This window comes from Taudactylus pleione, unplaced genomic scaffold, assembly GCF_031769625.1.
Source record: "Taudactylus pleione unplaced genomic scaffold, aTauple2 ptg000752l, whole genome shotgun sequence".
NCBI lineage: Eukaryota > Metazoa > Chordata > Amphibia > Anura > Myobatrachidae > Taudactylus > Taudactylus pleione.
This window is the reverse complement of record NW_028285154.1, coordinates 359,962-648,319: the sequence shown is the minus strand read 5'-3', so window position 1 is coordinate 648,319 and position 288,358 is coordinate 359,962. Positions and strand designations below refer to the sequence as shown.

The following is a 288,358-nucleotide window of genomic DNA, read 5'->3' as shown; positions in this document are numbered from 1 at the left end:
GGGTGCTGGGGGTATGGTAGGTGGAGGGTCCCATGTATCTGACAGCACCCCATATGGACCTGTACTACCTGTGGGGATGGGAGGTGGCGCTGCCAGTGATATGGATGGAGCAGTGTGTCGGGCAGAGATGGACACAATTGAAGCTTGATGAAATCTTACAAAAAAATAAGTGCACTGAGGGGAACCCCCAAATGGATCTACGGAGGCAGGCAGAATGCTGGCAGCCGGGGTGGCTCTTGGGATAGGCTCCGGGGCGCAAGTAACTAGAGCATAGGGAGTCTTAGCTAGGAGGACTAGGAATTCTAATTCCTCTTGATGTAGGCAACCCACTCGAAGTGACACAGGTAGTGTAACAGTATATATAATGTCTCTAGGGATAACATTGCCATTCACTCCAGAAAGAGCCAACTTTTTGGAAATAAGAAGAACTGGGATTTCTAGTTTATGTTTAAGAGATTCAGAAATAACATTTCCAGCAGATCCAGAGTCTACCAAGGCTTTATATTTTTTGTTTGAGACTTGAAACAAATAGACACCGGTAGAAGACTATCCATCTCATGGGAAGACTTGGTTAACACCCCCAACAGGATGCTCCCGATCCAGTTAGGGTTTCCCTAGAGGAGAGGACAGAGGCCCTGATTCAGAGCCGGACGCTCTGACATCTGAATTTTTTTTAGAACGGCCTCCTGGCCGCTCGCATAGCTATGGGTGACCACCCACAGCTATAGCGAGTGGCCAGGAAGATGGTCGTGATGGTCAAGACCATCGCGACCATCGGGCTTGCGACGAGACCCTTGTGCTAGGATCTCGTTGCCGCAAGCCCCAGAAAGATTTTGGCTCTAACAGAGCCGAAATCTCTCCCATTGACATCACTCATGATGTCAGTGGGGCCGCCCCCAAACGGAGGCGTTCACATGGGAACGCCTCCATTTGGGCAGCCACTCCCCCGGCCCGCCCACCAAAGGGGGTGAGCTGTCACTCAACATCGACAGCTCGCCACCTTTTTTTGCGAGACAAGGAACGACGGAGTGCCCATCGCTTTCCGGTTCTCGTGCATGCGCACGACAGAGCCGGCTCCGTCGTGCGCATGCACACTGGCCCACCATCGACCCCGTTGTGAGTGGACAGCGCTTGCGACCGAGTCTGAATCAGGCCCAGAGTTTGAGAATATGATCAGGGGCTGCACAATAGAGGCAAAGCTTGTTCTGGAATCGGCATGTCCGCTCAGCCGGAGTTAACCGAGTCCTGTTGATCTGCATGGGTTCTTCTTTAGATGGAGCAGGAGAGGAGGAACGTGCAGCTGGCAGATATCGATCCTTGAAATGATCTTCATGCCCTTTACTGGCCTGCCGTTCTATGTGGTGCAAGCCTATCTTAATACATAAGGATATGACTTCTGATAAAGATTCAGGAACATCTCGAGAGGCCAATTCAGTCTTCATCCTTTCGGACAATCCATGAAGAAATGCTGCCCTAAGTGCCTCATCATTCCACTTGAATTCGGAAGCGATTGTTTGGAATTTAACCACATACTGCCCCATTGTACATGTCCCTTGTCAAACTCTAAGGATATCAGAGGAAGCCGAGGCTGTCCAGTCTGGCATATCAAAAATTCTCTTGAAAGAGCGAATAACATTTTCATAATTAAAAATGAGAGGATCAGCTTGTTCCCATAGTGGGAAGACCCAGTCCAGGGCAGTCCCAGATAGTAGAGAAATGTATGCCACCTTTGACCTTGGAATGGGGAAGTTCTGGGGTAGGCACTTAAACTGTATCTCGCATTGATTGATGAAACGGCATCGTCTGGGGTTTCCATCAAAAGGAATGGGTATGATATACCGCCGGCCGCATGGCCGGCAGTTGGATTCCCATCAGCGGCAGCCCGACAGGAGCAGAGTTAGAAGCAGCGGAAGGCCGACAGCGCTGGAAATCCCGATCGTGGATAGGTAAGTATAGACTAACCTAACCCCCCTAACCCTAACCCTCCTTAGGGGTGCCTAACCCTAACTTCCCCCCCAAGTGCATAACCCTAATCCCCCCTCTAAGTGCCTAACCCTAACCACCCCCTTCCCCGCTGCCTAAACCTAAGTCCCCCGGGGGGTGCCTAACCCTAAGTCCCCCCCGGGGGTGCCTAACCCTAACCCTCCCTCCCCCTAGCCTAACCCTAACCCTCCCGGGGGGTGCCTAACCCTAAGTCCCCCCCGGGAGCCCTAAACCTAACCCTCCCCCCCACGGCTGCCCGCTCGCGGCGCCCGGCATCACTACGATCGTGATGCCGGGTGCCGGTCTCCCGGCGTCGGGGAAATGCAGGCGTCTACATCAAGACGCCCGGTATTTCACCCATGCCGGGATAAGACAGTCGGGAAGCCGGCTGCCGGTATTTAGGCAGTCGGCTTCCCGATTGCTTCTCCCATCAAAACGCTCAGGAAAGGCCAACTGTAGACAAGTTGTTTGCGTTATTGATACTGGAGGATTTGCAGGAGCAGATCCAGAAGGAGTAGGAAGTATATTCGCCAGAGTCAACTGAATGGTGAATAGTTGGCCGGAGTGTTGCCGGAGGTATTGAGCCACCTGATGTTGTGCTGCCTCCTGATTCTCAATGCGAGAGGCGAGATCTTTCAGCGCCTCTGCAGCCTGCAATCCAGCAGCATCCATAGGGCCTGTACAAACTGTCATGATCTGGCCAGGGTGTTTCTCTGCCATGGAGTTGGAAGACGTGGATCCAGCTTGAGGAGGGAACAGGAGGCGAGGGGGTCTGGATCAGTGTCTTCCTCATCCACTAGTACCGGATGTTGACAAGACCTGACCAAAGGCATGGAGTCTAACTTACTTGGAAGTGTTCACCAGTGACCCTTCCAAGCGGGATTTGGACTTAAGCTGGTTGCGGCCCTTTGGTCAGGAATCCTGCACAAGTGGGAACAATCCATGAAATGAAAGAACACTTTGACAGGGAAACATAGGGGATGGATATTGAAAGTTTTGAATAAAGTGATGTACAGAATACACACTAAATGGTTCTCAGACACAGAGCTGGCACTGGAGGATGATGAGATGATGTACTTAAATACGTCCTTTGCGGCGTCAGACACAGAACTGGCACAGGAGATTGGTATCAGAAGATAGTAATGGATGAGTGCACTAAGGGCCTGATTCAGAGCCGGATGCTCTGAAGGAGCGCTCGCTCTGAATCAGGGCATTTTTTTTGGTGTGGCCTCCGGGCCAGGTGATGGTCATGGCTTGTGACGAGACCCTTGCGGCAGGGTCTCGTTCCCGCAATCCCCAGTGAGCTTCTGGCTCTAAATAGAGCCGGAAGCTCACCACTGACATCACACACATGCAGGTATATATTACGGTCACTGTATATATATGTGTATACATATTTATATAGTGATATAGTGATAGAAGCACTGGTGGAGAAGTGTGGAATGGCTTCTATATTTGTCCCAGATTCCTGTCTTATGTCTTTTAAAACCCCCAGGAGAAGTCTGTTAGAAAAGCAGTCTAGTAGTGTCGGCTTATGTGAAAAGCCGGAATGGGTCCTGGGGGTGTGGATGTGAGGAGAGGGAGGGCTCCATCCACAGGTGACTCCAGGTTTTGGGCCTTTTAGCCTGGTAGCAGGCTCATTAGGGCTTCCACCTGGAACTGGCTGATTTAAGCTGGGTTTGTTTGTGGCTGAGTGTCTCATACCTGGGGGAGCTGGCTGTCTAGCCTGTTCAGAGACACTTGGTTAAAACCCTGTAAGTACTATGCACATGTTTTTTGTCAACACCCACAAACGGCTTTCATGTCAATCAACTCTCGGAAGCCACTTCCTGCTCCTAAGCCATACGATCTACAGCATTTTGGATTGCAAAGCCTCAACTAATTCCATCATGAATGATTTCCCCGATCCCAAAAAGGAATTAGCCAAATGTCAAAGATTTTTGAGAAATGTGGGTAGTTCCCACGAGCCAACTAACAAAGATTGGCAAGTAGTGTTAAGGGCTTGTCTTCCATGCAATATCGACGTGACAAAATTTATCACAGATTGTGTATTGGATGGAGATGTTCCCTTAACAGACCGAATTAATCAAGATAACATTTCCCGCATTGTAACTCAATTGGGTATATATTTTCCAGTAGTAGTTAACTAGAACAAAATCTTCTCCATAAAGCAGAAAGAGAGTGAATCTGCAGAAGATTATTGTGACCGGGCTCTGCAGGCTATCACCCAGTACACTGGGTTAGAAGATATTAAAGATAGCACTCACCACAGGGGAATGATTGTCACTGTACTCATGGATGGTCTTAAAGAGAACCTAAAGACCCGGGTTCAGGCCTCACAGTCTGGCTGGAGGGGAGTCACAATAGATACCCTCATAGAATCCGCCATAGAACATGACAAAAATAAATGGCTATCAGTATTCAAGCTCTAGAAGGAATGACGGTAACATCAGAGCTAACCGACACACCTGCACCCACAACCACACCTGCACCTGCACCTCAACAGTTACACATCCTCACTAATCCCACACCACAGCAAACACAGCCCTACCCCACTTATAATACACAACCACAGGTCACATACTATCCACAAACCCCATATCCCCCATAATATCCTTTCCCTCAATATTCTTACCCATACCCACCACCTTTCTCTCCTGCTCAACCCACACAACAATCCTTTCATCCACGAAAGTGTTTTAATTGCAACCAGCCAGGACATGTAAGTAAGAACTGTACGGCAAAAAGGGTAGGACCCCCAAACCAGGGAGTACCTGGATATCCCCATAAAGGATATACACAGGCACCAGCTCCAATTGTGGCTGTTAATGCTTTATTGGAGAGTGGGAGCCAACGCTAGGGGTCAGGTCATACCTGTAGTCTACAGATAGTCAGGTTAACGGGAAGTACTAGGGAAGAGCCAGTCACGATGGTTGATGTAGTTGGTACTAAATATCCTTTTCTTGTAGACACAGGGTTGACCAGGTCAGTGATAAAATCTCCCGTTAATTGACAGGTAACCAACGAGACAGTACCAGCAATGGGCGTAACAGGTAAAGTGCAACATTATCCTTTAACAAAATCCACAGAGGTTACTATTGGACCGTTGCATACCAGGCATTCTTTCCTCCTGGCAGCAGCAGCTCCTACTAACCTACTGGGAAGGGATTTGTTATGTAAGATGGGATGTGTCATTAATTGTAGCCTTAATGGTATATTTTTTGATATCCCAGAGAGTTGCGCACGAGGTGAGGGATATGTTGGACACTCCCCAAAGGATAATGTATCACTCTACCAGTTTAAATGAAAATCCATCCCAGGTAGATCAAATGTTATCCCAAATTCCAGATTCACTTTGGACCAAGGATGGACAGGACACTGGATTAATGGCAAACGTAAGCCCCGTAATGGTAAATTTAAAGGTCGGTAGGCAAGCTCCAAAAATTCCCCAGTACCCACTAAAACAGGAGGTAGAATTAGGGGTTTATCCAAAAATTGAGCGATTATTACAACAGGGAATTTTAGTTCGTACAGCTAGTGTAGCCAACAGTCCCATCTTTCTGGTAAAGAAGAGTGGTGCGAGGGGTTATAGGCTGGTACAAGACCTTAGAGGTGTTAATAAGGTAGTAGAGAGCCAATTTCCCATAGTGCCAAATCCAGCTGTCATTCTTATGCAGATCCCACCAAATGGAGCCCATTTCACTGTCATTGACCTCTGTTCTGCTTTCTTCTCTGTGCCTCTCCATCCTGACTGTCAGTACCTATTCGCTTTCACATACAGGGGTATACAATACACAAGGACACGATTTCCCCAAGGTTTCATCGACAGCCCCAGTATCTTCTGCCAGGCCTTGCACGACTGTTTACAATCCTTTCAACCCGTCAATGGGTCTGTTCTAATTCAATATGTGGATGATTTATTGCTATGTTCTGATTAGTTTATGTCATGTTTAAATGATACTAAACTTTTGTTGCTTCACCTCTCGCACCCAGGACACAAGGTTGCTAAGGACAAACTACAGCCTTGCCAACCCAGAGTAAAATATTTGGGACACTGCCTAACTCAGGGGTTACGACATCTCACAAATGATAGAATCCAAGCCATACAAAACATGACACTGCCGCAGAACCAACAGCAAATCCATACCTTCTTGGGAATGTGTGGATACTGTAGAATGTGGATCCCAGGTTTTTCTATTTTGGCCTTGCCATTACAGGACAGTCTCTTCCGCAAAGCCCGATCATGTCATACACACAGAGGAATCAGTGCAGGCTTTCCTTAATCTTAAGGATAGTCTGACAAAAGTACCTGCATTGGGAATACCTGATTATGAGAAACCTTTTGATTTGTATTGTACGGAAGCCGATGGTTGTGCTGCAGGTGTCCTCACACAAAAACATGGTGATGTCAGTAGGCCCGTAGCATACTACAGTGCCCAATTGGACAGTGTGGAAAGATCACTCCCAGCGTGTTTAAGAAGTGTGGAAGCAACGGCTGTATTGGTGAGTAAAAGTGAGGAAGTAGTATTGGGCCATAATATGATTGTCTATACTCCCCACGTATCTGCTCTGCTGAACTCTGCCCAAACCAGACACGTCTCTTCAGCTAGGTTTACCAAATGGGAACTAGCTCTAATTGCACCTGCAAACATCATTGTTAAACGATGCAATACGCTGAATCCAGCAACGTATTTACCATATGTACAACATGATGTACAAAGGGTGGAAGGGGACGAGTTGCTGGCGGGAAGTGAGTTCAGCGGACATAATGATACACACGATTGTATGGAATATCTGAATCAGACCTTTACTGCTAGACCTGACATATGAGACACACCTTTAGAGAATGTGAATGTGACATTTTACATGGACGGGAGTTATCATAGACAAACAGACACAGGTGAATTATGTACAGGTTATGCTGTTGTAAATGACACAGACATCATAGAAGCTGAACCCCTTGGTCCTCCTCACTCAGCCCAGGTGGCAGAGTTAGTAGCACTAAAAAGAGCGTGTGAACTGGCAGCAGGCAAATCTGCTAACATTTACAATGACTCTAGGTATGTGTTTGGACTGGTACATGATTTCGGAGCTCTATGGCACACCAGTTGCACATTCCAGACATATAAAACAATTCTTAAAAGCAATCCAACTGCCCAAAACGGTGGCAGTAATTAAGTGTAAAACCCATACATCTGAGGATGATCCAGTGTCACTGGGCAACAACAGAGCAGATGAAGCTGCAAAATGGGCAGCAGGATTAAAAATGAACATGCCAACAGAACAAATTATGTCTTTTCAAACAATTGATATGCTGAAATTAATTGAGATGCAAAATTTGTGTTCAATCCAGGAAAAGCCAGTCTGGAAGTCCAAGGGATGTGGGCAAGATTCCACCAGGCTCTGGAGGGACAGACAAGGTAAGCCAGTAGCCCCCAAAGCATATTACTCCAGCCTGGCTGAGGCAGCACACAGTCTGACTCATCTGGGAAAGCAAGGTATGAGCAAATTGGTGAGAGCATACTGGTGTGCACCAGGTTTTTCTTCACAAGCAGAAAAGAGAGCAATGTCCTATCTGACCTGCTAGAGGAAGAACATAGGGAAAGCGATCCCTACCGAACCATCCCACATTCCACCGACTGATGGACCTTTCCAGGTAATACAAAATTGATTTCATCCAATTACCACCCTGCAGGAATCTCAAGTATGTATTAGTGTGCACTGATGTTTTTTCCAAATGAGTTGAGGCCTACCCAGCGGCCACTAATACTGCTACGTATACTGCCAAGAAAATTGTACAGGAGTTTGTATGCAGATACGGTATCCCTAAAATTATCGAGAGTGACAGGGGTACTCATTTCACAGGTGATGTGTTTCAAAATATGTGTAAACTGATGGGTATTAATAGTCGACTTCACACTCCTTACCGACCATAGGCCAGCGCCAAGGTAGAGAGGATGAACGGGACTATTAAAAATAAGCTAAGTAAAATCATGGCAGAGACGGGACTTGGATGGCCAGAAGCATTACCGTTGGTCCAACATAGTATAAGGACCACTCCTAGACATCCACTAAATCTGTCCTCCTTTGAAACACTGTTTGGTAGACAACCTCAGTTGATTATAAGTCCACAGGAAGACTTGAAGGGTAACAACGAGGTAACTGTAAGGTATCTTATATCAATGAGTAAACAGTTGAAACAGCAACAGCAGAAACTGAAATTGTTATCCCATGATATGCCTGAAACTAACTGTCATGATGTTGAACCTGGAGAATATGTTATGATCAGAAATTTCAGGTTATTTGACTGATCGGTGGGAAGGCCCGTACCAGGTGTTGCTGACAAGTACCACATCCTTGAAGGTGGCTGAGAGAGATACCTGGCTCCATTCCACTCACTGCAAAAAGGTCAACCAACCGGTGGAGAAACAAGGTGGAGACAAGGCTGAAAACGTGGACCTGTCAATCGCGAGCTTGTTCCGGGAGGATTAAAAGGTTGTAGTGAGATACCTGAACTAAAAGAAATTTGCAGGTCTTTGCTGTGGCAATGGACTGGCCTGCTGTGTTCATTTTCATATTCTCTTACAGAGTTTTCACCATTCTCGTTGGTTCGGGAATGTCCAGTTCCTATGACGGGGGACCGATAGAGGAGATGGTAGCTGATGGAGTGGAGTCAGAAGGAGGAGTGCTATGCCAATCAGGGGAGTGTCTGACCAATCTTAGTATTGTAATTGTTAAGAGAGGTGCTATTCCGGATACTCAGGGACGGTGTGGAGGTTTATTATCTGAAGATTCCTGTTTGTGAGCTTTGTGGGTCCCTAGTTGATGAGAACTGTATCCAACGGTGCCAGCCTAAATATAACCCTTACTGGGGTGAGTATCCTTTAGAGGATTATCATAGCATGGTAGGCAAAGTATTAAACCAGACTGATTGTTGGGTGTGCTCACATGTGCCACATGGTCAGCATAATGTAGGGTTGGTGCCATTTCTGCTGAATATTACGAAAATTTTAGAATTGCAAAAAAGGAAAATGCTGGACGGAAAATTCCTCTCATCCAAACCACCTCATTTCAAACTGTACCAATTCCAAGTAGATAGATCGCTTTTGTGTTTAAACATAACCAACCCCAATAAACGGGGTATAATCAGACGATGACCTTCTCACTGAGAGCTGATAATGAGTCTATGAATCATGATCTGTTACGCTAAATTAGATCTAATGGGAGACACTTTAGGTATCGGTATACATTAAGTTCCACCAAACAAATTATTGGTAAGGTACCAGATGGATATTGTGCTAAGATAATACAACCAGAAACTTGCATGTACCAGATGGAAGAACCTGAAATAGGATTATTTGCAAGGGAAATGTGTTTAATGATAATGATGCATACTATTCCATATGTTCTCCCCGATAATGTATATTTTATATGTGGAAGAAAAGCATATAAGTGGCTCTCCCCAAGTTCCGAAGGTTTGTGTTACCTGGGAAGAGTAGTCCCAGAGGTTATGACCCTCACACATGTTGAAATGCTTGGTATTCATAAAAACACACCATCTCCATATCTTCACACACAGTGTGAACACAGAGGCAAAAGAAATATGGTACCTGGTGACGTGCATAAAGCCACTCAGTTAATTAGTGAGTCAACTGGCTTTCAAGTTTTAGTAGCACTGGATCCCACCAGGATCACTGAGGGTACATAAAATTTTAGATATATTCAGGACCTTGCTAAATTGATAGATAATATCACCGAGATATATGATGACACCTTCAGGTATACAGGTAGGGAATTGCAAGCGTACAAGAAAGAACTATTGCAACACAGGCTAGTGTTAAATTATTTAACCACTGTCACTGGAGGGTAACTTTGGCCACCCAATTTGGAGTGGTGTTGCACCTATGTCATCAATGATACCAGCGACCCCAAGGAGGTGATAGACCAGAAGATGGATGAAATTCTGCCGCTAAAATGGGAATTTCGGAAGAACCATAATGCTTCAGTGGCTGAAGTAGAGGAGAAGGTAGAGGAATGGGTTTCATGGTTGAACCCAGCGAAGTGGTTCTCAGGTCTAGGGGAGTGGGTCCAGGAAATGATCGCAAGCATAGGTAAACTCCTGATCCTTATACTGGTTGTCATCATAGTTATTGGCATATGTGTCCAGTGTGTTCCTACTGTGGTGAAGTGTGGAAAATGTAAAGATAAGGTAAAATGAAAGAACGAAATTATGATGGTGGTCAGTAATGACAATATGAATACTGAGGTAAATATAGAACTGCATTACAACCTTGAACTAGGTAATACCATCATATAATGAATTATATTTAAACATGCACAAAATGTACTATTAAAAATTTTATTTTAAAAAACACCTCAAATAATGCAAGTCTCTATTCCCCCTCAAGACTGCCTTTATAGGATTGATGCATCCCCACATCACTTCCATGATCTTCCAAGATCTGCGATGTGCATATAATGGTAGTTTTATGTCCCCTCCCAGAGACACATTATTGATGGATTAAGAACCACCTTGTGCCATCCCATAATAACATTAAATAATATATATAAATGTAAGCCTAAATTAATTTTAAAACCAGAGTGTGATAGCATGTTGTTCGCTATCAAAGGGTGGACTGTCGAATCTAGATAATTAGCTGAGACAAGATCAGCTTAAAATTAAATCAAAACGATGCCAACTTGCGAATGACCGTAAGATACCATCTTGAAAATGAGCTCTGCGAGACGCCATTTTGCTAATGGCCGCTCAGCGCCATTTTAGCTAAACTCACACTTAAGTACATATGGCGATGCTATTATTAGCATCATGCTATCGCATATTATACCATACCCCATACACACATTAATATACACAGTTGCGCTGTTAACATGTCGCACATTAGCGAATGCATAATACCCCGCTTGCGAACGCTGTTTATTTGCTTCGTGTGCACGCATCTGCCCCAAGTTAACTAGCGTCTTTTCCCAAACCCCTAATACTTACACACTGCACATTCACGTAAAAGGTTCCATAGCTTCAAAGTATAAGATTCCAGTTTTATCCATTGATTACTAACACTGTGAAATAAAGGCTATTTGGTATCTAAGGTTAATACATGATAAGTAAACCGTGTTTGGTGTTGTACTGTTCTGCACTTTCTCAACAGCTTTCCGGTATCATTGGTGTGAAGATCCAACATGCATTCTGAACTTATGGACTGTAGAGAGTTAAAACACCAAAATGTACTTTGTAAAACTAACAGCTTAGGTTTGCATGAGGTGGGAAAATGGAGACAAATGGCTGTCGGAGGCTGGTCTGTGTCCATTTGAATGGACCTATTAAATGTCCTGTAACAGAAGCACTGTGATGGAGAACCAATGGGATCGCAACAAACCTCTCTATTGTATAGTCTATATCTGTAAGGGTATATATATGTGTGTTCTGACCACAGTCTTCAGTCTTCCTGCCGATGCTGTTGATAGAGGTTTCTTGTTGATGCCGGAATCTGGTCCCAGAGCGCGTGCATATGTATAACTTTACTTTGGGTCTGTATAATTTCTTTGCGCTAAATTGTATTTAGATCACAGCGTGTAACTATCTGTACTTTGCTTGAATAATATACCTTGTGCATTGGAAACACATTTTCTCAAAGTCTGAGGGTATTTATTTACTGTGTGACTGCGTACGCAAATAGCGTCAATTCTAGAAAGTATAGGCAGGTTTTAGAAGGTATAGGCAGGAGCGTATAGAGGTTTAAATTTAGAATCCTTATTACCAAAGAATCTCTGCCAGTACTGGTCCATATTGGAGCATTGCATTCTGAGTCTCTGAAATTCCTAGTGATCCCTGAAGCCTCTCAAGACATAATTTTAGGGCTACCCTGGTTATGCCAGCACAATCCCAGGGTAGATTGGTGCTCAATGCAAATCTATTCATGGGAGGCTGACTGTCACAATCCTGTCTTCACAAGTTACGACCCACAAGGAGAACAGTCTCATTAACACCACCAGTAATTCCCAAAGAATATCAAATGTTTACTGATGTTTTTTCCGAACAGCAGGCAAATATCTTACCTCCACACAGAGAATGGGATTGTCCAATCAATTTATTGCCAGACAAGATGCCTCCTCGTGGTCATACCTATCCTCTATCCTTGCCAGAGACCAAAACTATGTCCTAGTACATCTATGAGAATTTGGAGAAGGGGTTTATCCGTCCTTCCACCTCTCCTGCTGGAGCTGGGTTCTTTTTTGTTGCTAAGAAGGATGGAGGCCTAAGACCATGTATAGATTATCGCGCTCTTAATGATATAATGGTCAAGAATCGGTACCCACTTCCTTTAATCACAGAGTTATTCGACAGAGTCAAAGGATCCATCATATTCTCAAAACTAGATTTGCAAGGGGCCTATAATCTTATCTGTATCCACGCAGGCTATGAATGGAAAACCACTTTTAATACCAGGGATGGTCATTTTGAATACCTTGTGATGCACTTTGGATTATGTAATGCCCCTGCTGTCTTTCAAGGATTTGTAAATTAAATTTTTCAGGACTTTCTATATATCTCAGTAGTTGTCTATTTGGACGATATTTTGATTTTCTCGGCTTCTCCAGAAGAACATCATAAACATGTGAAGGAGGAGTTATCTCGATTAAGGAAGAATCATCTTTACTGCAAACTGGAGAAATGTGTCTTTAGCATACCCAGTGTGCCATTCCTTGGCTATGTCATCTCTGGTTCTAGTCTAGTAATGGATCCCAAGAAGGTTCAGGCAATCCTGGATTGGTCCTGACCTCAAACTCTGAAAGCCAGAGACTGCTTGGATTTGCAAATTATTACAGACTTTTTATCAAGAGATTTTCTTCTTTGTTGACTCCCATCACGGCCCTGACTCGTAAAGGCGCTAGTCCTGCTCTATGGTCACCTGAGGCAGAGACAGCCTTCCAGCTGTTGAAGCAAGCATTTATTACAGCCCCAGTTCTAAGACAACCAGACCTGGATAGACCCTTCTTGTTGGAGGTCATAGCTTCATCAGAGGCAGTGGGAGCCGTCCTATCCCAGCACTACGAAGACAACCGGGTTCACCCTTCTTTATAGGGGTGAGCGGGTTTGGATTTCTGAAATCCGAACCCCCCCGAGCCCCCCCGATCCGAGTCCGATCCGAATCAGGCTCGACTTTTCCCGCCTGACTCGGATCTGAAATCGAGGCAAAACATCATCATCCCGCCTTCCGAGTCTCGCGGGTTTTGGATCCTATATAAGGTACCCGCGTCGGCGCCATTTTCTCACTCGGCTGTGGACAGTGAAGAGGGAGGGTGGGAGTTAGGGCTGTGTAGTGTAGTGTAGTGTAGTGCTGCTGTTGTCCACTACTTCAAAGTCCATAGGGGCTGGCTGTGTTGTGCTGTGCTGCTGTTGTTAATAGGGGCTGTGTCCACTACTTCAAAGTCCATAGGGGCTGGCTGGACTGTGTTGTGCAGTCAGTTCTCCATAGGGGCTGTGTCCACTCCAAAGTCCTGTGCAGTGTCCCAGTCCTAAAGGGGTGCTGTAGTGTTGTCCAGGGGGTGCTCTGTCCATCAGGGGTGCTCCCCCCAAGTGCTAAAAAAATAATATATTTTCTGTGTTTGTGAATTGTGTGCGCAGTAGCCGCACGTGCATCAACAAAGTGGTGCCAAGCGTGCGCCTGTGTCATAAGTAAAGGGCCGGCTGGCTTGACCGTTAAGGGTGCTGTAACCCCCGAAAGTACACTCCAGTCCAAACCAAAAAAAAAATTATTTTCTGTGTTTGTGAATTGTGTGCGCAGTAGCCGCATGTGCATCAACAAAGTAGTGCCAAGCGTGCGCCTGTGTCATAAGTAAAAGGCCGGCTGGCTTGACTGTTAAAGGGTGCTGTAACCCCAGAAAGTACACTCCAGTCCAAACCAAAAAAAAAATTATTTTCTGTGTTTGTGAATTGTGTGCGCAGTAGCAGCACGTGCATCAACAAAGTAGTGCCAAGCGTGCGCCTGTGTCATAAGTAAAGGGCCGGCTGGCTTGACCGTTAAAGGGTGCTGTAACCCCCAAAGTACACTCCAGTCCAAACCAAAAAAAAAATTATTTTCTGTGTTTGTGAATTGTGTGCGCAGTAGCCGCACGTGCATCAACAAAGTAGTGCCAAGCGTTAAAAGGTTCTGTAACCCCCAAAGTACACTCCAAACCAAAAAAATATATATTTTCTGTGTTTGTGACTTGTGTGCACTGTGGCTGCACGTGCATCAACAAAGGAGCAGCGCCAAGCGTGCGCCTGTGTCCCATAAGTAAAGAGCCGGCTGGCTCATTTCTTAAAGGGTGGTGTAACCCACAAAGTGCACTACTCTCCAGCAAAAATAAAAAAATATTTTCTGTGTTTGTGTGCGCTTTAGCCGCACGTATATATATCAATATAACATAAATGGAGGACCAAACTTTCTCCGATAAAAATAAAATAGGGAAAGATCAAGAACCACTTCCTCCTAGTGCTGTTGCTGCTGCTGGGAGTTGTTCATCATCCCAGAGAGGAAGTAGGAACATCACTACTTTTACTAAACAATTGACCCTCCAACAGTCCCTAGCGATGAGGATGAAGTACGACAGCAGTCATCCTGAAGCAAAACGTATAACTGAGGCCTTAACTGCTATGTTGGTGTTAGACGTGCGTCCGGTATCCGACATTAGTGCAGTGGGATTTAGACAATTGATGGAGGTAGTGTGTCCTCATTTCCAAATCCCGTCTAGATTCCACCTGCATCCTCAAAGCAGCAGCGACAAGCGTGTGTCTGTCTGTTAAAGGGTGGTGACACCCTCACAGTGTGCTACACAAACAATTAAAATATTGTTCTTTTTTTTTCGGTCTTTGTGAATTGTGTGGGCTGTAGCCGCACCTGCATCCTTAAAGCAGCAGCGACAAGCGTGCATCTGTCTGTTAAAGGGTGGTGACACCCTCACAGTGTGCTACACAAACAATTAAAATATTGTTCTTTTTTTTCGGTCTTTGTGAAATGTGTGGGCTGTAGCCGCACCTGCATCCTTAAAGCAGCAGCAACAAGCGTGCGTCTGTCTGTTAAAGGGTGGTGTAACTCTCAAAGTGCTCCAAAAAATAAAAAACTATTTTTTTAATGTGTTTGTGACTTGTGTGCGATGTAGCCGCACTTGCATCCTCAAAGCAGCAGCGACAAGCGTGCGTCTGTCTGTTAAAGGGTGGTGACACCCTCAAAGTGTGCTACACAAACAATAAAAATATTCTTCTTCTTTTTTCTGTCTTTGTGAATTGTGTGGGCTGTAGCCGCACCTGCATCCTTAAAGCAGCAGCGACAAGCGTGCGTCTGTCTGTTAAAGGGTGGTGACACCCTCACAGTGTGCTACACAAACAATTAAAATATTGTTCTTTTTTTTTCGGTCTTTGTGAAATGTGTGGGCTGTAGCCGCACCTGCATCCTTAAAGCAGCAGCGACAAGCGTGCGTCTGTCTGTTAAAAGGTGGTGTAACTCTCAAAGTGTTCCAAAAAATAAAAAACTATTTTTTAATGTGTTTGTGACTTGTGTGCGATGTAGCCGCACTTGCATCCTCAAAGCAGCAGCGACAAGCGTGCGTCTGTCTGTTAAAGGGTGGTGACACCCTCAAAGTGTGCTACACAAACAATAAAAATATTCTTCTTCTTTTTTCTGTCTTTGTGAATTGTGTGGGCTGTAGCCGCACCTGCATCCTTAAAGCAGCAGCGACAAGCGTGCGTCTGTCTGTGAAAGGGTGGTGACACCCTCAAAGTGTGCTACACAAACAATTAAAATATTGTTCTTTTTTTTTCGGTCTTTGTGAAATGTGTGGGCTGTAGCCGCACCTGCATCCTTAAAGCAGCATTGACAAGCGTGCGTCTGTCTGTTAAAGGGTGGTGACACCCTCACAGTGTGCTACACAAACAATTAAAATATTGTTCTTTTTTTTTCGGTCTTTGTGAAATGTGTGGGCTGTAGCCGCACCTGCATCCTTAAAGCAGCAGCGACAAGCGTGCGTCTGTCTGTTAAAGGGTGGTGACACCCTCAAAGTGTGCTACACAAACAATAAAAATATTCTTCTTCTTTTTTCTGTCTTTGTGAATTGTGTGGGCTGTAGCCGCACCTGCATCCTCAAAGCAGCAGCCACAAGCGTGCGTCTGTCTGTTAAAGGGTGGTGACACCCTCAAAGTGTGCTACACAAACAATAAAAATATTCTTCTTTTTTCTGTCTTTGTGAATTGTGTGGGCTGTAGCCGCACCTGCATCCTTAAAGCAGCAGCGACAAGCGTGCGTCTGTCTGTTAAAGGGTGGTGACACCCTCAAAGTGTGCTACACAAACAATTAAAATATTGTTCTTTTTTTTTCGGTCTTTGTGAAATGTGTGGGCTGTAGCCGCACCTGCATCCTTAAAGCAGCAGCGACAAGCGTGCGTCTGTCTGTTAAAGGGTGGTGACACCCTCAAAGTGTGCTACACAAACAATAAAAATATTCTTCTTCTTTTTTCTGTCTTTGTGAATTGTGTGGGCTGTTGCGCACTTGCATCCTCAAAGCAGCAGCGACAAGCGTGCGTCTGTCTGTTAAAGGGTGGTGTAACCCTCAAAGTGTGCTCCACAAACAATAAAAATATTCTTCTTCTTTTTTCTGTCTTTGTGAATTGTGTGGGCTGTAGCCACACTTGAATCCTCAAAGCAGCAGCGACAAGTGTGCGTCTGTCTGTTAAAGGATTACATCGGTGACAGCATCCAAGTAGGCATGTCAGACAGTCCGTACCTGTACTGGCAGGAAAAAGAAGCAATTTGGAGGTCCCTGTACAAACTGGCTCTATTTTACCTGAGTTGCCCCCCCTCCAGTGTGTACTCCGAAAGAGTGTTTAGTGCAGCCGGGAACCTTGTCAGCGAAAGGCGTAGGAGGTTGCTTCCACAAAATGTGGAGAAGATGATGTTCATAAAATGAATTATCAACTCTTCCAGGGAGACCAGCCTCCAGAACGTACAGAGGGACCTGTGGTTCCAGCAGGGACGAATTAATACTCTGTGAGGATGAGGATGTACACACTGAAGAGGGTGAGGAATCGGTGGATGAGGAGGATGAGGATGACATCTTGCCTCCGTAGAGCCAGTTTGTGCAGGGACAGATTAATTGCCAGCTTGTTTTGTGGGGGCCCAAACGAACCAATCATTTCAGCCACAGTTGTGTGGCAGACCCTGGCGCTGAAATGATTGGTTTGTTAAAGTGTGCATGTCCTGTTTATACAACATAAGGGTGGGTGGGAGGGCCCAAGGACAATTCCATCTTGCACCTCTTTTTTTTCTTTGCATTATGTACAGTTTGGGGCCTAGTTTTTCAATGCCATCCTGTCTGCCACTGCAGTTTCACGCCTAGATGGGTCACGTGTTTGTGCCGCCCACTCGTGTCGCTTAGCATAGTCATCCAGCTACCTCGGTGCAACCTTTTGGACATAAAAACACTATTGTGAGGTGTGAGGTATTCAGAATAGACTGGAAATGAGTGGAAATTAAGGTTATTGAGGTTAATAATAGCATAGGAGCAGAAAAACCTACAAATTCTGTGATTTTAGCTGTTTTTATGCTTTTTTTTAAAAAAATACAGATCCAAAACACAAAACCCAGAACCCAAAACACGGAAGGGTGGTTTTGGCAAAACCAATCCAGATCCAAAACACGAAGAAAGATCCAGATCCAAAACCAAAACACAAAACACGAAAAGTGGCCGGTGCACACCCCTACTTCTTTATCAAGGTCTCTTTCCTGCAACAACAATTCTGAAATTCTGCGCAGTACTCCCATGCTGGAGTCAAGGGTGTTTGCCACCATGCAAATGCTACCACTTACTGAGAAAACGTTTGTGGCCGCGGAGTTAAGGAAGCAGCTTCTCACCTGGGCTCACTCCTCACACTTTGCAGCCCATTCTGGTACTCAAAAGACTCTGGAGCTCTTGAAGAGAGCCTATTGGTGGCCATCGATGAAAGCTGATGTCTTGGAATTCATCTAGTCATGTACCTCATGTGCCCAGCACAAATCCTCACATCAAGCCCCAGCTGGTGAGTTGTTGCCCCTGCCTATCCTGTTGCATCCATGGACACATCTCTCCATGGACTTTGTGACTGATTTGCCTAGTTCCCAGGGTTATACTACCATCTGGGTCGTGGTAGACCGATTTTCGAAGATGGTCCATTATGTCCCCCTAAAGAAACTTCCTACTTCTTCGGATTTGGCTCATCTGTTTGTCCAACATATATTTCATCTACACGGACTCCCTACAGAAATAGTCTCTGATCGTGGAGCTCAATTTGTGGCAAAGTTTTGGAGAGCTCTGTGTTCCATTCTGCAAGTAAAATTAAACTTCTCTACAGCTTGTCGAATCGAATAATTGGGTAGGACAGAATCTGTTTGCCAATCAGAAAAACCTGCACGATGCCATCTTGTGAATGGAAGCAAGACTCCATTTTAGAAAGGAAAGCTTACACAAGCGCCATTTTGTCAAAAATACATAGTACACAATCCACAGTGCAAAATTGATAAAAGTAGCAATTTTGCTACTCACAACGCAAAGTTGTTAAAAAGTAGCATGACCAGCTTTTTAACAATCTTCCCCTAACACCGACCGACGGTGTTTAGCAGACATAAAATAACTTTCCAACACATTATAATCACCACAAACTTATATTTGAGCAGTAGCAAATTAGTGGTGTTTTCCCCTGCATTCACATTAACACAACGCAAAGTTGCTAAAAAGTAGCACAAACAGCTTTTTAACAATCTTCCCCTAACACCAACCGACGGTGTTTAGCAGACATAAAATAACTTTCCAACATATTAAAATCACCACAGACTTATATTTGAGCAGTAGCAAATTAGTGGTGTTTTCCATGCATTCACATTAACACATACGCAATGTAGCAAAAAGTAGCAAATTAGTGGTGTTTTCCCTGCTCTTCATGTTAAACATAGGACAACACAAAATAGCGATTTAGACGCACAGCCAGCTTTTTAGTGATCTTTCCCAAACCCATACTGGCATGCTCACACACATACACAGAAGCCTTTCCAACTTAGTGCTGGTCGCTAAGTGCCCCACAGACCCTCAAACACACAACACAATTTAGTGTCATTTCTCCCCGCATACACATTTAAAAGCAATGGTCCCGCAGCGCGAAAGGAATGATTATTACTTGGTTTAATCGCAATGTCAGCATATAAAGAAATGAATGTTTTCTGTAACTATGGCTTAGTAAATGACAATTGGACCGTGTTTGGTGCTTTACTGATCTACTCTGTTCCCACAGCGTTCCGGTGGCATCGGTGAGAAGATCAGAACATGCAGCTATGAAATATGAATGTTAGAGAGAATAACTTCTTGAAATGTTGTATGCCATAGTTAGATTAGATTTATTATGCAGCGGGAAGGTGAACACAATCAGGCTGTTAGAGGCTGGGTTGAGTCTTTGCACTGACCTATGAATTGTACTGTAATGGAAGAAGCAAGAAGAGGAACCAATGAGAACCTGCCAATGTATTCTATTGTATTGCTTATCCCAGTACGGGTATATATATGAGTGCTCTGAAATGAGATGCCAGTCTGCGGTGTTCCTGTTATGCTGTTCGACGAAGGTCTCATTATTGATGCCGGTATCTGGTCCCAGAGCGCACGCATATGTATTGACTGTACCTTATGACCTAATGTTTGTACAATTTAGTTTGCGCTCATTGTTAGATCATAGCGTGGTAATCTGTACTTTTACCTGAATAATAATCTTTAGTGCGTTGGACCGCTATTCAACTGTCTTAGAGTTTTATTAATGGTATAATTAAACACAGCGCTAATTAGCGACACCTTATGGTTTTAGAAGGTATAGGCAGGTTTTGTCTTAGAGGTTCTAGGCAGTTTAGACGAGACTTTCCCTGGTGGGTGGGTGTTGTGGGCGTGGTCCAACGCGTTTATCCTGGAAGCTTGAGACTGGTTCACATCTGTTTGCTCTCACAGAAGAGAATACCCATGAACTCTGACTGGGCTTAAAAACTATAATAAAAGCACTGGACCACGGACAAATAGGAATGAAAGCACAAAGAGACTTACAGAGGAATAAACCAATCGGAGCCACCGTAACATCATTTAAGGAGTAGGATTGGAAACAACCAATGAAAACGCCCCTGATGAAGTCCAACCCGATTGGCTGGATGAAACACTTTGCACTACGCCCACAACACGCACCCACCTGGGAAAGTCTCGTCCGTTGGCCGGAGCTCAGCCAGCGGGTGAGCTAGAGATCTTGACACAGGGCTTTTAACACCACCAGATGGCACAGAGACCACCAGGGCTCCCAGCATTTTACACTTCCAGAGCGCTTTACAGAGCGGATGGCCAAAACGGAACACACCCCTCCAAAAAGGCAAAATCCTGCAAGTGGACCTATGGAATTCCCCGACACATCCAAACAAAGTAAGACGGCTGCCAGAAGATAAGGTAAAGAGCAAAAGACACTAGTTCATTGCCCCTTGCTAATTAACAACTTATTGCACATGCTATAGTACGAGCAAAGGAAACAACACTCCATTTAAACCTGCATCTGATGAATTAAGCCACGTGCTGACTACACTGGCTCGAACTCTTATGTACTTCTGCTGCTTTATTATTCTATGTTTCTGCCTATTTTATGCTGTTTATACATATCTTATATTGATTATTTTAGATATTTATAATTTATTTATAATGTATTTGGACTGTTTTATACGTTAATTTCTGTTTAACATTTGTGATTTTGGGGTCTATTTACTAAGCAGTGTTAAGAGACAGAGTGAAAAGTGATAAGAAAGTGATAAGGTGTCAGCCAATCAGCTCCCAACTGTCATTTTTCAAACACAGCCTGTGAGATGACAGTTGGGAGCTGATTGGCTGGTACCTTATCACTTTTCACTCTGTCTCCTAACACTGCTTAGTAAATAGACCCCTTTATATGAATCAATAACACACAAATTCTTAAACCACTGATATTGTATAATAAATATATAATTTTTTGTCATATGCAATCTCTTTTAATGCGCCCGCAAACCACCTACTTTTTACATCTTTACTACATGTGACAACTGAAAAGGGCCACAATTTTTATTTTTGCAGGCAGCAGGGAGATTTATTGTAATTTTAAAGAAACACAGACAGGGAGCTTAGGGCCTGATTCAGAGCCGGACGCTCTTTGAGAGCGCTTGCTCAGAATCAGGGCGTCACTGTTTATTTTCAAAGACAGCCTCCTGGCCGCTCGCTAAGCTGTGGGTGACCACCCACAGCTTGAGCGAGTGGTCAGACCATCACGACCATCGGGGCTTGCGACGAGACCCTTGTGGTAGGGTCTTGTTCCTGCTCTAATGGGGCCGGAAGCTCACCTACTGACATCACTCATGATGTCAGTGGGGCCGCCCCCAAACGGCAGGCGTTCCTTCAGGAACGCCTCCGTTTGGCCAGCCACCCCCCCCTGCCTTCCTCCAACACGGGGCAAGCTGTCAATCACAAGTGACAGCTGCCCCGCTTTGGTATGAGACCTGTAGCGATGGAGCGCCCGTCGCTGGCCTGGTCTCGTGCATCACAAGTGATGTCAGTGGGAGTGCTTTCGGCTCTGTTAGAGCCGAAAGCACTCTGGGGCTTGCAGCAACGAGACCCTACCACAAGGGTCTCGTCGGAAGCCCGATGGTCGCGATGGTCTTGACCATCGCGACCATCTTCCTGGCCACTCGCTATAGCTGTGGGTGCGAGCGGCCAGGAGGCCGTTCTGAAAAACAAGAGGGACGGCCCTGATTCAGAGCGAGCGCTCTGTCAGAGCGTCTGGCTCTGAATCAGGGCCTGTATCCCTTTCACAGTCAAGTGTGAGTGATAGCAGAGCCTGTCAGGAGTGTGATCGGACAGTAAGGCAAGGCTTTGCTGTGTTTACAGACCTTTCTCAATTTGGGAGGGTTGCCTTGCAATCAGATCTCCACCCGTTCCAATGAACGCTGCCTCAGGGCTCCGGTACACCTTCCTCTTATAAAAATTTCCTCCGGGTCCTCTGCACGCGCTGGCTCTCTTCCGACCAGGCGCTCGTGCTGCTCTAATCCTGGGAGGCAGATACCTGGCACCCAAAAAGGATACAATGCTCCCCTTTAACATTCATTGGGTGAGTCCTTGCCCCGTGCCTGGGGTCATTTTAACATTACAAGCTGCCTGGGGGAACCATTATCCCCTTAGAAAGGGGGGAAAAAGTCACACACAACCAGGGCATTAATAAATGAACAATTATAATACATATATAATAAAGCATAGGCTTGTGATGACAAGCATAATACCTCCTTCATACATGAGTTCCAAAACATATCTATATAAGAGTACTCTAATATAAGTGGTACTCCCAGTTACCAGGGTACCACATATTGTGCAGTTGCAATCAAAAACATCTCCCTTTGGGCCTGATTCACTACCTTTTCGCAACTGCGATTACGTACGCAATTGGCCGATAGTTGCGTTCTGTGCATGCACAAACCAGCCACTGTGATATTAGTGACCACGCAGACCCATCGCAGAGAGATTGACAGGAAGTGCCATTTGTGGGTGGTCGGCGAAATGCAGGCGTGGCAGTGAATTTGAACGCCGTTGCAGGGGCATGCATAAATTATCCACTGCAATGCCTTACATAGCTTGTGTACTCATATCGTGCAATGAAGTTAGCAATTTCTGAGTAAGGTCAGACCTTGTGCAAGTGTCCGTGAAGCTGCGATGGTACTCAATTGTACCAATGGTTTTGCAGTCTTCCTAAACCACCAGTGGCGTAACTAGGGTATTTGGAGCCCAGGGCAAATTTGAAAAAGGAGCCCTCCTCCACTATGGTCACAAGGGATGTGGCCACTGAAAAATGGGGTGTGTCGACATGATACACCCCTTTCTTGTCACTGGGAACATTTCTTTCCATTTGCACCATATGCAGTGCCCCTAGTAGTGGTCCCCCTTATGGAGGCCCCCAGTAGTACCCCTTATATAGTACCCCCAGTATACAATGCCCCCAGTAGTGCCTCTTATGCAGGCCCCCAGTAGTGCCCCTTATACAGTACCCCCAGTAGTGGTCCCCCTTATGCAGCCCCCGAATAGCTCCCCTTACACAGTGCCCCCAGTAGTGATCCCCCATATGCAGTGTCCTTTATACAGTGCCCCCAGGAGTGATCCCCCCTTATGCAGGCGCCCAGTAGTGCCCCTTATGCAGGCCCCCAGTAGTTATCCCCCCTATGCAGTGCCCCCTGTAGTGGTTCTCTCTTTTCAGTGCCCCCTGTAGTTGTTCTCCCTTTTCAGTGCCCCCTGTAGTGGTTCTCCCTTTTCAGTGCCCCCTGTAGTGGTCCCCCCTGTGCAGTGCTCCCAGCAGTAAGCCCCTTATATAGTGCCCTAGTAGGAGTCCCCCCTGTGCAGTGCCCCCAGTAGTACGCCCCTTATATAGTGCCCCAGTAGGAGTCCCCCCTGTGCAGTGCCTCCAGTACTAAGCCCCTTATATAGTGCCCCAGTAGGAGTCCTACTTGATGCAGTGCCCCCTGTAGTAGTCCCCAGTAGTGGTCCCCCCAATGCAGTGCCCCCAGTAGTATCCCCCCCACTAGTAGTCCCCAGTAGTGGTCCCCCCCAATGCAGTGCCCCCAGTAGTATCCCCCCACTAGTAGTCCCCAGTAGTGGTCCCCCCCAATGCAGTGCCCCAGTAGAATCCCCCCGTATTAGTCCCCAGTAGTGGTCCCCCCAATTCCCCCACCAATTTAGTGCCCCCTGTAGTATCCCACCAGAGTAGTCCCCAGTAGTGTTCCCCCCAGTAGTATACCCACCAGTAGTAGTCCCCAGTAGTGGTCTCCCCCCAATGCAGTGCCCCCAGTAGTATCCCCCCCCAAAAGTTGTCCACAGTAGTGGTCTCCCCCCCAATGCAGTGCCCCCAGTAGTATCCCCCCCAGTAGTAGTCCCCCCCTGATAAATATACACAGAAATTAAATAAATAAATAAAATAAAATAAAAAATTCTTACCTGAATCCACGCTCCCGCCACTGTCTGCACGTCAGTCCTCCCGGGCTGGCGCACTCTGCATTATGGGAGAGACATCATGAGGTCATGACGTCTCTCCCATTACCCACTGCTCTTGCAGTGGGTGCTGCGGCTGCAGCAGTCAATGAGAGTTTATCTGGTTCTCATTGGCTGCTGATTCACACACACATCGCTGGCGCTCGGCGGTGATGTGTGTGCAGTAGCAGCAGCAGCCAATGAGAGTTGTCTGACTCTCATTGGCTGCTGGTTAACACACACATCGCCGCCAGCGCTGGCGGCATTGTGTGTGTTAGCACAGCCTGACCCCGCCCGCCTGCCACCCTCCTCCTGGTGCTTTTGGGCAAGCGCTCAGGGGGAGGGAAGGGGCTCAACTGTGCAGCACAGGACCGGCACTGGAAGCCTAGCGGCGGCCCTGTGTAAATGTGTAGCACTGACCGCACTCACTGCGGTCGGCGCTACACTGGCTAACTAGGGCAGGCCAGTACCATAGCCGGCATCTCCCCACCACCGATGTTCACCCCCCTCCCCCATGCCGCCAGTCCCACGGCGCCCAGGGCACGTGCCCCGCTCGCCCTGCCCTAGTTACGCCACTGTAAACCACACTTGCCAACTCTCCCTGATTGTCAGGGAGACTCCCTGAAACAGTAGCAATCTCCCTGACTCCCTCAAGAGTCCAGCAATCTCCCCGATTGCACCTTACCCCCATTACGACGCTGCTATATATATATATAAAAAAACCATATACATTCAAATGGGATCATTAGAATAAATTCCCTGCATTGGGTATAAGGCACAATGATCCCTATGTCTACATGTATTTTATGGAAAGTATGAAGGTGTTTTCATCAAATAGATCTTACTAACTGCTTTGGGGCTTGTTTACATGTGGATGTAAATCAATTTTTTGACACACCTCTCATATGTAGCAGTACACGTCCACTTTACCCCCATGCACATAGTTGTTGCTTTCACACCCTGCCCCACCAATGCATTTTAACCCCTGCCCCACATATGTGTATTAACCCCTACACCTCCAATGTGTATTAACCCCTGCCCCACCAATGCGTATTAACCCCTGCCGCACCAATGTACCCAATGCCACTAACGTACTGGCCCATCAATGGTTAATATCCCCAGCACTCCCAATGTTCCCACTGCCCCAGACAATGTTAAGACTAGGGATGTGCGCTGACCCCCGTGTTTTGGTTCTGGATCTGGATTTGGTTTTGCCACAACCGCCCTTGTGTGTTTTGGTTTTGGATCTGGATTTTTTCGAAAAAAAAATCATAAGAACAGCTAAAATCACATAATTTGGGCCTGTTTTTGTTCCTACAGTATTATTAATCTCAATAACATTTATTACTACTCGTTTAGAGTCAATTTTGACCACCTCACAGCTCGCAATATTGATTTAATCTAAGTTAGGCCAAAAGGTTGCATCCAGCTAGCTGGCTGAATAAGCTAATGGGCGGCACTAACATGTGACAATTTAGCTTCCAACATGGCACAGAGGGGCACTGCAGTGCTAGACAGGATGACAGTTTAATAAACTATACGACACCTAGGAAGTTTAAAACCAAGAATGTTTTCCTTAACTAGGTCAGAGGCCCGACGGAGTTGAAATATGTTTATGGACTGAAGAAAGGGAAAGGACAGAAGGATTGATTATTTATTTATTTATTTGAATGTTTTGATTCTTAAAAACATTTATGAGGGAAGATCAATCTATGATCAAATTCTTTGATCTGGAAGAGATTTTTAAATTTTTATACCTCCAGTAGAAATGAGGTGGCCTTGCTTGTGGAGGTGCTGCTAGAACTTACCATAAGCAGATGTTTACTTTGTACTCAGGGAGGTTGTTAGGGATAATGGGACCAAGATTTGCTGTTTACATCAGAGGAAAGCAGCCCGTAGTTCTCCGGCTGAACTAGAACTCCCAGCATCTGTGATGTTTGCTGGGCCTACTGGAAGTTATTTGTCAACAACAGGTGGCATGCCTCAGGTTACCTCAACCTGCTTTACGCACTGTATGTACCATGTAAATATGTAGGTATGTGACCAATATACACAACTCATTTAATCCAAAAATGTATTTGCACTTTATTGCACACATCCTGGCAGGAATATGCTCTGTGCTGCTGCTGCTCATATTTGCCCACCCCATCAACTTGGTGTTTCAGAATTTTTTTTTTTTAAATGAAAGGGCAAACAGGCGATGCTGCCTGTGGCCATTGCAATTTCTGGATATTCATAAACTATAAATTTATTAATGTCAGACAGCAATGCCCCAAACAGCACATAATGCAAAGAAAAGAGGTGCAAGATGGAATAGTCCTTGGGCCCTTCCACCCACCCTTATGTTGTATATATGAAACAGGACATTTACAGTTTAACAAACCAATCACTTCAGCGACAGGGATTGCCACTTGTGGCTGAAATGATTGGTTTGTTTGGGCTCCCACAAAACAAGCTGCCAATGCGCAGTGGACATTGGTGGCAATGATCCCATACACAAACTGGCTTTACAACACAGGTAAGATCAGATGTCGTCATCGTCATCATCATCCCCATCAGTGTGTACATCCTCTTCTTCACACAATATTAATTTGTCCCCGCTGGAATCCACCATTACAGGTTCCTTTGTATTTTTTTTACTTAATTTCCAGTAAAGGTCTTCCTCGTGGAATTTGTAATCAATTTTAATGAACATCATCTTTTCCACATTTTTAGGAAGTAACCTCCTACGCCGATCACTGACAAGGTTCCCGGCTGCGCTGAAAACTCTTTCAGAGTACACAGTGGGCAACTTAAGTAAAGCAAAGCCAGTTTGTGTAAGAGACTCCAAATTGCCTCTTTTTCCTGTGAAATGCACTGTCTGACATGCCTATTTGGATGCTATCCCTAAAATAATCATCCACCATTCTCTGAATGGTGACCGTATCAGACAAAGTCACAGTAGACAGGTCACTAATTGTAGGCAGTTCTTTCCGACTCAATCAGATGTCATTAGGTTTTGCTGACTGATCTGCATCACCGCCAGCAGTGAGTCTCTTAGGAAAATTTGTTTTTCCTGGCAGCCGCAGAAACTGAGATACTGCCATGTCACGTGCCGCTTGAGCTGACAATTTTTTCACCAACAGCTCTTGCATCTCTTCAGATTTTTGTCCATCAGAAAGAAAGACACAAGGTCTGACTTAAACCTAGGATCAAGTATGGTCGCCAAAATATAGTGATCTGATTTCAAGAGATTGACGACCCTTGGATAGTGGCAAAGCGAATGAAGGGCTTGATCTACAAGTCCGCCATACTTAGCGGAATCATTCAGTTTCAGCTCCTCCTTCAGTTTCTCCAGCTGATTTAGCAAAAGTCTGATTAGGGGAATGACCTGACTCAAGCTGGCAGTGTCTGAACTAACTTCACATGTGGGTTTGAGAACCTTACACAACACAGAAATTATTCTCCACTGCACTTGACTAAGGTGCATTCCCGCTCCTTTCCCTATGTCATAGGCCGTAGTGTAGCCTTGGATGGCCTTTTGCTGCTTTTCCATCTGCTGAAACATATAGAGGGTAGAATTCTACCTAGTTACTACCTCTTGCTTCAGCTGATGGCAGGGCAATGTCAACAGTACTTTCTGGTGCTGCAATCTTCGACACGCAGTTGCTGAGTGTAGAAAATGTCCTGAAATCTTTTGGGCCACCGAAAGCATCTCCTGCATGCCCCTGTCATTTTTTTTAAAATGTTGCACCACCAAATTAACTGTGTGAGCAAAACATGGGACATGTTCGAATTCGCCCAGATGTAATGCTCTCACAATATTGGTGGCATTGTCAGAAATCACAAATCCCGAGGAGAGACCAAGCGTAGTAAGCCATTTTGCAATGAGTTTTTCTAAGAGGTTCTCAGCGGTATGCCTCTTAGTGAAACCGGTGATACACAGAGTAGCCTGCCTCTGAATGAGCTGTAATTTGTTAGATGCTGCTGCTGCTGTTTGCACTGTTGGAGGCAATACACCTACTCGTGGTCTGTCAAAGTCATGTAATCTTTAGTTTGCTCTGTACCGCTTGTCCACATATCCGTGGTTAAGTGGACAGTGGGTACAACAGCATTTCTAAGATGAGAGTTTTTAGAAGTGGAGATGTTGCCCATAGCAACCAATCAGATTCTACTTAACATTTAAATAGCACCTTCTAGAAGATAATAGCTAGAATCTGATTGGTTTAGTAAATTTACCCTAAATAAGGTTTTTAAATGTCCTTGTACAGACTGGGATTTGCTAATCTAGTGAAGTGGAATCTAGAAGGGACATGGTAGTGGAGACACAGGACCTCAATTAATTGTCTCAAACCCACTGCATTAATAGCAGATACTGGACGCACATCTAATACCAGCATAGCTGTTATGGCGTCAGTAATCCGCTGTGCAACTGTGTGACTGCTGTCATACTTGTTCCCCCTTGCAAAGGATTGTTTGACAGTCAATTGTTTTGTTAAACTACTAAAAGTAGTCTTCTTCCTGGTCCACTTCTGGGATGAAGATCCACTCACAGGAGCAGCAGCAACAGGCTTAGCACTCAAGGATCCTTCTGAGGAATCATGAATAGGAGAGGAGTCAGTCATGCTTATGATATTGGATGCAGCAGGACAACTTCCAATCATGATTGAGGATGTTGATGATGAAGGTGTTGGTGGTGGAGATTGCAGGCGCTCAGATCTAACAGAGAGAAGCGAGCAGCTAGTTGACACTGGACTGAGTGTTACATTTTTAGCCAAAGTTTCTGAATTTTGCAAACACTTTGGCATTTGATGAATGCGCTGCAAGTGTCATAACAGGGAGGAGGTTCCTAGATGGTTAAGGCCCTTACCTCTACTCACTCTTGCTTGGCAAACGTTACAGATGGCTTGACAACTGTTGTCCTGATTGAGTAGAAATAATTCCACACATGAGAAGTGGATTTTTTTGTCTTTTGCCCTGGCATGACAATGGGCTTTTTCATACCATGGGCAACAACTGTTGCCTGATTTACACAAACAATAGCCTCATCATCAACATCCCCATCATCCTTGTTAGTGCCAACTACAGAAATATCCTCCTCATCCTCCTGTTGCAGTTCCACAGAAGAATTCTTGGTTTCTACGTCAGCATGTTGACTTGTGCTGCTCATCCCCACATTTGCAGAGAGCACACAAATGGTGGAAGGAGGATCCTCTTCAAGTACAGTATTAAAAAGGTCAGGCTCACACATGGCAACCACAGATACACTTGGGCTCTCCTCAGGAATCTGTGACTTTTCTGGGCACAAAGTTGGTTCATGTGCCTTAGCGATTATAATTTTTTTTGACACTTCTACAGGCAGAAGGGCTTACATCATCATAAGATGCAGAACCACCAGTCATAAATAAAGATCACTTCCTTGCCACTTTGTGTAGTAAATGGCATATTGCAATTTTTTTGTTTCTCTGCAGCTAACTTAGCTTTTCATTTTTTTTTTCTTTAAGACTGTAAAACATTGCTTGTATGATTTTAAATGCCCTGACTTAAGCCCTTGGGCTTGTAGATGATGTTGACAGCCTTGCATCGCCATCGTGACTGCTGGCAGCAACTGCAAGACTGGTATGTGGTTCCTGCTCTCCTCTCATTTGATTGTCCTCCATATCAACAAACTTACACTGTGGTCTGACCGGCAGTGTCAATGAACAATATTTTTTTTAACACCCCCTGAACGAGGCAGCAACACAGACAGCACCCTTTTTATGGACAACAAAGCACCCCTGTCGAGTGCAGACAGACCACCTGCAGAGTCACAAATATGTGGACGATAAACTGGGGTCTGGCCGGCAGTGTCACCAAACAATAATAGTGCAGCTAAGTTGCACACAAAAAAAATATAAAAAAAAAAAAAAATTTGTGGATTGATAATATTCATTTTATTTCACTTTTTTATTTTTTTTTACACTGGGGAAGAGCACCCCTGACCGAGGCAGCAGCCCCTTGATGAACAACACAGACAGCATACCTTCTTTATGGACAACAAAGCACCCCTGCCGAGTGTGGACAGACCACCTGCAGAGTCACAAATACATGGACGATAAACTGTGGTCTGGCCAGCAGTGTCACCAAACAATATTTTGAGCCATTTAAAAACATATAAACTTTTTTTTTTTAAAAAACAACATGAGAAACATTCAAACTATGGCCCTCATTCAGAGCCGTTCGCTATTTGTGGTCGCTCGTTTAAAAACAAGGGGTGGCTATTCAAATGATCCGTACGCACATTGCAGTCTGTTCACACCTCTAAGTCTGAACGAGCGAGCAAAACATACGCTCGTTTATTTGTTAAAAACGCCCCCTGGCCGCTCGCATCCTACGTCATGTCCGCTATTTATTAGATTAATCGAGTACATCGACCAGCGTATGAACTGCTCGCTATTCTTGTGGTTGGTGTTTGCTACCACAAATTTGCGAGCAGTTCTGGCTATAAAATAACCCAGTGACGTGGTCACTGACGCTGCTGTTTTAAATATGCACACCCATAAAACGCCCGTTTTGACCTTTAAGCACGCCTGCGTTCGGATCTCCACTCCCCATTTTCAAGCACCTTCCCCTGTTACCACCCACATACGCCTCATTCTGTCACTCAAAATAGCAGGCACTCGCTATATTGCGTACCAACGATTTTCGGCCGCACTGACTGGTTCGCGCATGCGTACTAAAAACCGTACGCATGCGCAGATGTGCAAACATCGCTCGGAACGAGCGTACTGCCGCTAACGAGCGGCTCTGAATGAGGGCCTATATGTCTTAATGCAGTTTTTGTTCTGTTTTCCAACAGAAATGACCCGTGCTAGAGGGTGCCAAATCGTCACCGGCTTTATTGAACGCTATCGCGCCCACGAATGTCTATGGCGCATTAAGTGTAAAGACTAGAACAATAAAGCCAAGAGAGCTACTGTCGTTACATTCAGCTTGCCATACCATGATGAGGCTTGCTCAAAGTGGATAAAGGCAAAGATTCAAAACCTACGTATGGTGTACGTGAAGGAGAACAAAAAACAGCAGGAGTCGCGGGCATCTGGAGCGGGGGCAGATGAGGTTTATACCAGTACCTTGTGGCACTTCTACCTCCTCAGGTTCCTATGTGAGCAGAACCCGCAGCGAGCTTCCCAAACGCTTCTGGTGGAGAGTGTCCCTGAGGAGCAGGAAGAGGACAACCCACAAATAGAACAACCGTTCTCTTTGGATGTGTTAAGAACAGAAATAGGGCCTGATTCAGACCATCTCGCAAGCAGCCGCTTGCTCATACGCGGCCGATGTTTTTCAATCTGCGCATGCGTACGCTTCGTATTGCGCGTGCACGAACTGGTACGAGCGATTTGGAAACTCTCGCTTGCCAAGCATAGACAGCCCAGCTGAATGAGTGACAGGTCAAGCTGTTTGTGGCTGGTAACAGGGGCAGGCCACTGGAAATGGGGGAGAGGCGTTGCGAACGCAGTCGTGCCTGACTAAATTCAACGCCGTTTCAGAGGTGTACATAATTAACAGCCAGCATTGTAGGACACATCACTTGCTTGAAAACAACACTGAAGTTCTCGCAGTGCTTGCAGCAGGGTCTTACGATGGACGAGACCCTACCACAAGGGTCACCACAAGCCCGATGGTCACGATAATCGCGACCATTGCCAGGCCGCCCACTAAAGCTGTGGGTGGTCACCCACAGCTTAGCGAGCGGCCTGGAGGCCAGGGTTTAAAAAAAAAATGGCCCACCCTGATTCAGAACGAGCACTCGCAAATAGCGAGCTCCTCTGAATCAGGGCCTTAGTACAACCAGCACTGGGCTCTAGGAACCAGTCCTGGTTCTGGACTTACAGGGAAAAAATTGTGTAGGGTCACCCTGTAATTCCCAGAACAAGCACTGGACCCTTTCTAGCGGGGGGCTGATGCCACAGCCAGGGGAGCCATTTTAGCTGGCCCCCCCAGCCACAGCATCAGCCCTGAACCGCTAGTCAGCCCAGGCCAGGGATCCCTGGGGAGTTGGGGAACCCCCCCAATAAAAGTGTCTCCCTCTCCAGGGCACCCCTAGCCTAGGTTGATAGCCCGGGGCTATCCCTGCCACCCCAGGGCAGTGAGTGGCATGTTGATAGTGTAAATGTAGTGCATTTGATATAGTTTTATATATTGTCTTTGCTGTGGAACTGCAGGTCCCAGCAAGCCTCCTCAGCTTGCTGGTACTTGGAGAACCACAAGTACCAGCATGTGGGGCATTACAGACCTGCTGGTACCTGTAGTTCCACTGCAAAAGCAATATTAAAAAAACACAGGACACACACCATACACAGTATAATTTTATTAAACATACATGCACTCACACATGTACACACACATGTACTCATACTCACCTATGTGTCCCTGTAGCATCAGTCCTCTTGTCCAGTAGAAATTCTATACGGTACCTGTGGAAGAAAAAAAAAAAACATACTCACCTTCTCCTATGCGTGGTTCAGTCCTCTTAGGTCCAAAAACACAAACCACGCACTTAAGGAACAACCAGGATGGTTGTCACTTCCCGACTGAATCGTTCAGACGCGGCTTCTTCCTTTGAAGGTCTGTGTCTGAGCGTTGATTGGCTGAGAGAGGTCAGCCTCCGCCTCTCAGCCAAAGGACGGCTCCCTCCATTGAAGTCAATAGAGAGCCGCAGAGTAACTAAAGTTTATTCTGCGGTTCCCACCACTGACTTCAAAGTCTAAAGCCTACAAAAAGGCTAGAGCCGCGTCTGAGCTCTTCATTCGGGCTGTTATCTAGCGCATGGGCCAGTTTTATTTGTTTTTTTATTTTAAGAAGACCATGGATGCCCCCAGGGACAAGGGGACCACCCCAGGTAATGTAGGTGAGTATGTGTGAGTGTGTATGTATGTATTAAAACTGTGTGTGTCTTGTGTTTATTTAAACATTTCTTTACAGGTGAACTACAGGTACCAGCGGGCCCTTAATGCCCCACATGCTGGTACCTGTGGTTCCCCAAGTACCAGCATGCAGAGGAGGCTGCAGTTCTACTGTAAAGACAATGGCCCTCATTCAGAGCCGGACGCTCTGAGCAGAGCGCTCGCTCTGAATGAGGGCCGTCCTCCATAAAAATGGAGCGTCCTCCTGGATGCTCGTATAGCTGTGGGTCACCACCCAGAGCATATACGAGCGAGCAGGATGATGGTCGCGATGGTCTTGACCATCGCGACCATCGCCAGTGCGACCAGAAGCCTGTGGTCAGGGTTTTCGACCACAAGCCCTGGAGTGATTTTGGCTCTATCAGAGCCAAAATCACTCCCACTGACATCACTAGTGATGTCAGTGGGGCCGGCTTTTGACGGTAGGCGTTCCCTTGGGAACGCCTCCGTCTGGGAGGCACGCCCCCGGCACGACCACCAAAGGGGGCGTGCTGTCAATCAACATCGACAGCACGCCCCCTTTGATCAGACACAACGAGCGAAGTCCTTCGCTCGTCGCGTCTGGCGCATGCGCATGACGGAGCTCCCTCCGTCGTGCGCATGCGCAGTGCACACCATCGACCCACTTGCGAGCGGACAGCCGCTTGCGAGTGGGTCTGAATGAGGCCCAATGTTTTTAATCTTTTTTTACACTACACCTACACTATCAACCTGCCACCCACCGCCCAGGAGTGGCGGGAATAACTTTGGGTTATCAACCTAGGCTACGGGTGCCCGGGAGAGGGGGACCCCTTTATTGGGGGGTCCCCAACTCCCCAGGGATTCCTGGCCTGTGCTGACTAACAGTCAGGGCTGATGCTGCATCAGCCCCCGCTAGAAAGTGTCCAGTGCTGGTTGTAGAGCTTACAGGGGAACCCTACACAATTTTTTCCCCTGTAATTCCAGAACCAGGACTGGCTGGTTGTACTACGTACAGTGTTTTTTTTTCCCTTACTTAGACAACCAGGACTGGCTATAAAAAGTCTGGGGCTGGTTCTGTTTTAGGGGGGTGACCCCAAGTAATTTTTTTTCTAAATTTAACTCTCTTACCTTTTAACAGTAAGATACATCCATGCATCTCACTGATGTCTGCATGTATGTGTGTCAATCCGACCTGCTCATGCTCAAATCGAAAGCATGAAGCAGGTCTATTCATTTGGGGATTTGAAGTTCGATTTTGTGTTCGATTTCAAATCGAATGATAGTTAATAATGGATTTGTGTGTTGGTCTATGTAAAAGTACCAATGTTTTTTTCCGATGTTCGATTTGAGTAAAATTTGGTTTTACATTCGATTTGGCATTTTAGTAAATACCCATTTGCAAAATCAAATGCAAATCGAATGCAAAATCACTCAAAATGCAAAATCAAATGTTATTAAATTTACCCCTTAGGGGTCTATTTACTAAGCAGTGTTAAGAGACAGAGCTCCCAACTGTCATCTCACAGGCTGTGTTTGAAAAATGACAGTTGGGAGCTGATTGGCTGGTACCTTATCACTTTTCACTCTTTCTCCTAACACTGCTTAGTAAATAGACCCCTTAATGTCTAAATTAATTGCCTGAAAACCATAACCGCAGTACCTGGGGCTAGCCAGTAGATGTCCCTGTTGAGGCTGCCCTGACAGATTTCCAAAGGTATTTTCTGCTGAATAAGTAACTTGTACCATTCTCTGTAAAATGCCAAAACACGGCCAATGGGAGCATCTCATTAATGCAACCACAGTATCTTTCTGGAAAACAATAACAGTATAAGAAAATGTAACAATCGCACTTCATTATTCGCTCCAGACAGTAACAATTCCAGTCAGGCATCAGATTTTATTTCGAGAGAACAGCCCCCTATCACTTGCATCAGATTACACACGTGGAACTCAGAGCATTTACACCGCCATGGAGTCACAATCTGACAGTTCTACCTCTAATGTTGTTTGTAAATGAACCTGTAAGAAATCATTAACAGCCAAAACCTGATCCAACATTTCAATCATTTGAAAAAAAAAGTAAAATAGAAAAATGCAGGAAGAGAAAAAGTAACAATAATATATTATTAGTTAATGTATATTTAGTGTTTATATGAGGCATTTACTATTTTGATTATTTTAAGGCAGCTGACGTGGAGTCGCCAGTCTCCTGTCTGTGACTTGTCGGCCTTGATTCCTCCCTGTTGGTAACGGGCATGAAGTGTGGCATGACAATATAATGTCACATATAGAGGTCTATTTACTAAGCTGTGTTAGGAGATAAAGTGAACGGTGATAAGGTACCAGCCAATCAGCTCCTAACTGCCATTTTTCAAACACAGCCTGTGACATGGCAGTTAGGAGCTGATTGGCTGGTACCTTATCACCGTTCACATCTTCTAACACAGCTTAGTAAATAGACCCCCCAATGTCACAGCCCAGCACCACATCCCCAAGCAGAGGGGTCTAAGTACTAAGCCTTGGAGTGAGATAAAGTACCAACCAATGAGCTCCTGTCACTTCACAGGCTGTGTTGGAAAAATGACAGTTAGGAGCTGATTAGTTGGTGCTTTATCTCTCTCAAAGGCTTAGTACATCTACCCCAAGGTAAGCAGAAGGAAGGGGGTGCACATGCTGGCTCTGGATAAGCAGACTGGGGTAATTACCACAGCATCCCCGGCATGGCAGCTACTCTAGAATAGGGCTCTACCCATGCTCTGTCCCAAAAGCGTTGCTATGGCACAGACTGGCATTGAGCTGTCATTTCATACGTGCTCCGCAAGAAACAATAGTTGGTCCACTTTGTGAAAGTTTTTTTTCCCAGATCCCGGGATGCCTACATGGAACAAAGACAACTCTGGGCATGATTCATTAAGGAACACAACAGTGAATGCAATAGCGATTACAGGCACACAGTTCAACTGCGATAGTATGCTAATCCATTGCGATCGCAATGCCGCTGCAGCACAACATGAGGACGCCCGCTTTACCTTACACACAAGGTAGCAAGACTGAGAAAACATCGGTACCATCGCAGCCTCACGCACACTGGCACAAGCTCTGACCTTACTCAGAAATTGCTAACATCATCGCACGCTATGAGTCCTCAGGCTGCGTATGTCATCACGGTGGATAATTTATGCATGCCCCTGCAATGGCGTTCAAACACACTGGCACGCCTGCGTGCGGCCGATCCACCACCCCGTTACCACCCACAAACGCCACTTCCTGTAAATCACTGCGATGGGTCTGCATAGTCACTGCGATCGCAATCCCGATCGCAGTGGAGTGTTTACGCACACGCACACTGCGATGCATACGCAGTATGCAGCAGTCATATGATTGCGTGCGTATTAGCAGCTGCGTTCCTTGCTGAATCAGGCCCTTTATCCATTAATGAGTAATAAAGTGGAGAATGAGGGTTTGGGTTTGTGTGGGGACCATATTAATTCTATTTTGAACTGTATTATTTATTAACACCCACATCATGTAGCCTAAGGGTATTGCTAACAGTGGCGTAACTACTGCCCCCGCAGCCCCCGCGGTGGCTTGGAGGCGCTGGGTAGCTTGGGGGCGACGGGGGCAGTATTTACGCCACTCAGTGGCGGAACTCCCGTAACTATGGAGGGTCCAGGCGCCCACTGAGTGTGTTACCAGCGGGCGCCTGGCTCCTATTCAAACCCCCGGCGGCAGCTGGAGGATGGAGCTCCCTCCGTCTTCTGGCTCCCACAGGGCACTATGGGAGTGACATCATGATGTCACTCCCATAGTGCCAAGGAGCGGACGCCGGGGACGGAGCTCAGGAGTGAGCTCCCTCTTCCGGGTCCCACAGGGCACTATGGGAGTGACATCATGATGTCACTCCCATAGTGCCGAGGAGAGGACGCCGGGGACGGAGCTCAGGAGTGAGCTCCGTCTTCCGGGTCCCACAGGGCACTATGGGAGTGACATCATGATGTCACTCCCATAGTGCCGAGGAGAGAACGCCGGGGACAGAGCTCAGGAGTGAGTTCCGTCTTCCGGGTCCCGCAGAGCACGATGGGAGTGACGTCATGATGTCACTCCCATAGTGCCGAGGAGCGGACGCCGGGGTATGGACGGCAGCAGCACTGGAGCGGGGATAAAAGTAAGTGGTTTTTTTTTTGTGTGTGTGTGTGTTTGTGTGCGCGCGGGGGTGGGAGCAATTACAGGGGGCTAACTACTGGGGGCAACTACAGGGGGCTCACTACTGGGGGCAACTACTGGGGGCAACTACAAGGGGCAACTACAAGGGGCTCACTACAAGGGGCAACTACAGGGCACAACTACGGGGGGCACTACTAAAATGGGCACAACTACAGGGGGCACTACTAAAATGGGCTCAACTACAGGGGGCACTACATGAAGGGGTACAACTACAAGGGGCACTGCATATGGGCACAACTACAGGGGGCACTACTCTAATGGGCACAATTACAGGGGGCCCTGCATAATGGGCACTACTAAAGGGGACATTGCAAAAGGGGCACTATTACAGGGGGCATTGCATAAGGGGCACTAGTATAGGGGGCATTGCATTTTGGGGCACAGCTACAGGGGGCACTGTATAAGGGGCACTAACTTGATACACACAGTTTACAGGTTATAAACTATGTTCCCAATAATCTGGTTCTACACGGACATAAAAACTGTGCAACCTGTCTTGAGCTGAGGTGACAGACTGGCAGGAGCTGAGAGGAGGGTTGGTGAAGTAGATCTGTCAGGTTGGGATGTAATGGGTATTACGGTTTGGCATAATGTGTTTTTGGCATTACTGTGTGCACAATGTGCTATTAGGGGCATTACTGTGTGGCATATTGTGTAAGGGGCATTACTGTGTGGCATTATGTGTTGTATGTGGCATTACTGTGTGACATAATGTGTTGTATGTGGCATTACAGTGTACAGCATGGCATAAATTTGTTATAAGGGCATTACTGTATGTCATTATGTGTTATACGTGGCATTATTGTGTGGCATGTGTAAGGGGCATTGCTGTGTGGATAATGTGTTGTAAGGGGCATTCTGGTGTGGCATAATGTGTTGTAAGGGGCATTCCTTAGTGCGTCATAATGTGTAAGGCACGTTGCTGTATCATGTAACCACACACCTTAAACGTTGTCTTTGGGTGTGTTTGATCTTTGGGCGGGGGGGGCGCCTGAAACTTTTTTCGCATTGGGGGAGCAAAATTTATAGTTATGCCACTGATTGCTAATAGCCCTAGTTCTATAAGACATGCTTCCCTTAGGATTCCCAGTGGCGAGAGGGGGGGGGGGAGCGGGTACAGATTACCCGGGCCGGGGCTTCCTGAGGGGCCCGGCAGGGGCCCGGGTCCGGCGCTGCTCCCCCTCCCTTCTCTCTCTCTCTCTCAGCAGCCCAGCATACAGCGTAGAAAACTGCTCATGGCTGCTGAGCATTAGCCACAACAGTCTACTTTGCCTGTGGGGGGGGGGGGTGATCACACTGATCGCGCCCCCCTGGCTTTGTGCCGGGCTAAGGGGCTTACAGCGCCCCCCTCCCCTGCGCTGCAAATATGTTTTTTTTTTTTGCTCGAGGGGACGTGGCCATGCCTCCCACGATTAGGCCACGCCCCCTCTGTACCTGGGCCCGCCGCGGCTCTCTACGGCCCTGAGGATTCCAGCGCTATGCTGACTGGCCAAGGCCTAGTTGGCATCATCGTGCACACCTGCGTGGGGGGGTGGGGTCACGTTACATGTCCCCACTGTTATAGCACCAGCAAAGCCTTGTGCAGGTCAATGGAAATGTCGGGACGCGATGCTCTCTGTCCCTCTGATTTTTCCACCAGCAGCCTGGGCTTAAGAGCCTAGTGCTGGTTAGTAATTTGGGGTGGCCCCTGTTTTAAATAAAATGGAGGAGCCTGAACACGCCGGACAGAGACAGATCATTTTGTTGGGCACATTTTCAGCGGGATTGTCCCGCTTAGTAGATAGATGGGGGGTTGAGATGAATTGTCGCAGAGTTTTCTGTTCTATAGTCTGGTTTCTCTATGTTTTTGCGGCAGTTTTGGGCTTAGTCAGTCGGCAGGATGTAAACCTGCTGGGAAATCGCAGCAACCAGTAAATTCTCCCCTTACAACCCACTTTTACTGCTGTGTGCACGATCAGGCTGGATCTGTCTGCCGGCAGATGTAACACTAAAGGTGCGTACACACAGGACGATTTTTTGAACGATAACAATATCGTCCAAAAAATCATTCAGTTACTGGCCAAAAACGATGAACAATAGCTACCAAGGCGCGCTCCCGTTTGTAGTTGGTAGTTATCGTTCATCGCCCGAACCTCCCGTCCAACCTGACGATGTTGTCAGGTTGAACAAGTTCGGGGATGAGGGAGGGAGCCCGGCACTGAACAATTTAATTCATTCGTTAACGATTTCATTCGTTAACGACACTGAGCACAGTTCTGAAGGGGACACACGGGACGATGTCATTCGTGGAACAAATCGTCCCGGGTGTACGAAGCTTAACGTGATCTAGTTTCCTGTACTACATCTTTTTTTTTTTTTTTTTTAATTAAACTTTATTAACAATTTTGATGCTACAAAACACGCACATTATTGTCAGAGGATCAATAATGCCAATATGACTGCACACAAAAGCCGCTCTGCGGTCATCTATCGATTGCGTTTACCATCATTACGGTTAATAATGACCTCACTGATTTCCAGAGGGTCATCATGCAGCATTAGTGCCACTTTCAACCTGTCCACAACTGCACATTGCCTGGTATCAGCTGGCATCAGTGGATTGATCAGGGGTGATGTTATTTACAACCCATTTTAATTGAAGCTTGCTAGAACAATCTAGTACTTTTTATTACATTTATGTATACTTAGTTTGCAATAAATATATTTATTTTTACCAATTGTGTTATATCAGCTTCTTCTTTTCCTCAAAAGCGCTGTTATTGTATACTTATTTCTGTCTTTTGGGGACTTACTATCTCCATTCCCCACAGCTGCTTGAGAAATGCAGCCCTGTGCAGCGCCTGTATTAGGAATTTCATTATTCCTATTTTTTTTATCAGCAGATACAGTTGGCCCTGCACATATGAGCTTATTCATACTGGCCGTCAAAACTGGTCAGCGGGGTCCAGGAAGTCTGCATCAGACAACCAAGACCCTTGACAACACGGGGCTGACATGTCCCCATTTTGTAGAACGGTACCAGTCTCCGAGTCTCCGAGATCGCTGCCCAGGCATGACCCCCCAGTCTGCCCCCCAAATATCACAGCACGTCAATCATGCTGCCTTTTGGGGGATCTGAGAGCGATATCCATTCTGCAATGCATGGAATAGGTCCAGCGTATGCGCAGTTTTACGATAATCGGAAAACCGATAAACTAGGGATCAGTGGGTCTCATTCAGACCCACTCGCAAGCGTTATGCGCTCGCAAGCGGGTCGATGGTTGTTGATGGACAGCTCGCCCCGTTTTGTAAGCGGGGTGGGGGGTTGGCTGGACAAACGGAGGCGTTCCTGAAGGAACGCCTGCCGTTTGTGGGCGGCCCTACTGACATCACGAGTGATGTGATCACCAGAGATGTCAGTAGTGAGCTTCCGGCTCTATTAGAGCCGAAAGCTCACTGGGGTTTGCGGCAGACGAGACCCTACCACAAGGGTCTCATTGCAAGCCCGATGGCTGCGATCATCACCTGGCTGCTCGCAAAAGCTGTGGGTGGTCAGCCACAGCTTAGCGAGCGGCCAGGAGGCCGTTTTTAAAAAGAAAAAGCGGCCGCCCTCATTCAGAACGAGTGCTCGCTTTTTGCGAGCGGCTCTGAATGAGGTCCAGTGTTTGAACATGAATTAGCTCCAATGTGTAGGAATCATTCCTGTAATAAATCTTATATATCATTCAAAATAACAATAGCACATGAGAAATGTTTAAAATTGATTTACAATGGCTTTAAGTGAAATGGGATTTAAATGTTTCCCCCCTTGTTACAAGTCTGTGATCATTCCCTCGTTAACCATTTGTGACCAGATAGAGCAGAAGCCTGGGAGGGGGCAGGAATCCTACATTGGGACATGGACCGTGGCTTGTTGAGGAGGACAGAATAAATTGCAGAGCTCCCTGGTTCCCAGCAGTGAGTTCACAGATACTTCCTAGATACATAATTGACAGGAAACCAAAATCACAGCCTCTGAGCAGAAAGTGGGCTGATGTGTTTTCATAAAGAGCACAGCTCATCGCTCGCAGGAGTTCAAACGCTTCTCCCATTCTCTGGGTGAGGGAAAACTGCTGATCAATACGACTTGGGTTCATTTTAACACTTCAAGAAGTTTCTTAGTGATGTCCAGCAAATACGTCCTAATAAGCAAAGCGGAGGCGGTGAGACGGGAATTCCTAGAGATTGTATCCTGTTGGGTTCTTTATTCTTTCACTCTCAGAAATGTAAATGTGATGTTGTAGACTACAGGCTACAATGGCTAATGCCACCTAAAGATGGTCCCGAAATGCCAAGCTGTTCGGAGCTTGATAAATTGAGCAATACGCAGTCCCCATGGTGCTGACCTTGGCGGCCGGTGTCCGTGTATCTGTGTCTTATGGTGCTGACCCTGACACCCCACGACTGGGGGCTACACCCCCCCATATACAACCCAGAAACGCCTATCAAATTTGCATGGATCCGCGACTCTGTGCGTTAACCATCGTGGCGCCTGCGCAGTGTGGCCGGACGCATCGGACACTAGCGCCCAATGCGTCCATCTCTGAATCACCACAAAGTGATGTATTTAGTCAGTGTTGGTGGAGGCGCCGATTACTAATCAATAAATCCATCCTCTTTAAGAGAGATGCAGCAAATAAATTGGGGTGCAGTACCCAGAATACTGCAGTGAGGACCTCAACACAGATCCTCCTACAGTACATAACGATTGACTGTACAGTAGTTTGATTAAACAGTTTTATTTTATGAATGAATGATATTTTTTATGGCTACGTGTGTTAGATACTTACTGAAGTGCCACGAAAAAGACGCAAATCAAAGTACAGCCCTCATGTCACCTCCTAAGGGTACCAGTGGCTTTCCAGACGGTGTGGAACTAAAAGTCCCAGCAGATCCTGACCTCCTACAACAGTGGAAGAGCCTACAGCTCTTATAACGCATCAGCAGGTCAGAGTCAGGGGGCGATGAAACCCTTTTCTGTAAGCCTGTTGCTGGGTTTGTCATCTAGGTGCAGCATATAATTAATCAAGGTGATAAGTCAGGAACGCGGACACACGTCACCCTACTGATCCCAATAGATGCGGCGGGTGCCAGAGGTATTCACCAATTCCAGGTGTTGTGTAACTATACATCCCAGCATGCCCTGCCACAGATTCAGCATGCCCAAACAGCAAACCTGTGGCAGGGGCATGCCGGCATGTGTAGTTCCACGTGCTGAATACCCTTGCTGTGCACCCTGAGGAATGTGAACTGTAAGACGGAAGCGACATTAGAGAAGCCGCTGTTTGTCTTTTTACATTGGAACGCTATCTTCATTAGCACTGGTAGCAAAAAGCATCAAGGATAATGACGGGTTATCAGCTGGTCATCTGGAGGCCCGACTGGGTTCATGCGGGACTTCCTCAAAGCACTTCCTCAGAGATCATTACCCTGAGGAAGTGCCACGGCAGACACGAAACTGACCTGCTAACCCATTCCCGTTGAAAATGTTTATTCTTTTTAAGCTGACATTGCGCATAAGGAAATGGATTCATCATTAGGAGACAAAGCGTGAGTGCGGTCTCTTTCTTTTTAAATGTTTGACATTCCTTGTTGGTGGAGGGGGATCCGCAGCAGAGACCTAGCACCAGTGACCAGGCGGAGATGGGGATTAGATACCCATTACAGAGGCACACATAGAGATGTATATCGTCTACAGAGGACTGATGCTTCCCTGCATTCTACAGTGCTGCACCCACATATCATCCGCTGAAATAACCCCGATCGTCAGGCCCAGAGAGGGATGTGGCCTTTCAGACAGTAGGGGGTATATTTACTAATATGCGGGTTTTTAGAAGTGGAGCTGTTGCCCATAACAACCAATCAGATTCTAGCTATTATCTTCTAGAAGGTGCTAGATAAATGTTACGAAGAATCTGATTGGTTGCTATGGGCAACAACTCCATTTCTTAAAACCTGCACTGTAGTACCCTTAGATGTGGCTTATAGTGAATGTGGGCATAGCTGGATGGATCTGGGGAAGTGATTCATTAGATCACAGGTTCTCAAACTCAGTCCTCAGTACCACAAACAGTGCATGTTTTCCAGTTCTCCTTACAGAATTACAAGTGATATAAATTAGTTGAACGTGAGGATCTTTCAAAATGTGTCAGTGAGTAATGAATACACCTGTGCACCTGCTGGGTGACCTGCAAACCATGAGCTGTGTGGGCTCCTGAGGGCTGAGTTTGAGAACCACTGCATTAGATGATAGATTTGGCTTATTTTTGCCCGGTTTTGCTTGTTACACCTGTGTACAAACACTAACCATGTGTCTAATTATATTATATACAGTATAAAAGTATAAACCAATCTGTACATTATAGTACAGCTACCGCCTGCACAGAATGGAGGCATTACATATCTGAGCTGGGCCACTAATGGGGCCTATTTATTAAAACGCATGATGGAGCTGCGCATCCACAGCTGTAAGCATGTCTCAGACTCCCCCATATTTACGTACATACTGATAATTGACAAAACTCGTCTGCAGGAAAATCCGGCTAAAATTACATTCAGTATTAGAAGTTAGATGATTTACAGAGTGAGGGTCCTATTCATCATCGAAGCCGTATGGCCTCCGATGATAAAGTTTTGAACTCGTTGCGAGGGTTACTGTAGTATCCAACTCGCAGCCCGGGAAGCCTGACACCGGAGCAATTCATCATTGTTCCGGTGAGGGGACAACTGCTCCGAAAAGCAGTTGTCCCCATGGAAAGTATCGCGGCTACTCCTTACCTGCTCCCGTCGTCCCGGCAACACATGCGTGACCTCGGGTCATGCATGCTCAAGGCCGCCAGGAGGGAGTGAGGAGGTGGCGGAGGGATCCGCTCGGATCCCTCTTCGCATCCCCGGAACTCCTTCCCATAGGAAGGAGCGGGGCTATAAGAGCAAGCACCGTATGAAGATGGCGCTTGTTCTCGGCAGCAAACTCCGAAAACTTTCAGTTTTCAGAGTTTGCTGAATTCCCGGGGGGGGTCCTATCGGACCCCTGATGATGAATTGCCCGGTAACTTAAATATGTGGAAACTAACATTTCCACATGGTTACCGGGCCATTTATCGGTTGATGAATAGGTCCCTAAGTATCTAAATGCAGCAACTTACATAGGTGGTGATAATAATCTTTACTGAGCATAATCAGGGTTTATAAGTAATCAGCTTCTTTTTTGCTTTTTCTTTCTGGGCCTCCGGAGACATTATTATTAGAGTCACTCAGCCTCTGACGCCTCCGGTGAGCTGCAAAATGCCATGAGCTGATGCTTGGAGACTATGGGCCTGATTCAGACCCGTACGTTAAGCCGTGAATACTCGCCATGGCCGATAGTCGCCCGTCTGCGCATGCGTCAATATGCGCATGCCTGAGACACTCACTGCACTTAGGATTTGTGCGCTCGTAGTACACAGACTGGACGCTACTTTGAGTGACAGATAGTGTCATTTGTGGGTGGTAACAGGGGAAGGTGCTTGTGAACTGGGGAGTGGTACTGCGAACGCAGGCGTGTCTGGGCGTCTAAACGGGTGTGCATAATTAGCATGGAAGCGTCATTGTACACGTCACTTGGTTGTATTTCAACCTGCAGTGATCGCAGTGCTTGTGGTGGGGTAGGGCCTACTGCAAGGGCTGCGAGCATTTACAGCCGTATAGGCGCGAGGGAGGTCCTTCTGCCATTCTGTCTTCACTGTCTCATCTCTTCCCTACTCTGCAGCCTTCCATGGACCCCTGTCCTCAATTCTGTGTCCACATTCAGCCCCAGATCCTAATACAGTAACTACCTACCACCCTTATCTGTCCTTAGGACATGGTACTACAACCGGGTACCTTATAACTATGGCCCTCATTCAGAGCCGGACGCTCTGAGCAGAGCGCTCGCTCTGAATGAGGGCCGTCCTCCATAAAAATGGAGCGTCCTCCTGGACGCTTGTATAGCTGTGGGTCACCACCCACAGCATATACGAGCGTGCAGGATGATGGTCGCGATGGTCTTGACCATCGCGACCATCGCCAGTGCGACCAGAAGCCTGTGGTCGGGGTTTTCGACCACAAGCCCTGGAGTGATTTTGGCTCTATCAGAGCCAAAATCACTCCCACTGACATCACTAGTGATGTCAGTGGGGCCGGCTTCTGACGGTAGGCGTTCCCTTGGGAACGCCTCCGTCTGGCAGGCACGCCCCCGGCACGCCCACCAAAGGGGGCGTGCTGTCAATCAACATCGACAGCACGCCCCCTTTGATCAGACACAACGAGCGAAGGAAAGTTCTTCGCTCGTCGCGTCTGGCGCATGCGCACCATCGACCCACTTGCGAGCGGACAGCCGCTTGTGAGTGGGTCTGAATGAGGCCCTATGTTTCCACTATTCTTTTATCTCTTCACATCCCGTCCTCTAACCCTTTGTCTCATTTCATCCATATTTACCCACCTGTTATCTTTTTTCTACACTATAGAATCTCCTCAATGGTCTATAACATACAGTAGCATCATCTCTTCTACCTCATGACTGCAAGCCGACCAATCAGAGCTCAGAGCAGGGATTATATAACAGAGCAGTACATATTGGTGCAATGCAGAGCTAATCGCAAATTGGCCGTAATTACACCCAGAGAAAGGTGGCTGTTCACCCATACACCTAGCTGTATGCATCTATGAGACCGCACTGCCCCTAAGTATGGCTATCCTTAAAACCTGGACTGTTAAGTGTGCCTTGAGGACCGTGGTTGGGAACCCCTGTTCTAACCCCTTTGGTAAGTTTACCATCCACTGATTAGGGTGCATATTCACTGGCGTAACTATAGAGGGTGCTATAGGGCCCAGCAGCTTAGGGGGCCCGCCGGCGCAGCAAGCAACCCCCTGCACACTCTATAATCAAGTACAGCCCCATGTCTTTTTTAATCAGGAGCCGCTTGCGAGCCAGGAGGAACTCGTGAACCAGCAGTCAATCAGCAGCGGCTGCTGGTCCACGAGTTCCGATTGGCTCACGACTGCTGCTTGATTAAACATGACATCGGCTCGCTTAGAAGCTGGGAGAAGGTGTGGCTATGATGACATCCCCGGACCATGGTCACGCCTCCTCCCAGCTTCAGTGAGGAGAGATAGAGCGTCGTGCCGGGCTCAGGAGGAGATAAGTATTACGGGGCTGGGGGGGGGTGTAACTATTACGGGACTGGGGAGGAGCCTGAGGAAATGGGGCCCCCACACCTCTGGTTACGCCCCTGGGCATATTTATTAGTTACTAGGTTTTAGTCGAGATAATTATAATTTTTTATCAGTAAGAAATTAAGGATCGGATTCATTTATTAAAAAAATCACATTCAGGGAGGGGGGCTCTGATAGAAAGTGAAGCAATTGCTAATGAGATCACTTCATCTTTGGACCCCACCGCTCCTGCGCGTGCACAGTGTGCTGACCACACATGGGCGAGCGGCCTACGGATCCCCGTCCCGGTAACTATTGTGGGCTGTAGCCTATAGGCTACAATGCCTAATGCCATCTGAAGATGGTGGTAGCTTTGCATTCTGTAGCGCCCCTTTCTTTACTCAGCAAATACATTCCCACCCTTGCCGGCACACGTCCGTCTCACTGGATATAAGGGGACGCAAGTAAATAATACGTAAAAAACTGTGGGCCTGATTCCGAGATTTATGCTAAATGCATTCGCAACTGCGATCTCTTACGGAGTTGCTACAATATACTAATGTCTTCCTAAGCTTAGCCCAGCATAGTGACACCCACTGCTGCCATCTCCTATCTGGCCGACAAAGTACAACAGCGTAATCATTGGTAACACAGACGCACATCGGGCAGTCACGCAGCATGTAGGTCTATTCGCAAACACTGCAGCTGTCCTGACACGCAGAGAGCTCTCATACTGCGAAGGTGATCTCAATGGCTAATTTCTGCACGCGCATGAAACAGTGGGCCTGATTCAGACCCACACACGAGCGCTCGCAAGCGGGTCATTGTTGGGCCAGTGCGCATGCGCACGAGGGAGCCGGCTCCGTCGCGCACATGCGCGAGACCCGCATAGCAACGGGCAAGCCGTCGCTATGGGTCTCACTACAAAGGGGGCATGCTGTCGATGGTGAGTGACAGCACGCCCCCTTTGGTGGGCGTGCCGGAGGCGTGGCTGCCCAGATGGAGGCGTTCCCATCGGAACGCCTACCGTCTGGGTCCGGCCCTACTGACATCACTAGTGATGTCAGTGGGAGTGCTTTCGGCTCTGATAGAGCCAAAAGCACTCCAGGGCTTGCAGCAACGAGACCCTACCGCAAGGGTCTCATCGCAAGCCTGGTGGTCGCGATGGTCTTGACCATCTTTTTGGCCGCTCGCTATAGCTGTGGCTGGTCAGGAGGCCTCTCTAAAAACGAGAAGGAGGGCCCTGATTCAGAGCGAGCGCTCTGAAAGAGCGTCCAGCTCTGAATCAGGCCCAGTGTTTAAATAGTCCGACACCCGTTTTTGTAACCACCCCCCGTTACCTCCCCCTAACGCTGACTACCTGTCACTCAACTTGGGTGTGAATCCTCTGGGCGAGAGTAGTCGCAATGCAATCGCTACACGTGCGCAGTTTGACTTTTGCACATGGGCAATGGCTAACAATCGCTCGATCTGCGTAAATATCTGCATTCAGTACATCTCAGAATCAGACATCCTATAAGCGTGCAATATTTTGCTGTGGAGAACTGTATCTTTTGCAAAAAGAAAAAAAGACGTTAACGCCACTTGTCAATGAGCCCCGTAAAGAAGCATTGTGGGTCTCCTCAGTGCGTACGAAAACCCTCAATGATTCCCATTAAGCCTACAGACACGCCGCTGCTTCTCATGTTATCCGCTGAGTTAAACCTTGTGTGCACCTCTCCGCCACACAGAGGAACTGCCTCCACTCTATCTGACATTAAACACACATGGCTGTGACAATGTATATTGTAACTTCACATGATACCAGGAGGTCAATAGCCCCGGATACACGTGGGGAGAGAGAGCCCTCTTCACCAGTTTATATTCCTTAATCTCTCTGCTTTATACATGGGAAGTTCTGCTGACACAGGGAGCTGGCGAACGCTGCAGGCCGCTCTATCAGAACCGGGGCTGGGTGATGAAAACAAGATGTGTGGGGTTAACTCCTTCTCTGCCACGGGTGAAGTGTCTGCAGATTAGTGCAAGACTCCCTTTTCTCGCACAAGAAAACTAGGATCATTTTATATAAACTAGAGATGTGCGCTGACGCCTGTGTTTTGGGTTTGGATTCATCTCCGCGTTTTGGTTTTGGATCTGGATTTTTGTGTTTTTTTTAAAGAGTTACAAAAAAGTTTTTAAAGACACACTGGGATGTACTAAGCTCTGGAAAGTGATAACCTAGAGAGTGATAAACTACCAGCCAATCAGCTCCTGTCATTTTTCAAACACAGCCTGTAACATGACAGTTAGGAGCTGAGTGGCTGGTAGTTTATCACTCTCCAATGTATCACTTTCCAGAGCTTAGTACATCTCCCCCATAAAATCATGTTATTTCTGCAATCCAAAACTCAAAATTCGGATTTAAAATCCGAATTGCGAACCGTTAGAATATCAGAACCGCGACTCGGATTTATACGGAGCTCCTCAGGAGATTAGAACAGCGACTCTGATCTATCCAGATTCACGAATTTCGGGTGGATTCGGTTTTCTGGAGAATCGAGCCGCACATCTCTAATTTAAATTAAGAGCTGGAATATACTTTAATAACGATTTAATGATGAGAAGATCACATTTTTATGTTACAGAACTAAGGGGCCAATTCAGACCCGGACGCTAAACCACATTCGCTCGCTATGGGCGATTGTCGCGCTTCTGCACATGCGGCAAAATATGCATGCGTGAACTAGTCTGTGCGATGGGGAGGTACTCGCTGGAAGCCCGCAGATGGGCCGCTCCTTTCAGTGATAGATAGTGTCGTTTGTGGGTGGTAACAGAGGAAGGTCCGGGGAAAGAGTGGATGGGCGAACGCAGGCGTGGCTGAGCGTCAAAGCGGAGTTCTTTGGGCGTGCACAATCAGCGTCATTGTACACGTTACCTGCAGTGATCGCAGTGCTTGCGGCAGGGTATGGTCTACCTTAAGGGCTGCGAGCAGCTCCGATGGCTATCGATGTTACTGATTAATCATACACTACCTGGAGATGACATGTGCCAAGGCAGAAAAGTCGGCGTCATCACACTGGCGAACGTTCACTCTGCAGTCGCTCTCTAAGACATAGAGGGGCATCCTTGAGCCTGTCTGTGCGATCGCGGAATTTGCATATCCACCCACTGACGGCTGCTAGAGAACGCAGCTTAGCGTCCGGGACTGAATTGCCCCCTAAGGCATTGAGGTACACGGAGCAATTTTTCCATTGTGTACTGCAGGAAACCTCTAAAAAAATTAATTTATAGAAAAATAAAAAGTTAAAAACTGTCGCAGCCTTTTCTGACCTTGATGGACCTATAGGAAATAGTGTTTGACCTGCATTTTGCAGCTTGCGCAGTGAGAAGCTGGAATTGCGCAGTCTTTAAGTATTTTCCGTAGATGTCGGTAAATGGGCTCATTGTCAGGTAAGCAAACCGGAGAAGGATAATTCTCATGCGCAGAATGGGAATTCTGGGGCTCATACCGAGTTGGATGGAATTTGCGTCTAAATCACAAGCGCACAGCGCACACTGACAATTGAAGCAAATTCTTCTTGGCGTGCAGATCTGGCCGTATTGTACCGGGGCAGACAATGGATCTGCAAAGGGGGTTTCCGTATATGTGTATGAGAATAAGGCGCAGCCAAAACGACACAATTAAAAGAATTGCGTCATATTGGCCACCGTCCTAGAGTGATGGGACATCATCATCAATGTAACACTCTTTAGTCCTAAACATTGATCCGGAAACACAGATGGTTCCAATGTTTCTAGTTGTTGGAAGTCAACAATGGGCCAAGCAAGGGATTTGAACACAAAATCTTGTACACCATATACATACACTTACGTTTCAAGCGTTCAGTAATAGTGTGTTTGTTGTGCACCATGTCAATAATAACTTTTAATTAAATCTCCCATGCATTTAAAACAGATAATGCTCAGCATGCTATACAGGGGACTTGAACACCCAACCTCACATACTACAGTCATACTCTTAACACATATTTGCTCCTGCATAGGAAGCCTGGTAACTATATTCTAACTATATGGAGCAAATTATAGTTATTGGTTTAATCCATTACAGCTAAGCAAACTATGTAGTGTGCAGCCACACATCCAATGCCTTGACACAAACACAGATCTGCTTAATTGCAATGGTTTAAACCAGGGGTGGGGAACCTTTTTTCTGCCGAGGGCCATTTTGATATATATATAACATTATTTGTGGGCCCGGTGCAGGCCACGCCCCCTCTGTGTGAGGTCACATGGGGGTGGGACCACAATAGCCGGTGATTACAGACTGTCTGAAGGGAAGCGGTGTGACCATCTGAAGTGTGCCAAGGACGCTCCAGGTGGCACTGCTGCATAGATGCTGGCTGCAGGGTGCCATCCTAGGCACCATGCTAGCCAGATGAGGCTAGAAGAAATAAGCTCAAACGGCCAGACCAAACGATTCTGAGGGCCTTATACGGCCCCCGGGCCTGAGTTCCCCCATCTTCAGTTTAAATGAACAACTATAGCTAGCTTCATATACTGTAGTTAGCGTATAGCTACCAGGCATCCTATGCAGGAGCATAGCTCCATGTGTTAGGTGGCTGACTGCGGTGTATGCAGGATTAGCCATCATAGAGATGGAGACAAAAGGGTATATTTACCAAAGTGCTAGTTTTTAGAAGTGGAGATGTTGTCCATAGCAACCAATCAGATTCTACTTAACATTTATCTAGCACCTTCTAGAAGATAATAGCTAGAATCTGATTAGTTGATATGGGCAACATCTCCACTTCTAAAATCCAACACTTTAGTAAATATATCCCAAGGGTGGGATTTATGGGTATTCAGAACCCCCCCCTGCTTGTGCCAATGTTGTAAGACGCATCCAGCTTTATTATGGACAGCCTATGTGAGAGAACAGTAGTCTATGTACTTGGTTTACGCTGGAAGATGTGGCTGCATAGCATTAGTACTAAATGTCTTGGAGAGTTCAGATGTTTTCCAGCGTTTAGAACCCCACTGAAACAAAATATCCATTGGAATGAATGGGAGAAGCTCTGCTAGTAAATGAATACATCGTATATAATTGTATTACATGCCTGTCCCTGAAATGCGCAGTCAGAGCTGGACCATCCCTGCCCATAGCTCCCACTGCTATTAATGACCGATGATGCCACCATCCTGGGCCAGCTTACCCACCCAACTCACCCGCCTTGCGTTTCCTAAACACCTCTTAAGGATTTAATGTTGTCCCAAACTGCTATTTGTACTTTCTCCCCAGCCAGTGGAGTATATTGTGACAAGAATCACATAGACCGAGTGAAATCCATCAGTAGCTTTTATTGCTCACCACAGGAAGGTACACAGGATATGGCAATTTCACAGGCAAGATGTCATACAAAGTCTTCCAATACAGCAATTTTTCTTCATTGGACTCGCAAGTCACCCCCCACCCCTATAAGCTGGGTGACTATGTCACCATCAGGCTCAGTTTTCCCAGTGTCTCTGCAGTTCTTAAACTAACTTCTCACAGGTGTCTGTAATTAGCTGCCTTTCCAGGCACTGATTGAGGCAACACCTGAACTGGACATTTACACAATCCTAATGCCTTTGCTCTGCCAAACCTGGGAGATATGGATATTCCACATTTACTACATGTGGAATTATGCTGACCCTGTCACACTCTTCCCCCCTGAGCTTCAACCGCCCTGGTGAAGCTAAAACACTTTCAGGCGAGCTATCTGCCACATGTATTTGTGCCATCCATCCGGGTACACAGCTCTCTGCCATTTTCAGCAGTTCACCATCCTCACCCTCTTCCTCCTCCTCCTCTAGCTTCACCATAGGGTTGCTTGGATGGGTCGGGCCCAACAAACTTTCTGGAAAGGGCATCAGCATTGAGGTGCTGTTTCCCCTGACGATGTTGCACCTCAAACTTAAATGGCTGCAAAGAAAAAAACCAGCGGGTTACATGAGCGTTCACTTCTTTGTTCGTGTGCATCCACTGTAAAGGGGCAGGATCTGTAACCAACAAAAACTCCTGCCCCAACAAATAATATTTTAACAAGTCTACTGCCCACATGATTACCAGGCACTCTTGCTCCACAGTGGAGTACTTGTGCTCCCTGGTCAACAATTTCCGGCTAAGGTAGAGGATGGGTTTCTCTTCCCCTTCTACCACTTGGGAAATGACTGTTCCTAATCCCATACCTGAGGCATCTGTCTGCAATAAACTACTTCTTAAAGGTAGGAGCCTGCAAAACAGGTTCTGCACACAAGGCGAGCCTTAAATCCTGCCATGCAGCTTCTGCTGCTCTCGACCACAGTATTTTGTCTGGGGACTGTTTTTTAAGACATTCAGTTAATGGTGCTGCCCTAGTGGCAAAATCATGAATGAATCTAAGGTAATAACCCACTAGGCCAAGGAATGTTCTGAGCTGGGGTTTACATTTGGGTTTAGGCCATGTGAGGACCGCCTCCTCCTTACAGGACTGAGGTTTTACCTGCTCTCTGCCTACAACATATCCCAAATATTTTGCCTCCACCATTTCGATGGCACACTTCTCAGTATTAGCAGTAAACCCATGTACTCAAAGATTGCAACACTGCTTCTACTCTTGGTAGGTGTGACTCTCAGTCGGGGCTAAAGATGACTATGGGGTCTATTCATCAACACTAAAATAACGTTTTTAAGTACATTTTCCTTAAATAACGTTATTTTGGTTTATCACGGATATCTCCTTGCTAAGTTCCCCTGCGGTAATTTCCACACTCCCCATACATTAGTACAGGTATATTAGTACATTAGTATGGGGATGTGGAAATTGTGGTATTCATCAAATTCCGAAATTTATGAATTTTCGGAATTTGATGCAGTTACTATTCGCCACTGTGAGGTGGCGAATAGCAGAATCGACTTACCTGTATCCACATGTGCAGGTCCCCCGACGAGTCCCTCCGGCGCTCTGCTCCGTTCTCAGGCTCCGGAGGCTGGTCGGACATGTGTGCTCCCCAGCAGAGCACAAGAAAGTTTAGAAAAAAAAAAAAAGTTTTTTATTTTTTTCTAATCTGTCATGTGGTCTGCTGGGAAACCACATGACAGACCAGCAGGACGGAGCCAGAGGCTGCTGCGCGGACAGGTAAGTCGGGGGGGGGAGGTGAGTGGAGGGGGGAGGGGGGTCGGGGGGGGTTGAGAGGGGTATACAAACTTAACGCATCTGTAGGCAGTGCTGCGCATGCGCTGGTTTTACAGATGTAACAGCGCATGCGCAGCACTGTTTCCAGATGCAATAAGGTAGTGTAGGCAGGAAAAGTATCTATTTCCCGAAAAGCTGTCATCGCAAAAATGACAGCTTTTCAGAATAGATACTTATGGAGAGGTGGAATGATGAATTCCACCTATAATTAGCTAGAACTCCATGAGAGTTCTAAAGCTAATTATCTCCAGAGAATTTTTAGGTTTAATGAATAGGCCCCTATGTCATCTAGCTATGCGGCTGCATATTTCTTGTGAGGTCGCAGCAACATGTTCATAGCCCTCTGGAAGATGGCCGGAGCCCCATGCAAACCAAACGGCAGCATTTTAAACCTTTTGGGGTAGAGAAAGCTGTTTTGGCCTTAGCAGCATCAGTTAAAGGAGTCTGCCAATCCCTTAGGGTGGTGAGATACTGACTGTTTGCTAAATTCTCCACCAGCTCGTCCACCCAGGGCATCAACCTGTGACACTTTAATTTGTGAAAATCACTGCAGAATCTAAAAGCACTTGAAGGCTTAGGCACTAAAACTATGGGATTATTCCATTAACTATTTGATTCCTCTATGACCCCTAGGTGCAGCATTTCCTCTACTTCCTGTTTAGCCTCTGCCCGCTTTGCCTCGGGTATACGGTATGGCCTCTGTTTTATTACCACCCCGGGAGGAGTAACTATATCATGCTGGATAATTAGGGTTTTTCCCGGAATGGCAGAGAACACATCTCGGTGCTGTGCTACTAAACTCACCTCCTCCTGTTTCTGGCGGGATTAAGAGTAACTTCAATGGGTACCTGACATTCTGGGGATTTCTTGGCAACCAAAGAGGGTTGACCAGCGCTCTCTTTCCAGGGTTTCCACAGGTTTACATAGTAGATTTGCACTTCTTTTCTTATACCCTCCTGTCGAACCTTATAATTAACAGGTCCCACTGCCTCTATAACTTCATAAGGGCCTCGCCACTGGGCATACATTTTGCTTTCAGTGGTTGGTACCAGAACCAGTACCTTGTCTCCCGGTTTAAAAGACCGATTAACTGTGGTCACGTCATATCGATGTTTTTGCCGCTGTTGTGCCCTATCCATGTGCTTGTTCACGAGTGGCGCAATTTGCCTTAAACGGCCATACAATTGGGTCACAAACTGAACGATGTTGGACTCTTGGCAGGACTGTTGTTCTCACCCTTCTTTCAACAGATCTAAAATCCCTCTAGGTTGCTTCCCATAGAGGAGTTCAAAGGGACTAAGGAGCTTCTTCAGACCCGGTCGTTAGATCTACGAGCTCGCAACCGGGTCGATGTAGCTCCAGTGCGCATGATGGAGCCGGCCCCGTTGTGCACATGCACGAGACCCGGCTAACGACAGGTGATCCCTCGTTAGGGGTCTCGTAGCAGACGGGGCGAGCAGTCGATATTGAGTGACAGCTCGCTCCGTTTGCTGGGCGGGCCAGGGGCGGGCCCGGCCAAACGGAGGCGTTCCTGTCGGAACGCTTGCCATTTGGGGGCGGCTGCACTGACATCATCAGTGATGTCAGTGGGGAGCTTCCTGCTCAAACAGAGGAGGAAGCTCCCTGAGGCTTAAGGTTGACGAGACCCTACCTTAGGGTCTCGTCGTAAGCCCCGATGGTCTTGACCATCGCGACCATCACCCTTTGCGGTCATTAGAGCTGTGGGTATTAACCCACAGCCTAACGACCGACATGGAGGCGGCCGCTCAGGATGCAAGCGGCCACCCTGTTTCAGAACGACCACTTGCATCCTACTACTGTCTCTGAATGAGGTCCTAAATCCCATAGAGGTTTGGGGCACCTCTCGCATTGCAAACATTAAATAGGGTAGGAGTAAGCCCAATCTCGCTTTTCCTCAGACACCGCCCTTTTTATCATTTGTTTAAGGGTCTGGATAAAGTGTTCAACAAACCCATCTGTTTGCGGGTGGTAAACTGAGGTAGTAATCCTATCCACCTTTAACAGTCGGCACTTATCTTTAGTTTAGAGACAAAAGGGGTACCTTATTCCATTAAGACCTACTTTGGTATTCCCAAGCGGGTATATAGCATCGACAATTCCAGGGCAATAGTGCTAGATTTCATGTTACGAAGTGGGATGGCCTCCGGGTACCTTGTGGCATAATCTACCTTGTGGCATAATCTACCACCACTGATATATATTGATGCCCATGAGCAGATTTTTCCACCGGCCCTATCAGATCCATAGCACGTCTCTCAAAAGGTACAGACATGACAGGGAGGGAAACCAAGGGTGCACTAAGCCCTGGCCGGGGTGCTGTCTTCTGACACTGACATTCCTGAGAATACTTTCTTACTGCTGTATGAATGCCGGGCCACCAGAATCTTAACTGAATACACTGGAGACTTTCCTCCTCCCTCAAAAGGCCACCCCACAGGTGTGTATGAGCTGCCCTTAACACCAATTGCTCGTGATTCCGGGGAACCAACATTTGGTCTACTCTCTAACCCTGCAAATAGGTTACACGATATAACAAATAATTTTTCAATGCAAAGTATGTTACACCGTCTGCTGGTAAAGCCATGATTACTCTACCATTTATCTCTACAACATTTTCAAATGCATTTATCAAGTTCCAATCATTCTGTTGATCCTGGCCAAAGTCCTAGAAGGACACTTCCTTGCCAATGGAAACTCACTGTGTCTCCATCCCACTCCCCTCCGGTTGCTCACTGGCCAAGGAGGGCGATACAGCCACCAAACTTTGGGAAACAGCAGAGCTTGGCTCCTGGGACACCTCTGATGTGGACCACCTGCTGTCATCATGCCATGTAACCACCTCTTTTAACAATGGAAAGTCCCGACCTAGGATCAATGGGTAGGGTGGCCTGGCAGCTACTGCGGCTATCACCTTCATTGATTGCCCTTTGATCACTATTGGGAAGTGCACTCGGGGGCATTCTTCTACATCCCCATGTACACATAAAACCTTTACTGGGGGTAACACCTGATCAGCCCCAGGTGGAACCAGGTTGGCAGAGATGATGGTTAATTCACTTCCAGTATCCACTAAGGCCCAGACCTCTCAGCCTTCCACTCGTTCCATCAAACAAAACAAGATGGTTTGCACTAGTGAAGTGCTTCCAGCAGCCATGCTTATCACTGGTCGAGTTGCTTTTCCAGCACTACAGACCATCAGCTCCCCCTACTTTGGGCAGTGCCGGCGCAAATGACTGCTCGCCGCAGTCAAAACACATAACTAGAGGTGGGCTGTTGGTTTTAACAACTGGGACCTGGGTTCTAGGCTTGGGAACTGGCTGGAATCCCTGTTTGGCTCTGTTTAACTTCCCAAGAGTCAGGCACCATTCAATCACCACCACTAACTCCTCAAATGTTTAAGGATCAGCCTGTAGAGCCCACTGTTGCACCACACAGTCTAGTACCTGCACAGCATGGTCCAAAGCCACCACCTCTACTATATGCTGAGCACGGCTCATATCCAGCTTCAACCACACCTTACTCAGCCTGGCTAATTTGGCCAGCTGGACCCTTGGAGCTTCAGACATATTTAGCTGCCATTCCTGAAACTCCTGAGCTTTGCTAGGTCCAGTCACTCCAACGCTTCTTAATATGGCCTTTTTCAAGAGCGGATAGGAGTTTGCCTCAGTCACGTGTAAATCAGCATATGCTCTCTGAGGTTCCCCTGTGAGACAGGGAGCAAGTCTGGCAGCCCAACCCACCTCAGGCCATTTTAAACGTGCAGCAGTATGCTCAAAGGTGCACAGAAAAGCTCCAATTTCATCAGATGGGGGTAAGCTTCTGTAACACCTCTCACTCATGCCCACCTTTCCTTATTTCAGTTAGCTCTGCATGTAATAACTGAATATAAGTTTATTGTCCTTGTATCTGTGTTTGAAGCCCTGCTGCCAGAGCTTGTTGCCCTGCAGCTATTTCATCAAAACTTTTCAAAAGCTCCTCCATATTATACTGCTTTATCCCTTTATGGACAAACTTAGGAGGCTTTATAAATTCTCTTTTGGAAGCCAGATTCCCAACAAACTATATCAGCTGGCTTCTCTTAAAACTGCACCACATTCCCTAGCCATTCACCCATATACAGGAATTAAGAAGTTTTTATATTGTGCACAATTTTCATATACACAGACATATTATCACTGTGAACAAGTGCCATTTTATGGCTGGCCTGCCACACTCACCCACCCAGCTGCTAGTAAAGCGACTTACTCACCAAGCTGCAGCGCAGTGGGTAACGTCCTACAAAGCGTCTCGCTGCTGTGGGTGGATCTGGTCACTGTATCTGGGCTCTTGCTGTGCAGCAGTATCCAGCAAGATTCCCTGTTCGGGAGCCAAATGTGACAGGAATCACATAGACCGGGTAAAATCCATCAGTAGCTTTTATTGCTCACCACAGGCAGGTACACGGGATATGGCAGTGTCACAGTCAAGATGTAATACAAAGTCTTACAATACTGCAATATTTCTTCAGTGGACTTGCAGGTCCAGGAACCCTAACACTAGTCCCCCACCCCCAGGCCTATAAGCTGGGTGACTATTTCACCATCAGGCTCAGTTTTCCCAGTGTCTCTGCAGTTCTTAAACCAGCTTCTCACAAGTGTCTATAATCAGCTGCCTTTCCAGTCACTGATTGAGGCAACACCTGAACTGGACATTTACACAATTCTAATGCCTTTGCTCTGCCAAACCTGGGAGATCTGGATATTCCAAATTTACTTCATGTGGATTTATGCTGACCCTGTCACAATATATATCTGTATATGGCGCACGCACGTCTGGCGTGACATGCAGTGAGTGCAGCCGAAGGTGGTTGGACAAGCTGAGCATTTAAATGAAAAAAATAATAATAAACAGTTTGAGCAGAATGAAGACAGAATCGTGACAGAATAAAATGAGGACTAATAATTTGCCATTTTGCTTTACACGCTTACAGTGTGCACGTATAATATGGTAGTGCACCAAGATGAACCATTTTTTAAAGTTGAAGACCTACTGCATTAAATGAGGGGAACACTTTCTTTATTTGACAAAAAATAAGGAAAAATTCTTATTTTTTTTTTGCATTCTTCCAGTTATTGGGGATCAGCAGACATTACTGGCTAAATGGGCATATTGGATGAAAGAGGGGACTCCCTCCCACATGGCAGAGATAGGTCACACATGGTGCCCTTCGCCATCTATGGAAGACTTATGTTTTCCGTACTGCAGCATCTTATTCTCAGGTGATCACAGGCAATGAGTACTAAGGTGATCCATCATTTTAAAGACAAGGTGGCTGTCCCCAGAGCCGTAACTAAGGGGACGGGGCTGCCAGCACCTGAAGCTGCAGCAGTCTTCAATATGCTTTGGGCGGCTGTAATTATGGCAGGGTGCCTGCCTGTAGTGTCCAATGTGTCGAAGCTGAATAATTGGCTAAGACAAGTTCAGGGTAAAATTTAATCGCGGCGACGCCATCTTTCGACTGGCGCAAGACGCCATCTTGAAAATGAGATTGCAAGATGCCATTTTGCGAATGGCCGCCTAAGCGCCATTTTGGATAAACTCACATTTTAGTACATGTGGTGATAATACTAATAGCACCATGGGTTTGCATCTTTCACCATTTCTCATACACACATTAATACACACAATTGTGCTGTTAACTAGTCGCATATTAGCGAATGCATAGGACTTTGTATGAAACCGCTGTTTTATTAGCTTTATGCGCACACATCTGCCCCAAGTTAACTAGCGTCCTTATTTCAAACCCTGAATACCCACACATTACGTATTCACACATAAGGTTCAATAAGCTCTAAAGTATATGATTTAAGTTGGTTCAGTTAGTTTAATTGCTGAGAAATAAAGATATTTGATAACTAAGGTATTAGACATGCTAAACAAGTCATGTTTGGAGTTGTACTGATGCGTATCCTTTTTATAGTATTCCGGTGTTATCGGTGGGGAGATTGCATCATGCATTCCCGAGTTATGGATCGCAGAGCCTACAAGCAACAAAATGTATATTTTAGAAACAACTGTTAGGATGCTGCAGGAGGAGTGAAGAGGAAGACCCCCAGCTGTTAGAGTCAGGGAGAGTCTGTTTGAACCAGCCTGTTAAATGTGCTGTAACAGATGCTTCACCCTTGAGAACCAATGATATCAGCAACAGACTTTCCTATTGTCCTGTTTATTCTGGGGGGGTATAAATATGAGTGCACAAACGCTGGTTCTGAGTCTTCATGCTGAATGCTGAATGATGAGGGGTCTCTTGCTGATGCCTATCTCTGGGTCCGGAAGCGCCTGCGTATGTATACTGTACTTGCGGTCTGTATAATTTCCTTTTGCGCCTAAATTGTGTCTTGATCAATTGCGTGTAACTGTCTGAACTTTTACCTGAATATCACTTGTGCTTTGGAACCACAGATTCCGCATCTAAGTATTTATTTATGGTGTGACTGCGTACGCAAACTAGTGTCATCCTTAGAAGGTATAGGCAGGACATTAGAAGGTATAGGAAGGTGTGTATAGAGGTTCTGATCCAGTATCGTTAAATGGATGCTACAGGCAGCACTGCTGCAACGATGCTAGCTACAGGGTGTTATTCCAGGCACCCTGCAGCCAGAAGCGGGGGCCGTGGGGTGGTAACGGTGCAGCTCACTGAGCTCTGTGTGGCTGCACACCCATAGTTATGGCCCTGGGTGTCCACTCATTTTTGAAAGCCATGTTAGAGGATATCTAAATCCAGCTAAACAACATAGCAATGGTCATGATGAAATTCAGTTTAAATTCATGATTATATTTAATTAGTTTATGACTGGCCGGAAAAGGGAAGACTTTAGAGCGAGAGATATATTTAACATGTATTGCAACATATGGCACTGACATTAGCGCTAATGTAAGTGCAGAGGATCCATATGTTTATTTATACAATGAGGTCACACACCTCCTGCGGCCCAGATTATGAGGTCACACGCCTCCTGCGACCCAGATTATTAGGTCACACACCTCCTGCAACCCATATTATGAAGTCACACCCCTCCTGCGACCCATATTATGAAGTCACACCCCTCCCGTGACCCAGATTATTAAGTCACACCCCTCCTGTGACCCAGATTATGAGGTCACACCCCTCCTGTTACCCAGATTATGAAGTCACACCCCTCCTGTGGCCCAGGTAAATAAATCACAACCTTCCTGCGGCCCAGATTTCAGTCCTTTTCTTTCAGTGCATACTTGCAGTAGAGGATAACATTTTGCTGTTTGCCCCGTTGTTGTTCCCCTTTTTATTCTCTATCTCCCCCTCTCTCCTCAGCACCCCTTCTTCTTCACCTCCCTTTGCTCCACCTCTTGCTCCACCTCTCTCTTTCTCCTCATCTCTATGAGGGGTATTCAATATGAAAGGTTAACTTCCCTGGCGAAGTTAACATTTCATATCGGAGTTTTTACCTGCATTAAAGTATCGGGCGCGCTCCAGCTTATCCCCGTATTCAAAATAAAATTTACGAAAACGGGAAACTCCGAAGTAGGATTTGCGTTAAGTTACAAATTTTTCCTTAAAATAATTGTAAGACCCCCCTAAAGTTTTAAAAACATGGGGGAACAGTATGGGTACCCCCGTTTTAGCCTTTCATTAAAAGTAGGGGATTTAAATAGCCGCAGCAGGTGTTTTTTTTCCGACAGTGAAGAAGTGATGCAGAAGAGCACTTAGGTTATTTTTTTCTTTTTTTTAAGTGGTCCCATCAAATTTGGGGTACATGAAAATGGGTACTAGCATATTTTTAAGTCCCTAAAGTCAGTTTTTAAAAATTCTGCATTTGTGCACCTGCCACTATAAATCTATTCTAGAAAACACCCAATTTTTAAATAAAGTTTTTGGGGTGTCCCTATTATTTTTTTAAACTTTTTTTGACACAGTTCTTTTTTAAATGTCAATCAGGGGTGCAGGCTATTTTTTTTAAGCCTGCACCCCTAAACCCCAATTCTGCACTTTTTTTCGACACCTATTCAATAGTGAAAAGTTATCACCGTTTTTTATCAAAGACTTTTCAAAACTGCGATAAGTCTTTGAAATTGAATACAGTGTAAAACTAAAACCAGTGATATTAACGCAAAAAAGTTAAAAAGTGCGATATTAACGCAAAAAACGATGTTATTGCACCCATATTGAATAACCCTATATATCTCTTATCAGTGCTTGATTTCATTATATACATCCTCAGCATTACCGCTTTCTCTTTTCATTGTAACTGTTGCACTTTTTGGGACATCCTCACCTTTCTCCTGTGTATGTGGCCTGTGCATCCCTGTGATCCATTTCCTTCCTTATATACTGTTAACTATACATGTTTGCTTGTGTTTAATGTTGTGATGTTGTTATTGCATGACTACCATGAGTGTCTGTGATGTCATCATGAGGTGCTATGTAATGAGAAAGTATAGAGAATAACAGGAGTGTTTGGAGACTGTAGATGTGTGCTATGCCGGAGCTCAATGGAAGTGACATCACTGATACAGATTAATACTAGTGAGATGTGTCAGATATAGATAGATAGATAGATAGATAGATAGATAGATAGATAGATAGATAGATAGATATTCCAAATCGAACCACATTGAATTTGATTTAGAAAAGACTTACAAAATCAAATTTTTGTAAATGTGATAATTGGACACTGATTTCTACATTCGATTTGATTAGATTTCAGGTGAGCTAAATCGAACATAAAATCGAATGCAAAATTGAAGATTGATAAATGTGCCCCTATGTCTCTTTCATTCACTCTACCGCTCTCTGGGACTGATTCAGCAGTGGCCGGAAATTGGAAAGCTGCACGCAAGCTATAGATATGATGTATGCACACAAGCTATAGATATATAATGTATGCACGCAGGAAATAGATATGATGTATGCACATAGGCAATAGATACGATGTATGCACGCAGGCTATATATATGATGTATGCACGCAGGCTATAGATATGATGTATGCACGCAGGAAATAGATATATGATGTATACACGCAGGCTATAGATATGATGTATGCACACAGACTATAGATATGATGTATGCACGCAAGCTATAGATATGATGTATGCACGCAAGCTATAGATATGATGTATGCACACAAGCTATAGATATATAATGTATGCACGCAAGCTATAGATATGATGTATGCACGCAGGCTATAGATATGATGTATGCACGCAGGCTATAGATATATAATGTATGCGCACAAGCTATAGATATGATGTATGCACGCAAGCTATAGATATATAATGTATGCGCACAAGCTATAGATATGATGTATGCACGAAAGCTATAGATATGATGTATGCACACAAGTTATAGATATGATGTATGCACGCAAGCAATAGATATGATGTATGCACACAGGCTATAGATATGATGTATGCACGCAGGCTATAGATATGATGTATGCATGCAGGCTATAGATATGATGAATGCACGCAGGCTATAGATATACTGTAGGCACACAGGCTATAGATACGATGCATGCACTCAGGCTATAGATATATGATGCATACACGCAGGCTATAGATATGATGTATGCACGCAGGCTATAGATATATGATGTATGCACACAGACTATAGATATATGATGTATGCATTCAGACTATAGATATGATGTATGCACGCAGGAAATAGAAATGATGTATGCATGCAAGCTATAAATATGACGTATACACGCAGGTTATAGAGATATCATGTATGCACGCAAGCTATAGATATGATGTATGCACACAAGCTATAGATATGATGTATGCACACAAGTTATAGATATGATGTATGCACGCAAGCAATAGATATGATGTATGCACGCAGGCTATATATATGATGTATGCACGCAGGCTATAGATATGATGTATGCACGCAGGAAATATTTATGATGTATGCACGCAGGCTATAGATATGATGTATGCACGCAGGCTATAAATATGATGTATGCATGCAGGCTATAGATATGATGAATGCACGCAGGCTATAGATATGCTGTAGGCACACAGGCTATAGATACGATGTATGCACTCAGGCTATAGATATATGATGCATACACGCAGGCTATAGATATATGATGTATGCACGCAGGCTATAGATATGATGTATGCACGCAGGAAATAGATATGATGTATGCACGCAGGCTATAGATATGATGTATGCACACAGGCTATAGATATGATGTATGCATGCAGGAAATAGATATGATGTATGCACGCAGGCTATAGATATGATGAATGCACGCAGGCTATAGATATGCTGTAGGCACGCAGGCTATAGATACGATGTATGCACTCAGGCTATAGATATATGATGCATACACGCAGGCTATAGATATATGATGTATGCACGCAGGCTATAGATATGATGTATGCATGCAGGAAATAGATATGATGTATGCACACAGGCTATAGATATGATGAATGCACGCAGGCTATAGATATGCTGTAGGCACACAGGCTATAGATACGATGTATGCACTCAGGCTATAGATATATGATGCATACACGCAGGCTATAGATATATGATGTATGCATGCAGGAAATAGATATGATGTATGCATGCAGGCTATAGATATGATGAATGCACACAAGTTATAGATATGATGTATGCACGCAAGCAATAGATATGATGTATGCAAGCAGGCTATATATATGATGTATGCACGCAGGCTATAGATATGATGTATGCACGCAGGAAATATTTATGATGTATGCACGCAGGCTATAGATATGATGTATGCACGCCGGCTATAAATATGATGTATGCATGCAGGCTATAGATATGATGAATGCACGCAGGCTATAGATATGCTGTAGGCACACAGGCTATAGATACGATGTATGCACTCAGGCTATAGATATATGATGCATACACGCAGGCTATAGATATATGATGTATGCACGCAGGCTATAGATATGATGTATGCACGCAGGAAATAGATATGATGTATGCACGCAGGCTATAGATATGATGTATGCACGCAGGCTATAGATATGATGTATGCATGCAGGAAATAGATATGATGTATGCACGCAGGCTATAGATATGATGAATGCACGCAGGCTATAGATATGCTGTAGGCACACAGGCTATAGATACGATGTATGCACTCAGGCTATAGATATATGATGCATAGACGCAGGCTATAGATATATGATGTATGCACGCAGGCTATAGATATGATGTATGCATGCAGGAAATAGATATGATGTATGCACGCAGGCTATAGATATGATGAATGCACGCAGGCTATAGATATGCTGTAGGCACACAGGCTATAGATACGATGTATGCACTCAGGCTATAGATATATGATGCATACACGCAGGCTATAGATATATGATGTATGCATGCAGGGAATAGATATGATGTATGCATGCAGGCTATAGATATGATGAATGCACGCAGACTATAGATATGCTGTAGGCACACAGGCTATAGATACGATGTATGCACTCAGGCTATAGATATATGATGCATACACGCAGGCTATAGATATATGATGTATGCACGCAGGCTATAGATATGATGTATACACGCAGGCTATAGATATGATGTATGCATGCAGGAAATAGATATGATGTATGCACGCAGGCTATAGATATGATGTATGCATGCAGGCTATAGATATGATGTATGCATGCAGGAAATAGATATGATGTATGCACGCAGGCTATAGATATGATGTATGCACTCAGGCTATAGATATATGATGTATGCACGCTGGCTATAGATATGATGTATGCACGCAGGCTATAGATATGATGTATGGACGCAGGCTATAGATATGATGTATACACGCAGGGTATAGATATGATGTATGCACGCAGGCTATAGATATGATGTATGCATGCAGGAAATACAGTAGATATGATGTATGCATGCAGGCTATATATATGATGTATGCATGCAGGAAATAGATATGATGTATGCACGCAGGCTATAGATATGATGTATGCACTCAGGCTATAGATATATGATGTATGCACGCAGGCTATAGATATGATGTATGCACGCAGGCTATAGATATGATGTATGGACGCAGGCTATAGATATGATGTATACACGCAGGGTATAGATATGATGTATGCACGCAGGCTATAGATATGATGTATGCATGCAGGAAATACAGTAGATATGATGTATGCATGCAGGCTATATATATGATGTATGCATGCAGGAAATAGATATGATGTATGCACGCAGGCTATAGATATGATGTATGCACTCAGGCTATAGATATGATGTATGCACTCAAGCAGCTTTACAATTCCATCCATGCATTTATTGTACTGCAGCAGGAGGCCTCACTCATTAGAAGGATGCGGCACTTGATGATCTGCGATACCATCCGCTGGCTAAGTTACCCATGGGGTCACGCAGGCTGGCGGCCACAGTTACAACAAAGAGGACAGGAAATCTCCATCAGCTGACAGACAGTAAGTACAGTTCCCCTGTCCTAATTACCCCCTGACCCTCCTTTTTTGGACCCTAACACTAACCCTTCCGGTAAGTGCCTAACCCTAACCTCCCCCCTTAGTACCTAACGCTAACCTCCCCCCTTAGTGCCTAACCCTAACCCTCCCCCCTTAGTGCCTCACCCTAACCCTGCCGCCTTAGTGCCTCACCCTAACCTCCCCCCTTAGTGCCTAACCCTAACCTCCCCCTTATTGCCTAACCCTAATCCTCCCCCCTTAGTGCCTAACCCTCCTCCGTTAGTGCCTAACCCTAACCTCCCTCCTTAGTGCCTAACCCTAACCTCCCCCCTTAGTGCCTAACCTCCCCCTAGTGCCTAACCCTAACCTCCCCCTTAGTGCCTAACGCTAACCTCCCCCTTATTGCCTAACCCTAACCCTCCCCCCTTAGTGCCTAACCCTAACCTCCCCACTTAGTGCCTAACCCTAACCTCCCCCTTATTGCCTAACCCTAACCTCCACCTTATTGCCTAACCCTAACCCTCCCCCTTAGTGCCTAAGCCTAACCTCCCCCTTAGTGCCTAACCCTAACCTCCCCCCTTAGTGCCTAACCCTAACCTCCCCCTTATTGCCTGACCCTAACCCTCCCTCCTTCGTGCCTAACCCTAACCTCCCCCCTTAATGCCTAACCCTAACCTCCCCCCTTAGTGCCTAACCCTTACCTCCTTTCTTAGTGCCTAACCCTAACCCTCCCCCCTTAGTGCCTAACCCTAACCCTCCCCCCTTAGTGCCTAACCCTAACTCTCCCCCCTTAGTGCCTAACCCTAACCTCCCCCCTTAGTGCCTAACCCTAACCCTCCTCCCTTAGTGCCTAACCCTCCCCCCTTAGTGCCTAACCCTAACCTCCTCCCTTAGTGCCTAACCCTAACCTCCTCCCTTAGTGCCTAACCCTAACCTCCCTCCTTAGTGCCTAACCCTAACCCCCCCACTTAGTGCCTAACCCTAACCTTCTCCCTTAGTGCCTAACTCTAACCTCCCCCCTTAGTGCCTAACCCTAACCTCCCCCCTAGTGCTTAACTCTAACCTCCCCCCTTAGTGCTTAACCCTAACCTCCCCCCTTAGTGCCTAACCCTAACCCTCCTCCCTTAGTGCCTAACTCTAACTTCCCCCTTAGTGCCTAACTCTAACCTCCCCCCTTAGTGCCTAACCCTAACCCCCCCACTTAGTGCCTAACCCTAACCTCCCCCCTTAGTGCCTAACCCTAACCTCTCCCCTTAGTGCCTAACCCTAACCTCTCCCCTTAGTGCCTAACCCTAACCTCCCCCTTAGTGCCTAACCCTAACCCTCCTCCCTTAGTGCCTAACTGTAACCTCCCCCTTAGTGCCTAACCCTAACCTTCCCCCTTAGTGCCTAACCCTAACCTCCCCACTTAGTGCCTAACCCTCCTCCCTTAGTGCCTAACCTTAACCCTCCTCCCTTAGTGCCTAACCCTAACCTCCCCCCTTAGTGCCTAACCCTAACCTCCCCCCTTAGTGCCTAACCCTAACCCTCCCCCCTTAGTGCCTAACCCTAACCCTCCCCCCTTAGTGCCTAACCCTAACCTCCCCCTTATTGCCTAACCCTAACCTCCACCTTATTGCCTAACCCTAACCCTCCCCCCTTAGTGCCTAAGCCTAACCTCCCCCTTAGTACCTAACCCTAACCTCCCCCCTTAGTGCCTAACCCTAACCTCCCCCTTATTGCCTGACCCTAACCCTCCCTCCTTCGTGCCTAACCCTAACCTCCCCCCTTAATGCCTAACCCTAACCTCCCCCCTTAGTGCCTAACCCTTACCTCCTTTCTTAGTGCCTAACCCTAACCCTCCCCCCTTAGTGCCTAACCCTAACCCTCCCCCCTTAGTGCCTAACCCTAACTCTCCCCTCTTAGTGCCTAACCCTAACCTCCCCCCTTAGTGCCTAACCCTAACCCTCCTCCCTTAGTGCCTAACCCTCCCCCCTTAGTGCCTAACCCTAACCTCCTCCCTTAGTGCCTAACCCTAACCTCCTCCTTAGTGCCTAACCCTAACCCCCCCACTTAGTGCCTAACCCTAACCTTCTCCCTTAGTGCCTAACTCTAACCTCCCCCCTTAGTGCCTAACCCTAACCTCCCCCCTAGTGCTTAACTCTAACCTCCCCCCTTAGTGCTTAACCCTAACCTCCCCCCTTAGTGCCTAACCCTAACCCTCCTCCCTTAGTGCCTAACTCTAACTTCCCCCTTAGTGCCTAACTCTAACCTCCCCCCTTAGTGCCTAACCCTAACCCCCCCACTTAGTGCCTAACCCTAACCTCCCCCCTTAGTGCCTAACCCTAACCTCTCCCCTTAGTGCCTAACCCTAACCTCTCCCCTTAGTGCCTAACCCTAACCTCCCCCTTAGTGCCTAACCCTAACCCTCCTCCCTTAGTGCCTAACTGTAACCTCCCCCTTAGTGCCTAACCCTAACCTTCCCCCTTAGTGCCTAACCCTAACCTCCCCACTTAGTGCCTAACCCTCCTCCCTTAGTGCCTAACCCTAACCCTCCTCCCTTAGTGCCTAACCCTAACCCTCCTCCCTTAGTGCCTAACCCTAACCTCCCCCCTTAGTGCCTAACCCTAACCCTCCCCCCTTAGTGCCTAACCCTAACCCTCCTCCCTTAGTGCCTAACCCTAACCCTCCCCCCTTAGTGCCTAACCAAAACCTCCCCCCTAAGTGCCTAACCCTAACCCTCACCCCGAGGTGCCTAACCCTAACCCTCCTCCCTTAGTGCCTTACCCTAACTCTCCCCCCTCCCGCAGCCTAACCCCACAGCAGACAGCAAATACTCCAGCACTGTGGCAGGCACAGGTATGGGTGGGTGGGGGGAGAGGGGCTGCACACGAGCATCCTCATCTGTTAAATCGCCTCTGGCCCTCAGATCCCACCACGGAACTGACTTGCGTTCAACTCTGTAGTTTCATTTTAGCAGTAGATTATTGCGCCTGTTTGCTCAATAATTGCCCAGCGCTTCCCTTGTCCTGTATGTTACATGTGATTCTCAGTATCTGTTATACGACTTGTCACAACTAGTACACAGTACCACACCTCGTGCTCTGTATGCTGAATTCTCGGTATCTGCTCCTATTACAACCAGTAAGTATATTCTGTGAGGCTGATGTAGAGTTTATTGTAAATAAATTCTCCTCTTTGTACTGTGCATGCACGCTATAATGTGTATCCATCTGTACGAAGATCCGGTCACATGTTGCGCTTACATACACTTAGAGGGGGTTTGGTGGATGGGCAAATGTTGGTAGATTGAGGGCGCATTCACGTAAATGTGGTTCATGTAGACCACAACAAATACGCAGTGTGCACTTCAGGAGTCGAATATCTTTGCAGATGTTTGACACCTTGTACAAAATGCGCATTAATGATGATTAGGCAAACGCTACTGGATTGTGGCTGCTGTCATTTATTTGTATTAGTTGTTAGATCTCTGTAATCGGCCCGTGGCAGGAAAGCAGGATACAGTATGATCTTTTTTAAAGGAAGATAATGGGTGTTTGTTTGCATATAATTGAACTTGAATTAATACATTTACTATTTGCAGACACTTGTCTGATTCAACTTGCAGTTATGCAATATTCCTGATGGGTGGCGATGCGGCTCTCCTACAGCACCCCTAGTGGTAGATCTAGTAATAACATGCTAACAAACTATTAGGGGCCTAGTTATCATTAAATATTTGCAATATATTTCCCAAAAACACTTTTGAGGGATACCAGCAAATATTACGTATACCCTGAATGTTCCATGGAGACATCTGCTGTGGTCCCTACATTTTTGACAGCAGCCACAACCCCCATAGGTAAAGCTGTCAGACAGAGTCGTAACTAAACTTTTTGGTGCCCTGTGCCAGAAAGAGCATTGGCGCCCCCCTCATTTTTTAAAGGGACATAATGCACCCAAGAAAGGGGAATGGCCTAATGGAGAAGGGCCAGGGAAGAGATAGGGGAGGCCAGGAGATGCTGGGGATAAATAGGGACATAATATAGTGCACCTGAGAGAGGGCCATGGCCTCATGGGGAATGGCCAGGGAAGAGATAGGGGAGGCCAGGAGATGCTGGGGATAAATAGGGACATAATATAGTGCACCTGAGAGAGGGCCATGGCCTCATGGGGAAGGGCCAGGGAAGAGATAGGGGAGGCCAGGAGATGCTGGGGATAAATAGGGACATAATATAGTGCACCTGAGAGAGGGCCATGGCCTCATGGGGAAGGGCCAGGGAAGAGATAGGGGAGGCCAGGAGATGCTGGGGATAAATAGGGACATAATATAGTGCACCTGAGAGAGGGCCATGGCCTCATGGGGAAGGGCCAGGGAAGAGATAGGGGAGGCCAGGAGATGCTGGGGATAAATAGGGACATAATATAGTGCACCTGAGAGAGGGCCATGGCCTCATGGGGAAGGGCCAGGGAAGAGATAGGGGAGGCCAGGAGATGCTGGGGATAAATAGGGACATAATATAGTGCACCTGAGAGAGGGCCATGGCCTCATGGGGAAGGGCCAGGGAAGAGATAGGTGAGGCCAGGGGATGCTGGGGATGAAATAAGAGGAAGCTACATGTGAGAATGATAATAAACAGAAATTTGACAGGCCCAAACAGCGCCCCCTGCCCTGTGGTGCCCTGTGCGATGGCACCGGCCGCACTACCCTAGCTACGGCCCTGCTGTCAGATTTACCCTCCCCATCAATGGCCGCCGCACTTGTGTGGGCTGTAGACGGGGCGTTTTTCAAGAGTCCCGATAGACGAGTGATGAGGCCGCGGATGCAGTAACTTCACTCCGAGCCCATCGCAGGGACAGGATCCTCTCTGAGCCCCCATTGATAAATGGGCCCCTTAGTATTATATTTTATGTACAGCGTAAGGCACCAAGAGGGTTTGGTAGTGCCGATGGGGATATTCGTGGCATGGGTTGCTGTACAGGTCGGTACATTTGCGCCTGTATGCAGGGACATTGTTACACAGATGTGTCCTCCGGTATATTTGTGCGGCAAATCGCTCCATGTATGGCGCGAGTTGCGTGCCCACGACCGGGTTTGCGCACTGCGTTCGCACCCACGATCCATAGGATTGTATGGTGTGAATGCAGTGGCACACACATGCGCGGCAAGTCACATGGCGCAATGCATGTGCGCACGTTTGCCGCACAAGTGGACACATCTGTATCACTAGCATTTGTACCAGGTGTCAGGAGTAACAAGTGGTTGCAATTTCACCCCGCTATAACCATAGAAATTGTGTAAGGATAGGGGGGGTGGCATGCATGGGCCTAAGTATAATGGGTGCAGGGTAGTGGGACGCACATGGGCCCCAGGGTCCAGGGGTTCCCACGCCACTCACACTGCACCCACACATTATAATTACCTCTCCGCAGAGTCCACTGCTGTCGATTTCTTCAGGAACTATGCACCGGTGCCGATCCCCCAAAGGTCTGCACATGCTCAGATAAGAAATCACGCGAAAATGGGGTGGCCGCCATATTGCCGGAGATCTGCACCTGCAGAGAATGCTGGCGCCTGTGCGGAGGCTGCACACGGGCCCCTTGTGTCTTGAACAGCACCTGGTGGCATGACAAGGATACTAGTGAGTGCTAAAGTCACAACACCCTATTTGTACACAATACACAAATGTCATGGAAAATCATAGGCATAAGAGAGAATAGTGGCCCTGATTCAGCGATGGACGGAATCGCAGAGCCGCACACAAGTCGCTGCGCAATTCCGTCCATCTATAATGACCATACAGAAGGAGATGCCTGAGGGAAACAGACACCTTCTTGCTGCATCTGCGATCCCAGCACTGCGGCCGAGGTCTCAGCCTGGGATCCCCGTCACTGCTGTAGCTCCCCGCAGCCTGGCCGGGTCCAGGTCACTGGCAAGCAGGGCCGGCAACAGAAATCTTGGGGCCAAGTACAATAAAAGCTCTACCCCCCAACTCCCAACAGACCTCCTGATCCTTGGGGCCCAGGACGGTTGTACCCTTTGTACCCCCCTGTCGCTAGGCCTGCTTGCAAGTCCAGGGAATCTGCGTCCACCAATGCAGACCCTTGCCTCGTCCCTCCCAGAAAATGGGGGCGACATGCCCCTCGTTTCCAGGAGTGATAGCCAGCCACGTTCCAGCTCCACCCCCAAATGCTGCAGCATGTCATTCATGCTGCTGCTCGGGGGGGGGGGGGGTTCTGCGAGCGAGATTGCAGAACCCACTCTGCACATGCGCAGACCCCAAAACATCTCAGATATATGCTAAGCATCGGGTTAGTGTACATCTTGACAGTGCCATTTTTAATCTACAATGTAATCTCTCAATTATATCATTAAATACAAATCAAATTCAATTAAATAAAAAAAATAAAATATTAAATAGGATTTATCTTTAATGCCATTGTCCAAATGGAATAATCAATATGTAATGCGAATATACGGCAGTGACTATATAAACCTACGTCCGTACCGTACATTACAAGCCCTACAGCGTCAAAACATGCTTTTGGGAAAATAGAAAATAAAAAATATATATATTTTTTTTCCCTATAGAATATAAAAAAATAAATAAAAATAAAAAATTAAATAATAAACACACATATTATTACAATATGTAAAACACATACATTTTAAAATAAGGACATGTGTTAGCAGTAGGAGCTATGGGCCTGGTTCAGAGCCGGACGCTATTTGCGCTCGCTCGTTCAGAAAATAGGGGTGGCTATTCAAATGAACCGTTTGCTCTTTGCGGTCTGTTCACGCCTCTAGGTCTGAACGAGCAAACAAAACTTGCGGTCGTTTTTTGGAAAACTACGCCCCCTGGCTGCTCGCATCCTACGTCATGTCCACTATTTATTAATCGAGTACATCGACCAGCGTATGAACTGCTCGCTATTCTTGTGGTTGGTTTTTCCTACCACAATCTTGCGAGCAGTTCTGACTATAAAATAACCCAGTGACGTGGTCAATGACGCTGCTGTATTAATTATGCACACCCATAAAACGTCCGTTTTGACCTTTAAGCACGCCTGCGTTCTGATTTCCACTCCCCGTTTTGAAGCACCTTCCCCTGTTACCACCCACATACGCCTCATCCTGTCACTCAAATTATCAGGCATTCGCTATTTAGCGAACAAACGATTTTCAGCCGCACTGACTGGTTCGCGCATGCGTATTACGATCCGTACACATGCACAGTTGTGCAAACATCGCTCGGAACGAACGAGCGGCCGCTTACGACCGGCTCTGAATCAGGCCCTATGTGTGTGGGCTACAACAATGTAAAACGTGGTATAATCTGCTGATAGCTGCACAATAAAATGTTGAGTGTCTTTTTGGTGGGTTCAGTTATTGTGTAAAAGTTGCATTAATCATCGAATCCTCAAATTTCCCCATATAATACCCATAGGTGACATTGATATTTGCTTCACTATGATACAAAGAAAAACTTGGAAAAACAATTTTAAAAAAATTACTGGGGTGGAAAAAAATAAATAAATAAATAATTCCTGGTGATACTGAAATTGGCGCAGCCTACTGAGTGAGGGTATTAGCTCAAACCTCTGGCACTTTTCTTTACTTTGAAACAATGCTTGTGATATAAGGGTGTAAGATCATCAACCGGGAGCCGTTCCAAACCACTGGATTAAAATTTCACTTTCAAATTTGGAAAATCCCCAAGTGGACTATGAAAACCAATAATTTCAGTTTCAGCGAAGGGGGCGTAAATGTAAATTTATGGAAAATGATGACGTGGCAGGAGGCCATGAGGTGGCGCCCACCAAATACAGGGCAGGTTTTTACAGCAGGGCGGAAAATTTTATTTCTACCAATTAGCTCATTTGGTTTTTCTTTTAGAACCTTATTTACTAAGTCGAAACAAATATATATATATATATATATATATATATATATATATAAAGCTTCTGAATTAACATATAAGTGCATATAAGGTAAACAAAACATGAAATATTCCATGTTAAATAACTATATTAAGTTTATTTAAATACCAGCAGTTTAAGCAAGCGAGCAGGCATGAAAAGGGTTCACGTGGGAATTCATTTTTTTGTTGTTGTTGCAGAAGCAGGGCTAGCTCAGGAAATGGAAATGTCCAGAAATATCTGTGTTTCTCACTGTACGCTGCCATATTTCTGAAAAATATTTCTGTTACTCACTGTGCGCTGCCATATTTCTGAAAAACATTTCTGTTACTCACTGTACGCTGCCATATTTCTATATCATCTTTCTGTTACTTACTAAACGTTGTCATATTTCTGCAATATTTGACTGTTTGCCACTGTACGCTGCCATATGTCTGTACAAAATATGTTACTCACCTCACACTGCCATATTTCAGTCTTTGTTCAAATAAAATTCAGTGGGTCAGTGGCAATGTATGGCAGAACTGGGACCAAATAGAAACTGTTTGGGTTAAGACTTTGGGGAGAAATTTGTAAAGCTCTGAAATGATCAGTCTACATTTTGCAATTGTCCTAAATCACGTACCTACTGTCCATAGTCTGTTTTGTGAAAGTGAAAATATGCATAGAAAAATAAAAACAGCACTAAAAGGTCGCAGTGAAAGTAATTGATTATGGATGGTCCAAAGTGGTAGAATTACCAGTGGAATTTGTGGCAAGATTAATGTTTCATACCAAAATATTGTAAATGGAATCATATATATATATATATATTTTTTTTTTATCGACTTCCATGTGTTTTCCCAGTAAAAGACGTTATTTTAAATAAGCAGAACAGTTTACTTCAGATTGTAAGCTCTCACGAGCAGGGCCCTCCTCCCTTGTGTGCTTTTCCTGCCCTCACTTGTTCCATCATATCCTCCCCACTGCCAATAATGGCACCTGTCCCTGGGCTCTGGCTGTCCCGCTACTGATTTGAGTGCTGTTTACAATCCTTGTCTATGCCCTGAAAAATTCTGTAAATTACCTCTTTCTTGTTTTGTTCATATTGTCTCTGTCCTTGTACTCTGTAAGGCAATGCAGACCCCTTTATGCTGCCATATAAATAAAGGATAATAATAATAAACAAAGTTATTTGACTAGAACAATGATTACAAACTGCTTCAGATATATATGTAAAACATTTCAATGTGTTTTTTAAATGTGAAAGTTTTTACAACTTTTTTTTTTTTCAATTCCATCCCTTCCCCATTATATTACCGCCGTGATCATCACTTTCCTTGACGATATTTTACACTATTCACCTGATTTCGATGCATCGGAATGGCAAATCATGTAAAATATGTCAAATACATTAAAAACAACAACATGTGGCAACATTAAAAATCCCCCCCGCCAAAAAAAAGAAACTGTAATAAATCACTAAAAATTGGTTTGAGAAATGTCCATTTCGTTTTTTGTTTTTTTTCCCATAGAAATGTCTTTGGATAAGGATCACGATTTTATGACTGGCTTCCTGGAGCTTTTGCCAGCCAAAGAACGTCTCTGGAGGGTCACCTGTCGTGACTGTGCCATCAAGTGCAAAAAACTATTGGCATTGGAGGAGATGGTCCAATATAGCAGGCGACACTACAGCGACGTAACAGTTTAATGGGTGAGGAGTAAGATCCAGAATCTCAGGACAGTTTTTATTAAAGAGAGATAGAAGGTGAAAGAGTCCAAAAAAATCTGGAGCCTCCGCTGATGATGTGCACCACCCCACCTTGTGGTATTACAATTTGATCTCCTTTCTCCTGGAGCAAGAACCTCAGCGAGGGTCGGTTGTCCTGATGGCTGAGATGTTGCGAGTGTGGCATCCGAGGAAGGTTTGGTAAGTAGAGACACAGGGCCTGATGGCGAGCGCTCGCTCTGAATCGGGGCGGGTTTTTTTTCTCCCCGCCTCCAGGCTGCTCACAAAGCTGTGGGTGACCACCCACAGCTTGTTCAAGCGGCCTGACGATGGTCGCGATTATCACGACCATCGGGCTTGCGACGAGACCCTGTGGTAGGGTCTCGGCTACCCCAAGCCCGAGTGGACTTCCTGCTTCTAATAGAGCAGGAAGTCCGCTACTGACATCACGAGTGATGTCAGTAGGGCCGCCCACAAACGGCAGGCGTTCCTAAGGGAACCCTGTGTTTGTTTAGCCAACCCCGCTCCCCGCCTACAAAGCGAGACGAGCTGTCAATCAACATCGACAGCCACCCCGTCTTGTAGTGAGCTAAGTCGCTCGCTGGGGCTAGCGCATGCGCACACCGGAAGCGGCACATGCGCAGGGGCCAAACATCGACCTGCTTGCAAGTGCTATGCGCTCGCGAGCGGGTCTGAATCAGGCCCACAGTGCATACACACCATGTTTGTTGTTGGGTTTTTTTTCCATTACTTTCATTCCTTTCCCCAAATGTCTGCTCCATTTTTTATTTTTTGAGACAGTCCTCCTGCCATGGCACTGCCCCCGGTCCAATAAAATAGGCCATGAACTGTATTTCTCCCTCACTTGTTTTGCCATCCAGGTGTTTCCAAAGACAACAACTGGCCAATCTCCTCAGGGTGGTCAGGTTGGCCTGGCATAGCTGTGCCGGATGCCCTTTGTTGGGTTGTTTTGCGTTGTAGAAAGTTATGCAGGACACAGCAATTTTGTCCACACGCAGGTTTATCGAGGTGTGGAAAATGAAGAAAGGGGTTCCTGAGAATTCCAAAGGCATGTTCCACAATACGGCGTGCCCTGGAAAGCCTGTAATTGTAGATCTGCTTCTCTCTGGTCAGGCCCCTTTGTACATACGGCTTCATGATATTCTCGTGTAATGCGAAAGCCTCATCAGCCACAAAGGCAAAGTTTAGGCCGTGCTTTGTTTCCTCCACTGTCGGCAACTTGAGGGTCTTGGAGGTGAGCCTGTGGTAGAATGCCATCTGTCTGAAGGACCCACCATCCGAAGCACGGCCATTCTTGCCAACATCCACAAATTTGTAATTGGCATTCACCACCGCCATGAGAACGATGCTGAAATACCCCTTATAATTATAATAGTAGGATCCGCTGTTGGCAGGTGGGGTGATGCGGATGTGTTTCCCATCGATGGCTCCCCCGCAGTTAGGGAAATTCCAACGCTGTTCAAATTCTTCAGCGATGGTTTCCCACTCATTAACGGTTGTAGGAAACTAGAAAAAAAGGAAATATTGGTTAAAACATGACCATTCATTTTTGGTTTAATTTTTTCCAATAGACCCCCACCCCAGACGTGGAGTTGGCAGGGAGCCTCATCGGGAAAGTGAGGGGAGGTATCACTGCCTCCATGCCCACCACCTACATCCTGCAGACGACATCTTGAGGCAGGCTGAAGAGGTCTTAAGAAGGCCCCCCGACCACTTTGATCACCCAACGTCCCACATAAATAGCCCCATGAGGCAGGTGAGGCCTGACATACAGCTGGAATTTCAGCGTCTGCTGTATGATTTGGTGATCAGGGGGCTCAGAAATTATTTGTCTCCAGCCACCTACATCGCTGACCCTCATCCCTTCCCACCTGCCCCTCCCTCCTCTGTGATGCCTCCAACCCAGTCGCAGTCTGTTCCCCCACCCACTAAGCCGTCTACCTCATGCCAGGCTATTTATAGTGTCCTTTTGGAGTCTGCGGAGGAGATTCCTGGGTTTTACAACCTTTAACAGTTTAATTTTGTTTTTATACAATTAGCAACAAGTTTTATCTTTCCCAGTAGCTACTCTATAGTATATAGTGATGACGACGTTGATTGGACATGGTCACTATTTTTGGAAGCCGGGGCCACAATCTGTACTTGCACCATTTGTTTCTTGGCCTATTCAATCCGGCATCTGACCCACCCACCATATATAATGGAATCAGTATGATTTACCGCCAGCCCCCCCAAGTGCTTAACCCTAACCCCCCTCTAAGTGCCTAAACCTAACCCTCCCTTCCCCGCAGCCTAACCCTAAGTCTCCCGGGGGGGTGCCTAACCCTAACCTCTCCCTGGGGGTGCCTAACACTATCCCCCCCTTCCTGTAGCCTAGCCTGCCGAGGGGGTGCCTAACCCTAAGCCGGGTGTTGGGCTCCTGGAGTAAGTCTAATGACAGGCGTCAGGATTTCAACGTCTGTCATTTGTACCTTGCCGGGATTAGACAGTCGGGAAGCCAGCAGTCGGGATTTCGTACGTCGGCTTCCCAACTGCTTCCCTATATAATAGAGCAGCGTAGCTATTGAGACTGATAAAACTTGTTGATAATTGCCTTTTACATTAGAATTGCATATACAGTAAAAAAAAAATGCATTTTCACAGTTTCAGTTTTCCATGTTTGGAATGTCAATTTTATAGTGTTGTCATGAAGTGGCTGTCATTATTACACGCAGTTATTATTACACGCAGCTATTATTACACGCAGCTATTATTACACGCAGCCGTGTAGCTCAGGGTAGCCACCAGCTTCTCCTCAGCGGGGATTGCCCTCTGCAGCTCTGTATCCTGCCTCTGGATACATGGGGTCACCAGACAAAGCAACTCCTGGGAGGTGGCATCATCCATGCGCGGGAAGTTGCGGTAGTCATCCGTATTGTTCTCCCGAATCTCCATCAGCAGTGACATGTGGGAGTCAGTATCCCAGTGCAGCAGCCACTCCTTGGTCCAGCATGATCTCCTCCTATGCTGGGCCCTCTCCTTCAGCACCTTAGCCCCAGCATAGGCGAGCAGAACTCTACAGCAACCTATAGGGATCCATCGCCACAGAATGCAGCAATAGGGATCCATCACCACAGAATGCAGCAAAAAACACACTTTGTTAAGCCAGGCGGAGCACAATAGCAATGTACAGCGTTCAGCAGGTATACACCAAGCGTCACTAGTCACAGAGCAGAAGTGCGCAGAGCTAAAATGGCGCCTTCCTTATATACCCCTTGGTTAAGTCCACCCATTACTTACATTTTGCCGATATCTTGAAGATCATCGTCAGGTGTTTGTCAAGCTAACGATATATATCGTGCACGATCTAACGATTTGGAGAACGTTAACGATGCATGAAAGATCATTAGATCGATGGTCAGATTAGACACTTTTTTAGCACCATATCGTGTCCTGGAGGGTCTGGGAGAGTTCAAGGGAAATCGCTCACAATATCACATCGTGAGCACATCGTCTAATCTGCGCATGAATACCCCCAAGAGTAAAGGGCTGGTCTGCATGATACTAACGAACAGGCAGCCAGTGTCTCTCAATCTGTTGTGGCACTACAAGTCCCAGCACTTTCTGCCAGTCCACTGTACTTTATAGGTCCACAGCAGTCACTGGTATACATTAAATACATTAAATACTATATATTAAATACTATAACAATTCAAATATAAAGCCAAGGGGATAGAGGTGTTAACAGAGCATGGGACCAAGAGACAGTAATGGTAGTGACTCCATCACACTTCCCCTGACTGACTGGGACCTAGGTTGCAGCAATATGCATGTGGCAGGCCCAGCTAGTGGCTGCTCAGGAGTTACAGGATGTCAGTCCTAGGGCTAATCCAGATCCCAGTCCTGCAGACATATGTATGCAACAAGGAGAGAGAGGGAAGCTGGTGCTATTGCTGAGTGTGGAGTGGGCTGCTGCTGTGGGGCAGAAGCCTGTATGTGTCAGTCCCAGATCTGCAGACACATGTGTGCAGGAGAGGGAGGGGGGTGCTGTGCTGTTGCTAATTGGGGTGTGGGCAAGGGAGAGGGGGGCAGATGGGTTTTTCTCTGATTGGGGGGCTGTTGTATTTAGTGCAGTGTGTGTGCAAGCAGGGGAGAGCTGGTGTATTTATTGGGTGGGGAATGGTAGTGGGAGTGGGCTGCTGGCTGTGGGGCAGTGTGTAGGCAGAGGAGACCTGGTGCTGTTGCTGAGTGTGGAATAGTAGAGGGAATGGACTGCTGGCTGTGGTGCAGTGTGAGGTTGTAGGCAGGGGAGAGTTATTGCTGTTGTTGTGAGCTTTGGAGAAGGCTGCTGGCTGTGGTGTAGTGTGTGAGGGTGTAGGCATAGGATAGCTGGTGCTGTTACTGAGTGGGGAGGGATAGAGATAATGGGCTGCTGTCTGTGGTGCACTGTGAGGTTGTAGGCAGGGGAGAGTTGGTGCTGTTGTTGAGTGAGTAGAGGAGTAGGCTGCTGGCTGTGGTACAGTGTGTGATTGTGCAGGTAGTGGAGAGCTGATGATGTAGCTGAGTAGGTTGCTGGCTCTGGTACAGTGTGCAGGTAGGGGAGATCTGGTGCTGTTGAGTGGGGAGGGGGAGTGGGCTGCTGGCTGTGGTGCAATGTGTGACTGTGCAGGTAGTGGAGAGCTAATGTTGCTGAGTGAGTAGTGAGAATGGGCTGCTGGCTCTGGTGCAGTATGTGACTGTGCAGGCAGGGGAGAGCTGGTGCTGTTGCTGAGTAGTGAGAATGGGCTGCTGGCTCCGGTGCAGTATGTGACTGTGCAGGCAGGGGAGAGCTGGTGCTGTTGCTGAGGGAGTGAGAATGGGCTGCTGGCTCTGGTGCAGTATGTGAGTGTGCAGGTAGGGGAAAGCTGGTGCTGTTGCTGAGTAGTGAGAATGGGCTGCTGGCTCTGGTGCAGTATGTGAGTGTGCAGGCAGGAGAGAGCTGGTGCTGTTGCTGAGTTGTGAGAATGGGCTGCTGGCTCTGGTGCAGTATGTGAGTGTGCAGGCAGGGGAGAGCTGGTGCTGTTGCTGAGTTGTGAGAATGGGCTGCTGGCTCTGGTGCAGTATGTGAGTGTGCAGGCAGGGGAGAGCTGGTGCTGTTGCTGAGTAGTGAGAATGGGCTGCTGGCTGTGGTGCAGTATGTGAGTGTGCAGGCAGGGGAGAGCTGTTGCTGTTGCTGAGTAGTGAGAATGGGCTGCTGGCTGAAGTGCAGTATGTGAATGTGCTGGCAGGGGAGAGCTGGTGCTGTTGCTGAGGAGTAGTGAGAATGGGCTACTGGCAGTGGTGCAGTACGTGAATGTGTAGACAGGGGAGAGCTGGTGCTGTTACTGAGGTGTAGTGAGAATGGGCTGCTGGCTGTGGTGCAGTACGTGAATGTGTAGGCAGGGGAGAGCTGGTGCTGTTAGTGAGGTGTAGTGAGAATGGGCAGCTGGCTGTGGTGCAGTATGTGAATGTGCTGGCAGGGGAGAAATGGTGCTGTTACTGAGTGGGGAGAAGTATTGAGAATGGGCTGCCTACTGTGGTACAGTATGTGAATGTGCAGGCAGGGGAGAGCTGGTGGTGTTGCTGAGTGGGGAGAAGTGAGAATGGGCTGCTGGCTGTGGTGAGTATGTGAATGTAGGCAGGGGAGAGCTGGTGCTGTTACTGAGTGGGGAGTAGTGAGAATGGGCTGCTGGCTGTGGTGCAGTATGTGAATGTGTAGGCAGGGGAGAGCTGGTGCTGTTACTGAGTGGGGAGTAGTGAGAATGGGCTGCTGGCTGTGGTGCAGTATGTAAATGTGCAGACACGGAGAGCTGGTGCTGTTGCTGAGTAGTGAGAATGGGCTGCTGGCTCTGGTGCAGCATGTAAATGTACAGGCAGGGGAGAGCTGGTGCTGTTGCTGAGGGAGTGAGAATGGGCTGCTGGCTCTGGTGCAGCATGTAAATGTACAGGCAGGGAGAGCTGGTGCTGTTGCTGAGGGAGTGAGAATGGGCTGCTGGCTGTGGTGCAGTATGTGAATGTACAGGCAGGGAGAGCTGGTGCTGTTGCTGAGTAGTGAGAATGGGCTGCTGGCTGTGGTGCAGTATGTGAAAGTGCAGGCAGGGAGAGCTGGTGCTGTTGCTGAGTAGTGAGAATGGGCTGCTGGCTGTGGTGCAGCATGTAAATGTGCAGGCATTGGAGAGCTGGTGCTGTTGCTGAGTGGGGAGGGGTAATGGGAGTGGGCTGCTGGCTGTAGTGCAGTCTGTGTGTCAGCTCCGCCTCAGCCCAGTGCACGGCTCTATAAAGCAGCAGATCTGCAGGCACGGAGTATCAGATAGCTACATCAACGAAATGCTCAGCCCCAGAGCCGCAGCAAAATGCTGGATGGACACCTCTTGCTGGGATGGCTGTCACTGGCACTTATAGTCCTCTCCATCGGCCCAGCGGACGCTTACTTTGGGTAGGTGTCACTCAGTCTCTTGCACCAGAATGAACTTTGCAAATAAAGATTCTGAGGTTTTTTTGTTACCAGTTCATTGCTGTGTGTCTGTCTCTGGAACGGGACTGTTACATGGAACATGGTGATGAGTGATACATGGTGATGAGTGATACATGGTGATTAGTGATACATTGTACATGTTATTGTCTCACTGCAGTTGGAAATGTTACATGGTGCATAGTGATACATTGTATCTTTTCTGTCACTGGAGCAAAGAAAGTTACATTGTGCCTAATGATCTCTTGTGACTAGTGTATTTGTGCTTCTTTTACTAGAACGTTACATCGTGATACCTGGTGACTAGTGATACATTGTGCATAGTGATAGTTGTATCAGTTCTGTCACTGTAGCGAGGAATGTTATATTGTGCCTAATGATTGCATTATGCATAGTGACACATTGTAACTAGTGATACATTGTGCATGGTGATTAGTGACACAGGTGACTAGTGATACATTGTGCATGGTGATTAGTGACACAGGTGACTAGTGATACATTGTGCATAGTGATTAGTGACACAGGTGACTAGTGATACATTGTGCATAGTTATTAGTGATACATTGTGCATAGTGATTAGTAATACATTGTGCATAGTGATTAGTGACACAGGTGACTAGTGAAACATTGTACATAGTGATTAGTGACACAGGTGACTAGTGATACATTGTGCATAGTGATTAGTGACACAGGTGACTAGTGATACATTGTGCATAGTGATTAGTGACACAGGTGACTAGTGATACATTGTGCATAGTGATTAGTGACACAGGTGACTAGTGATACATTGTGCATAGTGATTAGTGACACAGGTGACTAGTGATACATTGTGCATAGTGATTAGTGACACAGGTGACTAGTGATACTTTGTACCTGTTCTCCTGTCACCTCTGCAAAAGTTGCTACAAGTGCTTGGAGAGTCTGTGACCCTGCCTCTGCCACTAATAATGGACTGGTGTAGTCAGTCTCTGCAGTGTCCTGGGCACAGGGACTGTGCGTTACTGTAAAGTCATTTGTGTCTCAGCAGCTGCCTGTCCCTCAGTCCCCCCTCTGCTGCCTGTGAAGTCCCTTGTAACAGGTTGTAACTGATCCCCATAGAGCATGTTGTTGCCTAGATCCACTATTTGTTTATGCAGTGTGTATGTGTGTGTGTTTTATTCAGACTGTGTATAACTTTGCTAGTTCTCCCTGCTCTGTCCCAGCACTAGGGAAAATAAGATGAGTTTATGCTTCATGCCTATGGAGTATTAAATAAGATTATTGTGCACTGTGGGTTGTGTTATCTCTGCACAATGCTCTTTATTGCCACTTTAATGCTCCTGTGTGTGGCTGGCTTATACATTTCTAGGCTGGCCCTGAGCTCCTTCTCAGCGAGAACCCATTATTCAGATGTCTTATTACTCAATAGGAGTTTTCACTTGTTGCTTTCAGAAATGTACTTTGCTATAACTACTGCTCACAATGCAGCCATGTGCTCTATTTTCAGTAATTGCACCTCTCAATTATAAACACAGTATTACCTCCTCACACTACTGTACATGCCATTGTGCCAGCCGAGGAAGAGATTAGAGAACAATTGTGTTGGTGAAAACAGTTCTTGTGTACGTGCAACATGAGTCCTTTGGTTAGAACCTGTCTGGGGCGTTTGAATTTGATTATTCCGCTACTTGTGCCCATCACACACAGACATGCCGAGGAAACGTTTCTGCTTTGCTTGTTATTTTTTGTCAAGTATCGTACAGTGCAGTATATTAACTTCTAGGAGCAAACAGACCTCCTGACATCCTCCTTCCAGATGTGCGTACAGTCCTCCAGCGTTAAATAAGGAGCTTTTCTGTTTCTTTATTGTATGAGTGCGTTACCTCAATGCTAAGTATCTGATTTTAGGGAGATAGTGAGGAGGCTCCACAAAAGATTTATTTAGGGCTCGTACACATGGGTGTAACAGGCCCAGCGATCGAAACGCGTTTTAACGCGTGACCATAAAGTCCTCTGATTGGACTCACATCATCAGGGCTGTGTAAGACCATGTGTACACATAGGAGCCAGCTCTGTGGGCGCTGGGGCACTCCCAATATTTGTGCTGCCACTATCCGTGCCTATACAACGCCATATTTCAGTCTCATGGAGGAGGCACCACCAATCAGTATGAAAAGTTGTACAGAAAACATGTAGACAGATGGATCTTGCACATACTTTCTGAGCAGTGTGCGTCTGACTTTAGGTTGCGTCAGTTTCCACGCTGACTGCAGCATTCACAGTCGTTAGCGCTCAGTAAAGTATAACGAAGTTCTGGGCGAACGCATCTCGAAGCCTCCCCAGAACGCGGTTATATATCTGCCCTCCGGTGAGTGTTGTTCTTTAGCACCTGTGTGTGAGCTTAGCCCTATGGAGGAACTAATATATGATGTGGATTAAACAAACAAATAAAGGGCCTCATTTATCAAACAGATGACCGTTGGGAGCTGATTGGCTGGAGCACCATTATCATACGCAGCAAGTTTTATCGCTCATTGTCAATGATAAAACTCTTTGGTAAATGAGGCCCATATAATTTTTTGTAATATGCAGCGTTACTTGGTTGGCACAAGTGTGGCTCGGTTGGCGTGGTGTCTCGGCTTATCTCGGCATGGAAACGCTGACACCATGGATGTAAGATTATTGCTTTATATTGATTGGGCTTCTACATACCTGTTCCCGCTTTTTTTCCCCCCTCCGGATAATATGGTTATGGAAGGGTTAATCTGTTGCAAATCCACTCTCTGAACGGTGGCCCCTTCTGTGGTTCTGCTTAGAGTAGAACCCGGGGAAGATGGCTCCTCCTGCGGTTTCTATTCTGAGTAGAAGCCAGGAGAAGGTTTGATGATGGACGGATGGAAAGAAACTGATAAGTTGACTGAACAATGGAGGTCAAGAAGAGGTTAATGTTGAGGAGCGATTTTGGGATTGCGCTATCCTTTGCTTTGCTTCCTCCTGTTGGGTTTGCAATGGCAGCGTCATTTTACAGCAACGTTCCATTTAGACCGTCTTAAAATAACTGGTCGCCCGCCATTGGCGTTACGTTTCCCTTTACTGCTCAGGGCCAGTATGACTCCGCTTCCAGGGCAATGTTTCATCGATAAACTGTCGTACGTATGGCTGCATTTGTATAAATACAAGCCTTAGGGGTCTATTTACTAAGCAGTGTTAGGAGACAGAGTGAAAAGTGATAAGGTACCTGACAATCAGCTCCTAACTGTCATCTCACAGGCTGTGTTTAAAAAATGACAGTTGGGAGCTGATTGGCTGGTACCTTATCACTTATCACTCTGTCTCCTAACACTGCTTAGTAACTAGACCCCTTAGGGCGAGATGTACTGTTCTGTATAAATTGTTCTTTTTCCCTTTGTAGGGGGAGCGCCTCTTGCTAATATGAGGATTTAAGTGATTCTCAATCTAATCACCTGTTACCTACTGTAATAAAAGCAGAATTCCTTAGAAAAATGAAGGCAGTGGCACGGAGTGGCCAGCAGGGGGTCCCATTAACCCATTAATGAGTTCTGTCCTTGCGTTTACGGATAAGAATATGAAGGGCTCGCAGGTGTATCCTGTTCACAAAGAAAATGTAGTATTTTCATGGGAAAGTCTCTTTTGTGTTATTCTTTTACTATTCCTTCTTCAGCATATAACGTTAAGTCCTCCTGGGGGGAACGCCGCCTTTAGACATGTGACAGATATGACACCAAAGTGCTTAGAATGCGCTTTTAAAACAACCGTTCTGAATTCTTATTCTCAGATTTGCAGATTTTCTCGTCTTTAATTGCTACGACCGCCAACCAATCTCCATAAACTCCCTGCTGTTTCTTTTTGTCTAAGTAATTCCAGCTATGTAGCTTGGACTTGTCACACAGACCTGCTCAGAACGCAGGTGACCGATCACACTTGCAGTAGAGGTTTGGAGATGTCAGCGCAGTTTAGGGCGGTGCACATAAACCAGCATTGTGATGTCGCGCACTGTTCTGCTGGACGCCAAGTTCTAGGCGTGATGTAGTAGAATCTGCGCCAAAAGTTTGACCGAGTTTGAAATATGATTTTCCGTCGACAGTGTGACTATCCAGATGTGAGGGTAGATTTATATAGCCACGTGCATTCAGGTACTCATTCACCGATGTGCAGCATCCAGACTCTCAGATCCGATGTTTTTGATAATTTGCAGGTTTCTTATTTTTCTGGAGATCTGCAGAACATTGCTCTGTTCCATCTACCCCCTAACATATATGTAGTGATATATTCCGCACATTATTAGTTACTGAGAGCTCTCGAGATCTGCAGAACATTGGCCCTCATTCAGAGCCACTCGCTAGCGGCAGTACGCTCGTTTCGAGCGATGTTCGCACATCTGCGCATGCGTACGGTTTTTAGTACGCATGCCCGAACCAGTCAGTGCGGCCGAAAATCGTTTGTACGCAATATAGCGAGTGCCTGCTATTTTGAGTGACAGAATGAGGCATATGTGGGTGGTAACAGGGGAAGGTGCTTGAAAACGGGGGAGTGGAGATCAGAACGCAGGCGTGCTTAAAGGTCAAAACGGTCGTCTTATGGGAGTGCATAATTAATACAGCAGCGTCATTGACCACGTCACTGGGTTTTTTTAACTCAGAACTGCTCGCAAAATAGCGGTTGAAAAAACCAACCACAAGAATAGCGAGCAGTTCATACGCTGTACGATGTACTCGATTAATCTAATAAATAGCGGACATGACGTATGGTGCGAGCGGCCAGGGGGCGTTTTTAAGAAATAAAAGAGCGTATGTTTTGCTTGCTCGTTCAGACTTAGAGGTGTGAACAGACCGCAATGTGCGAACGGATCATTTGAATAGCCACCCCTTGTTTTTGAACGAACGCAAATAGCGAACGGCTCTGAATGAGGGCCTTTGCTCTGTTCCATCTACCCCCTAACATGTATGTAGTGATATATTCCGCACATTATGAGTCACTGAGAGCTCTTCGTACTGCAGAACATTGCTCTGTACCATCTCTCCCCTGACAGGTGTCTATTCAGATATTCTGTCGTTTGATACATTACTTAGCTATAGAGTGTAAACTTGCGAGCAGGGCTCTCGTACCTCTCTGTCTGTCTCTTATTACCCAGTCTCGTCCTATTACTGTTTTGTTCCCAGTTATAAAGCTCAACGGTATATGCTGGCACTATATAAGTAACTGTTATTAATTACTGATCTTTATAGAGATCTGCAGAACATTGCTCCGTTCCATATTCTCTGTGACAGATGTTTATTGGTATATTCTGCTGATTATTCATTAGTGACCTCTCTATAGATCTGCAGAACATTCGCTATAACCGCTGCGAAATACATAGTGATATGTTATGCTGATTATTGGTTACTGACCTCTGCAGAGATCTGCAGAGTATCTCACTGTACCCGCTGAGAGATATATAGTGGTATTGTCTGCAAACTGTTACTGATATCTCCTGAGATGTTAAGGACATTGTTCTGTTTTGTCCACCATCTAAGAAGTACTTACTGATATAACATACTGATATCATCTGCAGATTATTGACCTCTGCGGAAACCTGCAGAATATTGCTCTCCCCCAGGTATAACCTGAGAAAAACATATTGATACATTTTATTATTAATTTTTAGAGGATAATTATTGTGGATCCGGAATGGTTTAACATAAAAAAGATGCAGCACATACAGAACTACATTAGTGTATATATATATATAATTTACAACATAACATATACTATCATTGGCAGCGATGACTAATTACCCTAATAGAACCTTAATTGTTTTTACTATGGAGGAACAATGCGTCATGTCTATACTTTTGCACAGCATAAGATATTTATTTTAGCATCAGTTATGTACTGTATATAACGCACACCTATTACACAGCGCATTACAGAGAATATTGAGCCATTCACACAGCCCCTGCCTTAGGGGAGCTTACAATCTATTTCTGATCACATGGACACACACATACACTAGAGTTCATTATGTGGTAAAAGCCAATTAACCCTCCAGGATGTTTTTGGATTGTGAGAGAAACTCAGAATACCTGGACAAAACAAGTGCAAACACATGGGAAACATGTAAACTCCACACATACAGGGCCATGGTTGAACTCAGGACCCCTGTGCTGTGAGGCAACATAGCTAACCATTGTGCCACTGTGCTGCTCAATTTTATTTGTTTGTGCATTTTGGCATACTGCATGTGTGGTATTGCTTGTTTGTATACATTACTTTTAGCATTTTATCTTATTATAATTCATTTGATGTCTGTGTCAACTTTGTCTAGAGATAAGGGGCTCATCTACCAAAGGGTGAAAGCCCTATTTCTGTCAAAAATGGGTGTAGTACATCCTTACGCTAATCACAACAGTATTATAAGAATATAATACCAATTCAGAGATAAAATAAAAGAATTGCAAGTATATAAGCCGGACCCACGCGTTTCGCCACATGAATGGTTATTATTTTTATTTAGTCTGCATAAAACATTACATTTCCAAAAGATATATTTAATCCTAAATATTCTTCCATCCTGAATCTTGGCCATTTGCACAATGTATTTCAAATGTTTATTTTATTTAAATGTCTTACATTTAATTAATTTTACTTTAATCTCCTATTAAATAGTGCAACTTGTTTCCAAAACATTGACATAATGCGTTCTCATGAGTAATGGTTGCTTATGTTGAGCTCTAAATACCGTATTGATCATTGTGCAATGTATGTGTACAGTACATGTACACAATAAAACTAATACTTGTACCACAAACTTTACAAGCAAACAACTGACTTTAGCAAATCTTGAAAGACATTCTGCAAAATGTCCAGACTTCTACAGCATTTACAAAAATGTTTGTTGCTCTCGACAATATTAAATATTCCAGTCTAAGAAAGCAGAGCAGACCAGACTGTTGGAATGACGTTGGACTACACTTCCCAGCATGCCTTGCAGATGGTGCCCTGATTCTGCTGCTGCTCCTGACGTCTAGAGAGTGTATCTGATGTAATTCGGGTCTCTGCTCCAAACGCATCATTTAAATTCTTTCTCCCTAGTACTTAGCGTAAGAGTCTGGTATTCGTTTTTTCCAAAACCCAGAGCAGCCTTTAATTGTGGTGTACAGTAATGACAGGAAAACATGCCAGGCTTCCATACGCTTTGTAGAAACAAATGTGTTTTATTACCCAGATCCTTTTTAAAGTCTAATTCAAGTACATTAAGCTTTTAAGTCAAATGTTTAGGCTATACAAAGTGCTTTATAGAGGTTGCAGTGTGAATATGACAATATATTTAGTTCTAGTCCCCAAGGTGCTTTATGTACAGAGGGCCTGATTCAGAGCCGGACGATCTGACCCGAGCGCTCGCTCTGAATCGGGGCCCTCCTACCTAACAATGGAGCGGCCTCTTGGACGCTCGCATAGCTGTGGGTGACCACCCACAGCTATAGCGAGCGTCCATGATGATGGTCGCGATGGTCAAGACCATCGCGACCATCGGGCTTGCGACGGAGACCCTGCAGTAAGGTCTCGCTGCCGCAAGCCCTCAAGTGATTTTGGCTCTATCAGACTAGTGATGTCAGTGGGGCCGGACCCAGACTGTAGGCGTTCCCATGGGAACGCCTCCGTCTGGCAGCAACGCCCCCGGCGCGCCCACCAAAGGGGGCGTGCTGTCAATCAACATCGACAGCATGCCCCTTTGGTGCGAGACCCGGAGCGACGGAGAGCCCATCACTGTCCGGGTCTCGCGCATGCGCATGACGGAGCTCCCTCCATCGTGCGCATGAGCATTGGGTTAACATCGACCCGCTTGCAAGCGTCCTGCGCTCGCGAGTGGGTCTGAATGACCCCCAGATTTCATGAGATCAGCGTGTAACGTATTAATCATTTAAAGATTGTGTAATAATTGTGGTACGTACCAGTAGATGTGATAAAAGTATATCATACTGTTGCCTTAAATTCTGTACATTCATTTTATGTATTATCTTTGCACACGTTAGTTCCATGGTTTGGGGGAATCGCCCTCCTGTGTCTGTATTAGTGAATGGAAGGTTGAGTGCTGCAATGCAGTGACATCAGTTAAAACCGCGCAGAGATTACCGGCCTCGTGGAGCGTGGTGACAGTTGCCAGCTACGTCTGAGAGGTCACCGAGGATCATCACTGTCACCTTTATTTAGTCAAAGCTGCCAAGATATTCTCAGGAATAAAAAAAAAATATTTAGATCTATCGTATGGTTTCTACAGCAGTATGTCAGTAACAACTACACCAATTGGGGTGATTGTTCTGCAATACCGCAGGGGAGGTCTTTTTCTGCAAATCTGGAACAGTTTGTAGGTATGAATCACCATGCGATGCAATACAATGCTGCAGTAACGATCATGTCTGGTGGTCAGGACATGTTGGGGGTGTAGTGTCCTATGTCTGTATAGAGTGTAATAGATGTGTATTATGATCATGTGCAGTGGTCAGGACATGTTGGGGGTGTAGTGTCCTATGTCTGTATAGAGTGTAATAGATGTGTATTATGATCATGTGCAGTGGTCAGGTCATGTTGGGGGTGTAGTGTCCTATGTCTGTATACAGTGTAATAGATGTGTATTATGATCATGTTCAGTGGTCAGGACATGTTGGAGGTGTAGTGTCCTATGTCTGTATACAGTGTAATAGATGTGTATTATGGTCATGTACAGTGGTCAGGCCATGTTGGGGGTGTAGTGTCCTATGTCTGTATACAGTGTAATAGATGTGTATTATGGTCATGGTCAGGTCATGTTGGGGGTGTAGTGTCCTATGTCTGTATAGAGTGTAATAGATGTGTATTATGATCATGTGCAGTGGTCAGGACATGTTGGGGGTGTAGTGTCCTATGTCTGTATAGAGTGTAATAGATGTGTATTATGATCATGTGCAGTGGTCAGGTCATGTTGGGGGTGTAGTGTCCTATGTCTGTATACAGTGTAATAGATGTGTATTATGATCATGTTCAGTGGTCAGGACATGTTGGAGGTGTAGTGTCCTATGTCTGTATACAGTGTAATAGATGTGTATTATGGTCATGTACAGTGGTCAGGCCATGTTGGGGGTGTAGTGTCCTATGTCTGTATACGGTGTAATAGATGTGTATTATGATCATGTACAGCGGTCAGGTCATGTTGGGGGTGTAGTGTCCTATGTCTGTATAGAGTGTAATAGATGTGTATTATGATCATGTACAGTGGTCAGGTCATGTTGGGGGTGTAGTGTCCTATGTCTGTATACAGTATAATAGATGTGTACTATGATCATGTACAGTGGTCAGGCCATGTTGGGGGTGTAGTGTCCTATGTCTGTATACAGTGTAATAGATGTGTATTATGGTCATGGTCAGGTCATGTTGGGGGTGTAGTGTCCTATGTCTGTATACAGTGTAATAGATGTGTATTATGATCATGTACAGTGGTCAGGACATGTTGGGGGTGTAGTGTCCTATGTCTGTATACAGTATAATAGATGTGTACATGATCATAATACACATCTATTACACTGTGTCCTATGTCTGTATACAGTGTAATAGATGTGTACTATGATCATGTACAGTGGTCAGGACATGTTGGGGGTGAGGTGTCCTATGTTTGTATATAATGTAATAGAATTGTATTCTGATCACGTTCAGTGGTCAAGACCATCGCGACCATCGGGCTTGCGATGAGACCCTTGTGGTAGGGTCTCGTGGCCGCAAGCCCCAGAGAGCTTCTGGCTCTAATAGAGCCGGAAGCTCTCTCACTGACATCACTGACAAACGCCTCCATTTGGCCAGCCACCCCTTCTTCCCGCTTACCAAACGGGGCGAGCTGTTAATCACCATCAACAGCTTGCCCCCTTTGGTGCGAGACCCAGAGCGACGGAGCACCCGTCGCTAGCCGGGTCTGGCGCATGCGCACAACGGAGCCGGCTCCGTCGTGTGCATGCCGAGTTGGCAAACATCGACCCGGTTGCGAGCGCTCAGCGCTTGCGACCGGATGTGAATGAGGCCCATTGTCTGGACACAGGTGTCCTGATTCAGACCCACTCGCTGCCGCTGGCCGCACGCTGGGATTGTGGGCGTTTTTTTGTTTTTTTTTGGTCTCCGGCCGCTCGCAAAGCTGTGGGAGACAACCCACAGCTTGTGCGAGCGGCCAGGAGACCATCGAGATAATCACAACCATCGACCTTGCGACGAGACCCTACGGTAGGGTCTAGGCTTCCGCAAGGGAAAGTGGACTTCCTGCTCTAACAGAGCAGGAAGTCCACTACTGACATCACTAGTGATGTCAGTAAGACCTCCATACAAACGCTAGGCGTTCCTAAGGGAACGCTTGCGTTTGTCCAGCCACCCCCCCTACCCGCCCATAAAACGGGGTGAGCTGTCACTCACCGTCGACAGCCGCCCAGTCTTGTTGCGAGCCCCGTAGCGACTGAACTTCACTAGCTCAGTGGTGCTCGCGCACGTCGGATGCGGTGCGTGCGCAGTGCATAAACATCGGCCCGCTTCAGTTTCGGAGTTTGCTGAATACCGGGGGGTCCTATTGGACCCCTGATTATGAATGGCCCGGTAACTTAAATATGCGTATATATAATATAATGTTTCCACACGGTTACCGGTCCATTTATCGTTAGATAGATAGAGGTCCTATTCATCTATCTACCTATCTATCTATATCTATACTAGTGAATGTATATATATATATTTATGAAACACAATCAATTATCTTATTTGTCACTTACCAAAGAAGAGGAATAGAAATCTGCCAAATGAGCGATAAATAAATATTTCACCAGATAACATGTAGATAATTTCACTTCAGAGAACTCTCCAATCCCCCCCCCCCGTTTAATGAGATTTACAGCAGTGCGGAATGTGACTTATACGTCAGCCGATGACCATGCTGAGTGGAGGGAACCAGACTGAGCATTACTGTACTGTTCCATGGCCGGCTGGGGTAAAGGAGACAGGAGACAGCTGTGGGTAATCTCTAATGAGAGAGAGAGACTGTATGTGCCACGCTATGTGTGGCCGGCACTGAGTGACTGCATTAGGGCACAAATCCTGCATGGCACAGGGTAACAAGCTTGTGTCACCAGGCAATCATTTGTCAGCCTCGGTGCTGGTTATTGGAGCTCCCAGTGAAGCCGTTACACTCTAACTTGATGTCTCCGCTCCCGATCCATCTGTGCACATGGGAAGATGGATTTCTAATGTTTTCTACAGTTAATATGGCGACAAGACGTACGACATCTGCCGCTAACTAACTTTAAAGAGCCAAATACTAATTCTCCATGGAATAAACCCATTTGCAGAAAAATAAAAAGGTTAAATAAACGACACAAGGTAATTACCATTCATTGCACTAATTAATGACTACACTGTGGGTCTCATTCACACCCGCTCGCAAGCACTATGCGCTCGCAAGCGGGTCGATGGTTGTGCATAGCGCACGTGTGCGCAAGCCCCATAGCAAGTGAGAAATTCACTCGCTCCGGGGCTCACTACAAACGGGACGGCTGTCGATGTTGATCAACAGCTCGCCCCGTTTTGTAGGCGGGGAGGGGTGGTGGCTGGACAAACGGAGGCGTTCCTGAAGGAACGCCTGCCGTTTGTGGGCGGCCATACTGACATCACCAGTCATGTCAGTAGTGAGCTTACGGCTCTGTTAGAGCAGGAAGCTCACTGGGGCTTGCGGTAGACGAGACCCTACCACAAGGGTCTCGTTGCAAGCCCGATGGTCGCGACCATCACGACGATCACCTGGCCTCTCGCAAAAGCTGTGGGTGGTCACCCACGGCTTAGCGAGCGGCCAGGAGGCCGGCTTTTAAAAAAAAAAGCGGCCCCCTCATTCAGAGCGAGCGCTCGCTTTTTGCGAGCGGCTCTGAATGACGTCCTGTATTCTTTACTCGACATAGATAAGGGCAGTGCAGCTACATAGATGCCGCCAAGTCTGAACCCAGGTGAAGATCCACATTTATACCCAAGCACGTGCGTGCAGCTCTGAACCATGCCGTGTGAGGAGCATTGCTACCTATTGTAATAAGGAAATCATCATATACAGTATACTGACATAGGGCTCTATTTACTAAGCTCTGTTAGGAGATAAAGGGGCCTATTCATCAACACTAAAATAATGTTTTTAAGGACATTTTCCTTAATTACCGTTATTTTAGTATTCATGAAGAGACTTAACACAGGTGATATCACTGATATCTCCTGGTTAAGTCCGCCTGCGTTAATTTCCACACTCCCCATACATTAGTACAATTATGTATTTTCGGAATTTGATGGAGGTACTATCCGCCACAATGAGGTGGCGAATAGCAGGTAACACTTACCTGTGTCAGCGTGGACAGGCCCCCGGCATCTTCCTCCGTCGCTCTGGTCCCTCCTCTGGTCTCCATCTGTAGGCAGTGCTGTGCATGCGCTGGTTTTACAGATGTAGCAGCGCATGCGCAGCGCTGTTTCCAGAAGCGATAAGGTAGTGTAGGCGGGAAAGTATCTATTTCCCGAAAAAGCTGTCATCGCAAAAATGACAGCTTTTCGGAATAGATACTTATGGAGAGGTGGAATGATGAATTCCACCTATAATTAGCTAGAACTCCATGAGAGTCCTAAAGCTAATTATCTCCAGAGAATTTTTAGGTTTAATGAATAGGCCCCTGAGTCACTGTGAGGAGCACTGCTACCTACGTTAATAATGAAGAGGTGAATGTCATACATACTGATGCTATCACTGTGCACCATCTGCTATAAATTAATATTAGGAGCACTGTGGTATATAAAGTAAAGGGCATGGGAATGTCCTAAACATACATAATCACTGTGGGGCACACTTACCTACTCTCCGGAAGTGTCGGGAGGCTCCCGAAATGTGCTGTGGGGCTGAACTTTGGCAAACCATATTGCACTGCAGGGGAGGCTGATTTAGAGTTGAGAGGGGCATGTTTGGGCTGAACTCTAAATTGCAATGTAACGCGGCCCATACACGCTGCGATTTTTTTTTGCACGATATGACCGATTTAGATCATATTGTGTGCGGTATTTGTATGATTACAATGACGATGCGCGTCTCCAGCGTCGTAAATCTGCATTCTAGCTCTTATAGAAAATATGCAAATTTCACGGCCGCTGGGATTGTATTGAGACGGCCATCATTGGCTTTCAAATTCCAACGACTGCATACACAGATCGATCGACTATCGGACTGCTGTGCAATTCTATAGCAATTTAAAAGCGTACGGCCCGAGAGGGGGTCGATGCAGGCCGCGGTTGTAGGCCACAGACAGGTAGCTGTAGCAGGAAGGAACTTTCCTGTCTATGGCAGCACAGCAGTTGTCTGTGGGCGTCTGTGGGCCGCTGATTGTGCAGAGACTGAGACAAGGCTGTCTCCATCTCTGAAAAAAAACAAACTTTGGTTGGCCAGGGGGGGTTTCTGGGTACTCATAAACCCCCCCTGATTGCGCTTGGCCGATGTTGGAAGTACTGCGCATGCATTCTTGCCGCACAGTCTTGATGGTTACCGCCGGAAGACGTAGAGTAAATTTGGATGCAAATGGTGGATTTCAATGGGCATTCCCGAGAGGTAACTGGGGGTTGGTTAGACAGAAGCAGACGTGTTGCCGACAGGCACAGGATGCACGTTCAGATGGAGAAATTGCCCACAGCCATGGGGTTGGTGCAAGCTTCGATGGTGCGACCTCGGATGCACTACAATGAATTAGCGCTGCAGCCATTAGGAAGATCATCAGTTACGGCATTATCCTAAAGGCGCAGAGGCGGGCGCAGCAGAAGATAGACGCAGCTTCATCCGCCTGCACCCCTGTATCAGGCCCTAAGTAGCGACTCTACAGGAGAGTTGCAGGATATGCAGTCAGAATGTCGCCAATCACAATGCTGGCGGCAGAAGGTCGACATTGATGATGTTGACATGGTTAAAATATCAGCATCGTTATTGTTGACTCATGCTAGATGTCGACATTGACAGAGTGGCAACATCGGAATTGTCAGCTTTGTCATAATGACATTTACATTAGGGTGAGAGTTCGGGTTAGAATTATGCAACAAAAGGCACTGTCTACATTACAATCATGTCGGCATTACAATCATGTCTAGATAACAATCATGTCGGCATTACAATAATGTCTAGATTGCAATCATGTCGGCATTACAATCATGTCTAGATTGCAATCATGTTGGTATTACAATCATGCCTACATTACAATCATGTCGGCATTACAATCATGTCGACATTCTTATTTCAACTTAATGAATGTCCGCATTGTGAATGTCAACATAATATTCTATACCCAGTTGAAGGGTTTAAGAGCCTGTTTCAGACCCGCTAGCTAAGCCGCAGACGCACGCTTTGGGCGATAGTATGCACATGCATGCGTCACTGCAATCGGGAGTCATGCGCTCGTAGTACACAGACTGGACGCTACTTTGAGTGACAGATAGCGCTGTTTGTGGGTGGTAACAGGGGAAGGTGCTTGTGAACGGGGGAGTGATGATGCAAACGCAGGCGTGTCTGGGCATTTAAACAGCGTTTTAGGGGTGTGCATAATTAGCAAAGAAGCGTCATTGTACACATTACTTGGTTGTATTTCAGCCTGCCATGATCGCAGTGCTTGCGGTAGTGTATAGTCAACTACAAGCGCTGTGTTCGCATCCGATGGTACCCGATGTACCGATGGTTACATACACTTCCTGGAGATGACGTGCGCAAGTGGGCGTCTGCATACACAAAGTGATCGCACCCCAAGACATAGTGGGCATGCCAATGCTTGCCTTGCGATCGCCTGCCTTGCTGGGCGTGCACAGGATTTGCATACACTGAGAGCGAGCGTCCGCAACTTAGCGACCGGGTCTGATTGAGCTCCTAAGTTTTAAGCTGTTGTGGGCAGTGACATGTTTATCTCGTCTTATAGAAATTTTGATATAATATATAATTATATAATGTATAATGATCTATATTATAATATACACCCGCTGGGGTGAAGCAGGTCATGTAACCGCTGGCGGTGCTACACACAGTAATAAAGGGGCACATTTATTACAATTCCGCAGATCACAGATGCCGATGTGATTTGATAAAGTCGCCAGATTCGCAATTCGATATATATATCAGATGAATGTATCAAATATCGTATGCAGGGACAGAGCATTCCAGAATGCTTTGTCCCTCTAAATCCCCCCTCCCCCACCCTCTCAAAGCAAAAAAACCTGAAACTGTGCTTGCGCAGTCGTGCTATTTCGCCTCCCGCTCTGCTATGCTAAGACACTTACCGGCATTCAGGGACCAGTGGGCCTGGTTCAGAGCCGCTCGTAAGCGGCCGCTCGTTCGCTCTGAGCGATGTTCGCACATCTGCGCATGCTTATGGGTCGTAATGCGCATGCTCCAACCAGTCATTGCGGTCGGAAATCGAGCGCTCGCAAAATAGCGAGTGCCTGCTAATTTGAGTGACAGGATGAGGCGTTTGTGGGTGGTAACAGGGGAAGGTGCTTGAAAACGGGGAATGGAGATCCGAACGCAGGCGTGCCAAACGGTCAAAACGGGCGTTTTAAGGGTGTGCATAATTAACAAAGCAGCGTCATCGACCACGTCACTGGGTTGTTTCTTAGCCTGAACTGTTCGCATGATTGCGGTAGGAAGATCCAACCACAAGCACTGCAAGCAGTTCAGACGCCTTTCGATGTACTCGATTAATCAAATAAATAGCGGAGATGACGTATGATGCGAGCGGCCAGGGGGCGTCTTTACAAAATAGCGAGCGCATGTTTCGCTCGCTCAGACATAGAGGCGTCAACAGACCGCAAAGAGCGAGCGCTCAATTTAAATAGCCGGCCCCTTTTTCTGAACGAGCGAGCGCAAATAGCGTCCGGCTCTGAATCAGGCCCAGTGTTCGATGGGCTCCTCGGTGATCCGGTCATCTGATGGCTCTGCTCCTGTTCTGTGACCCCCGTCTTCGTATCGGTACTGTAAACTGAGATGCCGCTTTGGAATCACAGCTTATCCGTTCACTTTGAGATCAGATGACTGGTGCTACAGAACACAGCGATCAGATGACTGGATCTCCGAGGCGCTCGCTGATCCCTAGGTACAGGTGTTATTTTTTTTTTATTTATTTTTTTTACTGTGATCAGCCTGTGGTCTATTAGACACACGTGGCTAACGGGGAGATAGCCTGCATAACGCCATCTCCAGATAAAGTTAATATTGCAGGGCTCCCTCCTGCTATTTTTTATTTTTTTTTCTACAAAAACTACCACAATTGCTCTTTAATACATTCCATAATGTGAATAGGGCGTGAAAACAACCGTTTTCCCATTATTTTAGGAAAAATAAGTCCCTCGCACAATGAAAATCTGTAGAACGGCACCAGAGTATGTAGCAGCGCAGGACCCTAGAATATAGCACGTGGCATGCAAACCACGACTGCGTGCAACAACAGCAGGGAGGAGGATCCTAATCACCCGAATTTACAGTCTAAGAGGAATAGAATATATTTGAAGAGATGATTCAGAGTAGGAAGCGACACTTTTTGGGAGTCGCCTGAAAAACGTCTCAGCTGAAAATGTCCATTTTTTTTTTTCAGTCACCTTGAATAAACGTATAACTATATGTTTCAGAACTGACGTGTGCTTCCGTGTCTGTGACATGTGATAACTGTAAGTGGGATTATGTTCTGTTCCCAGAACTGTGCCATGTGGTGACCTGGCGTTAGTTGGCAGGTATGGATCCTGTGGGTTAGAAAAGGAAAACCGCATTTTTACAAGGACAGTGGCCGATGCAACAGCAGATGGAATGTCTGCATGTTCCAAATGGCGTTCCGCTGGCATCTGCAAACGAGTGTCTGAAATTTCCCTGAGTGGCTGGGGAATTGGGGTGTCCAGATGTCAGACCTGACGCTCATAGCTAAAAAATTCTGCTGCTGCGGAAAGCAGCTGGAAAAGAGAAAGTGTCTGTTTCATTGAATCCCTTGTTTTTATCCAGCTGAGCTGAGCCCTGTGGTAGAGACACAGTAAACGCTATCATTAGTGGTGGAGCGTTAATTAATTTGAATGCGTACAAGGTTACTTCCCTTCCCCTGAAAGCGGAAACATTTACCCCAGTGTAAAACATTCCATCACATTTCCTATTATCACATTTTGTGACGGGGAACTGACCCACGCTGGGCGAGCGCCGTTTGTGTCTTGCATATAGATTTCAATTATATATATATATATATATATATATATATATATATATATATATATATTAGGGATGTGCGCCGGACCATTTTTGCCGGATTTGGATTTGGTTCTAATTCGTCGTTCGGCTTTGGATTTGGATTTGCCAAACTGCGGTGACTGGCTTTGGATTTGGATTTGGATTTGGATTTGGATTTTTTTACAAAAATTGACAAAAAAAGCTAAAATCACATAAATTGGTCTTTTTTTTCTTCCTAGAGTATTATTAACCTCAATAACATTAATTTCCAGTCAATTTAGACCATATCACAGCTTATAATATTGTTTTCAACATTATTGGCCAAAGGTTGCAGTGAGCTGACTGGTTACTAAGCGACAAAGCAGCGGCACAACGACACAGACACCACAGTATAAAGCACATCTATGACACATTGCCACACAGCAATGGCAGAAATGAAAAGTAGTGCACCCACCCAGTGGGTACGGCCAGCAGAGTCACAGTACTTGTTTACAAAGTGGGCTACGGCCCTAGGAGTCACAGTGCACAATCTTATTAGCATTACACCGCACATAGGGCCTGATTCACATTACACCATAAAGTAGTGTCTCTTATTTATGTTACGACACACAGTAGTGCCCCTTTTACACAATGCCCACAGTAGTGACCCTTTTACACAATGCCCACAGTAGCGGTGTCCCTTACACAATGTCCCCCAGCAGTGGTGCCCCCTATGCAGTCCCCTTAGTAGTAGGGTCCACTATGCAGTGCCCCCAGTAGAATGCCCCCCAGTAGTATGCCCCCCATTAGCAGGCCCCCCCAGTAGTATGCCCCCCATTAGCATGCCACCCAGTAGTATGCCCCCCATTAGCAGGCCCCCCCAGTAGTATGCCCCCCAGTAGTATGCCCCCCAGTAGTATGGCCCCCCTAGTAGTATGGCCCCCCAGTAGTAGGCTGCCCCAGTAGCAGGCCTCCCCCAGTAGTAGGCTGCCCCAGTAGTAGCCCCCCCTGTAGTATGGGCCCCCCCTGTAGTATGGCCCCCCCTGTAGTAGGCTGCCCCAGTAGCAGCCCCCACCCCCAGTAGTAGTAAGCCCCCCCAGTAGTATGCCCCCCCCAGTAGCAGGCCCCTCAGTAGTATGGCCCCCCCAGTAGCAGACCCCCCCCAGTAGTATAGCCCTCCCCAGTAGCAGGCCCCTCTGTAGTATGGCCCCCCCAGTAGTATAGCCCCCCCCAGTAGCAGACCCCCCCAGTAGTACAGACCCCCCCCAGTAGTATAGCCCCCCCAGTAGCAGGCCCCTCTGTAGTATGGCCCCCCCAGTAGTATAGCCCCCCCCAGTAGCAGACCCCCCCCAGTAGTGCAGACCCCCCCCAGTAGTATAGCCCCCCCCCCAGTAGCAGGCCCCTCTGTAGTATGGCCCCCCCAGTAGTATAGCCCCCCCCAGTAGTGCCCCCGGCCCTTGCACAAATAAAAAAATAAAAAATAAAAACTTACCTGTATCCCCGTTCCCGCGCCGTCCGCTCTGTCACACGCTGAGGAGGGAGCCGGAAGACGGAGCTCATGTGTGAGCTCCAGCCGGCTCCCTCCGTGCAGCAGCCAATGAGAGTCTGTGTGACTCTCATTGGCTGCTGTAACAAACACACAGCTGCCGCTGGCGGCTGTGTGTCTGTGTCTGTGTAGGGCAGAGCGCTATTACTGCGCTCTGCCCTACACGCGAGGAGACCTGATGTCGGATTCTCTAGTGAGAATCCGACATCAGGCGGCCGCCGTTCGGCCCCGAACGGGGATCCGAGTCAGGCGGTGAACACCCGAACAGGGTTCGGGTGGACTCGGATCCCCAATGTTCGGAGCGGTTCGGATTCCACAGAATCCGAACCGCTCATCTCTAATATATATATAATGTGTTATGGTCGCGAATGTGTCAATGTATATTATCCATGTCCTGTAATGTATTGTATTGTACTGTACTGTAAGTCACTGTAAATCTATTTGTTTATGTACTTTGTAAGGCGCTGCGGAACACTTGTGGCGCCATATAAATAAACGATAATAATAATATTTACATGTATATATATAAATACTAGTGACCAGTTAAAAAATGCATTATTTAAATCTAACAGAAATATACTGTGTCTTCTGTTATCACCATGGTGAGATTGATAACAGGACGGTGGGACCTATTCATCAACACTAAAGTTACCAGGCCATTCATCATCATGGGTCCGATGATATTCAGCAAACTCCGAAAACTAAAAGTTTTTCGGACTTTGCTGCCGAGAACAAGCGACCTCTTCAGACGGCGCTTCTTCCCAGATCCCCGCTCCTTCCTATGGGAAGGAGTGCTGGGAATGCGAGGAGGGCGGCTATGCGTGACCTCGGGACGATGCATAGCCGGGACGACGGGGAGGAGGTAAGTAAAGCAGCACATGTAGCTGCGATACTAACCGAGATGACAGCTGTCCCCGCATCGGAGCAATGATGATTTGCACCGGTGTCACGTTTCCCCCGCTGCGAGTTCAATACTTCATCATCGGAGGCCATACGGCTTCCGATGATGAATAGGCCCCTATGTCAGTACATACAGGACAATAATACTTGTTGAGTTCCCATTGCCTGTGAATTGTCATCGTCATGCACTATTGCTAGCTTAATCCCTTTAATGTATAAAAAAATCCCAAAATCCCGATCACCGGAAGTAGTGATCATTTTTACTGGCAGTAGAGTTTTCTGCCCTTTGATAACGATGCCTAATAGAGATGAGCCTCACATAAGTGTTCTGTTCCCTTAGGGAACCCTGCTCTTCTCACTATTGGTGCCTATTAGAGCCGTCTTACCAGCTTTGTAGGTCCTGGGCAAAGCAATGCACCGAGGCCCCAACCCACCCATTCATGGCAGTGGCATACATGCCTACCCTCCGGTTTTCGCGGGAGGCTCCTGATTTTTCGGGTAACCCCCCGGAAGGGTAGGCATTTCTCCCGCATTCTGCCCACTTCCTAGTGAAGTGGGCAGAATGAGGAGAATTCTGGCGGCGATCGCGGGTCTCCGTGTAGGGGGCGGGGCTTAAGACGTGATTCTACATGAATCACGTTGTTTGACCCCGCCCCCTATGTAAATTTTAACCAATCGCAGCAATTTTACCATGAGGGGGCGGGGCTTAATGACACGATTTGTCAGGCCCGTCCCCGTCACCCCCCCTGCTGCTTCTCTTACCCGGGCTTCTACCGGGAAGAGCAACTGAAAGGTAGGCAACTATGGGCAGTGGCAAAGGCAGGATTTTGAAAGGGGGGGTTTCCAAATAATTGGTTACAGTCCAAGGGGTCTATTTACTAAGCACTGTTAGGAGACACAGTGAAAAGTGATAAGGTGCCAGACAATCAGCTCCCAACTGTCATTTTTCAAACACAGCTTCTGAGATGACAGTTGGGAGCTGATTGGCTGGCACCTTATCACTTTCTTATCACTTTTCACTCTGTCTCATAACACTGCTTAGTAAATAGACCCCAAATGACAAAAAAGTCTAACCTAATAAGCCTGCAACATACACTTTATTGTGCAGTGTTTTAATATAAATAACAATAAATAAGTAACAAGGCAACTGGGCATAAAACTTGCTGATGCACAATGTGTAACAGTATGTACAAACAAAATATAAACTACCAGTGCAATTTACGCCACACAGTAGTCCCTTATTCATGTTATGACACACAGTAGTGCCCCTTATACAATGCCCACAGTAGTAGCGTCCCTTATACAATGCCCACAGTAGTAGCGTCCCTTATACAATGCCCACAGTAGTAGTGCCCCTTATACAATGCCCCCGGGAGTGATGACACTTATGCAGTGCCCCCTATGTAATGCCCCCAGTAGTAATGCACCCATTAATAGTGCCCCCTGTATTGATGCACCCACTAGTAGTGCCCCCAGTAGTAATGCACCCATTAGTAATGACCCCTGTAGTAGTGCCCCTTCAGTAATGCCCCCATTAGTAGTGCCCTGAGTGGTAATGCACCCATTAGTAATGCCCCCTGTAGTAGTGCCCCCTCAGTAATGCCCCCATTAGTAGTGCCCTGAGTGGTAATGCCCCCATTAGTAGTGCTGATAAAAGGTAGTTTCTGCTTATAAAAGTGATGGCATGCCTATATTCAGGGGCGCCGCGAGGGGGGGGGGAGCGGGTACTAATTACCCGGGCCCTGGCTTGCTGGAGGGGCCCAGTGGGGGCCCGGGTCCGGCACCGGTCCCCCCCCCCTCTTACATCACAGCAACCCAGCACACACTGCTGTGTGCTGGACTGCACTGTGAGACTGTCTCGCGGCTACTATGAAGCAGCCACAGCAGTCTCCTATGTCTGTGCGGGGAGCAATCAAGCTGTTCGCGCCTCCCCACTGGTTATGCGGTGGGCTGAGGGGGCTCAGAACGCCCCCCTCCCCAGCGTGCTGCAAAATGTTACTTTTATTTTTTTACCGAAGGGGCGTGGCCACGCCGTTGCAATTAGGCCATGCCCCCTCTTTACTCGGGCCTGCCTATATTCTATGCAAACTCCACAAAGTTAGGACCGTGTTGGGAATCAAACCCAAGACCTCACTGCTCTGAGGCAGTAATGCTGACCATTACCCCATCCGTGTTGTCCTTGTGCTGCTCTGTTATATAAGCATATCCCCATTCCAGTAGTGGGCGACATAACCGGACCAAAATTACCCTCCCATCATGCGCTTGGCTCCTCTATGGCTTCAGGATAATTGTGGGCATTTAAGGAAATGGACAGCCATAGTTTCTGATTTGTTACTATGGAGAAAGGATGCTGAGAGGGGTCTGGGCCAGCCAGGGAGGTGGTCTTGCCCCTAATTTGTAGCCTCATGTGGGCGGTGTGCCAGGACTCTATACATTCTATACATCCATGACGGGTCATAGCCATGCCCATCCTGCCCCTTCACCTACACACCGGGGACAAAGATATTTCTTGCCGTACCTGGTTATGGGTAACAGTACCTATTTCCTTAACCAGTTTCAATACATGTCCCCAGACTATTGTGTTTTAATCCAGTGAAGAATAGGCTTATACAGCGTCACCTATATAGGTTTCTGCGGCGATGTGTAAATAAGGAGCTGAAACCTGTCATCCTGGGGGTCGATGGGCGGTTAATAATTTACCACCTCGTGAGAGCCGTAACCACATAAATGAGCAGGACGGGCATTCCCTTCTCTCCCGCCAGCCAGGGGTTGGTTTAATCATTAAACTACGCATGCTTTATCTCAGACTTATCAAGAGCTGCCTGTACGCTCATTTATCGATAGACAATTACTGAGGATCATAAGGTGACTCTAATACCAGGTACTAGACTGCCAGACAGATGAACTTCACATTTCATAGGAACTAAAGGGAAGGGGAACGAATCGGGTGAAACCACCACCGCACTGGTATATAACTACTACATCCATGTCAGAGAGCGAGATTAGAAAGGCGACAGTATCTCCACACGGTGGGCCTGATTCAGAGCCGCTCGTAAGCGGCCGCTCGTTCGCACTGAGCGATGTTTTCCCAACTGCGCATGCGTACGGATCGTAATTAGGGATGTGCGCCGGACCATTTTTGCCGGATTTGGATTTGGTTCTAATTCGTCGTCCGGCTTTGGATTTGGATTTGGATTTGCCAAACTGCGGTGACTGGCTTTGGATTTGGATTTGGATTTGGATTTTTTTACAAAAATTGACAAAAAAAGCTAAAATCACATAAATTGGTCTTTTTTTTCTTCCTAGAGTATTATTAACCTCAATAACATTAATTTCCAGTCAATTTAGACCATATCACAGCTTATAATATTGTTTTCAACATTATTGGCCAAAGGTTGCAGTGAGCTGACTGGTTACTAAGCGACAAAGCAGCGGCACAATGACACAGACACCACAGTATAAAGCACATCTATGACACATTGCCACACAGCAGTGGCAGAAATGAAAAGTAGTGCACCCACCCAGTGGGGTACGGCCAGCAGAGTCACAGTACTTGTTTACAAAGTGGGCTACGGCCCTAGGAGTCACAGTGCACAATCTTATTAGCATTACACCGCACATAGGGCCTGATTCACATTACACCATAAAGTAGTGTCTCTTATTTATGTTACGACACACAGTAGTGCCCCTTTTACACAATGCCCACAGTAGAGACCCTTTTACACAATGCCCACAGTAGCGGTGTCCCTTACACAATGTCCCCCAGCAGTGGTGCCCCCTATGCAGTCCCCTTAGTAGTACGGTCCACTATGCAGTGCCCCCAGTTGAATGCTCCCCAGTAGTATGCCCCCCATTAGCAGGCCCCCCCCAGTAGTATGTCCCCCATTAGCAGGCCCCCCCAGTAGTATGCCCCCCATTAGCATGCCACCCAGTAGTATGCCCCCCCAGTAGTATGGCTCCCCCAGTAGTAGGCTGCCCCAGTAGCAGGCCCCCCCAGTAGTAGGCTGCTCCAGTAGTAGCCCCCCCTGTAGTATGGGCCCCCCCCTGTAGTATGGCCCCCCTGTAGTAGGCCCCCCCAGTAGTATGGCCCCCCCAGTAGCAGACCCCCCCCAGTAGTATAGCCCCCCCCAGTAGCAGGCCCCTCTGTAGTATGGCCCCCCAGTAGTATAGCCCTGCCCAGTAGCAGACCCCCCCCAGTAGTGCAGACCCCCCCAGTAGTATAGCCCCCCCCAGTAGCAGGCCCCTCTGTAGTATGGCCCCCCAATAGTGCAGATCCCCCCCAGTAGTATGGCCCCCCCAGTAGCAGACCCCCCCCCAGTAGTATAGCCCCCCCCCAGTAGCAGGCCCCTCTGTAGTATGGCCCCCCCAGTAGTATTGCCTCCCCCAGTAGCAGACCCCCCCCAGTAGTGCAGACCCCCCCAGTAGTATAGCCCCCCCAGTAGCAGGCCCCTCTGTAGTATGGCCCCCCCAGTAGTATAGCCCCCCCCAGTAGCAGACCCCCCCAGTAGTGCAGACCCCCCCCCCAGTAGCGCCCCCGGACCTTTGACAAGTAAAAAAATAAAAAAAATAAAACTTACCTGATTCCCCGCTCCCGCGCCGTCCGCTCTGTCACACGCTGAGGAGGGAACCGGAAGACGGAGCTCATGTGTGAGCTCCAGCCGGCTCCCTCCGTGCAGCAGCCAATGAGAGTCTGTGTGACTCTCATTGGCTGCTGTAACAAACACACAGCTGCCGCTGGCGGCTGTGTGTCTGTGTCTGTGTAGGGCAGAGCGCTATCACTGCGCTCTGCCCTACACGCGAGGAGACCTGATGTCGGATTGTCTAGTGAGAATCCGACATCAGGCGGCCGCCGTTCGGCCCCGAACGGGGATCCGAGTCAGGCGGTGAACACCCGAACAGGGTTCGGGTGGACTCGGATCCCCAATGTTCGGAGCGGTTCGGATTCCACAGAATCCGAACCGCTCATCTCTAATCGTAATACGCATCCGCGAACCAGTCAGTGCGGCCGAAAATCGTTTGCTCGCTAAATAGCGAATGTCTGCTATTTTGAGTGACAGGAGGAGGCGTATGTGGGTGGTAACAGGGGAAGGTGCTTGAAAACGGGGAGTGGAGATCTGAACGCAGGCGTGCTTAAAGGTCAAAACGGGCGTTTTATGGGTGTGCATTATTAATACAGCAGCGTCATTGACCACGTCACTGGGTTATTTTATAGTCAGAACTGCTCGCAAAATTGTGGTAGCAAAAACCAACCACAAGAATAGCGAGCAGTTCATACGCTGGTCGATGTACTCGATTAATCTAATAAATAGCGGACATGACGTAGGATGCGAGCGGCCAGGGGGCGTATTTTTCCAAAAAACGACCGCAAGTTTTGTTCGCTCGTTCAGACCTAGAGGCGTGAACAGACCGCAAAGAGCAAACGGTTCATTTGAATAGCCACCCCTATTTTCTGAACGAGCGAGCGCAAATAGCGTCCGGCTCTGAATCAGGCCCTGTTTCCATAATCATAATATATTCATCGAGGAATTTGTGGCGGCGCTGCTGATAGTGACCAATAGTAGGATCAAGGAAAAAAGGATCAAGAGACCCACAAGATTCTATTGGGGGTGGGGCTTAATGACGTGATTCTTCATGAATTGAGTCATTTTGTCCCGCCCCCCTATTTAAATTCGAGCCAATCGCTGCAATTTTCCGTGAGGGGGCGGGGCTTCGTGACACGAATTGACAGGCCCCTCCCCCTGTCGCCACCCTCCTGCTTCTCTTACCCGGGCTTCTCCCGATAAAAGAAAAAAAAAGTAGGCAAGTATGACTTAAGTATCCCTCGCAAAGAGATCAATACTTAATCATCAGGGGCCATACGGCCTCCGATGATGAATAGGCCCCTGAGTCACATAAGACATAACCTTTATTACTTCAAATAAATATTAAAATCGACTTACAAAACAAACACCAGAAACAATAGGATAAGGTGTATAACGCATACTAAAGGAGGTGTAAGGGGTCGTCCTTCCTATATGACAAAAAATAATAAACTCTACATACATACAAATAACTATATATACATATAACACAAGGACAATTTTTATAGTAAATCATTGTACATGATAATTAAGCCGCCTCACTGACAAACGTAAACTGACTTTGCACAGCAATGAGACTAATTATCTGGGCTGCGGGCTGGAATTTAACAGAAATATGGCAGCGAACTGTAAACAACCTGTATGTCTTAACCTCTGATATTTACTAAACATATCCATTTACAGCCAGGGTATGTAATATAGATTAATCCAGTGGTTGTAGTGGCCCAATAAACGGCAGATTTCCATACCGCCACTTCTGCTGCTGCTTCAGTTGTGACACTGTCACACTCCACACACTTGTGTGCTCCAGTCTCACCGCAGTATACAGGAGCAGAGAACCAGGACAGGCTCACCGCAGTATAGAGGAGCAGAGAACCAGGACAGGCTCACCACAGTATACAGGAAGAGAGAACCAAGACAGGCTCACCACAGTATACAGGAGGAGAGAACCAGGACAGTCTCACCACAGTATACAGGAGCAGAGAACCAGGACAGGCTCACCGCAGTATAGAGGAGCAGAGAACCAGGACAGGCTCACCGCAGTATACAGGAGGAGAGAACCAAGACAGGCTCACCACAGTATACAGGAGGATAGAACCAGGATAGTCTCACCACAGTATACAGGAGCAGAGAACCATGACAGGCTCACCGCAGTATACAGGAGCAGAGAACCAGGACAGGCTCACCGCAGTATACAGGAGCAGAGAACCAGGACAGGCTCACCACAGTATCCAGGAGGAGAGAACCAGGACAGGCTCACCGCAGTATACAGGAGCAGGGAACCAGGACAGGCTCACCGCAGTATACAGGAGCAGAGAACCAGGACAGACTCACCACAGTATACAGGAGCAGAGAACCAGGACAGGCTCACCGCAGTATAGAGGAGCAACCAGGACTGGCTCACCGCAGTATAGAGGAGCAGAGAACAGGACAGGCTCACCACAGTATAGAGGAGCAGAGAACCAGGATAGGCTCACCGCAGTATACAGGAGCAGAGAACCAGGATAAGCTAAGTGCAGTATAGAGGAGCAGAGAATCTGGACAAGCTAAGTGCAGTATAGAGGAGCAGAGAACCAGGACAGGCTCACCGCAGTATACAGGAGCAGAGAACCAGGACAGGCTAAGTGCAGTATAGAGGAGCAGAGAATCTGGACAAGCTAAGTGCAGTATAGAGGAGCAGAGAACCAGGATAGGCTCACTGCAGTATACAGGAGCAGAGAACCAGGATAAGCTAAGTGCAGTATAGAGGAGCAGAGAACCAGGACAAGCTAAGTGCAGTATAGAGGAGCAGAGAACCATGACAAGCTAAGTGCAGTATAGAGGAGCAGAGAACCAGGACAAGCTAAGTGCAGTATAGGGGAGCAGAGAACCAGGACAGGCTCACCGCAGTATACAGGAGCAGAGAACCAGGACAAGCTAAGTGCAGTATAGAGGAGCAGAGAACCAGGACAAGCTAAGTGCAGTATAGAGGAGCAGAGAACCAGGACAGGCTCACCGCAGTATACAGGAGCAGAGAACCAGGACAAGCTAAGTGCTGTATAGAGGAGCAGAGAATCAGGACAAGCTAAGTGCAGTATAGAGGAGCAGAGAACCAGGACAGGCTCACCGCAGTATACAGGAGCAAAAACCAGGTGAGGCTAAGTGCAGTATAGAGGAGAAGGCAAGTTTCAGAAGCCAAAGACATAGAGCCGTATTCAGTTTGAGCTGAGCCGCGATACTTTTTCGCCTACTTCGCCTGTTTGCAGGCGGAAAAGTATCTCACGCGTGCCCGCGTATCGCCGTATTCAATTTGAAAGTAGGCGAAAATGGGACCTGGCGAAACTTAAACAAGCAGAAAGTACTGTCAGTTTTGGGGAAATCATCCTGACACCCCCCAAAAGATGCTCTGACATGGGGGTTCCCTATGGTACCCCCCGATTTGGCTTCCTGAAGGTATTTTAGTGTTTTTAAACGGGCTCAATAGCTGCTAAATAGCGTTTTTGTATACATGATGCAGAATAGTATTCAGGAGGTTGTTTTGCAGAAAATAACTTATCCCAGCAAATTTGGGGTACTTGAAAATGGGGGTCAGCATATTTAAAAGTTGCTAAAGTTGAAAAAATCGTGAAAAATCCACCTTCTGTAAGCACCTGCAATGAAAAAAACACATGGGGCATATTTGGGGGCCCCTCCAGAGTCAAGTTCGCTAGTTTTTAACTTTGTACCCCAACATTTTTTTTTTACACCCCCAAATTCAAATTGATTTTTTGGTGGTCTTCTTAAGTGTTTTTTTTTTTTTTTCATTTTTCACACAGATTACCTTTGGGGGACTGTCTGAAGGCTGCAGGGGGGTTCTCGCAACGTTGCACCCCAAAACTGCAATTCTGCACTTTTTTTCGCCTGCTATTCATAGGCGAAACTTTTCCGCCTATTACATTGCATTGATTTTCCACCTAGGCGAAAAGTCTTCCAAATTGAACACGGAGTAAAATCAAAACAGACGAAAATGATATCATCGGCGAAAAGTTTCCGCCAAAAACACGCAAAAACGGCTTTTCACTCCAAATTTAATACGGCCCTTAATCTGCAATTTTTCTCAGATGAACTTACAAATATTTGTCAAACCCGTGCAATCAACTTAGGCCCGTATTCAATTAGTGTCACGTATGCGATAAAAGTTTCGCATGCCAGACTTTTCGCCTACATCGCGTATTTTAACCGCGGAAACTTATCGCGCACAGACCCGCTATTCTCCCTATTCAATTCCAAAAGATGCGAAAACAGGGACACGCAAAGGCGAAAAGTGCTGTCAGAATCGGGGAAATCAGCCTGAACCCCCCAAAAAGATGCAGAAACATTGGGGTAGTGCCCGATTAGTCCTAATAAAACAGTTTGAAGTGGTGAAGAATTGCATAAAGCAGTATATTTTGGAGAATATAAGTAGTCCTGGCAAATTTGGGGTACCTGAAAATGGGTGCTATCATATTTTAATGTCTCCAAAGTGTAATATAATAAAAGAGGAATTCCGTTATAAAAGCACCTGCAATCCCCAAAAACACTTGACCCCTGCTTAGAGCACCCCCAGAACCTTATTTAGCTAGTTTGCGAACTTGTCCCCCCACTTTGTGCTTTTTCGCCCCCAAATTCAAAGTACTTTTTTGGGGTGTTCTTACGTTTTTTTCAGGAATTTTTTGACGCAGTTGTCCTTTGGGGGGGGGGGGGGCTGTCCCAAGGGTCCTGAGTAGTTTCCCCACCTTTTACCCCAAAATAAAAATGTGCACTTCTTCTCTTCTGCTATTCAGAGGCGAATCTTTTTCCCTTATTACATTGCATTGAGTTTCCGCGTACACGAAAAGCGGATGGAATTGAGGGCCTGATTCAGAGCCGGACGCTATTTGCGCTCGCTATTTCAGAAAAAGGGGCCGGTTATTTAAATTGAGCGCTCGCTCTTTGCGGTCTGTTGACGCCTCTATGCCTGAGCGAGCGAACGAAACATGCGCTGGCTATTTTGTAAAAACGCCCCCAGGCCGCTCGCATCCTACATCATCTCCGCTATTTATTAGATTAATCGAGTACATCGATAGGCGTCTGAACTGCTCGCAGTGCTTGTGGTAGGATTTTCCTACCGCAATCATGCGAGCAGTTCAGGCTAAGAGACAACCAAGTGACGTGGCCGATCACGCTGCTTTGTTAATTATGCACACCCTTAAAGCGCCCGTTTTGACCGTTTGGCACGCCTGCGTTCGGATCTCCACTCCACGTTTTCAAGCACCTTCCCCTGTTACCACCCACAAACGCCTCATTCTGTCACTCAAATTAGCAGGCTCTCGCTATTTTGCGAGCGCTCGATTTCTGACTGCAATGACGGGTTGGCGCATGCGCATTACGACCCATACGCATGCGCAGTTGTGCGAACATCGCTCGGAGCGAACGACCGGCCGCTTACGAGCGGCTCTGAATCAGGCCCTGAATACGGAGATGAGTTTCCAACAGGCGAAAAGTCGCAATCTTTTTTGCGGATCTCGGCTTTTCGCTTCTAATTGAATACGACCCTTAGATGTAAATATTAATATATAATACATATTTTTGTAGGTATATGAACGTGAAATTGGTTAAAAACATAAATACTGTTCTAGAGTGGGATAGACTGCACCACTTACCTTTCTCTGGACATAAGAAGAGTGCCATATATTTATTTAGAAGTTGCTCGCTGCATGCTACCATTTCTTCCCCCCACATTTCCAGTCATTCATATCAGTCAATAAATACACTGAACTCGATTACATTTGCAGTTCAAAGCCGTGTTGTAGATATGTTGATATAGTTAGTGTTTATTAGCTTAGCGATCAATAATCTGCAAATTCTTTGTGTGTTTGCATCGGAATGGTCATTAAACTCCTGTGTGAACCAACTCTCAGGAAGACTAAATATTGAATTAACATAATCTCCTTTTGCAACGTTTGGGCAGTGCTATGGATGGGGAGTAACGTGGCATTCCTATCAGATCTCTCTTAATTATAATCTAAATATTTGACTAAGCCCAATAATGTGTTGGCGGTTTTGCTATTCCTCTTGCAAAGCACAGCATGCCGTGTTGGTACTTCTCACAATGGCTGGAGAGCCGCAGGTTGCATATGGCCCTGTACGTAGATTTCTGCGCCAGTGGGTACGTTTCTCTGACTGCCCCCTGATGTTTTGGGTAACTTGAATTACACGTGGTTTCTCCTATGCAGCTTCCTCAGACTAATTTAATGTAAGAGCTTCTGTGGGAGGAAGTTGTCTCATTTTTGGCGGTATATTTACTAAAGTGCAGGTTTATAGAAGTGGAGATGTTGCCCATAGAAACCAATCACATTCTAGCTATTATCTTCTAGAAGGTGCTAGATAAATGATAAGTAGAATCTGATTGGCTGGACTATTCTCTATAGCCGGCAGTTTAACACTACCAGAAAAAGGTAGCAGGGATCCAGCGCGGCAGGGATCGGGATATTTTGGCCAATCAATGGATCAGCCAAAATATCTGCTGCCCATTCGGCCAGTGTGTACCAGCGATATGTTCGTGAACAACATCATTCACAGACATTTCGCCTCGGCTCTGCTGCACAGCTGATGGCAGATATATTTGCCGACCGCCCGTGCACATGCCGCATAGGCTGCGGGGAGGGGGGCGCGACACACCCCCGGCCAGCGGGACCCGCGGCCAGGTGACAGATGATGGTTGTTCAGGGTGTAAGACCAACCATCATCTGCAGGTAGATCTGTTAGGTGTGTACCCAGCTTAAGACACAATGCTGCTGAGGCAAGATCATGCTAGGGGAGAGAGCAGCCAGGTCGGCATAGCAGGGGGGGCGTGGTGCGGTATAGGGGGATGCGGCTGGGTATATTATCCCGCATTGGGGGTGGAACGGGGGGCGTGGCCAAGCAATTGCGCTTTTTTAGTCCCCCTCCACTACACAATGCCGGGATTGTGAAGCAGGCCGGGGTCATGATGACGGGATTTTAGCGCAAATCACGTCATCTGCCCCTTTCCCCCCCCACTGCAGGGGTTTGTCTGGGAATTACGGTAGTCCTGGGAGGGTCAAACGCCGAAAAGCTTTGTTTTTCAAAGTTTGGAACAAACTGTAGGGGTCAGACCGTAGTCGCCATTGATGATAATATGGATTGCGGTCTGTAACGCACGTCACCTTTGTGTGCTTGAAGCTTTGTATTCCATGACATTGGTCAGAGTGCGCCTAGAGGAGATTCTCCACTGAGCTGTATGTGGCAATGTCAATGTGCGCCTGATTACATGCATCCCATGCCAGGCCAGAACCGGTACATAAACAAGTCTTTTGTGAGGTAGAAAAGGCCGATTGCCCCTAATTATGCCCCATCCCCCACATACACTGCAAGGAATGCCCCTAATTATGCCCCATCCCCCACATACACTGCAAGGAATGCCCCTAATTATGCCCCATCCCCCACATACACTGCTAGGAATGTCCCTAATTATGCCCCAGCCCCCACATACACTGCAAGGAATGCCCCTAATTATGCCCCATCCCCCACATACACTGCTAGGAATGTCCCTAATTATGCCCCATCCCCCACATACACTGCAAGGAATGCCCCTAATTATGCCCCATCCCCCACATACACTGCAAGGAATGCCCCTAATTATGCCCCATCCCCCACATACACTGCTAGGAATGCCCCTAATAATACCCCATCCCCCACTTACACTGTAAGGAATGCCCCTAATTATGCCCCATCCCCCACATACACTGCAAGGAATGCCCCTAATTATGCCCCATCCCCCACATACACTGCAAGGAATGCCCCTAATTATGCCCCATCCCCCACATACACTGCAATTAATGCCCCTAATTATGCCCCATCCCCCACATACACTGCAAGGAATGCCCCTAATTATGCCCCATCCCCCACATACACTGCAAGGAATGCCCCTAATTATTCCCCTTCCCCCACATACATTGCAAGGAATGCACCTTCCCCATGCATTTACCGTATATAATGTTTATATTCCGCGTTACAGCATACCCCATACTTAGCAGGAAGCTGACCTGGCCAACTCCTCCAGTCAGCTGCTGCATTGTTCTGCTTTTCTGCATATGTTAGGGATGGCCATTGGTGGGGTGTCTATCGATGGTTACCATCGATGGGCCCATTTCTGATTACCATAGATAGCACAAAAACCATCTATGGGGAACCATCGATGGTTTGCACCCCCTCGATTGCCACCGCTGCTGGGGCACGCCAAGCCACGGGCCAATCACATACTTGCCTACACTCCCGGGAGTCGCAGGAGGCTCACAATTTTTAAAGTAGCCCCCTGCACTCCTAGTAAGTGTAGGCAGATCTCCCGCATCCCGCCCACTTCCTAGTGAAGCAGGCAGGATGGAGAGATTTAATGTGTCATTCGTGGGTCCGCGAGGAGGGGCGGGGCTGATCGGCACGATTTACGTCACCAGTCTGGCCCCACCCCGAACCGGCCTGCAGCAGCTTCTCTCCGGGTTACTGCCAGGAAGGATGAAAACAAAATCGGTAAGTATGGACAATCAAAAAAAGGATCAGGGCTAAGAAAAAAAAACATCGGCTTCCACTAATCCATCGATGGTTAGAAACATTGGTTCTCTGCCATGGATAGCAAAACTAGCTAACATCGGCCAGCCACCATCGATGTGTTGAAAACCTTCATTGTCAATGGCCATCCCTCGCATATGTAGCCATCTTTTTTCGCAAAAGCCTGAGCTTTGGGCAAATCCAATGGCAGCTGTGCTCCACCACAGACTATAGTGTGAGACTCCTTGGCAGTTCTGCGCTCCGTAAATGCCAGGCGTGATGTGACGCTGCTCCCATTAGGAGGTGTGGCTGTGTCACAACTTATATTTGCATCAGAGCCGCATGCAAAGGCGCTTATAGTGTATTGGGATTTGTATATGTGGCGCTGTGCATGGCGTTTGTTTTGAACCTGTCTTTTGCCTTTTAATAAAAAGTTAGTACCTGAGTCGCACGCAGCAACAGCACGCAATGCCAGCGCCTGTATCCAGGGTACCTGTTCATTGTATTCTTAACCTGTACGACTTATATTTTGTGGAAAAGACTGTGGGGCCTATTCATCATCGCAGGCTGTATGGCCCCCGATGGTTGTTCTCATCTCATACTTAAGTATCCAACTCGCAGTGGGGGAAACTTTACACCTGAGCAATTCATCTTTGCTCCAGTGTGGGGACAGCTGCTCCTAAAGCAGCTGTCCCCTTGGTTAGTATCGCAACTACAGAAAAAGCTGTGTTACTTACCTCTTCCCAGTTGGTCCCAGAGGTCACTCATGCACACAGCCGCCGGGAAGGTAGTGAGGAGGCAGCGGAGGGATCTGAAGATGGCGCTTGTTCTCGCAAGCAAACTCCGAAAACTTTCAGTTTTCGGAGTTTGCTGAATATTAGGTGGTCCATTTGGGACCCCTCAGTGTTGTGAGAGGCATGGCGCGGTTTAGAAGCAACGTTTGTGACACGTCACACAGGGCTAATTGCCATGATTTGAGGATAGGTGTCTGGGGACACATCTGTAAGTCACAGCGCCCCAGTCACTCTCCAGCAGACAAGTGGTTGTTTTTAAACAGAAAGTGTCGCAGAGCCTTAATGCACAGAGGCAGCGCCCGAGCTGGCCGTGTATTGTGAATATGGAAATTCATATGGCAGACAAGATATTTACTTTGGAGCGCGCTGGAGATTATTCAAGCTTTGCAGTTTAACAGACGTATTTCTAAAGAATTCCTTTATAAACGTCGCCGTATGTTTATCCTAGAAGTACCGTGGCATGAGACTGGCATCAATGCTTGTGCCATCGCAGTTATCGCAACTGTGAGATGGCGAAGCTGTTCCTCGTCCCTACCAGCTTCCCCAAAAACAGGCAGAGGTTCTCACGTTCCCAGGGGTGATGCTGAACTTTGGGGAAGGGTAGAACAGACTAGAAGGGGTCCCCTATTTGGTTACTGTGGCGCTGAAATTGTTTTTCTTTTGTTTTATTTCAATTAATGAAAAATCTCGCCGAGATTAAGATCTAACATCCAACACCTCCCGCCATGCAGCGGGAACAGATAACGTAGCTTGTGAATGTTACAAGATGCCTTTTCATGTTGAACCAACTTGAATTTAATTTTATTTGCCCCCCCTGCCTGAAATTGCCTCCCACTGGCCAGTGTCTTGGTTAGTATGATGTTAATAATCTGGAGTCTGCTTACTCCCTACTACTTCACGGCGCGCCGGACCTGGGAGTGCGCTGGAAGTGTAAAGGAGAAGGCGTGGAGAGGGGGGGGGGGCTGTCAGCAATCGCCCCACATGCTTACGACGCCCCAACTCGCAGGCTGAACTCTCTGAATTCCTATACTAAACTGCTAAAGTCTCAGGGAAAAACAGGGAACTCTGAGGGGGGCTGGGATTATTTTCTCAGTAATGGTTCCTATGGGGATTAACCTTGGAAGGATAATGTTTATATAACCTCTCCAAACAGTCACAAGACACTAGCTCGCTCTTGAGCACTGAAGGGTTCTGGTGGAAGGGAAGTCTGATGATGTCACAGCCCTCGCCTGCCAGCGCAGATGGTTACTGACAGTCCGATGTAGCAGCCGAGGGACAGGAGAGTGAATCACAACTTTACTGAGTATTGTAAAGGACCCGCCGTGTCACCCTGAGCAGGAAACAGTGCAGCGAGCCATAAATTTCAGACCCTGCCATTCCCCCCCCCCCACCTTTTTTTTTTTTAATTCCAAGTTTTAATTTATAGACGTGTTGCTGAGCAATGCATGAGAAACACACACACAGCTACACAAAGAGCCGCCCAGCGTAATATGTGTGTATTAAATAAATGTGTGTTTATTATACACCTATTTATTAGGTCACAGGTGCTTCGCTGTCTCTGCTTGTGTCACACTTTTTAACATAGGCAGAGTAAAGTAAATGTGTGTTTGCGTAATCGCGTAGAGAGATGCAAGCCCGCAGGTAGACTCGTGCATGTCTGTGAGTAGCTATAACACTTTCAGGTGCCCAAGGGATGGCCATCGACCATCGATGGTCAACTATCATCAATGGTTAACTACCAATGGCCGATGGTTTTACCATCGATGACAGAGATGCAGTGGTTCTCTGCCATCAATGGTAGAGTAGGACCCGATGGTTTTTTCCCCTCGTCAGCATGGACCTTAGCCCTGCCCCTCTGCAGCTTGCTAAGCCCAATTTTGATTGGCCCACATGGCCCCCCCTTTGCAGCGGTGTCCATCGATGGTTGCAAACCGTCCATGGTTCACCATAAATGGTTTAGTGCGATCGATGGTAATCACCAATGGAACAATCAATGGTGACCATCGATGGACAGCCGACAGATGGCCATCCCTAGCTGGCGCAAGCGCACACCGATAACAAGGGCAACAGTTGACAGTACTAGCTACCCACCCCTGATTGGTTGATGTGGGATTCCCCTCTGTAGCTATTATCAGGGCCGGATTAAGTTCTGTGGGGACCCCTGGGCAACAAACTTGTGGGGGCCCCTATATACCACTGTCCCCTGTAGTAATGCCCCTTATGCAGTGCCACCAGTAGTGCCCCTTATATAGTGCCCCCAGAGCCAGTAGTGGTCCCCCCTATGCAGTGCCCCTTATATAATGTCCCAGTAGTGGTCCCCCTATACAGTGCCCCCATTAGTGCCCCTTATATAGTGCCCCCAGACCCAGTAGTGTCCCCCCCATGCAGTGCCCCTTATATAATGCCCCAGTAGTGGTCCCCCTATACAGTGCCCCCAGACCCAATAGTGGTCCCTCCCTATGCAGTGCCCCTTATATAACTCCCCAGTCGTGGTCCCCCTATACAGTGCCCTCAGTAGTGCCCCTTATATAGTGCCCCCAGACCCAGTACTGGTCCCCCCATGCAGTGCCCCTTATATAGTGCCCCCAGTAGTCCCCCCTTATGCATTGCCCCCAGAAGTAGTCCCCCCTATACACTGCCCCCAGTAGTAGCCCACCCCTATTCAGTGCTGCCAGTAGTTGTCCTATGCTTTGCCCCCAGCACCCCCATGAAGCGGCCCCCCCTACTCAGTGCCCCTTACACACACAAAAAAATCCACAACTTACCTGAATCCCCGCTCCTGATGTGACCGCTGCTGTCCGCTCCGGCTCCTCTTCTCCTGCAGTATGGGAGAGACGTCAGCGTCATGACATCACTCCCATCATCACCCGGGGGAGGGAGCCGGAAGACAGAGCTCACAATTGAGCTCCAGCCGGCTCCCTCCGTTGAAGCAGCAGCCAATGAGAGTCTGTGTAAAAAACACACAGCTGCCGTCGGCGGCTATGTGTAAGTCCCTGTGTAGTGTGGCCGCGTTCACTGCGCGGTCTACACTACACTAGCGGCAGGGACACTAGCGGCGGGTGAAGCCACCGACTGCACCACTGCTAGTGGGGGCCCCTCTGTGTGTGGGGGCCCAGGGACGACCGCCCCTGTTGCCCCCCCCTTAATCCGGCCCTGGCTATTATGTTTTCCTCAATGTATTATATAATTTGTAGTAGGGGTGTGCACCGGCCACTTTTCGTGTTTTGTGTTTTGGTTTTGGATCTGGATCTTTCTTCGTGTTTTGGATCTGGATTGGTTTTGCCAAAACCACCCTTCCGTGTTTTGGGTTCTGGGTTTTGTGTTTTGGATCTGTATTTTTTTTAAAAAAAGCATAAAAACAGCTAAAATCACAGAATTTGTAGGTTTTTCTGCTCCTATGCTATTATTAATCTCAATAACCTTAATTTCCACTCATTTCCAGTCTATTCTGAACACCTCACACCTCACAATAGTGTTTTTATGTCCAAAAGGTTGCACCGAGGTAGCTGGATGACTATGCTAAGCAACACGAGTGGGCGGCACAAACACGTGACCCATCTAGGAGTGACACTGCAGTGGCAGACAGGATGGCAGTTAGAAAAACTAGGCCCCAAACTGTACATAATGCAAAGAAAAAAAAGAAGTGCAAGATGGAATTGTCCTTGGGCCCTCCCACCCACCCTTATGTTGTATAAACAGGACATGCACACTTTAACAAATCAATCATTTCAGCGCCAGGGTCTGCCACACAACTGTGGCTGAAATGATTGGTTCGTTTGGGCCCCCACAAAACAAGCTGGCAATTAATGTGTCCCTGCACAAACTGGCTCTACGGAGGCAAGATGTCATCCTCATCCTCCTCATCCACCGATTCCTCACCCTCTTCAGTGTGTACATCCTCATCCTCACAAAGTATTAACTCGTCCCCACTTGAATCCACCACCACAGGTCCCTCTGTACCTTCTGGAGGCTGGTCTCCCTGGAAGAGCTGATAATTCATTTTGATGAACATCATCTTCTCCACATTCTGTGGAAGCAACCTCCTACGCCTTTCGCTGACAAGGTTCCCGGCTGCACTAAACACTCTTTCGGAGTACACACTGGAGGGGGGGCAACTCAGGTAAAATAGAGCCAGCTTGTACAGGGGCCTCCAAATTGCCTCTTTTTCCTGCCAGTACAGGTATGGACTGTCTGACATGCCTACTTGGATGCTGTCACCGATGTAATCCTCCACCATTCTGTCAATGGTGACAGTATCATATGCAGTGACAGTAGACATGTCAGAAATTGTTGCCAGGTCCTTCAGTCCGGACCAGATGTCCAAACTTGGTCCTGCCTGCCCTGCATCACCGCCAGCGGGTTGCTTAGGATACCTAAGTTTTTTCCTGGCAGCCCCAGTTGCGGGAGAAAATGAAGAAGGAGCCGTTGACGTGTCACGTTCCGCTTCAGCTGACAGTGTGTTCACCAGCAGGTCTTTGCACCTCTGCAGGCTTGTGTCGGCCGGAAAGAGAGACACCACATAGGCTTTAAACCTAGGATCAAGCACGGTGGCCAAAATGTAGTGGTCTGATTTCAACAGATTGACCACCCTGGAATCCTGGCAAAGCGAATGAAAGGCTTCATCCACAAGTCCCACATGCCGAGCGGAATCGCTCCGTCTTAGCTCGTCCTTCACTTTCTCCAGCTGCTTCTGCAAAAGCCTGATGAGGGGAATGACCTGACTCAAGCTGGCTGTGTCTGAACTGACTTCACGTGTGGCAAGTTCGAAGGGCTGGAGAACCTTGCACAACAGGGAAATCATTCTCCACTGCGCTTGAGTCAGGTGCATACCCCCTCCTTTGCCTATGTCATAGGTGGATGTATAGGCTTGTATGGCCTTTTGCTGCTCCTCCATCCTCTGAAGCATATAGAGGGTTGAGTTCCACCGCGTCACAACCTCTTGCTTCAGGTGATGGCGGGGCAGGTTCAAGAGTGTTTGCTGGCGCTCCAGTCTTCGGCACGCAGTCGCTGAATGGCGAAAGTGGCCAGAAATTTTTCGGGCCACCCAAAGCGTCTCCTGCACGCCCCTGTCGCTTTTCAGAAAATTCTGCACCACCAAGTTTATTGTGTGAGCAAAACATGGGACGTGCTGGAATTTGCCCAGATGTAATGCCCGCACAATATTGGTGGCGTTGTCAGATATCACAAATCCCCAGGAGAGTCTAAGTGGGGTAAGCCACTGGGCGATGATTTCCCTCAGTTTCTCTAAGAGGTTGTCGGCGGTGTGCCTCTTACTGAAACCGGTGATACACAGCGTAGCCTGCCTTGTAACGAGCTGGCGTTTCTGAGATGCTGCTACTGGTGACGCTGCTGCTGTTGCTGCGTAAGGTGATACATCTACCCAGTGGGCTGTCACAGTCATATAGTCCTTAGTCTGCCCTGTTCCACTTGTCCACATGTCCGTGGTTAAGTGGACATTGTGTACAACGGCATTTTTCAGGACACTGAGGACACTTTTTCTGACGTTTCTGTACAGTCTCGGTATCGCCTGCCTAGTGAAGTGGAATCTAGATGGGATTTGGAACCGGGGACACACTACCTCCATCAATTGTCTAAATCCCACTGCACTAATGGCGGATACCGGACGCACGTCTAACACCAACATAGCAGTCAAGGCCTCAGTTATACGTTTTGCTTCAGGATGACTGCTGTCGTACTTCATCCTCCTCGCTAAGGACTGTTGGAGGGTCAATTGTTTAGTAAAAGTAGTGGTGTTCCTACTTCCTCTCTGGGATGATGAACGACTCCCAGCAGCAGCAACAGCAGCAGCGGCAGCAGGAGGCGTAGCAATGCAGGATCCTCCAGAGGAATCCCGGATAGGAGAGTCAGTCATGCCAGTGACATGGCCTGCAGGACTACTTCCGATCCTGACTAAGGAGGAAATTGACGAGGAGGGAGTTGACGGTGTGGTTTGCAGGCGCTTGGATACAACAGGACAACGGGATTTAGGTGTCCCTGGACTGCTTACGGTCTTAGCCAAAGTTTCTGAACTTGACAGTAACTTTTTATGAACGCGCTGCAGGTGCCGTATAAGGGAGGATGTTCCTAGGTGGTTGACGTCCCTACCCCTACTTATTTCACCTTTACATATGGTACATATGGCAAGACAGTTGTTGTCCGGATTTGGATAGAAATATTGCCAGACCAAAGAGGTGGAATGTTTGGTCTTCTGCCCAGGCATGACCGTGATGGGCTTTTTCATCCCACGGACAACAACTGTCTCCCCCGGAGCCTGATTTAAACAAACCACATCACCATCAGAATCCTCCTCGCCAACTTCCTCCTCAGCGCCAGCTACACCAGTATCCTCATCCTGTTGTACTTCAACAGTGACATCTTCAATTTGCATATCAGCAAGTGGACTGTGGGTGCTCCTTTCAGCACTTGCAGGGGGCGTGCAAATGGTGGAAAGAGCCACCTCTTCCCGTCCAGTGCTGGGAAGGTCAGGCATCGCAACCACCACCACACTTGGACTCTCCTTGGGGATTTGTGATATCTTCTTAGAAAGCACAGTTCTTCGCTGTGCTTTTGCCAGCTTAACTCTTTTGATTTTTTTAGTGGGAGGAGGGCTTCCATCGTCATGTGAACCACTAGTCATGAACATACTAGGGATCGACCTTAGCCGTTCCTTGCCACTCCGTGTCGTAAATGGCATATTGGCAAGTTTACGTTTCTCTTCAGCTGATTTAAATGTCTTTTTCAAGGTCATTTTCCTGAACTTTGCCATTTGGGATTGTATGTGCCCTCTACTATGACATTGGGCATCGGCCTTGGCAGACGACGTTGATGGCATGTTATCGTCTATGTCATGACTAGTGGCAGCAGCTTCAGCACTAGGAGGAAGTGGTTCTTGATCTTTCTCTATTTTATTTTTATCGGAGAAAGTTTGGTCCTCCATTTATGTTATATCGATTTGATATATACGTGCGGCTAAACACAGAAAATAATTTTTTTTTTGGTTTGGACTGGAGTGTACTTTCGGGGGTTACAGCACCCTTTAACGGTCAAGCCAGCCGGCCCTCTACTTATGACACAGGCGCACGCTTGGCACTACTTTGTTGATGCACGTGCGGCTACTGCGCACACAATTCACAAACACAGAAAATAATTTTTTTTTTGGTTTGGACTGGAGTGTACTTTCGGGGGTTACAGCACCCTTAACGGTCAAGCCAGCAGGCCCTTTACTTATGACACAGGCGCACGCTTGGCACTACTTTGTTTATGCACGTGCGGCTACTGCGCACACAATTCACAAACACAGAAAATAATTTTTTTTTTGGTTTGGACTGGAGTGTACTTTCGGGGGTTACAGCACCCTTAACGGTCAAGCCAGCTGGCCCTTTACTTATGACACAGGCGCACGCTTGGCACTACTTTGTTGATGCACGTGCGGCTACTGCGCACACAATTCACAAACACAGAAAATAATTTTTTTTTTGGTTTGGACTGGAGTGTACTTTCGGGGGTTACAGCACCCTTAACGGTCAAGCCAGCCGGCCCTTTACTTATGACACAGGCGCTCGCTTGGCACTACTTTGTTGATGCACGTGCGGCTACTGCGCACACAATTCACAAACACAGAAAATAATTTTCTTTTTGGTTTGGACTGGAGTGTACTTTCGGGGGTTACAGCACCCTTAACGGTCAAGCCAGCCGGCCCTTTACTTATGACACAGGCGCACGCTTGGCACTACTTTGTTGATGCACGTGCGGCTACTGCGCACACAATTCACAAACACAGAAAATAATTTTTTTTTGGTTTGGACTGGAGTGTACTTTCGGGGGTTACAGCACCCTTTAACGGTCAAGCCAGCCGGCCCTTTACTTATGACACAGGCGCACGCTTGGCACTACTTTGCTGATGCACGTGCGGCTACTGCGCACACAATTCACAAACACAGAAAATAATTTTTTTTTTGGTTTGGACTGGAATGTACTTTGGGGGTTACAGCACCCTTTAACGGTCAAGCCAGCCGGCCCTTTACTTATGACACAGGCGCACGCTTGGCACTACTTTGTTGATGCACGTGCGGCTACTGCGCACACAATTCACAAACACAGAAAATTATTTTTTTTTTGGTTTGGACTGGAGTGTACTTTCGGGGGTTACAGCACCCTTAACAGTCAAGCCAGCCGGCCCTTTACTTATGACACAGGCGCACGCTTGGCACTACTTTGTTGATGCACGTGCGGCTACTGCGCACACAATTCACAAACACAGAAAATATATTATTTTTTTAGCACTTGGGGGGAGCACCCCTGATGGACAGAGCACCCCCTGGACAACACTACAGCACCCCTTTAGGACTGGGACACTGCACAGGACACAGCCCCTATGGAGAACTGACTGCACAACACAGTCCAGCCAGCCCCTATGGACTTTGAAGTAGTGGACACAGCCCCTATTAACAACAGCAGCACAGCACAACACAGCCAGCCCCTATGGACTTTGAAGTAGTGGACAACAGCAGCACTACACTACACTACACTACACAGCCCTAACTCCCACCCTCCCTCTTCACTGTCCACAGCCGAGTGAGAAAATGGCGCCGACGCGGGTACCTTATATAGGATCCAAAACCCGCGAGACTCGGAAGGCGGGATGATGACGTTTTGCCTCGATTTCAGATCCGAGTCAGGCGGGAAAAGTCGAGCCTGACTCGGATCGGACTCGGATCGGGGGGGCTCGGGGGGGTTCGGATTTCAGAAATCCGAACCCGCTCACCCCTAATTTGTAGAAGATTTCTCTATTGTTTCATTCTTTGGAGGAAGAGTTCTAACTGCTGGTATTAGAGAGGGTTTTGTGTAGTATATTATATAGTGAATATGTACTTCATGATCATAACATATGTTTAATAAATTGAATGTAAATGTACCTCATGTAAGCCTGAGCTAAAACCGCTGCATACGCTATAGCTGAAGGGTCGCGCATATATACTGTGATTCCTCCAACTCTGCGCACGCAGACAATTGTGCGGTTCTGTGGGAACTAATTTTCTGTCTGCATTTTTAGACACTAAACATGAAATGCGGCATCAGTACCATTCTCATATTCACATTTATATTTGTACTAATGCAAGAAAGATATCTTCATCTTCATATAATATCGATGTGGTTAAGTCAACACACAGTTACTGGTGACTGGTAACTAGGATTCTTATTACTGGTGACTGGCAACTGTAATTACCACTACTGATGACTGGAAACTAGGATTACTATTACTGGTGACTGATAACTAGGATTACTATTACTGGTGACTGATAACTAGGATTACTATTACTGGTGACTGGTAACTGTGATTATTGCTACTGGTGACTGGTAACTAGGATTACTATTACTGGTGACTGATAACTAGGATTACTATTACTGGTGACTGGTAACTGTGATTATTGCTACTGTAGACTAGTAACTAGGATTACTATTACAGGTGACTGGTAACTAGGATTACTATTACTGGTGACTGGAAACTGTGATTATTGCTAATGGTGACTAGTTACTAGGATTACTATTACTGGTGACTAGTATCTAGGATTACTATTACAGGTGACTGGTAACTAGGATTACTATTACTGGTGAATGGTATCTAGGATTACTATTACTGGTGACTGGTAACTGTGATTATTGCTACTGGTGACTAGTAACTAGGATTACTATTACAGGTGACTGGTAACTAGGATTACTTTTACTGGTGACTGGAAACTGTGATTATTGCTACTGGTGACTAGTTACTAGGATTACTATTACTAGTGACTAGTAACTAGGATTACTATTACAGGTGACTGGTAACTAGGATTACTATTACTGGTGACTGATAACTAGGATTACTATTACTGGTGACTGGTAACTAGGATTAATATTACTGGTGACTGGTAACTGTAAATACCACTACTGGTGACTGGTAACTAGGATTACTATTAATGGTGACTGATAACTAAGATTACTATTACTGGTGACTGATAACTTGGATTACTATTACTGGTGACTGATAACTAGGATTACTATTACTGGTGACTGGTAACTAGGGTTACTATTACTGGTGACTGGTAACTAGGATTAATATTACTGGTGACTGGTAACTAGGATTACTATTACTGGTGATTGGCAACTGTAATTACCACTACTGGTGACTGGTACCTAGGATTACTATTAATGGTGACTGATAACTAAGATTACTATTACTGGTGACTGATAACTTGGATTACTATTACTGGTGACTGATAACTAGGATTACTATTACTGGTGACTGGTAACTAGGATTAATATTACTGGTGACTGGTAACTAGGATTACTATTACTGGTGACTGGTAACTGTAAATACCACTACTGGTGACTGGTAACTAGGATTACTATTAATGGTGTCTGATAACTAGGATAACTATTACTGGTGACAGGTAACTGTGATTATTGCTACTAGTGACTAGTAACTAGGATTACTATTACTGGTGACTGGTAACTAGGATTACTATTACTGGTGATTGGCAACTGTAATTACCACTACTGGTGACTGGTAACTAGGATTACTATTAATGGTGACTGATAACTAGGATTACTATTACTGGTGACCGGTAACTAGGATTACTATTAATGGTGACTGATAACTAGGATTACTATTACTGGTGACTGGTAACTAGGATTACTATTACTGGTGACTGGCAACTGTAATTACCACTGTCTGATAACTAGGATAACTATTACTGGTGACTGGTAACTGTGATTATTGCTACTAGTGACTAGTAACTAGGATTACTATTACTGGTGACTGGTAACTAGGATTACTATTACTGGTGATTGGCAACTGTAATTACCACTACTGGTGACTGGTACCTAGGATTACTATTAATGGTGACTGATAACTAAGATTACTATTACTGGTGACTGATAACTTGGATTACTATTACTGGTGACTGGTAACTAGGATTACTATTAATGGTGACTGATAACTATGATTACTATTACTGGTGACTGGTAACTAGGATTACTATTACTGGTGACTGGCAACTGTAATTACCACTACTGGTGACTGGTAACTAGGATTACTGTTAATGGTGACTGATAACTAGGATTACTATTACTGGTGACTGGTAACTAGGATTACTATTACTGGTGATTGGCAACTGTAATTACCACTACTGGTGACTGGTAACTAGGATTACTATTAATGGTGACTGATAACTAGGATAACTATTACTGGTGACTGGTAACTGTGATTATTGCTACTGGTGACTAGTAACTTGGATTACTATTACTAGTGACTGGTAACTAGGATTACTATTACTGGTGACTGGTAACTGTGATTATTGCTACTGGTGACTAGTAACTAGGATTACTATTACTGGTGACAGGTAACTAAGATTACTGGTGACTGGCAACAGTAATTACCATTACTGGTGACTGGTAACTAGGATTACTATTAATGGTGACTGATAACTAGGATTACTATTACTGGTGACTGGTAACTAGGATTACTATTACTGGTGACTGGCAACTGTAATTACCACTACTGGTGACTTTTAACTAGGATTACTATTAATGGTGAATGATAACTAGGATTACTATTACTGGTGACTGGTAACTAGTATTAGTATTATTGGTGACTAGTAACTTGGATTACTACTACTGTTAACCAGGATAACTGGTGACTTGTAACTAGGATTACTATTACTGGTGACTGGTAACTAGGATTACTTTTACTGGTGACTGGCAACTGTAATTACCACTACTGGTGACTGGTAACTAGGATTACTATTAATGGTGACTGATAACTAGGATTACTATTACTGGTGACTGGTAACTAGGATTACTATTACTGGTGATTGGCAACTGTAATTACCACTACTGGTGACTGGTAACTAGGATTACTATTAATGGTGACTGATAACTAGGATAACTATTACTGGTGACTGGTAACTGTGATTATTGCTACTGGTGACTAGTAACTTGGATTACTATTACTAGTGACTGGTAACTAGGATTACTATTACTGGTGACTGGTAACTGTGATTATTGCTACTGGTGACTAGTAACTAGGATTACTATTACTGGTGACAGGTAACTAAGATTACTGGTGAGTGGCAACTGTAATTACCACTACTGGTGACTGGTAACTAGGATTACTATTAATGGTGACTGATAACTAGGATTACTATTACTGGTGACTGGTAACTAGGATTACTATTACTGGTGACTGGCAACTGTAATTACCACTACTGGTGACTGGTAACTAGGATTACTATTAATGGTGTCTGATAACTAGGATAACTATTACTGGTGACTGGTAACTGTGATTATTGCTACTGGTGACTGGTAACTAGGATTACTATTACTGGTGACTGGTAACTGTGATTATTGCTACTGGTGACTAGTAACTAGGATTACTATTACTGGTGACTGGTAACTAGGATTACTTTTACTGGTGACTGGCAACTGTAATCACCACTACTGGTGACTTGTAACTAGGATTACTATTAATGGTGAATGATAACTAGGATTACTATTACTGGTGACTGGTAACTAGTATTAGTATTATTGGTGACTAGTAACTTGGATTACTACTACTGTTAACCAGGATAACTGGTGACTAGTAACTAGGATTACTATTACTGGTGACTGGCAACTGTAATTACCACTACTGGTGACTGGTAACTAGGATTGCTATTAATGGTGAATGATAACTAGGATTACTATTACTGGTGACTGGTAACTAGTATTAGTATTATTGGTGACTAGTAACTTGGATTACTACTACTGTTAACCAGGATAACCGTCACTGGTTTCTACTACAGTATCTAGGAATACTATTACTGTGACTGGTAACTATTAGTATTACTGGTGACTAATAACTAGGATTACTTTTACAGGATTGCTATTACTGCTGATTGGTAACTAGGATTACTATCACTGGTGACTGGTAACTGTGATTACTATTACTGATGATTGATAACAATGATTGCTATTATTGGTAATTAGGATTACTGTTACTCGTGAGTTGCTACAACGGGTGACTAGTAACTAAGATTACTATCACTGTGATTTGTAACTGACTGGTAACTGTAATTAATGTTACTGATGACTAGTAACTAAGATTACTATTACAGTGACTAGTAACTAGGATAACTGTTTCTGGTGACTAGTAACTAGGATTACTATTACTGTGACTGTTAAGTATTATTACTGGTGACTAATAACTAGGATTACTATTACTGGTAACTAGGATTACTATTACTGGTGACTGGTAACTAGGATTACTACTACTGTGATTGGTAACTAAGATTACTATTACTGGTAACTAGAATTACTATTACTGTGACTGTTAAATAATATTACTGGTGACTAATAACTAGGATTACTATTACTGGTGATTGATGACTAGGATTTCTGTTACTGGTAACTAGGATTACTATTACTGGTTATTGGTAACAATGATTACTGATGCCTGGTAACTAGGATTACTATTACTGGTGATTGGTAACAATGATTACTGATACCTGGTAACTAGGATTACTATTACTGGTGACTGATAACTAGGATTACTATTATTGGTGACTGGTAATGGTGACTAGTAATTAGCATTACTATTTATGTGACTGGTAACTAGGATTACTATTATTGGTGACTGATATCTAGGATTACTATTACTGGTAACTAGGATTACTATTACTGGTGACTGGTAACTAGGATTACTATTACTGTGATTGGTAACTAGGATTGCTATTTTGGTGACTGGTAACTAAGATTATTATTACTGTGATTGTTAACTAGGATTACTGTTACTAGTGATTTAACTAGAATTACCTTTACTGGTGACTGGTACCTAGGGTTACCATTACTGGAGACTAGTTTTACTGTTACTAGTAACTAGGATTACTGTTATTGGTAACTAGGATTACTGTTATTGGTAACTAGGATTACTGTTACTGGTAACTAGGATTACTGTTATTGGTGACTGGTAACTAGGATTACTATTACTGGTAACTAGGATTACTATTACTGGTGACTGGTAACTAGGATTACTATTACTGTGATTGGTAACTAGGATTACTATTACTGGTGACTGGTAACTAGGATTACTATTACTGTGATTGGTAACTAGGATTGCTATTTTGGTGACTGGTAACTAGGATTATTATTACTGTGATTGTTAACTAGGATTACTGTTACTAGTGATTTAACTAGATTTACCTTTACTGGTGACTGGTACCTAGGGTTACCATTACTGGAGACTAGTTTTACTGTTACTGGTAACTGATTACTATGATTGGTAAATAGGATTAATACAATTCTGAATGCTAACTAGGATTTCTGTTACTCATAACTATGACTACTATTACTGGTGGCTGGTAACTAGTTTTACTATTACTGCAGACTGGAAACTAGTATTACTATTACTGAAAACTGCTAACTGTGATTACCATTAAAGTTTAGTAAAATTAGTATTACTGGTGACTGGTAACTAGGATTACTGTTACTGGTGACTATTATTACTATTACTGGGGAATGATAACTAGGATTAATATTACTGTATTTGGTAACTGAGATTACTGTTACTGGTGACTGGTAACTAGGATTACTATTACTGCTATTACTGATTCAGTGTTATTGGCTATAACTGTTACAGCATAATATTGGGCACTGCAAGTATTGATGACATTATGGAGTGTTACTGTGCTGCTGTACATAATAAATGGGCACTGCTGGCCCATTTAGCACTGCTGGCGCTGGTTAGCAGGCAGGTACCTCAAGGTAACAGTATTAGTATCCCATGGCAGGCTAAAGACTAATATATGTATATATATATATATATATATATATATATATATATACTGTATTCTTCTTCTTCATACTTATTTATCTCTTCCATTGGGCTTGTTGGGCAGTTGCCCAAGGGCCCAAAGCTTGTAGGGGCCCACCAATTCACCCCCCTGCAGCAGCGGGCAGTTGGTAAATTTGTGATATTATCATAACCCAGAAGCCGGTGCACTGTATTCCGATCTAACCTCCCCAACCCCATCGCCCCCTGGTGACGAGTACTCACCTCAGTCCCAGTTTCACTTCATCCGCCAGCTTCAGACCAGTCTCTGCACGTATGGGAGATCTGATGGGCATGCAGGAGGGTTTCATTTTATTGACCATTTACATTTTTTTCCCGTGAATGGGTGGGTAGGGCCCCCAGTTCATTGCTTTGCAAAGGGCCCACACTGCTGTTAAGACAACCCTGGTCTGGTGTTCCAGTGCCTTGCATATATAATAAAATATTTGCACCTAATTCTAGATGATAGGTTCTCAAACTTGGTCCTCAGGGCACCAAACAGTGCATGTTTTCCAGGTCTCCTCTCATAATAATAACAAGTGAAATAATTAGCTCCACAATGTGAATAATGAATACACCTGTGCACCTTTTCGGTGACCTGGAACTGTTTGGGGTTCTGAGGGCCGAGTTTGAGAACCACTGTTCTTGATGAATGTATCAGTGTATAACAAGTGACTTTACATAATTAAAGTACCCGTATAAAATTAAGCGACTTGCAGTAAGTAAAACAGGACCGGCTATGTAATGTTTGGTCGTTCTTTTTTTTAGGACTGATCATTTATTTTTGCAGATAATATTCCATTACAGCCTCTCTCTGTTACGATAGGTACACAGCTACAAAGATTGCGTTCACAAAATCGACATTGTATTCGAGATGAAACAAACTTGATAACGTCTGAAAAACGCAGGCGTCTCTGACCGGTTTAAACACCTTCAATGTTTTTGATGTTACCAGCTCTGTGCGTGAGTGCCGGACGCATGATGCTTCTGGGGGGGGGGGGTGTCTCTAAAGACTGAAAGCGGGTGAGTCATTAACACATATTCGCAATAGATCATATCGCAACTGCGATGACATTTGCGCAGAGATCTGAATCAGGCCCAGTGTGTACCTAAAGCAGCTGTAGATTTGGGGAGGGGGGAAAATGTTACAAATCCAGTAATAAATTATTTGTGACCAACATTTTGCTGCGACTCTGCCAATACTATGTGACTGAGGACACAACACACTGGTCTGATACATTCATCCAGGATTGAGTCTCTGCTGCCTCTTGTACCTATGGAAAAGCCGGAGATGACCAAACCCTCACCCTGTCCTGCCCGGGCGCCCTCCAGCAGGAACAGCCAGTACAAATACTTCCATTACAGGGAGGGTATTAATGTACCTGTCGGCAAAACACAGCGACCACAGGAAACATTAACTGGAACACACACAGCGATGCTCTCTCTCACTGTTTATTAATGGAGTTGGCAATCTCAGAGCAAGCTCCAGAAGAGCGGTTTCACACGCGTTTTATGGTGTCTAAGCCACGGCCCACGTTTCTGTGGTTCTCCCCCCTCCCCCCTGTTTTTTTTTTCTTTTGGAACACAAAATAAGTCAGGTTAAACACTCACAGGGATCCTAAGACACCAGTGTTTATATTGTTATATGCAGGACGTCAGGGACAGACAGTGGGAAGCAAATAAATCGGATTGTGTCACATACATATGTTAGGTAGCAGTTTAGGTAGAAAGCAGGAGTACTGTGATGACCCGTATGTCAGTGAAATCCTCCTTTCTGGAGTCCCCACCACCACCCTGAGCAAATTGCACGTCAGTCCTGACCACACCTAAAACCAGTCTCTGGAGCTGGGCCTTCCAAGTTTAGACTGGTTTGCGATGAGAATACTGAACCAATACAAGACCAGGATGGGGACAAGGGGATCTAGGACAAGAGGAACGCTACAGTCTAGACATGTAAATTGTAGGTGTGGGCTTTGCATATTTTTGTCTTTCTCAGACGCTGTATTAAGGGCCACAGAAGTTAAGGTGGAATTAAATGTTTTGATAATTGTTTCTAGAGAAGGGTGATCTGCACTTTGGGCCTGATTCAGACCCGCTCACAAGCGATATGCGCTCGCAAGCGGGTCGATGGTGGGGCATTTGCGCATGCGCGGCCTGCGCAAAGCACATGCGCAAGCCCTGGAGCGAGTGAGAAATTCTGATCGACAGCTCGCCCCCTTTTGTAGGCGGGGAGGGGAGGTGGCTGGCCAAACAGAGGCGTTTCCGAAGGAACACCTGCCGTTTGAGGGCGGCCCTACTGACATCACTCGTGATGTCAGTAGTTGAGTTTCTATTAGAGCAGGAAGCTCATTGGGGCTTGCGGGAATGAGACCCTACCACAAGGGTCTCATCGCAAGCCCAATTGTCGGGGCCATCACCTGGCCGCTCGCAAAAGCTGTGGGTGGACAAAAGAAAGAACAGTCCGCCCAGATTCAGAGCGAGCGCTCACAAAGAGCGTCCAGCTCTGAATCAGGGACTATATCTATATACTATTAGAATATCAGGACAGTACCGTGGGGGCTAATTTACAGACGTACACATCTGCGCTATGCAGAAGCCGCACTTGGCATGCGCAGATTTTGTACTACGACATGGCTTGTAGCGCCCTGATTGACAGGCTGCAGGTGTTCCGGGGGGTGGAGCCCCGAGATGCAGATGGCCGATGGTCCCGAGGCAGATCCGATGCCGCGTCGGATCTGAGATTACCATATTGTAGCACAGCCGCTGTGTACAAAGATGTATCGACTGCGCTCTGCGTCCTCTGAATCAACCCCTGTATGCACAAGATATTTTTATTAGTTGCTCGTTGATCCCTGCCATATCCCTGTGAAAGTCCATCTCATGCACAATTTCACTGACTTGTATACAACTTACCACCTACAGACTGTAACTGATAGACTATCATAGAGCTGTACTGAGCATTCCATTAATCCTCAATCAGCGAGGATAGCGCTGGTACAAATGTGCGCAGATACTCATGATATCTAGTTCTGCAAGTAGATGGATGAGGGTGGTGCGTCCGTATATATACGAACGCAATTCTGCCTACTGGCGAAGACGCACATTTACTAGGTAACTTGTACGCAGCTCTGGGCTGGCGCCCAGTCAGACGCTGTGCAGAGTTCCATGCAAATGTTCCAAGTTTTTCAACTATGCTCTGTGCGTGCGTCCTGTCATGTTTGCGTGGAGTTGCCGTTGCCGACTGAGAAGCCGACCTGGATATGTATTGTGTGCTCGTCTGCGGTGACTGGAAGGTGGCTATATACAGTGGCACGAAGATGGTCCGTCTTAAGGGCGTGACGCTGAAGTGGTTGCAAACTCAGACGCTTAATTGCTCACGTTACTCCCCCTGTCGGCGTCCACTTTACTCCCACAGTCGCCCACTTATATAATACAAGTGGGCAGTCTCGGGGGGGGGAATCGATGACGCAATTTGCACTGTATCGGGTTGGCCTGGCCCAGCCTCCAACTGCGCTATGCCGGTAATCTTGTGCAACGGGTGCAGCCCTCCCCGCTGTGCCAGCCTGGCTGCCTCCACCCGGAGGGGCAGCTAGATTGTCGCCAACTATGTCATATAGTCACAAGGGCAAAAGACGCACACATGGACGCTTGGTTGCGTCTAACTCCAAGACACGCCCTGTGGGCGTTTTTATATTTGCATTGTGTGTATTTTTTATGTGTCTGCGCAATTCCTAATAGACTCAGATTATTATGACTACAACGCTGCTGGAGCTGACAGCTGCTTACATCCATAAATCCCAGCCATCTCTGCCGTGTATCTGTGTGTCCTGTGTCATGGTTCCCCAATTCTCCAGTCCTGTGACTTAATACCTGTCTGAACAGCTGACAGCCGCCCCCTTCGCTATCTTATGCTATGAAAACACGTCTTTCCCGCTGCCTTACTCTGGCCGAACGTATCTTATCAGAAATCTTGGAAAAACCCCATCGCTTCTCGTATCTCATATCGGAATCCTGCGGGGATATTTATTGCACTGAGTAACGTAATCCGAAGTCAGGGGCAGCTTATCTAGCGTTTACATCAGATCACATTTCCCGTACAGACCCAATGCCAGTCCTTAATAACAAACTCTACGAAGGTTTTTTTTTATATTTTTGTATTCAATGTCCAATCAGTCTTTTAGTTGTAGCTTTTCCCTTGTAGTTTAATAATTGATGATACGTCTAGCTCTGCCAACAAATTAATTTAATGCAAGTGGAGAAATTAAATCCTGTAATTTAAGGGAATAAAGTGACATAATTTAGTACTTGGAGTCTGGGTATAGACTGTCAGAGATAAGTACTGTGCGCATATCTGAGATGATCATATTTTAGGGACATGGAACATGACAGCGCCATCTGTTACTACACATGGAAAGTGTCCATGATGGATCTTTATAAATAAAGGATATTAATCATGTTTCATAAAGTGCCAACATTGGACCTGATTCAGAGTTAGCCGTAAATAGGACTCTTGCGGCTCCCGGTGCAGGCCGCCCCCTCCGTATGACATCATGCAGATAGGGCGGGGCTACAAATGCTGAGAAGTACAGCAATACCCAGAGCACCATCAGGACGCTCCAGGCGGATGTGGTATAAAAGATAGACAAGTTAATAGGTCGACAACGTCTAGATAGATACCAGATGTTAGACAGGCAACAGGTCGACAGGGACAAAAGGTCGATGGGGACAAAAGTAAGGCACACTGAAGGCCAACAGATACAAATGGTCGACAGGGTCAAGTGGTCGACATAGAATGGTCGACATTTTTTTTTTCTAATCTTTACCCTTACCCTTCCTCCTGGTGCCTAACCCTAACTGTCAGGCTGGGTGCCTGACCCTAACCGTCCCTTCTAGTGCCTATCCCTAACCCTCCGGTAAGTGCCTAACCGTCCCTTCCAGTGCCTAACCCTCCCTCCTGGTACCTAACCTTAACCATCAGGGTAAGTGCCTAACCATTTGGTAAATCTATGTTTGTGTCGACATTTTGTCCCTGTCGACCTATTGCCTGCCTAACATCTGGTGTCTATCTAGACACTGTTGACCTTTAAACTGTCAATCTATAGTCCGAAATCGGCTCCGGGGAGCTGTAAGGGCAGCGGTTGAACGTCTGAAGCGTCCGAAGGATGCTCCAGGCGGCACTGCTGCAGAGGTTCCGGCTGCAGGGTGCTGTTCCGGGCACCCTGCTAGCCAGATGCAGGAGCCATGGGTGAGCTGAGGTGCCGCCTACAGGGCTCTGAGCTCTGTGCGGCCGCACTGTTGGCACACCCCTAGTTAAGGCGCTGTTCAGAGCTGTATGCTATTGCCCCCGATCCCGTATGCAGCTGCTGTGCGAAAATATGCAACTGTCACAGTCAATGGGAGATGTTCTGAGATGCCCACCTGCAACTCTGCAAATCCGAGCATCTGCCTACAACGACGCAGCATCGGTGGCAAATTATTCAATGTTACCAGTCCTGAGCAACTCTATAGTCGCGATTCACACTGTACTGCAGTCATCATGGCCCCTGCTCCCTGATTCACAATGCCAGTAATCTCAGCATTGCATAGCAGGGTGGGGCCATGATGACACGACCCCATGGGGTCATGCCACTCTCCGCCTCTAATGCTGAGTAATGTCCCCGTTCACGCCTCCCCCTTTGCCACGCCATGCCCCTGTACTGGCCTAGGATGTGGGAGATGTACTAAGCTCTGAAAAGTGATAAACCGGAGAGTGATAAACCACCAGCAGCCACTCAGCTCCCAACTGTCATGTTACAGGCTGTTTGAAAAATGACAGTTGGGAGCTGAGTGGCTGCTGGTTTATCACTCTCCGGTTTATCACTTTTCAGAGCTTAGTACATCTGGAGAGAGAGGCCAACACTGAGAGAGTCAGGAGCATTGCACGGGCGAGCCAGGAGACTACACTGTGTAGCCGAGATTACACTGGGAGAGAGTACAGCGTTTTTTTTCTCCCATTGTAGCTCTCAGGTGTGTTGTACGATAGGATTTAATGTACTTTGTTGTATTTTTATGCACAGTGCTTGGGTTTATGTGGGGTTATGTACCTGGTGTGATTTGAATGGCGCTTTAATCTCTGGCTGGGTGAGATAACCTACACACTGAACGACCATCATCTTGCAGGCAGCCGTGGGTCCTGCTGGCCGGGTCCCCGCGGTTGCCCCGGTGTGTGTAGGGGCGGTCTGCAGACATATCTGTCCATCGGCTGTGCTGCGCAGCCAGTGCGATATGTCTGTGAACGTCGTCGTTCACAGCATACTTACCTACCCTCCCGATTTGGTCGGGAGCCTCCCGAAAATCGGGTGCCGCTCCCAACCTCCCGGGATGGCAGGCGAGTCTCCCGGCTGCCGCGGATCCCTCCTGTCCCACCGCAATAACTTCTAAAACCCCGGCAGCGAAGGGGGGCGGTGACGCGATTTGCGTCATTTTGGCACCGCCCCCTGCTTCACACTGCCTGTAATATCGGCAGTGTGTAGCGGGGGCGGGGCCAAAATGACGTGCTCGCGTGGCTCCGCCCCTGCCCGCAAAAACTTGTCACCTGGCCACTCCCCCCAGGAATGCCGATCTGGCTGCTCCCTCCCGGAAGGGGCAGCCAGATAGTTGGCATGTATGGTTCACAGACATATTGTCTGTACACACTGGCCGATGGCCAGCAGATATATTGGTTGATCAATTGATCGGTCAGTGTGTACCCAACATTAGCAAACTGTTTTTACTTCCTAGCTGAAATCTATAACTTGTGTGTGTGTGTGTATGTATGTGTATGTGTGTATATATATATATATATATATATATATATATATATATACATATGCAGAGCATACTGACCTGCTCTCTCAGGTAGTTCTCCTAGACTCCCTGGAGAATAGGTCGCCCTCCTCACCCAGTGAAATGGGTGTAGTAGGGGGACACAATTTGCATAATCATGGGGAATTTCCCAATTTCCCATTGGGAAATACCATGAATCAGGCCATTGCACAGCGGGCAGGAGAGTGGCCACTAGGACATGAATAGTATCACCATGCCCCCTCACTTCCCACTTGGGTTCTAAAAAGTAGGCAGAAGACTTTGGACCTCATTCAGACAACTGTTTTCTTTAGGTGGGGACAACTTTCAGTACCATTTAAAACATTCATTGGGTTCTCTCTGCAATGAGTCTGTAAAGTACACAAGTACCGTTTATCACTCTCCAATGTATCACTTTCTAGAGCTTAGTACATCTGTCCCTATTACTAGCGCAAGTGGGTCCTGCGAAACAGCATTCTGATTGGAAAATGACAGAGGTGCGTCACAATTATATATTATACTCATTGTATTCACCAAAGGTTCTACAAATCTGCCCCAATATCCAAATAAATTAATTTAAAGGTTAAATTTTTATGCACCAATGAGAAACGTCACCCTTCAGTTATTGTTAAACATATTTTAAAAATGTCTTTTATTTTAGATAATTTGTTCTATAAGTTTATCAATGTGTTACTTTCTCTTTTCCACATGCTGAGAAACTGAAAGATTTGATAGTGTCCGAAATAATCAAACACATTATAATTTATATGTATTCAAAAACAGCCACAATTGAGAACATTTAGGTCTTAATTGCTTCTGTGCAAATTAGCGCTGGTATTTGGTTGAGTGTTGGCCAGAATTGTCGGCCAATGCAAAAATATGAATTGGTTGAATCTCTAATATGCTCGGCAATTTAATTGCCGCTGCATCCTAAAACGGCAAGCCTCGCATGTAGAAGCCGCAATTTTATTTATTGCCCTCTGCCAGTGAGCTAGCTTTACTCTCACACCTCATATGGTCACAAGCAATGGGAAATCCCCCCGGCCATATTTGAAACCCCCATTTTTTTTATTTATTTTTTTTACGTGCCCCCAGAAATCCAGCCCCCATGCCCCTACGTGCCCACTCAAGACTGACATCCGAGGGGCAGGACACTGAGCAGAGTCTGCGCTCACCCCGGTCTATTGAAGGATCGCCGCGCCATAGACGGTACAGCCGAACGTGAGTAACTGTCACACTATTCTGGAGCCCTTGTGCAACAGGTCTTTACAAAGCATTCTAGTAAAAAGCTTTTCTGTCATTGAAGTTCTCATTTAAAGAGAAATAAAATACTATTCACCATAAACATATTATAGCCTATGTGTTACTAAAAGTATGCCTGCAGTATCTGAAATGTTATTATAATAATAATAATAATAATAATAATAATAATAATAATAATTAGTCCAGCAAGGTGGGCAGAGGCTCTGCTGGTATCTAAGAATACCCAGGTCTGGGCCCAAAATTAAGACTACCACATTCATTGTTTAAAATTGGAAAAATGACCTGAAGCTCTATCTTTTAAACTTGGGTTGCTTCATACAAACATCCGAGGAGGCGTCTGTGTGTGTGTGTGATGGGGGTGCTTCTCTGTCTTGCATCACTCTGGAATTAGGAAGGAGAGCAGGGGCAGCTAAATTAACATTCCCACTCACATAATGACTTTGGTCTGAGGCAAAGCAACAGGTTAGAACTTTCAGAGAGCCTATGGACTTCTTATCGGGACACCTTCCCTGAGAGGGATCCAATCGTATCCCTCCTATCTCCCCCTGCAGCCCGCGACATTCTGCACTAGGGCATCGCAAAGGACAGCTCTTATCGGGAGAGTTGTGCTTTGTGATTTTCATTGCATTTCTAGGTACATACAGTACCATATTACAGAGGCGCTGCTTAGCACATCCTGCCCAATGACTGAAATTGGGGACATTCTGTTTGATTTGTCCAAAGTGGACTTACCCAGTAGTTTGTTGATTAGAACAAAACACCCCAATATCACAGGGTCCCCATATTAAAAAAAAATCTGATAAAAGTGGAGGGAATAAATCTGATATTTTACTTCCGATGGTACCCGATGTACCGATGGTTGCATAGACTTCCTGGAGATGACGTGCGCGAGTGGGCGCCTTAAGACAGGCTGGTGGGCGTCTATATACACAAAGTGATCGCACGCCAGGACATAGTGGTCGTGCTTATGCCTTGCTGTGCGATCGCCTGCCATGCCGTCACTTAGCCGAATTTGCATACTCTGTGTGCGAGCGCATGCATCTGGCGAGCGGGTCTGAATGAGCTCCTGAGTTACTCGTGTGCAGACTGCTAGGTAAAAGAAATGCTCTGCACAGATTACTAATTTCAATACAGATGACCACAGATCAAAAATGAAAGAAAATATTGCTTGCTCTGCTTTACCATTTGAGCTTTTTGTTCCATTTCAGCAACTGTTTAATCTTATATATTTTACTTTTAAACAAAACTGCAGTAGGAAACCAGGGTATAACACTGAAAGAAATGCTATGCTCTAGGTGCATTTGGGAGTAGGTGCTGAAATGTTTTTTATTTTGCATTTATTATGTCTCAACCTGTAATGGAAATACATTTGTATTTGACTACGCAAACCTCGTTATTACAGCTTGTACGTTTAATGAAAGCTCTAAACCAGTCAAATAATCCAACTACTGTATTGCTGGTGGCCAAACTGTATTTTCATATGATATGTATAATATGAAGTCTAAGTGCATCGTCGTGGGCTTAATGTGTGGGAACGCGGCACCTCATTGGATAGGTCCGGGCTGACCATTAAATCCCTCGGCTAATTGAACCTGCCCCTAATTGACTCTGTTAAGGTCTCGTTCTCCTGCTCATAGTAAAGAATTGTGCTAGGACTTTGTGATTTATTCAGAATGTATCTATTTCTTTTTGACTCCTCTATGCCCCTTTCTGCACTGAAAATTACAGCGGTAGTTCGGTATATATGTGACATAATGGCCACATGAGAATGATGACATTCAGCATGTCAGCACTGATGTTATGTTCAAATTGTTAGAATGCCGTCATACTGGTTTTTGGTCACCCCAACTGCCACTCTAACCCTAACTGCCACTCAAATCCTAACCCTAATGTCAATGTCGGCATTATAACAAGGTCTACATTTCCAGCGTCGAGATTCCGTCAACATCAACATTTCATTAATGATGTCAACATTGAGCCATGGGCTTGTTTCACTATCGATCGCAACTGCGAATGCAATAGCAATTATGCACGCAGGTCAACTGCGATAGTATGCTGATTCATTGTGCTCGCTATGCCATCGCAGCATAACATTAGGACGCCCACCTTACCTTACACACATCCGTAATGTTTAGCGAGAGTGCGAACGCAGCCTCGCGCACACATCCGGCCCCACGTCCTCTTTATCAATGTCGACATGTTAAACATGGAGAGTCTACATACCTTTCAGAGAGTAGTAGACAGCCTGATACAGACTTATGGTTGTAGGTGTGCAGAGACTGCAGGATTCGTCATGTCAGTACCCTATGTACTCTCCTGCTAATCCTCAAGTGAGCTCAGACGGGAATGTCTCTTTAATTCCATCCTTTCAAGGGGCTGAGGCCTGACCAGATTAGTGTGTTGAAGCCTATCACCATGCCTAGCCAATTGAAAGGCTTTCTCTTCCCCTTTCTCTTATCATGGGACTTTTTAATTTATTTTTAATTTATTTTTCTGTTTTCTTTTATTTTCTGTTCTCTATATGTTTGTAATTTGCAAAATTGGCTGTAAGGGAGGAACTCCATTTCCATATAATGCGGGAGAGCTGAGCTTAGCCTATTTAGGGCCATTATGTTTATTGCCCTGGTCATTTTTGTGGTCTTTAAAAGGGATGCAGTCGGGAAGCCGGCTGACATTATACCGGCAGCCGGCTTCCCGACTCATATCCCGGCGAGGGTGAAATGCCCGGCGTCTAGATGTAGACGCCGCTCATTTCTCCAACGCCGGGTGACCGGCGCCCGGCATCCCGATCGAAGGGATGCCGGGCGCTGCGAGCGGACATCCGCGGGGGGGGGGGGAGGGTTAGGTTTAGGGCTCCCGGGGGAGACTTAGGGTTAGGCATCCCCCGGGAGGGTTAGGGTTAGGCTAGGGGGAGGGTTAGGGCACCCGGGGGGGACTTAGGGTTAGGCACCCCCCCGGGAGGGTTAGGGTTAGGCTAGGGGGAGGGAGGGTTACGGTTAGGCACTTACAGAGGGGATTAGGGTTAGGCACTTGGAGGGGAGGTTAGGGTTAGGGGGGGTTAGGTTAGTCATTACTTACCTTACGACGATCGGGATTTCCAGCGTTGTCGGGCTGCTGCTGCCGGGATCTGTTCCAGTGTCAGCCGGTGGTATTTCATACCGATTCCCTTTAAAATCCTTTATTTGGGTTGGGGGGGTTTAGGTAGTGTCTAGTGTAGCTTAGGGGGTTAGGGAGGGTATTTTCTATTTAGGGATCCAAGTATGCCTGGTTTGGGGTTAGGCCATACAGGGTTGGGGGTTATGGGGTGGTTTGATTTATTTGTTTTCATTTATTTTATGTATTCTATGATTCTTATATTAAGTTTGGTAATGTCGGGGTATCTGTACTATTTGTTATCATATTTGCATATTGTACTTCTTTTATCTCCGGATCTACAGGCCTGAATGGCTCCTTCAGGTCATTTTTGCTTTATGTTTTGTGTTGAGAAGTACTCAATATATCCTGTTATGTATATACCATATTCTATTTATATGTACTCTGATATTTCAAATCTGCCTTAATTCAATTATTCTATATTTTTTATTTTTTTTTATTTTACTTTTGTTGATGGGTGTAAGTTTTTTTTTTTTAAAAATTCAATAAAAAATACTCAATTTAAAAAAAAAAAAAACTTCTGGTTGTACTTTGCAGAGGGGTGGAGGAGCAGCGCAGATTTGCTGGAGATCAGGGAGGGTAAGAGTGATTTACTAAAGTGAAGTACATGTATCTCCAAATGTATGTTCAGTTGCCGATTGTTCCCTTTTGTGCACAGACGTGTCTGATTTTTAACCAATTTGCACGGATTTTGCATGTGTAATGTCGGTGTCTACGGCAATGATGGGGAAGCTATGCAGATTGGGGTGTCCCTTGCAAACTAATACTTGGGGGGGACATTTACAGCTAAAGGGTGGACATACTGTACATGTACAGAAGCGCAGGGCGGATATAAAAATAAAATGTATTTGCGTTGAAAAGCCTTGTACTCCGTAATCACCCTTTGTGAGTATTGGACAATACATTTGCCCAGTTATGTGGAAGAATGTAGCATTTTATATATGTCAGGAGGAGAGCGGAGGAGAGATAGCGACACTCATACTTGTCAGTAAATATTTATCGCTCAGGGGGCGATGTATCAAGCCTTGGAGAAAGATTAAAGCAGAGTTTTCCAGAGTAGCCAATCAGCTGCTAACGACCATTCATCTAGCGCAGTCTATGAAATCGCAGAAGATGATTGGTCGCTGGGAGCAACTTTTTTTTCATTTTATCTCTCTCAAAAGTTTGAAACTGTATACAATCGGGAAGCCGGCTGCCTTAATACCGGCAGCTGGCTTCCCGACTGTCATATCCCGGCGAGGGTGAAATGCCGGGCATCTATATCTAGACACCTGTCATTTCCCCGACGCCGAGAGACAGGCGCCCGGCATCCCGATCGAAGGGAAGCCGGGCGCCGCGAGCGGACAGCCGCGAGGGGGGAGGGTTAGGATTAGGGCATCCGGGGGGAACTTAGGGTTAGGCACCCCCCCCGGGGGGGGTTAGTCTAGGGGGAGGGGGGGTTAGGCACCCCCGGGGGGGACTTAGGGTTTGGCAGCGGGAAAGGGGGGATTAGGGTTAGGCACAGGGGGGGAAGTTAGGGTTAGGCATCCCTAAGGAGGGTTAGGGTTAGGGGGTTAGGTTAGTAGATACTTACCTTAGGACGATCGGAATTTCCAGCGCTGTCAGGCTTCCGCTGTCGGGAACTCTGCTGGTTTGTCGGGCTGCCGCTGCTGGGATTCGGACTCCCGGCCATGTGGTAGCCGGAATATCATACCGATTTCATTTGAAACATCCCCCCCCTCAGTGAGTTATTATTAGTTACTAATATTTGCACTAAGCCATCACGACCGATGCGACACTCGCTATCATTGCCGGAGCTTCTGTAGAAGCATAAACATTGGCTTAGATGTAATCTGTTACCCAGTATAAATTAGATATGAGCTACATGTTTGGTATAGGTACAGCCTTGGAGAGAGATAAAGAGGATGGGGATACCAACCGAACTGTCATATGACAGGCTGTGTTTAAAAAATGACAGGAGCTGACTGGTTGGTACTTTATCTCCGTCCACTTTATCTTTCGTCAAGGCTTAGTACATAGGCCCTGATTCAGAGCCGGACGCTCTGACCAGAACGCTCGCTCTGAATCAGGGCCGTCCTATTTAAATTTGGAGCGGCCTTTTGGACAGCTTATGCGAGCGTCCATGATGATGGTCGCGATGGTCAAGACCATCGCGACCATCGGGCTTGCAACGAGACCCTGCGGTAGGGTCTCGCTGCCGCAAGCCCTGGTGATGTCAGTGGGGCCGGCTTCAGACGGTAGGCGTTCCCATTGGAACGCCTCCGTCTGGCAGCCACGCCCCCAGCACGCCCACCAAAGGGGGAGTGCTGTCAGTCACCATCGACAGCACGCCCCCTTTGGTGCGAGACCCAGAGCGACAGCTTGGCTGTCGCTATCCGGGTCTCGTGCATGCGCACGATGGAGCTTCCTCCGTCGTGCGCATGCGCATTTGGGTACCATCGACCCGCTTGCGAGCGTCCTGCGCATGCGAGCGGGTCTGAATGAGACCCATAGTCCACTAAATGTATATCGACTGCTAAGAACAAAACTGCACAAGTGTCATCATTTACTACAGATACATTCAGCCAATCTCTAGTACACGCAATACTTTATGATAATTGCTCCTACGCGACCCCCATCCTCCGCTCTACCTCCAGCTCCAAACATCACAGTAACCACTGCGCCGGGAGCACTGTGTGGCCTGATTGTGAGTCGGTAGCATCCGCTTTTCCGCTCAGCCGCAGCAGTACATTGACTTCAGTATCCGCCTGTCTATGGCGGTTTTCACGGTCCGCCTTCATCCAGAAGGTCGCGCCGCCCACTGCTTTCCTGTCACCAATATTATCTGGACTGACACCCACTGCGTGTTGGGTGCACCAGATCTGGTCAGGAACAGGCATCTTATCTCCGTCCGCACGCTCCAAATTAGCACGGATGTCGGCCTATGTGTCGGAGGGACTGACAGGACACTCCAAGAAGACCGTGTTCCCTACGGTTCATTTGCTGTCCAGAAACGCCCATTTCACAGGAAAGATAGACCCGTCCCTGGAGGGATCAATATGTCCGCACGTTCAGTCTCCGGCTGTGCATATGCGTGATACAGCGCACGTGGAGCCGGCGATTGCTTTACATGGTACATGTACAGTTAGAAGATTTCCAAGAGATCCGCCCACATTTGGACTTCGACTGTCGACTCTAGAGTCAGGCCCAGTGTGTGTGTGGGGGGGGGGTTTGGTAGATTGTAACAGACACTGGGGGAGATGTATCATCGACGAAAATGCGGTAAAACCCCGAATATGCAGTGTTCGGGGGTTTTACCGCATTCCCCATATGTATTAAGTTCGCGTCGCTAGGTGGCGTTACCCAAAATAAGCCTATGGACTTCTTAGCGCGATGCTCGGGGCTGGGAGGGATCCGAACGGATCCCTCCCATGAGCCCCCGTGGCCCGCGTGTTAAACCCGGAAGTCCCTCTGCCCGGCAGCATCGCAAATGACAGCTCTCATCGAGAGAGCTGTTCTTTGCGATATTCTTGGTACATACCGCGGTAATTAACCACGGTATGTACGCGAAGTCGGGGGGGATGTACCGCATCGGCGATGTCACCGATGATACATCTCCCCCACAGGGCCGGATTAAGGGGAGGCGACAGGGGGCGATCGTCCCGTACACATAGAGGGACCCCCACACAGGGTCGATGTGACCCTGCCGAGAACAGGTGTCCAGCGCTACCTGTTCCCGGATGGGGGCTGGGCTCAGAAGCCGCGGTGGTTCTATTGCGTGCAGCACAGACTCAGAGCGGCTCCCGAGTCTCCTCATCAGCGTCATGTGACACATGACGCTTAGGAGCAAACTCAAGAGCAGTCACCTGCCGGGTCATCATGTGAGAGAGTCTTCGTATGGGACTGGGGGGGTAGACACAGGTGCCGTGTGGTTTGGAGGGGGTCCCCACAACTTAGTTGCCCCGGGGCCTCCACAAGCCTTAATCCGGCCCTGAACAGACGTCAGAATCCCGGCAGTAGAATGCCGACAGTGAAGATGCGGGCGAATTTCAGTAAGTATTTTCAGGCTTACCATAACCCTTACCCTAATCCTAACCCTCCACTCTCACAGCCTAACTCTCCCTTTCCGCAGCTTAACCCCCCCACCCTCCATAACCCAACCCAAACTCTTATACTCACCGTTAGAAGTTGTCGGCACTGTAGTTCGTCAGGATCCCGCCACTGGTATTGTGAGTGTTGGGATACTGGCTACATCCCATGGTGACATTTACCCAAAAGTTGAAAAAAAAATAAAAATAGATTTTAGGCAGCGAGGGTCTTATAAAAATTACTGATTTGATTAGAAGAGAGAGGACAGAATTGTATGACAGTTACCTCGTCTTCGTCACTCACTGCAGTTGGGGTACCTATTTTATTTTTGGTTCCGCAGATCTTTATCAAGTTTTACAATGTCTTATATCAGAAATCCTATTCCCCTGTGGCCTGACCCCTGGTGGAAGACACAGGAAGTTCAGATGTTGCTGTTTGAGCCTGTTTTAGGCCCTCACCCTCTGGTGGATTTGTGGCTTTTATGTTTTGCTGTTATCTACATTGCGGCTGTAGTGACGATTAGTGCGTTGCCCCATTGACACTTGAACACATGACTAACTAGGGAAATTTTTGTTTCCCAGCCAGCAGTTTAACTTACATAATTAGTTGGGAATAATTAAATCTGACATGAGAACACAGACTTGCAATTAATGACAGGCTATTTTTGTCCTCCCAATCCAGGAATCCCTTTCTACACTGGTTTTCCAACTAGTCCAACATGCCCGTATCAGCTGACCACAGTGGCGGGGTGGGGGGGGGGGGGGGGGGGGGGGCGGGGGACACAGGGCCTATATCTAAATCTTTTCACATTTCTTCAGCACTTCAAAGGGCCCAGCTATAAAGCTTCCATGACTTGTGATGCGGGAGGCAGCTGAGCTCGGAAACATAATAAACCTCTTGGGACAAGTCGCTCCACAGGTAGAGTCACACGTGGGTAAGAGAACCATTGTATAATGGTCAATTCTTTAAACTGGAAATGGTTTGTCATTGAGCAATAAATAGAGGCTCAGCTCAGACCGTAATGGTCCGCTCAGACAAAGCCAGAATTTATTGATGCCTTCGGGGCGAAGCAAAATGGCAAACGGACAAAATGTCTACCTATAGAGCTCATTGGTCCCTCTGCCGCCATGTCTCTGCAGTTACCAAGACCGGTCGTGTATAGCATTAGCAAACTGTGCATGTCGCCACACTTTGGTGGTCAAGTCGGAGAGATCTGTTTGTTCGGAATCCAGTTTTGAGTGGCGAAATTGCTCAAGGCCTGTTAGTGCACCGTTTATGGGCCACACATGAAGCCGTATCAGAGTGTGTGATCACTTGGAGACCATAAGAGAATCCCTGTAACTGGAAAATACTCTCCAGCCACTTCACAGCAGAGATTACCCAAGCTCCCGAGATTTGCAACTGCCTCACAGCACTGAGGTTGTGGGTTCAATTCCCATCATGGCCCTAACTGTGAGGAGTTTGTATATTCTCCCTACTTTTGAAAACTAGTTTCAGGGAGATTGTCGGTGGCTGAGGGGGCGTGTCATGTTCAGCCCTGGGGGCATGTCTAGCTCCACCTATGGGCGTGTCTATTATCATTTAGGGGCGTGTCCTGCAGTGGCAGATGAAAACTATAGTACTAAGAGCAACATACCACCAGAGCTAGTTTTTGTATGGGTATCATACTACCAAAGGCTGTATAGTCTAATATCATGTGTTAGTTGCGATGTGATTGATGGTTAAGATGTATCTGTATATAATATTATAGCATGGTTTCAATCAGGCTGAAAAATTATAAAAAAAAAAAATTGACCGCCCTCATTCAGTGCAAGCGCTTGCTTTTTGCGAGCGCCTCTGAATGAGGTCCTGAGACCCCTCGTAGTCATTGATAAATTGTTTAATCAAGCACGTACAATGTGCAAACTAGAGAGGGTGCAGGGTGTGGTCATTGTGGTATGCAGGGCATGGAAATGCTGCCCCCTCTGAGCACTTTTCAAAAAACACTAATCATTGGACTCTATTGTTTGAGGCCATTTTATGGTTAATATCAGGCTTGCCTACCCTCCCTATATTAGCAGGAGGCTCCTGAAAGTACAGCTGCCTGTTAAAAAAAATATATAAATCATATATTGACTTGTTAACCATTAAATGTCCTTAGACAATAGATGCCAATGATTAGGGCCAGCTGTATTTTTAGCTCCCTTATTGTGGAATATCATATATCCAGATTACAGTCACAGGCAACAACTGCACTCTGAAAGGGCACTCACTAACAGCCATCCATTCATTGGCTACTCACTAACAGCCATCCATTCATTGGCTACTCACTAACAGCCATCCATTCATTGGCTACTCACTAACAGCCATCCATTTATTGGCTACTCACTAACAGCCATCCATTTATTGGCTACTCACTAACAGCCATCCATTTATTGGCTACTCACTGACAGCCATCCATTTATTGGCTACTCACTAACAGCCATCCATTCATTGGCTACTCACTGACAGCCATCCATTTATTGGCTACTCACTAACAGCCATCCATTTATTGGATACTCACTAACAGCCATCCATTTATTGGCTACTCACTGACAGCCATCCATTTATTGGCTACTCACTAACAGCCATCCATTTATTGGCTACTCACTAACAGCCATCCATTCATTGGCTACTCACTGACAGCCATCCATTTATTGGCTACTCACTAACAGCCATCCATTTATTGGCTGTCAGTGAGTGCACTTTCAATGTGCAGTTATTGCCTGTGACAGTCAGCACCCCAACTGCTATATAGCTATATATATATATATATATCTCATGACGCTTGTGACACAGGTCTCAATGGCCGCTTCTAATTATATTTTGTGAGGCCATCACAGATCACACACCTGTCTCTGCACACAGTGCAGCGCTGCTGACTCACCTCCGATCTGCTCCGCTCTGCTCGTTGCCACCGCCGCCGCCGCGCCCAAGCACACTCCGTCCATGTGCGCTGATTACTGACTAGCCGGCCACAGCTACCCACAACCCCGCGGTGGCCGGCCTTTAAGTATCATGACGTCACGCGTTGTGACGTCATGACGTCCCCTCAGCTGACTCCGCCCCCCGACAGTCCGGTTCGCGCATGCGCAGTCCTAGGGGGATTAAGAAATCGGGAGTTTAGTTAATGTTTGCGGGGGAGCGGGAGGGTTTATTTAAAACCGGGAGACTCCCGCTAAAATCGGGAGGGTAGGCAACCCTGACAGACTGTAAGCTCCACTGGGGCAGGGACTGATGTGAGTGGTAAGATATTCTCTGTAAAGCGCTACAGAATATGTGTGCGCTATATAGATAACTGGTAATAAATAAATAATTCCCTGCGATGATGCACAGATTTAAATTAGATCACCGATTGCCGGCATTCTGTCTACATAGCGATCCAACTCCAAGCTGGCTGCGTGCGGATGAGTTTGTCTTCTATTCTTGTGCTATGTGCTTGGTTGCGTGGGTACGTGTCCATAGAAGATAATTAGTCCTATCCTACGTATACAATATTGGTGACATGTTGAACGTAGCCTAACATATCAGCAGTGTCGTATAACAGTTGCAGGGTGGGAGATGTTCTGGTTTGTTGCGTTGTAGCTGTGATGTCACCGGCATTGGTCCTGTGCAGTGAATCCCACAACCTGCAAAGCATGTCCGTTACTAGGAGTCAACATGACACCCCCTAAAACCCTGTGCTGCCCCGGAGGGAGTGATGCTACATAGAGAAGCTAAATCATTTTCTATGAAATGTCAGAACCAGTGACCTTTGCATGGATCAGTAATTACATGCTCTGATTTACACGTTAGCTTAGAATGAACCGCTTTCTTCTCAAGATCATCTGTGGTGTTGAGTAAAGCACATGAGACAAGACACCTGCTGAGCCCCTGGTCATCGGGCCGGTCACTCGCATATTGCCTGGTGTTATTATGGAGTCCCGATGATACTGTAAGGTCAACAGATGCCAAATAGTCTCAAGTGGCCCATAAGTTGGGTTATTTATGGAAACTGAATGCACTGAAAAAGTGGGTGCTGAATATTTCGGCTATCCGCTGCTGGAGGTGACAGGAATATCTAGCGAGGTTCCATTTGCTCTCTGATAAATGATGTACAGGTGCCAATACTGGATTGGCAAACACATTATTACACCTAAAGATCACCCCTTCCGAGCAGGCCGCACCATGTAACACTTTACGATTTGTGGTACTCAAGTTTTCAAACTGAAAATGACAGAGTGATTTAACCTTTTTTTTACGGCCGATCACGAGTTAGCGTGTTTGGCGCGTTTAAAGAATTTGCTTTTAGCTGGGCTTGAGGAGAGTAGCAGCTCCACGGCTGGCCTTAAATAAAGGAATTTGTCCAAATGCAAAAAAAAAAGGCACCATCAGGAACTATAGCGCTCGTCTGCGCACGCGAAAGCAGCGTCACCACCTTAATGGCTGAACATTTCAGCTAATTCATATTGGCTGCGGAGGTGGGCGTTTCCAGCAGGACACGCCCACCTCAGAGATTGCAACTTCTGATAGGTCCTAGCACTCTCACCCCTGCCGTCGTACAGCGACAGTGTACTCCAAAAGACAAATTGTGCACTATTGCAATGTGTGGGGGCATCATACAATGTATATATGTGTGTGTGTGTGTGTATGTGTATGTGTATGTGTGTGTGTATATATGTATGTATGTATGTATGTGTATATATATATATATATATATATATATATATATATATACATTACACACACACACACACAATATGTGCCTTAGCCAGTATTTAGCCACCGTACCCGGTTTTTAGCTACTAGCTGTCTGAATGTTTTATTGGGGGGTTTTACATTAAAGTGAAATAAAACCTTTTAGACAGTAAGCCCTTACAGGCCAGAGCCCACTTCCTTTGTTCTCTCCTAGTACTGTAAATCATCAGTCATCAGTGCACATAAATTTGTCATATCCATTCTTCCCACCTCTATCCTGCCTGGGGTGTCGCCCTCTGCTCTGGTGCTTCTAGCACACGTAGCTGTTGCAACAAACGGCTGAGACACCGACCTGAGTGTGCTAGAAGCACCAGAGCAGAGAGTGACACCCCAGGCAGGAGAGAGGAACTGCACGGGTTGTGACAGGAGCAGGGTGCTAGAATGAACACTTCCTAAGATGGGAGTTCTATTAAGAAGTGATATTGCCCACAGCAATCAATCAGATCTACTTCTCATTTATCTAGCACCTTCTACAAGATAATACCTGGAATCTGATTGGTTGTTATGGGCAACATCACATCTTAATAGAACGCCCATCTTAGTAAGTGTTCATTCTAGCACCCTGCTCCTGTAAATTTACCCCTAGGTGACTCTGATCTTGTCATACTCAGACTCTTTGATTGCTGTCCATTGCCTAATCCAGCCCTGTTATATTCCATACGTACATTGATGGGTCGGTAATTAGGTTCTTATCACTGTACAGCGTTGCAAACACCTTGACGCATACGGTGACAGCTGGTGAGTTTGTCACCTGTCAGAACGTAACGCAGGTGTCCTAACGCCAGCTTAGCGAGGACAGAAACCTCCTGTGTTGTAAATGATGTAATTCAGCATTTCATCACCGCACGCTGCAATATTTTTGGGAAAGTGAAATTTCTTTTCCTCGTCCCCGACAGAGAGTAAAAACCCTATTATAAAGTCACGTCTATTAGTACATTAGGATAACCGCTTTCATGAAGTTACATATTTCGATTTTTGTCCCAAAACACTGCTTGGTGTATATTATATCTTACATTAGATTTTACATTTTCTTGAAAATATTTGTCTAATTTTCATACCTCATTTCCACCGCCATCACCAAGCCCTCGCCCACTGTGCCACTCTGCCGACCTTGCTGGCAGGAATGTGACCTTCTAGGAGAATTGTCTCACCTTAATCCAGAAGCCTACGCATCATCCCGACAAGACCCAGCAAATGTGCGTTCTCCACCCTTATCCCATATAAACAGGATATCCACAAAAACACTAAGGGCCTGATTCAGAGCCGCTCGCTCACGCTGTGCGTTCGCAAGCGGCCCGATGCTCTGCATACACTTCGTTCTGCGCGTGCGCGAGCTACACACTGCGACCGCAACCCGCTCGCTCGCCCAGCAAAGGCAGCCCAGGGTAATGAGTGAGAGGAGAGGCCGTTTGTGGGTGGTAACAGGGGCAGGACACTAATAACGGGGGGTTGGAGATGCGTGCGCAGGCATGCCTGAGTGTTTCAATGCCGTTTTAGAGGCGTGCATAATTAACAGGCAGCATCATAGTACACTTCACCAGCCATTTTTTATACACTGATTTCCTCGCAATGCTTGCGTTAGGGTAAAGCAACCGCAAGCACTGCATTAGCATCCGATGGTGCTCGATGTACCAATGTTTTAATACACTTCCCGGAGATGACGTGTTGCTGCTGGGCGGCTCTGCCTGTGTGATTGGGCGTACGATCAAAGTGGCCGCTCGCTAAGACATGGTGGGAGTGCTTATGCCTTGGCGAGCGTTCGCTTCCCGTGGCATCACTTTGACAAATTTGCATACGCATCCAGCGAGCGTACGCAGATAGCGAGCGGGTCTGAATCAGGCCCTAAAGCCTGTTATAAAATGTCATACGTTTTACCCATGTTCAAGATGTGTCTTTCTCTGCTCAATCCCTTCCATCAGCCTAAATGGTTTCCTTATTATCACATAGCATTATACATTGAGGACAAAGACTGGGGGGGGGGGCAGCACTGTCTGTGAAATGTTGGGGTGACCATCATTCGGTGGTATGTATGCCTTTTTTTGCATCGGTCTGTTATATTAATAGAGAATGTGTGGAGCATCACATACAGTTACTGTCGTGGTTTATTATGCAGCGGAGGGTGCTGGGAGACCCTTTTTGCTATCAGATCAAGCTAAAACAATGGCAGGGCATGCTGGCATGTGTAGTTGCACAATATTTGGAGGCTCTTTAATGTAAGCTCTTACGAGCAGGGCCCTCTACCCTCTTGTGCTTCTTCTCTACTTTCATCTACTTCTTAAGTTCTTAGTCACTGGTCAACTTATTTGTTTATGTACTTTGTAGGGCGCTGCGGAACCCTTGTGGCGCCATATAAATAATAATATGCGGAATACTCCTGCTTTACAGCCAACTGTCCTAATTTCAGTGGGACAGTCCTGAACTGCAGACTCTGACAGGGGAACGTCATCCGGGGTAAGAAAGGAGATGATAGTGGGCGAGAGTGAATTAGGATTTATCTCTGGCAGTTTTGGTTACGCCAGTGTGCAGGCTGTTGTCAGATAGTATGTAACATGTATACTCCCGTGTAGTCAGTCTAACTCCTCTAATCTAGAGTACAGGACACATAATCCCGGTGTTTAGCAGTTAATAATATGGGGAGAGAATTAATTTTGTGTCTAAAGTTCATCATTGCAGGAAAACTGTAATATGAGCTCCCAGTATCAGTATTTATGGACATTTCTGTAACCATATTCCACTGTAATCAGTTCTGTGCTTTGTTTCTATAACATTTAGTCAGCCTGTGGTTATCCAGCTGCTGTGGAACTACAAGTCCAAGCAAACCAGACTTTTGTCCGGTAGGCTTTTATATTAGGGGCCAGAATGCCTGATGGATTATATTTTCATTAAATTTAGTCTAATTTGCTACATACAGTATCCCTCCTATAAAACATAATTGTATGGTAAATGACAAACTTTGATTTTACACTCAGCTTAGTTAAATTGGTCATAGCAGTCACTATTATCAGACAATTTAGTTGGTAGATATGTACAAAGCATGGCAAACGATCGTGCTGTGAGCGCAGAACGAGGAGTGTAGGATGTGGGAGCTGAACGAGGAGTGTAGGATGTGGGAGCAGAACGATGAGTGTAGGATGTAGGAGTAGACCAAGGAGTGTAGGATGTGGGAGCAGAACGAGGAGTGTAGGATGTGGGAGCAGAACGAGGAGTGTAGGATGTGGGAGCAGAACGAAGAGTGTAGGATGTGTGAGCAGAACGAGGAGTGTAGGATGTGGGAGCAGAACGAGGAGTGTAGGATGTGAGAACGAGGAGTGTAGGATGTGGGAGCAGAATGAGGAGTGTAGGATGTGAAAACGAGGAGTGTAGGATGTGAGAACGAGGAGTGTAGGATGTGAGAACGAGGAGTGTAGGATGTGAGAACGAGGAGTGTAGGATGTGGGAGCAGAACGAGGAGTGTAGGATGTGGGAGCAGAACGAGGAGTGTAGGATGTGGGAGCAGAACGAGGAGTGTAGGATGTGGGAGCAGAACGAGGAGTGTAGGATGTGGGAGCAGAACGAGGAGTGTAGGATGTGGGAGCAGAACGAGGAGTGTAGGATGTGAGAACAAGGAGTGTAGGATGTGGGAGCAGAACGAGGAGTGTAGGATGTGAGAACGAGGAGTGTAGGATGTGAGAACGAGGAGTGTAGGATGTGAGAACGAGGAGTGTAGGATGTGAGAACGAGGAGTGTAGGATGTGGGAGCAGAACGAGGAGTGTAGGATGTGGGAGCAGAACGAGGAGTGTAGGATGTGGGAGCAGAACGAGGAGTGTAGGATGTGGGGGCAGAACGAGGAGTGTAGGATGTGGGGGCAGAACGAGGAGTGTAGGATGTGGGGGCAGAACGAGGAGTGTAGGATGTGGGAGCAGAACGAGCAGTGTAGGATGTGGGAGCAGAACGAGGAGTGTAGGATGTGGGAGCAGAACGAGGAGTGTAGGATGTGGGAGCAGAACGAGGAGTGTAGGATGTGAGAACGAGGAGTGTAGGATGTGAGAACGAGGAGTGTAGGATGTGGGAGCAGAACAAAGAGTGTAGGATGTGGGAGCAGAACGAGGAGTGTAGGATGTGGGAGCAGAACGAGGAGTGTAGGATGTGGGAGCAGAACGAGGAGTGTAGGATGTGGGAGCAGAATGTGGAGTGTAGGATGTGGGAGCAGAATGTAGAGTGTAGGATGTGGGAGCAGAACGTGGAGTGTAGGATGTGGGAGCAGAACGAGGAGTGTAGGATGTGGGAGCAGAACGAGGAGTGTAGGATGTGGGAGCAGAACGTGGAGTGTAGGATGTGGGAGCAGAACGAGGAGTGTAGGATGTGGGAGCAGAACGAGGAGTGTAGGATGTGGGAGCAGAACGAGGAGTGTAGGATGTGGGAGCAGAACGAGGAGTGTAGGATGTGGGAGCAGAACGAGGAGTGTAGGATGTGAGAACAAGGAGTGTAGGATGTGGGAGCAGAACGAGGAGTGTAGGATGTGAGAACGAGGAGTGTAGGATGTGAGAACGAGGAGTGTAGGATGTGAGAACGAGGAGTGTAGGATGTGAGAACGAGGAGTGTAGGATGTGGGAGCAGAACGAGGAGTGTAGGATGTGGGAGCAGAACGAGGAGTGTAGGATGTGGGAGCAGAACGAGGAGTGTAGGATGTGGGAGCAGAACGAGGAGTGTAGGATGTGGGGGCAGAACGAGGAGTGTAGGATGTGGGGGCAGAACGAGGAGTGTAGGATGTGGGGGCAGAACGAGGAGTGTAGGATGTGGGAGCAGAACGAGGAGTGTAGGATGTGGGAGCAGAACGAGGAGTGTAGGATGTGGGAGCAGAACGAGGAGTGTAGGATGTGGGAGCAGAACGAGGAGTGTAGGATGTGAGAACGAGGAGTGTAGGATGTGAGAACGAGGAGTGTAGGATGTGGGAGCAGAACAAAGAGTGTAGGATGTGGGAGCAGAACGAGGAGTGTAGGATGTGGGAGCAGAACGAGGAGTGTAGGATGTGGGAGCAGAACGAGGAGTGTAGGATGTGGGAGCAGAACGTAGAGTGTAGGATGTGGGAGCAGAACGTGGAGTGTAGGATGTGGGAGCAGAACGAGGAGTGTAGGATGTGGGAGCAGAACGAGGAGTGTAGGATGTGGGAGCAGAACGTGGAGTGTAGGATGTGGGAGCAGAACGAGGAGTGTAGGATGTGGGAGCAGAACGAGGAGTGTAGGATGTGGGAGCAGAACGAGGAGTGTAGGATGTGAGAGCAGAACGAGGAGTGTAGGATGTGGGAGCAGAACGAGGAGTGTAGGATGTGGGAGCAGAACGAGGAGTGTAGGATGTGAGAACGAGGAGTGTAGGATGTGAGAACGAGGAGTGTAGGATGTGAGAACGAGGAGTGTAGGATGTGAGAAGGAGGAGTGTAGGATGTGGGAGCAGAAGGAAGAGTGTAGGATGTGGGAGCAGAAGGAGGAGTGTAGGATGTGGGAGCAGAAGGAGGAGTGTAGGATGTGGGAGCAGAAGGAGGAGTGTAGGATGTGGGAGCAGAACGAGGAGTGTAGGATGTGAGAACGAGGAGTGTAGGATGTGGGAGCAGAACGAGGAGTGTAGGATGTGAGAACGAGGAGTGTAGGATGTGAGAACGAGGAGTGTAGGATGTGAGAACGAGGAGTGTAGGATGTGAGAACGAGGAGTGTAGGATGTGGGAGCAGAACGAGGAGTGTAGGATGTGAGTGCAGGATGGGAATGCAGAACGTGGAGCACTGACCTGGCTTGTGAGCTGTTGTCCTACATGTCTATTTGTGGATGTATTCTATATATGCACAGAATCTAATGCATAATACCAAGGAACTAAACTAATTGTAGACAGGTAAAAATACATTTGCTGAGTTTTCATTTGAACGTTTCCCTTTTCCTCTTGGAAAACCTTTTTTTTTCTTTTTTTCACCCCGTTTTGCTTCCAGGTTTGGGGATGACGGCTGTGTTTTTGTAAACTGCTTCATATATTTCTTTCTGCCAGAATATAGGTTTGTTGTGCTGTATTCCACGGTATCCTTGGCCACCCCCAATACCCAACCACTATACTACGCCTGTCAGCAAAACTAAAAATGAGGTGTAGATATTGGGTGGTCTCACCAGTAGCTGGCAGCGCTGAAGAAGTGCCTTCAGGCCTCAGTGTCAATGGAGTGTTTGTACGTCGTCCGCAGCCACCGGGTATCCAGGTGAATTGTTGACCATTTACGCTGCAGATTGCGCAGTACATGACCTGGATCCCACCGTCTGCTGTCCTGGAAGGAGAGGAAGCTCATGTTTTTAAACTTTAAACCGTTGAAATCTCCTCATAGACCGTATTATTACCACATGTGCTATTCTCGTTTGTGGGTAGTAGAATTCTTTAGTAATAAGTCAAGGCTTGCTGGAGCGTGTGCTTCTCCAGCAAAACAGTCCCATCTTACTCAAGCCAAATGTTCCCTTTTAGCTATTCATTCTCTTTTTTTTTTTCTCCCCCCCCCCCCCCCCGATTCACCATTTGACCCTCATTCTTCTACATTTGGACTTCTTTCTGCTTGAGAGGTAACAAGCTGGTTTGCAGTAGGAGCCAAGGGTTGGCTATGTGTACCGTTTCTCCAAGTCATGGCAGACTCCCCTTCACCACATCCTCCAGGCTTTACTGCCCTTGGTGTCAGCCACTCTGGGAGCTGCTGTAGTTCCTGTGTGTATTATAGAGGCCGGTGCCAAATTTTCAGACTGTAGTGGAGGTGGAGGCGCATTAAATGGTGTCTGGGAGCCCGCTCAGATAAACAGAAACCCACAGCATTATATCACATTCTGCGTGGTTTGCAGGATAATTAAACTATAATCTCTTGTGCGACGGCTGCGTCCACGCTCAAGAAATTCACGTCTAGCTGATTTATTTATTCTTTTTTGTCTCTTACGTATATATAGCGCCAGCAGGTTACGCACTTCTTAAACTTTTTATGTTTTAATCATTCATGAGACTCGACTTATATACTTTTAAAAAAAAAAAAATTTAAAAGCCTTTTTTTTTTTTTTAGCAAATTTTTGCATGCGTGTAGACATTCCTCCAACTTTGGCTCTCCACCTGCTGTGGAACTACAAACGCCAGCATGCCCTGCCAGGACGTGCTGAGACTTCTAGTTCCTCTGCGGCTACAAAAAAAGTCGCTGACCGCCGGCTACGGATGAGACGGATGAAAAGACGCGGTCTGATTGCTATTTCCACTCCACGCTAATAAATAAACCCTGCTAGATGCTTACAGATGCTTTAAATTCTATATTTATTATCGGACACAAAGGGAATCTGTTGCCTTTAGAGCAGTGCAGCAGCAGGCTTTCCCCTCTGACATATTTTTATTGGCAGGTGAAAGCATTTGGGATGAGCGAAAGGTTGAATAAATATTTGAGCAGAAAACATCTCTCCTATGCAGAGGGCCGGCTATAAAAATGGGGATGATGAATAATATTAATATGTAATGTGAGATAAATGTTAGAGCTACAGGGACACTGAATAGCACTCTCTAGCCTGCGAGAGATGAAATAAAGGACACGGATACTGGGCCTGAATCAGAGCTGCTCGTAAGCGGCCGCTCGTTCGCTCTGAGCGATATTCGCACAACTGCGCATGCGTATGGGTCATAATGCGCATGCGCAAACCAGTCATTGCGGTCGGAAATCTTGCGCTCGCAAAACAGCGAGGGGCTGCTAATTTGATTGACAGAATGTACCGTTTGTGGGTGGTAACAGGGGAAGGTGCTTGAAAAAGGGGGAGTGGAGATCCGAACGCAGGCGTGCCTAACGGTAAAAAGGGCGTTTAATGGGAGTGCATAATTAGTAAAGGAGCGTCATCGACCACGTCACTTGGTTGTCTTTTAGCCTGAACTGCTCGCAGTGATTGCGGTAGGAAAAACCTACCACAAGCACTGCGAGCAGTTCAGATGCCTTTCGATGTACCCGATTAATCTAATAAATACCGGAGATGACGTGTGATGCGAACGGCAAAGGGGCGTCTTTACAAAATAGCGAGCGCATTTTTCGTTCGCTCGCTCATAGAGGCGGCAACAAACCACAAAGAGCGAGCGCTCAATTTAAATAGCCGGCCCCTTTTTTGGAACGACCGTCCGCAAATAGCGTCCGGCTCTGAATCAGGCCCACTGTTCACACTTTACCCAGTTTTTAACCCAAATCCCCAGTTCCCTCTTTTCTTCCAAACTGTCCCTATTTTCTTAACAGTCCCTAATTTGCGCTTCATGTATAGATCACCCTAGTTTACTCCCAAATCGAACAGTGTCTGCACGCATTAAATGGGGGTGTGGCCTTGCTAAATGGGGTTACCCGTGCCATGTTCCCTCAGGGGCATCCTCAGTGAATCTAGACAAGGTCGGAGATATGGATCTATCTGTCGGGAGTACCCAGGGACTTGTAGTAAGGCAGCTAAAGATAGACCGAAAAGACTCCACATGTGATACCAACCAATTCATGGGAGGTCATACTGGGAGCTGTGGTTCCCCATACTGCACTCCAATATGATCAGTGAAGACTGATAGGTTACGCTCTCCTCACCCTCCTCTTCCATATGCCGACATAATAACGTGCCATTCATTCACAGCTCTAGGACAGTAGATACCATAATTCGGCAAACTGAAGCAGTGGTTTCACATTGTGGAGGACTGGCCCAACGTTGCCTCGCTGAAGAAGCTCTGAGCTTCGGGTCCTCCACTGTGTAGGCCTATTTACTTCCCAAGTCCCACCTGGCACAACCATGTGGGTCCCAAGTGAGCCAGCCGCACTGCTGGTTTATAGTGAGGAGATTATTCAGTTGTTAAAGTAACCGTTTATGCCCCTTCCTGTAATTTTTTGGGGAGATGAGGGCGTTTTACACCAGGTGGGTTTTATTTTGGCAAACTGGAAACTTTCCACAATAGTTCACGTCTGTGTAGCGTTCCCTGTGTTCCTCAGTACTCAGGGCTACGTCTCTCTTGCATTTCATGAGTAGGCGTGACCCCCGGTGACCCTGTGTGCCTTCTGTATCACGCTCCCAAGTGTTTTGGCTTTTAAAACAATGAAAGAAGAAAAAAAAATGTGAAAGTTTGACGCAACAGCTGAACTTCAGAATATGATTTCAGAATGACAGCATAGCACAGCAGCAGGCCCCTACTCTAACATTACACTCACAACCGCCTCCACTGTGTCAACAAGAACCACAGACCAGAACAGACAGACAGGAGATTAGAGCGTTACGTTGTAGCACAGGTCTGGGAACAAGTTCGTTTTCTAACCTGAATTAAAAAAGATAAGTAGATGACGCATCGCGGAGAAAAACATTTCGTGAGGGAACTGGGGTCTTCTAAGACGTAAGTGAAGTGAGGACACGCGACGCGTATACGTACTCGGTAAACACAGCAATCCTTCCTTTTCTTTGAGACTGACAAACATTTCAGTAATCCTTTATCTTCCTTTAAATCTCATTGAGAATTCTTCTTGTTCATGGTTGGTCTGTTGGTTGTGAAAACGCACACGGCCAGTCACGCTCACAGCCCATAGCTGCTATCTCTGAACAATAGCGCTGCTGGAAAGATTAAATATGATTTTGTGAGGGGTTCCAAACACCAGCGTAGCTTCTGCAGTGCAGAAACTGTTTCTTGATGCAGGAACTGTAGTCAGATGGTTTGTTTTTACCCAGGAACGCTTAATGTATTTGGCATATCTTTCTAGTAGGTCATACATGACAACTCATAAATCACTGGGAGACCCGAAGATTAGGGCGAAACATCCAGGACTCCCTGGAGAACAGACTAAACCCCTGTAAGGAGGCGTACCGGCTTGCAAGGTGTATGGCATGACAAAACCTTGTCTGCAGGGGCATGATGAGGTCATAATTGCTACAGATGTGTCCACGTACTGTACTATCTATCCTCCGTGCGCTACACATAACACGTGAGCGTTGTGTGACTCGGTAGTGCCGAGCGTCTTTTTGTGCGACTTTTTCCTTTAAAATGCGTCCTATATTATAGAGCTTTGAGAGCGGGACGCACCACCAGCTTTTGCTGATTAAAATGATATTCGGCATGCCTATATTCTATGTCGTCTGCGGCTGTATCTGCATGCACAATGCTACGTTACAGTCTCAGCGGCTGTGACACTTTACTACCGGCTTCATGTCTAATGGCGTCTATATGTCAGACTCAACATACATGTACCCAGAATCAAGGTATGAAAATTAACAGTACAGTGAAAGTAGACAAGATATATCGATATGAGATCGTATATGTATACATCTGCTTATAGCATCACTAGGAAACTGGTGCTTAAATGTATTTTATCTATTTGTCTGTGAGTAATGGCCAGTACAAGAGCTAAGGGCCTGATTCAGACCTGGCCGCGACCGCTGTGCCCTCGCAACCGGGTCGATGGTGGCCCACAGCGCATGCGGACGACGGAGCCGACTCCGTCGTGCTCATGCGCGAGACCCGGCTAGCGACGGGCAATCCGTCACTCTGGGTCTCGCACCAAAGGGGGCGAGCTGTCGATGTTGAGTGACAGCTCGCCCCCTTTGGTGGGCGGGCCGGGGGGGGTGGCTGCCCAAACGAAGGCGTTCCCATGAGAACGCCTGCCGTTTGGGGGCGGTCCCACTGACATCACTCGTGAGCCAAAATCTCTCTGGGGCTTGCGGCCACGAGACCCTACCACAAGGGTCTTGTCGCAAGCCCGATGGTCGCGATGGTCTTGACCATCACGACCATCATCATGGCCGCTTGCAATAGCTATGGGTGGTCACCCACAGCTATGCGAGCAGCCAAGAGGCCGATTAAAAAAAAAAAAAAAGCCCGGCCCTGATTCAGAGCGAGCGCTCTGTCAGAGCGAGCGGCTCTGAATCAGGCCCTCAGTTCCTACCGCAACAGCGCCAATATGCAATGATATTGCTGCCTTCACTATAGCCAGAGCTTAGGGGTTGTTTCAATTGTGAGCGATGATAGCAATCACTGATTTCAGGGCGTAATTGGGGATGATTTGATGTTCCGTTGTTGGCGTTTCCACTCTGTGGCACCAGCACATTGCTCACAATTGAGTCGACACACGTAAGAATGGCGTACGTAAGCACTTAGTGTTCCACTGCCCGTAAAGGACATAACTTACACACAGTGGATGTAATAGTCTTCTAGGCTGCAACAACATCTAGTAGAATGAAGCCTATCAATTCATTGTGTCGCCCCTCTCGCCGTCAGTGTATATGTGATCAGAACGCGTGACGCTGCATGTTTGTAGTTGAATGCGCAGTTTGAATTCCCACACGAGACATTACACAAGCTTATGGTCAACTCTGCAACGGCCATAACGTTTTTCATGCTAAAAGTAGGAACTCTGGTTGTGTACCGATAGGCCGCGCTATTATGAAAATCGCTTCAATACGCAGAAATGCTGCTTCCAAGAGCTTTGGAAATATAATAGCGCTTGGTAAGGAAAATGTCTGGGTTGCTCTGATCAGCAGATTCCCAATGCAGCCTTATCTGTGAGTACCAGGTTTACAATTCACATTAAGGGATTGTTAATGAGTAAGCTATATATGTAAATGGTAATCTATACTAATATTAGAGGAACATTGTGTCTGTCTGTTTGCTCCAAGTTGGTGCAAAAACGACTGAATCGATTTCCATGAAAACTGCGCCATTGTGTAGTGAAAACTCCCAGAAATAATCCATCAATTTAAAGCTGAGCAATAACAAAAACAAAATGTATTGACATCATCAATGCCAGAGATAGGTGTGGCACCATACGCCTGGCCGGTAAGGGGTGGAACAGGATAGGCTACATAGCAGTCTGTGTACAGGGCACACAGTGACATTGGTGAGATAGGTGTGGCACCATACGCCTGGCCGGTAAGGGGTGAGGGGAGAGGTGCTTTGGGCCCGCGGTCACATGAATAGGATAGGCTACATAGTAGTCTATTCACAGAGCATAGAATGACATTGGTGAGATAGGTGTGGCACATACTTGCCTAATCTCCCGATTCGGCCAGGAGCCTTCCGAAAGCCGGGTGCTGCTCCCGCCCCCGGAAAAGAAGGCAAGCCTCCTGGCCCCTCCAGTCCCCCCCCCCCCCGCAATTCAGTTACAAAGACCCGCAGGGGGGAGGGGGGGGCTGAGGGCGTGATTTGCGCTGAAACGCATCATCATGACCCCGTCCCCTGTTCCACAATGCCAGCAATCTCACCATTGTGTAGCGGGGGCGGGGCCAAAATGCTGAGATTGTGTTGCCACGCCTCCATATCCACCCTAAATGCCGTGTAATGTGCCCAGGCCACGCCCCCTCTATGCCGGCCCCTCCCCCTGCTAAGCCGACCTGGCTGCTCCCTCCTGGACATCAGCTAGTAATTAAGTAACGCTTGCATGCCTCCCAAAGTGTCATTATTCTACTTGCAAGTAGATGGCTGTAAATGTAACATTTTCAAATGCAAAGAAAAATAATATAATGTGACCATGAATCTATATCTGTGTCGTCCCCAGGAAAGCCGCCGCCCCAGACAGATGCCAGACGTGCATATTTGGATATGAATATCCCTGTATTCATGGTGCAATTCACAGTATATTATTTAAGAATGTTACAGAGCCATGAATGTAACATCGGATCCCTTGTCTGCGGTAACAGTCCCCAGCACTAAGCTTTGTCAGGGATGTCAGCGTGGGGCCCTCAGCAATACAGATTCCAGAACTACTGTTTAATACAGCAAATAGCCCCAGGCACGCAGACCTCCTCTTCTACTGTGCAAACTAAGAGCCTCTCCCTTACATACCCCACGGGCACCTGCACAACAGGAGGATCCCTTCTTATTATAATCACCCCTCTCCCTGAAACATGAAATAAACAGCGTAACATGCTGCTACCTGCTATCTGTTATATACTTTACCGAAAAACAAGACACTTTCATTGGGATAGCGTCTCAAGCTTCTTTAACATATATATATATGCGTGTTAAACAACTCTTCTAGTTGCGCCATGCCGTGGCGAGACACCATAGCACAGAGTTCCTTATGCGTCTATTTCCCTTCAAATGCTTCTTATTCACAAAGCGATGCGAATCGGATGCACAAGCAGCTTCTGCTGATAAAAACGATATGCGGCATGCCTATAGTCTGTGTGCGACTGTGTGTCTGCGTGCGAGATGCTACGTTACAGTGTCCTATCCGCATCGCTTTGCGAAAAAGACACATTTAAAGGGAAAAAGCCGCACAAACAGACCCTCAGCGCGGCCGAGTCACAAGGCGCTCACGTGTTATCTGTAACATGACTTGTGGAGCACGGAGAATAGATGTACGTGGACACATTTGTAGTACGTGTGGGGGATGGGAGATAACTTCATAAAACCTATTTTAAATTAAAAAAAAAACAGTTCAGGAAAAGACTTCAAATATTGATATATATTATTTTCAATTTAATGTCAGGTTTTTACGGATCAGTGTAATTGCCATTTTTTTGGAAAGGAAACAATTTGAAAGTTGTTAAACGTTAGTAAAATGTGCTCCATAGCCATTCCCATACAAGCCTCTCCTTCCATAATGGCGCACTGCTCGGCCCGTCCACAATTTGAAGTGTTTCACGTTTCAGTTACTTATTTTTAATGCGCACGAAATGTATGGCATAATACTATCAGTATCTCTCCTTGCTCTTACAGTACAATCCCCCGTCACATATAGGACCTCATTCAGAGTTGGTCGTTGCGGCCGCACGATCGTACACCACCGATGGTCGATACACTGCGCATGCGTAAAATTCGCAATGCGCGTGCGAAAACTAGCTATTACGATCAGAAATTTCTCTCTCCTTCAACTTGGCCAGGTCGTTAGTTTGAGTGACAGGATGAGGCGTTTGTGGGTGGTATCAGGGGAAGGTGCTTGTGAACGGGGGAGTGGAGATCCGAACGCAGGCGTGCCTGACTATGCAATCGGCGTTTTATGGGAGTGCATAATTAACTAAGTAGCGTCATGGCACATGTGACATGGGAGGTTTTTACACTGACTTGATCGTAGTGCTTAAGAGAGGGTATGGTCAACCTTAAGGTCTACGGCCAGCTCCGATGGTTCCCGAAGGTCTCGATTAATCCTTATATGCCCGGAGATGACGTGTAATGGGAACGAGAAGGGGGTTTTTTTTAGTCTTACGGCCGCATCCTCCCCTCGCTCGTCCAGCTAACGATCCCATCTTAACGACGCAACTTGCGAGCGCTTCATTTGCATATCCGGCCCCTTTTACCTTACGACCGTGCGGCCGCAACGATCGACTCTGAATGAGGTCCATAGTGCTGGGATGTTTTGGGTGGAAATTTCAATGATCGTGGTGGTGCAGGCAAGAAGCAAAGAGACCGGCCCTCTGTATTGGAGGAGATTTGAGAGATGTTTTCAGCATTTAATATGGAGAGTTGTACTTGTGCGCGATGGCGTGGAAAGTGACCCTTGACCTGTGTCGGTATGCGTACAGTAAAGTGGAGTCATCGGATGCGAACCTGCTGAGTACCTGATAGCAGTTTGTGAGATGAAGTGCGAGTTTAAGTTCTGCAGAATAAAGTCCCCCCCCCCCAAACCCACTCCCACTCTCATTGCATAATGTATGATAATTGTGTATGGAGACGTGGGGGGAGGGGAATGGAATGTGATTGGCTAGCAAGAGCTTTGACTCTTCAATCATTTACTACCTCCCCTTCCTTGTGTTGGAATGTCCCACTATTCAACATGTTCTGCATCATAGTATAAAAGTCACCAATTGGGCATTACCCATTAAGAAACCCTTTAATGGATAACCATTATGACCTTGAAAAACAGTATTTGATTTTGCCCTGTTTGCAAGTATTACTGCCAACCTCCACACTCAACCGATAAATGGCCCGGTAACCATGCGGAAATTATAGTTTCCACATACTTAAGTTACCAGGCCAATCATCATTAGGGGTCCGATAGGGATCGAGTGGATCCCTCCGCCTCCTCCCCGGCGGCTGTGCGCATGAGAGACATCTTTAGCTGCGATACTAACCAAGGGGAGAGCTGCTTTTCGGAGCGGTTGTCCCCTCACCATAGCAATGATACTTAAGTATTCCTCGCAGCAAGTTCAATACTTCATCATCGGAGGCCATACAGCCTTTCAAAGATGAATAGGCCCCTAGGTCCAGACTTATCAACAAGTGATAATCTTGTTATCATTCGTTAATAATCTTGTTATCACTCTTTACAACCAATCAGCTCCTAACTGTCGTTTCAAACACATGATAGGAGATGATTGGTTGGCGCACCGTATAAGATTAGTAACAAGTGATAACGAGAATATCACTCCTTGATAAATCGGGGCTGCTATCCTCCTGTCTCACTGAGCTAGGCCTATTGTAGCACAGGGGAGCTGACAACTGAGGGGGTCATTCAGACCCGCTCGCGAGCGGCAGGACGCTCGCAAGCGGGTCGATGTTCCCCACTGCGCATGCGCGAGACCCGGCGAGCGACGGGCTCACCATCGCTCCGGGTCTCGCACCAAAGGGGGCGTGCTGTCGATGTTGATTGACAGCACGCCCCCTTTGGTGGGCGTGCCGGGGGCGTGTCTGCCAGACGGAGGCGTTCCCATGGGAACGCCTACCGTCTCAAGCCGGCCCCACTGACATCACTAGTGATGTCAGTGGGAGTGATTTTGGCTCTGATAGAGCCAAAATCACTCCAGGGCTTGCTGCAGCGAGACCCTACCGCAGGGTCTCCGACGCAAGCGCGATGGTCAAGACCATCGCGACCATCATCATGGACGCTTGCTGAGGACGCTCCAAAAAAAGGTAGGAGGGCCCTGATTCAGAGCGAGCGTTCAGCTCTGAATCAGGCCCTGAGGCTTGAGGAAGCGTCCAGCTCAAATCTGTCAATCCTTACATGTCCTCCCACAATACTATGGGTACGAAAGCGACCTGCAGCTTAAAACATCAATACTATTTCTCTAGAGGCATACCCGATTGTTCTATGGGCCTCATTCAGAGCCGGACGCTATTTGCGCTCGCTCGTTCAGAAAAAGGGGCCGGCTATTTAAATTGAGCGCTCTCTCTTTGCGGTCTGTTGACGCCTCTATGTCTGAGCGAGCGAACGAAACATGCGCTCGCTATTTTGTAAAGACGCCCCCTGGCCGCTCGCATCCTACATCATCTCCGCTATTTATTAGATTAATCGAGTACATCGAAAGTCATCTGAACTGCTCGCAGTGCTTGTGGTTGGATTTTCCTACCGCAATCATGCGAACAGTTCAGGCTAAGAGACAACCAAGTGACGCTGCTTTGTTAATTATGCACACCCTTAAAACGCCCATTTTGACCGTTGGCACGCCTGCGTTCGGATCTCCACTCCCCGTTTTCAAGCACCTTCCCCTGTTACCACCCACAAACGCCTCATCCTGTCACTCAAATTAGCAGGCACTCGCAATTTTGTGAGCGCTCGATTTCCGACCGCAATGACTGGTTGGCGCATGTGACTTACGACCCATATGCATGCGCAGTTGTGCGAACATCGCTCGGAGCAAACGAACGGCCGCTTACGAGCGGCTCTGAATCAGGCCCTATGTCCTCTTCAATTCAATTAAAGATGTCCACAAATATCCACACTAGTAAAAGTGAAGTCTTTACTAGAAGTATTGGGCTGAGCAGCTCATTCAGAGCCGCTCGCAAGCTGCCCGATGTTTGCGCACTGCGCCGCGTCCGTCGTGTGCGAGCCCCGCTGAGCGACTGAAGTTCAGTTGCTACGGGGCTCGCAACAAGACGGGGCGGCTGTCGATGTTGAGTGACAGCTCACCCTCGTTTTGTGGGCGGGTAGGGGAGGTGGCTGTACAAATGCAGGCGTTTGTTGGGAGGCCTTACTGACATCACTAGTGATGTCAGTAGTGGACTTCCTGCTCTAATAGAGCAGGAAGTCCACTCGGCCTTGCGGCCGCTAGACCCTGCCCCAGGGTCTCATCGCAAGACCGATGGTCGCGATTATCGCGATGGTCTCCTTGCCGCTCGCTGAAGCCGTGGGTGGGTTTTCACCCACAGCTTTGTGAGCGGCCGGAGAACAAAAATAAATAAATAAAAACACGCCCACAGACCCAGCGGCAGCTAGCGGGTCTGAATCAGCACGGTGCATGTTGTAAATAGCTATATAAATGGATAAGGAAGTAGTTAATTTAGGAATATAATGGGGAGGCAGGGAGGGGAAGCATAATCACCGAGCGATTCCGGAGACCAGTCCCAGATGTTGTCTCTTATGCAATCTCATCAAAACCTCAATTAATGTCTAAACAATTGTCAGTGACATCTATAAAGGCTGCATTTTATATAAACTATTATAAGCGTATTCTGGCAGATAGATGTGAGTGCAGCGAGTTGTGTTATTTTATGGTGTGCTCAGTGTATTAGCCTTAATCTTTTAAGTGCTGGGATATCCTTCTACTGAATATGCTGTTATTACTGTAAGGCCGATATATGATGGAGCCCGTGCAATGACAGATGCCTTACAGTGTAGCGCTGCGAGTTTATCCTTATCTTCCTGGCAAGCTATATATATAAATATTCAAGAATTCAATTTATTACCAGCATTATACATCCAATATATTGTAAATTAGAGGACATGCTCTTAAAGCACGTCAGTATGAAACCAGCATTCGGGTGAACGTAGCCTAACAGTTTAATAGAAACTCATCTCCTCATCGAGGCACGAGGTACACAAAGTAATGCCCCTCTTGTCCATTATTCCAGGGGAATTGATGGACTTGTATGAGATCAGAACACAGAGGTGCGCGCTAACTGCATGCAATGCCGATGAGCGTTTTTTTGCTCTTGCGCAAAATGATCATAAAAACCCCTATGGTGCACGAGTTACCCCACGTGTACCCGCAAATGCGCTGTTATGTATGGGATCGATAGCATCAGAAATGGAGAGGGAAAACCGTGGGCGTGACTGGCAGGTGACCTGGAGTGAACGCAAAAAAAAAAATCCATGGCGTGGGCGTGTTATGGAAGTGTCGCGCGGGTGTGTGATAGCGGTTGCGTTCTCGGACGCAGGGCTGCAGCCACAGAGGTCATGTCAATGGTGCGACGATGGTCCCATGTCAAGAATCATCGGTGGTGTTACAGCGTCCAGAGAACAGCGATATCTACGGCGGACCCCCGGCTCAGGAGGCACCATGGGATTTTATAAGGCTGCGATGGCTCCATTTGCAGCAAGCTTCGGGAAGTGCAACTTTTTGGAGCTTGTGTCTGATAGGCATATCATCTACAGATGGCGTTTCCGAAAATGAGCCCATAGATTTCTATAGGCAGCAAGTCCCTGCCGCTTGTGCAGGCGCAGGCCGGTGACCACACATGCGCATTATATTAGGACTCCAGGGTCAGAAACCGGAAAGTCAGTTCTTCTATATCAGAAGAGCTTTCCCGGCAGGTAAGTATTAATGCATATGGGCATTAAAAAAATGCTGGTATGCAGGGGAACAGGGGCTGGATGTATAACAATCAAATGTGTGATACATGGTGCATCCGGACCATTTATTATTTTTATATGGCGCCACACGGGGGCCGGCAGCGCCTTACAATGTATATTAGCAGAAAAAGTGTAAACCTCAAGTAAACAGCGCAAAAGACATACAGGGGTATTCAATATGGGTGCGATAACATCGTTTTTGCGTTAATATCGCAATTATGACGTCATTATCGCAGGTTTTACTTTTACACCCTATTCAATTTCAAAGACTTGTCGCAGTTTTGAAAAGTCTTTGATAAAAAACGGGGATAACTTTTCACCATTGAATAGGTGTCGAAAATAAGTGCAGAATTGGGGTTTAGGGGTGCAGGCTTAAAAAAAATAGCCTGCACCCCTGGGAATGACATTTAAAAAAGAACTGTGTCAAAAAAAGTAAAAAAAAAAAAAATAGGGACACCCCAAAAAAATTAATTTAAAAATTGGGGTGCAAAAAAAAAAATGGGGAAAAATTGTTAAACAATAGGGAAATAGGTTCAGGGCTATTCTGCAAGTATGCGGCAGGTGTTTTCTAGAATAGAATAATAGCGTCAGGTGCACAATTGCAGAATTTTTAAAAAATTACTTTAGGGACATCAAAATATGCAAGTACCCATTTTCATGTACCCCAAATTTGATGGGACCACTTAAAAAAACGAAAAAAATAACCTAAGTGCTCTTCTGCATCACTTCTTCAATGTCGGGGAAAAAACACCTGTTGCGGCTATTTAAATCCCCGACTTTCAATTAAAGGCTAAAACGGTGGTACCCATAGTGTTCCCCCATGTTTTTACAACTTTAGGGGGGTCTTACAATTATTTTAAGGAAAAATTCCCATTTTCGTTAATTTTATATTGAATACGGGGATAAGCGGGAGCGCGCACCATACCTTAACGCAGAAAAAAACTCCGATATAAAACGTTAACTTTGACAATGAAGTTAACGTTTCATATTGAATACCCCTCTTAGGGGTAAATTTACTAACTGCTGGTTTTGAGTCTATTTCAAAGCAGACGCTCAGTGATGGGCATTAACGTTCGCATTGCAGTCTAAAAAACCCAGCATTTAGGGCTATATTTACTACTAAAGTGACAGTTTTTACAAGTGATGTTACCCATAGCAACCAGTCGGATTCTAGCTATTATCTTCTAGAAGGTGATAGTTAAGTAGATTCTGATTGGTTTCTTTCTATGGGCAAGATCTCCACTGCTAAGATGTCTCACTTTAGTAAATATGCCCCTTACTATGCATCGGTGTTGATTGCCATTTGAAATCCTGAGGTTGTTACCCGTCTGCGTATACCGCAGCGGATCGGACGGCACACCTGCCATCAGTCCATACATACCTACTCTCCTGGAAGTCTCAGGAGGCTCCTGTTTTTTTTTTTCAGGTAGCCCCCCGCACCCCCGAGAGAATAGACAGGTCTCCCGCATCTTGCCCACTTCCTAGTGAAGTGGGCAGGATTGGGACCCGTAAAAGTGTGGGGGCCTAATGACGCCTACATTCTGGCCCCGCCCCTGAAGCGGACAGCAGCTGCTCCCGGAGAGGATGCTGGGAAAGTCGGTAAGTATCCATCTATCTGCTACGCAGGTGAAGCACTACACAGACCACTATGATCTGTGTAGGTTTTGTTAGCTAAATTGTGTGGGCTCCCCACCAGGGCCGGTTCTAGATTTTGTGGAGTTCAGGGCAAAAGTTCCCTTTGGTGCCACCCACAAAAAAAAAACCACACAGTAAATCAAAGAGGGTGTTGTTCTGGGCGCACGATCCTGAAAAGGGGGTGTGGCTTTGTGACACGCCCCCTGTTCATCAGGGAATCGGCATCTAATGCCAGGGGCAGAATAGCTGCCGGATCATATACCGACAGCAAAAGACCGAAGGACCCAAATCCCGACTGTGGCTGGTAGGCACACTAACACTCCCCTCTCCCTACCCTAACCCTAACTCTCCCTTAATGGTACCTAACCCTCACCTCCCCTCTTAGTGCCTAACCCTAACCAAACAGAACACACCGGACAGGCACTGTACACTGTGGGCGGAGCCAGAACCAACTTTTAGCCAATCAGAGCATTATGGCCTTCAGGTAACAAACCGTTATATAAATGGTTAATGAGCTAACAACCATCACTGACAATCGCCCCATCAAAGGAGGTCAGTAATCAATATTTTACATGATTATCCCACCTGCGAATGAACTCCAAGACTCGATGTGGAACAACCTGTTTGGCAGGGGAGTGAATCGGTTATTTAATTGTCAGGATTAAATGGGGACTCCAGCCAAAATGCAGCTTTCCATCCAGTGGGGATCCCTACAGGGGGCCTTGTCCCTAACCTTACGAATGGCACAGGGAACCGCTACAGATGATACCATTGTATGAGCCGTTCAAGGGCTGAAATGGGATTCTCAGTGCAACCCAATTGGGTCCCACTCTCGGGGGGGGCCCAGTGTGAGTCTCACCCTCTAGCTTTGGTGCCAACAGAGATGAAGAAAAGTCACAGTGCCCGTGGTAGTTGGTTACGGAGAAAACTCAATTTTCCAGTTGCCCTGTAAGGTTTATCGGATTCTCAAACACAACAGCTCCATCAATAAAATAAACGCTCAGTAATATCTGTGTGTAATCCAAATGGGCAACTGCTGTGATAAGCTGGCATCACACACGCCCGTGTCAACGTAAATCCTCGTCTGCCGCCTATAATACGTCAGTGACACCAATAAAGCAATGAGCATGTGGGGATACACAGCATAATCACATTGGAACCTCAGTGAATCCCACAGGTCCCGGCTGTTGCAGTTTTGTTTTCATAAAAGAGGTTGTAGGTTATTTGTAATGCTGATCCTAGGGAAATCCTGTATAAGGTTCTCATCTGAGAGGAAACCTATTAATTGTATGTCAGTGATCGGTGATGGAGGCTGGCTCTGGTGAGGATACAATTTATACAGATATTTATGTGGTGATGTTTGATGTTTCTCAGTCAAACAAAGGGAGAGATGTATCATGCAGTGAAAAGTGTGGAGAAGTTGACCATAGCATCCAATTAGCACCTACCTATCATTTTATAGAATGTACTTGATAAATGCTACCTCAAAGTTGATTGGTTGCTAGGAACCAGGACCGTAACTAGGGTAGTGCGACCAGTGCCATGGCACAGGGCACGCAGGGCAAGGGCTGTTTGGGCCTGTCAATATTTCTGTTTATTATTATTCTTCTCACTTGTAGCTTCTTCTTATTTCATCCCCAGCATCTCCTGGCCTCCCCTATCTTTTCCCTGGCCCTTCCCCATGAGGCCATGGTCCTCTCTCAGGTGCACTAGCTTATGTCCCTATTTATCCCCAGCATCTCCTGGCCTCCCCTATCTCTTCCCTGGCCCTTCCCCATGAGGCCATGGCCCTCTCTCAGGTGCACTATATTATGTCCCTATTTATCCCCAGCATCTCCAGGCCTCCCCTATCTCTTCCCTGGCCCTTCCCCATGAGGCCATGGCCCTCTCTCAGGTGCACTATATTATGTCCCTATTTATCCCCAGCATCTCCTGGCCTCTCCTATCTCTTCCCTGGTCCTTCCCCATGAGGCCATGGCCCTCTCTCAGGTGCACTATATTATGTCCCTATTTATCCCCAGCATCTCCTGGCCTCCCCTATCTCTTCCCTGGCCCTTCCCCATGAGGCCATGGCCCTCTCTCAGGTGCACTATATTATGTCCCTATTTATCCCCAGCATCTCCTGGCCTCTCCTATCTCTTCCCTGGCCCTTCCCCAATGAGGCCATGGCCCTTTTTCAGAGGCACTATCTTATGTCCGCTACACTGTAACGTCGCATTTTGCATGCAGATATAACCGTGATTCACCCGGCGCTCGCATGTTATGTGTAACGCGACTTGTAGCGCACAGAGGGTAGATGTATGTGGACACATCTGTATGTTGAATTATATGACAATACTTTTAGAAGCCACTGAATGAATGGTAAGAAACTATACATTAGACCCCAATAAAATAAAGTATTTGCTTCCGTTACTTTTGGAATACTGTTATTAAGTACAGAGGTCCACAGTTATGCTGAGGTACATGACAGCGTAGCTTACTAATCCATACGAAGAGGCAGAGTCTCCCACCGATCTCCATTCAGCTGCAGCAACCTGCGCATTACCACCTTATGTTATCCGCCTGTGTCTGCCGTTAATCTGTCTTCAAGCGGAAGGCTGCGATGGCCGCAGTTTGGGCCTGATGTAGAGATGTACGCAATGCCGATTTTTTACACAGTTCGAGCGATTGTTTGTCATTGCGCACACGCAGTTTTAGGTTTGCAATTACGCCTGCACGGAGGATCCATTCACAAAGTGAGTGACAGGTAGTCAGCGTTTGGGGGGAGATAATGGGGAAGTGTCTATGCAAATACAGGCGTGTGTGACAGTTTAAACGCCATGCATAAATTAGCTGCTGCGACCTCTTTTGCAGCAGGAGAGCTGCAGTGTTTGCGGCTGGTCAGACTTCCCGCATATGCAGCATGGCTGCCCGCTGTATGTGGTATTGGTGTTTACGCTGTTGCAGGTTGATGTGCGGATATAAAGAGGCAGCAGTGGGTGCCCCTGAGCTCGGCTGTGCTTTGCAAGGCATTAAGGCTATGTGCAATTGCTTTCTGCTTGTAGATATCGTCAGCATCCGTCCGCATTTGGACTCCAACTCAGAAACAGCCCCTAGATGTTATTAGGGGGCCTATTCATTGCCCTTTAAGGGCCTGTTACACATGTGGAAATGCCTAGTATTCAGCAAACTCCAAAAACTGTCCCAGCACCGTAGCAATACTGACGTTCTCTGGTAGTTAGGTGTCCACCTCCGCAACTAGCAGCATGCTGGATACTTCATTATTAGGGGCCTTCCGGCCCCCGATGATGAATAGGACCCTAGGAGTGATGTATCATTTCAAGCCTTGAAGAGAGAGGTAAAGTGCAACTAATCAGCTTCTGTCATTGTACAGACTGTGCTAGATACATGACAGTTAGAAGCTGATTAGTGGCTTTGGATAACTTCTCCACGTTATCTCTTTTCAAAGCTCGATACATCTCCCCCATCGTGAGAAGTGCTCGTGAATCAGCGTTGCCTTAACTACAAATGATACAGTGTTTAGTTCATATTTTGCCCTGTGTTGTGACGCAGATGTCACGGATTGTGCTGGTTTGTGTCAATGGAAACAATCTGCAAGTGATCTGTTTAGTGCTAATTCATTGTCCAAAGTTAGCTGAGGGCTGCGATAAGAACGCCCGTAACTAGTAACAACGGATGCTGTGACCCGACCTTCAGTAACGCGTAAACAATTGTTTTCAAAATGCTCATATTCCAAAATGTAAAGCCATCCTTAATTTGGGATCACAAATCTATTTTTGGGAGCACAAATCCCCCCCCCCCCCCCCTTCCTGGCCGGAGTGAAATATTACAAGCGGCTAATTAAGTGTGTGTGTGCCGTCCGGTCTGTAAGACCCTCTTAATATTCTGTAATCTCCTTGCGCTCGCTATGTGTGACATGCCAGGAATTTCAGAATGGAAGACATACAATAAATAAATAAATAAACCACTAATCCTTGGATAAAAAGGCTTGAAAAGTACAAGCAGAAATTCATGTAAGACGTTCACTTCATACAGCCTGCCTGCCAGCCTGCCTGCCATCAATATCACATGCAATGGAGCCTGCCTGTCTGCCATCAATATCACATGCAATGGAGCCTGCCATCAATATCACATGCAATGGAGCCTGCCATCAATATCACATGCAATGGAGCCTGCCATCAATATCACATGCAATGGAGCCTGCCATCAATATCACATGCAATGGAGCCTGCCTGCCATCAATATCACATGCAATGGAGCCTGCCTGTCTGCCATCAATATCACATGCAATGGAGCCTGCCTGCCATTAATATCACATGCAATGGAGCCTGCCTGCCATCAATATCACATGCAATGGAGCCTGCCTGTCTGCCATCAATATCACATGCAATGGAGCCTGCCTGCCTTCTTGCCATCAATATCACATGCAATGGAGCCTGCCTGCCTGCCATCAATATCACATGCAATGGAGCCTGCCTGCCATCAATATCACATGCAATGGAGCCTGCCTGTCTGCCATCAATATCACATGCAATGGAGCCTGCCTGCCTGCCTGCCATTAATATCACATGCAATGAAGCCTGCTGGCCTGCCTGCTGGCCATCAATATCACATGCAATGGAGCCTGCCTGCCTGCCATCAATATCACATGCAATGGAGCCTGCCTGTCATCAATATCACATGCAGGGTATCTCTCATTACATATGTGCAAATATATGCCCCCCAAAAACTTCCCCCTCCCACTGTGCTTCTTAAGGCCCCCATACATGGGGCAATTTTTCACGCGATATGGCCATTTTCAATTGATCGTAGTGACCAATCGTGTAAAAAAATGGCGTTTTCTAGACGATTACGATGCCGATGCGCATCCCCGCAGTCGTGTATCGGCATCGTAGATCAAATGGATTTGCAGAAAGATTTTGACCGATCGAGTACGATGTGACACATTTTTAAGGATTTAGAATTTTTAAGGGAAATCGTATGTGCCATCGGATCTGATACTAATCGCCCTGTGTATGGGGGGGCCTTTACATTTGAGAGTGGGCAGGTATGAGCAGGGTTGAACTGGCCCACAGGGGAACAGGGGAAATCCCACTACCTGAGGGACCCATCCCCTCCTCTAGGGGTTAAATTCCAGACCATGCGCTCAAGTTATACACTGTTGTTCTAATACTAGAAGGTTAGTAACTTGGTGGAACAGATCATGGCTGAACTTGGGCGCTTGGATTGTTTCTATAGAAACTGCACCAAGATTCACCCTCCTGCCAATCAGAGGGCAGTCCTGACACAGCCCTGGCCACTCCTTTTATAAAGGATCGCTGTTCTTTGTACTTCTACTTTATTGGTTGGCCAGGTCCCTCTGTGGTGGCTGGCCACACCCCCTCTAGTAGCTAGCCACACCCCTCAGGTTTGGGCCCGTGCCACTACATTCCCTCGTGAGCCCTCCATGCCCCAGTCCGACCCTAGATATAAGCTTGTATTGGCTCGAGGAGCATTAGTAATATTCCCTACATACTGTATATACATGTACACAGCAAAAACATTGACTTATCTTTACTAAGAAAGGGCCTGATTCTGAGTTCGGATGCATTTGTGGCTGTATTTGATGGAAGTTGCGCAGATGCTAGCAAGGCATGCTGGGATATACAGCTGGAGAATTACATTTTGCATTGGCCTGGCCTCCACAATCAGTGCTTGGACTATGGGAAAGGAAAAAAAAAAAAGAAAAAAGTAGCGACTGCTTAATAATTTAGTCTAAAATGAATTTATTTGGACACTTGCGAGGGAGGATTGTCATAGCTCCATTCCGGAGGGGCTGTATTGAAACGTTCAAATCTGTCAGAGCTTGGTAAATATTAAATTCCATCCGACTCATCACCTCCATATTGCTTAAGTTAAACAGAAACATATTTGTGTACGTAAGAATGAATTATTTTCTGTTTCCCGGTCATGGTGTTGCTGTCCGCATGTACGAGGCTGTTACTACTGTATAACATCCATCCATCATGACACACAGCTGAGCCTGTTCATCTGAGAGGCACATGTGAGCTGCTCGCTTACAATGTGGTGATATCCCAGCGGGTCGGATACAGAATACGCTCGTTATGGAATCTGTGCTCTAAGGGGGCCTTATTGTTAAGGGGTCTTCTTCTGGCAATGAAAAATATGCTTTGTGTTATGGCCGTCAATACAGAATCCCTTATTGCCGTGATACTCACCTGGTCGGAGCACTAAAGGGGTCTATCCATTAGCAGATCTTTCTGAAAGACAAAAGATAAAAGATTTATCTTTTGAAAATTTCTGGGGCTGCTGTGACAGATATCTGTCATGTACATGACAAATTTTTGCAAACGACGAACGATATTGCATGACATCATACTGGGAGTGGTGTTTTTTTTTATGTTTCTATTCATTTTCATTATAAAATCGTTAGTCGTTTACCGCGACAGATATTTCTAATACCTGTCAGCGATAAACGATAATTGACCAACATGTTGGAGAGACAAAAGACCCAATTTGTCGGTCGCGGGAGTGCGCATTTTTATCGTTCAGAGCCTATCCATTAGCAGGTAAATTGAATGATAAATCGCTCATCGTTCAAATTTATCTGCTAATGAATAGGCCCCTAAGGGATACATTTATGAAGCTTCTCCGTGTGCTGGAGCTGAAAATGTAAAAACGTCACTTGCATTCAGTATCAAGCATGCCGGGCTTTACATTGAATGTTCGCAGCGCTCTAAAGTTTCAACTACAGTACAACCCACCTGGCACGCTGCTTAGTAAATATAACCATAAGCCTAAATGTACACCTGTGATGGGCTCATCCCCTGTATATGTGCATATGTGTAAGCCTGCAGAGATTTTAGTACAATTAAAAAAAAAAAAAAATTAAATTTAAACATTGAAAAAGGCTGTATTCCAGGACTGAATCATGCGTAAAATGATTTTCATCTGTTCTTGCCACACCGAGATGACCGTAAGCAGACAGTTGTTGTAATGGCTTTAACGTGCAAACTTACCGCTGACGGTGACACTTTGCTGTATAGGGCGGAGGGAGAGAAAGCGCTGGCTTTTTGCCGTTTACTAGAATCCGCCCCCGAATATCTGAACAGGATCACCATACCTATGCCCCCCCAACTATCCTAATTTTGGAGGCACAGCCCAATTCATGGTGTAATTGGAATGGGGTGTAGTTTCAACAAAAATGGGCGAATCGGGCGGTTTTGGGTGGATTGGAAGTGGGGCTTATTTTATCCACATTTTGCATTCCTAAATGCTGGGAGATCATTACATGTTGTGTTATACGGCTTTTATACCTAAATTTCCGGGTCTGACCTAGAGGTTGGAACAGGGATCCAAACCGGAGCAGACCTGGAACCCAGGAAATTCCAGAGTCGGTGCCGTTCACACCGGAGCCCGGTCTGCAGTGACCCAGCTCTTCCGGCGTGAAAATGGATGCTTGGAGATGAGTACGGCATGCTCCAAGTCATCGTGACCCAGATCGCGCCGTTTACACTGCAGGCTTTCACGTGTCGTTCCCGTGTTAAACCCTGCAAGTTACCTGGGTTGCATTGCCGGGTCACTTGACCTGGAAATCCAACCCCGTCCACTTTTACACCAAGGAGCTACCCGGGTTACCCTGCAATAACCTGGGTTTTAGCTCTGGTGCAAAAGGGAGACAGTTTTGAGTTTCCATATACTGTGAGTATAATGTGTCTTATATAACTGAGGACATCTTCTGTCCATTAACCCCTTAACTCCTGCACTTCCTTATACAGGTTGAGTCTCCCATATCCAAATATTCCGAAATACGGAATATTTCGAAATACGGAATAATTTTGGCATGACTGAGATAATAAAACCTTTGATTTTTGATGGATCAATGTACAAAAACTTTGTCTAAAGCACAAATTATTTAAAATATGGTATAAAATTACCTTCAGGCTGTGTGTATAGGGTGTAAATGAATCATAAATTTATTTCATGTATGTACACAAACTTTGCTTGAGCCACAAAATTATTGAAAATATTGTATAAAATGACCTGCAGGCTGTGTGTATAAGGTGTATATAACACATAAATGCATTCTGTGTGTATATTGGGGTCCCATTCCCAAGAGATTTCATTATGGTATGCAATTATTCCAAAATACGGAATATTCCGTTATCCAAAATACCCCTGGTCCCAAGCATTTTGGATATGGGAGACTCAACCTGTATTATAATCCTGTATTATCTGTAACCTTTCCTGCAGATTTACACAAGACACAACATCACACACTCGAGATTTCCTCTTTCCAAGGACTAGAGCTAATTAGCTGTAACGTGTCCACTTCTGCTACTAAGTACAAGGATTTTTCTGCCTGTGCTTTTCACTATGTATTATATATATATATCTATATCGACACAGCTGTTTCCAATGCAGAGAGCCCATCACAGCTGTGTCACATCCCAACTAATGAAAATAAAAAACTCCAACTCCAGTAATATAATACAACACTGTTCTGCATATTAGCATTTGTATGATCAGGAGGTTTTTTTATGCAGAGTCACTACAAACACCACTAGAAATTAAACATACAACATAAAGCTACCACCATTGTCACATTCATAAATCCAGATCTCCTAAGAATGCATCAAATTCCCAAAAAAAACAACAATATATGTTTTTCATGTTTCTATAAATGTTTTTGAGCTTTTATCCTGTGAATCATATTTCTGTGTATAGTATTTTTGTTGGGGGGGGGGTTCTATGAATGGAATCAATGATGATTGGTTTATCTGACAAGTATAATGATGAAAGTTTACATAGCACAGTGCCACCTACTGTCCAAATTGTCACGAACAACTGCTTTATACTTGTTCCTGATGAAGGTGCTGAACAGCACAGAAACGCCTTGAGCTTTTCCAACTACCTCAGGATATTTATCCATTATTCCCCACGGTGGGCTGAACATTTGCGACTTGTACCCGGCTGTTGCTGTTGGATAGAGCTGTGTACCGGCGCTGCATTACACGACTCAACAGCGCACGCTGCATTGTGAGTTATCATCTATTAACCAGGCACCAGTGATACCTCGGGCCGGTCTCAGCCTCAGAAGCTGGGTTTTGAACCACACTATCGGGGACCTTGATCACCGCAGCTGTCCCAGCCAGAGTACAAAGTACAGAGCATACCTGAGACTAGCTGGATGCCTGGATATAAGAGACAGGGTTTTCATACTTGTCTTGTGTACACCGGGCCCAACTCAGACCCGTTTGCTAAACCGCGGACGCACGCTATGAAATTTGCATACCCGGCCCCTTTTGGCTGCGAGAGAGCGCAGCTTAGCGACCAGGTCTGAATCGACCCCACAGTCCATTAACACCCTGGACATTGGATCCACACAGCAGGAGACAGTGCATGGATGTGGTAATTACCCACTCATCACTGACTGAAGAGACATTAGTAACAAATTACGGGACAATGTTATACTATTCTGATACAGGGGCCTATTCATCAACACTAAAATAAAGTTTTTAAGGACATTTTCCTTAAATAACGTTATTTTGGTATTCATGTAGCCACTTAGCACAGGAGATATCACAGATATCTCCTTGCTAAGTTCCCCTGCGTTAATTTCCACACTCCCCATACATTAGTACATTAGTACATTAGTATTAGTACATTAGTACATTAGTATGGGGATGTGGAAATTGTGGTATTCATCAAATTCCGAAAATTATGAATTTTCGGAATTTGATGCAGTTACTATTCGCCACTGTGAGGTGGCGAATAGCAGAATCCACTTACCTGTATCCGCGTGTGCAGGTCCCCCGACGAGTCCCTCCGGCGCTCTGCTCCGTCCTCAGGCTCCGGAGGCTGGTCGGACATGTGTGCTCCCCAGCAGAGCACAAGAAAGTTTAGACAAAAAAAAATATATATATATTTTTTTTCTAATCTGTCATGTGGTCTGTGGGGAAACCACATGACAGACCAGCAGGGCGGAGCCGGAGGCTGCTGCGCGGACAGGTAAGTCGGGGGGGGGGGAGGTAAGCGGAGGGGGGTGGGGGGGGTCGGGGAGGGTACACAAACTTACCGCATCTGTAGGCAGTGCTGCGCATGCGCTGGTTTTACAGATGTAACAGCGCATGCACAGCGCTGTTTCCAGATGCGATAAGGTAGTGTAGGCAGGAAACGTATCTATTTCCCGAAAAGCTGTCATCGCAAAAATGACAGCTTTTCGGAATAGATACTTATGGAGAGGTGGAATGATGAATTCCACCTATAATTAGCTAGAACTCCATGAGAGTTCTAAAGCTAATTATCTCCATCGAATTTTTAGGTTTAATGAATAGGCCCCACAGTCACTCGTGATAGGAATTCATGCTAAATTGTATCTATTAATTGTGATTTTATATTGTTATATGTGTACATATTTTTCGTATGTGGGATTGTGGATCATAAATGTTTTTTTTTACAGTAAATACTTTTGATTGGATTTAAAAAGATATACGCAGACAGCTTATTATTATATATTTTTGGAAATATTACACTGTGTTCTTTAACTGGCAGCTGCATTCAAACCAATCAGCTAGCTCAGTGGTTCCCAAACTGGGTGCCGTGGTACCTTGGGGGTGCCTCAGGGCACTTGCAGGGGTGCCTTGGGTTGGTGGTCCAGTACAAATAAAATGATTTTTAGTCAGTGTGATAGGCAAAACCAGTGCTAATGGCTGCCGCCAATCAAAAAATATGGGGACAAAAAATAGTGGAGCCCTGTCACCCACCACGTGACTGCACCTAAGGGTGACATAGAAGCACAATTTACTTCATTTAAGTTTTGCTGAATTTCTCAATAAGAAACTTTTGCCCCAGGGGTGACGTGGAAAAAATGCTGATACTCTAGGGGCGCCGTGATTCAAAAAAGTTTGGGAACCACTGAGCGAGCGATACACCATCTGCAACGTGAGCTCCGGTGTCAGTAACACATTTAGCTGTTTTAAATGCTTTACACTTGAGACACAATATTTGGACAGCACAAGACTGGCAGCGTGGTTGGCATCAATACCTCACAGCCGTGAGATCTTGAGCGTGGTTCCCACACATCTGTGTAGCGTTTGCATGTTCTCCCCGTGTTTACGTGGGCTTCTTTTTGGGTTCTCCGATTTCCTCCCATGCGCCAAAAACATAATTACAGGTTCATTGGATGCTGACATTGACCCTCATGTGTATGTGTGTGTGTCCATATAATAGGGAATATAGATTGTAAGCTCACTTGGGAAAGAGACTGATGTAAATGACCAAATATTCTCTATAAAGCGCTATTAAATATATGTGCGCTATATAAATGACTTATTAAAATGTAATATATTATTTGCTCTTGATGGTCTAGCAATAAAATGTCTGTAATGTCTTTATAAGTGAACGGTTTGTCAGTGTGAAGCCCAGTACAGCAGATAGCAGGAATGGTAATCTCTTAGACAGATGTTCAGGATAAAAGACTGCAAAATAAATATAATTTCCTGGTTTCTTCTAGGTAAATATTGGGGTGAGCCCTGTCTCAGGCCCCCACCTATTCCCAACTGAGGACTGGATTAGCCCCTGCTGTGTAAACTGTACATAATTCAATTCCCATTATTAAAGAACAAGTAAAACTACTATTCACATAACTACCATATAGCTCTATGTATGCGTTACTGGGCTGAGTAATTTAGATGAAATAACTGGAGTGTTTATACTTAACTGAAAAGATCTAACCTGCCCACTCCCCCACCTCCACTCCCCCTGCATCAGATTCCCATGTTAGGAGGAAGAAAATCCTGTAATCAGGCAGACACAGAGGGCCCGATTCAGACCCGGTCGCAAGCGCTGAGCGCTCGCAACCGGGTCGATGGTGGCCCAGAGCGCATGCGCTCGACGGAGCCGACTCCGTCGTGCGCATGCGCGAGACCCGGATAGCGACGGGCAATCCATCGCTCCGGGTCTCGTACCAAAGGGGGCGTGCTGTCGATGTTGAGTGACAGCACGCCCACTTTGGTGGGCGGGCTGGGGGGGTGGCTGCCCAGACGGAGGGCGTTCCCATGAGAACGCCTACCGTCTGGGAGCGGCCCCACTGACATCACGAGTGATGTCACTGGGAGAGATTTCGGCTCTGTTAGAGCCGAAAACTCTCTGGGGCTTGCGGCAATGAGACCCTACCACAAGGGTCTCGTCGCAAGCCCGATGGTCGCGATGGTCTTGACCATCGCGACCATCTTCCTGGCCGCTCGCTATAGCTCGCTAAGACCAGCCCTGATTCAGAGCGAGCGCTCTGTCAGAGCGTCTGGCTCTGAATCAGGGCCAGAGTGACTGACAGCCATGCGAACATGCTTTGCAGAAATGCACGGCGCGGATTGGTTGTTTCATGCTCAGGGGCAGGGCCAGCGATGTCGCCGTAACTGAAATGACCACGGTCTCAGCTTTTTCACCATGTCAGATCACTTCAGGGCATTCTCCTGAAGATGAGGGAAGGAGCTTCAACTTACCATAATGGAGGAGGGACTATTATGCCTGACTTGTCAACATTGCCTCAGATGAACGTCTCCATAACACGGAGCAAAATATCTTCGTGGATCTTATGTAAAAATCTCAATTTTGGCCTTTGCGGTCCTTTAAATATGTTGCTCAAGTTAGAGATTATTTACTATAGTGGACTGGAAGCTGTGATGGACAGAAAATAGAAGCAATAAGAGAGCCAGTTTAAATGTTGGGGTATGATCTCATGAAAAAGAGGTGCTATATATTACTAGCATCCCCTTTAGAAAGGGAGGGGTTATTTGGGCCTCCTGTTGTGGTCAGAGATATATATCGAGGACTCCCGGCAGCATAAAGAGTGTCCAGGTTCTACAAAGTAAAATATGTTGCTGATACCTGAGTGTTGTGTGATGGATATATGAATGTATTTGTGGTTCCCCCCCCAAATCAGGATCCTTAGTTGCAAAACTGGAATCCACCCTGATCCCACAAATCAGTAAAAATGTAACTTAATACAGGTTCCCAAAGGTGATCTCACTTCGTTGAGGTCCCAGGACAGTGGACCTTAAAACCCTACTCAGCCCCAGGTATCAGACGTGAACCCCTGAATGTTAGGGACGCCGATATAGAGGAGCCTCGATGCTGGCCCAAGCGCTTAATCATATATTTGCAAATGTATGCAACTAATACCTCTGAATTTCTATTATCATGTAGGATTCAAGTATTCTTGCTGATATTATTGCAGTGTGCTGGATGGAATATCCTTTTTTTGTATGGTAGTCGGTGACCAAGGAGAGGTCTAGGGGGTGTAAGATATCCTGCAGAACGTCAGTAAGTCGTGCAAAGCTCTGCAAAAACCCCACAGAGTCAACATAGATAAAAATAATCTTCAAATTATTACTGTCAAAATAAAGGGGTCTCTCTGGTTTCTCTATGGTGCAAAGCCGGAAAAATCCCCCCAATATTTTTATATATGCCATTGGTGAGGTCCGACTGTCACAGCGCTGTATAACTAGCGCGTGTTTACTAATAAACATTATACAATAAGAAGTGATAGATGGTGAAGTGTAAATGTTATATATCATCTGATTTACCCTCGGCTGCTTGGTAATACAAGGCCACAGACTGTAGGCCTGACTGTAAGAGCTGTACATGATAAATGACTGGGCAAACACTGACATTGTCCCTGGTAATAGAGCGTGACCACGGGGGGAATCACAGCTACCTGTCTCATGTCATCTGCATTTAATCCTTATTGATAAAATGGACACATTTCTGATGTGACCTATGTGCATTATTTGCATTCCAGCTCCTGGAACAAAAGAAGGTATTCTCCGTGTTTGTACTACGCACTCTCCCAGCGTTATCCTCATGCCCCTAGGGGTGTCGCTTCGCCAGTTCTCCTGTCTGTTACGTCTTAATGAAGAGAATGGTCTGGGGCAGCCTGAGAGAGGCCGCTTCAGGTGATTCTGATCCCTTAATCTCTACAGCACGAATCCTAAGAGATCTGACTGACAGTTCTGTGCTGTGATCTAGAGTAAATTGTTTTAGTCTTTAGGATATGTAGATGTAGATCTGTATTCAGTCTTTGCTGACCTGGAACCCGATGGCTGTGCTTGTTGGTTGGGTGAAAACGAAGAGCACTAGTATGTCATTGCGCAGAAGGTACCCTATGACTGCGGGTTATTTGTACGCTCGTAACGGTGTGTATTGGTAAGTGTGGAATAACACATTACTGTTTGTCTGTCAGGTTATGCATTCGGACACCCCTACACCGGTTGGGATGAAACCAACACAAGGTGGTCCAGTTAGATCCTGGCGGGTTTTAGGGGGGTTAGGGATCTGTTCGGACCTCCCGTTGGTGTACGTTGGGCAGAACTTTGAGCCAGGGAGCCTGTTCTGGGTCTACCACTGGTTGGATTTGGATGAAAACTTCACAGAGGGGTGGCAATTAGTCTGGGATGCCTAAGGGATTGGTTGGGGTCTTGGTCAGACCTCACGGCAAAGTGCGCCGGGCAGAACTTGACACAGGGAGCCTGTTCTGGGCCTTCCACTGGATGGATTTGGACGACATTACATAATAAAATTATTATTTGTTTTTGGGGTGGGGGTTTAATGCCAACCGAATAAATTCTGTATCATCATCAGTATGTGTGATTTCTCTGCCTGCAATGATACAGAGAGTACACAGACACAAGCTTAGTACATATGCTGTCTCTTTACATACGGGAACTGCTCTCTTTACATACGGGAACTGCATTATATATCGCTAGCTCTGCATATGACGTGATACGCGGTTTGTATACAGGTCAAAATGATATTTTATATTATAGTCACATTGTAGTTTATGTCTAAGCCTTCAACAAACCTTTTAGACTTATGAAGGTTGTCTTGTTTTAGATATTATTATTATTATAGTTTATTTAAATGGCGCCACACGTGTTCTCAGCGCCTTACACAGTACATAAACAAATAAGTGACTTACAGTACAATACAATAAAATAGAGGACCAGGATATGGATAATATACATTGCTACATTGGTGACCATAACATCCAAATAAGCAACAGAGCATAAGCAACCAAGTGTTAGGTGCCCTGGTGGGGAGTAAAAAGTAGATGAAAATAAAGTAAGGAGAAGTACAAGAGGGGAGAGGGCCCTGCTCGCAAGAGCTTACATTCTAAAGGGGAGGGGCAGACAGACATGAGTGATACAGATGGGGAAGACAGGGAGGAGGGAGCAGGTAGCAGCAAGTTAGGATGAGAGCTGGAAGGCATTGATGAAGTAGTGGGTCTTGCGAGGCCCATTTGAAGGATTGTAGAGAGGTGGAAAGTCTGATGGGGCGAGGGAGAGAGTTCCAGAGGTGGGGAGCAGCACGGCCAAAGTCTTGGAGGCGGGAGTGGGAGGAAGTAATCAGTTGGTATGAGCGGAGGCGTGCATTTGTTGAATGAAGAGAGCAGAGAGGAGAGTGAAGGGAGATGAGATCAGAGATGTATATGGGAGAAGATTGGGTGAGGGCTTTGTAAGTGAGTGTGAGAACCTTGAATTGGCATCTGAAGGGGAAGGGGAGCCAGTGTAGGGCTTGTTGGAGAGGGGAGGCAGATTTAGAATGTTTGGAGAGGAAGATGAGCGGAGCGGCAGCATTGAGGACAGACTGGAGAGGAGAGAGATGGGAGTCAGGGAGGCCAAATAGGAGGAGGTTACAGTAGTCCAGTTGGGAGATGACCAGTGAGTCTATGAGGGTCTTAACTGCCTCCAGGGTGGGAAAGGGTCTGATCCTTGAAATATTTTTGAGATGGAAATGACAGGACTGTGAGAGGCTCTGGATATGTGGTTTGAAGGAGAGGGAGGAGTCCAGGATAACTCCAAGACAGTGCACTTTGGAGCTCGAGGAGATAGTTGTGCCATCAATTGATAAAGAAATAGTGGGAAGTGTGGGAGGGTGGGAAGATGATCAGCTCAGTCTTAAGGCACATATCCACTACACAATATAAATGAACAATAACAATATCGTTATCGTTCATCGTCCTCAATATCGTGCAGTGGATATGCAGGCAACAACCAGCGATGGTCATTATCAGCATCTGTCATCGCCTGAACCTGCTGTCCAACCTGACGATATCATCAGGTTGTGCAGGTCTGGGGATGACGGAGGGTGCTGGCAATGAACGACATATCGTTCAGTGTGTGCACAATATCCACTACACAGTACAATGAACGATTGAACGATAGTGATGTCGTTATCATTCAATCGTTCATCAATCGTGTAGTGGATATGCCCCTTTAGACATATTAAGTTGAAGAAATCGCTGGGACATCCAGGAAAAGATAGCAGAGAGACAGTTGGAGATACGACTTAGGAGAGATGTCAGGGGAGGAAAGGTAGATCTGAGTATCATCAGTATAGAGATGATAATGGAGGTCAAAAGAGCTGATGAGTTCACCTAGAGAGGACCTATAGAAGGAGAATAGGAGAGGTCCAAGAACGGAACCTTGGGGAACACCTACTGTAAGAGGCTGTGGTGGGGAAGAGGTCATGAGAGGAGACAGAGTAGGACCGGTCTGAGAGGTAGGAGGACAGCAAGGAGAGGGCAGTGTCACATAGACAAGGAGTGACGTATTTGCAGCACTAGAGAGTGGTCCACAGTGTCGAAAGCAGAGTAGTGGCCCTTGGGTTTGGCAGCAAGGAGGTTGTTGCAGACTTTAGTGAGGGCAGTTTCGGTGGAGTGGAGAGAATGGAAGCCAGAGTGAAAAGGGTCAGAGAGAGTGGGAGGAAAGTAAGGCGGTTGTAAACAATATGCTCTGTGATCCTCTTCAGAAATGAGTGCACACAGTACAGGTGATGCAGAGCTATTGGTTATGTCCTGTGTCCTCAGTCCTGTGCCTCGGTGGCTGATATATACTGTGTCTTAGTGACCAACCATGCCCAATATTGGTTATTTTTTCCTGTGTCCTCAGCCCTATGCTGTACGGACTCCAATAATTAATATCATGAATAGGCGCCCATGTGACCAGGCCCAATATTGGTTATTTCCTGTGTCCTCAGGCCTGTGCCTCAGTAGCTGATATATACTGTGTCTGTGTCCAGGCCCAATATTGGTTACACCCCGAGTCCTAAGTCTGCGGGAAGTGGGCATATATCCTGTTTCTTAGTGACCAGACCCAATACTGTTTTATCCTGAGTCCTCAGTCTGCGAGAAGTTTGCATATATCCTGTGTCTTAGTGACCAGACCCAATACTGGTTTATCCTGAGTCCTCAGTCTGCGGGAAGTGGGCATATATCCTGTGTCTTAGTGACCAGACCCAATACTGGTTTATCCTGAGTCCTCAGTCTGCGGGAAGTGGGCATATATCCTGTGTCTTAGTGACCAGACCCAATATTCGTTTATCCTGAGTCCTCAGTCCGCGGGAAGTGGGCACATATCCTGCGTCTTAGTGACCAGACCCAATACTTGTTTATCCTGAGTCCTCAGTCTGCGGGAAGTGGGCATATATCCTGCGTCTTAGTGACCAGACCCAATATTAGTTTATACTGAGTCCTCAGTCTGCGGGAAGTGGGCATATATCCTGCGTCTTAGTGACCAGACCCAATATTAGTTTATCCTGAGTCCTCAGTCCGCTGACATATACACTGCGCCTTAGTGAGCGGTCTGCTCTGGTCACTGGCTTGGAGCTGCATAAATAGTAACATTATTATAAGAGCAGATGGAAATGTTTTAGTTCTGTCCAAATAATTCTCTACACTGAATTGTGTGCTTCACACAGTTCCAGCACCTCGCTGTAATCACTCTGAGAAGTAACAATATGCACACAGTGTGTTTTTGGGACGATTTGTATTTCACGCCTTTTCCAAGAGTCTCCTCGGGGAGTCCTGATAGGTTTTTAGGATACTGGGTTTGCAGGAATATTATTAACATGATTCATTTTAGTAACATAAAAACATTCACACTCCGGATCCACAGTCAGGCTCTGGTGGCCCTCGATACGATTAAAATTAAATGAGTTTGATATAAAACCCGAGTTTTAAAGAAAATATCTATTTTGCATTCGGGTGACTCAGTACAGTATTTGCTTTAAAAGCTATGTTAAATTATTTATTGAGTTATGAAACATATCGTCCAGTTGCCCCAGATTTTGCAGTCATCACAATTTCCCTGGGTGTAAAGGGGCGTAGCTTACTAACTTGGGGGGGGTGGCCCTATCACATAAGGGTGTGATCGGGGAGGGATGTTTGTCCTGCAGTGTTTGGAGATGGGTCTTAAGGTCATGTCGTACGCAAGGTGCCAGAATAGGCGGCCCTCTGCAGCTGCCATATTTACTACCTTATGCTAATGCGTGTAACTGTGCGGCTGGATGTACATTCATTGTTCCGCCAACGTGCCTGGGTGCAAAAGATCTATCTGAATAAGGCATCCTATCTCTGTATAGGCTCCTCAATGGTTCACAGAAATCTGGCTACACCCCTATGACACTCTCACCAGACACAGCTTTTCTGTGTGTCACAGAAACACGCCCCCGAGGAAAGCCAATGAGTGGCCGATACGCATTGAGACTACCCAAAGACACGCCCACAAGCCTGGAAGACGCTGCTCGGTTGAAGTCTCATCTGGAAAACATTTGAGACTTTAAGCTGCAAGCCGCCGCTCCACACGAGCCCGGGCGTCCAGCCCGGCACTGCATCACCGCAGTTTGCAGACCACTAGTGTGTACCCGGCATAACAGGCACCTTGGCCCAACACACACACCCCCAGGTCTATCGGAGCGACGGGCAGCATTAGAAACCGGCGAGGATACGTGCGGTTTCATAAGCATACCGATTAGGGGAACATATGATACATGCCCAGAGCATAAATCATACGAAAAGACAGAATAAACAAATTTAGGAGCGCACTCCACTCTAGGGGGTAAATTTACTAAAGTGAGAGTTTTTAGAAGTGAGTTTTAAAAGTGATGTTGCCCATAGCAACCAATCAGATTCTAGCTATTATCTTCTAGAAGGTGCTAGTTACATGTTAAGTAGAATCTGATTGGTTGCTATGGGCAACATCAATTCTCAAACTCACTTCTAAAAACTCTCACTTTAGTAAATTTACCCCTAGGAGTTTGGTGACCTGAGGTCCACGCAAAACTCAATCTGGCAATGGTAGTGATACCGGCCATAATATTTCTGGAAAAATTATGTTTAATACTTACTCTGGGTCAATGTCTCTTTTTGATATCATAGTAGATTTCTCTTAACCCCAGTTTACTTTATCATTTACACAAAAAAAAAAAAAAATAAAGTTCTGCTGCAATATGCTATTTTCTCTTAAATATAAAGACAAGTAGGACATTATATTACTATTACGGTCATAGAAAATCGTTGTCTCGTTGCTAATTGACACATTATTTCTATAAGATACATAACTTGGATGTCTTGTTGTGTTACGACTTGCTCTGCAGCTACTGCTGGTTGTGATTGCACCCCAAGCGCTGACAGACGGCTATACAACAGGTATCTCGCAGAGTAAGGCAGTGTTGCTGTTTCATCCCAGTAAAAGCAACGAGACCTCTTACAAGTTAATCTCTCTACGCGACTGATTGAAATGCTGACAGGGAAATCAGTTTGCTAATCTCTGAGAAATTGCCGCTAAATAATTCCTCGTGGCTTAAAATAGAAAATACTATAAAAGAGCACCTGTCGCCTCCACGGAGAGGGTGTTCAGCCATTTTGTGGAGTGATATAATATTCTTGACAATACACGAGTCATGTACACTGAGAGGATGAATATTGGTGCACTTGAATATTGAAAATATCGGAAGATATTATGAGTGCACACTGAGATAAACTCGGGTGGCATATTGTTTAGAGAACCTGCTTGTTGACTCGGTATGCAAATTCAAAAGTTCACCTGAAAGCAGGGCTGGAACAAAAATAAAAATTAAAAAAAACACTGTTTTAAAAAAAAAAGAAGAAAAAAAAAACACTTTATTGCAAAAAACAACAACCTGATTTTTTTTTTAAATGTTTTAATTAAAACAAAAATTTTAATCCTGCATATTATATTAATACTGTGAAACATTGCTATATATTAGAAACCTTGATTAACTATGTTTTAATGTTTTCTAGCCAGGGTTGAAAAAAACGAAAAACAAATGTTTCTTTTTTTTGTTTATATTTTTAAACTTTTGTTTTATCAACCATGCTGGAAAGTCAAACAGGTTCAACATTGCAGAGCCCTATCGATCAAGCTAGGTTGCTTAAACCAATGCATTTCAATGTGGGTTTTTTTAAAAAAAAAAAATTTAAATTGCTTAACGCAAACGTAAACTTTGAACGCCGTTTCAATTATAACAAAAAATTATAATGAATTAAAAATAATTAACTTTTTATTATTTTAAAATATTGCTAAAATTTTGTATTTATTTAATTTAAAAAGAAAAAAAATATTTTAAAGCTGATGATGAGCGCAAACTGCAATCTGAGAATGTGAGCTGCGAATTATGTGTCTCAAATCTGAAAATGTGGTCAGCTGGTGATTGTACCCCAAAACATGTTCATGGAGATTTGACTGAAATTCAGTCTGGCTTGATATTTTTTCGCATATCTAAAAGCAACTCATCCATCTTAGAAGTGGCTCTGGTACCCTCAGGCAGGGGCGTATTTATAATGGGTGCAAGGTGTGCGGGGCACACGGGCCCCTGGGTCCAGGGGGGCCCGCACCGCACACCCTGCACCCATATTATACTTACCTCTCCGGAGTCCATCGTCGGCGCCGGTGACTGCGCTTTAAAAAATGGCTGGAAAATGGCCACTGCGGCCATTTTCCCGTCGTATGCGCAGTACAGACAAAATGGCTGTCACGGCCATTTTCCCGATGACCTACGCATGCGCTATAGACTCTGGGCACACTTTAGTGCCCAGGATCCATAAATGCAGTGCTGCCCGTGCACCGCTCAGTGCGCTGCCGGCCGCCAGACGGAGAGGAGGGGGCCCGTGATGGAGACTGCACACGGGCCCCCTCCTCTCTAGAAACGCCCCTGCCATCAGGGGTGTATGATCCGATCCTGTGTGTAACAGTAATGTCCTCAATAGGGTAGTTACCTGGCCATTATATTAATGGTGCTAATTATCATGTATTTGCAAATGTATGCAACTGAGATTTCTGCATTACTATTATCATGTAGGGTGTAAATCACTTTTGCTGGCCTATTTGGGGGAATCTTTTTTTTTCCAAATATGTGTCCCTGGGCCAATTTTATTAATTACTAGCTGTTGTCCGCGGCTTCGCCCACAATAAAATTGCTTTTGCCAACATGTTTTTTTATTTGAGATGTTCTAGTTGTGTGCCCTGTGCACAGACTGCTATGTAACCTCTCCTATTCACCCACCACTCACACCTATGTCACTGTATGCCCTGTGCACAGACTGCTATGTAACCTATCCTATTCACTCACCTCTCACACCAATGTCACTGTGTGCCCTGTGCACAGACTGCAATGTAACCTCTCCTATTCACCCACCTCTAACATCAATGTCACTGTGTGCCCTGTGCACAGACTGCTATGTAACCTATCCTATTCACCCACCACTCACACCAATGTCACTGTGTGCCCTGTGCACAGACTGCTGTGTAACCTCTCCTATTCACCCACCACTCACACCTATGTCACTGTATGCTCTGTGCACAGACTACTATGTAACCTCTCCTATTCACCCACCACTCACACCTATGTCACTGTATGCCCTGTGCACAGACTGCTATGTAACCTATCCTATTCACCCACCACTCACACCAATGTCACTGTATGCCCTGTGCACAGACTGCTATGTAACCTATCCTATTCACTCACCTCTCACACCAATGTCACTGTGTGCCCTGTGCACAGACTGCAATGTAACCTCTCCTATTCACCCACCTCTAACATCAATGTCACTGTGTGCCCTGTGCACAGACTGCTATGTAACCTATCCTATTCACCCACCACTCACACCAATGTCACTGTGTGCCCTGTGCACAGACTGCTGTGTAACCTCTCCTATTCACCCACCACTCACACCTATGTCACTGTATGCTCTGTGCACAGACTACTATGTAACCTCTCCTATTCACCCACCACTCACACCTATGTCACTGTATGCCCTGTGCACAGACTGCTATGTAACCTATCCTATTCACCCACCACTCACACCAATGTCACTGTATGCCCTGTGCACAGACTGCTATGTAACCTATCCTATTCACTCACCTCTCACACCAATGTCACTGTGTGCCCTGTGCACAGACTGCAATGTAACCTCTCCTATTCACCCACCTCTAACATCAATGTCACTGTGTGCCCTGTGCACAGACTGCTATGTAACCTATCCTATTCACCCACCACTCACACCAATGTCACTGTGTGCCCTGTGCACAGACTGCTGTGTAACCTCTCCTATTCACCCACCACTCACACCTATGTCACTGTATGCTCTGTGCACAGACTACTATGTAACCTCTCCTATTCACCCACCACTCACACCTATGTCACTGTATGCCCTGTGCACAGACTGCTATGTAACCTATCCTATTCACCCACCACTCACACCAATGTCACTGTGTGCCCTGTGCACAGACTGCTATGTAACCTCTCCTATTTACTCACCTCTCACACCAATGTCACTGTGTGCCCTGTGCACAGACTGCAATGTAACCTCTCCTATTCACCCACCTCTAACATCAATGTCACTGTGTGCCCTGTGCACAGACTGCTATGTAACCTATCCTATTCACCCACCACTCACACCAATGTCACTGTGTGCCCTGTGCACAGACTGCTGTGTAACCTCTCCTATTCACCCACCACTCACACCAGTGTCACTGTGTGCCCTGTGCACAGACTGCTATGTAACCTCTCCTATTCACCCACCACTCACACCAATGTCACTGTGTGCCCTGTGCACAGACTGTTATGTAACCTCTCCTATTCACCCACCAATCACACCAATGTCACTGTGTGCCCTGTGCACAGACTGCTATGTAACCTCTCCTATTCACCCACCTCTCACACCTATGTCACTATGAGCCCTGTGCACAGACTGTTATGTAACCTCTCCTATTCACCCACCACTCACACCAATGTCACTGTGTGCCGTGTGCACAGACTGCTATGTAGCCTATCCTATTCACCCACCACTCACACCAATGTCACTGTGTGCCCTGTGCACAGACTGCTATGTAGCCTCTCCTATTCACCCACCTCTCACACCAATGTCACTGTATGCCCTGTGCACAGACTGCTATGTAACCTCTCCTACTCACCCACCACTCACACCAATGTCACTGTGTGCCCTGTGCACAGACTGCTATGTAACCTCTCCTATTCACCCACCACTCACACCAATGTCACTGTGTGCCCTGTGCACAGACTGCTATGTAACCTATCCTATTCACCCACCACTCACACCAATGTCACTGTGTGCCCTGTGCACAGACTGCTGTGTAACCTCTCCTATTCACCCACCACTCACACCAGTGTCACTGTGTGCCCTGTGCACAGACTGCTATGTAACCTCTCCTATTCACCCACCACTCACACCAATGTCACTGTGTGCCCTGTGCACAGACTGTTATGTAACCTCTCCTATTCACCCACCAATCACACCAATGTCACTGTGTGCCCTGTGCACAGACTGCTATGTAACCTCTCCTATTCACCCACCTCTCACACCTATGTCACTATGAGCCCTGTGCACAGACTGTTATGTAACCTCTCCTATTCACCCACCACTCACACCAATGTCACTGTGTGCCGTGTGCACAGACTGCTATGTAGCCTATCCTATTCACCCACCACTCACACCAATGTCACTGTGTGCCCTGTGCACAGACTGCTATGTAGCCTCTCCTATTCACCCACCTCTCACACCAATGTCACTGTATGCCCTGTGCACAGACTGCTATGTAACCTCTCCTACTCACCCACCACTCACACCAATGTCACTGTGTGCCCTGTGCACAGACTGCTATGTAACCTCTCCTATTCACCCACCACTCACACCAATGTCACTGTGTGCCCTGTGCACAGACTGCTATGTAATCTATCCTATTCACCCACCACTCACACCAATGTCACTGTGTGCCCTGTGCACAGACTGCTATGTAACCTATCCTATTCACCCACCACTCACACCAATGTCACTGTGTGCCCTGTGCACAGACTGCTATGTAACCTATCCTATTCACCCACCACTCACACCAATGTCACTGTGTGCCCTGTGCACAGACTGCTATGTAACCTCTCCTATTCACCCACCTCTCACACCAATGTCACTGTGTGCCCTGTGCACAGACTGCTATGTAACCTCTCCTATTCACCCACCACTCACACCAATGTCACTGTATGCCCTGTGCACAGACTGCTATGTAACCTCTCCTATTCACCCACCACTCACACCAATGTCACTGTGTGCCCTGTGCACAGACTGCTATGTAACCTATCCTATTCACCCACCGCTCACATGTAACCTATCCTATTCACCCACCACTCACACCAATGTCACTGTGTGCCCCATGCACTGACTGCTATGTAACCTCTCCTATTCACCTACCACTCACACCAATGTCACTGTGTGCCCCATGTACAGACTGCTATGTAACCTCTCCTATTCACCCACCACTCACACCAATGTCACTGTGTGCCCTGTGCACAGACTGCTATGTAATCTATCCTATTCACCCACCTCTCACACCAATGTCACTGTGTGCCCTGTGCACAGACTGTTATGTGACCTCTCCTATTCACCCACCACTCACACCAATGTCACTGTGTGCCCTGTGCACAGACTGCTATGTAGCCTCTCCTATTCACCCACCACTCACACCAATGTCACTGTGTGCCCTGTGCACAGACTGCTATGTAGCCTCTCCTATTCACCCACCACTCACACCTATGTCACTGTGTGCCCTGTGCACAGACTGCTATGTAACCTCTCCTATTCACCCACCACTCACACCAATGTCACTGTATGCCCTGTGCACAGACTGCTATGTAACCTCTCCTATTCACCTACCACTCACACCAATGTCACTGTGTGCCCCATGTACAGACTGCTATGTAACCTCTCCTATTCACCCACCACTCACACCAATGTCACTGTGTGCCCTGTGCACAGACTGCTATGTAATCTATCCTATTCACCCACCTCTCACACCAATGTCACTGTGTGCCCTGTGCACAGACTGTTATGTGACCTCTCCTATTCACCCACCACTCACACCAATGTCACTGTGTGCCCTGTGCACAGACTGCTATGTAGCCTCTCCTATTCACCCACCACTCACACCAATGTCACTGTGTGCCCTGTGCACAGACTGCTATGTAGCCTCTCCTATTCACCCACCACTCACACCTATGTCACTGTGTGCCCTGTGCACAGACTGCTATGTAACCTCTCCTATTCACCCACCACTCACACCAATGTCACTGTATGCCCTGTGCACAGACTGCTATGTAACCTCTCCTATTCACCCACCACTCACACCAATGTCACTGTGTGCCCTGTGCACAGACTGCTATTTAACCTCTCCTATTCACCCACCTCTAACATCAATGTCACTGTGTGCCCTGTGCACAGACTGCTATGTAACCTATCCTATTCACCCACCGCTCACATGTAACCTATCCTATTCACCCACCACTCACACCAATGTCACTGTGTGCCCTGTGCACAGACTGCTATGTAGCCTCTCCCATTCAAGGGAACGTCGGCCCAAAACCCCTCTCCCCCCACCCCCTACCTGCCACACCCATGGTGATGACACACCTATCTCTTGCATTGATGAGGTCAGTAAATTTAGTTTTTGTTATTGCTCAGCTTTAACTTGACGGATGGAGATGAAACAAAGGCCCTCATTCAGAGCCGTACGCTCTGGGCAGAGCGCACGCTCTGAATGAGAGCCGTCCTCCATAACTATGGAGCGTCCTCCTGGACGCTCGTATAGCTGTGGGTCACCACCCACAGCCTATACGAGCGTGCAGTTTGATGGCCGCGATGGTCTTGACCATCGCAACTGCGAGCCGGAGCCTGCGGTTGAGGTTTTCAACCGCAAGGCCCGGAGTGATTTTGGCTCTATCAGAGCCAAAATCACTCCCACTGACATCACTAGTGATGTCAGTGGGCCGGCTTCTGACGGTAGGCGTTCCCTTAGGAACGCCCCCGTCAGGGAGGCACGCCCCCGGCACGCCCACCAAAGGGGGCGTGCTGTCAATCAACATCGACAGCACGCCCCCTTTGATCAGACACAAGGAAAGTCCTTCGCTCGTCGCGTCTGGCGCATGCGCACGACGGAGCTCCCTCCGTCGTGCGCATGCTCAGTGCAGAACATCGACCCACTTGCGAGCGGACAGCCGCTCGTCAGTGGGTCTGAATCAGGCCCTAAGTGCAGCTTATTTCTAGGAGTTTCCACTTCAAAATGATGCAGCTTTCATGAAAATCGATTCAGTTGTTTTTGTGCCAACTTGGAACAAACAGACAGATACAATGTTCTTATTCATTTACAACAGATTATTATTATTATTATTATTATTATTATTATTATTAATAGGCACTTATATAGTCCCAGCATATTATTCCTTTGCACTTTACAATTGGGAACAAAATAATAATAGAACAAGACTGGGTAATAACAGACAGGCAAAGAGGTAAGAGGGCCCTGCTCGCAATCTGACAATCTATAATAAAGCACAAGTATAACCGAGTTAGGCTGCTATATTTCCTCAGAGAATATGGTGCTACCGAGGGCTACTTCATAGACATTACACCGTCCTAGAGGCCTTCTGCTCTTCACAGGCCCAAATCTCGCCAGTCCCTTATGAGTCACACTACACATTAATAATTCTGTTAGACTTCGGTGCAACAAATAAATTATATACAGTACATAAGTAGAATATGTTTAGTGCGTACCGACCTCGTTAGCGACGGACCCGGCGGAGGTGCCGGCATCGGCAAGTGCATACACACTTGCCAATAACGGCAGCGACGGCGGGGGCCATGCTGCATTCGACACATGTACAAATAATCTGATGATGCGACGGACGACCGGCGGGAGTGCGCAACGGCATGGTGCGTGCACACTGGACGATATGAACGGCCAATTGTCTAGTGAGGATGAAGTTAGAATACCGATGCCCAGGAAGCCGTTTGACGGAATACCGGCATCGAAATCCCGATTTGGGACTAAAGATAGGCGTCTAAATCCCGACACGCCTATCTTTAACCCGACGTCGGAATCCCGACAGACGGCTTCTCGAACGAAGATAAACGGGGACAAGGTTAGCGTTAAAAGGAGGGGGGGGAGGAGGGTTAGGTTAAGACAATGGCAGAACCTCATTAAGCCCCTTAGGGACAATTACCTCCAAAAAATGAATCCAGAAGGCCTCGCGTTTCAATAAAATCGTATTTCTATCCCCTCCTCTCTATACGATCGATCATTCTGTAGCGAAGACTGGAATATTATGCCTAGCTTCGGTGAAATGACGAGCCACTGGTACACACTGAGACGTTACGATTTGACATATCGCGCGGTCGCATGCGATGTGCTACACATCAAACCTGACGATATCTCTTGTGGCTCCATGCATGTTAATGAATGACGGAATGAGGAATTGTTTCGTCGTCCGTTACATCGTTGTAATGTGTACCCAGGATACGATATGTCGGCTCAGTGTGTACCCAGCTTTAGACACCTTTGTAATGCAATATCGTAACCTACACACTGACCATACAGACACTGTACAGCAATCACCATCTCTGTGTCTTAGATTAAGGAAATGCTATCAAACGATACACACACTTTTATTTTAAAGGGGTTTTATGCAGGCAAAGGCCGTATTCAATTTCAGGCCAAAAGTTCGGATCCGCGATACTTTTTCGCCAATGACGTCATTTTCGCCTGGTTTGCTTTTACCTCGTATTTAATTTGAAAGACTTTCCTCCAAAAAGTCAATGCAATGTACCAGGCGGTAAAGTATAGCCTATGAATGGCAGGCGGAAAAAAGTGCAGAATTGGGGTTTTGGGGTGTAAATTTTCAGGAACCTTCAGACAGCCCCCCAAAGGTAATGTGTCAAAAAACTAAAAAAAAAACTTAAGGACACCCCAAAAATTGACTTTGAAAAAGGGGGCGAAAAAAAAAATGTTGGGGCACAAACTTAAAAACTAGGGAACTTGACTTTGGGGGGGGTCCCCAAGTATGCCCCAGGTGTTTTTTTGATTGAAGGTGTTTGCAGCAGGTGGATTTTTCTTGAATTTTCAACTTCACTTTAGCAACTTTTAAATATGATGACCCCCATTTTCAAGTACCCCAAATTTGCTGGGATAACTTATTTTCTTGAAAAAAATACTCCTGAATACTATTCTGCACCACGTATAGAAAAATGCTATTTAGCAGCTATTGAGCCCGTTTAAAAACACCAAATACCTTCAGCAAGCCAAATCAGGGGGGGTACCATAGGGAACCCCCATGTCAGAGCATCATTTGGCAGGTGACAGGCTGATTTCCCCAAATCTGACAGTACTTTCCGCTTGCTACAGTATCGCCGGGTGCCGTTTACGCGTGCTTTCAAATTGAATACGGGGTAAAGCGTGCACGTGCGCGATACTTTAATGCCTACAAAACAGGCGAAGTTGGCGTTAAGTCCGGGCCGCGGCTCGGCTCAAATTGAATATGGGCCTTAGTATTTTGTGTGGATAGAATAGTGTATTATTAACATGGGATACATTTTATTTCTCCGTACGTTCAATGATCTAATGATATGTTGCACTATTACTAATGGAATGTGTTATTATTGTTGGTGATCATTAATGCATGAGACACAGGTAGCGCAGCGTTCTAAAATATTAAGCGAGGTTTCACATTTTACAGCGTAAGTGGGAATCGGCAGTAGTGACAAAAGCAATGGCTCTTAGCGTGTTTATGTTTCCCCTATATTGGGGTTAAAGGTCTCTTCCCTCCTGACCTGTGTAGGTGACCCTGCTGCTCCCTCGTTTGGCTGTATCTGTAAATGGGAGGATGAGGATGAGCTGAGGCGACTGAAGGAACCTGTTCAATTTGGAAAGAACCATCTGTGCTCTCAGCAAATTTCTAAACTATTTACACTTCACAAAACAGCAATATATCGGAAGGTATCTGAACTGAGGTGGGGCGCATTATAAAACGCTTCGCCCTGGGAACCATATTGTCTGGATCCTGCACTGTAGATAAGATGAAACAGATTTTTGTTTTTTAATAGACTTCAGTACCAAAAGTGTAACAAATATAAATATATAGGGCCTGATTCTATGTCGTAATACGGTTGCAATCCCAGTTACTTACAGCGACTATACGCCCGTATTCTACATCGTACGCATCCATGCAAACCCACCACCCCCCGCAGGAGCAGCCATTTTCACTATCAACAGCACTTGCACCTACCCGATACTAGGTGGCTACTTAAATGCCGCGGACTCTGTATACGTATCATCAATCAGGATAGGTTGCAACGCTGTCTTGACGTGCAAACGCCCAGGTGCTACCCAGTAACTCCTGCCATTGCAGATAAACGATGGCGATGCGTATTAGAATGGCTCATCAGTACTCGGTAAGACGTATGTAGCCTGCGATGCATCATTAGATGCGGCGGCATCGTACTTGCGAGGAATCAGTCCCATTTTGTCGCTGCTTTATGAGGCCTGAATAATGGTATTTACAAAAACAGCTATAGGGAAACACAAAATTAGTCATTGATAAATGAACGCAGGATCCTTTACGAAAGTCCACAAAAGCAGCATAAATGCCATTAAGGGACCGGTTCTGAGCCGCGCGCAATGGCGATGACCACGGAGTGGAGGGATTTTTGTTGCTACTGTGCATGCGTCAATGAATAAAGAGTTGCACCGTGCATGCGTCCCGCGGCGTGTTGTACACACAAAGGAGATGCTTTGACTGAGATGCACGGTATTATAAATGTATTGGGCGTTCCTGGCTTTGTGGGATAACAGTACTTAAATGAGGTCCAATAGGTGGATAAGGCACATCTAGGATAGAGTTCCCTTCTCTTTCTTTTTTTTTTTTTTTTGGGGGGGGGTCTACTAATTATTCTCCTTCTCTCTAAAGGACTTTCTACCGGAACGGAGGGGCTGCCAGTCATTCTGTACTAATAATGCCACCTTCCAGATTCGCTTTTACAGGTTAACTTCTGCAAATAAAATCGCAGCGCAGTTTAGAAAATGGTTGCTATGAGCAACGCCGCCATTTTTTTTCACACCAGGTTTCCATACACGCCCCCCAAAGAATTGTTACAGGACCTCCAGTGTGGGGCCATTAATGAATTCTAGCTGCATCTGGATTGAGCTGTATAAATGTATATTTACGTCTGTACGTTTCGGTAAGCGGCAATGAGTGTGCGGCAGTTTTAGGATAAATCAGACATTTTAGCAGCGAGATCCATTTACAGCGTCGGCTTTGAGCAGATAAAAACTGTCTATCTGAGCTGGAGAATGCTGCTGGGTGCCGGAATGGAAATACTATTTTAATGAACGTTGCAGCCAGCAAAATTCTTAACAATTTCTCGAATTCTTCATTGTTTCACGCAATCCCCCTTTTTTTTGTGTCAGAACTATTTTCCAGGGCTCACTAAAGCGCAGCACATACTTTACAGAATCCGATGCTTATGTTGTAAAACCACACGTGTCCGAAGTTAAACACTCGGTGCCTCCTTTGTATATATCATGCCAAACAACCCTCCCTGGGTGTGGTGGGCCTAACACATCTGTCTTGGGTTTCTGTGAGAATTATTTCATGATATCAGCCTATTCTTAGACAGGAACTGCGTAGCCGGGGGGGGACTGACCGCATGTCCAAAATACAGTACACTTAACCTCTTAGGGAAATGTTCACCCTGTATCTCAGACAATGGTCAATGTTGGACTTTTTGCTATAACTAGTGGATACAGTGGCCCTTATCCGCGTGTAATGTGTAAAGGGGGCGTGGTCATGCCAGGCTGTGGGTGTGGCCACATTATATTAGGACCATATTGCTCCTATTACTTCAGAAACACTTTGCTAACCTCAAACAACCTTCCCTCCATTAGAAAACCACCTGCAGGTGTGCGCTGAGCCATCTTGGCAAGGAGAGGGCCACACTTCCCAAAGAGAATAAAAATCCTGAATGTTGGGACAGCGGGTCGGTCCCTTCACACCGGAGCCTGCTGCTCATACAGTAAATAGGGACAATTGTGAGGTGTGTTTTTATTTTCTTTTATTCTGGACCCATCACCTGCACCGTGGAGGTCACCATTTTGTGGCAAAACCTATTTTCATGAAAATGGCGCCGAACAATTTGCAAGGAAGTAAATTAATCAATTCCAGTTTCCAGTGAATGAATAGTCTGAATAGTGGTTCAACTCATAAAATATATATAAAGACTGATCATTGTACTGGTGCGTGTACTGTAACCGGCACATGGTCGTAAGAGGTGTGGCGGGGTGTTCCGGGCTCTGTGTGTGTGTGTATATATATATATATATATATATATATATACAGTCAGGTGCATAAATATTGGGACATTGACAGAATTTTCAGATTTTGGCCTCTATTCACCACCACAATGGATTTGAAATGAAACAAACAAGATGTGCTTTAACTGCAGACTTTCAGATTTTATTTGAGGGTAATTACATCCAAATCAGGTGAACGGTGTAGGAATTACAACGGTTTCTATATGTGTCTCCCACTTTTTAAGGGGCCAAAAGTGATGGGACAAACTAAACAATCCTAAATCTAACTTTCACTTTTTAATACTTTGTTGCAAATCCTTTGCAGGCAATTAAAGCCTGAAGTCTGGAACGCACAGACATCACCAGACGCTGGGTTTCATCCCTGGTGATGCTCTGCCAGGCCTCTACTGCAAATGTCTTCAGTTCCTGCTTGTTCTTGGGGCATTTTCCCTTCAGTTTTGTCTTCATCAAGTGAAATTCATGCTCAATCGGATTCAGGTCAGGGGATTGACTTGGCCATTGCATAACATTCCACTTTTTAGCCTTAAAAAACTCTTTGGTTGCTTTTGCAGTATGCTTCGGGTCATTGTCCATCTGCACTGTGAAGCACCGTCCAATGAATTCTGAAGCATTTGACTGAATATGAGCATATAATATTCAGAATTCATTCTGCTGCTTCAGAATTCATTCTGCTGCTTTTGTCAGCAGTCACATCATCAATAAATACAAGAGAACCAGTTCCATTGGCAGCCATACATGCCCACGCCATGACACTACCACCATCATGCTTCACTGATGAGGTGGTATGTTTTGGATCATGAGCAGTTCCTTTCCTTCTCCATACTCTTCTCTTCCCATCACTCTGGTACAAGTTGATCTTTGTCTCATCTGTCCATAGGATGTTGTTCCAGAACTGTAATGGCTTTTTTAGATGTTGTTTGGCAAACTCTAATCTGGTCTTCCTGTTTTTGTGGCTCACCAATGGTTTACATCTTGTGGTGAACCCTCTATATTCACTCTTGTGAAGTCTTCTCTTGATTGTTGACTTTGACACATATACACCTACCTCCTGGAGAGTGTTCTTGATTTGGCCAACTGTTGTGAAGGGGTTTTTCTTCACCAGGGAAATAATTATTCTGTCATCCACTACAGTTGTTTTCTGTGGTCTTCCAGGTCTTTTGGTGTTGCTGAGCTCTCCGGTGCGTTCTTTTCTTTTTAAGAATGTTCCAAACAGTTGATTAGGCCACACCTAATGTTTTTGCTATCTCTCTGATGGGTTTGTTTTGCTTTTTCAGCCTAATGATTGCTTGCTTCACTGATAGTGACAGCTCTTTGGATCTCATATTGAGAGTCGACAGCAACTGATTCCAAATGCAAATGTCACACCTAGAATCAACTCCAGACCTTTTACCTGCTTAATTGATAATGAAATAACGAGGGAATAGCCCACACCTGTCCATGAAATAGCTTTTGAGTTGATAGTCCCATTACTTTTGGCCCCTTAAAAAGTGGGAGGCACATATAGAAACCGTTGTAATTCCTACACCGTTCACCTGATTTGGATGTAATTACCCTCAAACTAAATCTGAAAGTCTGCAGTTAAAGCACATCTTGTTTGTTTCATTTCAAAGCCATTGTGGTGGTGAATAGAGGCCAAAATATGAAAATTCTGTCAATGTCCCAATATTTATGCACCTGACTGTATGTATGTATGTATATATATATATATATATATATATATATATATATAATCGTATCCTCCAAATCCGGCACACAACTTGATGCCAAAGCAAGCGCTCAGGTGCCTTCCCAAATAATAATGTATAGATCGCAGGACAGGCGGCACTCAATGAGACTTCACATTCATCAAAAGAAAAACTCAGCAATACTGTACTTCTAGAAGCACAGTATTGCTGAGTTTTTCTTTTGATGAATGTGAAGTCTCATTGAGTGCCGCCTGTCCTGCGATCTATATATACACACCGCGACATCAGCGGTGACAGCTCAATGTTCTCCAAACGGACCTTTGTTGTACGGTCCAAGACGTTTATGTAATATAAGAGGTGAGAACAAGCGCCATATAGTATAGAATGTTTACTGCACGCTGCACAAATAAATGAATGCGTACCGTATCAACCTATTAAATAGGCATGTAATGGAAGGGCTTTTCATCCACTCAGATCCATCTCACTATTCGGGTGACCCCTCGCTAGCTGAATTTGCCACTCTCTCAGTTAAGGCTTTTGAAAATCTATTGAATAGAATTACACGTGTTGTGTTTTGTGGGTTGTGTTTGTCTTTTGCAATAAATTCCTTCTAATCACTACACTATGAGATATGAGAGCGCCTTCTCTATGTTCCTACCAACAACTGTGTCTGGAGTAAAGGGCCACCCGAACAGTGAACATACTAACCATACTACACTATATGGCGCTTGTTCTCACCATTTATATTACATACTGCATATATATATATATATATAATATATATAGTGTTCCCTCTAGCTCCGGCGGCAGGCAGGGCGCCGGAGCTAGAGAGGGCAATCTTGTGCGTGCGCCGAAGGTGCGCGCGTGCGTCCGAAAAGGGGGCACGGTTATGAAAAGGGGGCGTGTCTATAAGACGCGTCCCCTTTTCGGCATACTTGGGGGCGTGCCCAGCGCTTACGGACATGCTGGGCAGCCCCCAAGCGCTGCAGAAAGGGAGAATAGATGCCGGGCGCATGCGCCCGGCGTCTATTCTCCGGCTGTGACCGGGTCACCGCATGTTTGTCCACCCGCGGGACACTGCGTCCTGCAGGTGAGAACGGCTCCCGCAGGCTGTTAGGGCAGGGCGCTTTTTGCCCTCCTCCTGGAGGGCAGGGTGCTTTTTGCCCTCCAGAAGGAGGGCAGGGCGCCGCGCCCCGCTAAAACAGCCTAGCGGGAACGCTATATATATATATATATATATACTCCAAAGGTGCGGCACTCAGGGCATCTCCATAGAAAGCTCAGACACGTGAAGATAATTTCAACGTTTCAATCATTTATGATTTTCATCAGGAAATACAAAAATAGTTAAAAACATCTTACCTTATACACCCTCACCCAGCGTGTGAGTGTGCCGGGTCGGCATCCCGGACCCGGCACCGAGGGCGGAGACGCACTAAGATGACGTCACCTGCGCATTAGCGCGGCGCTTGTCAGTGACAACTAACCCATCACCATGGAGGCACAATACAATACAATGCGCTGTAAGAACAAATATCAAACAATAAATCTAACTATCAGAAGGAGCAGTGTCATGAAGGAATAGAACGTCTGACATCAATAAGGCAGATAGACAGCAGACATGATAGAAACATTGATGCTGCAAATCACAGGTTCTTTAACCTAAGCAAAAATGACAACATATACAATAATCAAAAAGCCAGCACCCGGGGTGTATTACATCAAAGTCAAACAGAAACAAAGTAAAGTGTAAATCAGACCTTCAGGTCAGACAAGACAATGGCAGAACCTCATTAAGCCCCTTAGGGACAATTACCTCCAAAAAGTGAATCCAGAAGGCCTCGCGTTTCAATAAAATCGTATTTCTATCCCCTCCTCTCTATACGATCGATCATTCTGTAGCGAAGACTGGAATATTATGCCTAGCTTCGGTGAAATGACGAGCCACTGGTACACACTGAGACGTTACGATTTGACATACCCCGCGGTCGCATGCGATGTGCTACACATCAAACCTGACGATATCTCTTGTGGCTCCATGCATGTTAATGAATGACGGAATGAGGGATTGTTTCGTCGTCCGTTACATCGTTGTAATGTGTACCCAGGATACGATATGTCGGCTCAGTGTGTACCCAGCTTTAGACACCTTTGTTAAGCAATATCGTAACCTACACACTGACCATACAGACACTGTACAGCAATCACCATCTCTGTGTCTTAGATTAAGGAAATGCTATCAAACGATACACACACTTTTATTTTGTAGGGGATTTATGCAGGCAAAGGCCCGTATTCAATTTCAGGCCAAAAGTCCGGATCCGCGATACTTTTTCGCCAATGATGTCATTTTCACCTGTTTTGCTTTTACCCCGTATTCAATTTGGAAGACTTTCCACCTAGGCGGAAAGTCAATACAATGTAATAGGAGAAAAAGTTTCGACTATGAATAGGAGGCAGAAAAAAGTGCAGAATTGGGATTTTGGGGTGCAACGTTGCGGGAACCCTCGTGCAGCCTTCAGACAGGACCCCCAAAGGTAAACTGTGTCAAAAAATTTTAAAAAAACACTTAAGGACACCTCAAAAAATAACTTTGAAAAAGGGGGCGAAAAAAAAAAAAAGTTGGGATACAAAGTTAAAAATTAACGAACTTGACTCTGGGGGGGTCCCCAAGTATGCCCCAAGTGTTTTTTTCATTGCAGTTGTTTGCGGCAGGTGGATTTTTCGTGATTTTTTCAACTTCACTTTAGCAACTTTTAAATATGCTGACCCCCATTTTCAAGTACCCCAAATTTGCTGGGATAAGTTATTTTCAGTATAAAATACTCCTGAATACTATTCACGTATAGAAAAACGCTATTTAGCAGCTATTGAGCCCGTTTAAAAACACCAAATACCTTCAGCAAGCCAAATCGGGGGGTACCATAGTGAACCCCCATGTCAGAGCATCTTTTGGGGGGTGTCAGGCTGATCTCCCCATTTCTGACAGTACTTTCCGCCTGTCCAAGTTTCGCCGGGTCCCGCTTTCGCGTACTTTCAAATTGAATACGGGAATACGCGGGCACGCGCGCGATGCTTTTCCGCCTGCAAAACAGGCGAAGTAGGCGAAAAGTCTGGGCCGCGAAAAAGTAACGCGGCTCGACTCAAATTGAATATGGGCCAAAGAAGACTGGAAATTGGGTTGGAATTAAGTGAGAAAAAAAATGCCAAAGTCAATTGGACAGTTCTCCCCATACTTCTGATGGAACATACAGTTACAATACCACCCTCCGCCCGTGGGTGCTTAACCAAAACTCCTCACAGGGTAGCATCCATTATATCCCCAAAAATGAACAAAGATGCACTCACCAGGGACTTTGCATAAACGTAGGGTCACATTTATCACTGGCAGATCACCATTACAGTGTCACAGGTTGACGTTTCAGTTACCGAATGTAACTTTCATCAGGACACAACCCAAAAGCCACAAAGACAGAACCATGCGGCAAAATGTACTGAGCCTCCCTTTATACCCCCATGCTCAATTAGCAACGGCTCCTCCAAATGTCAGAAAGGAAGTGCTGGCAACTAGCAAAGTACCATGTACATGTGCAGAAAAACATGCCCCTCGTGTGTCTATAAGTTCCCCATTGGCTGCCCGCTATGTGTAACTGATCAATACAGTTACAAAACAATCCAGCACTTTGGACCTTATTCAGAGGCGGCCGTACGGTCTACGACCGCACGGCCGCCTCGATGTTTTGCCAGTGCGCATGCGCACGAGGGAGCCGGCTCCCTCGTGCGCAAGCGTGAGACCCGCTACGACCGACAGCGCTGGTCATAGGGGGTCTCTTCCCAAAGGGGGCGAGCTATCGATGTTGATTGACAGCTCGCCCCGTTTGGAAGGCGGGCCGGGGGGTGGCAGCCCAAACGGAGGCGTTCCCATGGGAACGCCTGCCGTTTGGGGGAGGCCCCACTGACATCACTGGGGGAGGCCCCACTGATGTCTGTGGAGAGCTTCCGGCTCTGACAGAGCCAGAAGCTCTCCGGGACTTACGACAAGTGAGACCCTACCCTAGGGTCTCGTCGTAAGCCCCGATGGTCGCGATGGTCTCTGACCATCGCGACCATCACCCGAGTGGTCGTTAGAGCTGTGGGTGTTAACCCACAGCCTAACGACCGCAACAGAGGCGGGCGGTCAGGATGCAAGTGGCCGCCCAGTTTCTGAGCGACCGCTTGCATCCTCTGACCGCCTCTGAATGAGGCCCTTTGTCCCTACATTTATGAAAAGTCCTTGGTGAGTGCACCGTGGTTCATTTTTTTTGTATATATATACAGTATATAGCTTAAAGCTGGGTATACATCAGGCGACATATTGGATGATATATCGTTCCATCGTGTATCGGAACAATGTATTGTCCATATCGCTCAGTGTGTACCCTCAATTGTGCGTTCACGTGTGTCAGTAGCAGGGTGGTACCATAGGCTGAGCTGCGTGTCGGATGGAATGACCGCGCTGATGACGGCATGCAGGTGAATGCAGGATGGAAGAGTATATAGCGCAGTCATACACCAGATCGTGCAGTGTGTACGGCCGACCCGATATATCCTTCCATTGGGCGTCAGGTTGGCTGGGATACATGTCGTTCTGATGTGAGCCTAAGCCGCCTGCTGCCAACTGGGTCTTTAGCCCTGGCATCCTTAGTGCAGACATTGGGTGTAAGCGCACATTACAGCTCCGGGAACTAGTATCACATTGGCAGAGAACTTTCAGGAACCATACAGGGATATTGTTTTTTCTTTCCTCCCCCTTATAACAATCCTGGGCTCTCTCAATCACGTATCAGTGGATGACTGTAGCTGTATTGTGTTTAAGAACTGGCTGAAGCTGAATGTTAATACAAGAAATTGCCTGGCTCTTAAACACGGGTAACAGACGGGGAATTACCAGCAATGAGGAGCGTTCCAGCTCGCTAGAATAGAGGAACTTACTGCAGCTTTGAACATCTTCTTTCTTTTTGAAGGTTCTTCAATGCGCCCGTTATTCCCAATGATACAATATGAAACTGATCCCCACAGGAGAGTGCAGCAGAGCCTCGCTGTATCGCAGGATATGACATTTCCCAATGATATACAGGCGACGCTAAGAAGCGCGTTGACGGTTAGACATTTACATGTAGCTAATGGAACGCGTCAATCATGTGTTTCCCTCACTCAGAGCCAACCATTGAGATATTGGAAGACAGATTAAACTTCTTTTGTTTTTATCTATATATTTGAGCATATTATTAATATCATCATTATTAGTGTTCATTCTAGCACCCTGCACCGGTTACAACAGCTGATGTAACTGCTGAGATACAGACCAGAGTGTGCTAGAAGCACCAGAGCAGAGAGTGACACCCCAGGCAGGAAAGCGGAACTGCACGGGCAGTGACAGGTGCAGGGTGCTAGAATGATCACTAGTGATTATAACACAGAGGAGCTGAGTGGTTATTTGATCTCTGCGATTAGTGTGACCATCACTAACAGACAGGGGAGGAAATCCTCACACAAGCTAAACAAACTTTCAGACCATCAATTCTCTGGGAACTAATGACAGCCCAGGTGGGGGCGTAAGACCGATCAACTCATTTTTCTTTCTGTCACCATCATTTATTATAGATTTATAGAATGGGCTGGGCGATTTTTGTGCCTCTCACATGGTTGTCTGTGTCTTTATTTTAGATCAGTTGATTTATTAGAGAAGTTAAAGGTGAATTGCATTTGTTCCATCTGATGTATGCGGATAGGGCGTGTAATGCGCACCGTTTATGTGTCCCGATTTGGGTGGATGCCGGGACTGGTTTAGACTAGAGTTGTGCGCTGTTAGCGTTGCTGCTGCGTCCTGCGCTGCTGTGTCCTTGAACGCAGAAGCGATGCTGACATCTGCTAATGCCGCAGGAGGCGTCTGGGGTAATTAATCACCTCCTGCAGGTTTGTGTCATCCGCAGCTGCTTCCGAGGATTCAGCCATTGGGATCACTTGCTGGACCATCGGCCATCTGAGGCTGGTTACTCAGGCGGCCGTCTCATGTCCATAGCTGGGGCCAGGAATTCTGCGTTGGAAGACACATACCAAGGCCTCTGCACTCGCAGAATACAGGGGTGTCACACGCCCCATTTTTGGTAATGAAGACCACCCCCCCAACCCCCCAAAGGTCTATCCATTTGCCCTCCCCCTAGTGCATAACCCTCCCATAGCCTAACCCTCCCCCTAGTGACTAACCCTCCCCCTAGTGACTAACCCTCCCGCTAGTGCCTAACCCTTCCCCTAGTGCCTAACCCTCCCATAGCCTAACGCTCCCCCTAGTGCCTAACCCTCCAATAGCCTAACCCTCCCCCTAGTGCCTAACCCTCCCCCTGGTGCCTAACCCTCCCATAGCCTAACCCTCCCATAGCCTAACACTCCCATAGCCTAACCCTCCCCCTGGTGCCTAACCCTCCCCCTGGTGCCTAACCCTCCCATAGCCTAACACTCCCCCTAGTGCCTAACGCTCCCCCTAGTGCTTAACACTCTCCCTGATGCCTAACCCTCCCATAGCCTAACACTCCCCCTAGTGCCTAACGCTCCCCCTAGTGCCTAACCCTCTCCCTGATGCCTAACCCTCCCATAGCCTAACCCTCCCCCTAGTGCCTAACGCTCCCCCTAGTGCCTAACCCTCTCCCTGATGCCTAACCCTCCCATAGCCTAACCCTCCCATAGCCTAACCCTCCCCCTAGTGCCTAACGCTCCCCCTAGTGCCTAACCCTCCCATAGCCTAACCCTCCCCCTAGTGCCTAACCCTCCCCCTAGTGTCTAACCCTTCCCCTAGTGGCTAACCCTCCCATAGCCTAACCTCCCCCTAGTGCCTAACCCTTCCCCTAGTGCCTAACCCTCCCATAGCCTAACCCTCCCCCTAGTGCCTAACCCTCCCATAGCCTAACCCTCCCCCTAATGCCTAACCCTCCCCCTAGTGCCTAACCCTCCCATAGCCTAACCCTCGCCCTAGTGCCTAACCCTCCCATAGTCTAACCCTCCCCCTAGTGCCTAACGCTCCCCCTAGTGCCTACTCCTCCCATAGCCTAACCCTTCCCCTAGTGCCTAACCCTCCCATAGCCTAACACTCCCATAGCCTAACCCTCCCATAGCCTAACACTCCCATAGCCTAACCCTCCCCCTAGTGCCTAACCCTCCTATAGCCTAACCCTCCCCCTTGTGCCTAACCCTCCCCCTAGTGCCTAACCCTCCCATAGCCTAACCCTCCCCCTAGTGCCTAACCCTCCCATAGCCTAACCCTCCCCCTAATTTTGAGTTATTGCTTGCTAGCACAACCCTGTTCCCCTAACACTAGACACACTACAGTAATATCACTTTTATTCATCTCTGAAATCGTCAGAAAGCCCGAAGCGCTAGGACGGTCAGGGTACAATATAACTTGCCGCGCGCGTATACGTGTCAGCTCCACTGTAGCAGGGACTGATGTGAGTGACTGAAATACTCCCCGTAAAGCGCTGCGTAATATGGCAATCGATATGTAATACCGCCGGCCGCATGGCTGGCAGTTCGAATCCCGGCAGCGTCAGGCCGACAGAGGAAGAGATTCCGACAGCGCTGGAAATCCTGATCGTCCCCAGGTAAGTACTAACTAACCTAACCTACCCCCCTAACACTCCCTTAGGGGTGCCTAACCCTAACCTCCCCCCCAAAGTGCCTAACCCTAACCTCCCCCCCCAAGTGCCTAACCCTAACCCCTCTCTAAGTGCCTAAAGCTAACCCCCCCTTCTCCGCTGCCTAAATCTAAGTCCCTCGGGGGATGCCTAACCCCAACATCCCACCGGGGGTGCCTAACCCTCCCTCCCCCTAGCCTAACCCTCCCGGGGGGGGGTGCCTACCTCTAAGTCCCCCCCGGGAGCCCTAAACCTAACCCCCCCCCGCGCGGCTGTCCGCTCGTGGCGCCCGGCATCCCTTCGATCGGGATGCCGGGTGCCGGTCTCCCGGCTTAGGGGTAATGACAGGCGTCTAGATTTTAGACGCCTGTCATGTATCCCTATCCGGGATTGAGGAGTCGGGAAGCCGGCGGTCGGTGTTGCGGCCGCCGGATTCCTAAACGTATACCGTAATATGTGGGCTCCATTAAAATAACTGGTAATAAATAAGTAACATTATGTTCTCAATTACAATCTGGCACCAATTATAATCTCAGTCAATTTGTGCGATTTTTATTTTTATTTTTATTTTTTCGATGTTAAAGACGCGTCTGTTGTATCCAATAGTCCCCATTCTGAAATAACATCTAAGGCTCTGCCATCCGTAGGTACCAATACAAACGTTGGGAGACTGAACTCTTGACCCACCGTATGCTCCTGAAGCCGCCGGACAGAGGAGAGGGGAGCCTGGGTGTAGCAGGATGGCTGGCAGGGCTCGCTCAGTCATGTAAGGATTAAGGCAGATTTGTTAGAAAAAGGCTAATTTTAAACAGAAAGAGGCAGCAAAAGCCAAGTTCAGAGCCTGAGGAATGCGATATTTCAGCAAAGCTGTCATGGTGGAGCTGTGGAATGTTACATCACTCACCTCCGCTGTGCTCTCTCCTCACAGTACAGCAATAATAGAGGATGGACACTGCTGTCCACACAGCCTCCTTACACCTCCTCCATCCAAGGTTTATTCTCAGCTCCCAGCACTAATATCGTGTCTTCACTTCTATCAGATTCATACGTCTAATCTCGGCTACTTAGAGTTATATAGTGGGAGGAGCAGGGTCCCCCAGCAGCACAGAGTATATCAGGAGATGAGTGATGTGTCAGTGAGGACAGGGTTACATGTGACAGGGGCAGTGACATGATGTGAGGAGGGGAATGGGGGCAGCAGGAAGCCACAGACTGAGAGTTATATAGTGGGAGGAGCAGGATCCCCAGCAGCACAGAGTATATCAGGAGATGAGTGGTGTGTTACTAAGGACAGGGCTGCATGTGACAGGGGCAGTGACATGATGTGAGGAGGGGAATGGAGGCAGCAGGAAGACACAGACTGAGAGTTATATAGTGGGAGGAGCAGGGTCCCCGGCAGCACAGAGTATATCAGGAGATGAGTGGTGTGTTAGTAAGGACAGGGCTGCATGTGACAGGGGCAGTGACATGATGTGAGGAGGGGAATGGAGGCAGCAGGAAGACACAGACTGAGAGTTATATAGTGGGAGGAGCAGGGTCCCCAGCAGCACAGAGTATATCAGGAGATGAGTGATGTGATAGTGAGTACAGGGCTGCATGTGACAGGGGCAGTGACATGATATGAGGAGGGGAATGGAGGCAGCAGGAAGCCACAGACTGAGATTTATATAGTGGGAGGAGCAGGGTCCCCAGCAGCACAGAGTATATCAGGAGATGAGTGATGTGTTAGTGAGGACAGGGATGCATGTGACAGGGGCAGTGACATGATGTGAGGAGGGGAATGGAGGCAGCAGGAAGCAAAAGACCTAGAGTTATATAGTGGGAGAGGTAGGGTCCCCCAGCAGCACAGAGTACATCAGGAGATGAGCGATGTGTTAGTGAGGACAGGGCTGCATGTGACAGGGGCAGTGACATGATGTGAGGAGGGGAATGGAGACAGCAGGAAGACACAGACTGAGAGTTATATAGTGGGAGGAGCAGGGTCCCCAGCACAAAGTATATCAGGAGATGAGTGATGTGTCAGTGAGTACAGGGCTGCAGGGGCAGTGACATGATGTGAGGAGGGGAATGGAGGCAGCAGGAAGACACAGACTGAGAGTTATATAGTGGGAGGAGCAGGGTCCCCAGCAGCACAGAGTATATCAGGAGATGAGTGATGTGTCAGTGAGGACAGGGCTGCATGTGACAGGGTCAGTGACATGATGTGAGGAGGGGAATGGAGGCAGCAGGAAGACACAGAGTGAGAGTTATATAGTGGGAGGAGCAGGGTCCCCAGCAGCACAGAGTATATCAGGAGATGAGTGGTGTGTTAGTAAGGACAGGGCTGCATGTGACAGGGGCAGTGTCATGATTCATGATGTGAGGAGGGGAATGGAGGCAGCAGGAAGACAGACTGAGAGTTATATAGTGGGAGGAGCAGGGTCCCCAGCAGCACAGAGTATATCAGGAGATGAGTGATGTGTCAGTGAGGACAGGGCTGCATGTGACAGGGGCAGTGACATGATGTGAGGAGGGGAATGGAGGCAGCAGGAAGACACAGACTGAGAGTTATATAGTGGGAGGAGCAGAGTCCCCAGCAGCACAGAGTATATCAGGAGATGAGTGGTGTGTTAGTGAGGATGTCATAGTGTCACAATGGGTCTGATTCAGATGTGACCTGTAATGAGAGCTGCGGCTGTGTCTTTATGCTCCGTCACAGCTACCCACCGCCCTCTTACCACCCAGGAACGCCAACTGAATGTGTTTCTCCCTGCATTCATATTTGTTCTGTGTTCCCTTGGCGGCAACATGTCGGGACGTGTGCGAGCGTCGTCGATTCTGCACACACCTTCAGAATCAGGCCCAATGTCATGTGATGAATGTAGACATTAAGAAGCACAGACTGAGGGATATATTTATCAAATACCGGTTTTCATGGTTGGTTTCAAATCTCTAGATATTGACACTTACCGGACATATCTGGTGATGTAACCCTCATATTGCTGGACACTAGTATATTCCTAAACCACATGCATGTTATGGAAAACTCCAAAGATTCGAGGAGGGGGGATATCGGGGGCAACACATAGGGATACCCGGGGCTTTGGATAAATAGCCTGGGGTACTAGGTAAAATTAAAAAAATGGCAAGTGTGACTTCTGTAAGTGACCTCGCCAACGCAAATGACTTACCCTACAGCAAGCAGTCTCTCCTTACTCTGGCATTATATTTGCGCCCGCTCTACGGGACCGGGTAGGAAGCCAGGTTGCGTGGTTTATTCAGGGCTGAGGCCTTTCTTCCATTAGCCGTGATTTTAGCTACCTCGTCTGTTGCACCCATCATTGTTTTATGACTTTGGGGTCTATTTACTAAGCAGTGTTAGGAGACAGAGTGAAAAGTGATAAGGTGCCAGCCAATCAGCTCCTAACTGTCATTATTCAAACACAGCCTGTGAGATGACAGTTAGGAGCTGATTGTCTGGCACCTTATCACTTTTCACTCTGTCTCCTAACACTGCTTAGTAAATAGATCTCTTTGTGTGTTACTGGACTTTGTGCTGTTTGTGTAACTGCAGGCTGATCTAGCTGGTGCTTTGTATTTTTTTTAAAGTTGAAAATCCCGATAGCGATTAGCGATATTTGCCCATGTTTTACCTTTGATAGATCCAATAACATAAAAAAAACATCCAATAGCACGCCAAAAATCAGCGGTTTCAACAAAACGCTGCTTGATAAATTCCCCTCATTGTACGTTTTATACAGTGGAATGAGCAGGGTACACCGACAGCACCGAGTAGTAAGCGGCTCCTGTCACAAGGCCTGATTAAGAGATGGGCGGTATCGCACCCCTGCACAGAAGCGGCTGTGCAATAACGTTCAGCATAATGCCCATGCAGCAGGAGGCGCTATAGGAAATAGACACTTCCTGCATCGTATCTGACTTCCGAGTGCAGCGTCGCACTACAGACATAATTTTTTTTTTTTGCTGTGTTTTTAATCTTATAATTAGTGGATGTTCACACATACACGTTATGGGGGGAATTCATTTAGCCTCCAAAAGCAGCATTTTGGTGACAAGAGTTCGCAGGTGCGAAGTTTTTGCACAAAAATGCGTATCGTGCCTTCCTATTGCCGAAGTTTTTGCATGTGCAAAATCTCAATAGACAAAACCGGTGAACTGTGGGCCTGATTCAGAGCTGAACGCTCTGATCAGAGCGCTCGCTTTGAATCAGGGCCCTCCTACCTGTTTTAGGAGCGTCCTCATGGACGCTCGCATAGCTGTGGGTTACCACCCACAGCTTATGCGAGTGTCCATGATGATGGTCGCGATGGTCAAAGACCATCGCGACCATCGGGCTTGCGACGAGACCCTGCGGTAGGGTCTCGCTGCCGCAAGCCCAGGAGTAATTTTGGCTCTATCAGAGCCAAAGTCACTCCCACTGACATCGTTACTGATGTCAGTGGGGCCGGACTCAGATGGTAGGCGTTCCCATGGGAACGCCTCCGTCTGGCCGCCATGCCCCCCAAAGGGGGCGTGCTGTCAGTCACCATCGACAGCACGCCCCCTTTGGTGCGAGACCCCGAGCCGGGTCTCGCGCATGCACACGACGGAGCTCCTTCCGTCGTGCGCATGCGCATTCGCCAAACATCGACCCGCTTGCGAGCGAACTGCCCTCGCAAGCAGGTCTGAATGACCCCCTGTTTTCACCATCTCAGAGCAGGCGAAAAAATGTGTAAAATCCCTATTTTTGGGGCTAAAAATGTGGTGACTTGGGGCTCGATTCAGACCCACTCACTAGATGCGTTCGCACGCTAGATGCGTATGCAAGTTTAGCAAGGCATAAGCATGCCCACTATGTCTTAGCGTGCGATCGCTCTGTGTATGCAGACGTCCACCAGCCTGTCTTAAGACGCCCACTTGCGCACGTCATCTCCAGGAAGTGTATGCAACCATCGGTACATCGGGTACCATCGGATGCAATCGCAGCACTTGTGGTTGACCATACCCTGCCGCATGCACTGCGAGCACTTCAGTGTGAAATACAACCAAGTGACGTGTATTATGACGCTGCGTCTTAATTATGCACGCCTCTGAAACTGCATTAAGATGCTCAGGCACGCCGGCGTTTGCATCTCCACTCCCTCGTTTCTAGCGGCCAGCCCCTGTTACCACCCACAAACGGCCTTTCCTGTCACTCATTCACTGTCTATACGCAGCGAGCGAACGCTTCCCAATCGCTCACTCTAATTCGTACATGCGCATTGCGATGTGTACGCATGCGCAGTTTGCAAACAATCGGCTGGCTACGTGCGAACTCATCTTAGCGAACGGGTCTGATTCAGGCCCTTGGTTCAGAGCCCTTTCAATCCCCCCCCCTGACTAATTAGCCAAAAATATTTTTTTATTTAACTTAATTCCCCTTAATATTGACGTCATTTTTGGGGTCAAAATGTAAAACGTGTTGGGAAATGGGTATGATGTACTGGGACAGGTATTTTGGGGTGCTATATGGATGGGACAGGTGGTTTTAGGGTGCCTGCAGCAGGAGTATTTTTAACTTTTTTAAAATTTCACTTTATAGACCCAAAAATATACTTGCACCCATTTTTATGTACCCCCAATTTAACTGAAGCACTTAGAATGGCCATGCACCTGCGCGACCAGCATCAGATCAGATTCACCATGCGACTCCCCGGAGCTCCCTGGCATTGAAATGATAATGGACGCACGATGCATCGCATGCACAAAATAAACGGTACGATCTGCACACGATACGATGGGACATATGGGCTGCACATCTGAACGTACGATCCGTTTCTAGGAGCTGCGGGAACGCGCATCGGATCTTATCTTACTCCAAAAAGACACGATTTTCGCAGGATCCATCCTAAGGACTTGTCGAAAATCGAGCAATCGCCCCTGAAATCGTGCAGGTGTATGGCCAGCGTTACTGTATCTTCTCTAAGTAACATTGCTTTATATCCATTACACACTTACACAAATATGCTTATAATGGCCATTGGACAGAATTTAAGAACCCAAAATACTTTTATTATGTCCAGGGCCGCCGACAGCCGCGTCGGGCCCAGGTGACAGGGGGCGTGGTCTAATCGCAGTAGGCGTGGTCACACCCTCTTAAAAATATATAATAATTTTTGCAGCGGCGCGAAGCAGGGCGCTGTGTGCCCCTCAGCCCGGCACACAGCCAATGGGGGGCGCGATCAGCATGATCCCTCCCCACATAGGCATAGGAGACGGCTCCGGAACAGTCACCCAGTGCAGCCCAGCACATAGCAGCGTGTGCTGGGCTGCTGTGATGTAAGAGGGGGGGGGAGCAGTGCCGGACCCAGCCCCCGCCAGGCCCCTCAAGGAAGCCCGGGCCCGGGTAATTAGTACCCGCTCCCCCGCCCCCCCCTGGCGGCCCTGATTATGTCCACTAATACTCTTCTACATTGATTTCCTATGTCAGTTAGGCTTATTATGGGGTACGGACAGAATTCCCCAAAATGTGCCGCACTTTCCACTGGTTTTACCGTGTGCAGTTTTCACACAAAATGCGTTTTTGCACCTTTTGTAGTAGGATAGGGCGAAAAACGGGAGCGCACATAGTGAAAAGAGGCGCAAATATCGCACCATCTGTGTTTATTTTGAACCTTAATACGCAATACCAGCATAACCCATACATGCCGACATTCAGTTCCCTCCTTCCGGGAGGGAGCTGAATGTCTGTGCACAGCGGGGGGCGTGGCCGGGCTATGATGCGGTTATAGGGGCGGAGCCGAGGGCAGAGCCACGCGATCGTGTCATCGTGGCTCCGCCCCTCTTCACAATGCTGAAAATATTGGTATTGTGAAGCTTAAGTATGATATACTGTATATCATATGCTATGAGGTGAGTGCAGAGCGTGTATGATTTACTGTATATCATATGCTATGAGGTGAGTGCACAGCGTGTATGATATACTGTATATCATATGCTATGAGGTGAGTGCAGAGCATGTATGATATACTGTATATCATATGCTATGAGGTGAGTGCAGAGCATGTATGATATACTGTATATCATATGCTATGAGGTGAGTACACAGCGTGTATGATATACTGTATATCATATGCTATGAGGTGAGTGCAGAGCGTGTATGATATACTGTACATCATATCATATGCTACGAGGTGAGTGCAGACAGAGCTTGTATGATATGTATATATATATATATATATATTGTGACACAGTTAGGTTAGGGGGTCCGTCTCCTGGGTAGAGGACTCCTTCCTTTCACACACAGCAGCTGGGAAACAGTACGCCAGACTGGATGCAAGTACAAGCTGGTCAGCGCCAGTCTTTATTGTACAATGTCAGAAACAACATAAAGAAAACATAAACAAAAATCCTAGCCCTGTCGGGGCACTAACTTCACAGGTAGTTCCCTCACTACCAGAACCTGGCAGGGCCTAATGCCCTCACCAGCAACAAGGGCACAGCACAACACTTACAGTTAGGTTTTCAAGCGTCTCTGAGCAAACTCCCTGTCTGCTCTCCCAGGTGAGACAATCAGCCCTCAACACACTAGGCTTATATTGGCCACTCTCAGGTGGAAACCCTAACAAGCCTGTTACCAGGCTGCGAGAACCAAAACCTGGAGTGGCCGTGGGTGGAGCCCTCCCTCTCCTCTCACCCACAACCCCCAGGTCCCAAACCGGCTTTTCAAAAAGCCGAGACTCAAGCCTGCTACACTGCAGACTTTCTCCTGGGGGTTTAAAACACATAAGACAGGAATCTGGGACAAATGTACCTGCCACGGACCACTTTACCAATGATCCTATCACAATATATATATATATATATATATATATATATACATACTGTAGCATACTAAACAGTCCTGTCATGACATCACAGTAACATAATAAATAAAAAAGACATAATAAAGACTTAATTTAAACTTACACTTGCCGCTGTTCCAGCGAGTTCCACAGTATTGTAAAATTGGCATATAATTTATAGCAAAATCACATTTACAGCAATTTCCAATTTGGTATCTACATTAATAAAACATTCAAATATTTCTAATTTGTTTATTACTTCCCTTCCAGTCCTGAGATAGATCTCCCTGTATAACACAGCAGAGAGTCCGATAAGGCTGCTTCCCACAGTATTTATCAGACACGTGACAGTTTCTGGATGTATATGAAAGCGAGGAAGCTTCTCCGGGCCTCATCAGCCCCGCGGTACGCCATCATACTGGGGCCGAGCAGGGAGACAGATTTTTGGAAACGATCCCCCTATACACCTAATACCCTGCTAACAGCTGATAAGATGGAATACTTTGATTTAAAGTGTCATGACAGAAGGACATGAAATATAGGACCAGCAATTACGGGCTTAGTTCCAGGAGATTCTTTATCATCAGAGGTTCTTCCCCGAAAAAGTTGAATTTACAACAGATTACAAAATCCTCTGCATTGCGATATCTTTCATTGTAATCATTAGGGGTTATTTTATGTCATATTTCTACCTGGTGTGCTGGATTTGTAAGCTCCGATACAGTGACACAGGCTCGCCGCTGTTTCCAAGATGGTTGAGCGGATGCCAATTTGAGAAATGCCCGATTGTCAGTATGCCAGGGATACAGAGGGCCTGTGTGCGGACGGAACAAGTCTCCAGTACGGCTACATCAGAAATAGATGGAATATTACACCGGCCAAGCAATGGGGGGGTCAGCGAGGTGACCTCAGCTCAGTCAGCAGTGAAGCCTTGTTCAGCTATCCAATCCTGCCGGCTAGTGACCGGCTATCGGTGTAATATGACTGCAGACAAATTTTATAATAATAAAATTGTTCCCTTAATTAGCAGCTTGACAATGGGATAGTCTGTGGTTCCCGGCGGAGCTGCTTAGAAAACGTTGTGTTTTCTCATGTGATACTTGATGATAAAACGCAATGAACTGTGGGCCTGATTCAGAGCCGCTCGTAAGCGGCCGCTCGTTCGCTCCGAGCGATGTTCGCACATCTGCGCATGCGTATGGGTCGTAATGCTCAACCAGTCATTGCGGTCGGAATTTGTGCACTCGCAAAATAGCGAGTGCCTGCTAATTTGAGTGACAGAATGAGGCGTTTGTGGGTGGTAACAGGGGAAGGTGCTTGAAAACGGGGAGTGGAGAGCCGAACGCAGGCGTGCCAAACGGTCAAAACGGGCGTTTTAAGGGTGTGCATAATTAACAAAGCAGCGTCATCGGCCACATCACTTGGTTGTTTCTTAGCCTGAACTGTTCGCATGATTGCGGTAGGAAAATCCAACCACAAGCACTGCGAGCAGTTCAGACGCCTTTCCATGTACTCGATTAATCTAATAAATAGCGGAGATGATGTAGGATGCAAACGGCCAGGGGGCGTCTTTACAAAATAGCGAGCGCATGTTTCGTTCGCTCGCTCAGACAGAGGCGTCAACAGACCGCAAAGAGCGAGCGCTCAATTTAAATAGCCGGCCCCTTTTTCTGAACGACCGTTCGCAAATAGCGTTCGGCTCTGAATCAGGCCCTGTGTCCTCGTATTTGGAGAAAAAAATAAAATAAAATGCAAGTTCTCCGAAGTATGATCTTCAGTTTCCGTTGTTTCTGTGTTGAATGTGTGGGTTTATTGCATTAGAATACATCATTATTTTAAAATTGTTTTGGAACGGAGCACTTTTTCCCCATCTACCAGATGATGGTGGGACTCCCAAGGACTGAGAGTAACTCACCACCAGCAGGCTGAGTGACTGCGGTTTTGACTATAAATAATTTATGTATCTGCAGCTGTTTACAATCATGGGTGGGTTTATCCTGGACTGCAGGGGGAGCGAACATGGAACCACATGGCCTCTCAGGGGTAAATTTACTAAAGTGAGAGTTTTTAGAAGAGGGTTTTAAAAGTAATGTTGCCCATAGCAACCAATCAGATTCTACTTAACATTTAACTAGCACCTTCTAGAAGATAATAGCAAGAATCTGATTGGTTGCTATAGGCAACATCACTTTTAAAACTCTCTTCTAAAAACTCTCACTTTAGCAAATTTACCCCTCACAGTCAGGGCCTGAGTAATACGAAATGAGACCCTTCCCCTTCCCCACTCTGGACCTGATTCAGACCCGGTCGCAAGTGCTGAGAGCTCGCAACCGGGTCGATGGTGGACCAGAGCGCATGCGCACGACAGAGCCGGCTCCGTTGTGCGCATGCGCGAGACCCGGATAGCGACGGGCCATCCGTCGCTCCGGGTCTCGCACCAAAGGGGGCGTGCTGTCGATGTTGAGTGACAGCTCGCCCCCTTTGGTGGGCAGGTCGGGGGGGGTGGCTGCCCAAACGGAGGCGTTCCCATGAGAACGCCTGCCGTTTGGGGGCGGTCCCACTGATATCACGAGTGATGTCAGTGGAAAGGTTCCGGCTCTGTTAGAGCCAAAATCTCTCTCGGGCTTGCGGCCATGAGACCCTACCACAAGTCGCAAGTCCGATGGTCGCGATGGTCTTGACCATCATCATGGCTGCTCGCTATAGCTGTCGGTGGTCACGCACAGCTATGCGAGCGGGCAAGAGGCCGTTCTAAAAAAAAAAAATGCCCGGCCCTGATTCAGAGCGAGCGGCTCTGAATCAGGGCCTCTGTATATCCAAAAACACACATATAAAAAAAAGTTTTATTGTAATTCAAGTCCCACTGAGCCTTAGGTTGAAGCCTAGGCTGGTAACTGATGATCATAGTTGGGGGAATACGTGTTAAGTCCAAAAAAATAAATTAACCTAATTTCTGTGAGTGACTTGCATCGTTGGTTGATGCTGTATAGATAAAGTATGATAATTGATATAACTTTAAATAATTTTTTTTTAGAGTTAAATACACAGTATATCTTCTTGAATTTGACCTGCCCCACGCGCAGTGTAAGTAGCTGTTTTGTATTTAGGGATAATATTTACGGGACTTTTTCTGTCTCGATTCACTAGTAACCGGTACAGTATGAATATTGGGAATATTACTCGAGCATAATAACGTCACTGGCCCATAGTAAGTAACCTGAAGTACTGCAGACCGGCCCGGCCCACACATTGTAGGCGACAGGTGCAAACTAGGGATGTGCGCCGGACCATTTTTGCCGGATTTGGATTTGGATTTGGTTCTAATTAGGGATGTGCGCCGGACCATTTTTGCCGGATTTGGATTTGGATTTGGTTCTAATTCGTCGTCCGGCTTTGGATTTGGATTTGGATTTGCCAAACTGCGGTGACTGGCTTTGGATTTGGATTTGGATTTGGATTTGGATTTTTTTACAAAAATTGACAAAAAAAGCTAAAATCACATAAATTGGTCTTTTTTTTCTTCCTAGAGTATTATTAACCTCAATAACATTAATTTCCAGTCAATTTAGACCATATCACAGCTTATAATATTGTTTTCAACATTATTGGCCAAAGGTTGCAGTGAGCTGACTGGTTACTAAGCGACAAAGCAGCGGCACAACGACACAGACACCACAGTATAAAGCACATCTATGACACATTGCCACACAGCAGTGGCAGAAATGAAAAGTAGTGCACCCACCCAGTGGGGTACGGCCAGCAGAGTCACAGTACTTGTTTACAAAGTGGGCTACGGCCCTAGGAGTCACAGTGCACAATCTTATTAGCATTACACCGCACATAGGGCCTGATTCACATTACACCATAAAGTAGTGTCTCTTATTTATGTTACGACACACAGTAGTGCCCCTTTTACACAATGCCCACAGTAGTGACCCTTTTACACAATGCCCACAGTAGCGGTGTCCCTTACACAATGTCCCCCAGCAGTGGTGCCCCCTATGCAGTCCCCTTAGTAGTACGGTCCACTATGCAGTGCCCCCAGTTGAATGCTCCCCAGTAGTATGCCCCCCATTAGCAGGCCCCCCCAGTAGTATGTCCCCCATTAGCAGGCCCCCCCAGTAGTATGCCCCCCATTAGCATGCCACCCAGTAGTATGCCCCCCCAGTAGTATGGCTCCCCCAGTAGTAGGCTGCCCCAGTAGCAGGCCCCCCCAGTAGTAGGCTGCTCCAGTAGTAGCCCCCCCTGTAGTATGGGCCCCCCCCTGTAGTATGGCCCCCCCTGTAGTAGGCCCCCCCAGTAGTATGGCCCCCCCCAGTAGCAGGCCCCTCAGTAGTATGGCCCCCCCAGTAGCAGACCCCCCCCAGTAGTATAGCCCCCCCCAGTAGCAGGCCCCTCTGTAGTATGGCCCCCCCAGTAGTATAGCCCTGCCCAGTAGCAGACCCCCCCCAGTAGTGCAGACCCCCCCAGTAGTATAGCCCCCCCCCAGTAGCAGGCCCCTCTGTAGTATGGCCCCCCAATAGTGCAGATCCCCCCCAGTAGTATGGCCCCCCCAGTAGCAGACCCCCCCCAGTAGTATAGCCCCCCCCAGTAGCAGGCCCCTCTGTAGTATGGCCCCCCCAGTAGTATTGCCTCCCCCAGTAGCAGACCCCCCCCCAGTAGTGCAGACCCCCCCCCAGTAGTATAGCCCCCCCAGTAGCAGGCCCCTCTGTAGTATGGCCCCCCCAGTAGTATAGCCCCCCCCCAGTAGCAGACCCCCCCAGTAGTGCAGACCCCCCCCCAGTAGCGCCCCCGGACCTTTGACAAGTAAAAAAATAAAAAAAATAAAACTTACCTGTATCCCCGCTCCCGCGCCGTCCGCTCTGTCACACGCTGAGGAGGGAGCCGGAAGACGGAGCTCATGTGTGAGCTCCAGCCGGCTCCCTCCGTGCAGCAGCCAATGAGAGTCTGTGTGACTCTCATTGGCTGCTGTAACAAACACACAGCTGCCGCTGGCGGCTGTGTGTCTGTGTCTGTGTAGGGCAGAGCGCTATCACTGCGCTCTGCCCTACACGCGAGGAGACCTGATGTCGGATTCTCTAGTGAGAATCCGACATCAGGCGGCCGCCGTTCGGCCCCGAACGGGGATCCGAGTCAGGCGGTGAACACCCGAACAGGGTTCGGGTGGACTCGGATCCCCAATGTTCGGAGCGGTTCGGATTCCACAGAATCCGAACCGCTCATCTCTAGTTCTAATTCGTCGTCCGGCTTTGGATTTGGATTTGGATTTGCCAAACTGCGGTGACTGGCTTTGGATTTGGATTTGGATTTGGATTTTTTTACAAAAATTGACAAAAAAAGCTAAAATCACATAAATTGGTCTTTTTTTTCTTCCTAGAGTATTATTAACCTCAATAACATTAATTTCCAGTCAATTTAGACCATATCACAGCTTATAATATTGTTTTCAACATTATTGGCCAAAGGTTGCAGTGAGCTGACTGGTTACTAAGCGACAAAGCAGCGGCACAACGACACAGACACCACAGTATAAAGCACATCTATGACACATTGCCACACAGCAGTGGCAGAAATGAAAAGTAGTGCACCCACCCAGTGGGGTACGGCCAGCAGAGTCACAGTACTTGTTTACAAAGTGGGCTACGGCCCTAGGAGTCACAGTGCACAATCTTATTAGCATTACACCGCACATAGGGCCTGATTCACATTACACCATAAAGTAGTGTCTCTTATTTATGTTACGACACACAGTAGTGCCCCTTTTACACAATGCCCACAGTAGTGACCCTTTTACACAATGCCCACAGTAGCGGTGTCCCTTACACAATGTCCCCCAGCAGTGGTGCCCCCTATGCAGTCCCCTTAGTAGTACGGTCCACTATGCAGTGCCCCCAGTTGAATGCTCCCCAGTAGTATGCCCCCCATTAGCAGGCCCCCCCAGTAGTATGTCCCCCATTAGCAGGCCCCCCCAGTAGTATGCCCCCCATTAGCATGCCACCCAGTAGTATGCCCCCCCAGTAGTATGGCTCCCCCAGTAGTAGGCTGCCCCAGTAGCAGGCCCCCCCCAGTAGTAGGCTGCTCCAGTAGTAGCCCCCCCTGTAGTATGGGCCCCCCCTGTAGTATGGCCCCCCCTGTAGTAGGCCCCCCCAGTAGTATGGCCCCCCCAGTAGCAGGCCCCTCAGTAGTATGGCCCCCCCAGTAGCAGACCCCCCCCAGTAGTATAGCCCCCCCCAGTAGCAGGCCCCTCTGTAGTATGGCCCCCCCAGTAGTATAGCCCTGCCCAGTAGCAGACCCCCCCCCAGTAGTGCAGACCCCCCCAGTAGTATAGCCCCCCCCCCCCAGTAGCAGGCCCCTCTGTAGTATGGCCCCCCAATAGTGCAGATCCCCCCCAGTAGTATGGCCCCCCCAGTAGCAGCCCCCCCCCAGTAGTATAGCCCCCCCCAGTAGCAGGCCCCTCTGTAGTATGGCCCCCCCAGTAGTATTGCCTCCCCCAGTAGCAGACCCCCCCCCAGTAGTGCAGACCCACCCCCAGTAGTATAGCCCCCCCAGTAGCAGGCCCCTCTGTAGTATGGCCCCCCCAGTAGTATAGCCCCCCCCAGTAGCAGACCCCCCCAGTAGTGCAGACCCCCCCCCCAGTAGCACCCCCGGACCTTTGACAAGTAAAAAAATAAAAAAAATAAAACTTACCTGTATCCCCGCTCCCGCGCCGTCCGCTCTGTCACACGCTGAGGAGGGAGCCGGAAGACGGAGCTCATGTGTGAGCTCCAGCCGGCTCCCTCCGTGCAGCAGCCAATGAGAGTCTGTGTGACTCTCATTGGCTGCTGTAACAAACACACAGCTGCCGCTGGCGGCTGTGTGTCTGTGTCTGTGTAGGGCAGAGCGCTATCACTGCGCTCTGCCCTACACGCGAGGAGACCTGATGTCGGATTCTCTAGTGAGAATCCGACATCAGGCGGCCGCCGTTCGGCCCCGAACGGGGATCCGAGTCAGGCGGTGAACACCCGAACAGGGTTCGGGTGGACTCGGATCCCCAATGTTCGGAGCGGTTCGGATTCCACAGAATCCGAACCGCTCATCTCTAGTTCTAATTCGTCGTCCGGCTTTGGATTTGGATTTGGATTTGCCAAACTGCGGTGACTGGCTTTGGATTTGGATTTGGATTTGGATTTTTTTACAAAAATTGACAAAAAAAGCTAAAATCACATAAATTGGTCTTTTTTTTCTTCCTAGAGTATTATTAACCTCAATAACATTAATTTCCAGTCAATTTAGACCATATCACAGCTTATAATATTGTTTTCAACATTATTGGCCAAAGGTTGCAGTGAGCTGACTGGTTACTAAGCGACAAAGCAGCGGCACAACGACACAGACACCACAGTATAAAGCACATCTATGACACATTGCCACACAGCAGTGGCAGAAATGAAAAGTAGTGCACCCACCCAGTGGGGTACGGCCAGCAGAGTCACAGTACTTGTTTACAAAGTGGGCTACGGCCCTAGGAGTCACAGTGCACAATCTTATTAGCATTACACCGCACATAGGGCCTGATTCACATTACACCATAAAGTAGTATCTCTTATTTATGTTACGACACACAGTAGTGCCCCTTTTACACAATGCCCACAGTAGTGACCCTTTTACACAATGCCCACAGTAGCGGTGTCCCTTACACAATGTCCCCCAGCAGTGGTGCCCCCTATGCAGTCCCCTTAGTAGTACGGTCCACTATGCAGTGCCCCCAGTTGAATGCTCCCCAGTAGTATGCCCCCCATTAGCAGGCCCCCCCAGTAGTATGTCCCCCATTAGCAGGCCCCCCCAGTAGTATGCCCCCCATTAGCATGCCACCCAGTAGTATGCCCCCCCAGTAGTATGGCTCCCCCCAGTAGTAGGCTGCCCCAGTAGCAGGCCCCCCCAGTAGTAGGCTGCTCCAGTAGTAGCCCCCCCTGTAGTATGGGCCCCCCCTGTAGTATGGCCCCCCCTGTAGTAGGCCCCCCCAGTAGTATGGCCCCCCCCAGTAGCAGGCCCCTCAGTAGTATGGCCCCCCCAGTAGCAGACCCCCCCCCAGTAGTATAGCCCCCCCCAGTAGCAGGCCCCTCTGTAGTATGGCCCCCCCAGTAGTATAGCCCTGCCCAGTAGCAGACCCCCCCCAGTAGTGCAGACCCCCCCAGTAGTATAGCCCCCCCCCAGTAGCAGGCCCCTCTGTAGTATGGCCCCCCAATAGTGCAGATCCCCCCCAGTAGTATGGCCCCCCCAGTAGCAGACCCCCCCCCAGTAGTATAGCCCCCCCCAGTAGCAGGCCCCTCTGTAGTATGGCCCCCCCCAGTAGTATTGCCTCCCCCAGTAGCAGACCCCCCCCAGTAGTGCAGACCCCCCCCCCAGTAGTATAGCCCCCCCAGTAGCAGGCCCCTCTGTAGTATGGCCCCCCCAGTAGTATAGCCCCCCCCCCAGTAGCAGACCCCCCCAGTAGTGCAGACCCCCCCCCCCAGTAGCGCCCCCGGACCTTTGACAAGTAAAAAAATAAAAAAAATAAAACTTACCTGATTCCCCGCTCCCGCGCCGTCCGCTCTGTCACACGCTGAGGAGGGAGCCGGAAGACGGAGCTCATGTGTGAGCTCCAGCCGGCTCCCTCCGTGCAGCAGCCAATGAGAGTCTGTGTGACTCTCATTGGCTGCTGTAACAAACACACAGCTGCCGCTGGCGGCTGTGTGTCTGTGTCTGTGTAGGGCAGAGCGCTATCACTGCGCTCTGCCCTACACGCGAGGAGACCTGATGTCGGATTCTCTAGTGAGAATCCGACATCAGGCGGCCGCCGTTCGGCCCCGAACGGGGATCCGAGTCAGGCGGTGAACACCCGAACAGGGTTCGGGTGGACTCGGATCCCCAATGTTCGGAGCGGTTCGGATTCCACAGAATCCGAACCGCTCATCTCTAGTTCTAATTCGTCGTCCGGCTTAGGATTTGGATTTGGATTTGCCAAACTGCGGTGACTGGCTTTGGATTTGGATTTGGATTTGGATTTTTTTACAAAAATTGACAAAAAAAGCTAAAATCACATAAATTGGTCTTTTTTTTCTTCCTAGAGTATTATTAACCTCAATAACATTAATTTCCAGTCAATTTAGACCATATCACAGCTTATAATATTGTTTTCAACATTATTGGCCAAAGGTTGCAGTGAGCTGACTGGTTACTAAGCGACAAAGCAGCGGCACAACGACACAGACACCACAGTATAAAGCACATCTATGACACATTGCCACACAGCAGTGGCAGAAATGAAAAGTAGTGCACCCACCCAGTGGGGTACGGCCAGCAGAGTCACAGTACTTGTTTACAAAGTGGGCTACGGCCCTAGGAGTCACAGTGCACAATCTTATTAGCATTACACCGCACATAGGGCCTGATTCACATTACACCATAAAGTAGTATCTCTTATTTATGTTACGACACACAGTAGTGCCCCTTTTACACAATGCCCACAGTAGTGACCCTTTTACACAATGCCCACAGTAGCGGTGTCCCTTACACAATGTCCCCCAGCAGTGGTGCCCCCTATGCAGTCCCCTTAGTAGTACGGTCCACTATGCAGTGCCCCCAGTTGAATGCTCCCCAGTAGTATGCCCCCCATTAGCAGGCCCCCCCAGTAGTATGTCCCCCATTAGCAGGCCCCCCCAGTAGTATGCCCCCCATTAGCATGCCACCCAGTAGTATGCCCCCCCAGTAGTATGGCTCCCCCAGTAGTAGGCTGCCCCAGTAGCAGGCCCCCCCAGTAGTAGGCTGCTCCAGTAGTAGCCCCCCCTGTAGTATGGGCCCCCCCCTGTAGTATGGCCCCCCCTGTAGTAGGCCCCCCCAGTAGTATGGCCCCCCCCAGTAGCAGGCCCCTCAGTAGTATGGCCCCCCCAGTAGCAGACCCCCCCCCAGTAGTATAGCCCCCCCCAGTAGCAGGCCCCTCTGTAGTATGGCCCCCCCAGTAGTATAGCCCTGCCCAGTAGCAGACCCCCCCCAGTAGTGCAGACCCCCCCAGTAGTATAGCCCCCCCCCAGTAGCAGGCCCCTCTGTAGTATGGCCCCCCAATAGTGCAGATCCCCCCCCAGTAGTATGGCCCCCCCAGTAGCAGACCCCCCCCCAGTAGTATAGCCCCCCCCCAGTAGCAGGCCCCTCTGTAGTATGGCCCCCCCCAGTAGTATTGCCTCCCCCAGTAGCAGACCCCCCCCAGTAGTGCAGACCCCCCCCCAGTAGTATAGCCCCCCCAGTAGCAGGCCCCTCTGTAGTATGGCCCCCCCAGTAGTATAGCCCCCCCCCAGTAGCAGACCCCCCCAGTAGTGCAGACCCCCCCCCCCAGTAGCGCCCCCGGACCTTTGACAAGTAAAAAAATAAAAAAAATAAAACTTACCTGATTCCCCCGCTCCCGCGCCGTCCGCTCTGTCACACGCTGAGGAGGGAGCCGGAAGACGGAGCTCATGTGTGAGCTCCAGCCGGCTCCCTCCGTGCAGCAGCCAATGAGAGTCTGTGTGACTCTCATTGGCTGCTGTAACAAACACACAGCTGCCGCTGGCGGCTGTGTGTCTGTGTCTGTGTAGGGCAGAGCGCTATCACTGCGCTCTGCCCTACACGCGAGGAGACCTGATGTCGGATTCTCTAGTGAGAATCCGACATCAGGCGGCCGCCGTTCGGCCCCGAACGGGGATCCGAGTCAGGCGGTGAACACCCGAACAGGGTTCGGGTGGACTCGGATCCCCAATGTTCGGAGCGGTTCGGATTCCACAGAATCCGAACCGCTCATCTCTAGTTCTAATTCGTCGTCCGGCTTAGGATTTGGATTTGGATTTGCCAAACTGCGGTGACTGGCTTTGGATTTGGATTTGGATTTGGATTTTTTTACAAAAATTGACAAAAAAAGCTAAAATCACATAAATTGGTCTTTTTTTTCTTCCTAGAGTATTATTAACCTCAATAACATTAATTTCCAGTCAATTTAGACCATATCACAGCTTATAATATTGTTTTCAACATTATTGGCCAAAGGTTGCAGTGAGCTGACTGGTTACTAAGCGACAAAGCAGCGGCACAACGACACAGACACCACAGTATAAAGCACATCTATGACACATTGCCACACAGCAGTGGCAGAAATGAAAAGTAGTGCACCCACCCAGTGGGGTACGGCCAGCAGAGTCACAGTACTTGTTTACAAAGTGGGCTACGGCCCTAGGAGTCACAGTGCACAATCTTATTAGCATTACACCGCACATAGGGCCTGATTCACATTACACCATAAAGTAGTGTCTCTTATTTATGTTACGACACACACAGTAGTGCCCCTTTTACACAATGCCCACAGTAGTGACCCTTTTACACAATGCCCACAGTAGCGGTGTCCCTTACACAATGTCCCCCAGCAGTGGTGCCCCCTATGCAGTCCCCTTAGTAGTACGGTCCACTATGCAGTGCCCCCAGTTGAATGCTCCCCAGTAGTATGCCCCCCATTAGCAGGCCCCCCCAGTAGTATGTCCCCCATTAGCAGGCCCCCCCAGTAGTATGCCCCCCATTAGCATGCCACCCAGTAGTATGCCCCCCCAGTAGTATGGCTCCCCCAGTAGTAGGCTGCCCCAGTAGCAGACCCCCCAGTAGTAGGCTGCTCCAGTAGTAGCCCCCCCCTGTAGTATGGGCCCCCCCTGTAGTATGGCCCCCCCTGTAGTAGGCCCCCCCAGTAGTATGGCCCCCCCCAGTAGCAGGCCCCTCAGTAGTATAGCCCCCCCCAGTAGCAGGCCCCTCTGTAGTATGGCCCCCCCAGTAGTATAGCCCTGCCCAGTAGCAGACCCCCCCCCAGTAGTGCAGACCCCCCCAGTAGTATAGCCCCCCCCCAGTAGCAGGCCCCTCTGTAGTATGGCCCCCCAATAGTGCAGATCCCCCCCAGTAGTATGGCCCCCCCCAGTAGCAGACCCCCCCCCAGTAGTATAGCCCCCCCAGTAGCAGGCCCCTCTGTAGTATGGCCCCCCCAGTAGTATTGCCTCCCCCAGTAGCAGACCCCCCCCCAGTAGTGCAGACCCCCCCCAGTAGTATAGCCCCCCCAGTAGCAGGCCCCTCTGTAGTATGGCCCCCCCAGTAGTATAGCCCCCCCCCAGTAGCAGACCCCCCCAGTAGTGCAGACCCCCCCCCCAGTAGCGCCCCCGGACCTTTGACAAGTAAAAAAATAAAAAAAATAAAACTTACCTGTATCCCCGCTCCCGCGCCGTCCGCTCTGTCACACGCTGAGGAGGGAGCCGGAAGACGGAGCTCATGTGTGAGCTCCAGCCGGCTCCCTCCGTGCAGCAGCCAATGAGAGTCTGTGTGACTCTCATTGGCTGCTGTAACAAACACACTGCTCAGAGCGTACGGCTCTGAATGAGGGCCTAAATCTTTATATATGTGTGTGTATATATATATATATATATATATATATATATATAACATTTCATGGTCTCATATATATTCTGTCATCCAATATTTAATAACACGCATAGATCCTGTAGAATAGGACTAAGCGCTGCCGTGTTCGCCATTTTTAGTTTCCTCTGGTATCAAGGTGGTAGCAGGCGTCTGTCAGCCGCTGCCGGTCTCCCTGTTTCTATTTGTGCTCAGCGCTGGGGTTAAACATCTAGTATCTATTATTCTTTAATGCTGAAATGTCTTTGTTTTTTTCAAAACATTGGGCCTGATTCAGACCCATTCGCTAACTGTATACGCTCGCTGGATGCATATGCACATTTGTCAAAGTGACGCCACGGGAAGGCATAAGCACGCCCACCATGTCTTAGCGAGCGGCCACTTTGTCTGAGCATACGCCCAATCACACAGGCAGAGTAGCCCACCCGCAACACGTCATCTCCATGAAGTGTATTAAAACATCGGTAAATCAAGCACCATCGGATGCGAACGCAGTGCTTGAGGTAGCTTTACCTTACCGCAAGCATTGTGAGGGTTACCACCCACAAACGGCCTCTCCTGTCACTCACTTCACTGGGCTGTCTTTGCTGGGCAAGCGAGCGGTATGCGATCGCAGTGAGTAGTTTGCGCACGCGCGGAACGAAGTGTGCACATGCGCGTATGCAGAACATCGGACCGCTTGCGAGCGCACGCTTATAGCGAACGGGTCTGAATCAGGCCCATTGTGCAAAGTTGGTCGTCCATTTATTCCTCTCAATTTCTCTTTGTTTTCACCTTTCAGGCTGACAGGGAACGAACCATTGACAATTCTCCCTCTGACCTCAGAAACGGAGGGAGCTGCAGAAAAGGCCCATTACAAAATCTGTGACCGACTGAAGCTTGAGAAAAAGCAACGCAGGATGTGCCGACGAGACCCCGGGGTGGCCGAGACCCTCATGGAGGCTATTAGCATGAGCGCCCAGGAGTGCGAGTATCAATTTCACTTCGAACGTTGGAACTGCACTCTAGAAGGAAGATATCGAGCCAGTTTACTTAAACAAGGTACAGGGGAGATTAAGTCGGTGAATCTAAGGTGTTTTACAGGCGCTAGGCCGACTTTACTTTTGTTTCAGTATGCTTGGCGATCACAAGCTACTGAATATATAGTGGTTTTCAAAATAATAATAATTACGCCTTCACCCCTCCCCCTATAAACACTCACTTTTAATACATTAGACCTTATAGAGATGGATCATCTCTCTCCAGGGGGGTTGGGTACGAAATCGCGGCTGTCGGGTCAGAATGCTGACAGCAGCATCCCGACGTCCAAAGGTAAGGTGCCTAACCCTAACCCTCCTCCCCCCGCAGCCTAACCCTAACCCTGCAGCCTAACCCTCCCCCTATTACCTAACCAATAACCCTAAACCTAACCCTCCCCTTAACCCTAATACATACTGTCAGGATTCTGGCACCGGGATTCCAACTGCTGACGGGATTCTGGCACCGGTATTCTGACCGCCGGGATGTCACCTACATCCCCCCTGGGGCAAGTGGCACATTGCGTCACCCAGGGGCATATTTATAATGGGTGCAGGGTGTGTAGGGAACATGGGCACCTGGATCCAGGCGGGCCCCGCACCGCACACCCTGCACCCATAATATTACTTACCTCTCCGGAGTCCCACGTCACCGCGGGGGTCCGGCGCTGTAAAATGACTGGTAAATGGCTGCGGCGGCCATTTTCCCATCGTTTACGCATGCACAGTACAGGGAAAATAGCCGCCGCGGCCATTTTCACGGTGACCTGTGCAGACACTATAGACTCTAGGCACACTCTAGTGCCCAGAGTCTATAACTCTGGCGCTGGCCGCGCACAACTCAGTGCGCTGCCGGCCGCCGGGCGGAGAGGAGGGGGCCCGTGTCAGAGACTGCACACAGGCCCCCTCCTCTCTAGAAATGCCCCTGGCGTCACCCCTGAACTGCCGTTGGTATGTCACATCCTGGCATGGTATCCCCACCCGCTCCATTGCAATCAATGTCCTGAGCGTAGGATCTTCATTACTCTACAAATCATGAAGCTCTGTCTGCCATTTGTACATACAATATTTGTAGAGTATTCATAAATTGGGTCTTGGCCTGGAGGCTGCCGGAACCTATATATTACTTATAATGGCTGTGAATTAGGTGATACGTATGTGAATATTTTGGAGGCTCCAATCAGTGTATTATTTCTGTTGTTCCCAAATGGATAATTATTGCAGAGAATGTGTTATTGTTCCCGCCCAACAACCTTCCCGCAGAATAAATGCGCCATCACTTGCCCCTTGCGTTACTGACCCCTCCCTTTTAAATAACTCACAAATTTTTCTACTCCTTCTCAGAGTAATAAGTCATTAGCCGGGTTTGAAGTAACAAGTCTTCCTTTTTTTTTTTTTTAACCCGTTTTGGCATTAAGCGAACAATTCAATATTCCCAACTATGATCTGAGGGCCTGATTCAGACCCGCTCGCGAGCGCTGGCAAGCGGGTCGATGGTGCCCAAGTGCGCATGCGCACGACGGAGGCGGCTCCGTCGTGCGCATGCGCGAGACCCAAATAACGAAGGCCAAACCGTCGTTATGGGTCTCGCTCCAAAGGGGGCGTGCTGTCGATGGTGAGTGACAGCACGACCCCTTTGGTGGGCGTGCTGGGGGCGTGGCTGCCCAGATGGAGGCGTTCCCATGGGAACGCCTACCGTCTGGGGCCGGCCCCACTGACATCACTAGTGATGTCAGTGGGAGTGATTTTGGCTCTGATAGAGCCAAAAGCACTCCAGGGCTTGCGGCAGCGAAACGCTACCGCAAGGGTCTCGTCGCAAGCCCGATGGTCTTGACCATCGCGACCATCATTTTGACCGCTCGCTATAGCTGTGGCCGCTCTAAAAAAGGAGAGGGACGGCCCTGATTCAGAGCGAGCACTTTGGAAGAACGTCCGGCTCTGAATCAGGCCCTGAGTTTCACCCATCTCCAGAACTCTATGCCAAACTTAAGGAGGATTGGGGGGTTGGTGCACCCCTCCCCACTTTATCCCCCTTTAACACTTGGTGAAGATGTAGCTGGACAGGGCGTACTCTCATTATCCAGCGGCATTTGCTACGTCCTATAGGATCCTGTAATTTACATATGTTACAAAGGGCCCTATTTATTAACGAAGCATAACCCCTTTAGTGTTTGCTAAAGGGGTTACGTTATCCTTTCTGTATTTAACAAACAGCGGTAATCTAAAATTATCGCTGTTTGTCACAGCATCGTTCTCGCCAGGAGCGTTTCTATAGAGGAGGGGGCCCGTGTGCAGTCCGAGGGCCATCAGCGCGCTGAGCTGTGCGCGGTCAGCGCCGGAGTTATAGACTCTGGGCACTGGAATGTGCCCAGAGTCTATAATGTATGCACAGGTCACCGGGAAAATGGCCGTGGCGGCCATTTACCCTGTACTGCGCATGCGCAAATGATGGGAAAATGGCCGCTGCAGCCATTTTCCAGTCGTTTTACAGTGCCGGACCCCCGCACCGACGTGGGACTTCAGGGAGGTAAGTATTATTATGGGTGCAGGGTATGCAGTGCCGGACCCCCCTGGACCCAGGGGCCCTGCGCCCATTATAGATATCCCCCTGGTTCTCGCCATCTTGCCAGGTCCCCGTGTCATGCACATGCTCTGAGTCTGTCACTGGCAGTGCCAGGCTTTGCTGGATCTCGCCGGAGTGGTAAGTATTGATAAATATACTAGTGGCGTTTTCCTTTGTATCACAGTGATACTAAATGAAAAATCCAGCTGGTATTTACGTTCGTTCTTAAATGGGGCCCTTGGTAAGAAGTAATACATTGAGAGGGCTGTGTGTGGAGGACAGCCGCGGGGGGAGGAGGGTCTCCCGGGGGGGACTTAGGTTTAGACACCCCCACGGGAGGGTTAGTGTTAGGCTAGGGGAGGGGGGCTAGGTTTAGGCACCCCCGGGGGGGGGGGTTAGGGTTAGGCACCCCTAAGGGAGGGTTGGGGGGGGGCATTAGGTTAGTGAATATAGAAAATACTTACCTGTCGGGATCTTCACTGCCGTTCTTCCAACGTCCGGATTCGGAGTCAGATACGGGATGCGTCCAGTGGTACTTCATACCCATCCCCTGCAGACAGTCCCCTGTGTGAACGTAGTTTAGGATGAAGTAACTGATCAGCTTCTGTGTATGACACCTCTATAACAAGACATGGTGTTTCTTTTATGTTCAGTGTTGTTTAGCGATGTTCAATGTACAATCACTTTGCTGATAGTGTTTAGGGCATCTGTAATAGCCACAATGACTGATTCAAAGTCTAAATTTACCACAACAGTGAAAAACTATTTTATTTGTGTGATATAATGAAAACTGAGTTTTCGTTGATGTGTTTCAGTGGGATCAAAGTTAGTTTTCAGTTTTGAGTTGCGTCCCCATCCCACAACATTCCAACATGCATTTACCCCCATTAATTTAACTGGGGGTGGAAATGGATGGTAGCCTCAGGCTTTAACTCCTGGGGCTATTCAATTCCAGACCCTTTTTAACCCGAGCCCCTTTTTAACACCTGTTAAATGAACATGGTAACAGGCATTGACACATAGGGATATATTTACTAAGGTGCGGGTTTTTAGAAGTGGTTTTGTTGCCCATAGCAACCAATCAGATTCTAGCTATTATCTTCTAGAAGGTGCTAGATAAATGTTAAGTAGAATCTGATTGGTTGCTATGGGCAACAAAACCACTTCTAAAAACTAGGATGTGCAGGCTCGGATAGGTTCGAGTTTGCACGTGGAGTTCGGATTTTTGCCTCCAAAAAACGGAACTCAGAACGAGGCAAAACGTCATCTTACATGGACGAACATCATCATTCCTGGTCTTTTGTCCAGGAATGATGATGTTCGTCCATGTAAGATGACGTTTTGCCTCGTTCTGAGTTCCGTTTTTTTGGAGGGAAAAATCCGAACTCCACGTGCAAACTCGAACCTATCCGAGCCTGCACATCCCTACTAAAAACCCGCACCTTAGTAAATATACCCCATAGAATCCATGATAAGTTCACGGACCTATGTGTTGACAGGATTCCGGCTTCCGGAAAAACAGGCTATGTATCGGGGATTTCTCTTCAAGCCTGCGTGCTGCCTTCAGGGCTAATTGAATCCCCCCCCCAGGGGTCTATTTATCAAGCATTTTTTTTTTTTTAAGAAAATGATAATATATGCAGAAACTGCAGTTTATACATGATTTGTTGCTATGTGCCAATGACCCAGGCTAATTGGCACTGCAGACTGTAGCCCACATTATAAATAATGGAGACTACGGTCTAACCCCTATGTACAGTACCGAATTCCAAAAAGCTGTTTTTTTTAGGAGTTTGGCCCCATAAGGTCCCTCCCCGGCAGCCTCCGTCCGGCTCCCAAATCTGACACTGTGCACATGCACAGTGTCAGAATCCCCCAGAGGAGTCTTTCCCAAATGTAAAAGACTACTCAGATATTCCGGGGAAAATAGCTCGATATGGATAGATAATAATCAATATTACTGTACATTGGCCCCTAAGTTCACTCTGGGGGTTTATTTTATTTGCGAGTGTAATAAATTATTATACACAGATATAAAGAATTTAATAATTAATGGATCCATTATGATCGATACCTGGGTGTGTATTTATTGAAGTGCGGGTTTATAGAAGTGGAGATGTTTTCCATAACAACCAATCAAATTCTACTTATTTATATAGCACCTTCTAGAAGATAATAGCTAGAATCCGATTGGTTGCTATGGGCAACATCTCCACTTCTAAAAACCTGCACTTTAGTAAATATACCCCCTAGGTCTTTAAGTTAGTTCAGTCGTTATGTTACCTACAGTATAATAAATTATAAGCAACCTGCCTAGTATGGTTTGCCAAATAATTTGTGTTATTGTGGGTTAGGATTAGGCACTAGGGGGAGGGTTAGGGTTAGACACTAAGGGTGGAGGGTTAGGTTTAGGGGGAGGGGGAGGTTAGGTTCAGCCACAAGGGAGGGTGGGTTAGGGATTCAGAGAGGGGGAGGGTTAATATACCGAGCAACAAGTGTCGGTATGTTAACCCTTTCGGGATCCGGCGTCAGGATGCTGACCACCTAGATCCCGACTGCCGGTATTTCAGACCGATTCCCAATTTGGGTTCCCCCAAAACCAGCTAAAATCGTCCAAACTCCTGATCCTGCTGAATTGTGCTTCTTCCCTCGCTATGATATGTATTATATCCGGCAGCGTACGCGGAATCTGAAGACTTAATTAGCCTTGGGAGTATCTGCAGCTTAAGAAGAACATCTGCAAAATTTGCGTGGTACGTGCAGCCACATGTCACAAACATTTTAACTCTTAGTAGTCAGCGTACAGAATCCTATATCCATCTACAGCGCAATATTACACGTCCAGTTGCATGGTTACCACGGTAAGTGATAGTGTTAGTATAGGAGCCAATGACTATACACCACGCAACGCAGCATACCGTAAATTGTCTGGGAGAAAGCATAGCAACACCCTATAGCCATGAGACTCGCCCTGTAAATTGCGCTATTCTCATATCCTGGGCTTCTGTCATCTTACATCATTGCTCCGGCGTCCTGTGCGTACTCGGGAGCCTGGAAACTCTGTCGCCAGCCACCCTGGAGTGAGGGTAGAGCAGAAAGCAAATGTCTCATGCCCAGCCACGAAATAAGCCCCACTGCAGAGGGTGCAAATGTGTTGTCAGCTCACCCACCCCTTTGAGGTCCCCTTTCATCCGTGAGGCCCTATGCTGCACTCCTAATTGCAGGGGCCTTTTTTCAGAGGTTGTGCCAGCCTGGCGCATGGGCAGTAAAGGCCCAGTCGCAGAGCAGGGCCATGATTGACTACAGCGGCATCTCACATTTTGCTATGGGACTCAGCAATGTACTGTTACAGTGTTGTCCATGCTGTGTCAGAGCCGGTCCTAATTGTCATTTAGGTCCTAATGGTCACACTAGAGTCTGGATTACTGTAACCAGTTATTAAGTGTTCATTTTGTGTCAATCGTAGACTGGAAAATTTGACTTGAGCCCGAGGGGTCTTCATCAGGCTCTGCTTGACTCCTCGCACTTGTACAAAGCCGTGCCTCTAACCTGAACATTTCCTCCCAGTACAAACTGCCCTGCACCCGAAATTCCCACTTAATTTACTATTACATTTGTAGGGACTGAGGGCCTGATTCAGACCCGGTCGCAAGCGCTGAGCGCTCGCAACCGAATCGATGGTGAACCACAGTGCATGTGCATGACGGAGCCGGCTCCGTCGTGCGCCTGTGCGAGACCCGGCTAGCGACGGGCACTCCGTTGCTCTGGATCTCGCACCAAAGGGGGCGAGCTGTCGATGTTGAGTTACAGCTCGCCCCGTTTGGTGGGCGGGTTGGGGGGGTGGTGTTCCCATGAGAACGCCTGCCGTTTGGGGGCGGCCCCACTGACATCACAAGTGATGTCAGTGGAGAGCTTCCGGCTCTGTTAGAGCCGAAAGCTCTCTGGGACTTGCCCCTTTCCACTGATCCCTCACATAGTCTGTCCCAATTACATGAATGAGTAATTGCACTGGATTGCAGGGTTCAAATCTAACCTCAATCACTGCTGACCCTCTGACCTGCGCCAGTTAATTACTGACATAGGAACTCTTTTTCCTGATTGACCCAGGAAGAATGTCTCAGAATAACCTGGCATGTTAGTGGCATCCAGCTATAATCCTTTTGTTGGTGGAGACGTCACAATGCAGAAATTGAAAGCGCAAAGTGTTAGTGACGTCACCAGCTAGTGACACCGGCATAATAACACAGATTTACAGTCGGAACCAAGGAATTTGGGCTATATAATTATGCCAATTACCATCTGTTACAATTTATCTGTGCAGACTAGTTACCCGCTGCAGGCAGTTCACATTGATGCACGGGCAGGATTCGTCCATAGATGCTTCTGTCGATGCTACATGAGTGTAGGGGGTTTCCTAGCACAGAACTATTTTGCAGAGAGCAAGTTATGAATGTGGTCATTTACTTGTCTCTACCCAGAACTCCTCGGTGCAGGACTTGCTCCTATATCTCATGATTCTGGCTGGAATTACTGATCTCATACTTGCTGGGAGATTTTTAATGACCTTTTTTTTAACTTAAGATGATTTTTAGTGTATTATGTACATTTGGGGATTTTGTTCATCATCTAACACTGTACTCTACAAAATCCGCCTCTCAGGAGACACTAGTATCCTGACAGCAGTGAGTGCAACGTGGGTCCAGTTAGTAACATTTGTAGCATAAATGTGAGCATCGGATTTGGTAATTAGCAGTCTCAAGCAAACAGCCTGTAAGGCAGTGTTGGCTAACCTTGACACTCCAGCTGTTATTTAACTACATAAGCCAGCATGCACTGCTACAGTTTTGCTATTAGGGCATGCTAAAACTGTGGCAGGGAATGCTGGGATATATAGTTCCACAACAGCTGGAGTGTCAAGGTTAGCCAACACTGCTGTAAGGTCTGGCAGTAAGGCTGATAGGCCCCTATTTACTAACGAGTTTTATCACCAAACGAGTGATAAATATCACGGTGTATGATAAATGGAGCTCCAGCCAATTAGCTCCTAACTGTCACTGTGTATGATAATGGTGCTCCAGCCAATCAGCTCCCAACTGTCATTTTTCTGACAGTTGGGAGCTGATTGGCTGGAGCACCATTATCATACACAGTGACAGTTGGGAGTTGATTGGCTGGAGCTCCATTTATCATACACAGTGACAGTTGGGAGCTGATTGGCTGGAGCACCATTATCATACACAGTGACAGTTGGGAGCTGATTGGCTGGAGCTCCATTTATCATACACAGTGACAGTTGGGAGCTGATTGGCTGGAGCACCATTATCATACACAGTGACAGTTGGGAGCTGATTGGCTGGAGCACCATTTATCATACACAGTGACAGTTGGGAGCTGATTGGCTGGAGCACCATTATCATACACAGTGACAGTTGGGAGCTGATTGGCTGGAGCACCATTATCATACACAGTGACAGTTGGGAGCTGATTGGCTGGAGCACCATTTATCATACACAGTGACAGTTAGGAGCTGATTGGCTGGAGCACCATTTATCATACACAGTGACAGTTGGGAGCTGATTGGCTGGAGCACCATTATCATACTCAGTGACAGTTGGGAGCTGATTGGCTGGAGCACCATTATCATACACAGTGACAGTTGGGAGCTGATTGGCTGGAGCACCATTTATCATACACAGTGACAGTTAGGAGCTGATTGGCTGGAGCACCATTATCATACACAGTGACAGTTGGGAGCTGATTGGCTGGAGCACCATTTATCATACACAGTGACAGTTAGGAGCTGATTGGCTGGAGCACCATTATCATACACAGTGACAGTTGGGAGCTGATTGGCTGGAGCACCATTTATCATACACAGTGACAGTTAGGAGCTGATTGGCTGGAGCACCATTTATCATACACAGTGACAGTTAGGAGCTGATTGGCTGGAGCACCATTATCATACACAGTGACATTTATCACTCGTTTTGGTTATAAAACTCATTAGTAAATGAGGCCCATAATCAGGAAGCTGCAGGATGGTTAGCGCTCATTAGCGCACTGGCGAAGGTGCTGATCACAATGCTGTGCAAAAGATAAAAGTTCTTATTTCGGTTTGTGCTAGGACTGCAGAAGGTGTAATGACACTCTTATCGGAAACCCCTGTGACTAGTTCACGTTACTTACTCTCCTATAGTGACGATCACACGGCCGTCTCCTGCAGTTGCTGCAACACCTTTCTCCCTTCTATTCCTAGTACATATTAGCAGAGTATCGCATAGTGCGCCTGTACCTACAGTATTGACAGTGACTTGATAGTTGGTATGATATATGTATACAGTATAACAATAGACAGTACACTGGGAGTACTTCTAATGGGTGCAGGGTGTGCGGGGCACACGGGCCCCTGGGTTCAAGGGGGGCGTACCGCACACCCTGCACCCATAATATACTTACCTCTGCGGAGTCCCACATCGTCGCCAGTGTCTGCGCTGTAAAATAAAGGCTGGAAAATGGCCACCGCAGCCATTTTCCCGTCGTTTGCGCATGCGCAGTACAGGGAACATGACCGCTGCAGCAATTTTCCCGGTGACCTGCGCATGCGCTATAGTCTCTGGGCACACTCTAGTGCCCAGAGTCTATAAGTGCGGCGCTGGCCGCGCACCTCTCAGTGAACGCCCCTCTCTAGAAATGCCCCTGCTACATTGGGTACAGCTTATCCAGGTTTCAAGTTTTGTTTACCATTTAGAACAACAAGGTGGCATAGAGTCATAGGGATGAGCAGGTACAATAACAATGCTGGAGCGTGGAGCTTGAGGGTCGGGCGGCAGGGTGTTCTATGCTCCTGTGGTCGGTATACCCCTTAGTTATAGTGGTGGTGGTATAGGGTCTTGCGGTACTCTGTATGTGGCTCTTATGGCTGGGAGTCTCAGAGGTCTTGTCCAGTCATCTGCAACACTGAGGAGGAAAGAGGCACCAGGGAGGGAATGCGCAGCATCGCATGTCAGTGGTCAGGCCTGCTGCTGAGCCACGACTCCTAGAGACCGCCGGATATGAGGCAGTGCAGAGCGTTTCTCATCCAACAGTACTCTCCTGTCCATATAGCTGCTCCTCCTTATATAATGTACATTGGAGGCTGCATTATATACTGGCTCACAGGGGCTGCATTATATACTGGCTCACAGAGGCTGCATTATATACTGGCTCACAGAGGCTGCATTATATACTGGCTCACAGAGGCTGCATTATATACTGGCTCACAGAGGCTGCATTATATACTGGCTCACAGAGGCTGCATTATATACTGGCTCACAGAGGCTGCATTATACACTGGCTCACAGAGGCCGCATTATATACTGGCTCACAGAGGCTGCATTATATACTGGCTCACAGAGGCCGCATTATATACTGGCTCACAGAGGCTGCATTATACACTGGCTCACAGAGGCTGCATTATATACTGGCTCACAGAGGCCGCATTATATACTGGCTCACAGAGACCGCATTATATACTGGCTCACAGAGGCCGCATTATATACTGGCTCACAGAGGCTGCATTATATACTAGCTCACAGAGGCCGCATTATATACTGGCTCATAAAGGCTGCATTATATACTGGCTCACAGAGGCTGCATTATATACTGGCTCACAGAGGCTGCATTATATACTGGCTCATAAAGGCTGCATTATATACTGGCTCATAAAGGCTGCATTATATACTGGCTCACAGAGGCTGCATTATATACTGGCTCATAGAGGCTGCATTATATACTGGCTCACAGAGGCTGCATTATATACTGGCTCACAGAGGCTGCATTATATACTGGCTCACAGAGGCTGCATTATATACTGGCTCACAGAGGCTGCATTATATACTGGCTCACAGAGGCTGCATTATATACTGGCTCATAGAGGCTGCATTATATATTGGATTATGGATGATACATTATATACTGGCTCATAGTAGCTACAATATATACTATAACTGTGCATTGGAGTTTGCTTTATATACTGGTTTATGGATGATATGTTACACAGTGTACTGTGCATTGGATGTTGTATTGGGATGTAGTCAGCATCCCGACGGTCAGGATGGCGACTGTCAGAATTCCAGCATCGAATTCCTGACAATCCCGACTGCTGACATCCCATCGGTGAGTATTAGGGTTAGTGTTAGGTTTAGAGTTAGGGTTCGGCACTAGGGGGAAGGTTAGGCACTAGGGGGAAGGTTAGGCTTAGGAGTAAGGGTCAGGCACTAGGGGGAAGGTTAGGCACTAGGGGGAAAGTTAGGGTTAGGATTAGGCACTAGGGGGAAGGTTAGGAGTTAGTTAGGATTAGGCACTAGGGGGAAGGTTAGGGTTAGGAGTTATGGTTAGGCACTAGGGGGAAGGTTAGGGTTAGGATTAGGTACTAGGGGGAAGTTTACTAGTTAGGGTTAGACACTAGGTGGAAGGGTAGGGTTAGGAGTAAGGGTCGGGCACTAGGGGGAAGGTTAGGCACTAAGGGGAAGGTTAGGGTTAGGAGTAAGGGTTCGGCACTAAGGGGATGGTTAGGAGTCAGGATTAGACACTAGGTGGAAGGTTAGGGTTAGGAGTTAGGCACTAGGGGGAAGTTTAGGAGTTAGGATTAGGCACTATGGGGAAGGTTAGGGTTAGGCACTAGGGGGTAGGTTAGGGTTAGGAGTTAGTGTTAGGCACTAGGGGGAAGGTTAGGGTTAGGTACTAGGGGGAAGGTTAGGATTAGGTACTGGGGGATGGTTAGGATTAGGTACTGGGAGAAGGTTAGGGTTAGGAGCTAGGGTTAGGCACTAGGGGGAAGGTTAGGGTCAGGAGTTAGGGCTTGGCACTATGGGGAAGGTTAGGGTTAGGCACTATGGGGAAGGTTAGGATTAGGTACTGGGGGAAGGTTAGGGTTAGGAGTTAGGGTTAGGCACTAGGGGGAAGGTTAGGAGTTAGGGTTAGGCACTAGGGGAAAGGTTAGGGTTAGGAGTTAGTGTTAGGTACTATGGGGAAGTACCTAGGCACTAGGGGGAAGGTTAGGATTAGGTACTGGGGGAAGGTTAGGATTAGGTACTGGGGGAAGGTTATGGTTAGGAGTTAGGGTTAGGCACTAGGGGGAAGATTAGGGTTAGGAGCTAGGGTTAGGCACTAGGGGGAAGGTTAGGGTTAGGAGTTAGGGTTAGGCACTAGGGGGAAGGTTAGGGTTAGGAGTTAGGGTTAGGCACTAGGGGGAAGGTTAGGGTTAGGAGTTAGGGTTAGGCACTATGGGGAAGGTTAGGGTTAGGCACTAGGGGGAAGGTTAGGGTTAGGCTGCGGGAGTGGACGGTTAGGGTTAGGCTCTGGGAAAGGTGGGTTAGGGTTATATTCTGATAGTCAGGATGTTGCTGTCTATATTCTGACCGACGACATCCTGACACCCGGGACCCCGTACCCAACCTGTTGAATTATATAGTAGACCATAGCAGCAGTATAATATACTATGCATTGGAGGGTAAAAAACAAATCTATACTGTGCGTTTTTTCCTCTGCTTTTTGCTATAGAGACTATTGTCTCTGGGTTATTGACTAAACCCCCTAATACTTGCAGCTGGCACTGATTACATTATTTATTTTTGAAACTAGCGCCGGGATATTTGCAGCTCCAACTACAAATCAGTTTTTTTTCCTTTTTGTGCATTGGAGGGTACATTATATCTTGGCTCATAGATGCTGCATTATATCCTAGATCATAAAGTCTGTATTATATACTGTGGATTGAAGGCTACATTAAATACTAGACTATAGAGTCGGCTTTATAGACTGTGCTTGCATTAGAGGCTATATTAAATATTAGACCATAGAGGATGCATTAAGCACTGTGAATTGGAGGTTGCATTATATACTGGAATATGGCTGATGTGTTATATACTATGCATTGGAGGTTGCATTATATACTGGACCATAGAGCAGGGCCAGCAACAGAAATCTCGGGGCCTGTTACACAGATATCTATCCCCCCCCTTCCCTCAACCCCTCCTCCACACATCCCTCCCAATACAATAACCAAAGACATGAAGGAAGACTGCTGCACTCTGAGAAAGGAATATATGAGATATATGAGGTTACCTTGACAAAAGGGATGCAGGTCCTGAAATGTTGGTGTGTTTGGAAGAAATATATGAACTTCAGTGTGTGTGGGGGTGGTGGTGTGTTTACTGAGTGCTGACAGGGTTGGTGTATATGTGTGTGTGTGTGTTTACTGAGTTCCGGCAGGGCGGGTGTGTGTGTGGGGGGGGTAAAGGGTATTGACATATATTGGAGCACAAATGTGTGGCATAATGTTTTGGGGGCACAGCTGTATGGCACATAAAGAATTTGGGGCACATGTGTAGCATTTATACTAGGGGCATTGTTTGGCATAATTCATGGCTATGTGGCATACAATAAATTTGGTGCACAGCTGTGTGGCATATGTATTGGGGGCATAAATATGTGGCAGGTTATGTATTGGGGCACAAATGTGTGGCATGTTATGCACTGGGGCAAAAATGTGTGGCATGTTATGTATTGGGGCATAAATATGTGGCATGTTATGTATTGGTGGGTAAATATGTGGCATGTTATGTACTGGGGGCACAAATGTGTGGCATGTTATGGACTGGGGCAAAAATGTGTGGCATGTTATGTATTGGGGCATAAATATGTGGCATTTTATGTATTGGGGCATAAATATGTGGCATGTTATGTACTGGAGGCATAAATATGTGGTATGTTATGTATTGGTGGGTAAATATGTGGTATGTTATCTATTGGGGCATAAATATGTGGCATGTTATGCATTGGGGCATAAATATGCAGCATGTTATGTATTGGGGGCATAAATGTGTGGTATGTTATGTATTGGAGGCATTGATATGTAGCATAATTATGAATTGGGCATATAGATGTGTGGCATATAACGAATTTGTGGAACAGATGTATGACATTTTATGAATAGGGGGCAGTATTATGAGGCACAGTATGATTGTGGGGCTCTGCTGTGTGACATAGTATAAATTGGAGGGAGAAGGGGCGGTGGGTGAAATGTTGCCTAGGGCACCCAGACACCTTGCACCAGCCCTGACTGGGGGGTTCTTATTGTCATGACGACCCTGCAGATTGCAGAGATTCTCTATCCTGCCAGCACAAAGACGGAGTTTCCTTACTGCTTTATAGATAACTTTGTGCCTGATTCATTATGGATCGCAACTGCGGTTATGCATGCAGACGGCCGTTTGTTGCACACTGCGCATGGTGTATGCATCGCAGTGAGCGTACGCGAAAACTTCACTGCAATCACACTGTGAACACAGGGGCCTGATTCAGAGACGGACGCTCTGAAAGGGCACTCGCTCTGAATCAGGGCGTTTTTTTTTGGAGCGGCCCCCTGGCCGCTCGCATAGCTGTGGGTGACCACCCACAGCTATAGCGAGCGGCCAGGTTGATGGTCGCGATGGTCAAGACCATCGCGACCATCGGGCTTGCGACGAGATCCTTGTGGTAGGATCTCGTGGCTGCAAGCCCCAGAGAGCTTTCGGCTCTAACAGAGCCGGAAGCTCTGCCACTGACATCACTGATGTCAGTGGGGTCGCCCCCAAATGGCCAGCGTTCCATTGGGAACGCCTACATTGGGCCGGCCACCCCCCCAGCCCGCCCACCAAACGGGGCGAGCTGTCACTCACCATCGACAGCTCGCCCCCTTTGGAGCGAGACCCGGAGCGACGGAGCACCCGTCGCTAGCCGGGTCTCACGCATGTGCGTGATGGAGCTGGCTCCGTCGTGCGCATGCCCAGTGGGCAAACATCGACCCAGTTGCGAGTGCTCAGCGCTTGCGACCGGGTCTGAATCCGGCCCCCAGTCCGGGCAGCGCTACACACGCGGTGCAGCCTGTGTCCCAGAGACACAGACTGCCCGCGGACCGCATGGCGCTGCGGCCTGGGGAACACATGGCACCCTGGCCCAGCCCGCCACTGATCCTGCGCGATAATGCCTTGAAAAAGCTTAAGCAAAACGCGCGTCGGCGTTACGATATGCACCACTATGTGAAAAAAGAAAAAGTGATGTAATATAAATTTGCCTGTTGAATAGGGCTAATGTCTAATTACCTGACACGACAGATATAGTTGTTGCATGGGAGTCCGGCTGAGAAAGTGATAGTATAGAGCGCCAGTAACCGCGGCTAATCATGACTTCTAGCGTGCAGCCAGCTAATAGATACACTGGACTTAGGCCCTCATTCAGAGCCGCTCGCTATTTGCGGTCGTTTGTTCTAAAACAAGGGGTGGTTATTCAAATGAACCGTTCGCTAATTGTGGTCTGTTCACGCCTCTAAGTCTGAACGAGCTAAGCAAAACTTCCGGTTGTAATTTTGAAAAATACGCCCCCTTGCCGCTCGCACCATACGTCATGTCCGCTATTTATTAGATTAATCGAGTACATCGAACAGCGTATGAACTGCTCGCTATTCTCGTGGCTGGTTTTTTCAACCGCTATATTGCGAGCAGTTCTGTGTAAAAAAAAAACCAAGTGACGTGGTCAATGACGCTGCTGTATTAATTATGCACACCCTTAAAACGCCCATTTTGACCGTTTGGCACGCCTGCGTTCGGATCTCCACTCCCCGTTTTCAAGCACCTTCCCCTGTTACCACCCACAAACGCCTCATTCTGTCATTCAAATTAGCAGGCATTCGCTATTTTGTGAGCAAACAATTTCCGACCGCAATGACTGGTTCGCGCATGCGTATTACAACCCATACGCATGCGCAGTTGTGCGAACATCGCTCGGAGCGCACGAGCGGCCGCTTGCGAGCGGCTCTGAATCAGGCCCTCAGTCCTATATATACAGCCGGCCACCGTGTACATGATCTGGTTAACTGACAGTAGTCGGGATTCTCAGCCTGCAAATATATGCATGTGATTTGTCTTCAGAATCTGTAATTCATTAATAAGTCAAAGTGATCACGATATAACGAGTTCTCAATAGACAGTCGGCTAAAATATGCTCCTATGCAACTATTGAGACAAAAGTAACAGCCGTTGGATACATTAGTAACAACTTATATGCTAACATTAGAAACAATGTAATATACAGATACAGTCACTAGAACGACAGTTAACATCTCTGATAAAATGAAATAACAGCTCATCGCTGCTTTGCTGTCTTTAGCCTATTTTTGAACACTGAACAGAGATATTACTATAAATATAAATATTAACTAATATATAAGAGAGATAGTACTATCAATGTGGGTATTTACCACTAAATAACATTGTGACTACTGAATAAGTAAAATAAAAATATAACCACCACTGGTTCATAGTAATCGATTTGATTTTAGATGTATTTCTTATAATACAAATAAATAAATATATATATATATATGTATTTTAATGGGTTTTTTTACACATCCATTGCACTTATATCGATGTTTTGTCAATATATGTACACTTTGTGTTTCTTGTTAAGTATGCATATTTTACTTAGGGCATAGGTCTCTTAAAACAACTGAAGTATTTTAATTAATATAAATAAAAGCTATATTTTACTTAAATTTTGGTCCAGGTGCACTGCAAATTAGGCTTCTTTTCTTTCTTTTTTGGTATACAAAGACCCTGCGCGATCCTGGTCAGCCATTATTATGCAGATGTGGTTGATGGTTCTCGATGTTACCGATGGTTACGCTATCTTGCGTACTGATCATGCTTTGAGTAAAGGGAGATAGGTGGCTTAATATAGGGCTGGGCATCTGCATCTTATTCTGCTGTCTCCGTGCGTATGCATTGATTAGCATATCCTCGCAGCGGCCGGGTGCGTGCGTTCTCTCCTTTGCGTTCCTTGTTGAATCATGCCCACGGTAAGGGAGTCCTTCCAGTATGTATCATACAACACATAAAATCAGTGGGGGCTCAAATCAAAGTCAGATTCAGTACGGCTGACAGGTGTGAAGGCGCAGTGACGCCTGGTTCCCAGACATAAATGACTTATGGCAGATCTATGTACTACAACGTGCTACTTGTGATAATGGGCTGTAATGTCAGGAGTTCTGCTGATAGAACTTGCAGTGTCATTTGTTGCAGTAACCTGACCGAGCTGGGTCCCTGGTTAGTCAGTGACAGGTTCCTGCCTGTTAACTCCTTCATCTGGGAATGCCGACACAAGGTCTGTGCTGCAAGCAGCGTCCCCTGCTCCCGGCATGGAAGGGGTCAATGTTCTGCTTAGTGATGTGAAAAGCTCTGTAACCAGAGAGATGTGGGTGGCAGACTTGGGAGACAGTGCAGGTTAGAAAGCATGTACTCAGATAGCTTTTATTACCTTGTTAATTAATATCTTGTGCAATCATGTGTCTCACTACTGCGACAGCTTACCATATGCCCAGTGTCAGACGGAGCTGGGGGGATTGGCTGGGATCCGGGGTCTTCATTTAACCCCACTATAGCGTCCGCCTCTTGTATAAATATTCCTCTCCGGACCTGCGCGGCATAGTTATACAATCATGTAATCCACGTACATTCGCTCTGTACTTTCCTCATATGTAAATGTATGCTAATGTTGCAGCCAATGGGCTGTCTACTGAGACGGCCACCGACTGTAGCTGTAATCCGCTGCGCTGCGCAAACAGTCGCACCATCGATCGGACATCGGCTGCAAATTCAAACATTAGAGCAAACCTATGTTTACTGAGAATGCCCATGGCCACCGTGCCAGTGGTACTGCGGCTTCCCTGCCGCCGGCACGCCGCCGACACACACCCTACAATGAAATCCACCCATCAGTCACTGCCGAGGAATGCCTATCGGAATTGCATGAATCTCCATGTAATACCAATCTGTGTCCCCTGGCAGTAACCATCGTGAGGAATGGACAGTGCGTCTGAGACGCTTTCACAGACTTAAAACATTGTGCGCCTGCGCCCACCTTTAATTCTGGCCCATAACCTCTAACACCAATTAAATAATTCAACATCTTATTATAGGGCCTGCTTCAGAGATGTGCACTAATGCCCCCCGTAGCTGCACCGAGGATTGTACCGAGACCCCATCTGCAGCTTTGCAAATCCAAGTCTAATGGTGCGTACACACGTTCAGATCAGACAACGATAAAGATATCGTTGTCCGATCGTCCTGCATGTGCTGGATGATCATTATCGAACATCCAGCACAGCACCAACCCCCCAAACGACTAAATGACCCTCGATCAACGATCGTAGCTCCTTATAGTAACCTGGTTGATATCGACCAGGTTGGACTGCATGCACGGGCAATGGTCTTTATCGTTATCGACCATCCGTGCCCGCACTTCATCCGTCTAATGGGGTTTGAAAGGGGCTAAAAAATAGACGATTTAAACGATATGACGATATCGTCCTACGTCTCACTGTGCTTTGGACAAAGTACATTACTATAGTCGCTAGCAGTGACATTGTACTCTCAGTGTGACTGACAGTCAGGGAGCGTTTATGGCAGGTAACTGCGCAGAACACGGGTGTGTCACGACCGTTTTCGGGGTGTGTCCCAGCCTGTGTCTGCGATCCCATACGCAGTGAAAATGGCCCCTCCATCTCAGGTCCTGCGGCATTGTGCCCATCTCTCAATCGGGCCCATTGTTAGAAAAACGTGAGTCGGAGATTGCAGATTCTGCCCCAGTGTGAAGCACAATGGAATACGCTGGCACTATATAAATAAGGGCATTGCCATATAACCTGTAATATAAAGGCTTTGATGATGAATGCAGGAGGAAACGAAAGAGCTAGCAATGTATTTAGTAAAAGTTGCAGGAGGGCATATGCAAAGCTATCGTTGAAGGTCATCTGATGGTGACAAACCGCTTTAGCTCTGGTAAATGTGACCAATATATGTGTAGTCATTAGTTCCCTTGTTCAAATATTAGGGGCACATTTCAGCTTTTGTATTCATTTTTATCTCGTTGTATAAGTTAAGCTGGGTGCACTCTATATGGTTATATCTTCTGATATATCGTCCGCGACTGATCAAAACGACTATGGTATAGTGGATGGTTACATCTTCCCATCGGATGTGCTGCACACGGACGACATGTAACGAGATATCGCACCATCGTACAGCGGTTCGTGCAGTGTGTACGGTGGTGCACTATGGCCTCCATGTACTAACAAGTTTTAACACCAAAACTAGTGATAAATATCACTGTGTATGATAAGTGGTGCTCCAGCCAATCAGCTCCCAACTGTCATTTTTCTAACAGTTGACAGTTGGGAGCTGATTGGCTGGAGCACCATTATCATACACAGTGACAGTTGGGAGCTGATTGGCTGGAGCACCATTATCATACACAGTGACATTTGGGAACTGATTGGCTGGAGCACAATTATCACACACAGTGACAGTTGGGAGCTCATTGGCTGGAGCACCATTATCATACACAGTGACAGTTGGGAGCTCATTGGCTGGAGCACCATTATCATACACAGTGACAGTTGGGAGCTGATTGGCTGGAGCACCATTATCATACACAGTGACAGTTGGGAACTGATTGGCTGGAGCACAATTATCACACACAGTGACAGTTGGGAGCTCATTGGCTGGAGCACCATTATCATACACAGTGACAGTTGGGAGCTGATTGGCTGGAGCACCATTATCATACACAGTGACAGTTGGGAGCTGATTGGCTGGAGCACCATTATCATACACAGTGACAGTTGGGAGCTGATTGGCTGGAGCACCATTATCATACACAGTGACAGTTGGGAGCTGATTGGCTGGAGCACCATTATCATACACAGTGACAGTTGGGAGCTGATTGGCTGGAGTACCATTATCATACACAGTGACAGTTGGGAGCTGATTGGCTGGAGCACCATTATCATACACAGTGACAGTTGGGAGCTGATTGGCTGGAGCACCATTATCATACACAGTGACAGTTGGGAGCTGATAGGCTGGAGCACAATTATCATACACAGTGACAGTTGGGAGCTGATAGGCTGGAGCACCATTATCATACACTGTGACAGTTGGGAGCTGATTGGCTGGAGCACCATTATCATACACAGTGACAGTTGGGAGCTGATTGGCTGGAGCACCATTATCATACACAGTGACAGTTGGGAGCTGATTGGCTGGAGCACCATTATCATACACAGTGACAGTTGGGAGCTGATTGGCTGGAGCACAATTATCATACACAGTGACAGTTGGGAGCTCATTGGCTGGAGCACCATTATCATACACAGTGACAGTTGGGAGCTTATTCGCTGGAGCACCATTATCATACACAGTGACAGTTGGGAGCTGATTGGCTGGAGCACCATTATCATACACAGTGACAGTTGGGAGCTGATTGGCTGGAGTACCATTATCATACACAGTGACAGTTGGGAGCTGATTGGCTGGAGCATAATTATCATACACAGTGACAGTTGGGAGCTGATTGGCTGGAGCACCATTATCATACACAGTGACAGTTGGGAGCTGATTGGCTGGAGCACCATTATCATACACAGTGACAGTTAGGAGCTGATTGGCTGGAGCACCATTATCATACACAGATGACAGTTGGGAGCTGATTGGCTGGAGCACCATTATCATACACAGTGACAGTTGGGAGCTGATTGGCTGGAGCACCATTATCATACACAGTGACAGTTAGGAGCTGATTGGCTGGAGCACCATTATCATACACAGTGACAGTTAGGAGCTGATTGGCTGGAGCACCATTATCATACACAGTGATATTTATCACTCGTTTTGGTGATAAAACTCGTTAGTAAATGAGGCCCTATATCTTTGTATTGTAGTACTGGGTCGCCTGATTGTCCGGGTGTGTGCCCTGCAGCCAATCTGAGGGACACAGGACTAGACCACACTGTAACCAATCAGAGCATTTGTCCATGACACAAGTGGTAACAATCCAAATGCCAAATGCAGTAAATGCAGAAATAAAATACGCATTAAACCCTTTTCTTTCTTTCCTTTCCAGGTTTCAAGGAAACCGCGTTCCTCTATGCGATCTCCTCAGCGGGGCTTACTCACGCCATGGCTAAGGCGTGTAGCGCTGGCCGGATGGAACGCTGCACTTGTGACGAGGCCCCAGACCTTGAGAACAGGGAAGCCTGGCAGTGGGGCGGCTGCGGAGACAATCTGAAATACAGCAACAAGTTTGTCAAGGAGTTTCTGGGCAAGAAATCTGACAGGGATCTCCGAGCACGAGTGGACCTACATAACACCAACGTGGGGATCAAGGTGAGAACACACACCCCGTTTGTACAGGGAGAGGCAGCCAAACTGAGCCAAAAATGTGCGGGAAATATCCTGCAAAATATGGCAGTAGGCACGCATCTGTGTGCTTTATATGGATATTAGAAGTCACCGATTACCTACTGTACAAGTTTATTTTGTTTAGTAGGTGATTTTCATCTGCATTTCAAATATATAAAAACTGGTTAGTTTATTGGCTTAGTATAAAGCATAAGATACAGTAAACTCTGGGCCTGATTCAGACCCGCTCGCAAGTGCTGAGCGCTCGCAAGCGGGTTGACGTTGCCCAAGTGCACATGCACATGACGGAGTTGGCTCCGTCGTGTGCATGCGCGAGACCCGAATAACGACGGCCAAGCCGTCGTTATGGGTCTCGCACCAAAGGGGGCGTGCTGTTGATGGTGATTGACAGCACGTCCCCTTTGGTGGGCGTGCCAGGGGCGTGGCTGCCCAGGCGGGGGCGTTCCCATGAGAGTGTCTACCGTCTGGGGCCAGCCCCACTGACATCACTAGTGATGCCAGTGGGAGTGCTTTTGGTTCTGATAGAGCCAAAAGCACTCCAGGGCTTGCGGCAGCGAGACCCTACCTCAAGGGTCTCGTCGCAAGCCCGATGGTCGCGATGGTCTTGACCATCGCGACCATCATTTTGGCCGCTCGCTATAGCTGTGGGTGGCCCTGATTCAGGGCGAGCGCTCTGTCAAAGGTCATACAATAATTCCTGTATTAGTTTAAGGATAAGTCTCGCCCATGGGCAATCGGGAGGAATACGTCTTGGGAACTGGAGTCTATACAGTGAATACTGTAGGGGGTAAATTTACTAAAGTGAGAGTTTTTAGAAGTGAGATTTAAAAGTGATGTTGCCCATAGCAACCAATCAGATTCTAGCTATTATCTTCTAGAAGTTGCTAGTTAAATGTTAAGTAGAATCTGATTGGTTGCTATCGGCAACATCAGTTTTAAAACTTACTTCTAAAAACTCTCACTTTAGTAAGTTTACCCCTAGTAGTGTTCACTCTCCAAATGCAATATTCAGTATGCGCCTGATTCTGGGTAGGATACAGTTGCGGCCTTCCATGCGCACGTGCGACTTTATGCTAATGACGCTGTGAAGGCCCTCCCTGGTGCATCCGAAAGTGCAAGGACTGAGATGCCCCCGGTCAGCGCCCGTAGACACTGAAATACCGGTTGGTACATATTTAGACGCCACTATCGGTTTCACCATGGAAGCTTGCACCAGCCCTGTAGTGAGTGCAGTTTCTCCGCCTATGCGAGTGGCTGTGTATCTCTTTATGCAACTGGTGTCAGCGACAAGCCTGCAACATCTCCCCACAAGATGCAACATTTCCCCATAAGACGCAAGATATCCCCATAAAACGCAACATCTCTCCATAAGACGCAATATCTCCCCATAAGACGCAACATCTCCCCATAAGACATAATATCTCCCCATAAGACGCAATATCTCCCCATAAGACGCAATATCTCCCCGTAAGACGCAATATCTCCCCATAAGATGCTACATCTCCCCATAAGACGCAACATCTCCCCATAAGACATAATATCTCCCCATAAGACATAATATCTCCCCATAAGACGCAATATCTCCCCGTAAGACGCAATATCTCCCCGTAAGACGCAATATCTCCCCATAAGATGCTATATCTCCCCATAAGATGCTACATCTCCCCATAAGACACAACATCTCCCCATAAGACATAATATCTCCAGGCCGCACCCCTGGAACTTCTCAGTCTGTGTACACTTCTGCTACTGTGCATCAAAATTTGACATACGACTCCATACAGATAAAACCGGGACACATGCGCAGATGAAAACATTGCCACGATTTGCGGCGTCAAGGCCAAATTTACTGGAGCAATTCATTATTGAGCAGCGTCTTCTGAAGGTGACGCTAGTGCCCGCGATATGCGGCGATAAGATATTAAAGTTATCTAGACCAAGTCCCTATATATCCCTATATAACTGTCTAGAATAACCGAGTTATATATGTGTACATGCTCTATAGATCATACATGCAGGACTAATGCGTAACATGATTACATCTCCAGATCTCCGCAGTATATTCCATCTCTAAAAGTTTATGCACCCATGACACAGATTATGAAATCATCACCCAGCGAGTTGGCTCCTATTGTGTCCCCCCAAAGGCTTTCAGTGTGACCTCAATCACTAATGAAAGAGGAAGACTGTGTGGCTGGACAGGAGTAATTAAATGGAGAGCCTCTTCAGTCTCCTCTTTATTGAAACGTCTGAGATGTGAAAGGACCTCTTATAAAAAACACAATTTCCCCTTTATTGCCAAATAACGCTCAGCTGTTTATCCTGTGAAAGTCCCATTTCAGGCAATGATACGGGAGCCCATTCCCCCGTACCACCGGCACTTACGTTTTTTTTTTTGCTAACTTAAGTCCTTTTGTGTGTGACTAATAAAAGCAAATAATTAAAGCTTAGCTCCCGAATCTCCAAATCTGCTCATTGCTTTTCTTCTCTTAATGCGAGATGATCAGATGTGTTTTCCTTATACTAAGCTAAGCATGTATCTCCAAGAGCTTGTAATTGCTTTACAGTGTGTTGTGCGGAATACTGTGTGTGTGGTTCTCATTGCAAGATATAAAATGAGATAGAGGTGAATAGTTCCCACTCATATCTATCTATCTATCTATCTATCTATCTATCTATCTATCTATCTATCTATCTATCTATCTATCTCATATCTATTCTATCTCATTATCTATCTATCTATCTATCTATCTATCTATCTATCTATCTATCTATCTATCTATCTATCTAATATCTATCTATCTGTATAATATCTATCTATCTATCTATCTATCTATCTATCTATCTATCTATCTATCTATCCAATATCTATCTATCTGTCTAATATCTATCTATCTATCTAATATCTATCTATCTATCTAATATCTATTTATCTGTCTAATATCTATCTCTCTGTGTAATATCTAATATCTATCTTTCTCATATCTTTATTATTATTATTACCAGTTATTTATATAGCGCACACATATTCCGCAGCGCTTTACAGAGAATATTTGGCCATTCACATCATATCTTTCTATCTATCTATCTATCTATCTATGGCCCTCATTATGAGCCGTACGCTCTGAGCAGAGCGCACGCTCTGAATGAGGGCCGGGCTCCATTTTCATGGAGCGTCCTCCTGGACGCTCGTATAGCTGTGGGTCACCACCCACAGGCTATACGAGCGTGCATTGTGATGGTCGCGATGGTCGAGACCATCGCGACCATCGAATTTGCGAGCCGGAGCCTGCGGTTGAGTTTCTCAACCGCAAGCTCCGGAGTGATTTTGGCTCTATCAGAGCCAAAATCACTCCCACTGACATCACTAGTGATGTCAGTGGGCCGGCTTCTGACGGGAGGCGTTCCCGCGGGAACGCCCCCGTCAGGGAGGCACGCCCCCGGCATGCCCACCAAAGGGGGCGTGCTGTCAATCAACATTGACAGCACGCCCCCTTTGATCGGACACAACGAGCGAAGGACTTTCCTTCGCTCATCGCATCTGGCGCATGCGCACGACGGAGCTCCCCCATGCTCAGTCCATAACATCGACCCACTTGCGAGCGGACATCCGCTCGCGAGTGGGTCTGAATCAGGCCCTATGTCTCTATCTATCTCATATCTATCTATCTATCTCTCTATCTATCTCATATCTATCTATTTATCTCATATCTATCTATCTATCTATCTATCTATCTATCTATCTATGTCATATCTATGTCATATGTATCTCATATCTATGTCATATGTATCTCATATCTATCTATCTATCTATCTATCTATCTATCTATCTATCTATCTATCTATCTATCTATCTCTGTACCCCCCCTTCACCCCTCTCTCATCTTCAAATGTAAACAGCAGCAACCTATCTGTTAAAGATGACTTTGACCTTAGGACAAGGAAGGGATACTTACAGATGTCAGGAGGCCGCCCCTGATATATGTAAGGGTTCTGTAAGTTACTGAGCTATAAATAAACCAGAAATACTCTGTAACTCCATCACATGTAATACTCCCTCTAGGGCACTGTTAAGCAGTCTGACACTTCATGGGCCTCATGGGTGGTCCTCTAACATTGATAAGGGCCACAAATTACTCTTAATTCCAGTAATAAATTAGAACAACACAATAAATGTAATCAAAGAAAAAGACCTCTATCTGTAATAATACATCAGCAGACATTTACAAGCTATAACAAATAAGTTGGCAATAAGACAGGAAGGAGATGGGCCATAAAATACTTGCCAACCCTCCCTGGGCAGAATTCAATTCAATGCAAAGCAGAATAGTGGTGGGAGGGAGCTCCTGCCGCTATTCAATGCATCGCGCTGTTAGGGCGGCTAAAGGATTTCTTCTCGCACTCCACTGGGGATGCTAGGAGAAATCCAACAAACGTGCCGAGCGCGCAGCTGTTTGCCGGGCTTAGCGCGGCACTTTATTCGGAGAATGCCGGTTCTCGTGCCTAAACACCCAGGTTAAGTTGCGAGAACCGGCATTCTCTGACTTAACCAATTCCCGACAAGGCACACAGCGCGGTGTATTGAATAGCTGCGCGAGCTCCCTCCTGTGGCTATTCATCTTCGCATTGAACTGAATTCGGCCCCCGATTGTCAGGGAGACTCCCTGAAATAGTAACAATCTCCCTGAAGAGTCTGACAATCTCCCTGATTGCACCTTACCCCCATTATGAAGCTGTAATATTATACAGTCAAATGGAATCATCAGTACAATTCCCTGCATTGGTTATAATGCGCAATGATCATTATGGCTACATCTGCATTTTCAAATAAGGTTACTACTGAAAAGTATCCGTGTGTTTCCATCAACAAGTACCGTATATCTTACTAACCGCCTTAGGGCTCCTTTACATTGGGATGTAAGAGGGAGTGAGAGTTGGCACCAATTTACAGACTATTGTGAATACTGAAAGATACATTTCAGGGACAAAGATTTCCAGGAACAAATCTTTTTTTTTTTAAACGTGTCGGTCCCTGGACATTAGGGGAATGTGTGATCACACATGGCAGACGTGAGCTCATGTGTTTGTAAGTATGGTCTTTTTACACCCCTTCCTATTTCCTTGCTAGCACTGACCCTATAGCTAAGCTACCGACAGTATATAAAACATCCAGTTACATTGTTTTGAAAACCATTTGAATAAGATCACATCAGATGGGTTCCCAGGCAGCTGTCAACTAGACCTTTACCATAAACTTTTACCTACAGATGTGTCCTCACTCGTCTTTGCTGCAGTCGCGGAAAATAGCCATTCTCAGCGCGCGGGGTCCCTTGAGACTCTGCTAGCCCCCGGCGTCCTATTTGCGTCTTTTTTTTTTGCCAAAAATGTGACTAAGTTGCAATGTGATGTCAGTAGGACGCACCAGCAGACTGCGCTGATTAATGTGACATGTGACACTTGTATATCTGTGTGCGACTGCGTCTCTCAATCCGAATGGGTATGAAATCCTGGAAGACGGTCAATACACCGACAGTGGCATCCCGATGCTCAGGATCATAACAAGAGTCAGGTAAGTAATAGTATACTTACCCTCCCCCCTTGTCCCCCTAACCCTAACCCTTTGTTTCTACATCCTGACTCTAATTCTTCCCCCTTCCCATCCTAACCATCCCCATTAATGCCTAAACCTAACCCTCCCCCTTACTGCTTAAACCTAACCCCCACCCCCCCAGTGGTGCCTAACCCACCCCCGGGGGTACCTAACCTTCCCCTCCCCTAGCCTAACCCTAACTCCCCCATGACGCCTAAACCTAACCCCCCCCTCCCGCGGCTAAGTCCTAACCAGCCCCGCTATACTCATGTTCGGTATCTTGGCTGTCGGGATTCCACCGTCGAGATGTCACCTACTCAGTATCGACTCTAGGCACGGTCAAGCCGGGCTATCGCCCGGAGCGCCATTGTATCTGGCGGGCGCTAGAAACACCCATCCTCACTCCCAGCGCTATCGTGATTTGGTAACTTCAGGGGGAGTGAGCGGAGGAGGGAAGGGGCGGCAACACAGAATGGCGCTGGGTGCAGCAAAGCCTAGAGCTGGCCCTGCACCTACTGTCGGTATTCCGGTGCCGGTCTTGTAGCCGGGTAGTGGTATTCCGGCAGTGGCGTAACTAGGGTATTTGGAGCCCAGGGCAAATTTGAAAAGGGAGCCCCACCCCCCCACCCCCCCAACATCCCGAGATGTGCGGGGGGGAAAATGGGCGTGGTCACTTAAAAATGGGGCGTGTCAACATGACACACCCCTTTATTTTCACGCTGAACATTCCTATCCATATGCACCTTAACCCCATTAGTACCCCTTATACAGTACCCCCAGTATGCAGTTGTGGTCCCTCTTATGCAGGCCCATAGTAGTGCCCCTTATACAGTATCCCCAGTAGTGGTCCCCCTTATACAGCCCCCAATTAGTTCCCCTTACTCAGTACTCCCAGTAGTGGCCCCCCTGAATGCAGTGCCCCACGTAGTGTTCCCCCTTATGCAGTGCCCCCAGTAGCAGTCCCCACAATGCAGTGCGCCCAGTAGCGGTATCCCCTTATGCAGTGCCCTTTATATGGTGCCCCCAGTAGTAGTCCCTCCCCCTATGCAGTGCCCTTTATATAGTGCCCCCAGCAGTAGTCTCCCCCCCCATGAAGTTTTCCCAGTAGTGGCCCCCTTATGCAGGTACCCAGTAGTGATCCCCCCTATCCAGTGCCCCCTGTAGTGACCCTTCCTATTATTGCCCCCAGTAGTGGTCCCCCCAGTGCAGTGCCTCTAGTAGTAGGCCCCTTTTATAATGCCCCCAGTGGTAGTTCCCCCCCAAGTAGTAGTCCCCAGTAGAGTAGCCCCCCCCAGTAGAGGTCCTCCCAATGGCGCCCCCAGTAGTAGCCACCCCTCCCCCGTTGTGCAGATAGGTTAAAAAATAAATATATATATATATATATATAAAAATATACTTACCTGAATCTCTGCTCCTGGTCCTGCTTGCGACGCCGCTCCCGCCCGGGCTGGCGCGCTCAGCATTATGGGACAGACGTCATGACGTCTGTCCCATTATCCACTGCAGGAGCCGGACGGAAGCCCGGCTCTTGCAGTGGGTGCTGCAGCAGTCAATGAGAGTCTATCTGACTCTCATTGGCTGCTGTTTAACACACGCATCGCCGCCAGCGCTGGCGGCGATGCGTGTGTTATGCACAGCCTGAGCCCGCCTCCTGGCACTATTGGGCAAGCGCTCAGGGGGAGGGAACGGGCTCAGGTGTGAATCACAGGACCGGCGCTGGAAGCCTAGCGCCGGTCCTGTGTAAATGTGTAGCGCTGACCGCACTCATTGCGGTCGGCGCTACACTAGCTAGATAGGGCGGGCGGGCCGGTACTGTGGCGCGCTGCCGGTCCAACGGCGCCCAGGGAACGCACCACGTTCGCCCTGCCCTAGTTACGCCACTGCATTCCGGCACGGGGATTTCTTCCGCCGGGATGCCGCATGTCGGCATAGTAACTACATCCCCTCTCAATCAGCGTGCAAAATGCTAGGATACAGCGGCCACAGCCTTTTTCCACGCCAAGTACAGTTTACAGTCTCGGTTGCGCACAGATATACACGTCACATATTAAATGAATCAGCACAGTCTGCTGGTAGTACCTGGCGGCTCACTCAAGCCAGACATGTCTCGCTGCGTGGCGTATTTATTGAGGCTAGATGAGCAATAACACGTGTGTGTATATATGTCACATCACTAATGATCCCTTTTGCTTGTGGAACCATTTTACATAAAGGCTGACTCTACTAAATACAAAGGGGGAGATGTATCTAGCCTCAGAAAGAGATAAATGGAGAGAGATAAAGTACAGTCCAATCAGTTCCTAACTGTTATTTTCAAACACTCATCTGTGGGTTTTTTTTAGTCCTGCTTTTATATCATCAGGCCGGTATATTATTTTAGTCCTGCTTTTATATCATCAGGCCGGTATATTTTTTTAGTCCTGCTTTTATATCATCAGGCTGGTATATTATTTTAGTCCTGCTTTTATATCATCAGGCTGGTATATTATTTTAGTCCTGCTTTTATATCATCAGGCCGGTATATTATTTTAGTCCTGCTTTTATATCATCAGGCTGGTATATTATTTTAGTCCTGCTTTTATATCATCAGGCCGGTTTATTGTTTTAGTCCTGCTTTTATATCATCAGGCCGGTATATTATTTTAGTCCTGCTTTTATATCATCAGGCCGGTATATTATTTTAGTCCTGCTTTTATATCATCAGGCTGGTATATTATTTTAGTCCTGCTTTTATATCATCAGGCCGGTTTATTGTTTTAGTCCTGCTTTTATATCATCGGGCTGGTATATTATTTTAGTCCTGCTTTTATATCATCGGGCTGGTATATTATTTTAGTCCTGCTTTTATATCATCGGGCTGGTATATTATTTTAGTCCTGCTTTTATATCATCAGGCTGGTATATTATTTTAGTCCTGCTTTTATATCATCAGGCCGGTTTATTGTTATAGTCCTGCTTTTATATCATCAGGCCGGTATATTATTTTAGTCCTGCTTTTATATCATCAGGCCGGTATATTATTTTAGTCCTGCTTTTATATCATCAGGCTGGTATATTATTTTAGTCCTGCTTTTATATCATCAGGCTGGTATATTATTTCAGTCCTGCTTTTATATCATCAGGCTGGTATATTATTTTAGTTCTGTCATTCAAGAAGCTTCTTCTGCTCTCCTCTTATTGTATCCGCAGAGCAGCGTATGTCGTATCTCAACCAATTAAAAATAAACAACTCCGCCCCATGATATAAAAATGGCTGGAGAGCACAGAGTGTAAAAGTTGTAGGAGGGCGCTTGCAAGTCAGTAATGAGTAATAATTGGGGGAAAAAAATGTTCCAGAAAACATTTATAACATAATTCATCATTCCTCCTCCGCATAACTAACTATTCCGAAAAGCTGTCATTTCTGCGATGACAGCTTTTCGGGAAATAGATAGTTTTCCCTCTCTATCTTACCGCAGCTGTAATCTGTGCTGCGCATGCGCCGTTACATCTGTAAAACCAGCGCATGCACAGCTCTGCCTACAGCTGCGGTAACATTGTGTGTGTCCCCCACCCCCCCCTCTGCATACCTCCCCCCTGTCCCACACTTACCTGCCCGCTGCAGCTGCCTCCGGCTCCGGTGTCTGCTCGGACAGTGTTCTCCCAGCAGACCACAGTACAGTTTAAAAATAAAAAACCCTTTTCTTTTTTCTAAACTTTATTGTGTTCTGCTGGGAGAACACTGTCCGAGCAGACACCGGAGCCAGAGGATGGACCAGAGCGCCGGAGGGAGACGCCGGGGGACCTCAAGAGCTAGAAGCAGGTAAGTCTGTCCTGCTATTCACCACCTCACAGTGGCGGATAGTAACTCCATCAAATTCCGAAAATACATAATTTTCGGAATTTGATGAATACCATAATTTCCATATCCCTATACTAATGTACTAATGTACGGGGAGTGTGGAAATTAATGCAGGGGCACTTAGGGCCTGATTCAGAGCAGAACGCTGTGACCAGAGCGCTCGCTCTGAATCAGGGCCCTCCTACCTTTTTTTGGAGCGTCCTCATGGACGCTCGCATAGCTGTGGGTTACCGCCCACAGCTATAGCGAGCGTCCATGATGATGGTCGCGATGGTCTTGACCATCGCGACCATTGGGCTTGCGATGGAGACCCTGCGGTAGGGTCTCGCTGCCGCAAGCCCTGGAGTGATTTTGGCTGTATCAGAGCCAAAATCACTTCCACTGACATCACTAGTGATGTCAGTGGGGCCGGCTTGAGACGGTAGGCGTTCCCATGGGAACGCCTCCGTCTGGCAGGCACGCCCCCGGCACGCCCACCAAAGGGGGCATGCTGTCAATCAACATCGACAGCACGGCCCCTTTGGTGCGAGACCCGGAGCGACGGAGAGCCCGTCGCTCGCTGGGGCTCGCGCATGCGCACGATGGAGCTCCCTCTGTTGTGCGCATGCGCAGTGAGGGAACATCGACCCGCTTGCGAGCGTACTGCCGCTCACGAGCGGGTCTGAATGACACCCTTAGTCAGGAGATATCAGTGATATATCCTGTTTTAAGATACTTCATTAATACTAAAATAACGTTATTTAAGGAAAATGTCCTTAAAAACGTTATTTTAGTGTTGATGAATAGGCCCCAATGTTCCTAATAGTTTTCCTTTGAGATAAATCATAATGAAGCTGCCAATTCTTTTTAACTACAGTATCTGCCTGGTGAATCCTCCTCATCGCCTGGTTATAGCAGATGAGACGATTGCTGCGTCCTCTCCAGCACTGAAGTAGTTAAACGTGTTCACGGAGGTTTCGCTCGGCCCGAGTGTGGGATGTTTTAATTAAATGTTGCCCATGTTTCTCAGCAAAGTATCATTAAGCAGGACGTCCAAACCAGCATTCAGGATCGTTGCTAAGTTTCTTAATCCCCCGAGGTCCGACCTTCTCTGAGGTGTGTTTGCCGAAGCATGTCCCACGAATGTGAGGGGCGCCCTGCAGGGATATGCGGTTACCCAGTAAGACATGGCATTCTACCATCTCCGCACTGTATCGTGTCTCTCCTCTCCGTGAACTGTGCGCCAGAGCTGACGTTCCCGAAGAATGTTGGATTTGTTCATGTTTTTTCTCTTTCCTTACCAGACTAATCATGAGCTGGAGAAGGGGGGGGGGGGGAATTGGGGGAGAGAGGGGGTCACCCAGCTCATTATTTACCTCAGGTGAAATCTAAAACACAGCTGATTTGCAGAACATGGACTAGGAAAAGTGACAGTGAACTATTGCGGATAGCGGGGCTGATTGAGAGTCGCGACGACCTTGCGTCAGTTAACGCAGTGGCGCCTGCAGTTTTATGCCAAGCCCTTTCCTGGTGTAGACCCATACATCAGAGTCTGCAGCGCCTACAGATGGCCAAGTACCGTCTAATGCGTCTTTAGGAGCTCGACCTTTTGCACCACGGAAACTCGCACCAGCCCCATGGAATGTGCAGTAGCTCCGTCTGAGCGTGGGCTCCTGTGTGAGATGCACAGTCTCTGTACGCAACCGCTTTTAGTGACGCACCTGCATAACATACAATGGGGTCTATTTACTAAGCAGTGTTAGGAGACAGAGTGAAAAGTGATAAGGTGCCAGCCAATCAGCTCCCAACTGTCATCTCACAGGCTGTGCTTGAAAAATGACAGTTGGGAGCTGATTGGCTGGCACCTTATCACTTTTCACTCTGTCTCCTAACACTGCTTAGTAAATAGACCCCAATATCTCCATGTGTCTTTTTATCCACTCCCCATGTTATCTGCCAGTCACCATCCAGGAGCGCCACTCACATTTCTGCTACTGCGCGTCTAAATTTGTTCTGCGACTCTGCCCTTGCCTTACAAGCGCTTTTCACAGAAAGTGCCAATGTGTCAGGGTTCTTGTGGGCGCAGCACAATTGTGTGCCTGCCAGAGACAGAGCAAAGAGCTCGCATCCAAGGTCATGTGACCGCAGACGTAGGGTAGACACGATGAATGCGGAAATGAAAACAAAAGGTAGGGAAGACCCAGTTTATGAAGGAGCATGAATACTCTTTGGAAGAGGGCACAGCTAAAAGAAGGGGATGAGGGTAATTTAGAACGGAGATTTGGACAATTGTAATGTGGCATTAGTGTGGGTAGTATAGATAGGAGTAGGGTAGACGAGAGGAAGCACCAATAGAGTTCACTCTAGGTCCGGCGGCAGGCAGGGCACCGGACCTAGAGCAAGGGCACTTCTGCGCGACCGAAAAGGGGGCGTGGCCAATGAAAAGTTGTTGTGTTTCTATGAAGCATCCCGTTTTCGTCACTCTCGGTGGCGTGCCCGGCACTCTTGGACATGCCGAGCAGCCCCCAAGCGCTGTGGTCTCTGTGAATGGATGCCTATTCACCGGCGGTGACCGCTGTTCTGCCGTTTTCCCTGGACAGAACCCTCAGGCTGTTTCCGCGTTGGAGGGCAGGGTGCTTTCTGCCCTTCAGAAATAGGCCAGGGCGCCCCGCTGAAACAGCCAAGGGATAGGGGGGTTAGTTTTAGGCACCCCTGGGGGGAGATTAGGGTTAGGCACACCCCGGGGAGGGTTAAGATTTGGGGAGGGGAAGTTAGGGTTAGGCACCCCCCCATGAGGGTTAGGTTTAGGACGCGGGAAGTGGAGGTTATGGTTAGGCACTAGGGGGGGGGGGGATGTTAGGAACCAGGGGGGAGGTTAGGGTTAGGCAGTAGGGGGGGAGGTTAGGGTTAGGCAGTAGGGGGGAGGTTAGGGTTACGCACTAGGGGGGGTTAGGGTTAGGCAGTAGGGGGAGGTTAGAGTTAGGCACTAGGGGTGGTTTGGGTAAGGCACTACGGGGGAGGTTAGGGTTAGGCACTAGGGGGGAGGTTAGGGTTAGGCACTAGGGGGGAGGGTTAGGGTTAGGCAGTAGGGGGGGAGGTTAGAGAAAGGCACTAGGGAGGGGAGGTTATGGTTAGGCACCACTAAGGGAGGTTGAGTATTAGCCCCTAAGGGTAGTAACTAAGCGCTGGTGTGTGCAGTATACAAGGTAAATTAATTAAAAAAAATATTAGTATAAAAGTGTGTAGTAACACAATAAAACAATAAAAACAGTATAGGTGGGAGTAGGGTAGGTGTGATGGTATATTAGTGTGGGTAGTATAGGTGGGAGTAGGATAGGTGTGATGGTATATTAGTGTGGGTAGTATAGGTGGGAGTAGGGTAGGTGTGATGGTATATTAGTGTGGGTAGTATAGGTGGGAGTAGGGTAGGTGTGATGGTATATTAGTGTGGGTAGTATAGGTGGGAATAGGGTAGGTTTATGGGTGATTGTTCCCCCCACACCTCTTGCAAACAGAGGAGACTGCCTCCCTGGCCCACTGCAGCCCAGCACACAGTGGCATCTGTTGGGCTGGGGAGAGAGGGGGTGGTGGTGTAACTATTACCTGCTCGCCCTCCTCTTGGCACCCCTGTGGGAGTAGGGTAGGTGTGATGGTATATTAGTGTGAGTAGTATAGGTGGGAGTAGGGTAGGTATGATGGTATATTAGTGTGGGTAGTATAAGTGGGAGTAGGGTAGGTGTGATGGTATATTAGTGTGAGTAGTATAGGTGGGAGTAGGGTAGGTATAATGGTAGATTAGTGTGGGTAGTATAGGTGGGAGTAGGGTAGGTATAGGTGGGAGTAGGGTAGGTATGATGGTATATTAGTGTGGGTATTATAGGTGGGAGTAGGATAGGTGTGATGGTATATTAGTGTGTGTAGTATAGGTGGCAGTAGGTTAAGTGTGATGGTATATTAGTGTGGGTCGTATAGGTGGGTGTAGGTTATGTGTGATGGTATATTAGTGTGGGTAGTTTAGGTGGGAGTAGGGTAGGTGTGATGGTATATTAGTGTGGGTAGTATAGGTGGGAGTAGAGTAGGTGTGATGGTGTATTAGTGTGGGTAGTATAGGTGGGAGTAGGGTAGGTGTGATGGTATATTAGTGTGGGTATTATAGGTGGGAGTAGGGTAGGTGTGATGGTAAATTAGTGTGGGTAGTATAGGTGGCAGTAGGTTAAGTGTGATGGTATATTAGTGTGGGTAGTATAGGTGGGAGTAGGTTATGTGTGATGGTATATTAGTGTGGGTAGTTTAGGTGGGAGTAGGGTAGGTGTGATGGAATATTAGTGTGGGTAGTTTAGGTGGGAGTAGGGTAGGTGTGATGGTATAAAAGTGTGTAGTAACACAATAAAACAATAAAAACAGTATATGGGGGAGTAGGGTCGGTGTGATGGTATATTAGTGTGGGTAGTATAGGTGGGAGTAGGGTAGATGTGATGGTATATTAGTGTGGGTAGTATAGGTGGGAGAAGGGTAGGTGTGATGGTATATTAGTGTGGGTAGTATAGGTGGGATTAGGGTAGGTGTGATGGTATATTAGTGTGGGTAGTATAGGTGGGAGTAGGGTAGGTGTGATGGTATATTAGTGTGGGTAGTATAGGTGGCAGTAGGGTGGGTGTGATGGAATATTAGTGTGGGTAGTTTAGGTGGGAGTAGGGTAGGTGTGATGGTATGTTAGTGTGGGTAGTATAGGTGGCAGTAGGTTAGGTGTGATGGTATATTAGTGTGAGTAGTATAGGTGGGAGTAGGGTAGGTGTGATGGTATATTAGTGTGGGTAGTATAGGTGGGAGTAGGGTAGGTGTGATGGCTAATTGGTGTGGGTAGTATAGGTGGGAGTAGGGTAGGTATGATGGTATATTAGGGTGGGTAGTATAGGTGGGAGTAGGGTAGGTGTGATGGTATATTAGTGTGGGTAGTATAGGTGGGAGTAGGGTAGGTGTGATGGTATATTAGTGTGGGTAGTATAGGTGGGAGTAGGGTAGGTGTGATGGTTAATTAGTGTGGGTAGTATAGGTGGGAGTAGGGTAGGTATGATGGTATATTAGGGTGGGTAGTATAGGTGGGAGTAGGGTAGGTGTGATGGTATATTAGTGTGGGTAGTATAGGTGGGAGTAGGGTAGGTGTGATGGTATATTAGTGTGGGTAGTATAGGTGGGAGTAGGGTAGGTGTGATGGTATATTAGTGTGGGTAGTATAGATGGGAGGTAGGGTAGGTGTGATGGTATATTAGTGTGGATAGTATAGATGGGAGTAGGTTAGGTGTGATGGTAAATTAGTGTGAGTAGTATAGGTGGCAGTAGGTTAGGTGTGATGGTATATTAGTGTGAGTAGTATAGGTGGGTGTAGGGGAGGTGTGAGGGTATATTAGTGTGAGTAGTATAGGTGGGAGTAGGGTAGGTGTGATGGTATATTAGTGTGGGTAGTATAGGTGGCAGTAGGTTAAGTGTGATGGTATATTAGTGTGGGTAGTTTAGGTGGGAGTAGGGTGGGTGTGATGGAATATTAGTGTGGGTAGTTTAGGTGGGAGTAGGGTAGGTGTGATGGTATATTAGTGTGGGTAGTATAGGTGGAGGTAGGTTAGGTGTGATGGTATATTAGTGTGAGTAGTATAGGTGGGAGTAGGGTAGGTGTGATGGTATATTAGTGTGGGTAGTATAGGTGGGAGTAGGGTAGGTGTGATGGTTAATTAGTGTGGGTAGTATAGGTGGGAGTAGGGTAGGTATGATGGTATATTAGTGTGGGTAGTATAGGTGGGAGTAGGGTAGGTGTGATGGTATATTAGTGTGGGTAGTATAGGTGGGAGTAGGGTAGGTGTGATGGTATATTAGTGTGGGTAGTATAGATGGGATTAGGGTAGGTGTGATGGTATATTAGTGTGGGTAGTATAGATGGGAGTAGGTTAGGTGTGATGGTAAATTAGTGTGAGTAGTATAGGTGGCAGTAGGTTAGGTGTGATGGTATATTAGTGTGAGTAGTTAAGGTGGCAGTAGGTTAGGTGTGATGGTATATTAGTGTGAGTAGTATAGGTGGCAGTAGATTAGGTGTGATGGTAAATTAGTGTGAGTAGTATAGGTGGCAGTAGGTTAGGTGTGATGGTAAATTAGTGTGTGTAGTACAGGTGGGAATAGGGTAGGTTTAAGGGTGATTGTTCCCCTCACACCTCTTGCAAACAGAGGAGACTGCCTCCCTGGCCCACTGCAGCCCAGCACACAGTGGCATGTTTTGGGCTGGGGAGGGAGGGGGGGGGGCTGTAACTATTACCTGCTCGCCCTCCTCTTGGCACCCCTGTGGGGAGCCAGTTTAGAGATATGCATAGTGATGAGACAGATTTTGCCCCGACGGGGGGAGCTCAGTTACTGTATATTATTAATGGTTTGGAGCAGGGATAGATGGATGAGCCATCAAATCGAGTGTTGCTACCCCATACATTAATCCCCAGAGTGTGCACATAATGCAGATTTTTCCTTGCAGCCCTTCTGGGGCTTATTATATGAAGTAACCGATAGATTCCCTGCACTTAACAATGACTCTTTGGTGTAACACGCATTAGCCTCTCGTTACTTTACTCATGATAGTCACATGCTGCCAGCGATAGAACAAGATATATATCCACGTTGATATGTCAGTCACCCTGTGTGACGACCGGCCCCTGACTGACTCAGGGACCATGCTACATAAATCGTCGCTTTGTAAGCAGGCGTTGCGTACGGCTACTACTGTGTGTGATTGGGTTGTTGTAGTGTATGTGTCAAGGTCTCCGCTGTCACACGGTGAGGTGTAATTGTTGGCTCTGCTCGTGATACATAGAAGCGTTTTTCTGAAACGGTCTATGCAACATCAAAGTTTTGGCGGAATCCCAGACTGAGCTCCACGCCCGAGTGCCATTCCGACTGCTTCACGCAGGACTTTCACAGCTAAGTCATAAAGTAACTGTCAATAAATATTTATTCACGTTTTCCTTGTCTTTCAAGCGCGACTACAGAAATACATGCCTGAGAGCTGATATATGCCTTGCAGAAGACTCCCCGCTTGTTGAGTTCAGTCTGAGAAATGTATTCTTCCTAAAATCAGCAGTGGCAGACAGAGCATGCTGGGAGTTGTAGTTCAGCCAACAACGGCTGCCTAATCTTTAGTTATATGTATAACTCTTTCCATTTACAACTTAGAAGTGGGCAGTTTTGGGGAGGGGGTTAAACCAATTCATGGACCCATCAATGTCATGGAAATACATCACTGAGACATGAGCCACTAGGAAGCGGTGACATTATGTGAGGCGTGAAGTGCCTCATGTCTCAGGTCACTGGTTTCCTATGCTGCATTTACTGGAATATTGGCACAGCCCACGTGCCCGTTAACCTTCATCCTTCGACCTCTTTCAGCGTGACGTCAGAAGTCACGAATAACCTGATCACACCACGCATACATTAGTCACGGGAAGCCAATTGTCCCTTTAGAAATTGCGCTGTGTTTTCCTTGTCCGGTGTTTGGTGTTAGCAAACACTGGTAAATGGATTCTTCCTTGAATGAGGAGGCAGGTGAATGAAAATCTCTTTATAGCCGAAGAACTATGAGACGTAGATAAGTTCCCATGAAGCAAAGAGATTCCTGTGAACTATTATTGATTAACCGTGTCTGGCTTTCGTCATCACTCTCCTGTATGTACAGTAATCCTCACATACTGTAGCGGTAAAAGGGGATAGTTCTTGCCGGTTAATGTACATTATTGTTTTTTGTTTTCATTTTACTTTTAACAATTAACCATTAAGCCCTCTCCCAGCAAAAAAATAAACATTGATACAAAATTGTTCCTGATCCACCCAGGATCCCCCCCCCTCCCACTCGATCAACCTGGGCAAAACTATCATTTAATCATGACCAGAGGTGTAGCTAGGTGCCATGGTGTCTGGAGCAAGTGTGTGTTTCAGCGCCCACCCCCCGCCTGTACTGAATTGGGGGCACGACTAACGTGGGGGCATGTTGCATCTGAAAGAAGTATTAAATACATGTAACCCCCCCTTATCACACCTCACCTCCCTCACACAGGCACCTGAAAACTATATTTGTAATTAAAGGTGCAGGATTGTCTGTGTCTCTCCCATAGTGCATTGCGGGAGTCAGAAGCCAGAGCTCAGGTGTGGCGCTGCGGGGAGGGAGCCGGGCGTCCGCTGGTAACAAAATCTCAGCGGGCGCACGGCAAATGGAGCCTCCCTGCGGCGCCGGGGTTAGGTGGGCTTGGTTCCGTCTTCAAATAGAAGTGACAGAAGGCAGTTCCGCCCCATTCTTGGCCACTTTAACCCCTGCGCCCAGGCATTATGTGTTACGCGATTTGTAGCGCACGGAGGATAGGTGTATGTGGACACATCCGTATCTTGTATGTTCTTAGGATCACAAACATTCTGCAGAGAGTACAGGGAAGTGTTTCCTAGTCTGTTTTCTGACCATAAAATTTTTTTCGCAGAGCAGCACATGCAAACCAGTTCGAATTAACCTGACATCAAATGTCGACGGAGAACATATCTACATTCACCATGTCAACACTGATGAAATGTTGACAATGTAGTGTTCAGGTACGCCTAAGCCCCAGGCACATTTTCTGGAAAAATAGGTTCAGGAACTGTGGGTGGAGCTACTGGGGGTGGAGCTATAGAAAAACAAACATATATAGTATATAGAAAAGTAGGCACTCAAAAGGGGCTTTCAAATAAAAGTTATCTTATGGAAAATACATTTTGGCCCAGGACAGTTACTGAGAGTTCCTCCTGGAAAATAGGACTACCTGAGCCTAACAGTAGCCTTTAACCCTAACCCTAAAGCTAATATCAACAGTTTTACTATATCGACATGTCATGTGTCGATATTTTGTTTGAGTCGGCATTTTCCACATGTCCGAAAAAGAAACAATATAATTAAAAAAAACAACAATTAGGACGAAACTAGTTGTACCACCCCAGCCAAACAGGTTAGCAATATAGGGCTAAGGTATGAGAGAACCGTTTTAACCATGCCGTCTTCATAACTGTTCACATTCTGGTGCCGACATTATGAATGTTGACATGATAAATGCCGACATCAAGACTGCATACCATGCAAACATCTTGCATCCAGTGGCATCACTAGTTGGTGCGGGGGGTGACACCATCCAAGGGGGTGACACCAATATAGCAGAGCTGCTCTGCTGTTTTGGTGCCACCGAGCAGCCACACTGCACAGAGAGGCAAGGGGGGAGGCCGTGGGCTGCCCCCGGCAGCTGCCGGAGCGCTGGGTAAGCCCAGTGTGTGCCGTGACATGCGGTCATGCCCCCAAGACAATCACACATAAGAGGGCGTGGCTTTGTGGATGCTTGTCTCAACCTCACCAGGTGTCACCAAGGTACAGATGTGTCCTCTTCCATCTTTGCCGCTTTGACGGCAAACGTGCACACGCATCGTGTCATGCAACTTGCAGCACACACGTGTGCCAGGGTACACCAGGCCGCGGCCACGTTCACACCAAGCAATCCTATGGATCGCGGTGTGCAAACGCAGTGCCATACGTGGTCAGATTCTCCATTTTATCTCTCTTCGAAATTTGATACATCTTCCCCTTGATCACCAGAATTGGTAGAATCTTTTTATTTGCAATATATATAACGGAGGTTTGGGCTAGAACCGAGGGCACATAAACTTCTAGTCAGAGAAAGAGGGGGTTAATAAAGTTAAGGATGTTTGTTTTTTGTTTGACAGTGGGTTGGCAGATGTGATAGGGCCGAGGTTAGGGGGCGTGTTATGTGAGAGGGTGTGGTGATAGGATGAGAGGTTAGGGGGGCGTGTTATGTGAGAGGGAGTGGTGATAGGATGAGAGGTTAGGGGGAGTGTTATGTGAGAGGGTGTGGTGGTAGGATGAGAGGTTAGGGGGCGTGTTATGTGAGAGGGTGTGGTGATAGGATGAGAGGTTAGGGGGCGTGTTATGTGAGAGGGTGTGGTGATAGGATGAGAGGTTAGGGGTGTGTGTTATGTGAGAGGGTATGGTGATAGGATGAGAGGTTAGGGGGCATGTTATGTGAGAGGGTGTGGTGATAGCATGAGAGGTTAGGGGGCGTGTTATGTGAGAGGGTGTGGTGATAGGATGAGAGGTTAGGGGGCATGTTATGTGAGAGAGTGCGGTGATAGGACGAGAGGTTAGGGGGCGTGTTATGTGAGAGGGTGTGGTGATAGGATGAGAGGTTAGGGGGCGTGTTATGTGAGAGGGAGTGGTGATAGGATGAGAGGTTAGGGGGCATGTTATGTGAGAGAGTGCGGTGATAGGACGAGAGGTTAGGGGGCGTGTTATGTGAGGGTGTGGTGATAGGATGAGAGGTTAAGGGGCGTGTTATGTGAGAGGGTGTGGTGATAGGATGAGAGGTTAGGGGGCGTGTTATGTGAGAGGGTGTGGTGATAGGAGGAGAGGTTAGGGGGCGTGTTATGTGAGAAGGTGTGGTGATAGGATGAGAAGTTAGGGGGTGTGTTATATGAGAGGGTGTGGTGATAGGATGAGAGGTTAGGGGGCGTGTTATGTGAGAGGGTGTGGTGATAGGATGAGAGGTTAAGGGGCGTGTTATGTGAGAGGGTGTGGTGATAGGATGAGAGGTTACGGGGCATGTTATGTGAGAGGGTGTGGTGATAGGATGAGAGATTAGGGGACATGTTAGGTGAGAGGGTGTTGTGATAGGATGAGAGGTTAGGGGGCGTGTTATGTGAGAGGGTGTGGTGATAGGATGAGAGGTTAAGGGGCGTGTTATGTGAGAGGGTGTGGTGATAGGATGAGAGGTTAGGGGGCGTGTTATGTGAGAGGGTGTGGTGATAGGATGAGAGATTAGGGGGCATGTTAGGTGAGAGGGTGTGGTCATAGGATGAGAGGTTAGGGGGCGTGTTATGTGAGAGGGTATGGTGATAGGATGAGAGATTAGGGGGCTTGTTAGGTGAGAGGGTGTTGTGATAGGATGAGAGGTTAGGGGGCGTGTTATGTGAAAGGGTGTGTGGAAGATGCCTCTTTGAATTTGATCTCCCTCCCTCCCCTATTATGTCTTCTGTCGGCTTTATTTCATAGCAGGGAAAGACCGGCAATATTGAAGCGTCCATCTTGTGGCAGTAATAGCGGTGCGCACCCATTCAATGCACTGATTAGGCTGATTTCACCCTATTGGGGTCAGCGGCACCTCTCGGCCGAGCAGGATGAATGGTGCATTGGCATGGGTGTTGGGGACGCATCACTTGCTGTGAAAGGGATAGTTGGCCCTTGCAAGTTTTATGATCACACTTGCCCTTGTCTGGGTTTAGTTGGCCCTCGCAAGTTGGCCTAAGACAAGTGGACGCTGGTTGTTTGCCGTTCTTTCTCCTGCCACCATACCTACCATTGTAACTAAATAAAGCTGACCATTTAATTTTAAACGGCATAACTTGGTCTTGTGTGTTTATTTTAGTTAAGTTTAGTTTAAGTTTATGGGTGATATCTATCATTTGACGATAGAAAGTTTTTGGAATTTCAGCCAAATCAGCCTTTTCCTCTTCTCATTTTTATGCTGCTGACTTTTTAATTTCTGTCATTTTCAGGTGATAAAATCCGGAGTGAAGACCACCTGCAAATGCCATGGAGTGTCTGGTTCCTGCACAGTCCGCACGTGTTGGAGACAGCTGTCTCCTTTTCACGAAATCGGAAAGCAGCTGAAGCAAAAGTATGAGACTTCGCTGAAAGTAGGGAGCACCACCAATGAAGCTACTGGAGAAGGGGACATATCTCCGCCCAAGAAGCCCATTTCTGGGCATAGTGACCAAATCCCCAGGACTACAGACCTAGTTTACATTGACGATTCGCCAAGCTTTTGCCTGATGAGCAAATATTCCCCCGGAACTTCGGGGAGGAGGTGTTACAAAGACAAAAACTGCGAGAGTATTTGCTGTGGACGTGGGCACAACACTCAGAGCAAGGTGGTGACGAGGCCCTGCCAGTGTCAGGTCCGCTGGTGCTGCTATGTGGAGTGTAAACAGTGCACGCAGAGAGAGGAGGTATATACCTGCAAAGACTAACTGACTCCTGTGGTCCGCGGAGATTTTACGACACCATCACAGCATACGAAAAAAAAAAAAAAAACAGGGTTTGATGGACTTATTGGAGGGCTATATTATGACACAAGCACTTTGACGGGTACAGATGTACCCAATTGTGTTGTTGTTGGTGTTCTGAGTTTTGTAGGGTGAGGTGGGACCTTTCAAGTATAACAAATTAGTGCCTGGTTAGATAGTGGTCATTTCATGCCATGTTATATAACATTGGTCATCTCGCCGTCCTTTCTGTTTTCGCTAGCCTCTGTGAACATTTAGGTTCGTTAAATGGTGATGCCGTCTAGTAAGTTACTCCTGGATCTCTGACTGGAGACAAACTTAACGTTGCTAGTACAGAAAAAGACAACTCTAATATTAACTGGATGAGAAGGGAACAATTCTATTCTCCAGTTTAGCGCGTGTGTGTGTTTTTTTGGATTTTTTTTACATATTTTTATTTCAGTACAAGGTTACACAAGTGTCACCCGCAGACCATCGCGATGGTTTTTTTTCTTCTCTCTTTTTTTGTTTGCTGCAGGATGCTGGTGTATTAAAAAAAAAAAAACGTGCATGGCCAAAATTACTTTTTTGGTCGTCGCAAAGAAATTGAATTTATGATTAGATGTTGCGCCATCGTATCACATCGTAGACGAGTAAAGATCAACATAGCTTACAAAGTGAGTTGTCTTTAGATTACAGCATCGGTGAAATCCAGATGCCTTTTTTTTTTAGCACTATCACTGTCTTAAAAACCACTAGAAAAGTTTATTTTTCATTGTATAAATATATAAATATATAGACGTATATTTTGCTTTTTTTTTTATTTTTTTTTTATTACCTTGATTAAAAGTGACCCTGTGGAGGTTTAATATACAGCTCTTTAACAGTCCTATTTTCATAGATCACAATTATACATGTTTGCCCAGTATCCATTTTATGTTTTAATGTAAATCAATGACACGGAAATCTTGGTTAAAAGCAAGTTGACAATCCAGGCTAATCCGAGAGAATGAGATATGTATGTATTATCACATCATTCCACTTACTGTAATGCTAGGAGCAGTATGATAGATCCTGTATTAGCCTCATAAAAACCACTACTGTATATTTAAGACTATGGTGACATTCTTAAAATGTGCCAGCTACACAAATCTTCCAAATAAAATCTTTCCAAACCACACAAAGACAAGAGCACATCCCTCGCCAATTGCTAAACTGTGAAATAAGCAAATATTTAATATATATATATATATATATATATATATGAGACCTGATCTAATGAATGTTACTTACTTAAAAGTTTTAGAAACATGAAAAAGCTTCTTGGGTTAATCCTAAACATAGACGACTCCGTGTAAGTGTATATTAGCATAATGAAAGGGAATTCAATGTCTGTTTCAGTTTCACTAGCGGAACTGTTACATGTTATTCCCAGGATACGTCCATTCCCAGTTTTGAATTTAAAATTCCGTTGGTCGGTATCGTCAGATACATCCAAATATGTGTATGAGTTAATCAGGGGCAGATACCGTATTCCTTCTTACAATAAAGTGTAGCCTAATCAAGCATTAAATAATGATCATTTTACTTTGTGTAAGCCTGTTTGGACCCTATACAGTCTAATCTATAGTCTTTTTTTTTTATTCCTGATCAAGGCTCACTTTTTAGTAGACAAGTAGTTCTCCACAATGAGCTGTAAAACACTCACTAGAATTTGTAAGGAAGTAAGAGGACAGATCTATTGCATAATAGTTCAGTGTGTAACTGCCACATTTTCCGTGCTGTATAATGCACTGGATTCACGCTTCTGCAGCACGCAAAAGTTTCCCAGGTAGAGAGACGACAGTAGCTAAAAAATAATTAAGGACAAGTTGCAATTCAGGTTTTAGAGGTAGCTGAGTCCCTTATGGTTCCCAACAATTCATCAAAGCCACTTTTACTTTGTGTTTACCTACCAGCCGGTACTGAGACTAGACATTAACCACCAAAACTAATGACCGTCTCCAGTAAATCTTCCCCCCAACCTCCCAGAGCATCATTAATATCTGCACAACACATTTCACAGCAAGGCTTTTCACTAACATACATATGGACTTCACAGCAGTGACCAAATCCATAAATATTTAATAACTATATAAAGTAAATAGCAATAATCTGGTCATTAAAGGTCAAAACTGTATTCAGTGTGAAATATATATATATATATATATATATATATACAATGTACACACACATGTATAACGTTTATTTATTCAAAAGCATTTTGAAGGACCTTACTATGGTTTTAATGTGGTATTACATTCAATTATTAACAGCAATAAACATTTTTTTTATAATCCATTTTTAAATATATATATATATATATATATATATATATATATATATATATTTGTTTGAGTAGACACAGATTTTGTGCCTTCAGTACTTTTGAAGATAATGCATGTCTGTGAGATTTGGGAGAAACGCGTTGGGTGACTGAATCAGTAACACAAATGCCCCTGATTTTCTTTCGACATATTTTCAATAGTCCCAGGAAATGCAAAGTGTGCAGGAGAGGATGAATGAACTACTGAGCGGGCAAAGCTCTTATGAGTATAGTATTTCACGCACTGAAGCCTAGTTGCTTTCTGTATTTAAAATGTATTTATGACAATGTGGATATATTGCTTTTCCTGTTTATATATTGTATATAGTTGGTTTAATTTTCCTGTGGTATTACAAAATCTGAAAGAAAACAAACAAACTCTAACAAGAAATTTCAGTTTCCTACATTGACAATAGCTAGCACTCAACCTTTAGTATGCAAATGCAGTTACAGTTACTGTAAAGTAGTTGTCAAAAAGTCAAGTTTATCTAGATCTATTTAAAGTTTCCTACTGTAGAAGCAGCCATTTTATGAGCGCAACCAAAATTTGAGACTACAGTCTTATCAGTTTACTAGGAATAGGTCACTGTGGCATGGAGGCTGCCTCTTATTCGTGATACAATGACTGACTGTGCTATGCGTGGTGATTGGTTCCCTTGAACACTTGCACTCTAAGAAAAAGGAATTAAGTTAAGGCTCAAGGATCCATGACCATGCATGGTTCCCATATACAGTATATGTTTATTTTTATTTAAAGAATTTTCAATTTCCCTAATGTGTGCAGGAGAAATATTAAGATATTTTAAGCAGAATTATGTTGCAGTCATTGGCTAGTGTATTATTTTCCAAGTGCTCTATACTTAAAATATAAAATCTTGGATGTGACTCTGCCTTTAAGGCTGTTCATAAACACATTGGGTCACAGGCTCCAATTTACAGTATCACTAGAATGTTATCAAGGTCCACTGGCTTTGGCACAAGTATCAACTAGTCCAGTGCAGGACGGGAAGGTGATATAGAAAAAAAACATTGTGTATTTTTTAGTGCCTGACAGTGATGGCAATAAAGAAATTATATTGCTTTAACCACACTTTTTTATTTAAAGGGGGTATCAATGATAGATGGGGTGTGAATGGCTCTTTTGTATGTTTTCCCCTTTATAATTAGCAAACTGGCACAGGTCTACTTCCCTTATAGTACCAATATACAGTCCTATCAAGCATTTTAGTGCCTGGAGTTTTTTGCAAGAGAACACTGGGGCTATTGATCGATTGATCTCCAGTCACAAGGAAAAGACCAATTTAAAAAAAAAAATAGCTACTGTACAGATGCTTTATAAGAAAAATATTCATGGGGCAATTCACTAATACTCAGCTACCCAAGCGATACTGGCCTGTAGCTGTAAGGGTACACTTAAAAATTTTGTGTGCCAGTTTTTGCAGGTGCATAAAAATAAAAAAGTTTAAAAATAGATAGAATGTTATTTTAAAAAAATTGCAAAAAGGTAAAAAATGTAAAACCTAAAAAAGTTTAAACATTGTATTAAACTAGACCAAATTCATAAGAAAACAAACTTTTTTCAAATTATTTAAAATGTACCTTTACAATCATTTATATATAAGCTTCACAATGCAAAAGTTACCACCAGCATTGTTATCACCAAAGATGACCTATTGATATTTAGGGCAAAGCAAAAAGAAGACTTATCTTTGACCAAAATTCATGTTTTCATTGACAATAGTGCTCTTTGGTGCATTAGACCCTAAATGTTTTGGAAATTACTTAATCTTGTATTGGATTACAAGCATAGCCCTTTCCTCTCTTAAAATTCTCCATGCCCAGTGAATACAATGTTTGGGTGCCTGTATATCATTTTCAACAGGGTGCCAGGTGTGAGACCTCCATCATTTTGCTATAGGTATGTTTGAAAAAATTATCTTAAATTGTACCTACTATTATAGTTACACTTCTGCGTTTGACATTCAGATGTTATAATTTTCTCTATCAGTAACTGGGATGATTACCTCTAGTATCAAAACTATAATATACTTTTCAAATGAGGATAGGATAGTACCCGATGATTTTTTCAGATATTCTTTAGCCTGAAAAGTAAAAATGCACAACCAAATATCTTGGCACAGAAAGCAACATAATCAATGTGCTTAGGGGCCCTTGAGTCGGATGCTCAGACTATGAAAGCTATAAATGCCATATACATTCTTCAGTAACATCTGACAATTTGTTTTTCAATGTCTTTGTGTAAAAGTATATAGGTTTTTTTTAATTAATATATCACAAATAAACAATCACCTGTGTTTTTTTTTCCAGATTAATTTGGTTATTACCAAATTATGCTTGTTTATTAGATATATTTTAAGTATTCTCATGTCTACACAATATAACAGGGGAAACAAGCATCATTATTACTATTTTTTTATCAACTATTAAGCATATGATATGTTGGCCTTTTCTGGAAATTACTATGTACTTATATGTTTCCTTACTTGCAAACTCAGAGTATGTTTGCTATTTTTGTAATAGAAATTTTTATACAAAAATGTTTGCACCTGTGTGCCTTATTATTTTGTATTGTGTGTGCTTTTGTTTTGTATATCAAATTATATCGAAAAGAAAAGTTGAAAGAAAGCCTTTCATATGCATTTTTATGTTTCCCAGTCGAAATGCTATTGAAACCCTATTAATTATGTTAATCCCTCTACTTTATGAGGGTTTAAACTGTATTGTTTATATAGACATTGCTATCCTTTCACCTCTGTACATACCACATATAAGACTTAGAGAGACTTAAGGTCAAATATACAGATTGTTACATAAATCAGAGTGTTTCCCAAATCCCCATTTTCTATTCACATAAAATTACACATTTATGAGCTCTTGTAAATTCTAAAATGTTTTAATACAAGTTAGCAATGAGTGTATACTGTTTTATACTGTATATATATGTATATTGTAAAATAAATATTTTTCTTTACTTTGGATTCCCATAGACATGGAATAAAACAGGGAAATATTAAAAAATGTTCAAAAAACAATGGCATATTTAATAATTCTATATATAACATACAAAAATATGTTTTATGGGAAATTACTGATTTAGAATCATTAATGTCTTAATATTTGCAAACATTTATTGCAATCACATTGGAGACAAGTAATTACTCAACTATTACAGAATAAATAACTTTTGTAATTTGTTTAATTTAAAATTTAATTTGACAATAATAAATAATATTACTTACATACAGCATATTTCAGTGGGGTGATAATTTTTTTGAGATATGGCAAATATTTATATGTTCAACACCAAATGGTTTAAAATTATTTATGAGTGCTTTAATAATATTTTTCAATAAAAACTAACCAACCTCCCATGGAGGAAAGGCCAGATATTTTAATTTTCCAATCACACTATTTGTATCATCCCTCCATAATATTAAAATTATGTTAATCTGTATTTAATATTTCCCTTGTTTTATTCTTAATTATTTCTTGATACTTTTTTTTAATTAAGAAGAGTGAATTATTCTAGACAAACTTAAAATGTACAGAAAACATTATAAATGTCCTTATAAGAAAATATATTTTGTAAAATAATCTTTGTAAGTTGCACTTAAATTCTGTTTGCTGAGGCATATTCTTATTAAAGACCTTTTAATGAAAATAATTACTAAAATATATAATAATTTCTATATGAGAAACAATTAGCAAAACTGCAGACATACCATATTTTACTGTATATATGTCAGTGCTACAAGAAAAGCAAAGAGAAATTAAAAAGAAAAACCTTGATTTTGGTCATTTTTTTTCTTAAATGTTCTTTATTGACATCAAATGCTTCACCTTTTCTATTGCAATAGTTGCTACATTACTTGTATTATTAAAGGGGATGAGCAACATTTTTTAAATATTTTCTAGTTGCCACCACAAACATAAAAAATGGACAAAACATAATATAGCTGCGTTGTGCAGATATGTAATTGTTTTCTGATTGCTGCAACTGACTGTGTCAGCCAGAGTCAAAATGTGGGATTGGCAGATGGGTTCAACATCTCCTTTAATGAATTACAGTAACATTCCTATCTAAAAATTATGGAAGTCAGTAGTAGAAAAAAAAGTTCTACATACAGTGTAACAGACAAAAAAAAGAAATCAGCACATCCTTAAAGTACCCTAAAAATATACGTGAAAATATATCCATGATTCAATTTAAAGTTATTTCGGTTTAAAGTATTCAACACATTTTGTTTTTCATATTTCCTATTCCCTATCTGAAATGTACCTGTATGGATGACTTGTATTGGCCAACTTTGCATTTCCCCACACTCAAATTCAGGGCATTTGTAATTGGTTCAGAACAAACCATTTTGTAATTTTAGGACCCACTTTTATTTCTGGTCCTTAACTGTACTAAAATATTGGATTTCGTACAATATATTTGAATAACAATTGGCTATTGGTAAAGAAATACACATTTTTATATACTTTTATGCAGATAACTTCAATTTGTGTTAAGGAAAAATGTTTTCTTTATGTTTAAGAGACTAGGTTGATTCTGTTTTATAAGAGAAGAGGTAGACACTATGTATATTTTGTTCTTGAACTAGAAATCCCATTATGCTTTGTTATCTAGCAGCGGTTGTAGAGTCATCAGCTCCTTAAGTCTTTGAGGCAACCTATAGCTCTACGGAAGGTGTATAGCTATAAGACCTACCACTGATTTTAATAAACCATTCAGAAAATGAATAATTAAAGAATAATGTGCAATGTAACATCCCTCACTATTTATGTGCTTGGAATTTTGCAGGTACCACCATGGGTTCCTGTATTTCTAAAAAGTTAATAGTTTTCACTATTTGAAATTAGGCCAGCTTTGATGAATCAAAGGTGAAAATATGAATTTAGCTTCTGAAATTTCATTTGTGTACTTAAGAGGGTATTTTTATGATGAAGGGAGTTGGGGACATGACACTAACAGAAGTGCAGTGAAGGAATACGGAATTTTCTTTGTACATTTTTTTTTATTGTCTTATGGGAGCCTAAATTATTTATCTCTACCTCATGTGTACAGCTTGTAGGTATAAATCTGATTCTGAGTGGCTGTTGAGAATGTATTTAAGTTATTTAACATCTTTGTATAACAAAAGCAGACAAAAATAAAACAATAAATGTATTTTAAATTATAAAATAACTAAGTATGTGTTTTCTTTATTTTTTGAGCTTATTTTTAAAGTGGAAATGCTGAAAAATTTGTTGGGATAAAATAGTTTGTGCTAGAGTTTCTTTACTCTCCTTAACAATGCTATTAAGTTTTGTCACCCTCTCTGTTACATGTTTCCATATTTCTCAAAAGATCGACTCTACTGCAGTCACTGTTTTACCTAGACTCATGTGTTGCCATCCTGGTGGCTTCAGTGTATGCATCAGCCACATATCAAATGAGATCATTGCTATTCAAGTTTCCACATCAACTGTACCTTTAGGCAAAAAAACCCCCATAAAAGTAATTACAAGTTAGGTCAGTACCAGTAGATGGGTACTAGGATTTTTTTTCCTAAGATACACCTGGACAGAAAAGTCTCCATTAAATTTGCTTGTAATTATGTCTGAAGGAGACTATTACTCAGCCATCAGGCAGGTCCATGGCAAGTCCACGGCAGGCATGAGAGAAATAAAAATAAATAGTAACTGGCAGGAGAGGGGAATAGACAGCGTTTTGAGAGCCCATGGAATGGCATAGAATGGCAGGCAGCATGTGTAAAATGCCCTTTGTAATTGTGCATGTGGTGGGATGATGTGATTTGCTCTCATTTTGCATCAGGAATTTAAGCTGCACCACTTTCAAAAAAGTTGTCCATTGCTAAACTTAACACACGCAGGGTGAAAGTTATTATACTAACCAGAACTGTCACTCATGTCAGTGGATGGAAAGTCCCAAAATTTTTTTTGACTCATTTGTCGTTTAGGTAATAAAGGGGGAAAAACTGTAGGGTTGCTCAATTACTTGGTTCTTCTCTTTCAGGTTGGAATGGTTGTTTATTGTCCATCTCCAACCAAGCTTTTTGCTGAAGATGTAAAAATTAACCTCAAGATAAGGATACACTTCAAGCTAACAAAAAATGTTAATAAACTGAGGTTAGATGAAATGATTGCAGTCGATCTGCTGAAACATTTAGCCACCACTAGAGATGGCCATTGACAGTTGATGGTTGGCAACCATGAATGGTTTGCACCGATAGTCTATGTTTTTGCCAATGGTGGGAGAGGTCCATAGATGGGCAGAAGGCAGCGATCATTTTTTACCCTGACAAAGGATAACTGCACCCCACCAATGCACCACATACAGTAGCCCCACCTCCTTCTCTGATTGGCCTGTTGTCTGGTGAGTCGCAGCTCTTACTCAATCAGAGCCACTGGTACTGTCTGTGTGGTAAGAGTAATGATGGCATTCAGTGGTGTAATCCAACAATGATTTCCCATGGTCGATGTAAACCACTGATGGCACCATCGTTGTTGAAGCATTTGATGGTTCTCCCTAGTTTCCACTGCTGAAACAGCGAACCAAGGTCCATGGAATATTGTTATGTACAATGCTGTATGGGAGGAGGAACCTTCCATATACAATAAGACATAATGACCCTGAGAAAGTGTTTTGGAACAAGGCCAACGCCCCCCCCCCCTCCCTCATACAACAAAGCAGCCCAGCACACGCTGCTGTGTACTGGGCTGCACTGGGAGACTACTCACGGCTGCTAAGTAGCAGCCACAGCAGTCTCCTATGCCTGTGGGGGGAGCGATCACACTGATCACGCCCCCCACTGGCTATGTGCCAGTCTGAGGGGCTCACAGCGCCCCCTCCCCAGTGCACAGCGCCGCTGCAAAAATGTTTTCTTTTTACTTCTTTTTTCTAAGGGGATGTGGCCACGACTCCCGCTATTAGGCCACGCCCCTTCTCCCCCCATGCCCAGCGCGGTTCTCGGCGCCCCGGGGTTAGGCAGCGGGGAGGGGAAGGTTAGGCATTAGGGGAGGTGGGTTAGGGATAGGTACCAAAGAGGCGGGGTTAGGGTAGGGAGAGGGGGAGGGTTGGCATACCAACCAACAAGTGTCGGTATTTTAACCCTTTCGGGATGCTGGCGTCGGGATTCTAATAGCTTGGATCCCGAGCGCCGGTATCTCATACCAATTCCGTTTCAACATATTCAGGCTTTGTTTACTTCTTCATTCTGTAGACGTCATCTAACGATTATTTGAAATTAGGCCAGCTTTGATGAATCAAAGGTGAAAGTAAACGAGCGCTGTATGTTTGTGTGTTTGTATATCAAATGTAATACTATGTGTAATATGCTGCACCTGCATTTGCATACTATATTTCCTTTTCTATACCGAGTATCACCTTGTGTTTTTATTTTACTTTTAGCAAATGCAGGTGCAGCATATTACACATAAGGTTGTTTTCCAATTAATTTCGCACCTGCCATAAAGTTTCGCATGTCTGACTTTTTGCCTATATCGCATCTTTTTGCCGCGGAAACTTATCGTGCACATCCCCGCTATTCGCCGTATTCAATTCCAAAAGCCGCAAAAACGGCGACACGCGAAGTCAGAACAGGCGGGAAGTGGTATCAGAATCGGGGATGTCAGCCTGAACTCCCCAAAAAGATGCAGAAACATTGGGGATCAATGTAGTAGTGCCCTAATAGCCCTAATAAAACTGTTTGGGTACTTAAGTTGATTCAATTGCCTCTAATTAGCGCCTTTGCACAAGTGGTGAAGAATGGCATAAAGCAGTATTTTTGGGGTGAAAATAAGTAGTCCTGGCAAATTTGGGGTACCTGAAAATGGGTGCTAGCATCTTTTAATGTCTCTAAAGTGAAGTTTTAATAAAAGTGAATTTCCTCCGTTATAAAAGCACCTGCAATCCCCAAAACAGTTGGCCCCTTCTTAGTACACCCCCAGGACCTTATTTTGCTAGTTTTTGAAGTTGTCCCCCCACTTTGTGCTTTTTTCGCCCCCAAAATGAAAGTACTATTTTGAGGTGTTCTTAAGGTATTTTTTAGGAATTTTTGGATGCAGTTGTCCTTTTGGGGGGCTGTCCCAAGGGTTCTGAGTGGTTTCTCCACCTTTGCACCCCAAAATAAAAAAAGCACCTCTTTTCTCCTGCTATTCAGAGGCGAATCTTTTTCGCCTATTACATTGCATTGAGTTTCCGCAGATGCGAAAAGTATTTGGAATTGGATACGGAGATAAGTTTCCGACTGGTGAAAAGTCGCAATCTGCGATACTTTTTCGCGGATCTCGGCTTTTCGCCTCTAATTGAATACTGCCCATAGTATTACAGTTGATATACAAACACACAAACGCTTGTTTATTTTCACCGTTGACACAATTGCCTGTTAACTGAGATGCTTTTATCCACATAACGCAGGATCTCTTTGTATTTTATCAGCTTTGATGAATATTCAGAAATAACCATTTTACATACAGGGCTGTAATAAATGCAGAATATAAGTCTTCAATAATTCCACCCTATGAACCTCTTGTGGCGCCATATAAAATACTATAATAATAGACCTGCCCTTACTTGCAATGCTTTTCTCACTAAAATGTAAATTCCCAGTACCCTTGTGTGAATGACCATTAAAACCCAACTTTGCAATTTTCAGATATGCATCTTTAAGATCAAGTACATTGTTCAACACAATCTGGACCTCCAGCTATGTTAAAAAGCAAACTACTGTCTCCGAGTGTTCTTATTGGGGTCTAATAGGTCATAATGCTGTTAAACTGCTACACCTAAATCAACTTGCCCTCAATGCTTTTTGGCAAAGTAAGATTGTCTATCAGTCAGTCACTCTGTGTCTACTCTGTCTCTGTTAGAGAAGTCATAACATGGTAACCTACTTCACAGGACTAAAACAGAGCAAAGTGGACATTTTCAGTAAAATATAAACACTCCAGCTATTTCATGTGTATTACTCAGCTGTGTTACAGCCCAACATTTAAGATGGTAGTCCTTTCAGTACCAAAACACCCAAATAGCCAAATCCCAAAGCCTTTGATGCATAATAATGTCAAGTAGTGACTTTACTGGGTCATAAACATAACTACTGAGATATGTCCCTAGAAATTTACTGGGACTCTTTTTTTACCCCCAAAAAACTTGTATAATAGTTAAATGTGTTGAGTTTTATTTTTCAAACTTGAATGTTTTGCGGGTGTCAAAAGCTACACTGAAAAAAATTGGATATCAAATTTGCTAAATATTATAATTTTGCCCCAATATTGCAAATCGTTCATGAATCAAACGACCAATCTCCCAATAACGGCAGGGGTTGATGCCACCACATTAAAATATTCTCACGGCAAGACCGAATTTGATGATTGCTAAATATCAACAACTGTTACTGTGAATAGAGAATCTATAAAACAAAATTCGGCAATAATATATGATGTTCACAGAAACAATGACAAACTATTCCTTTATCCTGCTGTAGGAATAAGATAGGGATCAGTGCAGTATAAGGACTTCTTGCAACATTACAGTAGCATAAACCACGCTGCCAGCTTTTCTGGCTCCCCAGCAATAGTTTTACAGCTACAGTTTCCTCTCAAGTAAATTTCTGCTGATACTACACTTAAATTCTTCCTGTCTCAGCCTTGTTGTGGTGAGACCCACAAATTCTCATAAAATCAGAGAAATTAACAGTCTATTACTCCAACTTGGACTTTTAACCGTACGGTGTTGTTTAAACACCAATATTTGTCTGATGACTGTGTCCCACAATATGTGAAGTGACTGAAGCAATTAAAGTAATTTTTAAGTAACTTTGTGTGGTGCTAATGTAAGCCATGAAGTTAAGAAACTCTTTATAATTACAATCACTCTGCACCATGATTGACACTACCACGGTGTATACTGCCGTAATCTGCAAAAGACTTTAAAGAGCTCAAGCTCCGAGCAATGCATTTCCACACTATGATGTAAAAAACGACAACAAAAAAACAATTTTGGGGCCAGTTTATAAACGTAAGAAAGACATGCCAGGCGTTTTGTATCGAATAAAAAGGGTTTATTTTCGCTTTGTCCAAAAAATGAAAGGGGTTAACGCTGCTGATAGTATTGTTACCAAACTGGAAACTTTGCCAGCGGTAAAGATTCATGGACTTTGGCTAGCAAAACCGACTTATCAACACATATTCCTATAATGACCCAAAAGTATAATGAACCATTTTCGTAAATAAAGCATTCATTTTATTACACTAAAGTTAAAAAAAATAATTGTTCCAATAAATGATTATTATTTTTTTTAAATCTCTTTAATGCCGCACATCCACTACCGGACCCAGGGAAGACAGTACGATTACGACATAGTAATCGTACCATCGTTCCCTATCCCCTGCAGTGCCTGCACTGAGCGATCAGTCGTTCAGTGTAGGCACCCTACATCATCCCCGAACATTGTCAATTGTTATCGGCAGATTGTCCAGCATGTTCGGGCGATGATTGATGTCAGAAATGACCAGCGGGAGCTGGTTTTCGGGGTTTTACCGCATTTCCATATGTACTAAGCCCCGGCCACCTTTTTTTCGGTCTGGAGGGTAACGCCAGCAAAACCTGGTGTTACCCTATAGAAGCCTATGGGCTTTTTACCACACCCAGCACCTGCCGCCTCGCCGTCGCCCAGCGCTGGCCCCCACTCACCTGCTCTCCATGGTTGCCGTCCCGTGCCTCTGCCTCCTCCTGCTAAGCTTCTTCCTGGTGCAGGGGGGAGGAGGAACTTCCTGCACAGGTGACCAGCAGGAAGCTCCC

The 288,358-nt window shown here is 46.6% G+C and overlaps 1 protein-coding gene and 1 pseudogene across 1 annotated transcript; one reads left to right on the top strand and one right to left on the bottom strand.

Moving 5' to 3' along the window:
- Window positions 1–82,016: 82,016 nt before the first annotated feature.
- WNT9A (Wnt family member 9A) lies at window positions 82,017–275,174 on the top strand. Its single transcript, XM_088457286.1, has 5 exons — window positions 82,017–82,099; window positions 138,468–138,593; window positions 232,587–232,846; window positions 253,361–253,623; window positions 274,677–275,174. Exons 1-5 carry the CDS (start codon window positions 82,017–82,019, stop codon window positions 275,148–275,150), a joined length of 1,206 nt encoding a protein of 401 aa, XP_088313412.1. The 3' UTR covers window positions 275,151–275,174.
- Window positions 265,338–268,759, bottom strand: LOC148477069 (uncharacterized; annotated as a pseudogene).
- Window positions 275,175–288,358: the final 13,184 nt, after the last annotated feature.

Bases quoted from the DNA above. Each gene is read 5' to 3' on its own strand.
- WNT9A (XM_088457286.1), top strand. From the start codon at position 82,017: ATGCTGGATGGACACCTCTTGCTGGGATGGCTGTCACTGGCACTTATA. The intron at 82,100-138,467 runs GTAGGTGTCACT...ACGTGCCCCCAG, and splicing joins CCAGCGGACGCTTACTTTGG to AAATCCAGCCCCCATGCCCC. The intron at 138,594-232,586 runs GTGAGTAACTGT...TTCACCTTTCAG, and splicing joins CATAGACGGTACAGCCGAAC to GCTGACAGGGAACGAACCAT.